The sequence below is a fragment of the Trachypithecus francoisi genome, unplaced genomic scaffold, assembly GCF_009764315.1.
Source record: "Trachypithecus francoisi isolate TF-2019V2 unplaced genomic scaffold, Tfra_2.0 Lachesis_group8, whole genome shotgun sequence".
In the NCBI taxonomy this organism is placed as follows: Eukaryota; Metazoa; Chordata; class Mammalia; order Primates; family Cercopithecidae; genus Trachypithecus; species Trachypithecus francoisi.
Genome location: NW_022681473.1, coordinates 116650959 through 116894751, shown reverse-complemented (window position 1 = coordinate 116894751; position 243793 = coordinate 116650959). Strand labels below are relative to the sequence as shown.

The window sequence follows — 243793 nt, the reverse complement described above, 5'->3', positions numbered from 1 at the left end:
TGGGACTTCTCTTGAAAGATCCTGAGACCTTTTGCCAACATTAGATATCACAGCCTCCTCTGCCCCGTTCCCACTGTTCAGCGAGAACGATCCTTTTGCAAATGTGTGCCCTGACAGCAGGATGCTAGTCCAAGGGCCCCCTAAAGTAGATCTTTTCAAAATTACTCATTACATAGGTAATGTGGGTTCTGAATATTTGACATTAAAGAATGTACAGAAGTTATTTGGGGGTGGCATGAATGACTTAGTGTGAGAACCCTTGCTGCCCGCACCCTCCGCATCTGCCGCCAGCTCTGCCTCCAGACACCTGGTGCAGCTGCCCCTATCCGGCTCTCTCCTCCCCGCCTTTGCCCATTCTCCCACCTCAGAACCAGTGTCTAGATGCTGAGACTACATTTGTAGGCTAACAAAACCAAGAAGGACAAGGTTTCTACAACAGGCAATGAGTTTACATGGGCAACTAGTGGCCGTCTGTTTAAAATGAGAAAGAGTCCTGCAAGGTCAAGTCCATTTTATTGTGCGAATTTTAGCAGTGCAGTGGTGTTCTTTTTCATACGAAGGTTGATGAATCCTACATAGGGAGAAAAAGATTTGACAGCAGTTTAAGGAGACGTTGTTAGCAAAAACCAAGGCGAGCCGAGTAAATGGCTTCTCCCCAAAAGCAATTCTTCCCTGTCTAATCTCTTTTTGCAGCTCATTAGTTCTCTGGGAATGAGAAAAAGTTGTTTCCCAATTATCCTGCCACAGGGACACATGACGGGTGGAAGCCGGGGCTCTGCAGCACAGCAGGTGAATTGGCATGACGCCATCCCAAGAGCCAGGGCTCTCCTTATCTGTTGCCTGGGTCCAGAGAGGTGCCCTGGACGTGAGAGTTTAGGCAGGATCACAGCCCCTGCTGTTTGTTTGGGAGGCGCTTGGCACCAAGGCCATGCCTCTTATTACTACCCGTAGCCTTAAGCAAGCTCATGAACCTCTCTGAGCCTCAACTGTCACGTTGGTAAGAGCTTCTTGGCAGTGTTTTGAGAATCAAGTGCCTGACCCACGGCACCTAACACGTGCTCCATGATGCACGGGCAGAGGTGTTTTCAGGGCAGTCTTAAAAGACAGTGGGCAACTTTTGGTTTTTAGCAACTTCAGTACAAGCAATTTAAGTTTCTCTGGGGCTCACCTCACATGAGGCACAGGATCGATGGGGGTTGGAAGGCAAGCCATGAGAAAACGGGTGTGAAAAAGATGCCCCACTGTTATAGATCACGAGCAGGGATAGTGCTCCCCAGACGGCAGGGGCTCTTCTCCTCCAGCAAGGTAACTGCTCACGCCAGGACCTCAACTTCAAAGCAGAAGCAGGAGGCGATGGGCGGTGGGCTCTCTGACTACACAGGAGGCCAGTGGGAGGGGAGTCTGAAGGGGAGAGTCACGGGCAATGCTCATTCTGCCCTGGCCTGGGGACACGATCCTTTAGGCAGTGGTGACATCTGTCAGGCATCAGATTGGTGGAGCAAGGAAAACAAGTGGGAACGGTTCTCTTCTGAGTTCCTGGAGCTTCTCCCTACAGGGGACATTCTCAGAGAGCTTAAATTAAGGCAAGAAACCAGCTCTCCAACTTTCAGGATCTGAAAGTGAAATATCACTTTGGGATTTTGGAGATACTCAAGACTGTGGCAATGACCAGTGCACGACCCCATCTTAAAGCGGGGTCAGCCCTCTGGGGTCCATCAGATGTGATGGCATGGGCTCAGAGCCTTCACAGAACCAAGGGCTGTGGCCTCTGAGTGGTTTGTATGCCAGAGCAATGTTTTGAAAATGGCCGGGTGAGGTGGCTCATGCCTGAATCCCACCTACTCAGGAGGTTGAAGCATGAGAATCGCTTGAACCTGGGAGGTGGCAGAATTTGCAGTGAGCTGAGGTTGTACCACTGCACTCCAGCCTCGGCAACAGAGCAAGACCCTGTCTCTACATAAATAAATTAATTAAATATTTTGAAAGTGACCCCTTGAAACTCTGTCCATCATCAGACTCTGCATTTAGTAAGTCCATGTTTATTCAAGAACTTCTAGAAAATGAAGAACTTTTCAACCTTTCATTGCTTCAACTGCTCACCAGGAAGGAGATTTCCTCGGGATGTGAGGGGGGGTCTTCTTCCTTTTAAATTGCCATGGTAGGAGGCAGAGGAGGCACACTGGGGCAGTGTTGCACTAATCCCACTATGCCCAGGCTCGGGCCAGGCAGGGAGTTTGGGCTGAGGACCCTCTGCACGCTTCCTCTCCTCTACCCAGAGCTTCTAGACTTGCCTGAGAGATGTGACCTGGTCCTGGCTCATGGAGGGCCCTGGTGGAATGAGAGAACTGGAGAGTGCCTCCCTTGGTCAGGTGGGGGATGTTTCAGTCATAAATGAAGGCAGGTGTGGGGAGGAGCCAGGCTGCTGTCTGGGTGCAAGGCCGGCTTCGCCTTCACCTCCCCTCCCTTGCTTAGTAGACTCCCATGGGCTCTAACCTGGGGGCACTGACTGGTCTAAGACAGGCTTAGATCCGGCAAGGGGGAGTGGAATGGTTTTGCTGTTGGTAACCCTGGGGTCCAGGGAGCCCCAGGGGAGTGCTGGCCTCAGCCAGAGGGTTCCAGCTATAGCTCCACTGAAAGGCACCCAGCCTTGGTGATGAGCTGCCTGTCTGAGACTCCTGGGGGCATGCAGCTCCCCTGTTGGGGCACCATCTGCTTCCGCTTCCCCTAAGCGGGGTGCCAGCCCATTCCCCATTCCCTCCAAGGCCTGCTTCCTCAAGACGGATGCCTGGGACCACAACTCCACGCCCTGCTACTGGTGGGAAGATCTCATTTGGCCATGGCACCCTGCCCACCTCTCAAGATCCAGCCCAGGAGCAAAGCTTTCGGAGCCCCTCCCTGGGAGTGAGCAGCCCACAGAGGCAGTCCCCGTCCCAGGCTGGCCCACTCCCTTCCAGCCCCAGGCCTAGAAAGTGCATCTGAGATGAACCAGCCCTGAGCTCTGACGTCTTCCCTTTGCTCTGCCTCAACTTCCTACCTCTCTGTGGCTCTGCTCTTTTCCCAGGAAGAAGTGCCATGTCCAGGGCAGGAAAAGGCCTCCATTCTCAAAGGCCAGTTGAGAGCTGTGAAAACTGTGGGTGAGTTCTGGAAACACTGGCACTCTCTCCCCACGTCAGGCCAGCTAACCTGAAACCTGTGTGTGTCAACACGCATTCTGGGACCTGACAATCTGCCCCCTCCACCCTTGCTCTTACTGGGCCTCCAGAGCAGAAAACCCTGGAAGTTGGCGAATTTCAGGCTCTTCTCTACTCTTTTTCTCTTAACACTCACCCTGTCCCTGAATTCTCCTGCTGACCCCCTTGCCCTCTTGTTTCCAGCCTGGGAGGGGCAGCCACTCCCTTCGCCTTCCCAGGGCATCCTCCCTGCCCTCCCTGCCCAGCCCTCTCGGTTGTAGCTCTGCCTGCGGAGGGAGGCCCAGGGGCTTTGCAGCACCGAGCTGGGAGCTTGGTCCAGGCTGAGCTTGATGGTGAAGCTGCCACTGCAGTCACCTCTCACTTTTGATTCACATCCTGTCATCTGCCTTGATGGCAAAGGTGCTGAGCCCTGAGGTCAGAGTGTCTCAGCCACAATTGGGGCAGATGCTGATTTTTTTTTTGATGGAGTCTGTCGCCCAGGCTGGCGTGCAGTGGCACAATCTCGGCTCTCTGCAAGCTCCGCCTCCCAGGTTCACACCATTCTCCTGCCTCAGCCTCCTGAGTAGCTGGGACTACAGGCACCTGTGATCACGCCCGGCTAATTTTTTGTATTTTTTTTTTAGTAGAGATGGGGTTTCACTGTGTTAGCTGGGATGGTCTCGATCTCCTGACCTCATGATCTGCCTGACTTGCCCTCCCAAAGTGCTGGGATTGCAGGTGTAAGCCACCGCACCCGGCCCAGGTGCTGATTTTTAAATGCTCCTGGCTCTCCTTTCTCTTTGCCCCATTCCTGTTTCAGGGCCAACTAGCTCATCGTGCCCCCTGACACTCAGCTTTCTCCCCAGGTCACACCACAGGCTCACCGAGATTGTGAAAAAAACAAAACAAAACAAAAAACTATTGTGATGATTAGAAGCACTCTGAGATTCTTGGGCCAAAAAGCACTAGAAAAGCCCCAGCTGCTGGAGTTCCCCTTGGTGGGAGGTGCAGGGCACAGTGTGATCTGGAGTAGGCCAGGAAGCTGCTGATGCCACTATGCTTGTGCTCAGAGGGGCTGTCTAGTCCCAGGCCACTTTCTAAGAGCCACTCTAATGAGATCGATTCTCCAGTAGGCTACATTGGACACACAGAACACAGCAGAGGAAAAGCACACACTTGGCAGATAACAGCAGAGAACACCAAGGGCTGTAGGCTCCGTAGCTCTCAGCAATGGGTCATCAGTATCTGATTTAAAAGGAATTGCCTATGTGACACGGATGGACCTTAACCCGTGAGGGCTCTGTGAGCTCATCCCAGACTAGAGGTTTGAGCTCCCATCAGGTAAGGTTCCTCTCTGAATCCACGGCAAGCCTCAGGGTGGAAGGAAGGAGGGGACAAGGTGATGGCTCTCTCTAGGTGTCAGCCCCTGGAGGGTCTGTGAGACCCAAAAAAGGAAGCAACCTAGGGCAGGGAGAGAACAGATGCCACCTTGTAACATTCACCATGGGGAAACGCATCCTGACCTGGCCCTTAGCCAGCACCCACAAGAGGCAGCACTGCCATGGGGGGCCCAGGAAGGATGCCACTGGCTCAGAGAGGCCCTGTGCTGGGAGCTATGGGGGCTGGGTATATGGTTCCTCCCCACAGCCTTGATGGCTTCTGAGCCCCCAAACGGCACACTCAACTATTCCCTTCCCCTGGTCCCAGGCTCTGCAGTGTCTGTGCTCACTGAAGCCAGTGACAGCAGGTCTTAGGGAGGCTGCAGCCCTCACACTGAGGCCCTGGCCTCCCTGGACCCACCTAGCCCCTTGGGCTCATCATCTTCATTCTGCTCAGCCTCTGCATCCAGCCCTGCCTCAGCACAGCCCCCCAGCAGCGGGGGGCTGGGGAGGTACTGGAGGAGCCGGCCGTCCCGCTTCCTTTCTGCCAGCTCCTTGGCACAGCAGCTGGGTGTGTTGGTCTCATAGGTGTCGTGGAAGGTGTTGTAGTCCACCTCATAGAAGCCCTTTTCCAAAGTGAGGACTGGTGTGAATCGGTGGCCCCAGAGCACCTCTGTATCCATGTAGGAGCTCCGGGCTTGGCAGGTCATGCCTGGGAAAACAGAAGTTACATGCATTATGAGGCAATCATCCATCCATTCATCCATCCATCGATCCATCCATCCATCCATCCATCCATCTATCCAATCATCCATCCATCCATCCATCCATCCATCCATCCAGATATGGAAAAAAAGGCAGGAAAGAGCAAAGATATAGCCATCCATCTATCCATCAATCCATCCATCCATCCAATCATCTATCCATCCATCCATCCATCCATCCATCCATCCAATCATCCATCCGTCCATCCACCCAATCATCCATCCATCCATCCATCCATCCAATCATTCATCATCCATCTATCCACCCAATTATTTATTCATCTATCCTTCCAATGATCTATCCATCTATCCTATCACCCATCCATCCATCCATCCACTCATCTACCCAATCACCCATCCATCCAATCATCCATCCATCCAGTCATCCATACATTCACGCATTCCTTCATCCATTCAGTCATTCATCAACCATTTCATGAACATCTGCTTTGTGCTAAGCACAGTGGAGATATAAAGCTGAATAAGACACGTCCTTGCCCTGGAGGAGTTCAAGGCATGGTGGTGGCAGAAAATTAGAAACCAACATGCAAGCTTCTGAAAGTCATTTCCTAGAGATTGGAGTGAATAGATGTTGGAACAGTTGAAGGCAGGGACTTGGTTCCTGAAAACAGCATTCAGGTCTAGAAGGTTGAGATGGGAAAAAGGCAGGAGAGAGCAAAGATAAATTCAGCATGAATGAACACGGAGAAGCTGACAGGCATTTGGAACATATGGGGATTGTTTTGGGTAGACACATATGGAGAGAGGGCTCCACACTCACATACACACAGGAAGAGGAGCAGACGCACACACAGAGCTTGGCTTCTTGATTTGAGGCTGCTCCCATGCCTCACTTCCCTGTCTACTTAGCCCGTGCCATGCCTGTGCTATTTTTAGGTGTTGCTTTCTCTCCAGAGAGGAGAGCAGCTTTGTTTATGAATGAGGAGGCCTCTGTGCTTAGGGTCACAGGAAAGCAACTTTCTGTTATTTAATCTTCTGGCCAAGGAAGGCATTAACTGTGCTGGTTGGGTGTTGAAGGCAACCATCTCTGGCTCCCACTTTGGGTTTTCTCTGGGAGGGGCTCATACAAACCAGACCCAGGTCCAAGGCTGCTTCTCAGCCCCAGCGCACCCACACAGATGGGCCCACAGCCTGCTCTCTGCTCTCGGGGATGCCTGCCTGGGCCGGGCCTCTCCCTTCAGTCCTCACCCTTGTTGTCCCCACAGCCTTGGCAGAGAGGCCCAAACTGGGCCCTGAGCAGCCTAGACCATGCCAGATGTCTGCAGGCTCCCAGGGCCTTGGGAAAGGTGTGGGCAGGACCTTTCCCCTTTGGGCTCCTCCTGCTCCTCATGGGGTGTGGTAGCAGCTGCCCTGTAGCTAGAGATCCTGCTGTGTCCCTGTCACTGCTCAATGCCTTTGGAAAGGATTCTCCAGGTGTCAGGTATAGTGCTCAGCACAGGGTGCTCCTTTCCATCTTGAATCTTCCCAACAGCCCTAGGAGATTGACTTTCCTCACTCTGCTGAAAGGTAAGCAGCTTGCTTAAACCCGCTCAGGCAGGATACAGCAGAGTTGTGCTACTCAAGCTGAGGCATGGATTCACAGCCCACACCTGGCTGCATGTGCCTGACAACCAAGCCATCCACATCCAGGACAGATGCAGGCTGGGGTCTCCTGCCCTATCTCCCTGGATCTCCCCTACAGTTTCTGGGACAGAGCAAGCATAGCCCAGGTTGTGGGAGAGGAAGGAGGACAAACCGTGAGGACAAGTGAACGGTGGGCTCCTGACTTTGAGGGAGGCATGGCTGGGGGTGCAGCAGGGCGGATAGCACTGGTTTCCTCCACTATGAGCCTGTGGGCGCTCTCCCCGCTGTGTGACTGGGGAGTGAGGGCGGCCTTAAAGAGTGGTCAGGCATGCTATGATTTGTCCCCATGTGTCTCACCCAATCCCTTTTTTGTGACTCCAGAGTGGAGCTCTTTCCCTGAAATGCAGCCTGGGTCCTGATTCTGACCCTGGAGCCAAGGACAGGGTGACCTGCAAGCCCCTAGCTCTGCAGGGGAAAGCTTCCTGTGTCCTGACTGTCCTTGGCCCCAGGGGCTGTCCGCCTGCCACCGTATGCTGCCTGCCAGGCTCCAGCCCCCAGCAGATGGCCGAGCAGCCCTCTGTGGCACCAGTCCCTGGAGCCTGTCATTGCCCTCTCCTGGTTCCACCGACTTCAAAATGGGAAGGCTTGTGGAGTCTGGGTCTGAGTCCCCTGCCCGGCAGCCAGCTTCCTGGGGTCTGGAAGGTGTGCTTGGCCATCTTTCTGACAGGCCCCTAGTATTTTAGGGGGGCAGAGTGGTGAGAGAAGCTCCAGATTTGTAAGTGGAAGAGCTGAATATGAGCACTCACTGTCTACATAATGCTTTTGAGGTTCAGCTTCGACATCTGTAAAATGAGACTGAAGCCAGCCCTACACTGTTGTTTGCAAGAATTAGAAAAATAGACATGCATCATTCTGAGTGTGATTGAGTTTCTAGAACCCATCCTTAGGGCCTGACCAGCTGCTCATTGTACCTGGTTGGAAAAAAAGGGAGAGAGAGACAGAGCGAGAAAGGGAGAGAGAAAGAGAGAGAAAGAGAAAGAGAAAGGAAGGCACGAGGAAGAAACAAAATATGCAGGATGTCAGATTTTGCTGGGGGTGGGGTGGGAACTAGGGTCCTCAGCCAAAGCTCAGGTGGTCCCAGGCCTTGGGATCCCTGGAGCCACCTCACAGAGGTCTGCCATGGCTGAGTGGCTGAGGAATGGGGGTTCCTTGGTTACCAGCTGCCGGTGAGTCAGTAGCTGAGCAGGGAGGTGCCATGCTGGCACAAAAAGGGCATTTGCTTGGGCATACATGGATGTTGATGCCTCAGTATGGATGCATTGTTTTTTTTTTTGTGAGAAAGGAGCCTTGCCTGCCCTGAGTTCACTAAACCAACCTTCTGTAAGGACGCTGAGGGCTGGCTGCTCCAGAGGGGGCCCAGCCAGAAGAGCCCCTCCCCTGCAGCAAAAGTCCCTCCAAGTAAAGGATTGGTGAGAACCTTTTGAGTTTAGGACATTCTGCATGCCCTCCTTTCCCAGTGATGAGACTCAGTGGGTAAGGAGAGCGGGAAGTCCACTAGTCCACTGTAAAGAAACCAGTTCGCCTTTGTTTCGCCCTGTGATTAGCAGAGCGATCCGACCAGCAAGCTCTTCTGGGTAGAACACTTGTTCCAAGAAGGGGCAGCTTGGCCTGTTGGAAACAAGTGCTGGCTCTGGGGTCCCCTGCCTCAATTTCCATCCTGGCTCTATCACTCAAAAGTGCTTGCTCTTGGGCAAATAATTTAGCCTGTCTGTGTCCCTGTTTCTTTATTTGTACCTTAATAAAAACTATCTTGGCTGGGCACTATGGCTCACACATGTAATCCCAGCACTTGGGGAGGCCGAGACAGGTGGATCACAAGGTCAGGAGTTCAACACCAGCCTGGCCAACATGGTGAAACCTGTCTGTACTAAAAATACAAAAATTGGCTGGGCACGGTGGCGGGCACCTGTAATCCCAGCTACTCCAGAGGCTGAGGTAGGAGAATCGCTTGAATCCGGGGGTTGTAGGTTGCAGTGAGCTGAGATTAGGCCACTGCACTCTAGCCTGGGTGACAGAGCAAGACCAAGACCCTGTCTCAAAAACAAACAAACAAACAAAACAAAACAACAACAACAACAACACAAAAAACTCTACTATCTCATAAGGCGTGGGAGGACATTTGGCTGAATGATAGATGTTTATGGTTTAGGACAGTGCCTGAAAGTTGGGAAGCTCCCGTCAGTGTTAGCTATTCCTATTACTCCATATTGAGTAGCAGTACCACTCAAACCACAATTTAGGGATTGAACATATTGCCTGTGCCACCCCAGGACTCTCAGGCACAGACCTGCATGTTCTTGAGTCCCAGTGGTCTAAGTCTGAAGTGTAAGTAGGGCCATCTGTGGCTGAGGAGGACAAAGCGCCTTACCTGTGGCTTCCACCATCCCTTCTAGAATGACCACGACTTCGAACTCCTCCTGATGCAGCTGAGCCTGAGACATCTCCCAGAAAGGGCTCTTCTCGTTGATCTCGTGGGAGATGATCAGAGGAGACACCAGGAAGAGGCGGTCGTCGCCCGTGTCGAAGCCCACGTTGATGTCGGTCTGGTTCAGGGGGATGAACTCCCCCTCTTTGGTCTGCCGGGACTTGATGAGCTTGGCTCGGATGGAGGCCTCTACGATGTGGGAGTTGCGGAGGTCACCCACCCGGAACATGAGGCACAGCTTCTCATCCCGCATGGAGATGACTGCGTTGTTGGAAAACATGAGCGTCTCAGCTCTCTTCTTGGGCTGGCTGATCTTGACAAACATGCATCCCACCATGAAGGCATTGACGATGGAGCCCAGGATGGCCTGGACCAAGAGGAGTATAATCCCCTCCGGACACTTCTCTGTGATGACTCGGAAGCCATACCCAATGGTTGTCTCGGTCTCAATGGAGAACAGGAAAGCAGACACAAAGCCACTGAGGTTTTCAACACAAGGAATCCACTCTTGGTCACCAACATGGTCCAGGTCACCCCGGATGTAAGCAATGAGCCACCAAATGAAGCCGAAGAACAGCCAGGTGACAGTGTAAACCATGGTGAAGACGAGCAGGTTGAAACGCCACTTGAGGTCCACCAGGGTGGTGAAGAGGTCACTCAGGTACCGGTAGGTCTCCTGGACATTGCCATGATGCACGTTGCACTTACCGCTCTTCTCCATGTAGCGCTGGCGTGGCTTCTTGCCCTCGGCCAGCAGGCGCGTGCGGTCTGTGGCAATGGGGACGTAATCGCGGGCCTGTTTGGGAATCTTCTTGGGGTCCCATGGAGTGACTCCAATCTCCATGTCCTGGTTCATGGCATTCCTAGAATCACCAGCCATAGCTGGGATGCTGTGAGTTAAAAAAGACACCATCAGGGAAGTGGGCTGTTCTGGTTCACTAGAACACAAGATCAAAGGCCACCCCCGCCCCAGGGCTCTCCCAGGCTTCTCCTCTGGATCCGGGGGTCAGGGTGTAAAATCCTCAAGGGCAGGGGCCTCACTGTCTTACAGGGTTCTTTTGTATCCCTGGTACCTAGTACAGAGTCTAGCACATAATAGATGCTCGATAGCTGTTTGTTGAATGAATACATGAACAACACCTAGGTGCAAACAACACATTAAGTGTTAAAAGGGTTTGAGAAATGTGGCAGCAATTTTAAAAAGAATAATCACGACAGTTTATTAAATGTACTATGTCCCATGTATTCCATGTGGATTGTCGCTTATTATCACCACAGCAACTCACTGGCATTGCATATTGGAATTCCCACTATATAAACCATATACTGTTTGCTTATGAATCAGGCTTAATTCAAACCGTCTCTCTCCCACCATCAGAAGGTAAGCTCCACAGGGGCATAAGTGTGTGTTTGTTTTCTTCTGTGATATTCCAAGCACTTAGAACATAGCCTGGCACATAGATGTATTCAAAAAGTACTTATTGAATAATTGGATGGATAAATAAGAAAACGGGGTTCCAAAGAGGTTAAGTGACCCCCCAGGCCACCAAATATTAGGCAGAGCTAACATTTGGATTCCTGCTCATCTGGCCCAAGCCTGTGCTGTTTCTTTCATTCCTTACTATCTCCACTTATCTTGAGGCCTTTTAGCAGCAGACAGAAAGGAAAAGGTGGCCTGTGTCTGATTTGTCGGTTGATCACTCCTGCCATCTGAGTGTGAAGTCTGCGGCCATCTGAGCACTTATTAAATTGACAAATTGCTGTGCAGGCCCGCCATTAGAAAATTTGATTCCCTGTCCTCTAAGAAGTTGAAATGGACAGGATGTTAATGGCCCCAAGGCTCTTCAAAGGGCATAACGTGTTTGGGGGGGTACCTGCCACACTCCCAAGAGGTACCCAGACACCTGCACTACAGGTGTCGGATATTTCCCTCAAAACCCATTTGACATGCTTCAAGACTCTCATGCAGTTAGGAAAGACCTCTTTAATTAACCATAACAGACTACATTTCTGAGCACTCAGAAGCCAGGCACTGCACTAGGACATTTTTATCCATTAGCTGATTTAATCCTCACAACATGGTTAGATAAATACTATTATTATCCCCCCATGTTTCAGAAGAGAAGAATGAAGCTCATGTAGCATGTGGCCAAGTGAGGTTCTGGGTCTAGGTTTATCTGGCTGCAGCCCGAGGCCTGACCCACAGCACTCACCACACAATGGCCAGCAGACACTGATGCTCCACAGCTCATGCTAAGGCTGATGACCTGCTCCCTCCAGAAAGTTCTATGAGCTTCCAGCCCTGGGAAATGTCACCTTAGGGATACTATCCTTCAACCCTTCTTCCTCTTTATAAGCAAGCTTTCCCTGAATTCGCAGGTACCCTCCTTCCCAGGTATAGGGTCCCCCAGGAACCCCCACTTACTTATCTGTCCTGATCGAGGAACACAGAATGCCTAGACTGCTCTGTGCCCTGGCCAGTTGCATGCCTTCTCCTGCAGACCTGAGCCCTGGAAACATTCCCTGGCACTGAAACCCTGTTTAGGTTGTTACCTGAAATACCGAAAGATCAAACATGTTGCTAAACATGTAGGAATTAGCCCAACGTTAGGCCAAAGAACTCCATAACCCAGAGCCCTTGCTGCAGACGTACCTAAACAGAGCATCTCTTTTCTTGCTGTCTGTCATGAGGGCCACTGCAGCGCTCCACGTGTACGTTCCCCTCATAAGTGCTTTGGAACTTGGTGCTTTTTGTCTTTGGAATCTCAACTGACCCCATTTGGGGATGGTTTGGGTAGGAATTCCCCTGCCACCATTCTCACCATTCTGTGACTCCAGCTGCAGGTTCCACCAGGCAGAACACCAGGAAGCTGTGTCCCCAATAGAACAATCTGGAGAAAGGTCTGTCAACCACTGAGCCGACTGGCTAATGGCAAACCAAGGTAGATTGCAGCTGTCCCGGGAAGTCAGATGACCCTGGCAGGCCTTTTCCTGTGCTGCCTGGGTGGTTATAGCAATTTTAAAGTAATCTTTAAAGCGTCATATCGAATGGTCATCTGAAGGGCGATTTGTCCCACACATCCACTGGCCATTTCCCATTCTGCATAGGGCCACCTGCTTCCTGCTCCTTCATGTGGCAGTTAACAAAGATAAATGAGACAAGGAGGAAAATGCTTAGGGCTATCTTTGCAGAATCCCAAGCAGGAATTTGCTCTGCCTCACGTGGGGGGGACTTCATCCTGCAAACCTGATCACAGACGCTCGGAGATGCTGGAAATGCTGCTGTCCCAAAGCCCCGCATATTCTGGACACCCCAGCTGTTGGAACCAAGACAGGGTTCCAATGGGGGTGCTGCTGCGGGCTCCCTGAGCCACTGAGGTTGGGCAGGGCAGGCACAGTGCCCACAGGAATGAGTCATCGGCGGGGGCACATGGGAGTGCACATCCTCCTCTGCTCAGCTCTTTGGGGAAAACAGCTTGCTGCTGATTTTCTGCACTGTTTCCTTCTTTATTTTTAAACATACTTGCATACATTCTTGTAGGCGAAGGCTTTGTGCTATACTAGAAATGGGAAAATGTTTTCTAGGAGACTTCAGCCCAGATAGGAGAACCTTTTGCGTCCGGCACATAGGAAAAGGTGGTTTACTTTTGATTTGATATTGGGATGCATTCCTGTGCACTGGAATCATCTGCAGAAGTCATTCCTTGCTCAACCCAGGGTAACATTTGGATTCTAACTCAGTGTCCAACAACCTGCTTTGTGGTCCAAAGAAAAACAAACTTAACTTTCTTTGCTCAGTTTACTCTGCTATAAATCCCAGATAATATTCTCTGCCCCTCCAGCCCTGGGAGCCAATTGTAGGGATTCTTCGAAGGAATACATGATACAAACATAAATATAAATAAAATAAATATACGTATTCATAATCTCTCCTCAAATTGAAATTTAATGCAATATCCCATTAACTCCATTTTAAAGATGAAGAAAGAGAGGTAGAGAATATCTAAGACAAGTAGCTAAAGGCCCAGTGGGCAATTTGCAGGGCAAGCATTGAGCTGACTGGCATGGAGCCTCTACTGTTCAGATTTCTTTTAAGGGTAAGTAAAATCCCCATCCTTGAAACCCTGGCTTCCAGTGTTGTGTGCCTATCAAGTCAAAAGGATTTTCAGGGACAATGGAGATGAAATTCTTTAATCACGTTTTTGAGATCCATTCTATTAATTATGCACTCATTAAGCACACATTAATTGAGGAACGACTGTAGCGGAGCCCCTGTGCTAGGCGCTGGACATAAAGCAGTGAAGAAGGTAAATGCAGAGCCAGCCCTCCCATTGTTGATATTCTAGCATTTCCTCTTTGAAGCTAGGGTTTTTACAGAACTGTCTGTAGAGGACAGACAGGGAGGAATGCTGTGGCTGGCCTAGGCAAGCCGAACATCCTAGCTACTCTCTGCAGGATGCAGGGAAAGGCACTGACTTGAGCAAATCCTATTAAGCCTCATCAAGCCTGTTACTGCTCTTCTTCCATCCTCTCCTGTTTCTGCGAATGGGAAGCTGTGCTGAGACATGAAGAAAGCTTTTGGAAAAGACAGAACTTCAAGTCCAGCAAAGTGGTTTAATCCCTTTGATAGGAAAACACAAGTGGAGAAAGACTCAAAAGAGGCAAGATCAAAGGCAGTTGTATTTCAGATGATGCATTAGTGAATCTGACTTCCATTTAGATGGACCTCTGGATTAAGAAGGTCAAACATCACGCACCCATAGGGAGGAAAACTTGGTGTCATGGCGTGGTCTAGAATGTCAGGAGTCGGGGCCACAGCAACTTGATAAGAGCCTTGCTTGGGGGTCAGCAGGGCTTCCTGGAGAGATCACTGGGCTGGGAGTGATTTTTCAGACTCAGTCTCCTATCTGTGATCACAAACATCTTCATCAATTTCCTACTTTCTCTCTCAGATATGCTGGATCAAAATGTACATTCCCTGAGCTTTGAAACATGGGATGAGGTTGGAGGAAGAGGAATGGAGGAGGGTGTGCTTATGTCTCATATGGAGATATTTGTATACTCTTCTATGGGAATATATATGACTGTACTCATAGGAGAATGCTCCAGACTGGTTGGTGAATAGGCTGCCCCACTCCCCTCAAGGCCCTTTAGGGTTAGCAGGAAGCGTTCAAGGTGTTACACTTGAATGTAACACCAGAATACATGCTGGTGACAGGGAAGGCACTTGTAAGTAGGCGGAATTCCAAGACATCCTGGTGATTCCTGCCCCCTTGTATACACCCCCTGAGGAACCCCAGGAAATCCTCACTCCCATGACTGGGGCATGTCATATGGCAGAGCTGACTTGAAGAAAGAAAGTTCATCGGGGGTGAGCTTGACCCAGTCATAAGCCCTTTGAAGGGACTGGGCTTTTCCTGAAGTAGGATATTCAAATTATTAGAGGAATGAGACAGAGGGAGGTTCTCTTTTGCTGGTTTTAAAGATGGAGGGGGCCACAGAGCAAGGAATGTGGGAGACCTCTGGGAGCTGAGAGCAGCCCCCAGCTGAGAGCCAGGGAAAAAATGAGGACTTCAGTGCTACAACCACAAAGACCTGAATTCTGCCAGAACCACAGGAACTTGAAGGGGGCCCTGAGTTCCACATGAGAATGCAGGCCTTGCGGACACCCTGGTTTTGGCCTTGTGAGAACAGAGCAGAGAACACAGTCGCATCAAGCCTGGACTTCTGACCTACAGAACTGTGAGCTAATAAATGAGTGCTGGTTCCAGCCATTATGCCTGTGGTCATTTGTTATGGCAGAAATGGAAAATTCAGTACAGAAAGGGAAGCCGGATCATAAACAGTGAGGAAGGCTGACTCTGGCATCAGATGACCTAGGTTCCTATTTTGCCTGGAGCTGAGGCACATTTGGAAAAGTTACTTCTCTAAGACTCTGTTGCTTTATTTGCAAAATGGGGATAACAGTAATCACCAAAAAGAGCTGCTGCGAAGATGAAATGAAAAGTGTGTGTACAGTTCCTGGCTTACAGGAGCCCTCCTGAGAGGTAGTTCTTACGATTTTCCACCAGGGGGCAGGGCTGGGAAAAGGGGTGGGGGCTGAGGGGGCGCAGTGCTTCAGACAACTCAAGGATAAGGAAGGAGAAGAATCAAGAAGTCCCGAATTCCTGCGGAGTGTCTGCATCGTGCTCCCACTCCCGGGAGAGAGACATTATCTTCAGTTTACAAAAGCGGAAAACAGGAGAGAGTTTAAAAACCTCGCCCGGAATCGCACAGCTAGTGCTGCAGGCTCTCCGGTTTCCGCATCAGCTGCTCTCAATGAGCGCATGCCTGGAGGCCCTGCTCCGCGGCAGCACCTGTGGGATTGGGAACCGGTGCGCCCTTTCCTTCCCCCGCCCCGCCCCCCAGAAGCCAAGCCTGAAGAATGTTCTAAGAACGTTCCCTTTCGTCCCTCCCACGACTAAGGTCCAGGTCCTAGGGGTTTCCCTTGCCCCTTCATCCCTGGCCCTGCAGAGGCCTGCTTCTCGCTTCCAGGGTCGCCAGAGCGCCCCTCCCGCCACCCCTCGATCTCCTGGCCGGATCCTGGGAGAGAAGGAGAGGAGGTTGGGACCGGGGAGAGGGGCTGAGACAGGGGAAGGGAGCCTGGGAGAGATGGGGAGGGAGGCTGGGACTGGGGACCCCTGAGCGCCGCAACCTCTAGCCTGGCCTCGGAGTGTGACACAGGGGACACCCCTCACTCTGCGGGGGACGAAGGCCCCAGTGGGGCTGGATAAGGCGATGCTCGCCGCCTGGGTTTGGCCCCCTAGTCAGCTGCAGCTCCGCGGCTGCGGAGGCGGAGCTGGGGGATGCAGGCTGGGAGGGTGAGAGCCAGGAAGAGCCTGCGGAGGGGAGACAGAGGCCCTGTCCCCAGGGAACGGGCGTGGGGAGGCCTTTGGCAGTGCCGGGGACTCCCCCCCAGCGAGTCTCCCTTCCTTTCAGCGGCCCCTGCCACCCGGAGACTGTGCCCAAACCACACTGGTGGAGGTGGACAGGATCCTCCCAGGGGCCAGTCCTGGTTTCCCAGGTTTTCACAATTACTAATCTTAAAACAAAACCAAATTATCTTCACGTGTACTAGAAGAGGTTTAATGGCGCAGAGCCTGGTGGTAATATTAAAAACCCATCAGGTATTTCATTTAAAAACCTCACCATTTTGCAGCTATTTGTTCTGTGTCTATTTTTGAATTCCTGAATGTTTTACGGGTTTACTTTTTGAACCTGTTTGTTTCATAGCACATGAGGGAGTAGGTGTGAAATCCCAGTGGAAACTGACACAGGGGTTCGCTCATTCAGTCAATTAGTCAATCAGTGAACCCCCACTCAACACCCACTGGGTGTTTGAATTATGTTGAGCTCTGGGGACACTTTGCTGGCATTCCTGTGCTTTCCATTCCTGGGGATCTGGCTAAAATGCAGGTTCTGATTCTCTAGGTCTGCGGTTTCCAGAGTCCGCGATTTTGCTAAGGAGCTGCAGTGATGTTGATGCGGCTGGTCCTCAGTGCACACCTGAGCAGCACGACCTCTCTGCCCTGGACACACGCTGCCATCAGCTGGGAGCTGGACAACATGCTGGTGCCTAGTCCCAGAATCTGGCCCCAGGTGAGTCCAACAGGCAATTAGATTGAGGACCCTTGATGCATTCTCTGTCCAAAAGGAGTTCTCGGTCTGGTGGGGAGTACACAGGAAAAAAAAAAAAAAAAAAAAATCAGTGCAATAGAGAGTGAGAGAGAGTCCAAGGTGCAGTTCTGAATTTGGCTTGTCTGGGGCAGGTGAGGAAGGGTCAGGAAGGCCCTGGTGAGGAAGGCGCCCAGTGAGCAGGATGAAGTGGCAGAGACTTGTGGGCATGAGAACAGGGGAGCAGACAGTAATACAAGCTCGGGCATGGAATCCCTGTTATGTGCCATCTTTGTGCTGAGTGTTTTTCGTGCATTGTATCATTTAATCCTCAAACAGATCTATTAAGTCTGGTTTAGTTGCCTCGTTTTACAGGTCACAAAAGCAGAGTGATTCAGTAGCTTGCTTCAGGCCACACGGTTACTAAGCTGTGGACTAGGTTTTGTCTGATTCACTGCTGCTGGGGAGGTTGTTCCTCCTGAGCCCTCTGGGTGTGACCAGGTTGTTCTGAGCCCCCGGGGGGATCAAGCCCTGAGAAAACTGGCCCTGGCTGGAGTCAGATCCACACCAGCCTGATCTGCACCAGGGAAGGAATTCATGATTTCCTGCTGTGTGGCCCACTGTGCACAGGCTGCCCAGCAGCTCGAGTCAGTTCCCGCCAACCAGGGCTGTGTTCTTCCTCTCCCTCCTGCTCCCCTCCAGCATGCTCCCTATTCATCTAACAGCTGCTCCTCTTATTGTGGTTAGACTTTTTCTAACCACAATACTTGCCCCCAAAGGTCCCTGATTGCTCCAAGGAGATAAGGTGTCCATGCGTCCCAGGTAACACCTGCTGTTCTGGCATCATCAACAAGAGTGCCCCGTCACTCTCTGCAGGTCTGTTTGGACAATGGCCCCCACAGTAGAAACAAGTGCACTAACTAGCAGCCACTGATTTCATTCTTAACACCCCTTTACTGGATTCTCCTTCTTCTAAGGCAGGTCTGCCTCTGCCGGGAGTGAGGGTAAAGCCTCCTCACTCTGGAATTTCTCCGCTGGGCAGGATGTGCATGTCATAGTAACCAGAACCTGTGGGTCTTGTGCTGAGCCCTCCCGCCTACACCCACGGCTGTGGCTGTGTGAGGTCAGTGAGTGCAGTTGCTGGATTGGGTTCTTCCAACACAGACACACTCTACATCCTTCTTGGTCCCGTGCAGTTAGTAGGCTTTCTCCTATTTTTATTTAAATGGGATGTCTTAGACCCTCATTTTCATATTTTGATGTAGAGAAACATTTAAAATATTGCATTGTGTTTATCCTAGGAAAAGCAAATATACAAACCCATGATAAATGTGACCAAAACTTACCCTGGGTTTGGGGGACATGGTAGGGGGTGGTGGGGACTGTGGTGAGCTGTACACACCTGCAGTTCTAAAGCAGCAGCCGCTACTCGCCTCTAGTTTATTGTTGCCTTGCTATGCCGTGGAGCTAGTACTGCAAGATCCTCCTTTTGCTTTTTTCAGAAAAGCCAGAAATTAAACTTTTGAAGATGAAATTTCTCTTTTTCCATGTTGACCACTAATTCAACAGTTTTTGAAAAAGTGAGCAAGCTGTAGAAGATCTATGTGTGAGTCAGATTCAGTCTGTCAGCTGCTGGTTTGTATTTCTGGGCTAGGGAGTCCGAGAGAAGCCTTTTCCTCCCGTGGCTATGTTGGGCTGCTTTGTGAGTTAGGCTAAGAGTGGTGTTAGGAGTTGTGGTAGTGCCACTAGATTCCTCTCAGAGCCTCCCTGTTTGCACTAACAGATCTGCCACAAACATGACCTGCCAGTCCTCAGGACAATGAAGGCAGGAGGCCCGGCAGGAAGAGGAGAACTCAATCTGCAAGGCCCATGAGAGCAGAGAGGGCCACCTGGGCTGCCCCCTCGGTGCCCATCAGCCTGGTTCCTGTGGTCCTAACTAGCTCTGTCTCCTTGCCAACAGCCCTGTGCTCCCCAGCCCCCTCCCCCATGCAGATGGCTGCTATGACATCCCTGTTCCTTAAAGTGTGGGGTTCCTCGCTGCCTTCTCCTCCCTAACTGGCACCCCGTGCAAACCTGCTGCAGAGAACAGCGTCTTGGGCAATGACAATAGTCCTCCAGTTCACCAACAGTAAAAATGGTCTCAATGGGGAGAGATTTCTGACTGCAAGCGCTCTGAGTCCTTCCAGAGGAGGGCTGGAGAGACAGGAGGGCGGATCAGGCAGCCTCCTGAGCTGGTTCCTGGCGCCGATGTAATGGATGCTGATTATCAGCGGTGGGGGCATCCGGGAAAGGATGGAAAGGACTGCAGAGCTGTGCGAGATGAGTGGGATGAGGCCGCAGGTGCTGATTTTTATGCCCAGGATGCTCCTGGCTGTCATGGACTCCCAGGGGCTCCAGGCATGCATAGCTCTTTCACCTCTTCTCCAAGCAGAATGCCCCAGAAAGGCTGCCTCTATTATCCAGAGTGGATAGAGTCTCGGTGGCTGTGCGCGGGGACTGAGGGCCGGAATCAGGGCAAGGGGCTTTCAGTGAAACGCAGAGCCAGGCAGGGAGAGCGCAGATCTCAGAACAGTCTATGTCAGATGGGACACTTCATCCCCGCAGAGCTGTCCGTGCACACGATGTTCTCTGATTGCCAAGCTGTTAAGGGCTCCGCGGAAGGGAGCTGCTGGGAAGGCGGAGGAGGCATCTCAGGCGGGTGAGGGGCTCTGCTGCATCGGCCTTGCTCAGACCGACCATCCCTGGGGAGCTGTCACTGGCACCCAGGTCTCCCCTTCTCAGCGCATCCCGTGCCTCCATTCTGGGCTGCCTCTGTCCCTCGAAGGGGAGCTCCCCACATGGTGGGATTATTGTTGAGAACAAAGTTAAGATGTTGGCGAGGATGCAGGACTGAGGTTGATCCCAGAGCCACTCGGTTGTCCCTCATTTTGCTCGGAGACACCCTGACCGGGACAAACTCTTTGGGGAGCATCTTTTCTGTCTGTGCCACATTCTCCACGGCCTTTGCACCCTTTTTACTTTTGCTTTAAACACGTCATCAATTCATGGCCTGCGCAGCTTGTACTGCCTTTTGGTTTTTCTTTGCAGAACAGCTCTGGAATTGAAGTGTGTGTGTGTGCATGTGTGTGTCTGTGTGTGTGTGCGTGTGTCTGTGTGTGTGTGCGTGTGTCTGTATGTGTGCGTGTGTGTGCGTGTGTTGTGTGCGTGTGTGTGTGTCTGTGTGTGTGTGTGTCTGTGTGTGTGCGTGTGTATGTGTGTGTGAGTGTGTCTGTGGTGTGTGTGCGTGTGGTGTCTGTGTGTGCGTGTGTCTGTGTGTGTGTGCTGTATGTGTGCGTGTGTGCGTGTGTCTGTGTGTGGTGTGTGTGTGTGTGTGCGTGTGTCTGTGTGTGTGTGCGTGTGTGTGTGGTGTGTGTGCGTGTGTCTGTGTGTGTGAGTGTGTGTGTCTGTGTGTGTGTGTGTGTGCGTGTGTCTGTGTGTGTGAGTGTGTCTGTATGTGTGCGTGTGTGTGCGTGTGCGTGTGTGTGGTGTGTCTGTGTGTGCGTGTGTGGTCTGTGTGTGTGCGTGTGTGTGTGTGTGTGGTGTGTGCGTGTGTGTGTGTGGTGTGTGTGTGTGTATGTGTGTGTGTGTGTGTGCGTGTGCGTGTGTTCTGTGTGCGTGTGTGTGTCTGTGTGTGCGTGTGTGTGTCTGTGGTGCGTGTGTGTCTGTGTGTGTGGTGTGTGCGTGTGTGTCTGTGTGCGTGTGTGTGCGTGTGTCTGTGTGGCGTGTGTGTGTGTCTGTGTGTGCGTGGTGTCTGTGTGTGTGTGTGTGTGTGTGTCTGTATGTGGCGTGTGTGTGCGTGTGTCTGTGTGTGCGTGTGTGTGTCTGTGTGTGCGTGTGTGTCTGTGTGTGTGCGTGTGTCTGTGTGTGTGTGCGTGTGTCTGTATGTGTGCGTGTGTGTGCGTGTGTGTGTCTGTGTGTGTGTGCGTGTGTCTGTGTGTGTGTGCGTGTGTCTGTATGTGTGCGTGTGTGTGCGTGTGTCTGTGTGTGCGTGTGTGTTTGTGTGTGTGCGTGTGTCTGTGTGTGTGTGCGTGTGTCTGTGTGTGTGTGCGTGTGTCTGTATGTGTGTGTGTGTGTGCGTGTGTGTCTGTGTGTGCGTGTGTGTGTCTGTGTGTGCGTGTGTGTGTCTGTGTGTGCGTGTGTGTGCGTGTGTCTGTGTGTGTGTGTGTCTGTGTGTGCGTGTGTGTCTGTGTGTGTGTGTGTGTCTGTGTGTGCGTGTGTGTCTGTGTGTGCGTGTGTGTCTGTGTGTGTGTGTGTGTGCGTGCGTTGCTGCTCTGGACTAGGAGGCTTACATGTATTAATGCACTTGATCAGCTCAGCAACGCTGTGGAATAAGTGTTATATGTCCATTATTCAGATCAGGAGACTGAGATTCAGAGCAGGGAGGGAACTTGTCAGAGACCACATGGCTCTCAAGCAGCAGAACCTGGGTTTGAACTGACAGCAGCCTGACTGCAGAGCCCACGCTTTCCCACCCTCCTACTGCACACCCGTTGGAGTCCAGCCATCTTGGTTCTGAATCATAACCCTGACTCTCCTGGCCACATCCTGTGCTCCACATTACATGTTACTCTATAGGTTACCACCCCGGGTCTCTTTCCTATATAAGAGGTAGAAATACTACTTGTGGAAATCCTAATGTTCCTGATATCTCTGCCACTTTATCATGAAAAATCCTACCCTACCAAATACTGGTGTAATGTACTTGGCCCCCTGGATTGGATTGGTATAGGTTAAGGGTAGATATAAGGTCTGAAATAATCCCAGTACTCCTAGTATGTGGAATTATTATCACAGAATAATAATGGCAGTTTGCATCTCTGTTGGGCTCTTCCATCTCCGGCGTTGGCTCATGAGAATCCTATCACGTTAGTCCACTTTTATGGTTGGATAGTAGGGCTTGCCAGAGGGCACACTCATTTGGGTTAACTCGTTCCCAGGATTCTGGCATTGTAGACACAGAAACACCTACTGTGAAGTTTTATGTAATACAAACACTGAAAGATTTAGCCGTAGGTCTGCCAGGCGGCCCTGGCATCTGGCTGCATAACAAAGGGGGGCAGTTGGTGCCAAACGGGGCAACAGAAAGTGAGTTTGGGGCCTGCAGAGCCTCGGGTAGCCCAGACAAGCGGGAGAGAATGGGCTGCTCATTCCAACTCCGTCCTTGGAGGATTCCCCACCACAAGTCTAAGGAAGTAATAAAACCTCATGCATTATTTTCTGATATCTGGAGAGAAACACGTACCCTAGAGATGCTGTGGACTGATTCCACAGTTACTTTGTCATTAAAGAAACCAAAATACTGAGAGGTCACCATAAACACAAAAAGGCAGGGAGAGAAGGATTAAATGGTGTTTCATGTAAGGATTTTTAAAGGGAGGCAGAATTCTAGTCTGAAAGGAGAGCAGGCAGACCTGGCATTTTGCTTGAGGAGTTCAATTCTTTGGAGAAAATACAGAGACAAAAAGACCATTTTGATGGTATTTAAAATATCCCTCTGTCCAGCATATCTAAGTGAGTCTAAATATATTCAGCAGTTTTTTAAAGGGCAGATATCAGGCCCAATTCAAGGTATGGAATATAGATTTGAAAGGCTTAGTGACAGGTGAGTGCCTTTCAAGTAACTTAGCATCACAGAGAAAGCCCGTGATTGAGCACTGCACCTATGGAGCAGGCGCGTGAGCTTGTGACTGAGTTTCCCACCTACCAGCCTCCCATTTGCTTAGGATGAGTATTTTTCCGCCCTCTTTGGTGAGCCGCTGTGGGCCACTCGCCACTCCTTACACCCCTTCCCTTTAATACGTAGCTGTGGCTTCCTTGCAAAATCCACATGCACCCTCCTGGATCCCACAGACGATGTATGAAAAATCATGCCATGAAGAGGGCACGGAAATCAAATTAATTAATTTTGCCTTTTCCCCACATTTGTCTCTGTCTGTCTGGTGCTTTTCCTTTTTAAGCCTACCATCTCTTTGAAAGTGAGCCGCACAGCGATAATCCATTTTCCTCATTGTAACCCCACAGTGTATGTAGTCCACATTAAATAATAAAAGGGATTAATAATTAAATCAAAATGAAAAACCACTTGTTTCCTCTCTATAACCCAAGGGACAGATTTCCTGGGCTGGTGCCAATGTATCAGTGATGATTAGGCAATATGAGGTAGAAGTGCACAGAGATGACAGCCTGAAAGCAAGATAATGAGAATTTGAATATATTCATATACAAGTGAACAGGATCAGATGGTGCGGGAAGGTAAACGTGAGAAAGAGCCAGGGAAACTGGACATAACAGGTAAAATCCCAATAATTATAGCTACCTACTGGGGCTGTACCATATACCCAATTTTATTCCAAATGCTTTACATGTATAAACTCATTTAATCATTTCAGAAAAGGTATCAGGTAGATACTGTTCTCCCCATTTTATAGATGAGAAAACTGAGGTGCAGGAGGGTGAGTCAACTGCCCCAAATCTAGTAAGTGATTGATCTGGATTTGAACTCAGATTGAGTGACCCTTGAGTCACACTCAATGTCTGAGCAACTCCACAAAAATGGAATGCTTAAATGATCCAAGAAAGAGGAGAGAGACAAATATCGTGGGAGAAGAAATGAAACAGAAAAGTCCAGTGAGAATAAGAGAAAAACAAAGTGAAAGAAGTAAGAAAGGCCAGCAGTGGTGGCTCAGACCTGTAACCCAGCACTTTGGGAGGCCGAGGCAGGTGGATTACCTGGGGTCAAGAGTTTGAGAAGAGCCTGGCCAACATGGTGAAACCCCAACTCTACTAAAAATACAAAAAAAAATTTAGCTGGGCATGGTGGTGAGCACCTGTACTCTCAGCTATTCAGGATGCTGAGGTATGAGAATCCTTGAACTCAGGCAGCAGAGGTTGACAGTGAACCGAGACTGCGCCACTGTACTCCAGCCTGGGTGACAGAGTGGCACTCTGTATCAAAAAAAAAAAAAAAAAAGAAAAAAAGAAAGAAAAGAAAGAAAAGAAAGAAAAAAGAGAAAAATTAGACTGAGTTGAGAATGAAAGAAGAATAAAAAAAGCAAAGGATAAGGAAAGACAAAGTGAAGTGTAAGTGGATGTGGGCATCAGAATGAAAGCTGAGGAGGAAGAAAGAAAGAACAGATGAGAGACCCAGCTGAAGGGAACTGCGTCTTGGTGCTTGCCATGGGGTACTGCTCATGTGCTATCTTATTTGACTTTCCCATGGCATTTCAAGGGAGGTGTTACCAGACACATTTTACAGAAAGAGAACTGAAGGTCTGAAAGACTAATGTCCAAGGTCACACAATTAGTGACAATTACAAAATGCCAAAGAAAGAAACTGAAGAATAGCAAATAAATGGGGAAACATACGGTACTCATGGATTGGAAGACTCAATATAGTAAAAATGTTGATTCTCTCTGAATTCATATACAGATTCAATGCAATTTCTATCAAAATATCACAAGATTTTTTATAGATATAGATAAAATTATTCTAAACTTATGTGAAAAGGCAAAGCAACTAGAATAGATAAAACAATTTTGGAAAAGAATAAAGGGGAAGGAATCAGTCTACACAAGTTCAAGACTCATTACATAACTGCAGTGATGCAGACTATGTGGTATTGGCAGAAGGATAGACACATAGATTGATGGAACAGAACAGAGAACCCAGAAATAGACCTTTGCAAATATGCCCAACTTATTTTTGACAAAAGTGCAAAAGGAATTCAGTGGAGGCAAGACGGTCTTTACAACAAATGGTGCCAGAGCAATTGCACATTTTTAGGCAAAAAAAGAACCTTGACCTAAGTCTCAGACTTTATACCAAAGTTAATTCAAAATACATCATGAACTTAAATATAAAACAATACAACTTTCTAGGGAAAAACACCGGAGACACTCTTCAAGATCTAGGGCAGGCCAAGAGTTCTTAGACTTGACAACAAAAGCACAATCCACAGGAAGAAAAACTGGTCAATTAAACTTCCATCAAATTAAAAATACTTGCTCTTAAAGACTCTGTTAAGATGAAAAGGCAAAATTACAAAGTAGGTGAAAACATTTGTAAATTACATATCTGACTGACAAAGGACTGGTATCTAAAATATATACTTAAAAATTCTCAAAACTCAACAGAAACAACAACAAAAGCCAATGAAATTAGAAAATGGGCAAAAGACATGAGAAGACATGTTGCTAAGGAGGCTATCTGGAGGGCAAATACGCACATAAAAAGATGGTCAACAGGCCAGGCGTGGTGGCTCAAGCTTGTAATCCCAGCATTTTGGGAGGCTGAGGTGGACAGATCACCTGAAGTCAGGAGTTTGAGACCAGCCTGACAAACATGGTGAAACCTCATCTCTGCTAAAAATACAAAAATTAGCAAGGCATGGTGGCACGCACCTGTAGTCCCAGTTACTTGGGAGGCTGAGGCCAGAGAAGCGCTTGAACTCAGGAGGCAGAGGTTGCAGTGAGCCGGGATGACGCCACTGTACTCCAGCCTGGGCAACAGAACAAGGCTCTGTCTCAAAAAAAAAAAAAAAAAAAAAAAAAAAAGGTCAACGGCATTAGTAATCAGGGAAATGCAAAATAAAACCCCAATAAGATAGGACTAGAATGGCTAAAATATGAAATAGTGACAGTAACAAATATTGGCAAAAATGCAGAGAAACTGGATCACTGGTACATTGTTGGTGGGAGTGTAAAATGGCACAGTCACAATGGAAAACAGCTTGAGAGTTCTTTGAAAAAAAAAAATACTAAACATACAACTACCAGATGAGCCATCAATTACACTTCTGGACATTTATCCCAGAGACATAAAAACCTATGTACCTGTGTTCACACAAGAACCAGTATACAAATGTTTGTAGCAACTTTATTCATAATTGCCCCAAAGTGAAAACATCCCAGATGTCATTCAGTAAGTGAATGGTTAAACAAGCAATGGTACCTCCCCACTATGGAGGATTCCCACTGTGGTACATTCCCACTACTCAGCAATAAAAAAACCACACACACATACACACACCTCACCCCCACCCCCAACAAGCACACAGGTACACCCCTGAATGAATCTCCAGAGAATTTTGTTGAGTGAAAAAGGCCAATCCCAAAAGATTACATACTGTATAATTCTACTTACATAACATTCTTGAGATGACAAATACAGACAAGTGATTGCCAGAGGTTAAGGAGAAGGTGGGGTGGGATGGAAGTGGGCGTGGCTATTAAAGGGCCACATAAGAGATACTCCTGGTGACAGAAATGTTGTTTTCTTATCAGTTATCTATTCGTTTGGATGGTGTACTACAGTTTTGCAAAATATTACCACTGAGAGAAACTGGATGAAGGGAATGGTAGATCTCTGTTCATTATTTCTGAAACTGCATGTGAATGTACAATGATTTCAAAATCAAAGCGTTTAGTGGAAAAATAAGGAATGACTGCAGTAAAGAGATTGAGTTAAAGAAGCATAAATGCACTGAACGGCATCCATGATCAAGAGAATGAGTGAGGCTGGGCGCGATGGCTCACGCCTGTAATCACAGCACTCTGGGAGGCCGAGGCGGGCGGATCACAAGATCAGGAGATCGAGACCATCCTGGCTCTACTATCTGAGACCATTGATGAAATCCTGTCTCTACTAAAAATACAAAAAATTAGCTGGGCGTGGTGGTGGGCGCCTGTAATCTCAGCTACTCTGGAGGCTGAGGCAGGAGAATAGCGTGAACCTGGGAGGTGGAGCTTGCAGCAAGCCGAGACTGTGCCATTGCACTCCAGCCTGGGCTACAGAGCAAGACTCTGTCTCAAAAAAAAAAAAAGAGAGAATGAGGCTGGGCGCGGTGGCTCAAGCCTGTAATCCCAGCACTTTGGGAGGCCGAGACGGGCGGATCACGAGGTCAGGAGTTCGAGACCATCCTGGCTAACACGGTGAAACCCTGTCTCTACTAAAAAATACAAAAAAAGCTAGCCGGGCGAGGTGGCTGGCGCCTGTAGTCCCAGCTACTTGGGAGGCTGAGGCAGGAGAATGGCATAAACCCGGGAGGCGGAGCTTGCAGTGAGCTGAGATCTGGCCACTGCACTCCAGCCCGGGCGACAGAGCGAGACTCCGTCTCAAAAAAAAAAAAAAAAAAAGAGAGAGAATGAGTGAAAAAAAGACAAAAATGGAGGGGATAAAAGAACCAAACTGAGAAAGAGAGAGAGGGAGAGGAAGAGAAAGGAAATAAAATGTGACCAAGCATGAGTGTTTAGGAGGAGTCAGGGGGCATTGAAAGAGACACAGGAGAGGTGGTTGGGGCTGGGGGCAGCTGCAGGCCCAGGCCTCCCTGCCTACTGCCCTGTGTCTAGCCTTGGCTCCCTCCTCTCCAAACCACTCCCTGGGCCCCTTCTACCCTTTCACCAGCAAACCTGTTTCTCAAGCCCCCTTAGAAGCCTTCCCTGCTCCCCCAGGGCAGCCTGCCTTCACTCCTGCGGCTCCTGCGCCTCTCCCTAAGGGCATGCAGCACCAATGCTGGAGTCTCCGGGCAGCTCTGCCGCCCCCAGGCAGTGATCTGAGAGCTCCTAGGTTGGCAGGCCTGGTGTGTAAGATCCACCCCCTCCCCCGTCTAGCTCAGGTGCCTACACAAGGTCTGGTCTGTGATAGGAGCTCCCTACTCATTTTTTGAGGGAGTTCATCTGGAGAAGGGCACTTTACAAAGCAACCTGACTTGGCTGGGGAAGCGTTCATACTGTGACATCCAGTGGGCCGTTCCTGGGGCCTGGCACCCATGGCTTCTGCTGGCACTGCGGGACAGCCCCCTTGCTGGAGCAGAAACAGCACCTCCCACTGCCCCGGGCTCTAGGCACCAAGTCCTCAGCAGTGCCGTCCTCCCTGGGGTTGGGGGAGTGGGGGGCACACTCTAAGGAGGAGACACAGGTTTGGTCCCAGGAAGCATCTGAGGTCCTCTTGGTTCTTGCACTGCGCCCCACTCCCATTTTCCTTTCTGAGCAGCAGGAAATAACGTAAGATGATAGCATTGGACCTCCCTGATTGTAAAGTGGGGTGCCTGAAACCTGAGAGAAGGTATAGGGTGGGCAGCACACCCAGTCCCGGACCACCGAGTCAGGGGATGAGAATGAGACTCTGAGTTTGCTCTCTCCTTCCCTCCCCAAGCCTCCATTTCTCCCCCACCCTCACCCTTTCCTGTCCCCTATACTCTCTGGCCACCCTACTGATTGATCCCTGGTGACCAGGAAGTGCCATTGCCACCTGCCAACTGGTCAGATGATCCATGACCTTTGCCCTCAGCTTGCTCTGGTCTGGAATGATAATGGATGTTAACAGTTTAAGCACTAGCCAGGATCTCCAGGGTTACATGTGAAAGCTTTGGCTCTACCATTTAACTTAGCATGGCTCTTGGCAAGGGTTCCTGCCATCCTGGGCCCTGTTGACTAGAATAGCTCCCTTATCAGAATGTCAAGGTAGGAGGAGCTAGATAAGCTGCTGCTGCCCAGGCAGGGCCTGCAGAGGCAGCCGCTCACGCCAGCCCTGGCTGACAGAACGTCAGAAGGGGAAGCTGCCCACTCTGTTTTAAAACAATTCCAGAGAAAGCCACTCCACAAGTCTTTTTGAAAAATACACTCAGGTATTCTTATTCAAATACCTCACTACATTCCTTTGAACTGGAACTCCCAGTCTTCTTGCTTTTTCTTTAGAAAAAAAAGAACAGAAAGATTTCTCCATGTCTGACAATTATCTTAACAGTTATCTGATGACGGATCTGCTCCTGGAAAACACTGCCAGCCCTCAAGGACCTGTCTGTAGCTCGCACACAGTGAACATTTTCATCCAAAAATAGCCCCTTTGAGCTACCTATGGATTCCCTGATGCCTGCCTTCTCTCCACCATCCTTCCACTTCCAGCCTAAATGGTCAATCAGTATTGGCTCAGAAAATGCAAGTGTTTGCTAATATTCTCCTAAACAAAAAGCATAACCCTGCCCCAATGATCACATTCCAAGGTTTTCAAAAATTAATGATTTCTGGCACATGATAGGTGATCAACCGAATGGTTGTTGAACCAGAAAAAAAAAAAACAGCAACAATGCAGAAGTGTATGCAGTTTTCAATTACATGAAAGCACAGCACACCCGTTTGTGGCTTCGTTCACAGCAGGCAGGAAGAATCAGGTGATTTGAAGGGCAAATGGGAACCAGAGAATGGGCATTCTAGTCATTTCTTCCCTCCGTGGCGGTTTACTTCATCACTGATGACTAGAGCAGCCTTCAGAGTCTCCCAGATTCCTGGACAAGAAACCCAGTCTGGTGCTTGCAGAAAGCCCCAAAGGGATCTTGCTTGGCACCAGGGACAGCGAGGCTGAGGAATGCTGTGACAGAGCCACACACATGTCTCTGCTGGAGCCACGGACAAAGAGCTCTGCACTGCTCAGGACATGCCAGCTGACTCCGGGGAAGCCATGGTGGGGAATCCCAGTAAGAGCTAACTTCGTCCCAGAGAAGACAGCTAAGCTTTGGGGACAGCCCCGGGCACAGTGAATGTGGCCCAGGTTCTCTTTGACCCCCTCACCCTTGGCTCCTCCTTTAGCTGGACTGCTCGCTGGATGGAGCACATTCATTTTCTGTTGAATGCAGGCAGGCTACTTAAATACAGATGCTGCATGTGAGTAATGCCAGCGGTTTCTAGCAGCTTTTGGAGAGGCCAGAAAACAGCTACGCCTGAGTGGCTGGTTCCCTTTCTTTTGGAGAGCTAGGTCTAGAACATTGTTCTGGGGACAATCCCTGTGCTTTGTGGAATGTATAGGCAAATTCTCCATCCTTTCTTTTTCTTTTTCTTTTAGAGATAGGGTCTTGCTATGTTGCCCCAGTTGGTCTTGAACTCCTGGGCTCAAGTAATCCTCTCACCTCAGCCTCCTGAGCCAGCAAGTTCTCTATGTGCTGTTTCCTCTCTTTCAATGGTGGCCTTGCTGCTGCTCTTCCAAGAAGCACATACCCTGTTCCCCGGGTCTCCCATTAAAGGCCTTATGCCTCTAGGCAGAATGGTGCCATCTCAGGTGGGCTCCAGAGATAGTTTAAAATGCCAGCCAAGCGGACCAAGCTCTTTATGCCAGAGTCCAACCATGGGCCTCTAACTCCCACATCATTCGCTCTGCCCTGTTCATTCCTCAGATTCCGGGAAGCCTGAGGGCCTCATTGAGCCGGAGGTTGCGATTTACACCTGGCTTTGAGGAAAAGCAGGGACATGGGAAGACCAGAGCAGCTTTCAGAATTAGCTTTTGTTAGTAGAAAGACCCTGGATTTAAAGCCAGAGGACAAGAGTTTTGGAGATAACAGTGCTGCTGCCACTTAGTGCTCGGAATTCTGCTACCCTTACTCTCATCTGTAAAACAGAAGAAATAAGCTCTGCCCCACAGGACTGGTGTCAAGATGAACTCATGTAAACGTATCTAGCTCAGCACCTTGGTTTCATAAATATTAGACTTTTCCTCACATGGACAAGTGCTTTGGGAACCAGAAAGCCCGATAAAGCATGGCTTATGATGAAAACAAGGTATGTTTTCCAGTCATATCTAGGAGAGAATCTCCCTTTATGAGCTGTGCACCTGAGGCAAGTTGCACAGCCTCTCTGGGCTGCAATTTTTCACCTGGAGAATGAAGACGGTAATCTCAGCTTATTAAAAGGATTGAAGCAGAGTAAAATGCTTGGAATGTTCCTGTTGATCTTCTTCTGGTGTTTGAAAAGGCTCCTGGAACAGGTTCTGGGCTGGCCTTGCTCACCCTGATGTTCCGGGTAGGCCCTAGAACTTTGGGGGCTGGACCTGAGGACCTCCACAGCCCCCAGGGAAGGAGAGCCCTGCTTGAGGGAAGGCGCACATAAAACCAGGGACCACCAGCTCTGCAGGGAGAAGCACTGACTTAAAGAGAAGGGGAGCAATGACAAGGCCGCCCTTCCCTGTTCCCTATCTTCTGTCCTGGCAGCCTTGACCCCTGGCCTTTCCGAACCGCTTGAAAGCTGTTTAAAAGGAGATAGGGAGGTACGCAGGAAGTGACTCGGGCAGCGAGAGGGGCAGAAATCACAAGGCCGTGTTTCCAATTTGGCCACACTTAAAAGAGAAAGCAAGATTAGGCTGGGGATCTAAGGCTGAGGGGTGCACCGCCCCCACCCTGGCCCTCCCTGCTCCCATTTGAAGGAAGAGTCCTACCAGGTGAATAACGTCCTCCCCACCCCACCCACTCCTGGCCACTGTTGCCTCTCAAACCACTGCTGGGAGATCTGGGGCACCCCCAGGTAGCCCTGGTCTAGTGCCAGAAGTTAAGGTGTTTATGGCTGGGCTCCCAACGCCCAGGGCAGCCCGCAGCCACGGAGATCTCCAGTTTCCTGGCTAAACTTGGGACTTGCCCTAAGCTTTTCCTTATCCCCCCTGGCTACCAATCTAGCAGGTTCCCTGTGAAAACCTGCTGCCCGGGCGATGGACACCTGAGGGTGTCGTCCTGCCCTCCAGAACCCACGAGCTGGGGAAGAAATGGAGGAGGAAAAGAAGACAACTTACTGTTGAGATCAGAGCTTCCGAGTCCCACTGATGCTAACTTCTGGGGTGTCCCTTAGCGGCAGTGCAGGGGTGCTCAGGGCTTTTGAGGGGACTCCCCAGCCCCTGCCATGACCCCACGGAGGAGCTGTAGCTGGAACCTCTCCCTGTCGTGGGGTCCTGTGGGCAGAGGAACCTAAGCCATCCTGTCCCTTCACTCGCAGTCCCTTGGGTCACTCCCTTTCTCTAGCGAGAGCAGCTGCTGGAAGCAATCTCAGTCAGTCAGTCAGTCTCTCTCTCTCTCTCTTCTCTCTCTCTCTCTCTCTCTCTCTCTCTCTCTCTCTCTCTGTATGTGTGTGTGTGTGTGTGTCCGTCCCCTCCTCCCTCTCCTCTCTCCCTCTGTCCCTGGTACAGATGAATCTCTGGGTAGTAACGCGCCTGGAAGGGCCACCGGCATTGGCGGTGGGGGACGGGCTGGGATGGGGCGGGGGCTCCATGTGATCGGGGACGCCGTCAGCTCGGTAGGACTGGGAGGGAAGAGGAAGGCGGAGAGAGAGCCCGGCAGGCATCCAGCCCTCCGCTCGCGTCCCCGCGGACCCCTACGCCCTCCCCCGGCTCCCCCTGCACCCGGCTGCACCCCTGCTGCAGGGTGCCGGGGACGGAGACCTGCGCGCGCGCGTGTGAGCGCCCCATGCCTGTGTGTGAGCGCCGCGTGTGCACGCGTGTCTGTGTGTGAGCGCCGTATTTAGTGGGTGCGGTGGAGCAGACAGAAAGAAGGGAGAAACTATTAGGGCAGAAATCTTGGCTCGGAGCCTCGGCGGGGCTGCTCAGTCGCTCCGCGGTGCGCTAAGCTGGCGCTTGGCAGCATTTCGCTGTTTCCCCAGAGGGATGGAGCAGATGGGGAATTCCTTTGGGAAGGCGGGGGAGCCACCGTCTGGGCACTACATCCCCCGCACGACGGCTCTGGCTCCCGCAGTGGAGTGAGGCTCCGGGGACCTGATCCGCCAGCTGCAGGTGGAGTAGGTCCAGGGACAGGACCCAGGCCAGCTGTCCCCGGGCTCGCTGCTCATCCCGAAAGATCTCTCCCTGGCGTGCGGCGGTGGCTGGGCGGCGATGGCTGGAAACGCGCCCTGCACGGACAGGAGGCCGGAGCAGCCCGGAGGGAACGGAGCTCAACCTTGCCCAGGCGTGGGCAGAGTCGGTGTCCTCCGCGCCACCTCCCGGCTCTCGCTTGTGGATTCCTCCCTGCCTTAGGACAGATGATGACCAGAGTATATTCTTTAATTCGTGGAAGCCTTAGGAAAGGCAGCTCCCAGGGCAGGCTAAAAGGGAGGGCTGCTGTCTGGGGAGGGCTGGCAGGTGCCTCTGAGGACAGCTCTGTTCAGGGTGGCCCTTCTCACTCTGTAATGTTCCTTCTGGCCCTCTCTGTTACCCAGCCTTTTGGGGTCAACACCCCCCATGCCAGCCCCCTCTCTCAGGGGCAGACACAGCTTGGTCAAACGTGGGGTATCCCCAGCACCCAGCACAAGTGCTAAGTAAATGATGTCTACGACCAGAAAACTGGTTTATTGCATTGCAATGAGAAAAATGCGTGTCACTAATACTGGAGGGCACCAAGTCCATCCTCTCCTGTAAGCACAGTGACAGGGAAACTTAGTCTCTAATAGTGGCTTGGGGGTCCTCTTGCCTTGGAGACCAGTGTGCACACAGCCCATTGCCCAGGCACCCTCCCCTGGGACAGAGCACAGAGCTGTCCAGCCAGAGTGGGCCTCCTGGATGCCCCTCTTCTCTCTGTAGAGGGGGTGATAACTAAATGTGGCTGCAACAGGCCCTGACTAGCAGGAAAGCTCTGTGTCCGCTTAGGGGATTCAGCTTGCCTAGGTGCTCACGCACTGCACCATACGTTGCTTGATCTCAGGGCTTAACACTATTGAGGAGAAAGTTCTTAATTCCCTAATTGCCTAGTTCTTGGGAGAGGCTCTGGCTGTGCAGTTCTCAGGTCCAGATAACACACACTGTAATCTTCTGCTGAGCCCTGAGGAGGCCTCTGTCTTGGGGACAGCAGTGGCTTTTGGATCAGGTATAAAGACCATGATATTCCTTCTGCCATTATGGGGTGGGGGTAGGGGGAGCTGGACTGACTTTAAAGCAAAATATGGGGTACTCTGGGAAATACTGCTTTGCAAAGATTCTCTCAGGGATGGGACCTTGGATCAGGAGACAGAAAAATGTGTGTCCAGGTCTCACCTGAGAACTGAAAAATGGGACATTTGGGGATTCTAGTCCTGACTGATTGTGGCAAACTTAGAGGAGCTTTAGCTTCTCCATGCCCAAGCCTCTCAAAGAGCACGGACTACATTTGAGGACAGAAATGCAGTAAAAGAACTACTCAGGGAGCCGTGCAAGGTGCAAGTGTGTCTCTCATTGTCTGAAAACTGATGAGGCGGCGCTTGAAAGCAACAGAGAATGTGTACGTATTATCGCCGTTAATTAGAGTACAGCCCCACCTCTTCTGTTCCCTTTATCTGCTTCTCTTACCTTCTTTCATCCAGCGGGAGATGGGTTCACAATTAAAGATGTTCTCTTTAGAATATGAGACTTGCAGAAAATTATTTTTTCTCTTATTTATAGAAATTCTATTTGCATTTATGAGGCTGGTAATGTCTCATAAATATGTCCTGTTAGATAGAATATTAATTAAAGGAATTTGTTGAGTTATATTCTGAAATCCCAACTAAATAGCTTCTAAAACAAATATTTTAAGCATTTTCTCTCATGTCAGGAGAATTCTTCATACATTCTTTGTGTACGTTAATAAGCTCATCCGTAAACAGCAGATATCAATCAAGTAAGGACATAATATTTTGCATATTTTTTATAAGTAAGGATGTATTATTTTGCATATTTTAAAAACTGGGTGGCAGTATTATGTTAAATAAGATATCTTATTTACTTACAGATATTTATCAAGTAAGAACATATTATTTTGCATATTTTTCATAAGTACAGACATATTATTTTGCATATTTTAAAACTGGGTGGCAGTATTATGTTAAATAAGTTTATTAGTTAAATAACTAATTAACTAACTAACTAACTAAATAAATAAGTAAACTTATTTAACATAATACTGCCACCCAGTTTTAAAAAACAAAACCAGGCATTGCCAGCACTGCCAGATCCACATGGGATTACCTCCTCTTCCCTCAGGAGAGAACCAGCCACCGGAGTTTGGTGGTTCTCTTTCCCATAGCTTTTAAAATGCTACACGGACACACACACACACACACACACACACACACCGCTACACCTACACCTACACCTCCTCAGTTAGTGAATATTAACTGTATGTAAGTATTTTTATGTCCACAAACTCTTGGTTGATAAAGGCCTACTATGTTTGAGACACTTTGATAGGTGCTATGAGAGAGACTAAAAGGTATAATGGTGGCTTTGATCTCAAATGTCTCACATCTAATGGGGAAGGTGGCATATCTGTGAGTAGGGAGGAGTTAGCATAGAAATTAACATGGGATTTTAATTCCTAGGTGTTAATTGGGAGCTGGTGTGGAATTGACAGGAATGCTAACACAGCTCGGAGAAGAGAAGCTGGGACTGACTTCTGACCGAAAGGCTACCCAGAGAAGGAAAGTCTGAAGGAATTAGGAAAGGAAGACTAAGGTTTGAATGTGATGAGAGAGAGAGGAGTCACGGAGCTGAGCTGGGAATCAGGGCTTGAGCAGGCAAGGCTCAGGGTGCTCAGGGACCACAAGAAAGGAAAGGGTTGCTGCTGGGGGATCAGAGCAGTACAGTGGTGATGCCAGTGGCTGTAATTAACGCAGTGCCTACTATGTGCTGAGCTCTGCTCAGTGCTTCATGTGAGTAATTGCTTGTAATTTTCTCGACAGCCTCAGGAGGGAGGTAGCTTTAGCACCTTTCTCATGAGAGGAAACAGGCTCAGACAAGTCAAGTCCCCTTGCACTGGCAGGAATTTCAGAGCTGCTATCAGAACCCAGTTTTGTTAGTTTCCAAGATCATATTTCTAATTGTTATGAGATGAGCTGTGTCTCTCCCAAATTCAGATGTTGAAGGCCTGATTCTGAATGCTTCTGAATGTGACTGTATTTGGAGACAGGGCCTTTAAAGGGGTGATTAAATTAAACTAAGGGGACTGGTGAGGTGGCTCACGCCTGTAATCTCATACTTTGGGAGGCCAAGGCAGGTGGATCACCTGAGATCAGGAGTTCGAGATCAGCCTGGCCAACATGGGGAAACCCTGTCTCTACTAAAAGTACAAGAATTAGCCAGGCGTGGTGGTGCGTACCTGTAGTCCCAGTTACTCAGGAGTCTGAGGAAGGAGAATCTCTTGAACCTGGGAGGTGGAGGTTGCAGTGAGCCGAGATCGTGCCACTGCACTCCAGCCTGGGCAACAGAATGAGAGTCTATCTCAAACTTAAAAAAAATAAAAAAAAGAATTAATTAAACTAAGATCATTAGGGTGAGTCCTAATCCAATCTGACTGGTGTCCTTATAAGAAGAGGAATGACCTTGAGGACACTAGGAGAAGGCAGCTGTCTCCAAGCCAAGCAGATAGGCCTCAGAAGAAATCAACTTTGTTGACAACCTTGATCTTGGACTCCTAATTTCCAGGGCTGTGGGAAATCAATTTCTGTTTGAGCCACCCAGTCGGTAGTGTTTTGTTCCGGCAGCCCTAACAAACGAAGGTGCTAACCCTCCATCTCTGCCTCAGAAGGGCCTCGTACCCCAAGCTGTGGCATCTGGATTTTCTTCTGCAGATTGAAAGCAAGTATTAAACATTTCTGAGTTAGGGAGAATGACGAAAATCAGTGTGAAGATTTCCCTGGGGGTGGTCTGTGTATGATTCATTCATTTTTTCATTTCAATGAAGACTTATGGAGCACCTGTTTTGTGACCTCTGCAATTACAGGGACCACGTTTGTCTTGTTCACCTCGGGGTGCCACTTGCTCCCAGTGCTAAGCACAGCATCTGCTACATAGGAGATGATCAATAAATATTTGTCAAATGAAAGAAAGGATATGCGGTAGGTTCCGCAATTAGAGAAAGATGACAAGACAAATACAGAACTTGCCTTCAAGGAGCTGACAGTGTGGTGAGGCTGGTAGTCAGTTTGTGGTTAGTTTAGGTGGAGCTGAGATTATTGTGCAGTGCCACCCAACGGAAGTTTTGCAGTGAAGAAAATGCTTAATATCTTTTCTGTATAATGTGGCATTGTGGCTACTGCGTATGTGAAATGTGGCTACTGTAAATAGAAAGGGAATTTTAAGTTTTAATTAATTTGTATTTAAGTAGGCACTATGGCTGGTGGCTACTGTACTGCACAGTCTAGGATTAGAGGCAGGGAGAGTGTTTGTGGGCTGGGCCCTGGTGCTGGCCTGAGGTGATAAGGCTGCAAAAGGCAAAAGAAGAAAGAACGTTGGGATGTGTAGTGGGTTGCACAGTCTGGTGGCAACAGTGCCACTCCCTGGGATCATGTATGAAATGTAGAATCTCAGGCTCCACCCTCCAGCTGCTCAAAGAGAATTCGCCTTTTAACAAGATCTCCAAGTGACTCCTATGCACACTGGGGCTTGGAAGAGCACAAAGCAGAAGATGTAGCTGAGAAAGGGTCAACAGGAGCCCAAAGCGAAAGAGGAATGAAACTGGATGGTGTGGAGTTGAGCTGGGCTAAGCTCCCCTGAATCTCCAGGGGCACTGAGATCCCCTCCTCTGTGGACACCTTGACCCCTCCGCTTCCTTCTGATAGAGCTCCGATCACATGTGTTGGGGGTTCTGTGACCCATCTCTCTCCTCTACCTGCAATCTACAAGTTCCTTAAGGGTGTAAACCTTGTTTTTTAAAACCCGAGTAAATGTTTATTGAATGCGTGCATGCCTGATGTCGGGAATGAGAAAATTAGCAGGAGTAGGTGGCTGGGACGGGGGAGCTGCTGAGTTTGATTCTAGACATGCTGCATGCATGTCTAACTGAAGGTTGGTGAATTGCCTAAGTGGAGTTGTCTGAAAAGAGGCAGGAATGGATGTCTGGAGGTGAGGAGGGAGTCAAGGATGGGGTGGAGATTTTGGAGTGTCATCCACAGAGGGGAGAAGACTGAGACTCTGAGAAATAATTTAGATATCTGGAGGAGGGTGGAGAGAGAAGGAGAAGAGTCAAGAGCTGGGAACCATGCTCAGATCTGGGACAGAGGGAGGAGGATATAGAACGGGAGATAGAGGAGTGATCAGGATGACTGGGGGTAAGCCGGGCTGCGGTGGCAGAATGATCTGGAAAGGAAGAGTGGCAAGAAAACTAAGTGGCCAGTGTGCCAGAATACCTCATTAATAAGATATTTCTTTCATAGTATTTATCTCATGAAGCCTGTGTGCAACAGAGCAGAGGTCCAAAATAGGTAACCACAGATCCAGAAAAGTCATGGAAAATAGGGCCAATGGGAAAAAAAAAAAAACCCTAATCATTGACCAGGTCATCAAGTTGCCATTAGTGACTTTGCAGAACGTGTTAAAGAGGCCTCGTATTCATCTCAAAACTCGAAGCAGACATGCTTTCGGGGGAACTAACCTGATATTCACGCTGATGCCTTGGCTTCTCCCAGTACATAAGCTTCCCACTTGTCACTGAATAATCCCAAATTCACTTTTCCTTGAATGTCATTCAATTCTGACCACAGGGAGCACCAAAGGTAGCTTCAGCTTCCCTGAAACAAGCTTCCCGTTCCTGAATTTCCTCTCACTTGTGAGTCCAGGCCCAGGTGCCTGAGACAGGCATTTGCCACAGCTGGCCACACCGTTGAATGTATCGAGTTAACATCTGTTTCTAGAGGGCACAGCTTCGTGCCCAGCACTGAGCTTCCAGTTATTGCACCACTAGGGGCAAATGATGTTTTTCTTCCTATTCGGTCAAGTGGGATCCTATTTGGCAAGGAAAGAAAATGAACAACGTTAATTCCTTCCTAACTTTTTTCATAACAAGCTTACTTAATTCTGTTTCGTGGAAAACTCCACAGACAAGCTGACCAGCAAGCACCTGCCCTGCCTGGGTGCGGTTTCCACGAGGGGGACAACACCACCATCTAGTGGTTGAAAGAGATTTCACACTAGGTAGAACACATGTATTTACTTATTTTGATCTTTAGTTTTTGTTTTATTAAAGTAATATATTGGCCGGGCGCGGTGGCTCACGCCTGTAATCCCAGCACTTTCGGAGGCCGAGGCGGGCGGAACACGACGTCAAGAGATCGAGACCATCCTGGCCAATCAACCCCGTCTCTACTAAAAATACAAAAATTAGCTGGGCGTAGTGGCGCATGCCTGTAGTCCCAGCTACTCGGGAGGCTGAGGCAGGAGAATCCCTTGAACCTGGGAGGAGGAGGTTGTAGTGAGCCGAGATCGCGCCACTGCACTCCAGCTTGGGCGACAGAGCGAGACTCCGTCTAAAAAAAAAAAAAGTAATATATTTGAAGCATCATATTCTTTTAAATAATTTGAAACAAAAGCAGTTGGGTTTTCCTCTTTGACCATCTTCCAGTCTCCAGAGGTCACCACTTTCATGTCTTTTGGCTGTTTTTTTCCCCTTGATTTTTGTCTCTAAATGACACTCTTCTAGTAATACTTCTAGATGCTTCCATCTTCAGAGACGACCTATGAACTTTCCACCGCTGAAGATGGAAATGTGGCTCCCTTTCCTCCCCTGTCCCCACCACATGCTCACATACTTCCCACTTCTCATCCAGCAAGGAAGCTGTGGCACAATTTTGGTTGGATGAATACTCAGTTTTAATATTTTTATGTCCATAAAGTTCTATTTGTATATAACTGATCCATGCAGCAAACCAGATTGCTTTGTCTTTCCTGCACAACGTTTTGTCTTCTCTGGAGGGACTAATTCATTGTCTTGGTTTGGTTTGTGTAGTTGTCCTTGCTCTCATCGCCAATTTCTTTTTTCTTTTTTTATTTGAGATGGAGTCTCGCTCTGTCATCCAGGCTGGAGTGCGATGGTGTGATCTTGGTTCACTACAACCTCTGCCTCCTGGGTTCAAGCAATTCTTCTGTCTCAGCCTCCTGAAGACCTGAGATTAGGAGTGTGCGTTACGCGCCACCACGCCCGGTTAATTTTTGTATTTTGGATAGAGATAGGATTTCCCCGTGTTGGCCAGACTGGTCTCGAACTCCCGACCTCAAGTGATTTTCCTGCCTTGGCTTCCCAAAGTGCTGAGATTATAGGCGTGAGCCATCACGCCTGCCCTTATCACTAATTTCAATGCAAAAATTTCCACCTACAATTTCAATCTCCTCTCAAGATGTCCAGATGCACCAGAAGTCCTACTGATTGCATCTGGATAAATCTCCCTGGGGCCTTCTGCTGCCTTTGGTCTGGCCTGGTTGCCCTCTCTGCCTAGCATGCAGCTGACTTCCTGGCATCTCTGTTTCCTTTGCCTCACTCCCATATTGCATCCCCTGTTTCCTGAATCCCATGCGTGTTTCTTTCTTGGTTTACTCTCTTACTTTTTAGGAAGAACACGTCCTACCATTGCCTCCTAGGAACGAGAGTGTGCAATGTACAATTTTGAGACTTTGCATATCTGAGAATATCTCTATTCTATTCTGTTGGCAGCTTGGGCATGTGTAGAATTCTAAATGGGAAATTGTTTTTCTTCAGAATGTTAGAGGGATTTCTTCTTCCACATTTCAAATATATTGTTGGAAGCCCGAAGCAAGTTTCATTCCTGATCCTTTTGCGGGTCCTCTTTTTCCTTTCTGGAAACTAGCCGGATCTTCTCTTAGTGAGTAGTGGTGTGAAATTTCACAATGATGTGCGTTGGTGTGGGACTGTTTTCCTCCACTGTACGGAACACTGGGTAGTCCTTTTAATCATTGCCTTCCCTTCTGGGTGAGTTTCTTGCAATGCTTCTTTGATGATTTCCTCCTTCCTATTTTCTCTGTTCTCTCCTTCTGGAATTCCTCTCACTTAGATGTCAGATCTCAGAAACCTCCCATTTCCTCATCTTTTTTCTCTACTTTCATCTCTTTGTATTTTTGCAGTATGTCCTGGTAGATCTCCTCAACTTTTTTCTTTCAACCCTTCCATTGAGATTTTTATTTTTCTATCATATTTTAATTTCCAAGGGCTCCCCTTTTTTCTATTCCCTGAAGGATTTTTGGAGCATCCTCTTTATTTGAAGCGTTCTTCTCCCTGGACAGACTCTCTTTCCTCCAAGATGCCTTTTCATGCTTGTGTTTTCGCTCTGTCTTTCCTCAGATGCCTGGTAACCAAGTAAGAGGAGGCTCTGGGCCTGTGAACTTGACATCTGTCAGCTTCCCTGGAGGGTGCTCTGGCAGGGACTGAGCTTGTTACAGGAACATTTGGTATCAGATTTTGCTTGGGGGAAAGTCAGAATCCTCAGGAAGAGCTCTTTCAATCTCCTGCTTGGAGGGTTGAGTCCTGATCACCAGCCTCTGAAACCAAGTTGGAGGAGAGAGCTGGGAGTCTAGACATCTAGTATGGGTATGTTTACTTCGTCATCCTTTGGGGGGTATGACAAGCCCATCCTTAATGGTTCTGTGTGTTTTTCACTCAAGAGACCCTTTGTTTTCCACTTTCCAGAGAACAAATCTCCAGGCTCCTGCCAGGAAGGGCTGGGAGAAGTCTCTTGTCTGGACAGAGTTAGGGAGGGGAACAGGAGGTCTAACTAGGGTGCTTCCTGAATGGACTCTCAACCCATCCCCTCTTCCTTTGGCTGCTTCCTTCACCCCCACTTCCAGAGGTAGACAGGGTCATGGACATTTAATCCTTTTGGGATTCTGAAGTGTCAGTGGCGCTGGTTCCTGTTTTTTTTTTTCTTGTACAAGTGTAGAATGCATCTGTTTTCTGGGTTTCAAGAAAGTTGCTATTGTTTCCTCTCCAGTTCTTCTCACCCTTCAGGGTTTATCCTTTTTTATAAAAGCTGTTGTTTTACTGTGATTTTTGGATGGGAGCAAAAGTAGAAGCATTTCTTTAACTTACCATCTTTATGCTGAAGTCATTCATTCATTTTTAATCACCCATTCTGTAAACATTCTTGACCTTCTCCTATGCAGTAGGCTCTCCGGTAGATTCCGCTGTGCACTGGTGAATAAGGCTGTGTTTCTGGCCCATAGGGATATGTATTCTGTGTGGCAGCAGATAAATAAATAGCTATATAAACTTAAATCTCAAGGGGACACAGCTAAGGGTGATGGTTGGCTGTCTCCATGAAGGTCATCTGTCTTCCAAGAGACCCCAGAAGGTGACGTAGCTTAGACCATTTGCCAAGGTGCTCTTGCAAGTTCAGACACCTAATTTCCAGCATAGCCATCTCCCGGAACACCCATCTCCACCGACTGAAGTTCAACCTCCTGACATTTAGATGAGAATGTGAATTTGTTCATTAGCTGTGCATGACTGTGCTAGGGGCTAGAATACACAAGATGGCACGATCAGCAAATCTCTCCCTACAGGAGGGCTGGACAGGAAGCCAAATCTTGATTGAAGCATGGCTGGGTGAGTCTGGAATCCAGCAAGGGCATGAATTGTAGATGCCTTATGGCCATTGTTTGTGGCTCTTGAACAAGAAGGAAGGGCATGTTCACTGAACTGGGATGTAGGAGCCTGCTGAATGAGGCTTACCCTTCCTGGAAAGTGCCTGATTCACAGCCCAGCTGAGGCCTGTTTTCCTTCAGGTGCATCAGGTCAGGTTGGGGAAAGACACAAAGAAATTGGACTTTTTCTAGATGGGGTCAGACTCCCCCACCTGCCTCCAGCTGATCAAGCCGTCCCCTGACACTCTGGCAAAGACAGATCTTACTGCGTCAGGGGACACTGTCTCTCACTAGATGCAGGCTCCAAGTGGGTCACCCCACATCTGTCTCTGGGGGACACACCTGCTGGGGGAATGGAAGAATTGCCTGAGGGGACTGATGAGCTCTAGAGGGTCACAGAAAAAGACCACCTACTTCACTTCACAGTAGCATCAGGAAACATGTATTAGACAGTTGTTCCCAGAGAATCATTTTCCCCAGAGAACCTGGCAGTCCTTAGCCCCAGTGCCCTTTTGAAAACAAGAAGTCAAGTCCCAAAGCTGTGGGGGTGGGGAAGTAGCCAGGATGGGATCTTCCTCCTCTGTTAGGATTTGCAGGGCATGGGGATGGGCGCTCATGGCTTCTGCTTACTGAGCCAGGTAGGACAAGGCAGGACTGGGGTGTGGGCAGCACAGGCAGGCATGGGCAGCACAGGTGGGCAATGGGGAATAGGAATTGGACATGAAAGTGCCCCATGTCACTTCTGTGCCAAGGCACCAGGGCAGGCCAAGAGCTTGGGCCCTGGACTTTCCCTCTGCGGCCAGGGAAGACCCACTCTGGGGGCCAGGGTACATGACCACTCAGTTGAGCAGAGGCTTTGGTGGGGGAGCTGCTGTCCCCAATCCCCCCACCTGCCCCCACCCTCCCACTCCATACAACCCTCCCCTTTCTGGTGCCCCCAGACCTCTGACCGCGCCTGATCCTCATGGCTGTGGACCTCACCAGACCGGCCTCATCTCTTTTATCAGCAGCACCACCTCCCCGAGGCTGGAGCCCATCCCTGTGTCAGACTGTAGTTCAGAGGAGGCTGCAGTCCCCCCCTGAAAGCCAGGGAGAGCAGCACAACAAACACTTAGGTTTTTTTGTAGGATTAAACACAGTTTTGTATTTTTTTAAAGGGGTTTACAGGAGAAGATTATTAACCTGACCAAGAGCCAGGAGGCCAGGGACAGTCTCCGCCCTCCTCTGCAGCTGCCTTCTCATGCTGACATGATCTCATAAGATATCATTCACCAGAGTGCTGTGGGAAGGGCCACATAGACAGTGAAGGTCGCTATGGTGACTGCCCCCTAAGCAAGGCCAAGAACCCTTTACAGAGCAGAGTCCCTGCTGGGATTCTCTTGCCTGCGGGCAGGTACAGCCCTGCATCCTAGTAGCCAAGCCTAGGCCAGGCCTTCTGTGCGGTCTGATCTCCAAAGAGCATCCCAGACACCCAGCACCTCCATTTCCACAGCCCCTGCGGGCCCCAGGGTCCCTGGAGACAGCTGTCTCTATCTGCATGTTACAACTGGGGAAGGCTCGGCGTGGCCTCCGCTGTGCATTGGTGGAGGACTTAGAACTGACACTGGAACTTCCTCATCCCTGGCTATATTTGATTTTAGTACTACACATAATAGTAATAACGAGCAATGATATTTTATATAGTATTTAGCAGCTACAGGGCACATTCACACAACATTGTATATGGCAAGTAGAATTTGTCCTTTTTTCCAATGAGAAAGCGAATACGCAGAGAGGTTATGTAACCACTCAAGGTCAGGCTGCTGAGACACGGCAAAGGCGGACCTCAAGCCCAGATTTGCAGATCCAAATTCAGTGTTTTTCCTACTACCCAAGCTCCCTGAGGCTGTCACCCTGAAGTGTGGGGCCCTTATTCTAAAGCACGTTTCCTTCCCCTGAATGGAAACATCATGAAATAGCCCCCCAGGCACTGCAGGCTCAGCAAGCGTGCAGGGACCCTGGCCAAAAGGCCAATGAGACCCACTCTTTGGAAGTTCTAGGATATTCTGGAGAGGACTGGGGTTTGCAGTTGGTCCCGTGGGCCCTGGGCATGCCAAAAAGACTGTCCCACAGCATCAGCTGTGGGTGGACCTTTGAGCAGCATGGTAAGGAGTGGGGCAGGTCACATCATCTAATGTGGCTGAAGGGCGTTGACTTCAAGGTCACTGCACTGCTTTGTCTTTGCAGAAGCTGACCACTTCCAGAGCCTGGGCAAAGGCGCGTGCCGAGTATTTGTGCAAGGGGAATTTGCTACCTGCCTGCCCCTGCCCACTTCCCCCCAGCATTCAGTGAGCACAGGGGCTGACCAGCTGGGAATGTGTGAACCTACCTGTTTTGACTTCAGATGTTATAAGGACACGTGTGAGGCAACTGAGGATCTGGAAGAAAGTGAGGTGCTGAAGTATGGAACCGTAGAAAGACACAGGCCAGTGCTGACCACAATGTAGAGCTCGGGATCTCTCTTGAGCCCCTGTTTTTAACTTGCCAAAAGGCCCCAGCATGGTTCTCTGGCCTCACTCCCTGCCAACCCCCCAACCCAAATCTCCTCTCTCCACAGAGGAATGTGAGAAGCAGGGCCATCACCATCTGTTGCTTCTCTGGTCAGAGGTCCCAGCTTGAACCGCCTGCTCTGTGGGAATCTGACAGGTCTAGGCACGACTGAGGGGGTGGTGGGTGGTCCTCCCAGGGTCTACTGGCCGCTGGAGGGATTGTAGCCCCCAGTGAAGAGCATCAGCCGGACCATCATAACCTGGTAATACCCTGGGTCTTCAGAGAGGAGGCGGAGGGGGTGGGTTATGCACACAGTATAGGAGCCGCTCAGCTTTGTCCTCAGCCCAACCCACTGCAGATGCGGGTCTTGGTGTCTCTCCAGAAACAGAATGAAAAGTACCTCCCCTGCTCACTCTGCCAGAGACAGCACAGTACAGGCCTCCTGCGTGTCCTGGCACTCCCGTGGAAGGTGCAGTGGGCTCTGTGGATCTGACACCTTGAGCAACTCATGCCTTGATCTTGAGTGTGTGTGAGACCCCAGAGGGCACCTCTTGGAAAAGACTTTCTTGGGTCAGGGTGGTGACACTTTGCAGGGGAACAGGCATCCTGGACTAGCAGGTTGGGTGAGACAAAGAAAAGGGAAGACACCATTTTAGTCATCATTCATTCTTTGGACAGGTATCACTCTTGGGAACTCTGGAGTGTGAGGATCTTTGGGAAGATACAACAATGACTCGGAGGAGGTACCTACCCTCCTCCGAGGACTTCAAGCCAGTAAAGGAGAAAGCCATGATCACGGATAAAAGCAACTTGAGAAGTAGCAACCAAGTCCTGCAAGAGTGCAAGAGTTAGGGGAGGAGGGCGTGACCACTGACTTGGGGGTTGGAAGCCTTCATGGAGAAGGCTTTGGGAGGCTGCTGTCTCCCCTCTGCTTGCTGGTGACAGAGGTCAGGAAAGCAGTGAGGCCAGATCCTCAGAATGAAAAGTAGAATTTCTGTGGTGAAGCCACCGTGAGGCTCTTGGCCCATCTTCCTGGCCTATTTGTAGTCATCACTCCAGCCTACCAGACAGCCATCTCTGCCGCAGTGCTCAGACGACCTACACACACGCCAGCCTTTCCCAGAGATTTATTTGTATATATTTACTCTTTAAACTTCTAGTAAGTTGCCCACATTTTTTTGGTAGACATTATCAGGTGTTTTTTCTTTCTTTTTTTTTTTTTTAAGCTAATGTGTGAAAAAGGAGAGAAATGTAAAAGGAGTGGGGTGGGGGAGAAGAGACGATCTCCAAACTGCCCTTGTGATTTCACCATCAAGCCCAGGCACTGGGGAACAGACATTTTAGGTCTTCCCTGAGGTTTGCGAAGTTCCTTGTCTCAATTCCTGAATGTTCAAAGACTGAGAGAGAGTATTTTGTCTTTGTGATCTGCTAGTATTTATGCTTCCATAGCACAGTGGAGGTGGAGTCTGGGATCTGAGCGCTGGTTTCCCGTCTTATCATCCGCATTCTCTTGGGCAAGTCAACTGCCAACAAGCCATGAAGGTGTAGGCTGGGGGACATATGGGTTCTTTCTTTCTTTTTGTCTTTTAGACGGAGTTTCACTCTTGTTGCCTTGTTGCCCAAGCTGGAGTGCAATGGCCTAATCTTGGTCACCGCAACTTCCACCTTCCGGGGTTCAAGTGATTCTCCTGCCTCAGCCTCCCAACATATGGGTTCTTTAGCACTTGTAAACCAAACAAAAGTCACTTCTAGCTCCATAAAAATCACTCTATGAGTTCTAAGAGGCATTAATAGGAGCAAGATGTCTAGCATGAAGGAGGTGATGGTCCTGCTTCACTTGGGCTGGTGGGAGCACACCTCCAGAGGGCCGGCCCCGAGGGGTAGTGTGAAGAAGGTTTTTGGCAGGCTGGAGTGTTTGGGTGGATGTTGTTGAGGCAAAAAGCACAGGAAATATGGACAGGCCAGAGGTGGCTTTTTTAAAAAAAATTTTTATTTTTGAGATGGAGTCTCGCTCTGTCACCCAGGCTGGAGTGCAGTGACTCGATCTCGGCTCACTGCAAGCTCTGCCCCCGGGGTTCACACCATTCGCCTGCCTCAGCCTCCAGAGTAGCTGGGACTACAGGCTCCTGCCACCAGGCCCAGCTAATTTTTGTATTTTTGGTAGAGACGGGGTTTCACCGTGTTAGCCAGGATGGTCTCAATCTCCTGACCCCATGATCCGCCGGCCTTGGCCTCCCAAAGTGCTGGATTACAGGCGTGAGTCACCGCGCCCAGCCCAGAGGTGACTTCTAAATTCCCTTCCAATGCAGGGAGTTTGTGAATCTATGAACCTTTCTTTGCATTCCAGGAAGCAGCTGCTCCGGGAGTGGAGGTCCAAGGCTTTTCAGATTGCTGGTGTGGAACCGAGCTATGGAAAATACTGAGCAGTTAGGTTCACAGAGTTAGTGGCTGAGCACAGCCTTGACCCCTCGTCTCACCATCGAGACACCAGGACCCCTTTAGGAAGGGTGTTCAAGGCCCTCCGGGAGCACCTCTTACTAAACCTCTGCTTCCTCATCTCTAAATACTTCTCTGCCTCCCTCACAGGCAAAAGAGATCCAGACAATAGAGTACCATCAAAGGGTCTGTGAACTGCAGAGTGAGCAGGTGGATCCTCTTCACCTACGTCTTCACCGCCGAGTCTCATTCCTGTGCTTCCTGGGAGGAAAGCTCCAGTACACACCTATACACACGCGTGTTACCTTGTTGCCCAAGCTGAAGTGCAATGGCACAATCTTGGTCACGGCAACCTCCGCCTCCCAGTTTCAAGTGATTCTCCTGCCTCAGCTTCCCCACATAAGGGTTCTTTAGCACTTGTAAACAAAACAGTCACTTCTAGCTCAATACAAATGTCTTTGCAACAGAGGAGAACTGGATAATCCACTGAGAAGACAAGAAGGAAAGAACATTGCTCTATGTTCTCACAAAGGAAAGGCTTTGAGAAAGTCACATGCAAGAGATAAAAATGCTTTCCCTCCGAAACCTGCAGCAGCCCCTCCGAAACGTGGCGCAGCCCCTCAGCAGAGGAGTCGGTGTTGGAAACCCAAGCGTCCTGGCTGCAGTCTTCCGGGAACTGGAGTGTGAATGCTTTCCTTCTGACGGCAGACAGCTGAGAACCTGCAGGGTTAAAAGTGCACAGTCCGGGAAGGTTCCGTTCCCAGGAGAGCGCTATCAAGTCCATTTGCGGGCGCTCCACGCGGTCTACCTAAAGGCAACAGCCTGCGGCGCCGGTGCCCTATTCATCTCTACCGGTGGGGAGATGGAAAAATACCGTGCCGCTTAGCACTGATGAAGCGCTTGCTTCAGGGAGGCTGACTAGAATCTATTTAGTCTCCAGAGCATTTCTGCGAGGCAAGCAGGCCTCAGGGCACTGCAGAGGGTCCTCATCTTTTTCTAGAAAGCCTGGCAGACAGCAAAATGAGGCCAAGCCTGAGGGCTCCTGGCTCCTTCTCTTCCTTGTGTAATGCCCTTTCGGACTGGTGTGAGTGTCGGGGCTCCGTGAATAACCTGCTGTATGTCTTTGGGTGTGAGATTTGGACTACGGGATGTGTCCACACAATATCCCAGAGAAGGAAAAATTTTGTATCTGTCAAAAACCTACTAGGGATGTCAAAATAGGAAACAATATTTATAAATATGAAATTCTGGGTAAAACATGGCAAAGCTCCTCGAGATAGACAATAAGAAACAAAGAGAAGTGGTGAGCATCCTCCTACAGAAAGTCCCCCCGCCACCCTCACCCCGGCTCCTGCATGCCAAGAGCATGTCCCTGCCCCAGAAGGAGGCCACAGTGCTTGTGTGGAGGGGTCTCCACAGTGCCTGTGTGGAGGGGTCCTCACAGTTAAGGAAGGATGAAAGGTCACCCTGACCAGCACAGCAGGTCCTGCCACCTTGTTCCCACCTACCCTTCTGCCTTGTCCGCCAGCACGTCTTCTTTTAAGCCGGGCTTTCTCCTCTTGACTAGTCCCCCCTTTACTCTCTAGCCTCCACGCTGCTTCTCCTTCCTCTCCTCCCCACCTTCCGTGACCACCTGTTGTAATTGTAATCTTTCTATAGTGTCCAGTTCAGCAGCACCATTTCTGTGAAGCCTCTCCAATTTTCGCAGCTGAACGGAACTTCTGTATATTCGTAACCCTTCCTATGCATTTACGCATTGTTATGTTTGTGACTGTCTTCCCTTCTATAAGAGATTCAACTCTTAAAGGGCAAGGACTGTGTTTTATCGTTGTTGCAACTCCTAAAGTGCCTAGCATGCTGCCTTTTATTTAGCAAGGGCCTCAGAAAGCTTTGGATGAATTAATTGGAATCATCCAAATTTTCCCTTCATTCAGTTAGATTTCTTTTTCAAAGAAAGGCCTTCAACCTGGAATTTCTCACTGAGTGAGATGCTTTCATCTGCAGTGGCAGGCCAGGTTTCGGAGGGAAAGCATTTTTATTCTTGCATGTGACTTTCTCAAAACCTTTCCCTTGTGAGAGTGTATAGCAATGTTCTTTCCTTCTTGTCATCTCAGTGGATTATCCAGTTCTCCTCTGTCGCAAACACATTTGGATTTTACCGTCACTCTTTCACCAGACAAGAAAAGCAGGCCTCAAAGGTAGAAGAGCCTATTCCAGCAGAGTCCCTCTGTCCTGTTCCATTTAGGAGTTGGAGGGCTTGTAAGGTGATGTGCCTTGCTGCTGGTGGTGTTATCTGCATGGCTGCCCTTCCTCAATCAAAGAAGGGCACTCACAGGTCAGCATCTGTAGAGACCAGTGAGCTGGGATTCCTTATGTATGGATGGGAAACAGCTTGTAGGTTTGTGTCTACATGAAGCAAAGATGCAACTCAGTCTCATTGTGTTTGAACACATGTCAGTGAGCTAGTTTTGCAGAACGCATGAGACTGTGGTGATGAAGTCGTGTGTCAATGAGACTCGCCAGTGGATACTGCTTGGCTCTTCCTGTCTGACTCTCATGGCTGCCAAGCATGTTTCCCACATCACTAAACAAGATCACCCCTCCCTTGGAGCTGGAGTCAAGGAGAGGAAATACTATCCACCAGAAAAAAATCACAACCACACTGTCCAAATACGAGCATTAGTCTTGGAAAATTTCTGAAAAAAGTCTCTGCCCTCAGCCAAATCTTTAGAGGGGCTTGTGGGAGAAAATAGAGGAAATGGCAAAAAACTGTACCCAGCGGATTCGTTCCTTTTCCCCTACCCAAAAGTGGATGCTGGGAGAAGGCACCTCTGAGTCACTCAGCATTAGTTACCGCGCCATTCCTACTTGGGGTGTATTGGGGTGTGGGGGGATGGCAACCACTCCCAGTGCTCCAGGAGCTGTGGTTCAGGTGAGTGGCTGTGGTTCAGGGCAAATCAGATGCTCCTTCTGAACAACATAGAGACCCATGGTCAGTGCACAGCATTGAGACCCACCATCAGGTCGTGTGCTTCGTCTTGCCTCATTTCATTGTAAATTATTCAAAGATAAAAAGCGACCGTGCCTTTAAAATTTATTTTGTTAAGGTAATCTACATATAACCTTTAAAAAGGCTCTTGTTCACATTATCCCCTCTATATTCCTCTCCACACTCCCATATAGCTAGATCAGACATTTTATTAGATCAATACTCAATGTTGCGTTCTGCTAACTCTAATATTGTTCACAGCTGAACCAAGTTAGGGTATTATAAGTACATTTTCTCTCCTTTAAGATTGCTTGCATTTAGTGGAGTTAACAATGTTCTCCTTTTCGTGTTTACATAGTTCTCTATATGTCTATCACTGATTCATCCTGAAAATCTCTTTCAGAACCATAAACACCCTCTTAACACATATGGGCAATTCAATCTGTCCCATTTTCCTGAGAGGTGGCCCCTTCTCCTTGCTGGCTATTATCGGGGCCAGCTGGGCAGACGTCCTGCAGGGTGGCCCTTCGCCATCACCCAGGCAAGCCTCTTTGCTTCTTGCCTGTGCGGGAGCCCATGTGTCTGGGATTTCCTGTGTCCCACTTTCTGGGGTTCTTCCCTTTCTTTAGTGGATGCATCTTCTAGTCATCTCCTAGGAAATGGTCTGGAAGAAGTAATTTGAACCTTGCATATCTGAAATGGTCTTTATTCCACCTGCACATTTAATTGAGGGTTAGTCTAGGTATAGAATTATTTTCCCTCAACATTTCAATTTGAAAATGCTCCACTGTTTTTTGTAGCATCCTGTGTGGCTGTTGGGGATTCAAGTACCCTTTTGGTGAACAAGTATTCATAATCATTGATGTGCAATATATTTCTCTTGCTTTATCGCCAATGTTTTGAAGTTTCATGAGATTGCCTCGATGTGGTTGACATTTTTCGTTTGGAGTTTTTAGTGGGCTCTTTCAATTTGGAATCTTGTGGCCTTTCATTCTGAGAAACTAAAATGATATATATCATTCTTCCATAATTTCTCCCTTCCATTTTTAAGTTCTTTCTTTCTGGAACTGATAGTACTAGTCTGGGTCCTCCAGGAAGGAGATGCCAGGATAGGATGAAACATGAGAGGATTTTGTTAAGGAAGACGGTGGTGAGAGAGTGTGGAGAGGAATCTAAGGGAGGCTGGGGGCTGGGGTAGCAAATCTGAGTCCTGTGAAGGAGAGAGGGAGGGAGGGTTGGAGGGTGCATCTCGTAGGGGACAGCTGTCATGAAGCTGAAGCCCCACCAGAGAGCCTACCTCTTCCAAGAACTGGCCTGCCTTGGTGCTCTGCCTCACTCAGTGACCAGGAGCAGCCCGCAGAGTGTGTGCTTGGAGCAGAGGCTGTGGAGGGCCTCAGCAGCTGCAGCTGCCAGTTGGCCAGGTACGTTCTCATGGCTGCCACCTCCTATCATCCTGTGAATGCTGACTCTCCTGCACGGATTCTATCCTTTTCTTATCTTTTCTCCCCTATTATTGTTCCTTAACAAAGAATACTGGGAGATTTTCTTAGCTTTGTTTTCAGATCATTTTATCTGCTCTAATATTTAAATTTCCAAGTGCTCTTTCTTGTTCTTGGAGTCTTTTTTTCTAGCTTCTTGTTTGACATCTATAATATCATCTTTTCTCTCTGAAGGTAGTTGAGGGTTTTAGAAAATTATCTTGCGCCTGCTATGCCTCTACTTACTCCAGTTTCCTTTCTGTGTTTGCCTTGACCTTTCTTTTTCATGTTAAAGCCTTTCCTCAAATGTGTGGTGACCCTTGGCTGCCTGTCATTTAAGAAAGTGCCCCTAGTCAGCTCATTGGAAGCTGTGAGGGAGAGGGCTGCGTCTGGTCCTGCCGGGTGGAGGAACACCCAGGCATCGGTACTAGGAGGGCTGCGTCTGGTCCTGCCGGTGGAGGAACACCCAGGCATCGGTACTAGGAGGGCTGCGTCTGGTCCTGCCGGGTGGAGGAACACCCAGGCATCGGTACTAGGAGGGCTGCGTCTGGTCCTGCCGGGTGGAGGAACACCCAGGCATCGGTACTAGGAGGGCTGCGTCTGGTCCTGCCGGGTGGAGGAACACCCAGGCATCGGTACTAGGAGGTCTTTCCTCTCAGCCCATTGGATTTCCCTAAAGAGTCCTCCTTCACGGCTGGGATGAGGCACCTGCGTGCTGAGTAGAGGAAGGGAGTCATGGGTCAGTCATCCTGTACGCAGATTTTCACACAACCCCCTCTGTCTCCAGGATATGCCTTGCCCCCTACCCTAAGTAATGCAAAACCCAAATCCACACCCTTTCTGGGTTTCTCCAGAGTCAGCCTCAAACCCTAGGCTGGGGAGTCTGTTTCCTAAAGGCACTTTCAACCAGTGTTCCTGTTTTCAGTCCCACATATCAGGTCTTCTTTCAGAGGCACCCGGGCCCTCTGTTGTGTGCATGGGAATGTGCTGCCTTCCTCTGAATCAGACAGGTACCTGCAAAGGCTTTTTGTTTATCTGAATGACTCCTGTTGGAATATTAGTCATGAATAGGATAATGTATTTCAAATGTTCCAAACTTCTTTAAGAGAAAGAGAAAGAAAACCATCTGTTGACTCTGGTCTTTGCTCAGGTCCAGAGGCGGGAGGCTCCAGGTCCAGTCTGAGGAGTAAATGCTGGATGTGTAAACTCGTCAGTGTTGGGAACCTGGTGAGGCTACACAGCACAGAGGGGCTGGACAGAGTCAGGGAAAGAGGACCTGGCTTGTCTCCTCATTGTCACACGCTGTCCCACCGTGCAGGACTCAGGCTGTCTCGTGGCTACAGAGGTAGTGAAGCGGTTGCCAGGGGCCAGAGCAGGAGTGGAATTTCTCTGTGAAGACAGTGGTTAGGAGGAAGGACTGAAAGCGCATCCCCCTGGGGTACTGGAAGGTGTAGGATTCCATCAGGGCAAATGCTATGGCTTGTACTTTAAGACTAGGATTTGTGGAACAGGTAGAATGCATCCCCTGCCCTCCCCATTGCTTAGCAACAGGCCTCTTTCTCATTCCCAGCAGCTCCAAAAGGGCCCAGTTTTGAAAGTAGGGGGCAAACAGTTGGGGATGAAGGTAAGATAACTCCCTGGTCTGCATAATAATGAGACATTCTGGCTCCATTGTGCAAAAGGTACCTGCCTTGCAAATGAATGAGGTAGTTAAAAAACACTTCTTTTCGCTGTTTGGGGTTTATTCCGTGAGGATGAATGCTTACCTGGGGGAGGCACCTGTTTCTGTGAATGTGTGTGTATTTCCACAGCAGTCTGCTGGATTGCGAGAGTCAAAGACATGTTTTCAGTCCATACCGGTGGGGAGGCTCACAATGCCTCCCTCCTGGGGCCTCCACACTGGACATTGGGTCAGGGAAGCCCCCCTTTCCTGAGTTGTTCTGTGGGACTCCAAGGGGCCTCCTGCCAAGCTCTCTGACAGTTCACATCCCATCTGAATAGCCTCATGCACCAGTCCAGGGCCTCTGAGAAGCAGATGCCAAGAGAGGATTAAAAGTGCCGGGATTTTGTTGGGGGAGATGCCCAGGTGAGGAAAGTCAGAGGGAGCCTGTCTGAGGAGCTGTCAGAAAGGGACTCAGGGCTGACCCTGAGGGGAAGAGGGAGGGCAGGTTGGGAGGATGCGTCCTAGACTGCTGTGGAGTCTAAGGAAGATTCCATGGCCACATGAAAGTGCTCCAGCCACCCTCCTCCACCCTCGGAGGAGCCCACCTCTCCCGGGGACAGCGTCCCTTCGTGCCCTCCTGTGCTCATTCCCTTCAGAGTGCCCCTCTGGCCCTAGATGCTTTCTCTCCCCGCATTTCGTGGGCTGCAGGGTGTGTTCTCCTGGCCTCCGCACCCAGTCCTGCTCAGAGGTAGGGTTGGGTGAACCCAGGGCCTGGGAATATCCCACTGAGGGGACTGGGAGGCCTGCAAAGGTAGGTAGAGGGCCACACAGGGAGAGGTGCAGAAGGGAGGGCCTGTGGACAGAGGGGGTGAACCCAGGGATGGCAAGCAGCAGCAGGGACGGGCATGCCCACAGGAGGCCACGTGTGAAGGGGGAAGGCCAGGTTTAGCAGGAGCGTGGACTCCCCACCTGCTGCTTTTTCCCCCGCTGTGTTGCAGCTCTCTAGTGTGGGTCTCCTCCCATCTCACTTCGCATGGGAACCCTTCCGCAAGTGGCTTCACTTACACCTGTGTCTGGTTCTCTCTGGGCTGCTGTAACAAAATATCTGAGACTGGGTAATTGATAAACCACAGAGAGTTATGGAGGCTGGAAGTCCAAGACCAAGGCACAGGCAGGTTTGGTATCTGCTGAGGCCTTGACCACTGCATCACATGGTGGAAGGCAGACGGGCAGAAAGAGGACACACACGGCATCCTCACAGCAGAAGAGAATGAACCTCCTCCCTGGAGCCCTTTGATAAGCGCCCTAACCCCATCTGGAAGGTCTCCACCCTCATGATGTAATCACCTCCTAAAGGCCCTGCCTTTTAAAGCTATGTCATGGGGATTATGGTTCAAGATATAAATTTTGCGAGACACATTCAGACCATGGCAACCTACTGTGTTCTTTTTCCTTATCTATAATGACTGGTTATGCTTATAAATGTTTGAAAGCAAAATTGCCTTTTCCATGACATTTTGCATCTGTTTCCATTTTATCCCCTCTGTGAGCATCATGGAGACTCAGCTGTCCCGTGCCAGGGACTGGTGTCAGGACCCTGGTGTATGGTCTCCAAGCTACGCTGCTGCTCTGATGCTTCTCATCTCTTTGACTCTTGAGCTGAGGTTGATCCCTTCTACTATCTTGTGTAGTGTTGAGTGGAGAAGGGGACAGGCCGTGAAGGGGCATGTGGCCAGCCCACAGTCACCCACTCTTGCTTCATGCAAATCCAATCAATGCTTCAAGTCACGACCAGCTGAGAAGTGTGAGGAACAGTGGGAAGAGAGCCACTCAAGAGGGCTGTGGGGTAAGATCCCCCTCTCCCTCAGTCTCTTAGTGGGAGAAGGCCCTAGTGGGTGGGCTGAGGAGGAGGACAGAAGGCTGACACTTGGAGTACATTGGCTTTCAACCCTGTTCACTGAATAACAGGTGTATTACATACATTATCTCTTGAGCTTCCTACTGCAGAATTCTGAGTTGAGAAGCTAGGTAACTTGCAGTTGGTAGACCAGGGTCTCAGCCCCACCAGTGAAGTGCAAAGTCTGCAAAGCTCTGCATTGCCCCGGGACTAGGCTGGCTGGTGAATGACCAAGGGAAAGTCAGGTCAGCCTGACCTTCTAGGGCAGGAGTCCCCACACCTGGTCTGTGGCCTGTTAGGAACCAGGCTGCACAGCAGGAAGTGAGCGGTAGGTGAGCAAAGCTTCATTTGTATTTATGACCACTCCCCGTCACTCACATTACCGCCTGAGCTCTGCTTCCCGTCAGATCAGCAACGGCATTACAGCCTCACAAGATCTTGAACCCTTTTGTGAACTGCACATTTGAGGGATCTAGGTTGTGAGCTCCTTGTGAGAATCTAACGCCTGGTGATCTGTCACTACCTCCCATCACCCCCGATGGGACTGTCTAGTTGCAAGAAAACAAGCTCAGGGCTCCCACTGAGTCTACATTATGGTGGTGTTGTATAATTATTTCATTATATATTAGAATATATATTATATATTATATACTATGTTAGAATATATATTATATTATATATTAGAATATAATATATAATATATCAGAATATAATATATTATCAGAATATAATATATAATATATCAGAATATATAATATATTAGAATATATATTATATATCAGAATATAATATATAATATATCAGAATATAATATATAATATATTAGATCTATTATATAATTATAATATATTATATATCAGAATATATATTATATATCAGAATATATATCAGAATATATATTATATATTATATATCAGAATATGTATCAGAATATATAATATATTAGGATATATTAGAATATATTATATAATATATTAGAATATAATATGAATTAAGGAATATAATAGAATATTATTTCATAGAATAGAATAGAATATTATTTCATTCTATAATAGAATAGAATATTATATAATAGAATAGAATATTATTTCATTATATATTAGAATATAATATATAATGAAATAAGGAATATAATAGAATGTAATAGAAATAAAGTAATTATTGTAAATAAACACAGTAGAAGTAAAGTTCACAATAAATGCCATGTGCTTGAATCATCTTGAAACCATCCTCCCCCACCACCTCCCTGGTCTGTGGAAAAAATGTCTCCCATGAAACTCGTCCCTGGTGCCAAAAAGTTTGGGGACTGCTGTTCTAGGGCCACTGAATGAATCACAGGACAGGAGACACTTGTGAGGGGCTCACTGGGGACCCCTACTTCCCTGCCCTGTAACATCCAGCCCCAGGTGCACATGTGTTCAACCTCATGCCTTTGACTTAGACACCATCAACATGAGCATACCAGCCTTCTGGTTCCAAGCCAGGGTTCCATAAACAAATCCTTCTTAGTTAGCCTCGGTAGCTCAACACCTTTGGTTTCTCACCCACTTAACTGCCACGCCTACTCTTGTTGGATCCGGTTATAAAGTAAACTATGTTCTTTGAGAGCTGTTGCATACAGATGAGTTGGTAGCCAGTCTGAGCTGGCCCACAGACTCATAAAATCAACAGGGCCTCAGGTACCCTCACCCAGCACATCCAAACTCTTGCATCAAAGGTGCAAGGACTTGCTCACATCGAGAATCTGGCTGCTTTCTTGGAGACCAAGAAAATGAGTTTTTGTTTCTACATTTACTCCAGCAATCCATGAGGTAAGAGGAGAAACACCTCATTGTGTCTTTGTAGGAAAAAGAAGTTAATTCTTGTGAAAATTTAGACCTCTTTTCCCCACCTCAAATCTAGGCAGACTTGTCTGTCCACTTCTGGGGGATAGATAGAAGCAAGGTTTTAACTCACTCACTGGATGCTTTTGATGTGCTAGTTACGTTTGGATTTATTAGCTGTGAGCTACATCTTGCCTTCCCTGGGCCACTCTGCAGCCCTGCGGCTGGAGAGCAGTAAGAATCTTTGGTTGCATCATGCCTGGATCCGAAGTCTTCTTTTGGCGGCAGAGATGTATGTAGGGTTTTCATCTCCGGTGGCATCCTTTCAATTGTAGCAAGACCTTGCCTAGTAACACAACCTCTGCCAGGCCTTTTCCATCTTTAAGGCAGAGGATCCAGGTGCTAGTGGGGTCTATTATGGAAAACATCTATCAGGAAAAGGCAAGAGTTAGCAAGACATTTTGAGTACCTTCGCCCAATTGTCTTTCTTTCATTTCCTGACGTAGGACGCCATAGGAATTTTGCACCATTCTGAATGAATACATTTGGATTTCTCAACATTTGTTCAGCTCCCTAATGACTGTTGTGACAATTGCTGTATACCAGTGAATGCCAACTGTTTATCTCTGCTCTGAACAGGTATGGAGCCCCTTCTCTCAATATCTGTATCTTACAGATTTGGTGCATAGGCACGTAAAAGGAGTTGGTCTTTCTCAACCAGCAACCTTTAGGAAAAATGATTGGATTTTTCTCCTTTTAACTGGGCTTACAAAATGGAGCAAAACATCATGATTGTGCAAAGGATCTGTTATGGACAGAAACTTGGCAGAGCCACTCACTGGATGCTTTTGATCTGCTGGTTGTACCTAGATTATTAGCTGCGAGCTGCACGCTGCCTTCCCTGGGCCTTTCCTTGGCCCTGGGGCTGGAGGGCAGTTAGAATCTTTGGTTGAATCTTTGGTTACATTGGACGAGCTGCGCAGTCTTTGTGGGCTCCCTTCAGTCGTGGGCTTGGCTTGTGTTGTCTTACTCTACATTGTTTAGTGTAAATGGATTCTCACTAAGTCATCTTCAGCTTCTAAGAGCATGATGGGGTAGGGATATCTGGGAAATGTATGGGCCATCAGAAAAGCTTTTTTTTTTTTATATACTCAAGTCATGAAGGTGGATTTCTTCAGTGTAAGGAGGTACACCAAGTCATTGTAGGTGCAAGACTGCACTTGCAAAGAAGCAGAGTATGTGAATTCCTTGTGAGTGGGTCTTGATCTTTAATGCTGTTAGTGACTTTTGGTTTGCCTGATTTTTTTTTTTTTTTTTAATATAAGAAGCTTGTAATTACCAAGCATGCTTTGCTGTGAAGAGCTAAGATTCGAAAATTCCTCATGCACGTTCCTTCTCTTTCCTCAGTAATGTGTTTTTCTGTGCTAGGTTACAAGTCTACCCTGGACCTTGTCACAGCTCAGTGATTGTCCAGGGATTTAGCTGCGACTCACATGCTTTGCCTTTTACTTGCCCAGGGTTTCCATGCATTGAAGGCTTCCTGGTGCTCTCTCAGTGGAATTGCTTCTGGCCTGGCAGTTTGATCCTGAGGGTGACCCAAATGTTCCTCCCCTTGGCTCCACAATTTAAGATGCCAATGAAGACTATTGTCTTCTCTTCATTCTTGTCTTTCTCATGACTATTATTATTATACATACAGGTTTTTTTCTTCATTTGCCTTTCAACAAGCTTGTAATGAGAACTCATTGTGTTTTGCATGCTAGGTCCTGGGAAACCACTGAATGGCTTGGGAAACACTGCTCTGGAGGGCAGGCACTTGGGCTAGGGGATATGTGCATGGAAACAAACTGTCACTCGCTAGTGGGAGACATACCATGATGAGTGGGGACGGCGACACAAAAACGTAGCTCATGGTATCATCGCTGCCTGCACAGGAAAGTACATCATACTTTTCCTACAGAAGACCTCATGGAAGCATGATCTTAAATGCCCTGGGTGAGCAGGAAGGGGCCTACTGGAAGCAGGGAGAAGAACATTCTAGAACAAGGAAATGGCATTTACAAAAATATGCAAGCATGAGACAGAGCATGGCTGACACAGGGAATACCAGGCTGGTGTGGCTGAGGGTGGGTGACCAGGGGAGGGGTGAGGGAAGCTGCAGGGTGCCATGATGAAGGACCTAGTATGTGATGCTGAAGAACTTGGGCAATGTCTGGAAGGTGGTGAGAACCAGGGTAAGATCTTGTTTATGTTGTGGAAGGGTTGCTCTGCCTGCAAAGTGCAAGGTGGACTGGAGTAGGGTAAGACCACGGCCGGGTAATCAGGGAGGCGATTATCAAGAGGCAGAAGGCACAAAGTCTGGTGGCCAATCGGCTGCAGAGAGTGACGGGGACAGGCGAGAATGAAGTGGAGCTCTGAAACATGAGCCAGAGACTCCCAAAGGCCACAAAAAGAGCACACTTTGAATGGCACAGAGCCTTTTCCTTCCATTCACCCTCCCACGTTCAAGACTGTGATGACCTAGGCTCAAGCCAAAAGAATACAGAAAAGGGCCCAGGTCTTCTCAATCTGCTCTGTCTCCTGAAATATGTATGGTTCAGGAATAGTATTAGTACTGCTGTGAAATAGCAAAAAGTGGTTGGCTTGATTATGTGGTTCAGAAATCATCATGAACAAGCAGGGTATGCAGAAATTGGAAAAAGAAAACAGCAAAAACAAACATCTACAAAAAATATGCTAAAGAAAAAAATTAGTGTAGAGACATATAAAAGATAGACCCCTAGAAAAGTCAACAATAGGCCTGGTGCAGTGGCTTACACCTGTAATCCCAGCACTTTGGGTGGCTGAGGCTCATCTGAGGTCAAGAGTTCAAGATCAACCTGGCCAACATGGAAAAACTTCATTTCTACTAAAAATATGAAAATTAGCCAGGCCTGGTGGTGCACACCTGTAGTCCCAGCTACTTAGGAGGCTGAGGCATGAGAATCGCTTAGACCCGGGAGGTGGAGGTGGCAGTGAACCGAGATCGTGCCACTGTACTCCAGCCTGGGTGATAGAGTGAGACTGAAAAAAAAAAAAAAGAAAAGAAAAGAAAAAGAAAAGTCAACAATAAACCTTAAGGGTCAAAGGTTGTTCCCTGTTTCAGGCAGGATGATTTTAAGCCATCCTTTTAGAAGATTGTGAAGGATGTGCAAAGTGTCAGCCTTTCTTGCCACTGCCTTGTCAGAATCTGTGAGCAAACAGAAAAAAGAACGATGCCCTTATACATGAAACTCCCGGATTCTTTTTAGAAAAATAACAGAAAGAAACCAAAAATAGTGCAGAGAACAGGTCGCTTCAAAACTATTGAGGATCCAAAGATGTTCTGCCCTAAGGAGTTGCTTCTCAAAAACTGTTATTAAGGTCCTTATCTGTCAAATATCAAACCCAACCCAAAAGCATTCCATTAGAAACCAGAGCATTGAAACGAAACACTAATTTTGAACAATCATTGTAAAGCCTCATCAAATCCAGCTCACTCATTGCAGGAATACACAACTCAAAGGCCCTAGGAAAAATGTAAATCTGAATTTTGCCAGCTCTGTTTTGGATAAATAATTTCCTCTCTCAGAAGAAGCCTGTTGTTATTTTTCAAAATGGGTTTCCCAGTATGCAACAGAGTCCATCTCTGCATGCATGTGTCTGCCCTGTGCTGTGTTCTGCCATTACCATGCTTTGTAAACTTTGCATTCTGGTCAGATGCGTGTGACCCACCCATGCTTCTAAGAGAAGATTCTTTTTGAATGCTCCGTGAAATACAAGCCAGAATTTTCCATTTATTTAAAATTTCCAATGTCCCTGCCCCTCCCTCTCCTCCACTTGCACACACACCAATGTTTCTTGGCTGGGATTCAGGAATTGTATTTATTGGGGTCCCCAGGGAGCAGATTTAAATGTGCAACCCAACACAGTTGAAAGCAACAGGTTAATACTGTCTTTGCAGAGTGAAAACCGCCCAAGCTCTCTCAGGTGACTACCTCTAGGGGAAGTCTCATGGTTCGTTGCCCTTGATTAAATTCTCAGGAGCTTTCTGGTTTTAACCAGATCTACCATTTGTCCTTGAGGAGCTCAGGAGAACTCAGCAACTGTGAAGAACTGTTGCGGGTCTTTTCACAAGAGAAGACTCCGTGAAGTGTGCGGCCCCTTGGAGTCCGAGTGCAGCGATGAGCTGTTCAGAGAGATAAGGGTAACCCTGGTGTCATGCTGGAAGGTGCATGTGACCGTTTCTGGGATCAGGGTATTTGGATGTTGTTAAGGGAAGTGTTGGGCCGCTGATGAATTATGCACAGAGTATGGGGAGCTTGAATCGGGTTCAGAGATAAGCCATAGGCCTGGGCTAAGGTCACTTTAGAAGACTCTGGGGAGCCCCTGCTGTGCTGGACTTAGCGAAGTGTGATGACACAGTCCCTATGCTGCAGAAGCTCCGGTCCCCGTCAGAGGATGAGTAGGGATGACAGGTACAAGAGTGGCTTCGTGACACATCAGCGGACTGGCAGAGCATGAGCACGTTTTAACCTACCGACCAGGCTCCCCAGCCCAGTCTGCTTCAAGGGCAGCCCTGGGGGATGGGCGGAGTGTAGGAGAGAGGGCTGTTTCCTCTCCCAATACTCTATCTCCTCAGAGGAAGTGGAGAAGGGGAGTCAGGAGACCCCCAGAGCGTGCCCCAGGACCAGGTCTGAGAGTCCTTTCCAGCATGAGGCTCTTCACTCCTAGTCCTGCCTGAATCCGTTGTGCACGAGAATTCACGCCCAGGCTGGGCAGTGCTGACCACTGAAGAGACAGGATGACGTCTGCTGGGGACAGAGGCTGCCAGGGAGTGGAGAAAACCCTGTGCTGCACTTGGATTTTCTTCACCTTCTTACTGATACACCTGCTCCTTTGGCTGGGTGTTTCCCAGCCTGTGGTGTTTACAGATTTGAATTTCTACAAAGATGCCCCTTAAGTATCTTGTAGCAGTGGGGAAAGGGGTGGGGAGAGAGCGGGAGGATGGCACTGCAGCAAGGTGAGTGGTGCGACCCAGACACCCAGCGCACAGCAGGCAAATCCCTTCCCATGCGACTGACCACATCCACTGAGGCCTGAAGCTGGGAATAGGCAGCCACCGGAGAAGCACAGCCGACAGCTGGGGGTTGAAACTGCTTTCTCATCTATGAAGAGGCTGGTTTTCTCATCCTCACTGAAGGCCAGAGGAAATGAGACTTCAACCTCCCCCATTAGGATGTGGGTTGGAGATCAGGAAGAAGCTTGGGCTTTAGGGGTATGGAGAGGCAGGAATCCATTTCAGCGGGAAATGGACACAAACTTCTACAGACACAGAGCCTGCATCTCTCTTTCTGGGAGGGGTTCTGGTGGCCGCTTACTGACAGGCAGGGCACGGGGCTGGCGTTTTTGGAAATCTTATCACAAGGCCCTCATTCCTGGGCTTGCACCAGGGAGGCGAGCCCCAGTTCTCCCGCTCTCCAGTGGCTCCCAGAGCAGGGGTATGTTTCTGATGACGGTCACCTCTGGCTATCACTCTGATTCTGCCTTTCTTCAGCTTGCCTGGGTCTATCCCATCAATGAGCCTGTGATCACTAGGTACAAGCTCCCTTGCAGCTTCCTTTCTGTCTGAGGTCGCAGGGATACCGGCTAGCCCTGTTGCTCCCCTCTTGCCTCCTCATTGGGCATGTTTCTCTTCCTGTTCTAAATGTCCCAGCTCATGCTCCTCCATGGTACCATCCCCCTTGACCCCAGCCCCACTAGGGCCCCCGATGCTGGGTCTCAGCTGCGAGTGAACGCTGCAGCCCTGCTTCAGTCGCTCAGTCAGCACCCTACCACAGGAAAGCGCCGTAGGCGGAAGCTGGCGGCACCAGAGTTTCTGTCTTTGCCTGCTTAGCCATGTGGGTTAGGGAACCCTGGCGACGCCAACAGCCAGACCACAGGCGGGCTAACTTCCAAATGCAGACACAGTGAATGCCGCCCACATTTCACCAGTGACTGGAGAGCAGATGCTGGGCCATTCGTGGGCCCTGTGTGTGCCTGGGGATGGAGCGAAGGCAGGACACTTGAGGGAGATGCCACTGCTGCCTCTGAGCTGTTGATGCTCCCTGCCCTGGGGTTCATAAAAATAATCCTCTACGTGGTGCATAGAGTGTTTTTGTGTTTTCTGAAGTATTTCAGGCAGGCCCCAGCAACAAGATCTTCATCTCCCAGATAGGGAAATTCCGGCACCAGGAAAGGGGCTGGACATGCACCTGTCACATAGCTGCTAAGTGGAGCTGGGTCTCTGGCCTTCAGGGCACTTCCTTTGTGGTCACACCTGGGTTTCAGAGCCACCTGGCTTCTACTTTTCTGAGCAGCTTCCTTCAGCATTTTCTTGTTTTCTCTGTGCTTGCATCCCACCTGCCCCTTGGGGTCACCCTGTTTCAGGCTATTGCATCTCCAGGCCCCTTGGTCCAGCTGATGTGGGTTACAAGGCCCACCTGTGAGGTGGCAGTGGGCTAATTTTCAATAATCCAGTTGGTGACAGTTCTTCAGAGAGAATCTTCTGGAATCCCTGACTTAGTGACAGCACAGAGACTTCCTGAGTTCCTTAAGTCACATCTTCCTTCCCTTAAGTCACTTCTTAAACAAAAAAAATCAATTCATTTCTACAAGAACTCCTGTATGCATTTCACACAGTGGAACCTGTGCAGTGTCACGCACTTATGTCAGACAGTCATTGCCTCTCTTTTACATTGGCAGTATGGAATTCTTCACTGGAAACCTGCCACAGTGTCCTGCCGGCCTCTCAGTCAACCGTTCTTCATGTCTCACTGAAGTCTCTCGCCGTAAATCCAAGTCATGTTTCTATAGTGTCGCTCCTCCATCCGGACTCTCCCAAGCATGGCATCATTTAATCTGTACGATGGCCCTGGGAAGTAGATAGCATCATTGTCATCTGACAGATGAGAAATCTGAGGCCTGACTCTTGCCCCGTCTGGGGCCAGGCAGGTGTCCTTCCGGGCGCCCCTCTGAAATCAATGCCGACCTCCCTGCGCAGTGCCCTCAGCAGGCGTCAGGGGGCGCTGCTGCTGGTAAGCGGGAGGCCCGGCGGAGGCGAGTATGGCCCTGCCGCGCTTTCGGTCTTCCCTGCGCGTTGCTGCCAGCGCCGTCTGCAGCACCAGTGCCTACTTACGGGTACTTTTCAAGGTCACTTCTAGTTACTGTTTCTTTCTAAGTCCTTATCACAATCTATAATTACTCTGCTTATTTGACTCCTTTTAATTTCCTGCCCAGCTCCCCCACTTTCCTGGGTCTTGTGAAGGCCGTACCCCAGTGCCCAGCACAGGCGGCTCCCACTACAGATGCCCTGACAGATGCAGAAGGGAGGGCGAGCCAGGGAAGGGAGGTGACGAGGGAGGGCCAGCCTTTCCCCCAGGCCTGCCTTCCTTTTCTCTCCTGCCTTAGACATCAGAATTTACTCATCTTCTGGGCCAGATCTTTAGGGAACTTGGGGTGGAGACATCAGGTTAAGACCTGGGTTCCGGCTGGGCACGGTGGCTCAGGCCTGTAATCCCAGCACTTTGGGAGGCTGAGGCAGGAGAATTGCTTGAGGCCAGGAGTTCAAGGCCAGCCTGGGTAACCTAGTGAGACCTCATCTCCACAAGCAATACACTAGCCTGGAGTGGGGTACCTGCCTGTGGTCCCAGCTACTCAGGAGGCTGAGGCGGGCAGATCTTGTGAGCTGGGGAGGTAAGAGGCCGCAGTGAGCTATGACTGTACCACTGCACTCCAGCCTGGGCAACAGAGCAAGACCCTGTCTCAAAAAGAGCTGTGTTCCTTCCTCAGTTCAGCCTCATATGAGTTCTTTAAATTCTCCAAACTTCAGTTCCCTTCCTTGTCAAATAGAGAAAACTAGACCTGCTTCATGGGATCGCTGTGAGATTAAATGAAATAATTTCTGCCGAGCCCCTACTGCAGTTGCTGGTACATGACAGAGATTCAACAAGTGTCCACTCCTTTTCCCCTGTGGTAATTCCATGCCTAGAAGGGATCCACCATTTAACCCCAATCCTGTAGAGTAAAATCAACCCCTTATGTGCCTTCAATCACATAAGAAGGGTAACTTGCCTGGTGGGATGAGGGTCTGGTAGCAAATTCACTACCACCTTTCAGGTCTGTGCCAAAGAAAGTCACATGGGAAAGGATTAGTCTTAATGAGTTTCTTCCAATAATTAAGCCCAAGGTAGACACATGGCTACCCGCTGAGTCCTATACTAGGCTAAATTCTAACCTTCTAGCTCTGTGAACTTGGATCAATCACTTAGCCTCTGGTGTTTGGTCTCCTTCTCTAGACACTGGGAATAATAATGCTGTCTATGTCATAGAGTGACTGTAACTACTGAGTTGAGCCCTGGAGACTGCCTGGGACATAGTAAGATCCGTTAATGTCAGTGATTTCTGGTTCGTGGATGAGAAGGAAAACTACCCTGACTGAACTAGTCTCACGAAAACTTTATGGAACATTTATTATTGGCCAGCCTCTTTTATATATTTTGTCTTCCTTCACCTTCAAATCACTCTGAAAAGTATGCGCCCTTCCCATTTTTCATTCATTCATCCATTTACTCCTTCAACAAACCCTAGCTGTTGCCACGGAGACATGCGCCATTTGAACAGAGGTTAATTGTCAATCCAATATGGTGGTGCAGAGTTGACATTTAACTGTTCTTACCTGTCTTTCATGGTAGGGCTCATGAATGTGTTGTGAACCTCCTTAAGGAGTGGATGTTTTTCTCTGGGCACTTCTGCTTGGTCTGTAGCATGCATTTCCTTGTCTCTTCATTCTCAGCTGCTCTTAACTTGCCAGTGTTCTTTGCCTCTCCATCCCTTGCCATCCCTCCCCATCCCTCACCATCCCTCACCACCCCTTGCCATCCCTCCTTAACCCTCCCGATCCCTTCCCATCCCTCGCCATTGTGGAGCTTCTCACATTCCCTTTGCCCACTCTATTTTATCCATATTTTATTCAATTTCTCCAAGCTCTTGCACAGGGTTTAGCTGCTCTTGCACTTTTTAAAACTTTTAAACGCTTGACTAAGCCAATAAATACTAAAATTGGGTAATTTTTAAAAAATGTAAATGAATACCCAGAAACATATTTTTATGTATGTTTTCAGGCACAATATTGAGTTCAAAATACATGAGATCTATGTGTTATTACTCACTGTAGAAAATCTAAGCTTAACTTGAAAAGATGAGGGGGGACAATGCTCTCAGGTACATCCCGAGCCAATGCACAGGCACTCGTCCCTGCCGCCTGTCAGCACTGGCACTTATGAATCCACCATGTGCAGTGTCCACACCATCCCTGGGTGTTTCCTTGGTCATTAGTTTGGTGAGCAAGTGAAAAACTAGCTCAGCTACAACTTGGAGAAAAGTAGCTTCTCTCTTCCCTGGCCTTCTCTGTTTGGAGAGAGCCCTGAGGCCCAAGGAGCAGTGTTGGGTATACCATAGGGATGCAGCTGACAGGTCCCTGCACTTGTGGCACTCCTAGCCTGGGGAAGGGCACTGACCTTGGTCAAGAAAGATTTGTAGAGTCTCCACTGTGGATCCACATGCTGGGGATTCAGAGGAAGGCAAGACGGGCTGCTGTCCTGGAGGGTGCATTCTGTAGAGGGGAGATCAACAATCAGTGAATGCATCACCAGCAGGGAAATAAACAACCAGCCTGACAGCCACTCTTGATAAGAGATGGGAAGAAGCCAAGACAGGATGGAGCTCCCACTGGAACAGCGGATGATCCTTAGATTGGATGCTGAAAGGCTCTCGAAGAAGGTGGTGATGGAGCTAGGTCCCCAGTGACATGGAGCAGCCAGACACTGGAAGACCTAGAGCAGAGCAGCCCTGAAGGAGGAAGCAGCAGGTGCCAAAGCCCAGGGCAGGAGCTGCGCTGCACGCTTGCAGAGCAGAGGGGGCGGGAACGTAGTGAGTGAGGTGACAGAGGGGATGACTTTGGGCTGTGGAGTGTGGCAGAGTCCTGGCTATATGGGGCCTTGAGGTCATCAGAACAAGGGGAAACTGAGAGGGGTCTCAGCAAGGCAGCAGCATGGTCTGATATTCAGGACTCCTTCCTCACTCTGATGGTGTGGACTCTATTACCAGGAGGAGAGAGAGGCAGTGGACAGATCAAGGGGCCCATTTTTGTAGCCAAGCCAAGGAATTATGGTGGCCTAGCAGCAAAGGAGATGAAGAGAAGAGGACAGAGAGGTCCTGACTATATTCTGTAGAAAAAGCAGACAACATTTGCTCATGGATTGCTTAGGGGTGAATCAAGGTTTTGCTTGACTCTGGGGTGATGTGCCATTGACAGAGCGGAGGATGATCTGAATTGAACAAAATCAGTATCAACTCAGTTGTATTCAGTGCTAAGAAGGAAAAGAAGATGGTATTAGGAAATTTTTTTAGAGTAGGAATTTCAGTTCAGGATGCCTATACCCAGATGTACTGTCCCCGCATATATCACACATGGAGCTGCCCCCTCCCGCTCCCTCTTCTGCGGTCCTCTCTCTGCCCTGCACTCTGAGGGTGGACATGCACCTCTCACCCCAGCCTGGTGGCCATGGGACCTGCAACCCCGGCCAAGAGCTTTCAGAGAAAGGATCATGCTAGGCATCCATCACAAAGCCTTGTGCCCTGGCTGCCTCTGGGTCTGGAAGGCTGGTCATGCCAACCTCAGAGGAAATTCAGTTGGTCTAGCACAATTGCATTCTCCTCATGTAATCTAATCTTATCGTTTCATGGCCAATCTTTTTCTCTCTGATCCACAGATTTCACCACTTCGTTAATTTGTCCCTAGCAGCCAGATAAACAGAGTCTTCTCCCTCTGGGCCTCATGTACACAAAGATGCTTCTGACAGGCCCCTTGAAAGCAGCTCAGAGCCTGCTGTCTTTTCCCGCCCATAAGTTCTGGTGGGAGAACCTTCTTTAAGAGGCTCCAGGAGGGGATGAGGGGAGGGAGAGAGAAGACTTCCCAAGACCTGGCAAGAGCCCGGAGCAGGACGATGCATCCTTCCTGCATTTTCTCTGCAGCTCACACAGGCACAGTGGTACTGTCCTTGGGTCTGGCAGGTGAGAGCTGCCTGCCCAAATCCAGACCTGGGAGTTAAAACTGAGTTCCCCAAGTGCCACCCCAGTCTTTGGCTGTCCCAGTCCTGATCTCTTCATCCTGACTCTCATTCAAGAGTCCACAGCCCTTGAATGTGGACTCTCTTCATCAGAGCCCCTCAGCCCTGCTAAACAAGGAAGGTACCCGGCATTTATTGTGGCTTTCCCTATACTGAATCCTCTACTGGGCCTTCCCACACTTAATCCTATCTCAGCACTGTGAAACAGATTTCCTTATTTCCATGTTCACGTTCTCTAAACGTTCAGGTTTGGAGAAGCAAAGTAACTCACTCTGATAACAAGTGGAAGAGGTGGTGTTTATGCCCAGCTCTACACTGCCTTATAGCCTATCCCTTCACTACTTTGAAGGCACCTGTGGAGCCCCATCTTTGCTTTGCCAACCTTATTTGCTGGCTCTTTGCAATAACGTCTTCAATCTTAATGCTGATCGCAGCTTGGACCTCACACCCTCTGGGTGCCAGGGAGCCAGTATTTTGGTTAGTGCTAAGGCCAGTTTTCATTCTCATCGCAATTCCTAGAGGTCTTCCTTCTATCCCTTTTCTCCATCTATCTGCTCCAGTGAAGATCAGGGGATCTTGGCAAGGTGCGAAAGGTCAGGACTCAAATGATCTTAGGGAAAAAGAATAAGCCCATCACTGAAAATGGGTACAATTATTGGAAGTGTGGGAGGGTAAGAAAAGTGAATCAGGAAGACAGTCATGTCCAAAACAACAAAAAAGAAAAGGAAAGGAAAGAAAAACCGTGAACAGCTCACAATGAGCTCCAGGGTTTTTATTGCTCCTTACGTTTCTTAGCAACATTTTTGTTTGTTTGTTTTCCAGGCTTAATCGATTACATTGAGAAATTAGCTCTGTAAAAACCCCAGGTAGGCTGCTGGGTCACGCACCAGTAAGCTGCAGAGGTGGAATTCAAGCCTGACTCCAGACATATGTTTCAAGCCCAGAGACTCAGTGGGGAGCCTGCACGTGCGCTCCAGCTAGACCACCTCGTTTCTTTTCATAGGAATTAGTACTCTTAGAACACCAGGTGCTTCAGTTTCTTTCCCCAAACCCGTCATGCATCTACGATACTTAGTAAGATCTAGGTTTGGCCTTGCAGGTGTGTCATCAAACAGATCATTACGATTTGTGCTAATCCAGATGAGGATGTTGAGAGGTGCTGGTTGGGGACATTCTTTCTAGTTCTTGATAGTGCCCTTATTCAGGAAGTAAGTGAGGAACATCCAGCCCTGCCTTTGAGAAAGGGCCCAGCTCTGGACATGCACAGTGGGGGGTTTCTGTCATTCTCCCGCGAGCCCTTGAATGTGGATTCCACACAACTCTGTGCCCTGTTGTCACCCAAGAAAGCAGCAAGGTCCCCATCGCAGTCACCTTCCATCCTTCTCTTTCCTTGGTGTGTGTGGTGCGGGGTGGGGAGCAGAGGGAAGTAGCGACACTGGGGAAATGTGGGGCAAGGAGGGGTTTTGAATGGGCCTGTGGGGCTCTGGCTTGTCTGTGAGGTCATGCCGAGTCTCCGGAAGTGCTGACTCAAATGGTCATTGGAACATCCGCACTGCTGACTCCAGGAATACAACAAGGGCTATGGGCAAGGAACAAAATGCCTGAAAACATTCAAACAAAAGATGTGCTGAGAGAAGGAGAAAGAGGGAGAAAATGAAACCGAGCTCCCAGGAGAGCCGAGAGAGGGAGCTCTTGCTTGGCTGGTGCAGTAGGAGAGACCCTGTGACTTTCCTCCCATCCCACAGATCTGCCCTCTGGCACTGGGAGGTGTGAGGGACTTCACCCTGGAGCTGCCAACCCAGGATCATAACCGAACACCATTCTCAGGCTTGTGGAGCCCAGGTGGATAGGTGGGTGGGTGGGTGTGAGGGCCCACGGTCCAGCCTGGACTGCTTCACCCAAACACACCTGGGCAGCAGCAAGGAAGAGCTTCTCCTGTAGACCCTGGGAGAAGAGACATCTCCCACACTAGCGGGGCTTCTGTTTAGCAGTGAGGGTGAGCAGAATAATACTTTCCATACTCCAAGCTCTTGTGGCAAAGAAAATCATTTTGATGGCGGTGCCTTCAGGATCACAGTAGCCCCTTGCTAGAGAAGGCAGGTGCTGAGTTCAGCCAAGGTTCCAACAAGGGCCTAAAAGCATGGGGAAGTGGGGTGAAAGTGGGAGGGGAAGTGGGTTGAGACTGTATTGTGTGGCAGGCACTTTACGTATGTGTGTTTTCTATCCCAGCTTTATTGCAATATAATTCTCATAAAATAAAACCCACTCATTTGAAGTGTATGATAGGTGGTTTTCAGTGTATTCACAGAGTTGCACAGCCATCATTACAATCAATATGAGAACATTTTCATCACCCACAAAAGAACCTGGTGCCCATTAGCAGTCACTCCTCATCACCTCTTCCCCAGTCCCGGCAGACACCAGTCTAACTCTCTTTCTCTGTAGATTTGCCTATTCTGACGTATCATTTACATGGAATCATACACTGTTTGACTTCTTTCACTAGTCTAATGTTTGCCAGGTCCATCTGTGTTGTAGCATCTACCAGTACTTTTTTCCTTTTTAGAGCTGAATAATATTCCACTATATGGATACATCACATTTTATTTATTGATTCATCAGCTAATGGACATCGACTGTTTCAAAAGTTTCCCCTTTTTGGCTATTGTGAATAATGTTGCTATTCACATACTCATTTTCATGTAGATATGTGTATTTCTCACTGAATCCCCATAACAACAAAGGCACTAGCATCATCAGTATAGTATGGAAAAGTGCAGCTCAGAGAGGTTAAGGAACGTGTTTGAGGCTGAAAAGCTTCTTTTGATTTGGCTTGATTTTGGTAGAACAGCAAATACATGGAAATAAAGTGGAATTTAATTTTACCTTTTCCAGGTCATTATACACACCACTGAGTGAAAAGAAACGAGGAAAGGAATGAGAGAAAGTGCGTCAGCAGGCCTTCTCTCCCGGGAGGTGGGTCTCAGTGAGGGCCCTGAGCTTGCCTGCCTTGGCATGGCTCTAAGGTCTAGGGGGATGCCCCCTTCCTGCTTGTCCTCTTTGTTTCAGAGGCAGACACCAGGATTGCTCAAGAGCAGTTCAAGACATTTGCTGGAGGACCCAGCTGGGAAGTCTCCCAGGCAGGGTCCTGTTCTGAGAGGGCTCCTGGGTGGGCTCTGCCCAGTGATGAGGATGGGGGCGTGCTAAATGCCAGCAAGAAGAGCCCCAGTGAGAAGACTCCAGCATTTGCTCAAGGGCAGCTCTGTGGCATGGAACAAAGGGTCACCGAAGCTACTGGCTCTGCTCCCTCTGGCTCCAGGGCTTTCCCAGAAAGCACTTGGACGTGGGAGGGTGGGTGATGACGTGCCGCCCCATTAATGTAACTCTGATGGCTTGGCAGAACCCAAGCCGAAACTGGTAATCACTGACCCTTTGAGGGTCAGTGATACCCGTGGGGCATAGCAACAGAGTCAACAGAAATGCTGGCTCTCCCACTAATCCACTGCCCTAGAGCCTGGCTATTCTTACCTCCTCTCTGGGAAGCAGGATGCGATTGCAGCCTGCACAGTAGCTAGAGAAGCCCAGGATTAAAGGCCTCACAGACAGGGACAGGATTGCCTCCTTTCATTCAATGCATGGCAGGAGCTTGAAGGAGAAACTGGAGTTGCACGCAGTATGACTCAAGGTGTTAATAGCTTGATCATGTTCTATGTCCAAGTGTGGTCTAAGCTCTTTCTATCCATCTGTAAGCTAGATATGAATGCCCCCATTTTTCAGACAAGGAAACTGATACACTGAGTACCCAGTGTTAGAGCTAGTAAGTGACTGACTTCAGATTCAAACACTGGAAACCCACTTCTTAAATCCTACCCCGTAGGTCACTTGATGGGACTAGGACAGAGAAACTTCAAACACACAAGGTGTGGGCCTAGAAGGCATCCAAATCCCCTTCCAAACCCAAGCACTTGGTGCTCCGTGCCTTAGATCTTGTGTGTCTGTGGAAGCTGGGCTACAAGGGCCTTCTTTGCCTGTGCAGCTTAATGAATACTAGTCCCCTTGAGTCTTCAGACTCAGTACATTCGCTGAATTTTTTCCATTTTATAAATTGTCAAGGTTGGGCATCCTATATGTTTTCTTTAAAACAAAGTGCACCTTCTTGTCACAGACACTCGGTAAAGCATGTTCAGGCCTCCTGTCCACATGGAATCCATTCCTTTCTGGTCTGGAAAGACTGAGTTGATTTAATACCAGTCCAAACCACAGAGAACTAGAAGGGTCAGACTAATAACAGGATCTCTGCACACAGAATAGCTACAACTTTTTAATAAACATTGAAATTCCTTCATTAAACTCCAGTGCCATTTGAGGTGGGTGGCTGAATATGAGACTTAAGAACAGTTTCATTACAGATATATCCGGTTTTCAGAACAACCATCTCCTTCTCAACTCACGTACAGGATAAACAAGTGGAAGAATGATTATTTGATTTGCAAAAACTATTCTTCACTTTATAAAATAATCCACTATAGGATTCCTATAAATATCTAATATCCTAATGATATGTAATATGATTCACCATACACAATTTCTGTCTACATACATCTTTTGAGAATATACAGTGATTTCAATATGGAATATCTAGATGTGTACAATGATATTTTCAATGCAGCGGTGTTCTTTTTAATAGTAATAAAAATAAAAAGACCATGAGACTAGGAAAGACTGTGGATCATTGTGTTAATTTAATTTTCAATCTTAAATTCACTAGAAACTAGAATGGACTAGTTAGGGAGGTGTGGCCTGAGCGTGTGGAAGAGGTTTGAGAACTTGGGTTAAAGTTGAGTCCACCGGAGCCTGAGCTGACCTTTCTGCCTTTGCTGATGTGGAGGGTCCTGTGTGTTCCTGGTCCAGACTGACTGAAGTTTCACCCTGGCTTCTGTGTGGGCCTGTCCTCTGTCCCCAGACAGTAGCCAAGTGTGTTGTATTTTACCAGGTATCTTCTCTACTGTGCCTTCATCCCATCCTGCGCCCTGACAGAGACAGTGTGATAAGTTCTGATCCCCACAGGTGGAATCCCAAACCAAGCAGCTCTTGCTGGTCACCCCAAGATCTACTTATACACGAGGTTTTGAAAATCATCTCCTGAACCTCTTCCGACAGAGGTGAGTGGCTTGATTTTCAATAAGCAACTATTGGACACCCCAGGCTACAAGAAAGCTGGGTAAGCATTTGGTTATGCAGAGCCTCTTAGGCAAAGGCTGCGGGACCTAATCATCTGCCCGTTCAGGTTCTGCAAGTACTGAGTCCCACCACCAGCATCAGAGAGTGGTGTTAGGCTGGCATGGCCCTCTCCACAGCCCCTTTCAAAAATCAAGCACACTGAGTCATCCACACTTTCCTCTATTTGCTTATTTCCTTGACAGATACCTGTTGAGCCTCTGTTCTCTGCCTGGTGCTGGGGTGCGTGGGCACTGGGGACATGGCAGTGGAGGAGACAGCACAAAAGTAAATGTATCAGTTAAAATTACTGTTCACACCACAAATAAAAGGAAAGCATACAATCAAATATTGCAAGGAGAGGAAACTTGATTTAAATGGGGAGGGGGATCTTCTTCCTTCTTTGAGAAACTAACATTTACATGTCTTTCTGAGAAATGACATTTAACTTGAGGTCATGAAGTCAGCAAGGGGGTGGGGGTGGCGTTGGGGAGAGTAGAGTGCCAAGGGTTCCCAGCTGAGGAAATAGGAGGTGATACAGGACCAGAGAGGTTAAATGATCTGCTCCAGCCTCTATGGTTGGAGGCCGGGAGGCCTCTGATGCGTCTTTTTGCCTTTGTATCCCCAGTCTGCTTCCTAAACATGACCTCAGCACTGACTCCAAGGTCAAGAGCTTTGCCCTCTGCTAAAGCAGTGATGAGCATGGGGCCGGCTCATCGTCACTGGCAGGTTTTCCTTATCTACCAGGTGGTGGGTTGGCGGGTGGGCAGGTGGGGTTGTGGGGGGGTTGCCTCCTCTTCCCACAGGAGCCATTGTCATCACACCAAACTTGTGCCTGTAGAAGAAGTAACAGCACCCTGTAGAGGCCTACAGATGTCCCTAAATGTAAAATGTCACGCCCACAACTTCAGGTCGTTTGCTTATGCCGGGACAAGCCACAGAAGCTTCCAAAAAAAAAGCGTGATGCTGGACAGCGCATCTTCAGTTGCTCTCATGGCTGCTTCTTAATTCTCTTGATATCGTAACCATTTCTAAACTCTGCCTGGCTCTACCAGGCCCCTCTCATGACATCAGGGCCTATGGCCTTCTCCTCCAACACACACCCTCAGATCCAACTCAGGGTACCTAGTGCCCTCTCCATCAAGCCCTCTCCTTCCTCCTTTTGTAGTGCTTTTGTAGATACTGCAAAACCCCAGAAACCTGTCCCCTCCTGATCCTTTTATGCTCACTATCTAAAAAGTTTTGGACCCATGCTAGCTTTCACACTCTTATGTGATCACTCACACAAAGCAAGGAAATGTGTAGAAAACCATTCCTGGCACAGAGTAAGTTGATGCTGAATAAATATTTACTTTCCCTCTACATTGTTTACCAACTGTGTTACGTATGCTTTAGGGTTTAAAAGCAAAGACTTCTCAGTTGGGAAGATCTAGATTCTTCTAATCTTTGCTCTTCTGGCTCTCTGCTTTGTGACCCTGGAGAAGTTGTTTAACTTCTCTGAGCCTCAGTTCCCAGCCTCCTAGAGTTACTATGAGTTTAAATCCAACAATACCTTGAAGAGATTTTGCATCAGTGCCTGGGATGATACTGCAGGCCTTTGGGGGCCCAGAATGTCACTATTCCAGAGGGGCATCGCTGACATCGTGCTCCAGAGGGCGCTGTTCACTGAGACTGCCACAGTGTGTGTCTCCTGCAACAGGCAGCCGACTACAGTAACCCTCTCCGGCCACCTTAATGGCCATTCCACACTCTCTGGAGACTGTTCTCAGCCCCAGCCTTTTTATTCATTCATCTGTACTTTGCACTGCCATTTTTACCTTGGTTTACCTTCTCAACCCTGGCTCAACCCACCTAACGTCCAATAAAGCAATGCTTTCCCTTAAAGTGCAGTTTAAGGGAAAGTTTAGAAGAGAAAATTCTTAGAAAATCTCTAGTATAGCCACGTAGCTCCCATTGTGTGGCAGTGAGTTTCTCCTGTCCCCTAGGGTGTTCCAGCTCCTTGTCACTGTTCCTCACAGCCCCTGAGGATGTGCCGCTCTCTCTTTAAAACTCTGAACAAGGCAGGGACCAAGTGCTTCTTTTTGGTCTTTCTTCATATAACTTAGACATGCTAGCATTTCTGAAATATCTTAAGAAACTATTATGAAGCACAGCAGGAAACAATATTGGAAATACAGTGGCCAGGCATGGTGGCTCACACCCGTAATCCCAGCACTTTGGGAGGCCGAGGGAGGAGGATGGCTTGAGAACAGGAGTTCAAGACCAGCCTGGGAAGCATAATAAGACTCCATCCCTACAAAATCAACAACAACAACAAAATCAGCTGGGCATGGTGGTGCACACCTGTGGTCTCAGATACTTTGAGGCTGAGGTAGGAGGATCGGTTGAGCCCAGGAGGTCGAGGATGCAGTGAACTGTGATTGCACCACTGCACACCAATCTGGATGACAGAGTGAGACCCTGTCTCAAAAATAAATAAATAAATAAATAAATAAAAATAAATAAGAAAGAAAAGAAATTAAAAAGAAAATACATACAGGATAAGCATCCGGCTTCCAAAGCATTGATTTCTGACTACAGCAAATGCGGACTGCCACCAGAGACTGGTAAGACCTCACAAACACTTTGCCTGGATTCAGGCTTCACTAGCTCCCAGTGGTGGGGACATCACAGCTTCCAGTGCTTCCCACTGGGACCCAATCAAGATGCTAAGAAGAGGTATAGGTTTTTGTGGTGACAGTATAGTTATCTTAGGATAACCAATGGCTTTGGGAAACAAGTTAGCTAGATAGAACTTAAAACCTGAACTTGAAATTTTTTAACTTATTTTAATGGGTTTTTCTATTGAACGTGGCAATATCCTGATTCTTCACTTCTTCATACAAAAACAAACATACGTACCAATTGCACATAGGCATGTAAGACTTGCGGAAGCCACGGAATGCAACTGGTTCTCACCAATGGGCTTGTAAAATGGTTTTATTGTGTTATAGTTACACTTCTTATTTCCTGTGCTCTTACGGTCTTTCATGGTGTCAGTGCCCTCCAGTCAGAAAGTACCCTGTGTTTGAGCAAGTTGGACTTTTTGCAGCTATGGAGACCTGCACCATAAGCAATCACGGGGCGTCTCACTGAGAGGGCTTTGGAAAGGACTTTCATAGGATCTGAGCATGTTTCAGGTGATGTGGTTGGGGAGAGGCTTAAGGAAGCAATGCTTTGCTCTGGATTAGGTGCTGTTAGGGAGTAGTGATGATTCTATGATTCAATATGTTGATAATTCTTATTATCTAGGTGAGAAGACTGACGTGAGGCTAAAGCTGTTCTGGGGAAAGAAACAGCAGACACTCATCATAGCCAGGATGGGGGGATATTTGGCCATTTTATGGCTTGGATAACGTTTGTGTTTTGACGGTGTTTAGACATTATTACAGAGTGACCTTGTTTTATCCCAATCCATCATGATCTGAGTGGCCTGGTCTGAGGCTGACGATCTGTGAGATTGCTTGTGCTTGACAGGAGCAAGACCCAGTCTCCTGTGCCAGGAGAGCCAAGACCTTGTTGGTAGTTCAAGATCAGCTCCCAGAGGTCAGGGCTGCTTTTCCATTGGTCAAATCCTAGTTAATGTCTAGGGTGAGAGAAGAACAGCATCAAGCCTCAGTACCATGGCTCTTTTCAGCCTTGCCAAGGATAATTCTCTCCCTCTATCCTGTTCCCACCTCTCCAAGATAAGACTTCTGCCCTGATTATAGAGAAAACCTTTATAAAACATGTTTGTATTTTCCAGATTTCCTGTTCTGCACTGGAAGGATGGGCTCTGAAGCTAGCATAGCTGATAGACAAGATATGTTGTCAGAACTTTCGTCACTCTCATGGAAGCCTTTTCCTCCATTGGCTGTAATCTCCAATATGGCCCATCCAATAGCTTGGATGATTTTCATAGAAAACAGGAAGTCCTCTGCAGCAGCAGTTAGATGCACTTGTTTTCCCTCCTTAGCAAAGCTGAGTAAGAATACAAGTCCAACATCCACCCACCCTTCTGGGTCTCCTCTTTGGGGCCACCTTAACATCCTGTCCTCAATCTTTTCAAGTCAGCAAACCTGCCCCATTACAATTCTTGAATTACTTATTCGTGAACAACTTGAGGGCAGGGGCTGTTACCTTGCACTGTTTCCTAGCACAGCACCTGGTATATAGCAGATGCTCAATAAATAGAGTGTTTATATTGATTAAGAAGGAAGAGGCGCTTCTCCGTAATCCCATTCAATCGTTGCTATGGAAAATCCTCAAGAAATGTTTCTGGATTCAATCAACTGTTGGTAAAGCAGTAATTTTTTCATAGAAATGAATTTCTTCTCTACTGCAGTTACAAAGGGACAGGAGAAAATCATCTGACTTCTTCTCTCAGGCCACATAGCTCATATTTCCTACCTCTGACCTGAAATCCTGACTCTCAGAAATGTCCTAAAGTTAACTGAGGCTGTGTATGAGCTATGACAGGTTTGACTAAAAGGCAGACTGCAGTAAGTGTTTTTGTTTTTCTTTTTGTTTTTCCATTTCTGTGGAGGAATAATAGATTTCTAATTCTAAATCAGAAGCAGTAACAGCCATGCCTATTTCCCTTTCCCCTCTTTGACAGAGTGGCTGTTCCACTGCTGAGCAGGCTAGGGTGGTAAGTGCTGTAAGAAATCCCAAATTCATAACGAATTGTTCTCAAGTGGTGTCTCTGGAAGAAGAGCTTCTGCACCTGGGTTCATCAGATTCGGTGAGGACCACAAACTGTTGGTCCTTCCCTTAAAATGAACACATACTGACTAAAGTAGATGTTACATACAAATGAAGCACATATTTTTATGGAGAAAAGGAAATTCAGGAAGAAAATATGTTTATTTTCAAGAATTTGAAGGGCTGTTAAATGGAGGAGACTTCAGACTCATTTAGAATTTCAATGAGTTTTCTCTGAAGCACAACTAGAAGAATGTTCTTTATCACAGTTTCTCCTTTAGTTCTATGAAAACAACATGTCAAATGGTACACCAAGTGCAGAGTGTGTTGGCTCCAGCTTGCCTTTGCAGCCCAGTGTCTCACTGAGGCTTTCCATGCTCCATTATTTGCTTATTTGAAACTTCTTTCAGCTCCTCCATGTTTTCTTTCCTCGGTTGCCCCTGCCTGGGTCCCATAGAAGATTACACTGTAACGTGGTTAGTACTGGACACACATGACATCTCCATTAGAGTGGGAGCCACCAGATACTAAGTGATATAAGTGAGAGCAAGCTCATTGATTTTATATACTCATTGGTTTATTTATTTATCATCATTCAGCAAATATTTATAGAGTTTCTACTATGTGTGACTCTAACTCATTTTCAGGGCTTGGCCTCAGGGTTGCGGTTCTGCTCATGAAAATAGGTGCTCCCCGGAGGGCTCCCGCTGTTTCATATCCTGGCATTTATCACTGGTCATTTCGCAGTTGATTGATTGACTCATTTGCACCGCCCTCTCTGCTGAAATGGGAGCTGCATGATGACAAGGACTGATGTCTAGGATGTCTAGAACAATGGTTAGCACACACAGTCAACATTGGGTATCAACACATCATCAGTGAATAATGACTGATAAATAAATTAATGTATACGTAAATGCAATGAGTTTTCTGCCAGTTGAAGTAAGTTTGCAAAGAAAGGGTGGATCCCCAGCTGATGGGGATCTTTTAAAAAAGTTATTCTTTTTGGCATTATACCAACCATGCTAGGTTGTTAATTGATTTCCTTAGTTCACTTCCCCATTAGACTATGAACTCCTTGAGAACAGGAAGAGTTCTATTTGTCTTTGAAATCCTACAGAATAAGCATACAATCAATGTTTGGGAAGTGCACAAAATGTCTATTTTCTGAGAATGGATTGTTTACAGAACAAGAATGCTGAGGCGCTAAAGAAAAAGTGGCAGAGGCCGGGCGCGGTGGCTCAAGCCTGTAATCCCAGCACTTTGGGAGGCTGAGGCGGGCGGATCACGAGGTCAGGAGATCGAGACCCTCCTGGCTAACACGGTGAAACCCCGTCTCTACTAAAAAATACAAAAAACTAGCCGGGCGCGGTGGCGGGCGCCTGTAGTCCCAGCTACTCGGAGGCTGAGGCGGGAGAATGGCGTAAACCCGGGAGGCGGAGCTTGCAGTGAGCCGAGATCGCGCCACTGCACTCCAGCCTGGGCGACACAGCGAGACTCTGTCTCAAAAAAAAAAAAGTGGCAGTAATGTAATCCACTTACTTTGCCAAGCCACTAAGAATACCCTGGTAAATATTAGCTAACGCGCAGCCCTTTGCTTGCTATTAAGATTTACTGATTTCAATAGAAAGGAACCTAAAAACTGAGCATATTACATAACGCAGACACCAGGGACAATTTCTAATCACCTAAGAGTTCATGAAATACATATTGGCTCTGTCTGTGGTTAGATTAAATGCCATTGTCTAAAAAAAGTAGGATCTGTGCAATAATGGGTCTGCCATGTGAATGACAGCTTTGGTTAGTGGATGAATTTATCCTGTATCATTGCATTCTCTAAGAATAATCCCTCTCATGCAGAACAAATAAATCAATAGCATTGGCTAACCCAGTGCATGTAAAAAACACCTTCAGTAAATGCCATGTTTTCCAGAATAATAAAGACTTCCAACAATAAAGACTTCTTTTAAGTCTGTTTCTTACATAACTTGTATAGAGAGATTAACGTGGTATCTTGTTTCTTCCTGGTGTGATCTTACTGTTGTCTTGTAAATATGTACTTATCTATGTCTGTGTGTTCACCTGCATCTTTGTGAACACTTGGAAAACTCAGTATTTCAGTGGGTTTCAGAGAATAGGCTGGGAGATTGATGATAAGTAACTATTTCCGGCCAGTAGTTGTTAGGCACAACTTTTAGGAGAAACAAGTGAGCAATAGAGCGTGGCCAAGGAGGGGAAGGCAATGCTGGAACCCAATCCACTCCTGCCCCCCAGGGACCTTAGCTGATGGCTTGTCATGTCTTGGCATGTTGATATTCAAGCCATGTGATGTTGGAAAGAAAAAATACATATTCAACTTGGGGCTTGGTCTGAGAACAACCAATTGCCTTGGTTTAAATCACACGATTCCACTATCAAATTAAGTGTTTTCAAGTTAACACAAATTAGCGTCAGTCCACTGACTGTCGCCTACAATAAATTAGGCTGAGTCTGAAAGAAATCAGTCTGCATAGAAAGACCAACTCCCAGCACCACTTCCTTGCTTTTTCCAGCCATGAATGCTTCCAGGTGGAATGTGTTTGAGACATTGGTAAGTGGAGGCTGAGGAAATCACCTCTCTGTAAAGCCAGGCAGATAATGGTTCATTATTAATGCAGGTATGGAAACCCAACGTTATTCAAGTGATCAATCGGGATACTTCTTCACTCTACAGAAATCTTCTTTACCTGTAAAAGTAAAGTGAATTTAAGGGAGACTAGAGGAGCAGGGTGGTGGGGAAAAAAACTCAGAAGTTGGTGTGTTAGGAGCCATCTCTGGAATTACAATGTATGACAAAGAGAATGTGGATTCAATTGATAACTGTTGGTTTTAGAATTTACTATTTGAGCTGAGAGTCACTCTCTGGAGAGCTGGATAAACAGTGCGACCCTGAATGCACCTGGCAGATAGGTCAGTCCACATGGGTGTAGACCAGGGTAAAGGATGTGTGTGCGAGGAAAGGAGGAGACCACTTCCTCCTCTGTACCTCACATGCACCATCCCCAATCTCACTGGGGACTTGAGGCCAATGAGGGCAGTGTGGGAGGAGAGGAGGGCCCTCTGACTATGTGCATTGTTGTTTATTCTCTTGGCAGCATTTTTTTTTTTCTTTATGTCTTTAAGACCTGTTCTCAACATTTCCAATCACCACAGCTGTGGTTTTCTTGTCACCGCTTCGACTTGGTGTTAGCTTCTTGTGTTTTCAGCTGGGTTAAGGCCTTGAACAAGACACTGTGGGATATCACTATTATTTAAAATGTATCACTCAGTTGGTTTCGCTTCCTAGTTCTTACGAATAAACACATTTTTTCAAGGGGGATTTTGAAATCTATTTTAAAAACATATTTGCATTTAATGAAAAATACCCTGAAGACATTGCAGACCAGGGTGGGCACACCTTGATGTTCTTGGGCGTAGGGGAGGAGGTAATCTAGCGTTTATGACTTTAGGTTTCACCATCGCTGGCTGTTTATGGGACAGTCCCTTCACTATTTTGCTGTAAAATGGAAGTCACAGTAATGTCATCTATAAAAAATCAGTTGAGCAGATAGGAATTTGAAAAATGTAGTTCATTCACTGAATTATTTCATTTATGTTTACTGAATAAACAGTAGGCACTCATCAACTGTGCTAGCAACTGGGATATAGGAATGAATAAAGTATGGTCTGTCTTAATGGAGTATTATTTAAATCAATGCTCCCCAGTCCTCCAACTTTGGAGTAGGGAAAGGAAGTGTGAGATGTGTTGATGGTGGCTCTCATACTATTCATTTTGGGAATCTTGGGAAACCATGGGGAGAGAGTAGGAACAGGATTGTAGATTTATGGAGAAGTCCTGTGAGACCATCTGGTTGGATCTGAGCTCTGTTCTAAATAGTGTTGAGCATTTAACAAAAAGAAATGTGACCCATACTTGTCTAAAAGTATTTTAGGGAAGTGTAACTTTAGAATATAACATTTGATAACTGAGACACGGAGTGGTAGAAGCTCCCCTAGACTGGAGGCAGGGAGCCCTATATTCTATTTGTCATCCTGCCACTGGCTAGGTACATGAATTTGGACAAGTCATTTAAATTTTCTGAATCTCAGTTTTCTCACTTGATAAAAGAGAGAACAGAATTGAATTAGGATTTTTCTTGATATAGGGGTATCAATAGAAGTACATAGATGATTTAGGAAGTATATTGATGAGTGTTTTATGGATCAGTTATTTATTTTTCTATATCTCAAAAATATATATAATGCTCAAGTTTGTGATTTCTCAGAAATTATTGCTTAACATAAGGCTAAATTTATGAGAAGGTGATTTAAGTAATATTCAATAAATAAAAATACAGGTCATAATTGGTTATTACAAACATATTTAAGGTTACGTGAGACTAGTTGAGGTCAGGAAACACTTGAATATATAATCTCTTAGTTTGTCTCCATTTCTAGCTCTCTGTAATTATTTTGACTTTTTATACTTGAGTAACATGGTCTTCCAGTGGAAAGTTTCTATCAGAAATAGCACTGTGGTATCCAGAATAAACTTGTCAGCTTGCCAAATGATTAGTAACCCAGATAATTTTGAATGATCTTTTCGTAGTTAGGTCTTTTATGTGAGTCACCTAGTTCACTATTGCTACAAACATAATCCTTTTTTGTTTTTCTTTGATGTGTTTTCAGATCAGGGTGTTGACAGAAAGTATGTTCAAACGTCTTCGGAAATGGGTTGTCACTCGCTTTTTTGGGCATTCTCGTCAAAGAGCAAGGCTAGTCTCCAAAGATGGAAGGTGCAACATAGAATTTGGCAATGTGGAGGCACAGTCAAGGTTTATATTCTTTGTGGACATCTGGACAACGGTACTTGACCTCAAATGGAGATACAAAATGACCATTTTCATCACAGCCTTCTTGGGGAGTTGGTTTTTCTTTGGTCTCCTGTGGTACACAGTAGCGTACATTCACAAAGACCTCCCGGAGTTCCATCCTTCTGCCAATCACACTCCCTGTGTGGAGAACATTAATGGCTTGACCGCAGCTTTTCTCTTTTCTCTGGAGACTCAAGTGACCATCGGATATGGATTCAGGTGTGTGACAGAACAGTGTGCCACTGCCATTTTTCTACTTATCTTTCAGTCTATACTTGGAGTTATGATCAATTCTTTCATGTGTGGGGCCATCTTAGCCAAGATCTCCAGGCCCAAAAAACGTGCCAAGACCATTACATTCAGCAAGAATGCAGTGATCAGCAAACGGGGAGGGAAGCTTTGTCTCCTAATCCGAGTGGCTAATCTCAGGAAGAGCCTTCTTATTAGCAGTCACATTTATGGAAAGCTTCTGAAGACCACAGTCACTCCTGAAGGAGAGACCATTATTTTGGACCAGATCAATATCAACTTTGTAGTTGATGCTGGGAATGAAAATTTATTCTTCATCTCCCCATTGACAATTTACCATGTCATTGATCACAACAGCCCCTTCTTCCACATGGCAGCGGAGACCCTTATCCAGCAGGACTTTGAATTAGTGGTGTTTTTAGATGGCACAGTGGAGTCCACCAGTGCTACCTGCCAGGTCCGGACATCCTATGTCCCAGAGGAGGTACTTTGGGGCTACCGTTTTGCTCCCATAGTATCCAAGACAAAAGAAGGGAAATACCGAGTGGATTTCCATAACTTTAGCAAGACAGTGGAAGTGGAGACCCCTCACTGTGCCATGTGCCTTTATAATGAGAAAGATGCTAGAGCCAGGATGAAGAGAGGCTATGACAACCCCAACTTCATCTTGTCAGAAATCAATGAAACAGATGACACCAAAATGTAACAGTGGCTTTTCAACAGGAGTAAAACAAAGTCTCTAAAGTTCCTAGTGGCTAGAAGCATGAAGCAGTCAACAATCCAGGGGTACAAAAGTAGGATGAGAGCTTTCAAAGTCTACCAGCACAATGACCCCTGAGCCTCGCAATTGTGATCCCACAAGACATGCATCTCTACAAGGCTACTGTATTAGAAAGTGCAATGCATTTATATGAAACTGGCATAGGAGAGCCATAGGTGCTCACTTGGAATCTTAAATATGATTATTTGAGCTCATATAAGGTTGATGGGAGCAGACAAAATTATCAAAAGTTTCATGGACAGGCCGAATATTTTTTAAAGTTTCCTTAAAGAAGTTACGAACTTTAGAAAGGATCAGGGAAGAATAATAATCTCATTTTGATTCTACTGATAAGAAAGACTCCACTTTTATTTTAATGTGAACTTTTACTCAAAGAAAAATCATCTCCTAATTTGGGGAGATGAACCAACCAATCAACGACAATAAGAAAATGCTACACAAGGAACAATTTGAGGCTCTAAGCTTCTCATGTGGTACATTTAGACAGAGGCTAAATCTATACACTGGAATCTTGATAATACCTTCCTGTAAGACAGAATGCTTTAGTTAAAAGTGGTGATGATATTTCTTTCAATCTGTATTGGATGGCTTAAAGGGCTATAAAACTGTTTATAAAGAGCATTTCCTGTTCTTCCAAGACAGCAATGAGGAGTTGGAAGGCGCAAAGTCAGTAGAGAAGGGAATGTATCATTAATGCACCTGAGAAGAAACAGTTTCATGTGTTTCTCCACCTAGAGTTTGTACTGGAACGCTGTTTCTAAAGAAGAAATGGGAAAGAGAGAGGAATGGGACGGAGCTCCACAGTCAGAATGTTACTATGTCTTTCTTTCCCTGGGAGCCCATCTTCCTAAAAGGGATCAGCTTATGGAAAGATCGACCTTGAGGGGAAGGTTCTACTGTGAAAGTCTTTTTCAGATCCCCACCTGCATCATTTTGAATGTGTCCCAGAAAAAAGCTGGTACTCAAAGCTGCTTAGGAATCAAATGTTTTCTGTGTGTTGATTAATATAGTAAATTTCTGAAACTGTGCATGCACTTTGATTATTATTATTATTATTATTGTTATGCATTAACTGAATCAGGTCCCAGGTGAAAATCCTCTTGCAGATAGGACCACCTCCTGGAAGTGGTGGGAGGAGTGGAGAGGAAGCAGATAGGACACGTTTGTTGTCTGGAGTCCTCAGGAGGAAATGACCCTGGCCACAGACACACCCCTTCCGGTCCAGCTCCATCACGCCTCTCCAGTGTGAGTCTTGGCACATAAAACAGCAGCTGCCCACAGTGGGTGGGAGGGATGGCTTATGTTTTTGCATGCCTGGGTTGTGTTTGTACAGATCCATGCACCACTCCTGTCCTTCTGACTAAGAACAGTGGGAAGTCTGATGTGTTTAGGGTTGCACACCTTGTCGGTGGCTATAACAGTGGCCGTAGCTGGCCCGTGTGGAATTCTCACTCTGTGCCTGTGAGTGCTTTGGCACCACAATGTAATGTGCTGACAGGAAAAAGAAATCAGGTATCACAAGCTTGAGGGAGCTGGAATTCTCTGCTGGCCCCCTGTCATGATGTAGCCCCTTCATAAACTGGAGGGAACCTGTGTTGACACTTGTTCCCAGCAGCATGCATTCCTCCTGGTGTATTCTCCTGCTGGCTGGCAGCGTGCATGGGGATGGCTGGAAGTGAGATGGTCATAAGCAATCCATTCCCTTTGATTGTTTAGGGAGCTGAACAACTGACATCTTTCTGATTGGTATTTACTTCTGGGTTATTCGGTGGAAGCCCGTCTGCTTCTAAATATCCCTTTGCTAGGATCAAGACACTCTGCACCTGGAGTCTCTTTTTAATGGAAATTCCCATTGACCCTCTAGCAACCATTAACATAGGTACATCCAATTAAGCCCCTAGGAAATGAGGCCTGGAACAGGTAACTTTTGATAGGTCTAAGGAGTGGCTGGAACCCAAAAGCTCATAAAACTCCTGTGCATTTCAAGAAAGGGGTTAACAAGGGCATGGGTGCTCAAGTAGTAAAGAGAAATGAAAAATAGCTTCAGAAGGCCAAACTGCTTGTAGGTTACCACCACTGCTAAAGGCAGCCTTTTTATTACAATGCAGTAACATTTTTCCCAGTGGGATCTGACCACATCAGTACTGCTATTTGCTACAGATGCCAGGTTTTTCTATTTGCTGATTTTAAAAGCAAGTCAGTAGTTCTAATTCCCTTCACGAAAAACTGCATCCCATGATGCATTATTATATTCAGAATTTTCCTTGAGACTGGTTCCCTTTGAATTACCCAGTTCATCTCTGTTGCTATGGGGATTTTGACTAAGAGCGTTTGATCCTGGTTGAATCTTCCTGGACTTAGGTTGACTCAAGCTCCGATATTTAAGAATTAAGATTTGGGAGGTTGTCCTTAATGGAAAGCACTAAATGTTTAAAAATTATTTATTCCTTAAGAGAGAAAAGTCAGAAGGGAAAGATCTTTTCTGTGTTGCCAGATCTAAGACATGGGCTGATCGGTGACTGTCCTTCTGTGTCCGTCACTAGAGAGTGTGCAACTGGACCTTCCAGGAGAACTCCCAGGGCGGATTGCAGAGACGGTGGAGGAAGTGTCTTCCTTGGGGATTTTTTATGAAATGGAATATGGGTCCTCAACAGGATGCTTCTGTGAATAGCACGGGGATCTTTCCCTGTCTAGAACAAACGTTAGGACAGCTTCTGATGGAAGGAATGCAAATGAATCCGGCCCCGCCCCTGGGCCGTTGTTGCCTGCCATTACAGGAAGTGTGTGTCAATCAAAGCTTGACAGGGGAGATAGAGCATTTTATTTTGGAAGCCAGAAGTTTGAGAACAATGACTGGAATTTCCTCTTTCTGTCCGGCAAGGGCTGTTTGTCATTGGGGAGATAAAAGTCCAGGGCCAGGGAATAAAGGTTATCGGGAACTGCGCAAGGCAGAGCCATGGGGGGTTAGGGGGTGGGAGGAGGGGTTATGGAGGAAATCTATTTCAATGCCTGTCATTAAGTTTCCATTAAAAGAACATTCAGTTAGGAATTCAAAAATAATTTAATCTCCCCAGCCAGATGCACCCAGCTGGACTCCTTGGAGCTGAGCCCTTTGGGGAGGGAGATTTGCACCACCGGCTACAGGGGCCAGGAGCTGGGGTGCGTCTCTACCCAGTGCGCCCTTGACTGCTTGGGTGTTCTAGAAGACGTCAGTATCCTTCCGTCAAGTGGGAAACCCCAAGGCTTGTGCAGTGGCAGAAGAAAGTTGTTATTTACTAGGTTGTTACCACGTCTGAGGTTCTGTTTACAGCATTTTATATACCTTCCCTCATTTAATTTTCCCAGCAATCCTAAGAGGTCAAGACTATGATTATAACTTTATTTCATTTGAGGCAGCTAAAGTAAGGAACATGTCCAGAGTCACTCACTGGAAAATGGCAGGGCTGGCATGCAAACCCCGGGCAGTCCGCCTGGAAAGCCCATGGGTTGAAAATCCCTGGTCGACATCCTAGGAGGGAGCACCCTCTGAGGGAATTCCCCAGGGCCGTCACACATTTCCCTGAAACCCGCAGATGACTGGTGCATGCTCTTGGGATGCATCTCATACTTTGGGAGAAACCACTCATTGCTCAGCACAGGACAGAGCCCTGGCCAGTGCTGTATGAACATCTCCGGAATTGCAGGTTCTAGGAAAAGGCAATCTTTTCCCATGGACTCTAGGTCATCCACCAGGCCAGTATACGGAAGTATCAGGGATGTCCTGAAGATTTGATTAGCCAGTTGGTGCAAAGTATCTTCCGAATACTAATATATATACTGCTCTCTCTAAATATATACAAACATGGAATATATATACTAATTATATATATAATTAAAAACTATGTGTGTGCATATGTGTATGTATACACACACGCACATATACATTTATATTTCAGTCTTTGATGTAGAGGCAGATATTATTTCCATTTTGATATGGGAAGTGGCGCCTCAGTTCTCCCTGGAGAACAGCGCCTGTGTTCTCTACTCACTTCTGTATTCCTAGCACCAGCCTCTGCTAGTTCCTCACACAATCCATACATGGTTATAATGAATAAAATAAACAAATGAATGATTTGCTCAAGGCTGGTAGTGGATTCAAACCCACATCTGTCCAATGAACTTTTGACTGACCTATGTCATCGACCAGTCATTTGTCAAGGGGCCTGGACAAATGACTTAACTTCGTTAAGCTCCAGTTTCTTTATTTGTAAAATGGAGTTTTGTAATAGAGTTCAGGGGGAGATTCAATGAAATAATAGATGTTAAAATCCATCTGTTGAAAGTAAATGGCTATGGACACGGCAACACGGGGTGGGAGCAATGGGTGTGAAGGTGAGGAATGAAGGGGAGGACACGGGTCCCAGAGCAGACCCGGTGCCTGATGCTTCAAGGGCAAAGAAAGCAGAGCCCAGGGCAGGGCCTGACGGAGACCAGTGGAGGCCTGGGGGACAAGAACAGTGCCCGCAGGGGTCCGTCCCAGCTGGGATAGGCTATGAGTTGGGGGGATTTTAGTAGAATCCTGGTGCTTTGGGTTTGCCTTCAATTCAAGAGATGCTCACTTTGGGTTTACTGTGAGCCAGGTGCTGGGGATGCAAAAAAGAGGAAGGAAGGGTCCTGCCTACTGCAGAAAAGATCCAGGAGTTCCAGCCAGTCCAGGGGATGAGAGTTACACTGGAAAACTGCTAATGTGGGGAGAGTCTTTTTCTGTCTTATGCCATGTCCTTGTAATAGTTTCAACAAAAACAATATTGACTCCACTGCTAACAATAAGACTGTTGATTACGGTCTTAAAAGTATTTGGGATTAAACATTTTGAAATCGTCTATCCTATAGATTCTCTTTATATAGCAATGTACAAACAACACACAGTGTTAGTCACTTGAAGTAGTTCTTTTCTCCGTGTGATCAGGTACCAACTGGACACAGGTTCATTTGTTTCCATTTATTTCCAATTGTTAGAATTTGTTTACTGTTTTCCTTTTCTGATTTAACTGTTTCTTTTATGAATTATGCAAGGAATTTATATAATTTCAAAACCACAGAACAGGGTTTAGAAAACATGCTTCCATTCTTGTGCCCTCCACTCTATTTCTTCCCCTTCTATAAAGGGTAACCATCTTGATTGTTTTGTATCCTGTGGCAGTTTCTTTGTGAAAGATGTAAGCAATGCATATGTGGCATGTTAGTACTTACATGCAGCCCCTACTCTTACACAAAAGGTAACACTCTAGAAACAGCGTTCTGCAGGGTTTTCTTCACCTAACAGAATGTTCTGCAGATCACTATGGAGGGATAAGTGCTGATAATACCAACGTCTGTGGGACACCCTCCCTCTCCTTCGTGGGTGCTCTTGCAGTAGTTGCTGGGATCTTGCTCCAGAGGCCCCTGCTGTGTAGTTTTGAACCTGAGCGATGGTGGCCTTGTCTTTTTTGCCTTCCTGAAAACCTCCCTCTCTTTGCAGGGTGTCTGTAGGGCTGATTCTGCCTACCCTGCTGGGGAATAAGCTGGGCTCTCGACCAGGGCTCCCAATGGGAGACGGTCTGGCCAGGGCCAACAGCTCTTGGAGGAGCAAACCTCCGTGGAATTTTGGCTGGGTAGAAAGTCAGAAGAAGTATCCTTAAGAAAGACATGCCACTCCAGTACATGGGGTGGGGGCTCGGCTGGCGAGGGGAGATTCAATTCCTAGAACATTCTGGATAACTCTCTTTTGATTAGCATCCTCTGACCCTTTGGGGTTAGGGCCATGAAGCTCACCTTGTGTGGAAAATTTTGTGCACAAATATATTAAAATTGAAATTAAATTAATGAAATGAATAAAGGCTACAAGCTAAGTATGAAAAAAGTGCTGAAGGAGGCAGGGGAAGGCTTCTAGGAGGAGAAGGCAGCTGATCTGGGTTCGAAGTGTGGCTACGATTTGACAGAGGGAACGATGAAGGGCAGAGAGATGAGTGACCAGGTGGGCACATGTTCCAGACGAACAGAGGCACAGGAGCGTGACTGTGCCTGGGGGCTCTGGGAAGTGCTGTGCAGTTGTACATGGCCACGGCATGGCCACGTGGAAGGAACGGTCCAAAGACGCAGAGATTTGGTGCCAGGCAGACTTCAGTTTGAGTCTTGGCTTGATCAGTCAAACCACCAGTCTTTGAGGGGGCGTGGGATGATGAAACATGTATTTCAGGACTACATCTCTTATGCTGGCATGACGGACGGATTAAAGCATTAGAGGCTGAAACTAACTTTTGAGGGAGGCAGAGAATGTGTTGTCATTTCCATTTTTCAGGAGGGGAAACTAAGTCTCAGAGACCACATGACTTGCCCAGGTCATGTAACTGTGAAGTGGGGAAGCAGGAGTCAGAACCCAGGGTGCCTGCTAGTTAGCCCAGCGTTCTTGCCTGCACCTCTCCCTTTCCTGGAGCCACCCACAAACTTCGTGCCTGGAGGTCACCGTTTCTGAAGGAAAATGCACCTGGAAGGTGGTAGCCAGGACCAGAAAGGCAGGTGAGTCTGGGAATGGAGAAAGCACTGCACCCTTGCATTGTGTATCTTTTGGGAACACAGAGGCCATGTGTATCTACAGTTGCACTTAGCATCTGAGGAAACTGGGAAGCCCTCACTGGAAGGCAGGACACGGAGGCACCTTCCTCTACACCAACAAAGTGAAAGTCAGCAATCACTAATGAGTGGGCTGTTGAAGCCACTAGCAAAGTTGTTTTTAGTTGAACTAAAAATGGCAAGTAGAGACCATAATTATCCCTATGGTTATCTCAGTTCCCCACATCAATGGCCAGATGCAACGTGAACCTGTGGTGGCCTCTGAAAAACACAGCCTGATGAAGCATGAAAGAAAAAAGTAGGCAAGGAAGGAGGAGGGATGAAGGCAAGAAATAAGATGCAAAGTTCAGGGGCTTTGAAGACAGATGGATTTGGGTCAAATCCCAGATTTCCCAGTTACTGGCTGTGTTTGGCTTGAACAAGTTCTTCGCCTTTCTCAACCTTTTTTCCAGTTGTGAACAACAATAATACCTACCTTAAAGGGATAGTGTACAGATAATAGTATAAAATAATATTTAACAAAATACTATGTAAAGAACCTAGCACTGTGTCTGATATAGGCTCCCAATAAACGGTAGTTTGAGTGATGACGGGCAAGGCCAAGGCAGGGTGGGTCTGGCTGATGAGCGGGAGTGCCATGCTGTGCCTCATTCCCTCGGTCCTGGGCCTCATCATTTCCCAGCCTAGATTCCTGGCCTTGCTTTCCATTTCCAGGCCTTGCTTTCCATTTCCAGGCTTGATTTTAACCTGAGACACAGTAGCTCACCTTCCTCCCTGTGCCTGCCTCCGAGATGAACTCACAGAATCCTAGAAGCTTAGCTGTGAGAGGGACCTAGGCAAAGCCAGACTCTACCCTGTTATTTCACAAGTGGAGAAACTTAGGGCCCCTAAGTTTCTGCAGGGGGTCTTGTTCAAGAGGAATAATGTGTCTTAATGAGCTTCAGAAAGAGTCGATTGCTGACCCATCCTGTACTTCAGACATCGGCCTGGCTGGGAGTGAAGAGAGGGGACGGTAGGGGTCGGGGAGGGGATCCTACTAAGATGGGCAATCCTGAACTAACCTGCACTTTGTTGGCGAGGTGTGCTTTGGCCAGGAGGTGGCGCCATACACTTCCAATTCGCAAAAGTGAAACTGACCTGGTTGAAAAGTTGTCTGCCTCTGATGGTTAAGAGGGCTTGGCTATACCCAGAAAGCTCTTAATAATGCTTAGAATATTTAACAGAGATATATAAAATATTGGGCCTTCTGGTCATTGCTGGGGTGATAAAATGACTGTGAAAGACATCAAAAAATTTAAATTGTGATTTAAATATAGAAGTTTATCATTCTAGAGAGATTAGACTGGCTTGAAGAGGAAGTTGTTACCATGTGTTAGAGTCTGTGAGAGTCCATGTGCTTTACATTTTCCTGACAATAAAGCTGAAATAATACCATGACTTCCATTTTACAGATGAGAAGTCTGAGGCCCAGAGAGGTTAAGATGTGTGCTCATGGTTCATACACGGCTGGTCAGGGCAGAGCTGCTACGTATCTATATACTCAACACTTATACAGAGTTTATTATGAGCAGACATTATTTTAAGTGCTTTATAAGTATCTACTCATTTAATCCCAGTAAAAACTGTAGATAGCAGAACAGGCACTTTTGAAAGCACAGGTCAGGCTGGGTCAAAATTCATGGGCTTCCCCAGGAACAGGCCAACTCCTCTCTCCTGGAGGCCTGAGTCCAGATTCTTTTTCCGTTGCTTTCATATGAATTTGGTAACTCACTTACCCTCTCTGAGTTGTGGGTTTCTCATTCGTAAGCTGATGATAACCCCACGTGGCTGTTGCGAAGATCAATTAGTAGAGCACATGACACAGAATTAACCACAAAGTCATATTCCTCGTTAAGGGATTCTTTTACCACAGACACCTAATAGATGAATTTACATAAAGGCATGTTTGTTGTAGGATTATGTGTGGGGATGAAAAGCCTAAGTGTATCACAACAGGGAAATGAGTTAATGCAGTGTGAAATGCCAAGATATATATATTTTGAGACGGAGTTTCGCTCTTGTCACCCAGGCTGGAGTGCAGTGGCGTGATCTCAGCTCACTGCAACCTCCACTTCCTGGGTTCAAGCAATTCTCCTGCCTCAGCCTCCTGAGTAGCTGGGATTATGCACCAACACTTCCGGCTAATTTGTTTGTATTTTTAGTAGAGACAGGGTTTCACCATTTGGTCAGGCTGGTCTCAAACTCCTGATCTCATGATCCATCCGCCTCAGTCTCCCAAAGTGCTAGGATTACAGGCTTGAGTCACCATGCCCAGCCTGCTATTTTTAACAAATATTTGGGTACTGAGCAATGTCCTACAGACACATTTAGAAAAGAAAATACACTAGGAGCTCCATGGAGCTCATATGCTTGAGGCAGCTGACAGGGCACACCAATGTCAGAGGGGAGAACTGGCACAAGGCATCCTCACCTAGTGTGGGGCACCGAGGAGACAGAGCTTCTCTGAGAAAAAGACATGGAAGTGAAATTTGAAGCAAAAGGAAGAGTTAGTCAAATGATGGGTGGAGGGGAGTCCAGGAAGAGGAAACGTGTCCAAAGTCCAGGATGTGAGGGCACAACACTTCATAAACCATATCTTAAAAATAAGGAATGATTTTAGACAATGTCCTCAAAACATCAATTGAAAGAAGTGTGTACCAGAAATTACAAACTTTTTTTTAGCTAAAAAAGCTTTGAAGTGTGAAATGTTTTTTAAAATGTCATATTTTGTTGCATATATAGGTGTATATATGTGTACCCAAAAAGACTCAGAAGTAAACATAAATGTATTCTTAACATTTATTCACTCACTCAATCATTTATTCATCAAATGTGTTTTGAGAGCTTACGGTGGTGGGGCCTGCTGAGGCCCCTGGGATAGAACAACGAAGAAGACAGTCCAGGGCCCACCTTCGTGGACTGACTTCCTAGAGGAGGGAGACAGAAAATAAGCAGATGGATGCATCTATTTAAAATAATTTCAAACAAGCTGGGCGTGGTGGCTCTCACCTGTAATCCAAGCACTTTGGGAGGCCCAGGTAGAAGGATCACTTGAGCCCAGGAGTTTGAGACCAGCCTGGCAACATAGTGAGACCCCATCTCTACAGAAAAATGGAAAAAATAGTCTGGCATGGTAGCACACACCAGCACACACCAGTAAAGTTCAAGACCAGCCTGGGCAACATAGTGAAAACCCATCTCTACACACAGTACAAAAATTAGCCAGGCATGGTGGTGCACACTTGCAGTCCCAGCTACTCAAGAGGCTGGGGTGGGAGAATCACCCGAATCTAGGAGGTGGAGGCTGCAGTGAGCTGTGATCACACCACTGCACTCCAGCCTGGGTGACAAAGCCAGACCCTATGTCAAAAGAAAAAAAAAATTCAAATAGTGATACAAGAAAATACTAGTGTGATAACATGGAGAACAACTCACAGGGAGGGCGCTTCCTCAAACCAAGTGGAGAGGGGAGGCCTCCCTGAGGAGCAGACACGGAGGGCCAAGCCACAGGAAGAAGCCAGTCATGCAGACTTGGGTGGAGAATATTCTAGGCCAGTGGCCTTCAATCTTGGACACACATTGGCATCATCCGAGAACCTCAGAAACTACTGCTGCTTGCTACCCCTCAACCTTTGAGTCTGCCTTAATGGCTATAGGGGGACAATCTGGGCATTGGGATTGTCACAGGAATTTTCCTAAGCTCTCCTGGTGACTCTGAGAATGCTGACTCCTGAGAACCCCGGGTCTAGTGGAAGTGACTCACAGCATGATTCCATCAGCTTTGGGTGGGAGCATACTGGTCATCAAATAACAGAGATCGATGTCCAGGTCTTTGGAAACCCTTAGGGTACCAGAAAATCCTGACTCCAGAGGTCTGCAGAGGGGCCCAGGGATTCTGTTTCCATAACATGTGCTCTCAGGTGACTGTATCCACTGCTAGGCCTGATAGCTATCCTCTGCTAGGACAAATGAGAAACCCACAACTCAGATGACCAGTATGACCAGTATGCTCCCACCCGAAGCTGACCAGATCATGCTGTGAGTCACTTCCACTAGACCCAGGGTTTCTAATACTTCTAATATTTCTAATATTCTGATTGGTACAGATTTTCTATCATGACAATACATTTCTTTTATCATAATTTTTAACAAAAGGTAATTGAGAGACAGGGCATTGTAGCATCTAAGGAGCTAGATTAAATTCTGGGCCTAGATTAGATCTGGTAAATTTGAATTCGAATAAATAGTAGTGCAATCTGGGCAGTAGATGTTACCTTTCTGGGTCTCTGGTTCTCTCATCTCTAAAATGAACCCTATGATCCTACAACTCCACGAACTGGAGCTGCGGGTGAGGAAGAACAGATGGCAGCCTGAACAATGAGCCACCTGACTCCGTGCGAGGGGAGGTTTCCAAATAGCAGCCATGTCTGAACATCCAAGCTCTGCAGGATCTTAGTTTTTGTTTTTTAACTAGTTTTCATATGAACTCAGTTTCTGGTGTTTTCTTATGGTAGGCTCTGAATGAAACACAAAAAAGTAAAGTACAGCCTTCTCTTTGCCCCATTTCCCTCAAGTTGACCCTGCTCTCCATACCCATCTCTCTATGCCCGTTACAGCACTGCCACAGCACCTCCAAGGCCCTGGGTGGAATCGGCCCAGGCCAGCTGGCAAGAATGCTGTCTCTGTGTCCTCTCAGTTTTGTCAATACTCTATGTCCACTTTCTAGAATCATTCTCTTGCCTTTTCCATTTTCTCCTCAGAGAACACAAGTGTGGGCAGTCAGGCTCTCTCCTGCCCTGTCACCCACACTCCTGAGGCCTCTGTTGCAAAGTGAAGAGGAAGGAAAGACCCACTGTGCTTTTGTTTCTTGTTCAGCTTCCTGATTTCATTCTGGCCCCGCCTTTGACCAGGGCCATCCCTGAACTACTTGGTCATGATTTCTGGTAAGTAAGAGGGCAGTGACTAACTAGGAAACAGGGCAGTGTGGTGGGGCAGGCCCCTGGATCCAGAATCCTCTCCTGGCTCTGCCCCAAGGAGCTGTCACTTCAGTTTTGTGGCCCCTAGGGGGTGGGAGCATTCCTGTAAAGAGCTGATGGGTGCATCTTTTTCTAGCTCTGGATTCAGTGTTATGCTGGCAGCCTGACATCAGTGGTGGCAGAAAGCTTATGTCCTGGGAACTGGCAAATGTGATCACTCAGGGCCTACTGTATTAGTCTGTTCTCATGCTGCTCATAAAGACATACCCAAGACTGAGTAATTTATAAAGGAAAGAGGTTTAGTTGACTGACAGTTCAGCATGGCTGGGGAGGCCTCAGGAAACTTACAATCATGGCAGAACGGGAAGCAAACGTGTTCTTCTTCACATGGCGGCAGCAAGGAGAAGTGCCAAGCTAAGGGTTGGAAAAGCTCCTTGTAAAACCTTCAGATCTCGTGAGAACTCACTCACTATCATGAGAACAGCATGAGGGTAACTGTCCCCATGATTCAGTTACCCCCTACGAGGTCCCTCCCACGATATGTGGGGATTATGGGAACTACAATTCAAGATGAGATTTGGGTGGGGACACAGACAAACTGTATCACCCACGTTTGCCCCCCTCAGTGGCCAGCTGCTCACATTTACCAGCTCACCACTGAGGGTATCTTTCGGGCCTAGCAGAGGATATCCGTTGGGCCTAGCAGTGGATAGGTCACCTGAGAGCACGTGTTATGAAAACAGAATCCCTGGGCCCCTCTGCAGATCTCTGGAGTCAGGATTTTCTGGTGCCTTAGGGGTTTCCAAAGAGCGGGACACCAGTCTCTGTATTTTGTTTTGTTTTCTGTTTTTTTGGTTCTTCTTTGAGTGGGCATCTTGCTCCATAGCCCAGGCTGACATGCAGCATGGCATGATCATAATGCATTGCAGCCTGGAACACCTGGCCACAAGTGATCCTCCTGCCTCAGCCTCCCAAAGCATTGGGATTCTAGGTGTAAGCCTGCACATCTAGCTGGACTGTGGGTTTACAACAAGGGGTGAAACCAGTGGATTACATGCCCCTAAAGGCCATTTTTAGCTCTAAAAATATCTGCTTTTGGTTGCCACCCAATGTGTTCGTAGGTTGGTGCAGGAACTTCCAGAACTGAGCTGCAAAGAGCAATCGTCCTCTGCAGAGCCGTCTCTTCCTCACAACCCTAGGCCCTGCTCTGCCTGCTGAGCCGGCTGACAAGTTTCCACCTTGACAGGACACTTTCCACTTTCCAGGCTTAAGCGGACCTCACGCTGGGATGGGAGGTCGGTAACTATTCCTCATTAGCTGTGGCTTGGAGGAAACAGGGGTAAGGCAGCCAGGTTTTCCTACCGGAAGTGACTTCCCAGGGGGAAGTTCAAGTCTCCATGGAGAGTCTACCAGTGTCCTACCATGCCCTGGGGTCCCTTCTCATTGGTAAGTCGTCTTGGCTCTAAGAGGCTGGCCTGGGGCATGCTGCCCATGCACATTGGGCTGATGGTAGATCTTGCCAGGATTTGGGGAGGAGGGAAATGGTTGCCAAAGAGAGACAGAGACAGTGATAGACTTAATAAAACAGAGGGAAAAGAAATAAATGATAAGCAGCATGCCAGAAAGCCAAAAACACCAGGAATGCCTTCTTCAGCCATGTAAGAGGAAGCTGGGGTTAGGAAGGAGTTTGTGATTTGCAGCCCAGCAGGGGAAGCCGGGTCCTGTGTGTGACACGAGGTCCTTCCAGCAGGGGAGCCGGGTCCTGTGTGTGACACGAGGTCCTTGTAGCTGTAGCTCCTTCTCCATCCCTCTCAGGCTCCATCAGCCCAGCTGCTCAGCTCTCTGGTGATCTGCACTTGGCAGAAATGGTTTACTCCACGTTCCTTCTGTTTCCCCTCTCCCTTCTTTCTGACCCCAGCTTTTCCTGTCTGCCTTCTAGAGCCATCCGAATTAGGCCTTCCTGCTTCCTCCTTCTCAGCCTCTAGCCCACTACACTGGGTCCTGTACAATCCACTCTGGTTGGGGGCGGGGGCAGGGTGGCTCCCCAAAGCCTCTGGTCTCCACACTAACAGAGAAGGGGATCCCTCTCTCTCCATAGATCCCCCCACCACCCTGCCATCCACCAGCGGCTCCAGAGAGGTGAGGGTGGGATCTCCAGGGGCAGGTGGAGACCTCTCACAGGCTCTGGCGCCAGTGGGATGCGGCCCAGGAGCACACTCGAGGAGAAGGTGTGTGCTCCCCCCGGGCAGAAAGCAGGGAGAGCGTTTACGAAAAGAATGGAAGAAGGGGGACTCCAGTGGAGGTCCAAGTTTCAGCTGCCTCCTAACCCCAGGTCTTACACCGAATTACCATCATCTTTTCAGGAAAACCAAATGGTTACTGCAGGGTCACGAGATCCCTGGACCGCGGAGGGAACCACTGTCAAGCTGGATTCCTGTCGCCCCAGCCAGGCAGGCGCACAGCCTGGTGTCCTCCCTCCAACCCTGCGGTGCCCCTGTTCTCCCCAGCTCTTCCCCTACCCTCGGCGTTGGCCCACCCGAGCTGCCCCCTGCTTCCCCCCACCTCCCCTCGCCCAAGGCTGCTCCCAACCCCCCGAGCTGCTCTCCGCTCCCTCGGCCACCCACACCATGAGCTGTCCCCTGCGTCCTCCGGCCCCCAGCGCCCTCGGCCACCCCCACCCGGAGCTGCCCCCTGAGTCTCCCCCACCTCCCTGTGCCCAAGGCTGCCCCCCACCCGGAGCTGCTCCCGGACTACCCCGCCCCCCGCACTCTGGCTGCCCCTCACCCTTGAGCTGCTACCCGCGTACCCCGCCCCCCGCGCCCTCGGCTGCCCCCCACCCCCGGGGCTGAGCCCGAGCCGGCTCCGGCTGTCTGCGCGCAGCGCTCCAAGGCAGCGGGGTGAATGGACTGCATCCAGCCTGGCCGGCAACTTGAAAATAAAAATAAAACAGAGGGAAAAGAAATAAATAATAAGGAGCGCGCCAGAAAGCCAAAGAAAATACAATCCCAAGCCCCGAGTAGGCTTCAAGCCTGCAGCCGGCCCTGGGCCGCGAGGCTCTGGCGTCCGAGCCACCGGGCCCCTGCGCCCCGCCCGCGCGCGTCCCTGTCCTCGCAGGCGAAACACAATCCGCGCTCGCGCTGCGCCCGGGCTGAGGGAGCCAGAGAGGGCCGAGGACGCCCCCGCCCGCAACAGGGACCGGCTTGTTCTTTGTAATGGCAAATATTTATTTTGGTTCAAGGGGACCCCTTTCCACTAAGACCACTTGGTTGTAATCAGTAACACCTATTTTCAGATAATCTGCCGCTCTCTCGGCAGAGCCCACGGAACTCACCCAAACAGAGATCTTTTCAAAGAGAATTTTAAATGGGCTGAATTCACAGACGTCTGGAGGAGGGGCCTGGCGGGGGGTGGGGATGGGGGGCGGGCAGGGGGAGATGAACCTGGGTGGTCAGGCCGGAGCTGGGCCGAGGCGCTGCCAGGTGGACGTCTGTGCCCTGGGTGGGGTTGGGGAGACTTCCAGGAACCTTTCTCAAAATAAAACAAATCGAAAACCTTTCCCTGGTTGGCCAAACGTTGCTGCCGAGGTAGACTTCCAGAAACTCCAAAACCGGTTCCTTTTCCCTCCCAGAGAGCTTCTTCGTTGACAAACGCGGACTCCATTGCGGGATGCGGCCCCCCAGACTGCCCTAGGCCTCGAGTCCCAGAGTTGCTGAGCAGCGGTATCCCTTACTGGTAAAGTGGGGACCGAACGTGTCCTTGTCACAGGCGAGCTGTTCATTTGAGAGCATATCTGAGCACAGGCAGCGGGCGGGCGTCCTTCTAGGTGCTGGGATCACCAGGGAAGAAAACCAGAGCGGTGCCCTAGTGGAGCCTCCTTCCAGTGGGGAGAGACGGACATTAAGCCAGTGGGTACGATGGACAGTGACGTATGTTACAGGAAAGAAAGGCCTTGAAAACTGTGAAGGGCTTTGTGCTTCAGCTCTGCGGTGGAGACAGCTCTCCCGCGGGGTGGTCTGTCTCCTGTGGAGCCGGCAGAAAAGGCCAAGAGTCAGAAGGTGCTGCTAGTGCCAAACAGCTCAGGGGTGGAACTGGCAGGCCAGGGTCCAAGTCCACCTGCTAGTGTCGTTTCAGAACCTCAGAACCCTCAACTATGAACAGGGACGGGCAAGGCCCGCCTCACTGGGCTGTTCCAAGGGTTAAATGAAAATGGATAGCCCTCAGTGTTAGTTCCCAACGGCCACATTTCAGCCTAGGTCCAGTGACGAGGTAGTGTCCTTCTCTCAGATGACATTTGCTGACTTTCCATAACATAATGTAAGATTTCTGGGTGAAGCATGGATACTAATAAGTCCTGGACAGGGGTGCCACTCTGGGGAGATGCTGTCCTGGGTGGTCTCACTCTCAGTGCTGTCCTGACTTTGGCTGTAGGGGTGGCCTTAGGCTGGCCCGTCAGGATGCCTCACTGACAGTAATCATCTAGGCAAACCAGATCTTCCCGCCCAAACATATTAACTGGGAAATACAGAGAGATTGAGGCAAGATGGTAGTGAGACAAACGACCAGTGGCAAGCTGTGAGAAGGGATCTCCGTCATGGGAATGCAGGAACACCCGCCATTTTGGACACTGGTAGCTTTTTTGTTCCAGCGCCAGGAGGCTGTCCCTCCAAGAGTTCCTATTCTCCTGAGGTTCTTGTCTCCCTCACTGCCATGGCTGTTCGACAGTAAATTCCCAGTATTCCAGGAAGCCTGCATGAATGCCTGTCAATTCAAAGAAGCCATCTTCTATGAAGTCTCTCTAAGTAACGAAGGGATTTTCTCTGACTGTATGTGGCCAGGTTGAGAGTGGGGAGACCAATGACAGGTATGTGGGGTGCGTGATGGTGATTAAAACGTCAGCAGACAAAACGGTTTCAAAAGTGTCCCTTCATTAACAGTAAGGGCCTCCATGCTGTTAGAAAAATTACTTTGTGTATCCTAATGCTGTTTTCTTTGTCCTTGGAGATGACTGGAAAAAGGGGACGGGACTGATTTACTTACTCTTTGTGCTGGTTAGGCCAGGCTGGGTCTGAAATTATGTCATTGCTTTTCATCAAGAATGTGGCTTTCTTCCTCTGATGAGATGTCTTCAGCATCGATTCTTAGCTCAGAGCTTGCAGAGGATTTAAACTGGGCTCAGACAACCCATTGGGGGTTGATGGCCCGGGAAAGATTATGATAAGAAAGGGGTGAGGGGCAGGAAGAGGGGTGGTGTTTTGGAATTTGGGATAATTGAATTTGCTGTGCAGCCAGGTCATCTGCTGAAGCTTTAGTTGTAAATCTACCAAGACCAGGAAATTCCATGGTTAGGCCAATCTTCCCATTTTCTCAGAGATCAGAAGGGTTGAGGATTTAGTGAGAGACGGTTTTCACCTAGAGATGCTGTCTCTCATTAAACTTTATTTTTTCATTAATATCATTAAGCTGATTTCCTGGAAACCCAGCATCAGCCCCCCGACTTTCTGTCATGTTCTCGCCCAGGAAAACCAGCAGGCCCTCATGCATAAAGAATACTTGTTCATCTGGTCTGATTAGCCAGAATGCTGGCAGTGGAATAGGCTCCCTCCAGGGACCGACTGCAGTTGTCTTAACTCCAGTTTCCTCTCCATTGCCTTTGGCCAGTTGACTGAGCAAAGCTAAGGGACCATTTGTAATTAGCTCCCAACAAGCTGAATCGCTGCTCTCTTGAGAATTAGATACTTCTTGCAAAGAAATTTAACCTAGGTGAATGTTGTATGTAAATATGATATGTATGGCTCTTTTGAGTTTTCTGGAAACTCCACAAATGCCCATAATATCCCTCCCGGAATTAATCAAACTTCCCCAGAGGTAATGGGCTTTGATCTTCCAGGGATGTGGGTTTCCTAAATGAGCAGGACATCATAGGGGATGCCTGTATCTTTGGTGACATAGCTCTTTGTGGGAATGGAAACACCTTTATTTTTTATTTTATTTTGAGTCCAAGTCTCGTTCTGTCCCCCAGGCTGGCATGCAATGGTGCCATCTTGGCTCACTACAACCTCCACCTCCCGGGTTCAAGCAATCCTCCTGCCTTTGCCTTCTGAATAGCTGGGATTACAGGCGTGCACCACCACGCTCAGCTGATTTTTGTATTTTTAGTAGAGACGGGGTTTCACCATGTTGGCCAGGCTGGTCTTGAACTCCTGACCTTAGGTGATCCACCCGCCTCAGCCTACCAAAGTGCTGGGATTCCAGGCATGAGTCACCGCGCCTGGCAGGAAATAGCTTCTTTTCTCCTCTTCTCCCTCTTCATTCTCATCTACCCAAAACCTTGGAGTGTTGGCTTTGAGCACAAATGGCAACCCTATGATTTGGTTGCTGGGTTGAAGCCACTTGATAAATTGGATTCATCTGAGTTTTGTGTCTTGGATTCTGATCAGGTGATCACTGAAGTTTGTAAATATTCAGTATAAAAGGAACAGGCTGAGAAGCATCAGAAATATCCTTATGAAGGCAGATCTAGCTATAATTGAATTAATTTTGCTATTCAGAAATTAGTGGCAAGTTCATATTTCTTCCCTACAGACTAAGTCCCTATGGGTAGAGTTTGCATTCTCCACATTTTAAACTTCTCAAATGGATGTCTGACCCAAACTGGTTTCCTAATGGTTATCTGTTCTGTTATGATTTTTTTTCTGAATGACAAAACTTTGAGTTATGCAGAAAATCACTGGATGATTTGATGTTCCTAAAAGAGACAAAGAAAGTGCAAAGGAAGGTAACGCTGTCAAGAAAAGCTGAGGTGTCTGGAAAGTATTGCTTGAATATATGTAATGCTTCATTAAACATTTCTGAAAGCCAGGGGCTCTGGGCGATATAATCATCAGTGGGGAAAGAAATACTGCATCTTCTGGGGAAACCAGTTAACACCAAAGGCTAGCTTGGTAAAAATTACTGGCAAGTTTTAACAGTGGTCTAGCTCCTGTTAAAGCTCTGGGTGAGCACTGACTCACCCAGATCAATTTGCCGTCCTGCAAGTTCCATTCATGGTAACTGCATCTTCCGTGATTTTTATTTTCTCTGTGTATTTCTGGAATTAACAATAACTGAGGAGAACAGATAGCTCACGCTTCCCTCAGAATTGCTGGGCAGCTGTATTGGGTTCGGACACTTTTTGCCCAGCGGGTGCAGTTTGACAAATAGACATGTACTGGATCTTTCTAGAAGCCAGACACTGGCTTATAAAGAAGGAGTTAGACAAAGTTTCTGCCCTTCATTCCCTTTTTGTCTAATGGAGGACACAGACTTTGGGCACAAATAGATCCCAGGGTCTCATATTACTCTGTCTTCACAGAACCCAACAACCAAAAATGATTAAAAAACCATGCATTCTTCACCCCAGCCTCTATCAAAAACATTAATGTTATAACCCAGAACATTGCTTTTTCATCCTTACCAGCCACACTCTGTTCCCCTTCCCCTTCCAATTTCTCCCCTGCACATCTAAAACAAGATTTTAACATTTCATTTTCTCCACTTGTCTGTCCCGCATTGCTTCCTATCTTGTTAGCCTCTCTGGTTAACTACTCCTTCATCTCTTTTTCTCCTTTCTCTAACTGCTCACCAGATTCTGCATCTCAAAAGGCACAAGGGTGTGTGTGTGTGTGTGTGTGTGTGTGTAAATATGGAAGCAGGAAAACCACAATTTAATGGATCTTGTGGTCCCTTTTTGCCATGCATGGTCAACACATACACACACCCAATGAGATATGTGCTGTTGTAAGTGTGTAAGCATGCACCTTCCCTTCTTCCTTCCCCTTTCCTTCCCTTTTCCTCCCCCTCCCACTGAGGTCTTGCCTCCAGGAGCCATAGGTGCAGCAGAGCAAGGCAAGAGTCAGGGGGTAGTGATATCAGAGCCTGAAAAGGGTGAGAAGGGCATCCGTGTGGCACATCCTGATGGGAAGTGTTAGTGCCCTAGTGGAGTAAAGAGAGCATGGGGCGCAGGGTGTGCAGCCTGTCCTGGGTGTCAGGGCTACAGCCGGTGGAGGAGGGTTTGCCTGTGGAGGGGTTGCCTGGGTTGGGGCATCAGAGCTTGAACAGGGTGAGAACAATATCCACAGAGAGGCACTGCCTGGGGTGGGGTGAGGAGGGTACCCATGCAGTGGGGTGGCCTGGATGGGAGTTTAGGGCCAATGCAGGGAGATGAACACGTTGCATGGAGGTGAGGGGTGCAGCAGAGATGGAACACTGGGTGCATGCAGAAGGATTGACTAGGAAGTACTTATAGGATGCCTAATGGAAACCATTCTTTTCACTATCAGGTAAGGGAACTACGGACACAAAAGGGGCTACAACATCCAGTGTTGGATTAGAAATGAATGCTTCTGAGTTAACTCAGGGTTTCAATGTAGATAGATAGTAGAAATAAATACAGAAATAAATGTATATGCATAGTCATATAGATAGCAGAAATAAATATTGAGATAAATGTATAAGCATATACAGTCATGCACTGCATAATGATGTTTAGGTCCATGAAAGACCCTATATACAATGGTGATGCCACAAGACTATAACGGAGGTGAAGAATTCCTATCACCCGGTGACGTTGGCACTTATGCCCTGTGGAAGTGCAATGCAATATTCATGTTTGTGGTGACGCTGATGTGAACAAACCTACTTCCCCGCCGGTCTATGAAAGTCTAGCAGGTGGAGAGTACGTAATTCTTGATAATGATAGTAAACAACTATGTTACTGTTTATGTATCATTATTTTAGAATGATAGATTTTAGATATAAGTAGATAATGCCTACTTATATGTTTAAAAAGTTAACTGTAAAACAGCCTCAGGCAGGTTCTAGGCTAAATATGAGTTCACGTCTTCATTTCTAACAAAAATTTCAAGGAGTAAAATGAAATATTTTTTAAATAAAAAGAGTGTATAGAATAAGGATATGAAGAAAATGTTTTTATACTGTAAAATGGGTTTGTGTTTTAAGTTAAATGTTATCACAAAAGAGTAAAAGAGTTAAAAAATTTAGAACTTTATGAAGAATTATGGTAAGCTAAGGTTAATTTATTATTGAAGAAAGAAAGAGGTTTTGTGGATTCAGTGTAGCCTAAGTGTACAATGTTTACAGAGTCTGCAGTAGTGTACAGTTATGTCCTAGGCCTTCACATTCACACACCACTCACTCACTGACTCACCCAGATCAATTTGCCGTCCTGCAAGTTCCATTCATGGTAAGTGCCCTATACAAGTGGACCATTCTTTGTCTTTTATCCTTATATTTTTACTGTACCTTTTCCATGTTTAGATACACAAATACTTCCCATTGTGTTACAGTTGCCTACAGTATTCAGTAGAGTAACATGCTGTGCAGGTTTGTGACCTTGGAGCAATAGGCTCTACCACGTATCGTAGGTGTGTAATAGGCTGTTCCATCTAGGTGTGTGAAGTACACTCCATGATATTCACAACCTTAAAATCACCTAAGGACACATTTTCCAGAATGTATCCCCATTATTAAGCAAGGCACAACTGTATATGTATGTATATACATGAGTCCATATAGACACATACATACATATATGATATATGTGGTGTATGTATCTACATCTATTGCCTGGCTCTGTACACTGAATGGGCCTGGGAGCAGGGACACCCCATTAACATTTGGCACATCTATCCCCAAGGTATTGGGTTCTAAATAGCATTTTCCACTAAAAAGAACTAGGAATCCACAGGGAGATGATTCATTCCAGGGCTGGGGCACAAACTCCAAAATAAGTTGTTGTGGGAGAAAGTAAGGAAGCACTTAAAGACTGATGGGAACATGTCAAAGGAGACAGAAGCCAGAGTGAATGTCCTTCCATTGGGACAATGTAATCATTAAAGAACAGGTCATATCCACTCAATAAAAGAGAAAGCCATGAGTCTTAGAGATATAAATAAATGAATGAATACATTGAAATTTGATGTCGAATGGGATATTTACATATTTTCAAAGTAAACCTCCACAAAATACTTATGGATTACAAAGGGTAAAGGAATAACTTTCCAAAGGAGAAGCCTGGGAGACACCATCTTAAACAAAGAGTGAACTTCGTCGATAATGGGATACATTGAAATGATGTACCACCCAATACAATGCCAGGAGAAGGCAGCATGACTTCTGCGATGATCCTCTCAGAGAAGCCTCGGCTCAATCTACTCACAAAGATATACCAGCAATCCCAAATTGGGGAACATTCTACAGAATACCTGACCTGCCATATTCAAAATTGTCACAGACCTGAAAGACCAAGGGAATGTTCCAGACTAATGGTAGATGACAGCATACACAATCAGCAATTCGGAATGGGAAACTTTTGCTCCAAAAGACAGCAGTGGTGACAATCAGGCAACAGTGCATTGTGCCTCGGGATTACATAGGAGTAATCCGCCTGCATTAGTTATTCGATTCTCTTGATTATACTGGACTATGTAGGAAAAGGTTGTTGTTTAAATGAAATATGCCCTTAAGTGTTTGGGGTTAATGGAGCATGGTTGGCAACTTTCTCTCTCTCTTTTTTTTTTTTTTTTTTTTTTGAGACGGAGTCTCGCTCTGTCACCCAGGCTGGGGTGCAGTGGCCGGATCTCAGCTCACTGCAAGCCCCGCCTCCCCGGGTTCATGCTATTCTCCTGCCTCAGCCTCCCGAGTAGCTGGGACTACAGGCGCCTGCCACCTCGCCCGGCTAGTTTTTGTATTTTTTAGTAGAGACGGGGTTTCACTGTGTTAGCCAGGATGGTCTCGATCTCCTGACCTCGTGATCCGCCCGTCTCGGCCTCCCAAAGTGCTGGGATTACAGGCTTGAGCCACCGCGCCCGGCCGGCAACTTTCTCTTAAATGATTCACTAAAAATTATTCGTCGTACTGTTCTAACTTTTCTGGAAGTTTGTGACTGTTTCAAGATTTTACAGTTAAAAAAAATCACAATGTATATTCATAATACAGAATAGAATAGAATAGTGAGGTTTCACTCTGTCTTTGATCAGAGAGGAACAGAGACCTGTACAGAATTTTGAATGTAAAGAGGAGTTGCCCCTCAATGAAGACAGTAAGACCTTGACAATAATACCTAGGAAATCTTGCAGTTTTCTAGTTCTTTTCAACATACAGAGCATTTTTATGTACATTATCTTACTTAACTCCGGTGATACCATTGTATAGCTATTATAATCATCCTCATTTTATAGATGGAAAAAACCAAGCTCCAAAACAGTAAGTTATAATATAGGCAGTGGACATGCTGGGCTTCATAACCAGGTTTTTTGGACTCTGGGCCTGTTCTTCGTGTACTCACTCATCATATATTTACTGACCAGTTACGGTATACTGCTGTCACTGCGGCAAATAGGACAGACAGTTCCTTTTCTTATGGAGCTAACAGGTGGCGTTAGGTCTGCGAAAAGTCTGAATCCAAGCTTGCAAGGAATAAAATCCCAGCTCCCAACCTTTATTTGTTAGCCGATAGAAAAATCCCATCCAACATTTCTGTCAAAGCACATTTTTAGCATTCCTTTATAACAATCTCAATTTATTTGCAACATCCTGCAGCTTGGCCACATGCTCCGCTGGCTTTAGGTGCACACATAGAGCCAAGGAAGGGCAAAATCCCAAGTGGGGCACTGGGAGGGCTGTGGGTGGGGAAAATGCAAAGGTTCTCTGGAAAACCCAACTTATTCCTACTTTGCACCCATTTGGAAAATGTCTTTCTGACCACAAAACAAAAATGACACTGCACTGAACTCCCCAAACAGGGTGCCCACCAGTTATCCAGAACTTAATGAATGTTCTTGAAAAATACTAGCCAATACTAGCAGATAATGATGATTATCCATAAACCTCCTGTACAGCAGTCTGCAATGGGTCTTCCACACTGTCGTCCAATACCTCATATAAACTCATGCAGGAGATACAATTCAGGTCCTACTTAATCGATGAAGACAAGTTGCCCAGGAGGTGGAAGGGCCAGCATTTAACCCAGAGTTTCTGGCATTATATTCATTTTCATTTGTCTACTCAAATTGCCTCTTTCCTCCCACTAAGAAAACACATGAGTTAACTCAGCTAAAATGCAGAAGGTTAATCTAGCAGTTGTAGGTGAGTGAGTGGTCTCACTGGAAATTTTTCCTGTCTCCCTCTAGAGCTTTTAAGCTGAGTGTAAATTGACTATGTGCTTAGGGATTTACCAGCTCGAACAGACTGAAACAATTAGACAGGAGGCCACATCAGACTGAGAGAGAGACAGACCCCAGGCTTGTGGGCCCACATTCCTTCTAAAGCTTCCCTCCCTATCCTTTCTCAACTGGCTGAAACCTCAAGGTTTGACTGGCTAACCCACTTCCTCTCACAAGTGTCCATCCCCTGAGGGAGCCTGGGATTTGTAGTTTTGGAATCAGCTGGCCTTTCGTAATCCCTTAGCTGGACTCCCTAGCTGAAGGCAAGTAGTGTCAGTTTCAGTAGCTTTCTATGTGATGAAATGCCCAATGCGCTTTCTGCAAAACCTGCATTCCTTCGTGGATAAGAGCAAAGCTTCTGTATGCTCACCAGAACCCAGCCAGTCCCCTAGCCCCCATCCCGGTTCTTATTAACTCTCCCATCCCTGCCCCCATTGATACAAAGCATCCTCTTACCTCGACCTCCTGAAGGCCTTCTGGACACAAGCCCAGTGGTACTGTTGATGGTGGAGGAATTTCTGAGCGAGGGAGCAGGGCTGGGCAGCAGAGAGCCATGCTTAAGGGTTGCTTTCCCCAAGCACATTCCCCAAAAGGACACCTTTTCAAGAGTTTGTAAGGCAACAGGTTTACATGATGCTTGTTAATGAACAGATATTGGAGGAAATACGGTAAGAAACCAAGTCCACAGAAACCACCTCTCACAGAAAGTACTGCATTTTGTTCTGTTTTTTATTTCTCCACTAAGCATTGCCTTGGGTTGGCAGTGCCTTGGTTTGGGGTGGAGAGAGGCTCCTTTCCTCCCTTGTGTTCTAGAACCTCCTGATCTCATTTGGTCTAAACTAGCAAACCTTATCTGAGAACCTCTTAATCCACTTCCCATTGTGTATGTTCATCACTCACTTGCACGCAGATATTATTGGTTAAATAAAATAACAATCTTTTAAAGTGTTATTACATTTTCTAGTGGCTGTTGACTATTAAACATGTTTTAAAATAACAGATACTTAAAATAGGCCCGGTGTGGTGGCTCACACCAGTAACCCCAACACTTTGGGAGGTTGAGGTGGAAGGATTGCTTGAAGCCAGGAGTTTGAGACCTGCCTGAGCAACATAGACAGACCCTATCTCCACAAATAAAATAAAATAAAATAAAACAAATAGAACTTTCTTTGTGTGGGACTCAACATTTTTCGACACTGAAAAAAGATGACCTCTGCTATAGACTGACTGTGTCTGTCCCTTCTCCCAAATTCATATCCTGAAACCTAATCCCCAATGTGATGGTATTTGGAGGTGATTAGGGCATGGGGGTGGAGCCCTTAAGAGTGGGATTAATTCCCTTATGAAGGAGACCCCAGAGCACTCCCTTGCCCCTTCCACCATGTCAGCACACAGTGAGAAGGTTTCCTCTATAAACCAAGGCAAGGGCCCTCACCAGACACTGAATCTGCTGGTACCTTCATCTTGGACTTCGCAGCCTCCAGAGCTGTGAGAAATAAAGTTCTATTTTTATGAGCCACCCAGTCTGTGGTAGTTTGTTATAGCAGACCAACTGGACTAAGATGACCTCCCGCTAAAGGACTGTTGTCCAGTGTCCCAAACTGTGGGGAGGACTAGCTTCCATGAGAACCGCTTGCAAGCCTGCATGCCTGCTTTGCTTGGCTGGCACTGTTTGTTAGATGGCAGAAACCTCATGGCACAGGCACAGAATGATCCAGTAGGGAAAAGACTGGACTAGCAGCCAGGAGGGCAAAGATTCTGTTTATCCTCTGTGACTAGTCAGCTGCATGCCCTGGAGCCAGCTAGCAAACGTTCAAACTGGGCATTGCAGGAGACTAAATGCCAGTCCTCCCTCTGTACAAATGCTTATGAGGAGAAAATGGTGCCTCAGTCCTGTCAGCGAGTGGGCCGGCTTCTGAGGCATAGGACAAATCACTGTGGAACATATTCAGGGGGCGAGATTTGGCTGAAGCTCGATGACTCTGTAGAGAAGATGAGCCTGAGCCAGTGTTTGAGTAGGACACATAAAGAAAACCTTTAAAAGGATGAACTAATGAGCTGAGCATCTTCTTACAACACTCAGAAATATGTGCCTCCATTTTCCCTAATGAATACTTTGCAGATTTCAAAATTGTTGGGGAAATTGCGTGGCTGAGATGGAGATCTGCAAAAGAATTCAGCTAGATGGTTCTTAAACATACCTGGCCTTCATCATTCCTCCTTCTATGCTTGGGCCACTAATACCAAGTTTTAATTTTCTCCTTTCTTAGAAGTCACTAGAAACCCAGTACATGCACACACACTTTTTTCACTAAAGACTAACTTCTTTGTTTTGAGAGTTAACAGCAGAGGATGTTCAGTATAGAGAAAATAGGAAGAAAACAGTAGAATTTTAGTTTCAATTTATTCTTATAACACCATTTAAAATGTTCTATTTTGTATTTGTTTTCTAATATGAAGAATAATGTAACAGTTTGTATATATGATTTATAAATCAATGTGCATATGTTGAGAATATGTGCTTTACACAACTTTTTAAATGGCAGGGTGCAAGATTAAAAAAAAAAAATTGGAGACCATTGTTCTGAAACACATCCCATTTCATTTAGGTAGACACGTTGTCCTGAAGGTACTCAGTGTTACCCAAAGAAGGTTCTAGGATTACCAATGCTATGAGTCGAATTCCTTGCAAATCAAGGACTTCCCAGGTCTCGCTCTTTTCATTGTAAAATAGAGAAAATGAAAACAAGCTACCTAATAGTGAAGCAACTGGAGGCAAGTTTCTTCCTTGGGAAGAAAAATGACCTTAAAAATCTGCATGAGCCATAAAATCCTGGTCTGAGACCTGAGGGAAGCAGGGCGCTCACTCTCTGCGGGAGTAGCGGAAGGGGGCCACCTGGGTCTGAAGTGCCCCGGGGAGGCTGCAGAGTTAAATCTCACAGACAAGTCTGGATAGACCAGCTCGCTTTGCTCTGTTCCTTACACACAGGTTATCCATGGCCTTGGCTGCCATTCTATAAAAGCCTTTTAGGCTAGGGAAGATTTAAATACCACACAGGAAAAAACACTACGAACATCATCAACAACAATGAAAAACCACATTGATTTTATACCGTCTGCTGCACTGCAGTACGTACATTTGAAAAATTCTTGATAGTGCAGGAAGTAAATAGGAAAGTTCCCCAGAAAAAAACCCTTTGACCTAACGGGGGCGGCAAATAAGAAAACTGTCCTCAGCGCTGAGAGAAGGAACCATTTATTTAGTCAAATTATTTTACAACATGGTCTTCATTGACAGTTGTCAGCTTAACACTTCATATAGTTAAAAAAGTCAACAATTACCTGCAAAATTATATATATTTTAATGTCTAAAAATATGTTGCATATATAGAGCAGGAAAATCCCTCCTCTCCACAAGGGAAAGTTTTGTTGTTTTTCCCAGAGCTGTGATTATTGCAGTACTGTTACACACATTTCCAAAGCATTAAAGATCTAAATGGATTATCTTTCCTTGCTTGTGTATGCCTGTTAAATAACTGTACCAGTGCTTTGCTTTCTCGTAAGTCAGTGACTTAAACAGCCCTGTTTCCTTTTCAGCAATAGTCATATTATGCTTTTTAAAAACCAGCTATAAAAAGGTACAAACAGCCCAAATGTACAGATTGATAAAAGATGTACAAATTACATTAAAAAAAAATAACAGCGACTGATTCCATAGTAAAACTGCTTTTGTGACCGAGGTCAACTCGTTTATTTATTCTTAATTTTTAATTATTTATTTTAATACTGTGAGATATAGGAAAATAACTCTGCATAATTTATACAGTAAGTTGCCTTCTGATTGGTTGATCCTGGTCAGATGGTCTGACAAGCGCACAGCGCTTGCGAATCTGTTTGAGTTTAGAAATCCCTACAACTTTTCTAAGTTCTGGGACCCACTGTCATCATTTAAAAAAAAATAGTTATTTAATTCCCCGTCTTTCAGGAATGTATGTATTTGCATTAAAATTTCTTAGTTCATATCTTGACTATTTCTAGAAAGAGTGGTCAGTTGAGTGCATACTGTCCACTGAGGGGGATTCTGCAATGCCCTTGACGACTTAAACACACACACCTTCTTTCCATCAAATTCCAGTTGGGTGAAAACTTCACTGGCCTTACAATCAATGTTCCAGTTGCCATCCACTGAATTCGGTCCTCCTAAAATTAGATTATAAGCTTCCCACCTCTGTTTTCACTAAATCTCAAACCAGAACATGACTGGTTAAGTCCATGATTCTGTGTCGTACTGAACCCCTAATGAGACCCGTGTATTGATAAGAAACTGCTTTGGTCATAAAAACATAAAGAAAATGTACAGCTTCTTTCTCAGAACCATGACATAACCATTCCAGTAATTTTAATATGCAACTCACAAGATGCTAGGAGACTGAGAATTCAAACTGGCATACTGGCCCATGGAATTATCCATCTCTTTGTTCAGGTAGAGGAAGCAAAAGTTACCAACATTAAAGAAAATGTTTTTAAAGAACAAATACAAAGGTTCTATCCAACAAGAAAGAACATCCAGTTTTGTCTTCTCTTCAAGGCCACATATGTCCTGTAGAGTCCAAAGCATCCAGTAAGTGGGCTTCAGCTAGAAGGCCACCGATGAGTAAGCTTCTAGTAGTAGCTGCCTAAGTGTGAAGGCACATGGGTGTTAGGATGGCGGGGGACGTTGGGGTTGGGGTAGATTCCCCCCGTGGGGGAGGTCCAGTATTGTGATGCGGCTCCAAAGAAGCTGGAGGAAGTGACAGGCATGGAGGATGGATGGGGAGGGACAAAGTTCACCTTTTGCTGGTGGGCATGGTAGGAAGGCATGTAGGAGATGTCAGAGGGGTACTTGTACATGGACGACTCAGTCGGATGTGGCTGCAGAGCCTGGGCAATGCCGTGGAAGTCAAATTTGTAGGCATATCTTTTGCCGTGCACTTTGGTCATAATGTTTTTATCATAGTAATATCGGAGGGCCCGGCTCAGCTTGTCGTAATTCATGTTGGGCTTGCTTTTCCGCTCGCCCCAGCGCCTGGCCACCTCATCGGGGTCCGTCATTTTGAACTCCCCGTTGGTCCCCTCCCAGGTGATACAGCTGGCGTTGGCACTGTCGGAGAGCAGCTCCAGGAGGAATTGCCACAGCTGGATCTGCCCACTTCCTGCAGGTCGTGAGGCAAACGGGAGAGAACAGAACACCTCAGTCCAGAGAAGGCAGAACCCGGTTCCCTAAATGCAGGGAGCTTCTCATCCTTTTAAAGAAACCTTTTGTTTCCTTTGACATCGGGATGGACCTGACAAGCCCTTCTTCTCACTGCTGGTTTGCCTTTCTGCTTGCCTTGGAGATGGGTGTCATAAGCGAGGTTAGATCCTAAGATGCTTTGCCCCAAGGCCTGGTAAATGGAATGTGGGAAGTGAGGTGCAAACTCTGCCCAGAACTAGCTGTGTGATCTTAGGCGAGCGACATCCTCCCTCAACCCCTTTGGTAAGGCTTTTGAATCTCTTCATCTAGAAAGGCCTGAACCACTGTCTGATTTCTAATGAGTGGTCAGGTCCCCCGGGGAATTCCCTTTCAGCAATAAAGAGTCAGGGGCAAGGCATGACTGTGGGAGTCATTGGGAGAAGCTGCCTCACGAGCTTTAGCTTTTGGCCCCTGGCAGGTCCTACAGCTTGGCTTGCAGCTCTAAATTCTGCAGAGAACTTGTGCAGAGAGAAAAATACCCAGAATATGCTGGGTGGCTTCTTTGTCCTCTGTCCAGGCATGAAGGAATGGGTACGGAGAGTCCCTGGGATGGGAAGGTGAGTGGACCACACTACTGCAAGAGCCTGCTAGCTCCCAATCTCGATGGACTTGGTTTAGAAGGATCCTCTTGAGAGTTATTTTTGATACTAAATCTTTAAAATACAAGGTCAAATGGACTATATCTGCAACTTTTCCGGGACACATCTTTTTTATAAGGCCAGATAACTCAGCAACACTTTCTAAAATCACAAATAAAGCACTTTGGAATATTTATTAATTTGTGCCTTGCATGTGGGAGACAACAGAGAGCTGAGTGGAGTTGTCTTCTTTTTCTTTCTTGCCCGTTTTTGCCAATTGAAACGCCTACCTGTGCCACTTATTACTTAGCTACACCTAAGTGCACATATGCAGTGCTCGAGTGTCTATTCCCAGAAGCATCCTCAGCCGAGGAATCTGGATACCTCATAACAAGCCCTGACCTCTTGTTCACATGCTCCAGAAACCGATACCGAACATTTCAAGGAAAGAGGCGTATGTTACTCCCCACTCAGGTGTCTGGACAGAAGTCTCTGTGACTTCACAAAGCTATGAAACATTCTGGCAAAAAAAGGCTTGCAGGCCAAGGTAAACTCACCAGGGTTGGCTAGGCGACTGCTGGTCGGGCCCAGGATCTGATATGGATCTAAGGAAATAAAAAAGGAAATTTGCTGCAGTGTTATTAAAAATATGACAACCGCCATAAGAAAACCATAAGAGTTTATACTTTTATTTCAAGATCACGGGAAAGACTGATTTCAGAAAACTTTACTGCTTTTACTTGCAGATCTCAAAGATCTTCATGACATTTGTGGTCTTCATCTCAATAATTACAGAAACAACAAAGAATAGGAACAGGATTACTTTTTCTTATTTGGCATCTAAAATGTGCAGATTATGTTGTCATTACCCAAGGCAAAACAGTGAAAACATTTGGAAAGGAACTGGCTAATATTCAATGATACAACGGACAGCTGACTCCATGAGCTTAAAGAAGGTCTCATGGTTACTGGTCTTTAATAGCTCTACCTAATACTAACTAATATTAATCTGTTTTTTAAAATGTAGCATGAAAAACACGTGCCTAGAAACCAAGCAGCCTGGGTTTCAGCAGCAGCTATGTGATAAACAAATAACCTGTTGGACAATTTCTGGGAATCAGTTTTCTCATCTGCCAAACGAGTGGGTTGCACTACTGGATTCCTCAGTTTTCTTCTAGTATAACACTCTGTGATTTGAAACTTAGAAATGTCAGCACAAACCAGAGTTTGTATTTTAGCTATAGAATGACTATTCTTAAAAAATCTCAGTTTACTCAAAACATGTGTGTCCATTTAGCCATGAAAAAGTCTTTGCAATATTGGTTTAGGTGCGAGGTTTATCTCCTTTTTGGTTAGTTGAGGAAATCATGGTAGAGAGCTGGGTCTCGACTTGGCACAATTGTTATGTATTTTGTGCAATTTTGCTATTTTTTCAACTATAATTACAATTTTAAAAATACCAATATGATTTTTGGGTTTCTACTTAGAACCATAAATTAACTTCAAGAGTCCTTAAGCCCATTGAGACCATCCTTTCTCATCCACACCATTGATATGATAACTAAAGTCTTTTTGGCAGGTGATGCCTAATGCATAATTTTGTTGTTATTGGACAGTCTTTAAAACTCTCTACATCTGACTTATGATCCACAGTCAGCAAATTTTTTCTTTTTTTTTTTTTTTTTTTGAGACGGAGTCTTGCTCTAGCCCGGGCTGGAGTGCAGTGGCCGGATCTCAGCTCACTGCAAGCTCCGCCTCCCGGGTTTACGCCATTCTCCTGCCTCAGCCTCCGGAGTAGCTGGGACTACAGGCGCTCGCCACCTCGCCCGGCTAGTTTTTTGTATTTTTTAGTAGAGACGGGGTTTCACCATGTTAGCCAGGATGGTCTCGATCTCCTGACCTCGTGATCCGCCCATCTCGGCCTCCCAAAGTGCTGGGATTACAGGCTTGAGCCACCGCGCCCGGCCAGCAAATTTTTTCTTAACCTTCCAGGTGAAATGTCGGTTGATTTTCTCTTGCTCTGCCTTCTGTGGAGATGCAGAACAATGTTTGCCTACCCTAAAGCAAATGACTTGTTCAGAACTTCATCTCAGCTGCATCACATAAGAAGACAGAGAGAGGAGCTGGGGCTTGGGCACAGCAGCTATCTTCAGATACGCTAAGGATTTCGGAGAAAGCAGGAGAGAGGCTTCTCCAGAAGGCAAAGCTTGAGCAGAAATTCCAGGAGGCGGACTTTGGGTCAGATAGTGGAATTGGGCCCAGCTCGAGAGTCAATGCCCTGTTTTACTATAAGCACAAGTAAGGTAGAGGCGAGGGTATGATAGACCCAGAAATCTCCAAGTTCCTCTCCAATACGGAGTCTCCAAGTCCACGGCTTTAAAAGTTCCTCTGCCTTAATTGTTAAGCCGACCCATCACAGGGTGGGGATATTTCTGAAAGTAAGGTTTGGTGAAGTATAAAAGGCTTGGACAGGAATTTGGGGATCTGGGATTATAGCTCTATTTCTTTCATTAACCAGCTGTATGGTTGTTAGCGAGTCACTTCACCTCGCTGGGCCTCAGTTTCTTTATTTAACAAAATAAAGCATTGGAACAGTTCATCTTCAAGTTCCTTTCACCTTTGATATTTAACAAGTCTCCACTTGATTTCAGTACCTGTTACTTCATTCACAGGCCTATTAGGGTCAAAGATAGACCATCTTTGAGAGAAATAAGAGAGAACATATGTGGTATATTGTTTAAAACCTCCATCAGTTGACCGTGTGGAATCAACAACTGTGCAGGAAGCAAAGGAGAGATTACATATCCCGAGCAGGTACCTGGCTGGGGCCGTTGCTCTGTATTCTTACTGATCGTTTGTGCCCCTCCAAGGGGAGGACCTGTGGCAAGAGGGAAAGAAATGCAGTGAGTAGGACCCGGCTCCCCCAAGGGAGCGAGACGTCTTGACAGATACGCTTTCTCACTCATTCCTTCAACCACTCTCCACTGACTCATTTATTCATCTTGTTTTAGAAACATTTACCTAGAATCTGCTATGTGCTGGCCCTGTTCTCCATGCTGGAGATTCAGGAATGAACAAGCCATGCCTAGTAAAACTTGCAATCCAATGGGAGAGACAACAACAAACACATTTTAAAATGCTTAAAATTTTGTGTTTGCTCAAATGTCACCTTTTCATTTTCAAATTTTAAAAAGTAAACCAACAGTAGAGCATCACTGATGGTACTGAGGCTGTGGATTTCATTTTCAAATCGGAAAGTTAGAGAAGTCCTGACTGAGAAAGTGACGTCTGAGCAAAGATCAGATGCTTCGTGGTGTCCCTGTCTTGTGAGTTTCCTTCTTGGTATCTCTCACACACCCTTTCCATTCCCATGATCACTTCTGCGTTGCAGATCTGTGTTGCTTCTTGCATGGTTTGTAGCTTAGTCTGACTGGTGTCCTCATTACTCTTTTCTCTCCCCACAATCCACCATGCAAGCCACTGTTCAAAACCTTAGTGACTCCTCATTGCCTAAAGAACTAAGGCCTATCTTCATAGCATCATTTACGATTCTGTTTCTTACCTTTCCAGACTTCTTCTGCATCACACATCCTAAACTCCAGGAACCTGAGGTCCTCTCTGACTGTCAGACATGCCAAGCTGATTTCTTCCCCAGCCCACACTGCCATAGGTCCAAATCCTGCCTCTCCTTCCAGAGCTGACTCAAGTGCTACCAGGTCCACAAGCTTTCCTTGATACCAACCAGATGAAAAGAGTTCTGTGTGTGTGTGGTTTCTTTCTCCCGCTTATGGGACCAGTGCATGTCTGATTCATCTTTGTGAATCTTATATTGCCAAATGTCATGTGCAGAGTAAGTAAATAATTAATACACATAATTGGAAGGGGTCTTGGTTATTGTTTGGGCATTAATTTGTAACCCCAACCTCTTTCTTGAAAGAATTCCCTTTACCACCTGCTCATGTGCTTCATATTTTGCTTCCTAGGCATGTCAAGATTGATTTCTGGTACAAGAGTTCATGAGTCATTCTTGCCCCTTATTCCGTTAATGGGAGATATTGGGTAGACTTCGACATGCCATCATCTCACCACTTGGTGGAGAAAACTGATGTCCCAGATCCCCCGGCATCTTCTCATCAGGGATGGAAGATGTGGAGAAGATGGCGGGGGTCTGAGACATCAATTTCTCCACCAAGTGATGATATGTTGAAGTCTACCCAGTATCAAGGGGGATGGGGAAATGGGTATGACTTAGCCTCAACAGTTAGGGGAGCAAAGTTATAGAGTCATTATCTTGATTTAAATAACAGAAGCCACAGCCAGTGACAGTGACCATTCATTGGTATAGAACCTTGTCTCAAGAAAACCTTCAAACTTCCAATGTTCTAAAACTGAGTGCAATGAAACAAAACTCAAAAATCTAAATGAAAATCTCATATCATCTTTCAAGGACTGGGTATCATGGAAAAGCCCTAAATTGGCAAATAATTTTGATGTCTACTCAAAAAGCAGGGAAACAAATGTTTGCTGCTCTCCTATATCTTATGATCCTGTTCTCCAACCCTGTCCTCAGAAACATGCTTTCCTCCAAAGAATTATCAGACATTTACTTACTTTTGTTGAGGCCAGAATTCATGTTATTGCCCCACGCTCCTCTTCTGACTGAGTCATAAGAAGGGTCTAATGAACAATAACAAATAGGGGTACATTAGCATCGCCTGCTTCTCAGAAAAGTTGTGTGAGCATTATCTGTAGTGATCAGGAGAAATAAAATTCACTTCAGCAATGGCTTTTAAAGCATCCCTAAATTCTGGAAGTGTACTCACCCCCTGGGGTTGGTGTGGCAGAAAGAACCTTAACACTCTTTGAGAAGATCTGGGAGCCAAAGTAATGGGAAGAACCCTGAATGTGAAGTCAGAGGATTGGTTCAACTTCTCTCCCTGACACTATTTGTTGTGAAACCTGGGATAAATCAAAAGTCTCCTTTGGGCTTCAATTTTCTTTAATGTGGAAATAAAAATTTATGTTTTATCTACCTTATGGGGTTGTGGAAATGACCAAATGAGATAACAGATAGAAAAGCACCTTATGAAGCTTTCTACAAATATAAACTTACTCAAGGTTAGACATTTTTTAAATGTCCATAGTTCTGAGGCAAAATCCTTCAAGCAGCTCTGAAGAGTAGGCAAGGTCTGGACTGGGTGAAAGGCCCATAAAAAGAGTGTCTCAAAGCCCAGGGCCGTGACATTCCTGGGGGCCAACTCCAGTCCCCGATTTCAGGACATGGATGATGTGGGATGACATCACAGGGGTGGGAGCACATTCCAGGCTCTCTGAGGGCTCTCGGGCTTTCCTATTGACAGTGGAGAGGACTGGGCTGATGACCACAGAGAAAGGGAAGAGGCCAGAAATGTGGCTGGGAGAGGGGCTGGATCAGGAAATGAGTGGATGGAGACCTGCTCCCCACCTGGGCATGACTAAGGGCTCGCTTCTCAATTGTCTTGGAGAATACTCCTCAAATGTGAACTTTTGTGATCGTAACCTCTTTCTTGAAAGATTCCACATGCTTCCACAAACGTGCTCAGAAACTGATTAACTAACTAGCTGGAAACTTCTTCCTTCCCTTTCTTGTGGTGGAGTCCCATTGAGACATTGAGCAGGAATAGCAGAGGAGCTTGAGGATACAGAATTATGACTTTAAAAGTCATTCCATGAACAACAAAGAAACCATAAAAACCATCCGAACAAATGGAGCACAAACCTCATCAAACAAGAGTCTGACAGGGTGAAACACAAACCACGCCCTTCAGCCCCTTCTGAGCCTCTCAAACAAATTAGGATAAGAGTTGGGAGACGGGTGGACTCTGATTGCCTGGCCTCATTGTTTCTGGCTAAGAAGATCCAAAAAACAGGGACTTTTTTTTTGTGGAAAAATCCACGTGCAGATGCACATTCCTCAAGGCTCTGGAAAAGCCAGTTCAGTTTTAAAATTACAGTCTTTAGCAACTGGCATGAAAAGCAACACAGAAAGTGAGGGGGATGGGATAGGGAGGAAGGGCAAGGCAGGGGACAAAAGAGAGAGGCAAAGCTCCACTCCTGTTTTTGTTTTTGTTTGACTTTTTTTTCTTTCCTAATTCCTCCTCTAAAGGGATGCTTCTTGCTTAAAAACAAACAAGACAAATGAAAAACCAGCTTGTTTGCAAGCTTGGAATGAGGTGGAAGGCTCTGATAGGCACTTTCTGAGATGTCTTGCTGAGGAAGTGCAATGTTGGCAGTGGCAGAACATTTTTCTTTGAGCAGGAGGAGGCTGCTGCTTAGGCCTCCGGTAATAGATTTGGGACCAACTTCTACACCGCATTGTGTGCATGGCCAGGGAGTGGGTGTGAAGTAATAGGAAACGCGTTTCTTGTCCTTGCATGTGAGTATGAGAGGGTAACTGTGACTGTGAGGAAACACGGGTCATGTGCCCAAGGTGCGGAGGAAACACAAAGGGCTCCTGGAGGTTGAGGGAGAGGTGAGTGGAACTAGGGCCGAGAGAGGGGAGTGGATCAGGCAGGAACAAGGCAGAGGTGGGTGGCGAGATGTCAAGGTGAGGTCTAGAGACAGCCATGGGAGGAGCTGTACCACTGAAGGAGAGCAATGTAGAGGGAGAGAAGAGAGGGCCGAGGCATGTTCAAGGTCTTGCTGATGGTAGCTCAGTAAATTCTGTGACCTTGGCACTGCAGGCAGTGGGAACTAAGGGAGGTTTTGTGCATGCAGCCGTGCTAGAAAACTGGGTGTGGTGAAGAATGAGCTTGTGGTGGTATGTGGGGTGGATCCGACGGCCTGGGGGAAGGAGATCATTCTAGTGGGAGCAGAACAGAAAGTAGAAGAGAAGTGACACATTCAAACAAAAAGAAAAAAAAAAAATCACTAAATTCCAGGAATCGTACATGTCATCTGAACTTCTGACTTGACTTCTGACTTGCTGCATGGATAAAATCTGTCTCGTTTTTCTAAACATTTTTTCTGCTCAATCATTAGTCTACTGAAGGCTTCAACCCTCTCTGAAAGCTATCTGGTAACCACTCACAATTATTTTTTTTTGGAGCCTCAATTATGGCCATGGCTATAGTTATCACTGACTTCTTATCAGCTTTTCTCCCTGTTCTCTTATTCTAGTTCCAGGGACAGAGCAGACATGCAAAAATCTGAAGGCACGACAGAATTCCCTGTCACCAACAGAGGGCGGATGACCATGGGATTTTCCCGTAGCTCTGAGTGATGGAGCCTGGTTGAAGGTGTGCCTTATCAGAGCAGTGGCTTGGCAACCCCATCTTTCTGTGATGACCCAGGGCCTTAGGGAGGAGGCAGCGTTTGAGGGAGCAGTGTGTCCACAGGCCCATCTGATGCAGAAGCCTGGCTAACAGGACTGTGGAAGTCCCAACCAATGCTACAGTCCTCACATAGGTGAAAAAAGGAAGTGACAGAAACACAGAGGCCGCCCAGCAGTCAGCCTGAACTGTGCTCTCACTGTGAAGTAATAGAGTCATAAATAGCAACAGGCCATGCCCTAAGCTGGTGTCTTCATCCAGCGTCCATCCCAGCAGCCTGTGGAGTCAGAGTAGCAAAGACCGCAGGCCTCCCTCTCATTTCTTTTTCATTCCCAAGTAACTGCATGGAAAATCCTCCCACTGGTACCTGGCTGCACAAAGGACAGCCTGAGCCCATTGGCTCTGTGTTTTAACAAAAGCACTCCGTAGGCTCTGGGGCTCGAAGAGACGTCTGGTCAATGTAAGATTTAAGTTAAAACCAGCATTTTCAGAGCAATTTCTGCTCCAAAGAAAAAGCATGAAGATGCAGAAGGCCAAGAACTAAAGTCTTGCATTCTGCCCTAGGGGTATGAAGAACCAGGCCAGTCTTGCAGAGTAAATGAGATACCCAAGTAAACACCCAGCAGGGTGCCCAGCACAGAGGGGGCCTCAGTGGATGTTAGCAATCAAGAATATGGTTTGTGTCATAGACCAAAAAAAATTCAGACCCAGAAACATGTTGGGCAGCCTCCCAAATCCACATTAATTCCCTCCTCCCTGCAACTCCCTCATCCTCCATCCTCTGCTCTTCTATTTCCACTTATCGCATAATTTAATCAGTAATTAATTAGTGTTTGTCGTTTATGGTTCATATCCCCCTCCCTCCTGAACATCAGTTCCGTAAGAGTAGGGATCTCTGTTGGGTCGGATATATCCAAGCACTTAGAACAGGCCCCACACAGAGTTAGTAGACTGTAAGTATTTGTTGAATGAATAGATAAACTTGGCCAATATTTTCTCCTACTTGCTACATATACACAATTCTTCTTATTGTTCATGATATCACTAGTTGAAGAGAACCCAGTGCTCCTACCCTGACTTCACTAAATTAAGCCTCTGGCATAAGATTTCCATCTGGGGTATTAAGGGGTAAAGACTGGGGTATTAAGGGGTAAGGGACACTCCTGTGTCCCCTCTGAGTAGAGTGGATCACAATCCACCTAGTTATGAGGCATAGGCTAAAAGCTTGTTCCCACAGGGAAATCAAGGCCTGAATGCTGCTTGGTGACGTGATGTGCATTTTGTGTGTTTTTAACAATGTCATTGTTGAAGAGAGGGTTCTTTTTTTTTTCCTACTAAAAGTCACTCAGGAAAAATTTAGCAGTGTGGTTATCTCCAGTCCCCAACATACACACAGAGCTATGTCTATATCCTGAATGCAGAAGTCTGGACCAGGGAGCCGACCTAGTGGCTCACATCCCCACACAAACCCCCTTGCAGAGCTGCCTGAGAGCTCCTGTCCCAACCGCCCGTCAGCGCATGGAGTGCGGCTTAGGAGGGGTGTGCCTGCTGTGAGAAGAAGCCTGAGCGTGCATGGAGGCCCTCTAGAATGTGGTGCCTGGAGTCTGCCTCCCAAGAACTGACTTCTGGAAAGACAAACTTGAGGTGGCAGCCAAAGGCCCAGTGTGTAAAAATGTGCCTGTCGGCACCAGTGCACCAGTTGACAATCTAGATCCATTTCCATGGTGGCAGATGGCTTAATCAGCAGACAATCACACTGGTTCTGACAAACTCACTTTTCGCTGTAGTGAAGGCCGACACCTTGGCTTTACAGAGTACCAAGATAACAGATCTTATTATTGTGATTCCCTTTCAGAAGAGTGACCCAAAGAGCTTTGCCTGGAGTTTCTGGTTTCAGGCAGTCCTGAGATCAACTCTTGCCAAAGCAAAGAGGCCAGAGCCTCATTCTGGATAATGAAGACATTGCCAGCCATTGTGGATAATTCAGCCTCACATATATGATGTCCTTAACAGTATCACCATTATGTGATGCTTGGTGGGGCAGAATTTGACACTAAATGGCCTCTTAGATTCCAGGAGAGCCTCCTGGGGTAGAGAAATATGAGCATGGAGATTTTTTTCCTACAAAGTCTCTGTTGGAAGGAGAAAGCTGTTTCTGGACATGACCCTCTCATAGACATACCAGTGTTAACTCAGCTTCTGTGTGAAGCTTTTAACCTGGTCCTAGAAATATGGCCAGACATCTCTGGGAAGATATTTCCTTCAGCTCTGATGCCTCAGCTGTCTGAAAGCCCAAACGTCCCTGCCGGCATGCAGCACTCCACCTTGTGACCTGACTGGAGGCCAGCAACACAGCGACATCAGCCCACAAAAGCCTCTCTCTTCATCCCCTGTGTCATAAAACCTTGCTCTCAATGACTGGGTGGAAAAAGATGAATTTTCCCCAAAACTTCTCATTGAATTTCTGGTTGCCGCTGAGAAGGCTGGCACACCTAACCCTGTTTATCCTTGGAAATCCTGGCTTCTGAATGCAGACCTTTCAGCCGAGCCCAGCAATGGGCAAGGCTGCTCATGCTCCCAGCAGAGCAGGGGCCTTTGGTAGCCAGAACCAGACCTCTTTTCTTGAAAGAATGAAGATGCACAGGAGAAATGCTCAAATCAATGGTAGCCTGGAGACCCAAAGCCCTCAGCTTCCTCAGAGAGCTACGCCCACGAGGAGGAAGATTCACTCTGACTGTGACAGGGAAGAACCTACAGGTGAGCAGTGGTGTTTGTTGTTGGGCTGTCCGACAGGTTATGACATGTACTGGTCAAGGGCTGGACTAGGTGACCCCCTAAAACCCCGTCTCCGTCGGAGGTCCTGTACTTCTAATAGGTCCAGTCTTTGGGGAGGAGCAGCCTCTCCCAGACACCAGCCCTGCAGAAGCTGCTCTCCTCTAAGCGTTCCTTCGTCCTGCGCTCCACCCGCCAGACCTACTGTGCGGCCCGAATCTTCCCAACCCACAGCTCAGGACCAGCTTCTTGTCTGCTGCAGTCTCTGCTCCTCAAGTCCCCACCCTTAGCCCTGCCCCGAGGCAAAGTAGACGCAGGGCCTAGGATGTCATCATGAAAGTATCCTTTCTCTCTGGTGGTCCTGGGGATTATTTGGCAGTTAGGAGATGGGACTTATGATCAGTTAACCTGGGATTGAAATCCCAGTGGCAGACATTGGCCTTGTGGAGTGACCTTGGTCATGTTGCTGCTTTGAATCTCCAGTTCTGCTTCTCTGAAAAGCATTAATAACAAGTGCTTTCTACGGTTGCTATGAGGATTAAATAAACATGTGCTAAATGGTGATTTTAAAAATACACACCATATACATGTAGTCTATTCAATCCTGCTTGCCCCTCTACCATGCTTATCTTGGTGAGATGAGGTTACCAAGTTCATTGAGGAAGGCCTTGAAAAGGAAGAGAAGCCCGAGGGCTATAAAGGAGGAAGGACAGTTTTATTTCTGTGCTCCTGGAACACTGATTCCCAAATTTAAATAAAGTTTGGCTCTCAGGCTGGGTGTGGTGGCTCATGGCTGTAATCCCAGCACTTTGGGAGGCCAAGGTGGGAGGATCACTTGAGGCCAGGAGTTCAAGACGGCAGTGAGCTATGGTTACAGCATTGCACCCCAGCCTGGATGACAAAGTGAGACCCTGTCTCCAAAGCAAAAAAAAAAAAAAAAAAAAAAAAAAAAAAAAATATATATATATATATATATATATATATATATATATAAAATAATAAAAATAAAATAAAATAAAATAAATCATGGCTTTCTTTTAAAAGAAGAGGTGGATTATTATCCTGGACCCTGGTTTGAGAAATCCCACCCCAGAAGACAGACAGGGCTGATGGCTATGGGTGGTCTGCCTGGATGTTAGGCGTAGGCATTACCCAGCATCCTCCTTCCTCCCCTACTGTCAGGTGCCAGAGTCTCTGTCCACCTGGCCTTCAAGCTCAGGACCAAGTCCTCACTGCATCCCACCATTCTAGCAGGGCTATTCAACCTTCACTTCAGTGGCATCTTACATCCCAAAGAGCAACAGAGGAGCTTGGCATCCACTGAGACCTTGGAAGAAGGAAAATATCCAAGGAACGCTTTCCCCAAACTTGGAACTCACAGGGAAAAAACATCCTGGATCAGGTTTCCTTTGCTTAAGGATCTTGTCCTGGAATCCAACAGCCCCTCCGCCTCGGAGCCGACCCTGCTGCGTGGAGCATAATGGAGGTACTGTTGAAGATATTAGATGGGCAAAGGGAAAAAAAGACCTAGGAGGAAAAGGCTTGGAAGAAATGGCTGACTTTTAAATATGAAAAGCGTGGAGAGTGAAGTGGCACATTTGCTGGGCACAGCCTTGCCATGGCCACGTGAGGCTCCCTGCTGAGGCTGGGTCCTTCTTCTATTTCATTTCTCCCACAGGCTCTGTGTCTAAGTGACACAGATGTCTAAATGACCTATTTATTTTGATAAGGCCTCAAAGTGGGATTTTTGGGCCAGCCTCATGTGGAAAAGCAATTCATACTGACTAGATTAACTGGGTGTTTGCCAAAATTTCCTTCCATATTGGGCCATGTAGACGCAACTAAATTGCATACCTCTTAGGTCAAATCTGCCTCTGGTTTAAGAGGATTCTAGGTAGGAAAAAGAAAACATAACAGTTCACTTAGGTAATCAGGCTTGAGGATAAATGAGAGGCGGTTTATGCACAACCCCCTCTGCCCTGCTCTGACCCTCATGGTTGCAATGTTCACAGCGAGGTTGCCCTTCTTCTCCATGGCCATAGGTGTTACACTCTTGTGTCTGTGTAACATTCAGCTTGTATGTCCTTTGTTTTCAAAGTTCTGCAGGTCAAGGCTGGCTGGTGAGTTGTCTTGTGTCTACTGCCCATGTCCTGCTTAGCCTTTGAGTGTAATTGTTTGTACACTTGTGTCCCTTGCTAGGTGATCATCTTTAGGAAAAGGGGCTGTATCTTAATCACCTTTGTTTCTCTCAAAAACTCATTCTTGCCCCTCACCGTCACCAACTTATTGGATTTAATTGATGCCTTATGTCCCACCACACATTTATTCATTCAACAAAGTTTTACTGAATGTCTACTATCTTGCCAGACACTTCTATGTGCTGAGAATACAACAATGGCTAGACAAACGTCCTTCCCCTGCGGAGCCGACATTCAAGACAAATAGTAGATTACATTGTATATTAGAAGGTGATGAATGCTATGAAGAAGAGAAAACCAGAGGAGGGAAGTAGGCAGTGCAGGGATGGGAGGGCTTCTCTGAAAACATATAATTTGAGCCAAGACTTGATCTAACATTATGAAAACAGAGCTCTACATACTTCCATAATTTTATTTTGAAAAGTGACAGATTGCCCGACATTGGTCTCAAAGTCCCTCTGGAAAGCCAATTCCTTTTCATTAGTTTTTGTATGAGTGAGAGTTGTTTATGTTGTAGGATAGCAAAGTTAGCTAAGAAACTTGACAGCATCTCTTTGAAGTTTGGGAGAGGAATAGTGAAAGGCGAGATGAACCCCATCTTTTAAAGACTCAAGCACTTTTCGCATATTTCGAATCAGGTGATTGTCAAGTCTGTGGTCTTGGATTCACGTTGAATTAGAATGGCCATTCAAATCAAGAAACTTTAAATCCCAGCACTTCCCATGATTTGCCTTTTGACCTATGTCTGAAGTACTTTGCAGGAAAGGACAAGTTGCTGGGGTCAGTGTAGCAGAAGTAGACAGGTAACTTCATCCTGAAGGAGCACTACTTCTTTTGTTTGTTTGTTTGTTTTGTTTTGAGACGAAGTCTTGCTCTTGTGCCCCAGGCTGGAGTGTGATGGCGCGATCTCGGCTCACTGGCTGGAGTGTGACGGCATGATCTCGGCTCACTGCAACTTCCATCTCCTGGGTTCAAGCAATTCTTCTGCCTCAGCCTCCTGAGTAGCTGGTATTACAGGTGTCTGCCACCATGCCTGGCTAATTTTTATATTTTTAGTAGAGACAGAGTTTCACCATGTTGGACAGGCTGGTCTTGAACTCCTGACCTCAGGTGATCCACTCACCTTGGTCTCCCAAAGTGCTGGGATTATAGGTGTGAACCACTGCGCCCGGCCAGGAGCAATCCTTCTTTTGTGGCCTGGCAGGTGAGCAGGAAACACTTCAGTCCGTGAGCTGTGCATCCACACATCGGACAGAGCACAGTCGTTAAAAGAAAAAGAACCATCACGTTTTGGTAGGTGGAACGTGGTCTCACTTATTATATCACAGAATCAGAGGCTCCTTTTTAGACTGGAAGGACTTCAGACATTATCTAAACCAGACATGCAAATTAGCACAGGCCCAGAGGCCCAAAGCCTGAGAGAAAGCATATGTGGCCATGTAAGAATTTTAATAGAAATTGAAATTATGACTCATAGCAAAAAACTGCCTCTCTCTAACCTCCTCTAGTATATTGGGCAGGGCTGATAATTATTTTGCAGACAGGCCCAAAAGGCCAAAGACTTCTTGAGCTCAAAGATTTTTCAAAATGATACCAAGAATGATTTTCATCTCTTTGGAAGAGTGATACCTAAAACTTATCAAGCATAGGATCGTTTGTGCTGTTACTAAGGGCTCTTAAAGATTCTTCACGGGAAGAAATTCCATAATTTCTCATGAATCCATTCCAAACAGGGAAATGGCTCATGGCAAAGGAAAGAACTCTGGGCTGAGGGGTCAGAACTCCTTGCTTTGCCTCTCATCTCTGTCAATTATGAGCTGTGTGGTCTGAGGCAAATGACTTAACTTCTCTGAACCTCTTAGTGAACCTCTCTGTAAAAGGTAGATACTTGGCAGGGGCAGGAGAGAGTGGTGTGATTATTCTTAAATTTAAGAGTTTGGAAAAGCAAATAGCACACTGGATCCTCACAGGGATCTTTTGAGAATAAATGAGACCGTGCATATGAAAATGCTTTCTATACTCTAAAGCATCCCACAGAATTCTAGCTGATACTGTTTTTCAGAGTTTAGTTCATGAGACATAAGAAGTTAATTTTTCTTGTGTCAACCAAAGCTAATTTCTTCTGGTTCTTCCTTTATTGGAGCAGGATTGAGTAAATATTCAATGGTATTTACTGAATATCTACAGGGCTGGAAGAAAAGAGCCAGGAGAAAACTCACAATTAAAGACCACAAGGTAATCTGTAATTAGGTCCATAAATAGCTGTAAATGAGGTGAGGCTCTGAGAAGAGACTATAGTCTTAAGGAGGAATAAAAATGTATCTCGAGGCAGATAGGAATTGAATCAAGTTTCAAAGAGTGTGTTGGATTTTGACACATAAAGTAATTGTCCCACTCAATTTTTACCATCTTTTCTTTAGAATATTTCAAATACAAGAATTTAAACTTTATCAAAGAGGCATGTTAAGCCTCTTTTTAAAATTTTTATTTTGAGACAGGGCCTCACTCTATCAGTCAGGCTGGAGTGAAGTGGCGCAGTCTTGGTTCATTGAGGCTTTGACCCCCTAGGCTCAAGCAATTCTGTGCCTAAGCCTCCCAAATAGTTGGGACACAGGCCCGTGCCACCATGCCTGGCTAATTTTTTTTATTTGATGTAGAGATTGACTCTCACCATGTTGCCTATGCTGATCTTGAACTCCTGAGTTTAAGTGATCTTTCCGCCTTGACCTCCCAAAGTGTTGGGATTACAGGTGTGAGCCACCACACCTGACCCATGTTAAACATCTTGATCTTACGGATCCCGAGACCCAAAAGAAAAAACCCACTGACATCCTGGATAGTGTTTCTAGCCTCCATGTTTCCTCCTCAAAGCCTTTCTTTCCTCCAACAAGGATATTTCATGAGAAACAACCTCTTTATTAACTTAGATAAGGGCTTCTGAAGAGAGAGAGTTATTAAATCTATAAAAAGAGATTAGAAAGGTTTTTATATTAAAATACAAATGATGTTTCCTATACATTGGCCTTTCACTAGAAGATACCCTAAACTCATAGATCTCTGTCTGGCATAAAAGAAGCTTCTCTGTCTCTGTCTCTCTCTCTCCAGATAGATGAAAGAAAGAATTTGGTTGATGAGAATTTGGTTAAACAAGTTTCTTTTAAATACCTTCCAGCTACCAGTCCCCTCAAATAACCTCCCTGTGGTGGAATTTCTAAATCAGTATATTAGGCAGAACCAACACATTTGGAATACTCTTTACTGAGGTGGCCCCTGGTAGGACATTGTGGGCCTGCCCCTTTTTTTCCCAAAGTATTTTGGGACCCTTCTCCTTTAAACAGCCAACGGGGATCACTTTTAACTTCTATCACGAACCAAGCAATGGCAATGAAGCTGCATCAAGCAAGGCCAACTGCACTTGGAGTCTTTGCTCTGTTGTCTGGAGTGGGATGAGTGTGCAGTGTCATGGTGAAACTTGGTAGAGATGGGAGGCCTAAAATAGTAACATCCGAGAGTCTGCAGATAAATTAGAAGACATGCAAAACCCAAATGGCCCACCCAGTGGGTGTGAACTGCCACTGAGAACTGTCATGGAGCTCTACCCTGCCAAGTACTCAGGGTCAAGAAGGCCCCTCCCTGGCAGTGCAGGAGGAGTCGTTGTTGGGCTGAGTCCAGTGGGAACCAATGGGGAGGGTGCTCTGGAGTCCCCCAGCACCATTCCCACAGCCTGGCACCAGTTCCCTGCTCCACTTGGAGATTTACCTAATGTCACCCTCCTTTACTAAAATGTTGCTGGGCTCATGCATTCATTGTCACCATCATTAATGTTGCAGAACCCACGGGTGCCTGTGAGGGTCTTGATTTATTCAGAGTGCATCTTAGGGCAGCTCTGATAAGAAAGGCCAAAGACAGCCCAGGGAGGGCAGAAAGGGCAAAGTGGGAACTTCTGAGTGGCCAGTTGCAGTGCCTGGCCTGGCACCTTTAGGCACAGGGGTGAGAAGAGGTGAACTCTGTAGTGGCAGGAAGGTGCCTTTCTTCTCCAGTTAAGCACTGGGATGAAGCCCTGGCTCTCAATACTGGGGCAGTGCAGGGGTTGGACATTCCAGAGCAATGGAAGGAGATTATTCTAAGAACATAAGTGTTCAGCTCCAACGTTCTCCTCATTCCTTCATCTACCGAGGGCACAGGCGAATTTATGAGGGGCTGGAGCATTCTGGACGTGTCTTTAAGATGCTTTAAGCTGATTTTGACATCTCTTCCTTCTCCTTGGGAATCATGGGTTTGTGAAGCTTACAGAGGCAGAGGATTACCCATGAAACTGGTAGAGCTATGAAATTATTTGAGGGAAACTTTATTTCTCTCAAATAAATTTCCCTCAAATAATAAATTTATTAAATTTATTGACTTTATCCATCCCCACTCTTATTTTGTTTTGTCTCTGAGACAGGGTCTTGTTCTGTTGCCCAGGTTGGAGTGCAATGGTGCAATCTTGGCTCATGGCAGCCTCGATCTCCTGGGCTTGAGCAATACTCCTACCTCAGCCTCTGGAGTAGCTGGGACTATAGGAACACATCACTACGCCTGGCTACTTTTGTTTATTTTTTGTAGATATGGGGTCTAGTTGTGTTGCCAGGGCTGATCTTGAACTCCTGGGCTCAAGCGATCCTCTCACCTTGGTTTCCAAAGTGCTGGGATTACAGGTGTGAGCCACTGTGCCTAGATGGTTTCTTAAATTCAGTTTATTGAAATTCTTATCAATAGACTGTTACTCAATATAATACTTTCTTTTCTAAATCTCTTTTGTTACTCAATATAATACTTTCTTTTCTAAATCTCTTTTTGCCCTTTATCCTCTTAAATGTAGTATGAAACACAAAAGGATATGTATACAATTAAATAAATTATAAAGCATAACAATGGGAAGAAATCTGTGAAACCACCACAAATGATGCTTCCTATACGTTGGCTTTTCACTAGAAGATGCCTGAAACCCATTTGTCTCTATGTGGCATGGAAGAAGCTTCCTCTCCCTTTCTCTCTCCAGAGACAGATAGAAAGAATTTGACTGATGAGCATGGACAAAGCACGTTTTTTAAAAATACTTTGCAGCTCCATTGCCACCGCCCCACCACACCCAGCAAACAACCTCTTTAAAGTGGAATTTCTAAAATTCTAAATTGTTAGATTGCTTCTTGAAATGCAAATAAGATTGATTGCATTGGGTCAGGCTCCTGATTTTTTAGGTGGTAGCAGGAATCAACAGATGAATATATCTTAACAACTAGACAACATCAGCTACCTGGGGGAAATGCATGATGGGGGTGGTAGATGGAGTCGGAAAGTACCATTTCGGAGCTCTTGCCATTGCCTAGGTGGGGAGGGGACGGCAGGAACAGGCTCTCTTCTGTTTCATACTAGCTTTGTGATTCAGGCTTAACATCATACCTGTGATTCAGGTAAAATGGGAATAATCATAGTCCCAACTTAATAAGGTTTTATGAAGGATAAATGTGAAGTGAATAGGAAATTTCTTGGCACATAGTAGGTGCTTAACAAATGTTAGCTCTTATTGTGGCTGCCTGGGGCATAAGAAAAGTTAAGACAGGAAGGTGGAATTGAGCAGAAAGTACATTCTCCCTGCAATGTCACCTTTCCTTGGCTTGGCGTGTCCTCAGCCTCCTCCTGATGGGCATAGACCTGAAGGACCTGTGGAGTCCAGCTGAGAGCAGGATCCTGTGGTGGTTGGGCCAAGAGGGGGCTCTGGTGCCATCATCTTGTGACTGAAATCTGTTCTTTATCAATCTTGCCTCCTTGCTCAGGGATGGGACTGATCACAGCTTCCAAGGAACCACCCTGGGGTCCCAAGCAATGGAAATTTAGGACAGGGTAGAGAGGAAAGGCAGTGCCACGCCAGCAGCTGCAGTGGATAGAGCCAAAACATCCACCTTGCAGGAACATCTCAAAGGGTTAGTTCTACACCAAACTGCTGGGGAATAGTTTAAGGTACTTTGCCTATTGTTTTCATCCATCCATCCAATAGTCCCCACCTTCAAGATGCTTCCCGTCTCACAAGACAGAAGACTGCTAGGCTAGAATCTATTGAATGCTGCATTGGTAAAACAGTGGGAATAAGCAAAGCATCCTGGGGAAGAGCGGACAAGGCCGTAATGAGGCGATGCTGTCTGATCTGACCAGGGCCCTTTGGGTGAGTGCTGATTCCTGGAATATGGATTGCGGGTGGGGACTGAGACGAATGGAAGGTATACCTGGCAAAGGGAAAATGGGGAAACATGATTCCAAAGTGCATTTGAAGATAGGGTACACAGGAACTAAGTCATATTTGAAGGACAGGTCTTTAGGTCAGAACCTAAATGGGCAAAGCGGTATTACCAGAACAAAGCTGTCACACCTCCGTGCTCCAGGGAGATCCAGACAGTTCTGGAACTTGTCTCTAGCGGTCCCACAGAGCTGAATCTGGATGGTCTTCCAATAGGAACACTTTGAAGGGTGGGTGATCACCTCACAGTCCCTCAGGTTATGGTGGTGACTCAACTGGGTCTGAGTAATTAAAAGAAACCCCAGGATGGCCCCGTTCCCAGGCAGAACACGGGCTCCTTTGAACTCTAGGTGGTCACCCCTAATTGTGCCCGTGGCCTGCATAACCTCTGGTAGCTTTGAGGACATCTGAGTTCCCTCCACAGTGGGATGTATGGTGATGTGCTTCATTAAAATAATCCATCAATCAACAGAGAAACTGGGGAGAATGATCATTGGAAGATAAGGTTGTTTGTATCTATTTCAAAAGAATCCTCAAAGAAGTAAAACGTACATACACAAAATTCCTCCTCTGATGGAACAGGCCCACTTTTAATAAGGCAGTGGACTGATACTCAGTCTTTTGCCTCATTATCCTGGAACAAATTTACACTTGTCTTAGGAAACGGGCTAACTGTTTCCAATAATTTGAGAAAAGTGTGTCCTAGTCGCTGTGTAAGCCACACGTGTGCAATAGCAGTTCGCACAGCACACCCACGAAAAGAAATAACAGTCCTTTTACTTAGAGAAAGGAAGGATAATGGTTACTTAGAAAGTGTCCCAGACAAGCTGTCAAATTGAATTCAGAGAGCTGGAGTCTGACTCCAGGACAGGGCGGGCTGGCTAAATTCCCGAGGGATTGGGGTTTCCTGCCTGCTCCAGCTTAGAGACAACGAGTCTTTGTTTCCAGTTCTCTCGCTCTCCCTCCTCCCCCGATCTCTGTTTCTCTCTGTCACCCTTGTTCTTTCTCTCTCTCTGTCTCTCTCTCTCTCTCTTAATCTCTCTCGTGGAAAAAAAAAAATGCAACTCTCCGAAGAGGGTCAGATAGAAAGCAGACAGAACATTAACTCAGGAATTTCAAAGGAAAACAGTTTTTAAAAAATAAAATGGAGAGAGTAAGCTACTGTCTATCCCATAATCATAAATCTTGCCTTTGGACCACAGAAACAGCATACACACACACACACACACACACACACACACATCCAGCAATCATCCCTGATTTTGCTAAGAATGGCTTAGACGCATTTTATCATAAAGGAAGAACATATAATGACAATGTTCTTCAAGGCTCTCCTGCGAGGCCACAGTACCCTCCAATTGGAAGTGTGTGTGCGCTGATGTAGATGGAGCCTGTGGGGCCACAGAACCTGCTGCATGAGAGATGTTATTTACTCCCTAAAAATAACAGATTACTTCACAGTATTACAGGCCTTTTCCTTCGGGTACACATGTTCCAGACCAAGCCCCCATATGCAGGGCTCTACAAGGCAACACACACACAGCCCACCTCCACACTGAGCACCAGCTTGTGCCCTCCCGTACACATACACACACACACACACAAGGCTGCCCAGCGCCCGCCCTCCCAAGGACTGCACCCAGGAGCGCATCAGCTTGATACAGGCTGTGCATATTGCAAGGAACAAAGGTGCCGTACTCGGGAACCCGTTCGCCCGGAGAAATAAGGCAGAGATGTCTTGAGGCATTTTTTGAGTTATGGAAAATTTCAAAGATATATAAACGTAGAGAGCAGAGTCTAATGAACCCTGAGGCCCCATCACCCTGCTTTAAGAATCATGAATTCATGGTCAATCTTATTTCAGCTCCATGCCCACCTACGCTGCTCTCCCTGGCCCAGTTGTTTTGATACAAGTCCCTGACTGTCAGCTCCTTCACTGAGCTTCCTGTCTCACAATGAAAGGTCTAACTGCACCCGGTTCTCCAGGTTTCAGAAAGCCATGGTGCATAGGTTCTATCCCAGGCTGTCTTCCTGAAACCCACATCCAACACCCAGGCCTCAGTTATTCCTGCAAGGGCTCACCTGGGCTCCCGTCTCCAAAGCCCAACTTGAAAACTCACACCCACTCCAGCAAGCACACTGGTTTCCTTGGTGCCAACTCACACCCACCCCAGCAAGCACACTGGTTTCCTTGGTGCCAACTCACACCCACCCCAGCAAGCACATTGGTTTCCTTGGTGCCTTCCTCCTTCCCTTTGCTTCAGTATCTATTTCCAGCCCTGCCAGGCTGGATCTTGCCAGAGGTCTCCAGCTTTCACTATGACTTCTAAAATCGTAACGGACATCCATACAGGAGCTAAACGCAGGGGAAATGGAAAGACGTGGTAATATATGTGAATCGCTCTCACTCCAAAGCACAGTAGCCCCTTCCTTACTTGGCTGTGTGTCTCTCTGTTTGACTAGAACCTGCTTGAGGGAAGGTGGTGTGCTGTGTTCACCATAGTTTCAGGGCTCAACCTGGGATTCTATGCACAGAAAATTCTCCATAAGAAAGAAATGAATGAATAGAGGAGAGCATCAATCACATAATTTAGGTCTATTCCTGACTAAGGTACCAGGTATCGACAATACCTGCCTACGTAGGAATAAATGTATGTATTTGTCTTCACTCCCTATGTGACCATGGCTGGGTCCACACCTTCTCTGGCCTCAGATCTCTTCTGTTCTGTAAGGGATTTGGAAAAGATGTTCAGCTCGAGTATTAATGATTTTCCATCCCTTCATTACACTCAGAGAACGTCTTGCGTGTAGCATACATTGTTGTGTTTTGATTACATGCAGTTTTATATTTCCTTCATATGTCATAGGTGTGTCTCCCTAAAAAGTTGTGTTTTTGCCTTGTTTTTTGAGACAGAGTCTCACTCTGTCACCCAGGCTGGAGTGCAGCAGCGTGATCTTGGCTCACTGCAACCTCTGCCTCCTGGGTTCAGAAATTCTCCTGCCTCAGCCTCCCTGGTAGCTGGGACTACAGGTGCCCACCACCATATCTGACTAATTTTTTATTTTTAGTAGAGATGGGGTTTCACCATGTTGGCCAAGCTGGTCTCGAACTTCTGACCTCAGGTGATCTGCCCACCTTAGCCTCCCAAAGTGCAGGGATTATAGGCGTGAGCCACTGCCCCTGGCCCCCTAATAAGTTTTAAAGCAGCTTGGCTAGCTATGTATAGTATCCTTCACAACCCTTGGTACAGTGTCAACATCTGGTAAACCCTCAAAAATATTGTAATTAGTTTGCAATAATAATGTTAACTACTATCATAATTTTCACTATAATAAATTAGAATAACAATTTACTATCCTTATTATAACTTTTATTGAGCACTTATTGGTGTGTCGGACATTGTGCTGATTTATGAGCTTTACATCATCCCTGAAGGGGCACTACAATTATCCTCATTTATACATGAGGAAACTGAGGCAGAAAAGTGTGAGCGCATTGTCCAGGTCACAGTCTGAGTCCAGAGCCTGAGTTTTAATCAATATGCTGTAATGCTGAAATAGGAGACCAATGCCCGCCTTAGGTAAATTGAGAGCATTAAAGAATCCTTACAATGTTGTCAGATGCTTGCATCAAGTATGCTGAGATAATGATTCCAGAAGCAGCCTAGAGGAAGGACAGAACACAGCAAAGGCCTGAAGTTGAGTCTTGTACTGCTTCATGACCTGGGTGCCTTCTAAGGACTCCTGAAATCTCTGTGTGCCTTGTTTTCATTATCTACAGAAGGGGGATAAAAATACTACCAGTCTTGTCATCTCATGGTGATGGCACCAGAGGGCACAAACGGGATAATGGAAAGGAACGTGCTTGGCAAACCCTACCGGGCTGCCAAAAAGCTGTTGTTACCACGTGCACAGCTCCTGCCACCTAGGACTCTCCTGGAGAGAAGCCAGGCTCTCATTAACATGGACTTCAGCACCAACCAGGCATTTCACTCTAAGGGACACAGAAAGGTAGTTTCTCCCCTCTCTTTTCCATACTTAGCATGCAAGCCGACAGACTTTTTATCCATTAGCCAAGGCAACGGCTGGAGATGGCCATTCCGCCTGCAGTGGGGCTGCGGTTTTCTGTTTCTGCGTTCAATGGCAGCCCTGAAAGGCTCCCAGGCTGGGGCTAGAAGCTCAATGCTCCACAGGCCCTTGGCTGGTTGATGAGTTCCAGGAGTTAATAAACAAGGAACTCAATATCCTCCGTCTTTTGGAAAGTCAGAGGTATTTAAACAGATTCAGCATGAGGAACTAAGGAAATGAGGGCTTAGGCATGCAAAGAAGCTCCGAGGAGGAGATGTGCTGATTCTTGCACGCTGCTGGGCCAGCTGAGTGAGCTGGGAAGGCCTCCGGCAGGGTTTGCCCAGAAAAACAAAGTGAAGCTCTGACCTGGGACCAGGGCAGACACACGCACATCTGCAGCCTGGAGGACTGGAGAGAACAAGGTGTGGAAAAGTCAGTAGCCCTGACTCCAGGACTCTAATATGCTTGAAAAGGTCACTTAACTTCTGCAACCCCAGTGTCCTTCCTATAAAATCACGTTACCAACACCCTATCTACTTTTTAGAGGACTGAATGAGGACATGTCAGAAAGAAATTTCTGAGATGTACTAACGCACAGTTGTCAAAATCAGTAATATCATACATCAATAAAATCAGTCATCAATGACAATGACAAAAAAAATGAATCAGGATCGTACAGTCTCTTCACTTGCCTACACCTTTGTCAATATACCAGTAGGGCCTGCTATTCCTTTTCTAGGACAATCTGGGGCCAGACAACTGCCCAGTGCATCTCCAAGAAAATCTGGAGTAGCTCTAACATGGGCCTCATTTCTCTCCAGTTTGTCTCTGTTCTATAAAGCAGGCTTCTCTAGCTTGGCTGCAGCTTGGATTATAGGAATAACGCGGAGAGCTCTAACACATTTCCAATGTCCAGGAGTCATCGTTGGAGATTCTGAATTAATGCGTCTTTTTTTTGGCACTTGGGCATCAGTATTTTTCTATTTTGATTTTTGCATTTACAAAATTTTAGCAAAATATGTAACATAAAACTTACCATTTTAACCATGTTAAGTGTACAATTTAGTGCCATTAAGTACATTCACAATGCTGCGTGACGATTCCCACCATCCATCTTCAGAACCTTTTCATCTTCCCAAATGGAAACTCTTACCCATTAAACACTAACTCCACATTTCCACTCCTTGCCACTCCTGGTAACCACCATCTACCTTCTGGCTCTATAAACTTGACAGTTACCTCCTATGAGTGGGCTCATGCAATATTTGTCCTAGGGTCAGTATTTTAAAAGATCTCCAGGTGATTCTCTGTGCTCTCAGAACTAAGGGCTGATGCCAACCATAAGTTGTGTATCGGTTCATCTTTGGAAAGAGAAGAGTTTAGGGATGAAGTTGGAGCTGATAGTGGGAAAACCGCACGGACAGAAATCAAGTAATGCAAAACATTCACATCTTTGCCCAAGTTACTTTTAGGGTAGGTATTGCTTTTGCAGAAAGGCAGCTGAAAGAGAAAGGCTGTATTTGTCAGAAAGTGAGGGGCTTCTAGTCTAATCCTCTAACCTGGTTTGAGTCCTTGCTCTGCCATTGAGTAGCTGTGTACCCTTCAGTGAGTCACTTAATAGTGCTGAACCCCACTTTCTTTGTCTGCAAAATAGAGATAATAATATCTACTTCAAAGACCCAGTGCAAGGCTCCAAAGCAAAACATATGAAGGTGTCTGATATATTCCAAAACCCTTTATAGGTGACAGCTGTGGCTGCTACTGTAAATGAACAATAGCTTTTATCCTAATTTATTTTTTAAGGGCATTAGCCTTGATAAACTAAAGGAGGAGCATAACTACGCTAGCTGGATCCAATCCATGTCCATAGAATATTTAATTTAAAGGGGCTTAAAGATTGTTCTAAATTAATTTTTAAAATCTAGTCTTACTTCCTGGGCACAAATAACCCCTAGAGATTGCAGCCATTTTCAAGAGACAAGCTGGAAGGGTGATTATACAATTTTAAAGCAAAAAGCCATTCTAATTTGATAAGTGCTTTGAAGACACATTAATAGACAGCATCTCCTCAATTTCCTTGCTTTGTGCTTGATGCCAGCACCTGCCCTTTGTGGACTGCACCAGTGTGCACTCACACACACACGCGCGCACACACACACACACACACACAGAGCTCTGGTGCTCTTGATGAACTCTGGATTTGTTTGGGGCTGTGTGTGTCTTATTCAAAGAAGATGGAGCCAAGGTTGCCTGATGTCTTCTAATAGCTAATAGATAGTGTTTAGAGCAGAGCAGGAGAGCCAGTGAGAGGTGGGGAGGAGGCAGGGAGGGATAGAGGGAGGGCTTGGTTAGCCTTGTCTTGCTAATGTACTTTGTTTTGTGGCTTGATGGGTCGTTCAGACAGATTCAGACCACCTCACAAGGGGAAGGCATAGAAGAGCAAGACAGCTCAAGTGGAGAGCTTTACTGGGGACAAAAGATGCACCTGCAAAGCACAGGCTTAATCGTCTCTAGAGGCCAGGCCCAATGTTGGGAGATAAATGCCGGCACCACCTGAATAAGGTCCTGGCAACATGCGTTTGCCCGGATACTACAGTTAATTCATTTCAGAAGAGGGGTTGCTACCCAGCAAGAGGGAGCTGCTCCTGCAATAAGCCTGAATGAGCCAGCAGTGTTACAAATATACTCCCTAAACACAAAAGGGCCAAGGGAAGGAAATGCATATAGCAGGTAGACGACAGGGCTGAATAGTAAGACCTGCGGAGGAGGAGGAGGAGGAGGAGGAGGAGGAGGAGGAGGAAGGAGGTGGCTAGCAACACATTTCAATTTGGATAAACCAGTTTCTAAACTAAACCCTATATCTGAAGTCCAGTATCAGAAAATCTTTCATTAGCTCTGCTTCAGAGCCTCACTGGCTAATTCTGATGTTGGTAGCAGGTTGTAGCCTGAAGTGTTGGAGAAACTTACAAAAATTCGAATTCAGCAGTTCAGAGGTTAGGGCTCCTCCCATCCCTCTCTCCCTCCTTCCCTTCCTTCCTTCCTTCCTTCCTTCCTTCTAGCCTTGCTTCCCTCCCTCCCTATCTTCCTTCCCTTCCCTTCCTTCTCTCTTTCTCTCCCTGCAGTCATTTCCCCCTTCTTTTTTCCTTCCTTCCATTTGTGGATCCCTATCCACAAATGAAATACAACTCAGTATGTGAAAGAAATCAAAGGACAGTGGCCCTTGAGCCCTCGCAATGTGGCTCCTGTCATCTCCTTAGAAGCCAAGAGCTCCAGAGTCAGGGCTGGCCTCTTGCTGACCGAGTTCCTCCCTTCATTTGACAGGAAACTGAGGTTCAGGGTCTGAAGTGATTTTCTCACGGGAAGCCAAAGGTGCCCTGACCTTCAATCTGATGCATTTGCCACTAAAATATATTTTCTGTCTTACAGATATTTGCAACAGCATATTAAAATAGGTCATCAAGTGGAATCTGACTCACAATGTAGAATGAATCCATAGAAATTCAGTTTTCATGATAAAACTCAAGAAATCTGATTTGGAAAGGAAAAACAGTGGCAGAAACAGGACTGGCTCAGGGTGAATAGGAGAGAAGGAAGCACATGAAAAAACACAAATATTTAAAAGTGGATTCATTCCGTTGTATACCTCTTCCACTAAACCTTCTGGCCATTATTCAATTATAAATTGTTAACAGGAAACACAAATTTCTATGTGCTCAAAGTTGTAACCTTGGGCAAGACACCCAGCTAGTGTCTTTGGGTCTCTGTTTCCTTCCTACCCCATGCGGATGTTGAGCCAAATGGTCTTTCCTTAGAAGAACCTTTGTTTCTCTGAAACGTTATGCTATGCTGCACTATACGTAACTGATCCTGAGAGCTTCCGCCTTTCTTCTATATTATGGGGAAGGTGAGTTAGAGAAAAACTGGGGACAGAGAGCGAGCCAAGGAGGACAGAGTGCCTGCCACACTCTTATTATTTATTCTTCAAGCTCCTATTCAAAAGTCCCCTCCTCTGTGGAATTTTTGCCATGCCATGCAAATATTTTTTCCAGTCTCTCTCTGGTTCCTAATAATTATGCGTTCACATTTTTTTCTCCTTTAAACCAGGTACCATGAATTACTCACTTGTTTCAATGCCTGAAATCTAACACAGTATCGGAACCATTCCTCACGACGTTTCATAAAGACACTGAGCAATGCTATTGTGACATTTACTAAAATCTTCATTGGCAAAGAGCATGTGCTGAGGCAGTTTTCCTTCTCAACAAAACCAAACCAAACCAGACCAAACCCTTAAGCCACCATTTAAAAAATGTATTGACATTGCTAAAATTGTTTTTGAGACAGAGTCTCACTCTATTGCCCAGGCTGGAATGCAGTGGCGTGATCTCGGCTCATTGCAGCCTCTGCCTCCTGGGTTCAAGCGATTCTCATGTCTCAGCCTACCGAGTAGCTGGCATTACAGGTACCTGCCACCATGCCTGGCTAATTTTTGTATTTTTAGCTGAGATGGGGGTTTTGCCATGTTGGCCAGGCTGGTCTTTGAACTCCTGACCCCAAGTGATCCGCCCACTTCAGCCTCCCAAAGTGCAGGGATTACAGGTGTGAGCCACCATGACCGGCTGCTAAAATTTCTTCGGAAAAAAACCTTTAAGGGTAGACATGCTGGAATCCTTGAAATCCTCATTTCATTATTTTCATCAGAGAAAACTCCCAACTTTCAACTTTGAAAGGAAGAAGCATTCATTTTTTCCTAAACGTAACATGTTTTCCTGCATGGAGTGACAACTTCAAGTTGTATCTTTGTGATATTATTACAAGATACTGTAAAACCTTCTTTACTGTACTTTTGCAACTGGTAGCACAAGCGGCAAAAGTCTTTGGCTTCTCGTCTTTGTATGCTAGGAGAAGTTGAGTGGAACAAGCAAGCTGGTTTTTTGCCACAACCTTAACTGCACGGGACTGTGTCATGTCTGGTTCAGAAGAAAAAGTTAAGTGCACAAAAGAACAAACTTACCTTCTTTGACACTCAGTCGTGAGGATTGGTCTGTGTGGGAGGTTGTATTATAGGCCAGCAGTGAACCTGAGAGGCAAAACATAAACAGGTTATCACCCAAATGTTCTTCTGAGACCAAGAGTAGAGATGACATGAGGAGGGAGTGGAAAGGGAAAGAGATGGGGAGAGGGGAAGAGGGACAGAGGACTCCTAGAAAGAAAGGAAAAGTGAATGGAATCCATTTGCATGGAGACAATCATACAGGCCTGTAATAACTTTATGGCGTAAAGAGACAGAATATATTGGAATGAAATGCTCTCTGGGGAAACAAACAGCATGAGCCTGAGCTGCCATATTCGTCGTTCCAAAACGCTCTGGTCTGTGCCGTCTCATGATGGGAACACAGCACTGAGAACCAGTGAACCTGGGTCTGTTCCAGTTGTTATTAACTCACCATGTGACAGTTGGTGAGTGACTTGACATGTCTAGATTTTGATTTTTTTTCTTGAACTAGAGCAGAGGTTGGCAGACTTCTTCTATCAAAAGGAGAGAGTAAATATTTTGGCTTTATAGGCTAACTACAGTCTCTGTTGCACAGTCTTCTTAGTTTTTGTTGTTTTGTACATGGGCCACTTTTGGCCAGATTTGGCCTGCAGCTTATAGTTTGCCATGGCCTGGAGGAGAAGCTAGTATCACTCCTTCCTGCTGTGGTATCCTTTGGGTTTACGTACATATGAGTCCTTTCCCAGGTAAGGGTAAGGTGCACGGGTATCTGTTACTGGTGGAGGAGGCGCTGGGAGTTGGGAAGGAGGTGAGTGGTAGTATTCCAATAGGAACTTTTGCTTCCCTTCACCTATGTCTAAGAGCACGCACTGAACCTGGGGAGTCCTGCGCTGAATTTTCTGTAATCTCAGAATGCTGATATCCAATCTTTAAAAATTCAACTTCAATGCATACCTCTTCTATACCCAGAACTTCGAAAGAATAATTTGTTGTTGTTGCATGTAAAACATATTCTCCCTTCTTTCCTAAAACTAGATTTGTTCCTCTGTTTAAAGTGAATTCAAGGTTGTAATTTATGAAATGTAGGCATTTTTGCCATTCTCTTTGTGACTCTCCTAGGGAAATCTTAAAGAGCCCTCGAAACTAGGGCTGGGATCTGCTTTTACAAAACATACCATAAGCTCAACACATGTGTTCGAGGCTAAGAAAATTCTTCTAAACAACCCTTCTCCCTGCTCCCTGTGGCCGAGTGGACTGGCTTGGGTGCCATGGGTGGGAATGGGCTGTCAGACACTCCTATTTTTAGTCTCCAGTCATGGAAGGGATGCAGAAATGGAGCTGCCGCCTCACCCAGCTGTGGGCGTTTGGTTGTGTGCCTCAGAGAAAATGTGTGCACTACCCAAGCCAGACGATGAGGAAGTAATTTATTTATTTATTTTTGAAATGGAGTTTCGCTTGTTGCCCAGGCTGGAGTGCAATGGCACGATCTCAGCTCACTGCAACCTCCGCCTACCAGGTTCAAGCGATTCTCCTGCCTCAGCTTCCCCAGTAGCTGGGATTATAGGCATGCGCCACCACGCTCGGCTAATTTTGTATTTTTAGTAGAGATGGGGTTTCTCCATGTTGGTCAGGCTGGTCTTGAAATGCTGACCTCAGGTGATCTGCCTGCCTTGGCCTCCCAAAGTGCTGGGATTACAGGTGTGAGCCACCACACCCGGCCAAGGAAGAGAATTTTATAAGAATTGTCCAACTGCCTAGAACATGACTGTTAGTTCTAGCTCTGCAGCAGCTCCAGATGAAAACAAGAAGGGGGATGATGGGGGTGGTATTGAGCCCTCTGTATGCCAAAGTGTGGCTATGTGGATGCCATTTTAGAAATGAGACGATCACATGAATGTAACATTCAAGAGCCAGCTACATTTGGTTATTCCATTTTCAAGAATATCAATGACAAAGTAAGGCTGGGACAAGTTCCTGTTAATAGTCGTGAAGCAAAAAATGATGTTTTGGGCAAAGATGGACCACATACTTGACAGTAGTAATAGTGTATTTTTACTGTATCTTTTAAATGTTTAGATGTACAAATACTTGCCATTGTGCTACAGTTGCCTACCATATTCAGTACAATAACATGCTATACAGGTTAGTAAGCTAGGAGCCACAGGCTGTAGCATACAGCCTCAGTGTGTAGTAGGCTATGCCGTGTGGGTTTGTGTAAATACGTTTTGTGATATTCACATGAAGATGAGCTATCCCCATCATGAAGCAAAGCATGACTGCATGTTTATTAAGCAAATGAGAGTTTAAAATTAGACCTGCATCTTATCACTGACTAGCTTTGTGCCCTCCATTGATTTCTCTTATCTCTCTGAGCCACCAGTTTCTCATCTGCAAAACGGGTGAATACCACTTAATGGCATTGTGAAGATTAAATCAAATAATGCATGTAATGTGCTCAGAATGGACCTTGGTTCATAAGTGTTCCATAAATGCTAGCTATGATCATTACTATTTTTACATCCTTTCTCCCACAGATGTCACAATTACATACAATAGTTATACAATAGTTCTCTTTATACATGCATTTACTGAACATTAGTCTTGTCCTCTGATTAAAGTTATGAATGGGTTCTGCTGCAATAAGAAATAATCCGGCACGACTGGAAGGAAGTGAAGAAATGGAGCCAAACGTTCCGAGGGAATACAAAGAAATCCCAGAAGCAGGACCAAGAATGCTTGCCTCTCTGTCCCTGGTGTTCTCTCCCTCAGGCTGAAACCTCACTGCTGGAGCAAATAAAGAAAACTGATGGTCTCGGAGGAGCAAACTGCCTGAGTCATTAGCGCAGATGTAGCCGAAAGCATGAACCTTAGATAAACCACAGTTATTACATTTCCCCCTTGGTGCAAGTTCTTCTTTGGGCACACGTGAATTCCACAGGAAACTCCCAGAAAGCCAAGAGAAAGGGTCATTTGACCTCTCCAAAGCTTGCATGAAATACGTATTTCATGGCAACCTAGGAAGAGGATTTTGCCCTAAAGACTGTTCTTGGTTCAAGTTTCACTCCTAGAAGGAGAGGCTGTCTTCCCCGAGCAGGGGCTGGTTGGGGGCATCTGGCCTCTCACCCAGGGGACCCAGATTCCCTCCTCTTCTCCGATTTCTACTTCATCCGTTCCCCAGGCTCTGTTTTCTTAAGGAACTTGTTCCGAGGCAGGCAGGTCCTCCTGGAGCCCGGCCTCCCTCTCTGCGGCTTTGGACTGCTTTCTCTTGCCCTTGAGGCTCTTTCTGGCCTGACACTGCCACAGGCCTGTGCTGCTGAGCTCCCCGTCCTTCCTGATACCAGCACCTCAGGGTAAACAGGCCACGATGAAGCGGGGGGATGCAATGCGCTCCCAGAACATGCACAGTGTGCCAGACGCTTTCCATCTATTCTCTTACTTAATCCTTGCATAAGCCACGCAGAGCCAGCATTCCCTTATTTCTTTTTACAGATGAGAGGAGCAACAGTCAGTGAAGTCATATCATTTTCCGAGGATCACACAGTCAGAGACTGCAGGAGGCAGGAGCCCCATCCTGGTCTGTCCACAAAACCTGTCCTCAGTCCGACAGACCCCACCGCCTCCAGACTAAATCGTAGAAACAGGCAAAACTCACCTATGGGGCAGGGAGGCAGGGTGGTGGTTAGTTTTGGGAGGAAGTGGTCGTGGGGTGGAGAGAGGGTACAGGGGGCTGAAATTCTACTCCTTGACCTGGGAGGTGCCCATGTAAGTGAGTGGATTCACTTCACGATAATGCCTCAAGTAGCGCACTTAATGATTTTTGCACTTCTGTGTTATACTTCAGTTCAAACCGAAGTACAAGATTTGCCTACTTGGTTATTTGTAAGTTTCTGTATGTGTGTTTGTATGTATATATTTGCATATGGATACGTATGCATGTACGTATATCTATTTATTGGGGCATTTTTGCTCTAAAAAGCATAAGTAGTTCCTGCTGAGAATAGAATGGCCTTCCCAAACTGCAAGCATGGGGAAAAGATCATTTTCCATTCTATGTTTGAGTCCATCTGGTGCGAGAGACAGTACCTGGATCTGAAAGGAGAGGGGAGTGAGCAGTGTGAGGCTTTGCAGGTGTGGGGTAGAACCCCAACAATCACGGTTTCTGCTGCTTCACATTCCCCCAACCTAACCTGCTTTTCATCGGGGACACCTGGGCCAGGGGACACAAGAGTCCCAATGCCAAAGCCTTTGTCTCCTGCTCGCTGTGACCACAGAATTCACCAGTGCCCCCTCACAGCCAGCCTATTGAATCCAGGTCTCCCTTTTCTCTGGGCTGCACTGCTACATCAATAGCTCTGGCTGAGGGTGCGGGAGCGGGAGGGTGTAAGGCTCTGGGCTCTTTAAACAACAATCCTGGCTGACTACTGAGTCCAGGGAAACCTGACCTTTTGTTCAGCTGGAATTCCGTTCTCCTTCACCAGTCAAACCCTGGCCTGGAAGTGATAAGATTGCACCAGCTTAATTGCCCAGACTCAAAACCTCTGCCCGACCATCTGAGGCTGCAGGTAGAAAGACCACAAAACGCAAAATATGTTTTCCATTAAAGTTTAAATTAAAAATGGGAATCAAGATAGGCACCTTTTCTGTGGTCTCCCCGTCGCACAGTATAGTTCATTCTTTTGAGCAGCCACTGTTTGAAGACGCACTTTCTTAGTATTTTTTCCAGGTCAGACCCAGATAGACATACAAAACCAACTTGTTTGTAAAATTTGAAAAAGGCTCTTTTTCTTCCTGCCTCCCCTCCTCCCCAGCAGCCTCGGGGCTCCCAGACATGCGCAAACTCCCCCCAGCGGCCCTGCGCCTGAACTGCCGGCCCCGCGCCCTCCGTTTCTTCGAGGTCCGTCCCCGCCTTGGCAGGAGAAGGGAGAAATCTCGTTCCCGCAGCTGCTGCTGCGAAGGCTCCTCTGCCACAGCGGGTGTGTCTGGGAGAGATACTGGTGGGGCCGACAGTCCGGCCAAGAGAAGGACAAAGTTAGCGTGGTGATAGGTTTGGCTTAATCGGCCTTCTTCCAGGAGCCCACAGGAAAGTTTTTGGAAAGCATTTATCTCTTGGTCCAAATGACAACAGAAAATGCCATGGGGGAAGTGCCCGGGCTGTCCACGTGGAAGGCCGGGAGTGAGGCTGCCTTGCCTGTGTGGCGCAGGCTGGCTTGCCGTCTCCAGGGCCGGGGGGACGTCGGCAGCGCAAGGCCAAGCACTGGGACTCCAGACGCCTGAGTCTTAGACCCCAGGTGCTCTCTCAACTGGCTGGACGCCTTTGAACCAACTTCTGAAGCTGCCTGGGCCTCAGTGGTTTCAGCTTTAAAATGGGTGTTGTAGATAGTCGTCCACAAGGGGGCAACCTTTGTTTCTTTGAAGACAGAGCCTCCCTCTGTCGCCCAGGCCAGAATGCAGTGGTGCAATCTCAGCTCACTGCAGCCTCCCCCTCCCGGATACAAGCGATTCTCCTGCCTTAGCTTCCCGAGTAGCTGAGATTACAGGAGCCCACCACCACGGCTGGCTGATTTTTGTATGTTTAGTAGAGACCAGGTTTCACCACGTTGGCCAGGCTGGTCTCAAACTCCTGGCCTCAGGTGATCCACCCACCTTGGCCTCCCAAAGTGCTGGGATTGACAGGTGTAAACCCTGGAGTTTCCCAGGACCCATGGGAATGACCGCAAGGACCGTGGTCACCCCATCATCATAGTCCTCCTTGCATTTCCTGTGACCGGGGATGGGGGGGTGGAGGGTGGGGGGCGTGTGACACAGCTCCTCTGGCACAGCTGACACGCCCGGGTGTGAAGAACAAACACCTCCCTAGCATGCCTGGCCATCAGACAGGGTCTGTAGGGGCTTAGGAAACTGCTATTTCTTCTCCACCCTGGAAAATATGTTTGCATTTAAAATGTAAAAGTCTAGCTCCCCTCCCAGACCACCAGAATAAATAGTCAAGCACCTTTTGTGAAAATGTAAATTTGATGCCAAAGTTTCTTATCCTATGAAGTTTTCCTTTTTCTAGACTTTCTACTAAAACCCAGAAAGATTAGATCAGAGAAGTGCCACCAACTTGGAGTCTACTGACTTCCAACCAGCCACAGGCTCAGGTCCCCAGTTCTGCTCTATCAACTTCACCCGGCAGCACTTCCTCCACCGGAGTGAAGGATCTCAGCTATTTTCCTTCCATCTCTTGCTAAGGTGGAAATATCTGAGCCCCACCTTCCTCTCCAACAAAAGGACAAGATGACAAAGCACAAAGAATCAGCACCCTCTCCTCTTGCCTTGGCTCATGGCCTCAAATTCTCCACAAGCACTGGCCTTCCTCCTAAGCACAAAACATCCACTGGAAGTCAGTCTGGAAAAACAATAAAGTGTTGGAAGGCTTTAAAAGGGTATAAAGTGCTGGTTGTCACTGGGGAGTTCCCAGCAATCCAGAGCAGAGACAGAGCAGACTCGATCGCCAGCACATGGCCTCCTGCAGGCGCTTAGCAGCCAGCCACCACCTCACGCTATAGGGTCCCCAAGGCTGGAACCCCAAGGTAGACACCAATTAAAAAGCAGCATGAATCTAAAAGCCTTTTCCCTGACAGTGGATCATTTTAAGTCTAGGTTCCTCAAAAGTATATTTCAATACTATGTTGGGGCAAGTTGTTTTTTTTTTTTTTTTTTTTAATTTAACACAACTATTTTAATTTTTTGCTTTCGCAGGCAGACATGGCTTTTCTATCAGTGCACAGACCACTTTATAATGAGCTTTTCCACCCAACATTGTATCCTAAGCACTTCTCATGGTGTTTCCGATAATCATTTTAACGGCAGAACAACTACTTCCCTCCGTGTGGATGTGCTACTGTTAGCCACCATCTTCAACTCTGGATATCCGCCCTGCATGTTCAAATGTCTTCAGCATACAAGCTGGATTCCACCTCATCTCCGCTCTGGAAATATGCTCCACTAATAAGTCCCTTTTGGAAGCCTAACATTTTTATTGATTTGGGGGCATTTTCTGTCTATAAACATTCTTAAAAAGAAAGAAGCGATTCACTTTTTCTTGCCATGCTAACTCCCCCAAAATGCCATCCTCTGCACCTCCACTTCAACCTTGTTATCTGCTCTTCTCCAATAGAAGGTCTCTCCACCAGTGACCACCTTCTCGGGCATTTGTCTCACTTCAGCATCTGTGCTTCCATGGTTTGGTGGCAGGAAATACTAGGGGGACTTGGGCTGTTTATGGACTGGTTAGGGCCCGGGGGTCATATGGCATGAATGGGCTTTCCCCACATGGAGAGAATGCCTTGAACATTCTACCAACGAGGGCATCCACAAAGGAGTCTCAAAGCACTGGACCATTTAACGAACAGTTCAGAGCATGCTGTCTATGCTACTGTTGTCCTCTCTACTCTTGCACATGAAAGAAAGGGCTCAGGGTTCCTGCAAACCCCTGCTGGAATCAGGTTGCTTTGCTGGTCTCTCCTTCTCTTGCTTAACCTCCATGCACCTACCCTGGCCTGCCTAGATCACTGTGGGACTCTGTTCAAAGATCCTTATTTTTAAAAATTCCGCAAACAGTTAAAAGCTGAAAATATGAATTAGAAAATGCTAATCATCCAAAGCTCTGAAAAACTGTGTGGAAAATTGTCCCCGTGTTTGAAATTGTTTCTTGGGCTGACCTCATGTTACAGCAAGACTCAGACATGAGGTAATTGCTCCGGGCCTAACATATACTGCATCATCTACTTTCTCGCACTGGTTACCAGACGCCTCAGAAAGGTGACCAGAGAGCACAGAGGCACCAGTGGAAACTTCCAAAGGCATTTTTTTGATTTTTCATTTCTCCAGCCAGCACATGTTGCCCCTGCCCCATGAGGAACACTGCAGCTGAAGGGGACAGTGGATTCCAAAGACGGGGAGTTAAAGGTCCACCGAATGATGGAGAGCAAACAGAGCTCACCGACCCAGAGCCAGCCAGTCCAGGAAAAGCAGGTCCCAGAGGTGCTCTCTAAGGATCTCAACTTGTGAAGGGGGCTTAAAATCATCAATCCCCTGCCCAAAGCCAAACTCCTGCAAGACTCCCAGCTACCTTGGCCATTCACAACAAATAGCATCTCAAGGCTGCCCTGTCTGTCTTTGCACAGGGCTGTTAGAATGCTCTTACATAGTGCGAGCCCATACCTATGTTCCTGTCATCCTAGCACCATCTTTTCGGGCCCCAGGACAATCCTTCTGTACTTAGGGGTAGCACTGATATACCACCTGGCCTGGATTTCCAGCAAAGTGTTAAGGCTGAGGTTACCAGTGGGACTAAAATAATTCCATTCTTTTGCTCTGTGTATATTTCATATCAAATGAAATTCGTATCAGAATGATGGGCACTTGGTGCTAGATGGGCACTTGGTATTAGAGTACCTCATATTAGATAAATCTCAAACTGCCCGCTTGCTTTCTTAAGCTCACCCTTTCCAAAGCTCTTTTCCTTCTCTTAGCTGTACCAGAAGAAAGTCTCCAGATCCTAACACACCTGCAGCTTTGACTGCTCTTCCTTATCAAGGAAGTGTGCAGATAGCAGCCCTGTCAAATGGGGTTAGGGAGTGCCAGAGTATCCCAAGATTAAGAGGAAGCTAATATGTAAATTATTTTCAAAACCTTAAATCCAGAAGCCTTGAATCTAGAGTTTCCTGGAGGAATTTTAAATAATCACTTAGGAGAACACCAGCCAGGGCACCACCCATCTCTATCTATTTTCAAACTGGAATAGTTTCTGGAAAGGCAGTCTCACGGGAAGAGTGTAACCAGCCTCTGGCAGACGCCCTCCAGGTCACAGCTCTCTATTTTTCTCCGTTCCTTGTTTTACTTCCTTTGACACTTCAGGATTGGGTCTGCCCCTCGCAGGGTCTATAGGAGCCCACGTGACCTTGGCAGTGCTACAGGCCCCACAGTGCTGCTCCCGCAGCATCTGCCCAACATGAACGGGCAGCACTGACTTCCTCTCCCTGGGTTGGCTCCATGGGAAACGAGCAGGCCTTGCCAAGCTTCCTCCCAGCCCCGGGCGCTTGGGTGGTACTTACTTTCCCTGAGGTAACTGAGGTGTGACAACAGCACTTCCGTGTTGTAGAGGGTGGTGGCGCGGAGGAAGTCCTCCTTGTTCATTTTACACAGTTCCTTGCCATCCATGTTCTGGAAAAAGGATGTGTCGATCTCCATCAAGCCGTACTCCTTTATGGCCCATTCCAGCCACTGCCTCACATGCTCCTGTGTCCACAGTGTAGGGTCTGCAGAGGAGAAGATGTTATTAGCAAGGGCTGCAGGTGGGAGAGGCTCCCTGAGAGCCTAGGCATCCTCCCTCAACCCTTGTCCCCCTTTCTCTCCCTTCTCTCTCTCTGGGAAAGCTCCCTTCCAGATGGTCCCCCTGGAACACCCATCTGGCTCCATGGCATCTGGCGCTGCCTGAACCACTTAGCACTCCAGGGAGGTGCTTAGCTGCCTCGCTACGTAGCCTGACAGAGCACTCTTTAAAGTTTTGGAGAGCAGTTGAAACCTTTGCCTGAGAAATGGTGGCATCAAAATGAAAATAAACACAATTTCACAGACCCCGGGACCAATGGCTCTGGAAAGGGGAACCATCTGTATTTTAAGAATATTAGTGATTTCATGAAAGAACACGGATCCCTCAGATGGCCACAGAAAAGAAACAGAGAGAGAGGCTTTTACTGCAATTCCATCTGTGCAGTTGAAAACCCAGTGGTGTTAGTCCTAAACAGAAACCCAATCTAGATTTTCTCCTTTTGATCACAGCTGTGTTGAAATTTCTACCAGGACATCCCCAAAACATTTTTTAGATGTTTAAATACCCAAAGATGAGAGATGGCATCGGGGAGAACCTTTTAGCTCTTGAGTGAACACAGGTAAGGTAACCACTGAGGCCATCTCTGTGGTAGGACACTCATACCTCCTTCTCCTTCTCAATGTGTGTGTGTGTGTGTGTCTGTGTGTGTGTGTCTGCGTGTGTGTGTGTGTTGGGGATGTTGCACTTTCAGCACAAGTGATGAGTTCCAGCAGGTTCACAGTAGGCAGAACTCTTTTATCACTTATCACAGTCTGAAACCCATCTCTTCACTTGGCAACCAATTGTTAGTAGGTCCAATAAACACCTTAAATATCCTCATCATAGAATAAAACGACATGACGCTTGCCTTCAGGAAATACTCATTCCCATGAACCGGTAGGCAAGCACACCACTACTAAGCAATGGATTGTGTGGTGGTGGTTTGAGGACTCATAAGCGGAAGGGAATCGGGAAAATTTGGAGAGTCATGGAAGACTTCCTGGAGGAGGAGAGACTCGGCATTTTATTGTGAGTCAGCCATCAGCCTCCGGCTTCTTATGAGCCTGTTTGATGTAACATATTTATTAGGCAGGAATATCTGTGCTATCCCTCAACCAACTCACCCTCTCATTCTACAGTGTCTGTGAAGGCTCTTGGCAAAGCTGGGAACCAGGATTGAATGACTAGGAGTGGGCGTGGGGAAAGAAGCGAGGCTCACACTTCACAGCTGGGCAGCCAGAGGCAAGTTTCCCAGCACTTTCACACAAGCATGTGCCAGCGGGCCTTGGGCTCTCCATCCCACCTTGGTTTTGTGGGTGAGAATCTGGGTGGAAGGGCCCTAGTCTGCTTTGCAAAGTGCCCAGGCCCTGCCCATGCACGGGAGTTGCGGCTGTATTGTGCTGGAGGTGGAGGAGCTAGCAGAGGGGAAGAGTTAGGAGAGTTTGGGCTCACAGGTCACAGCCTGCTGCTGAATGTCATTCCAACAACCTAATGCCCCGTGAGTAGTGACGGTTCAGATGGTGGGTGCTACGTGCCACCGGCTCCGTGAGCCCTATTTGTACTTACCAAGGAATTCTTTGAATATCCCCATTTTACAGACGAATTGTGGAGTCTTAAAAGGTTAAGTCATTTGCCCAAAGCCCCATCGCTGGAAATATCTGGGCTGGGGTTCCAATAGAAACCATCACAGGACTTCACTAAGTTGAAGAGGTGGATCCCCCGCAAAGCCCCTTTCCTCTTCTCACCATCCCGCTTTACCTCGCCTGTGAGTTACACTGCTCTGATGCCACAAAGCAGAGCCCCTCTAAAGTGTCATTCTGCAAGTATGTATTCCTGTCTCTCAGATACATTTCTTGCTCTTTTACTCTCCAGAAGCAATTAGGCACGGATCATTGGCAAATGGAAATAATTTTGCACCTTTTCAGAATTCTAGAGAAACATATCCTAGGGGAAGTTGGATTATGTAGCATATTATTTCATTCTTCGCTTCTCCCGTTTCCTCACTTTTAGTATCCAAGGCCTCAAGTTCAATTTTATGCCATATATTTTATTTATTTTATTATTTCCTCCCTTGCTTTGGGCTCTGCAACAATGTTATTTCTCTCCCTCTACAGCACAATGAATTATAAATCTTCAACTCTGGATCATGCTAAACTCTTCCAAATGTTATTTCCTGGATGATTTAGTCCTAGTTTCTTCCCATCTGAACATGGAGCTAGTGATTAACTAGGGCCTACATTTATACTTGTCTTTAAATCCCACCATAAATTCAATCAGTTATTCCACTAATATTTTATTGCCTTGATTTGTGGACTTGCCCAAATGAGACTTCCCCTCATGTCCACAGCCTGGCCTGGAGGAAGCCAAAATGTGTGACGATCTAAAAGACCTAGCTGGAGCTAAAATAACGAAGTAAATCCATAGCCTGAGAATTCATTACATGAAGTGCTTTGAAAATCATTTGACATGAACTTGTGCTATTTTCACCATCACTGCTATAGGTAACTTGGCTCACTGAAGCCTGAGCTTTTGCTATTCCTTTTGAAAGCATTTCAACACTGACTGAAGGTTTGGAGGGCTGACATAGCAGTCCGGCCACTTCTGCCCATTTCCCAGATTCCTTCCCCAAAATGACCACCAAAATGAGATGGTGCCAAAGGTTGGTTCAAAGACCATCTCAGATCCCCAAACCCTTCAGTCCCACAAGCTTTCCCTCCCAGGCTGGGAGCTGTTTGGCTGAAGCAGGGGAGTTTGAAACCGTTTGAGTGAAGACCCAGCGAGGCTCAGCTTTGCTTTGGGGTGTACAAAGAGATTCCCACCTGTGAGTTCTGATACGGTTTCATTGTTTGCTTTCGGTGAGGAGGGAGACCACACACCTGGGCTAAACATCACTAGCTGGTCTCCTGTGACAGGTGGTTTAAGTAATGCCATGGAGATAAAGCAATTTACATGGTGCCTGGCACCTAGAAAGCACTCAATAAATGGAAGCGATTCTTCCTCTTCCTTTGTTAGGTCAGATGCTTGTGAAAGAGCAAGCTTAGAATTGCTATAGGAGTCGTTTCTAAGTCCTAAAGGGTACGGAGAAATTCCTGTAGGCCCCACCCCTCTCCTGCCTCACTCTTGCTCACACCTTCTTGAATCTGGCCCAGAGCACAGGGAGGCAGCTGTAATCCCGGGGTACAGTGAGATGCAACTTCCCAGGAGAAACAAACACCGTGGGCCAAGGCAGGAGGCGTCCCTTAAAACTTCTGCCTTTAGACCTACAAGCAGATGCCTTCGGGCTGCCTCAAAGGGATGTCTAACCTTTGACTTCAGATGCAACTACATTTACACTTTTACAAATGGAAGGAGTTTTGCCTCTCTGGTAAAGTTATTTTGGTAAGATCAGGTTTAGTCTCTGCCCTGTAATCCACTTTGCTTAAGATTTGGACGTCCTTGTTCCTTCTACCTGGCACCAGTTCTACACGTGGCAGTTTTTAAACACCCTTTTTGTGCAGGCGGCTGAGCTTGCTCGTGCTAGCTGGGGTGGAGTGTCCAGCCAATGGACTGAAGGCCTGAACAATGATTTTATTTTCTGGGACCCACAGCACCAATACCTAGGGAAAAAGAAGCTATTTTTACCTGATGATATAACTTGTGGCACACATGTTAAGGCACTCCATTAGTTAAATATAGTTCTTTCTATTTTAAAACTGAAAGAACTGGCTGTAATTTTGGAAAGGTAGAACCCGGCAGATGCCGGGAAGTACAAGCCTGGAGGGAAGGACAGGCCTCTGCAGCTGCCCTCCTCACAGGCAGGGATGCCCACATCCAGAGCTCACGGGATTCCTTTGGGTGGAGGCGGCTTTGCCTCTGCTTTCTGAGTAGCCCATCCTTGAGGACCAGGCCGTTGACGTAGAGTTTGTGATGTGGTCTGCTTAAGGGTGGAGCTTCTAGCATCCACACATCAGGTGACATCTAGGATACTGCCTTGGGGGCAGCTAGGAAGTAAGGTAAAATGTGTGGCCTTTTTTTTTTTTTTTTGAGACAGAGTCTCACTCCATCACCCAGGCTGGAGTGCAGTGGTGCGATCTTGGCTCCCTGTAACCTCCGCCTTCCTGGTTAAAGCGAGTCTCCTGCCTCAGCCTCCTGAGTAGCTGGGATTACAGGCGTCCACTACCATGCCTGGCTAATTTTTGTATTATTATTATTATTATTTTAATAGAGATGAGGTTTCATCATGTTGGCTAGGCTGGTCTTGAACTCCTGACAAGTGATTCACCGTCTCAGCCTCTCAAAGTGCTGGGATTAGAGGCGTGAGCCACCACTCCCGGCCCGTGTGCAGCTTTCTCCATGTTGCAATTCCATAGGGAATAGAGTATCCGATAAAGGTTTAGATGCTCCCTGCCCCGAAGAGAGTGGGGAAGTGAATGGCGCCCAGGCAGCCTGGTTCCCGACTTACCTGCAGGGACGATGACTCTCCTCTCATTGGTGGTCATGTTGGGAGGAGGGGGGCCATTCTTCTCGTCCATATAGCTGTTGTAGTTCATGGGGTTGGACTCGCCTCCACCCACCAGCTTGCTGCATTTGCTCACGCTGCAGTCCACCGGAGACTCCCTACAGTGAGAAGAGACAAAGCCCAGGGACCGTCAGCACTGACAGGGCAGCTCGCCCCAGCCTCCGAATCATGAGCCCCAGGGCTCCGATGACGACCATGGAGCCATTGCCCAGCCGCACTTGGTGCCATGACGACGATGATGCCCTCTTTCTATCCTCCATGCTGCCACCAGAGTTTCCTTCAAATCCCAGCCCAGTCCTATAATTACAGTACGTAAAAACTTCTGGCAGCGCCTTAGTGCCCTCAGACCAAGGTCTGAGCTTCTTTGTGTGGCATCGCAGCCCTCCCTGTCTGACTGCAGCTTACATTTTTAGCCTCACTGCCAGGCAACCTAGTCCATGCTCCCAGACACGCCTTCCCCACAGTCCCCCAGCACTTGGTGCCCACCCTGGTTATAAGGACTTGTCACACTGCCTGATTCTTAGCTTGGCCTGTGCCTCCTGACTGCTGAGTTCTTGAGAGGATGGTCATCACTCTTTGTTTAACCCTAATATTCTTACATAGGAGGTGAGCAGCAAATGCTTTCTCAGTGAGTGATTTCTATTGTACCTAGAGAAGTTTAATGCATTTCTCATACACTGTTATACTCGAATTTCCCAATAAACCCCCAAGATAGGCACAGCAAGGGTTACTATCTCCTTTTCATGGTTAATGAAATCGAGACAGGGCTGTCTGGCTCAGAGTCACACAGCTAGTCAAGGTGGAAACAGGACTCAGGTCTTCTGTGTTAAGCTTCACTATCAAGCACACATGCAAAAGAGCTGGTTGCTACTTGGAGAAGGAATGGAATCCAGGAACTTCCACCTGATGGAGAGGTGGTGGCCCTGTGGCATTTTGCAGCCCTGACCCCAAGCTCACCATGGAGCAGTATGGACATTCACAAGGGAGAAAGCAGATCATCCAACTTAGCCTAGAACTATAGAACTTGATCAGCACCTGGTATTTTGCAGCACTGGTGATTGGACAGCTGTCTGGAGGGGTGACGTCCCACCCATGGCCACCTGGTGTCCTAAAGCAGGCTGGCAAACACAGTCTGCATGCCCCCCAGCCCAGCATGACACACCTCCAGCATACTTGGGGGAGGTGCCACTCTGTCACACCCAGTGCCCGCTGCTCAGCCACTCCAGCAGCAGCAGGACCAACGGAGATGATGGGAAGGCCAAGGAGAAGCTGTAACCGCCGTTATACTGAGCAGGAAGCATTGGTTCTGGCAGCCTGGGAGACAGCCAGTTCTCTCAAAAGCTCCAAACCAGGCCTTCAGACCAAGGAGTTCAGATAAGGTTCAGATTACAGCCTTCCAACTCTAGGCCGCATAACCTCTCCGGACGTTCCAAAGGCCTGGCCACTGTTCTCCATCCCCTGCCAGGGGCAGGAATGGACCACAGCGAGGCCTTGAGGAGCAGGGCCATGCCAGATAGGGACCCACCCATCCCACAAGCAGGGACGGCAGTCACTAACCCAGAAGAAGGGAGATCAGCCCAGGGCTTCCTGAGACCCAGGCAGGGCGGGGAGGCCTGAGCACATTCAATAAAGAAAATTAAATGAATTTGTTTCTTAATCTGAAAGGAAAAAAATATTGAAGATCACTTATCATAGCTGGGAGATAAATGCTCCACTGAGATATTAGAAGTCAGATGGTAATTTTTTCCTGATGTCTTATAGAGGGAACATGGGCTGAAAATGAAAATAAGATGTATAACTCACACATGTTAGAATTTAAGGTTTTACTATTCGCCTACTGTTTTTCCAGGCAGAGAACCAAGAACCAGCCGTCAGAGTCCCAGAATGCTGAAGGTTTAACATCCCCATGGCAGTGGAGGGGAGGCAGTAGCACATCAGGGCTTTTCACCAGCGTTTGGCCTTTTGGCTTCAGCTGCGGAAGGACCTGGCCTGAGATGAAGCAGTCCCAGTCAGACCCTGGTGCCTGCATCTGAGCTGAACTCCGGCTGGAGTGCACTGGGTCCCCTCACCCGCCCTGGGGCTAACTGCAGGCACACACTCGCACACATGCATGCACATGTGCACACACACTCCAACACAGAACACATGTGCACAAAACTCCACCCACATGTATGCACACACGTCAATAGAGAACACATGTGCACACAGATGCATACTTCCATGCATGCACACACTTCAACACACATGCACAGACATGCACTGTACACATTCCAACACGGAACACACATACTTCACCACATGGAAGCACACATTTCAACATAGAGAACGTGCACACACACACGTACACTTCATCCGCACACACACGCATAGCTATTGCACACACATGCATACACATTACACACACACACTCACACGCACGGCCTGGCAGCCTTTCCCTGCATCCTTGTCAGTTGTGAAACAGTCCACGTGCTGCAGAAGTTTGAAGGATTCAGTTGGCCGGCAACCAAGTAGCAAGGTTTTCACTGGCGGGCGGCCTCTGTGGGAGAGGTGGCTCCACACTGCATGCTCTTCCCTTGGAGGACGCCCAGAGCAAGAGGGCAGAGGGCCGGGGCAGGGGTCTTTCGGGAAGGAGAACGACAGCAGGGGGCAGGGGATGGTGGGACAGGAGGGCACACTCCACGGGCTCCTCCCCTTTGTGGACGGTGGAGAGACGATTTTTGGAAAAATTCTCTTCCACATCAGCCGGGCCCCTGGGGATTTCTGAGTTAAAAACTGACCTCTTGCTGTGCAGAGAAGTCAGCACCTCAGGACTCACTGAAACAGAATGAGCCTTTAGGGTTATGGCCATGTACAGTAGGCACAGGTGGCAGGGCTGGTCCCAGGTGCCAGGGATGGAGAAAATAAATGTGAAAAGCTGAAAGAAACATTTCCCCAAACCTGCCTAACATATGACCTTGTAAGGAGAGGAGCCACGGACACCTAAACGAAGGGAAAGTGGACGCAGAGGAGGAGGGGTCTCTCTTGCTGGGGTGGCCGCCGTCACTCATTCCCTGAGCAGAACCTCCTCATTCACTGACCCATAGACGTTCTCCCAGTTCCGCTTCCCTCCTCCTCTCTCCCTCCCCCCGGCCCTGTGCACACACCTGCTCCCCAGCTGGACAGGTGATCACTTTGGGCCCTCGCCTGCCAGGGTGTTTCTCCTCTGGAAAAAGGCCCTGTCCTCGGTGCCAGGCTTCTGCACTAGGACCTGTAGGCCGGTGTCCTTAGGGAGAAGGGCTGGCACCATCCTGGTTCCCCACACTTGCCCAGCTGGCCCTCCTCCCACTGCTCAGGGAGAGAAAGAAGGAAAGCCATACCTCGCCCGCTCGCCTGCCAGACCTCTCTCCATTCTTGCAGCTCCCAAGCACCGTGCCTCCTCCAGCCAGCGCAAGCCCTGCGTGCGGCCATGGGGCTCCACGGCTGCCACTCAGGGTGGGTACAGGTGAAGCCCAGCATAAAAGGCTGCTCTTTAATGAGGCAGCTGGTGCCTGTGAAGAGGGCTTGATGAAAACAAGCGGGAGGGGGAGCGCGGGATGAGGTTTTGCCATTCAGCCTGCCTGCACTGCTGCTAATTTGTATTAAGACCTGCTTTTACAGCTAGCACGGGGCTGGGGCCCACTGGCAGCTGATAGCACTGGGACAGGTGACAAGAGAGCCTAGGGCTGCCACAATAGAGCAGGGAGGTGGCGGTGGCCCCAAGGGTGTAATAACTCAGCACATCTCCATCTCAGGGCAACAGAGGCCACAGCAAAGCTGCCGAGGGCAGGGTCGCCCTTGTCCTTCATTTCCACCGCTGGTCATAGCTCTTTACTCCTCGAGTTCTATTTGTGTGTATTCTGTGAACGTTGCTACTGGTTTCCAAAAAACTTTTGCAATCTGTTAGGCAATTTAAAACAAGGTGTGAAATCTTGGGTGTTTGGATGAAGGGAGATTTCAAAGACTTCTCCCGAAGATGACCTCTTTAGACTATAAAAAGATCTTCTCTCCCTTCCTAGTCAACTCAGAGCAACTGAACTTGGGCATATCATCAGACCCGCAAATCTGAGCCCAGGCTCACTGTCAAAGGATACCTGATGTTCACACGGCCAAAGTGAGGCCTCGAGGGCTACCTAAGTCACATGGTTGCATTAGGACCCGTGGCATGTGATTCCTGCGTGGTATGCACCCTGTGCAAAAATTAAACAATCTGTATTGCCTTTAGGATATCTGTAGGACATAGATGTGACTCTTTTGTTTTTGAAAAGGAGATGCAATAACTTAAAAGCAAATTCCAAGAAAAGAAAAAGCATCACCCATGATAAAGCCATCGCCCTAATCCACTAGCTGTTTTCATCTCCATACACAGTAGATGCTGCAAACTTTTCCAGGATCCTGTGTATGCCTCCCCCACCAGGTTATGTGTGACATGTCTCATACTGCAAGGTTCAGAACACAGGAGTTTAGAAAGGGGCCTCACAGCCAGAGAGGCACAAGCTCCGTGGAATAGGAGCTGATCCTTCTCTGTGTGGAATGTGAGTCTCTAGCTGTCCAGGGCATCCAGACCCTGGGGGTCAGGCCAGGGAGTGTCAAGACAGGTTAGCGCTGAACTCTGGTCCTGATCGCCAGGCTCACAAGGCAAGTCTTGCATTTCCCTCTATAAACTGATATTCTTTTATTCACGGGATGTTTTCCCCAATCCCTGTGGTTGAGACAGGATGCAGCTGAGAGTTATTTGCAGACCACAGCTTGGATCAAGTTGCTGAAGTCTACAAGCGAAAGAGAACCTATGGGCCATACTGTTTCAAGGCAGCCCAACCTAACAGAGTCAACCACAACAGGAAGATATGAAGGAAGAGAGCACGAAACTCCCTCAACATGGGAAAGCCACCTGTCTGAGATCCTCAGACCTCAGTCTCTGCACTTGACTCTTTGCCCCTGGGCCAGAGGGTTTGTTATTGGCGTGAAAAGCAAGTGGGCATGGTAGCTTCAGGCGCACCGCACACCTCCTTCCCACCAGAGACACAAATGCCAATGGGTCTCCAGTGAGAATGAAGATATAACTCAGAAGCCCATGCTGTCAAGGAACACAGAAAAAATGCACTGTGAATCACAGAACAGTCCAGAACACTGCGGCCCAGGACTGTCCAATAGAAGTAGAATGGGAACCACATGTGCGAGATACATAATTTTTTTTTTTTTTTTTTATGAGATGGTGTTTCGCTCTTGTTACCCAGACTGGAGTCCAGTGGCACAATCTCGGCTCACCGCAACCTCTGTCTCCCGGGTTCAAGCAATTCTTCTGCCTCAGCCTCCCGAGTAGCTGGGATTGCAGGCATGCCTAGCTAATTTTGTATTTTCAGTAGAGACAGGGTTTCACCATGTTGGCCAGGCTGGTCTTGAACTCCCGACCTCAGGTGATCCTCCCACCTCAGCCTCCCAAAGTGCTGGGATTACAGGTATGAGCCACCACGCCCAGCCGAGCTACATAATTGTAAATTTATTAGTAGGCAGATTTTTAAAAGAAAACAAAACGATGAAATGAATTTTAATAATATATTAAAGTATATTAAGATGTTAACTCAATATAGCCAAAAGATGATCATTTCAGCATAATCAATAATCAATGGGATACTTTACACTTTTTCCATAGTAAGTCTTCTAAATCTAGTATGCAGCTTATATTTAGAGCACATCTCAGTTTTCAACGAACCATATTTCAAGTGCTCAGTAGCAACCTGTGGCTAGTGGCTGCTGCACTGAACAGCACAGGTCTAGCCCGTGAGCCAAGCGATCTCAAATTGTATGCCCTGCCTTGGTTTTCTCATCTGAAGTTCAGAATCATTACAACATCCTCTTCTATCTTTTTGTGTTATGGCAAATTAGACCACTGCAAACAACCACATCATATGTAAGTAACAAACTGTCATTATCAGCAATACTCAGAGGACATGAGACGCACGGTGTTCAGGATGAGAGATTTAAAGAGCCTGGCATTTATTTCATTCTGTCATTGCTTTTTGCATAATTAAATGACAGGGTCTGACATGGTTCCACTGGAAGCAATGACATTTTTCTAAAACTCCTTGCTTCCTGCTAGCCACCAGTCCAGCTTTCATGTGAGCCCTTAGGGAATATTTGTGGGGTGCTGGCGAGAGCCATGCCTAAGCTGCTTGGCTTTGACAGTCCACAGGATTATCTCTGCTTGCCTAGGGTGGGTGAGAAGACATCAGTCTTTCTGAACCTACTTTGTTACCTGCTGATGGTCTGGGTCAAGACAAGCAACTCAAAAGCAGAGGCTGCTGCTCTATGTAGCCAAAGCCAGGGAAATATCCTGTCTGTTCACTGGAATATTCACACAGGCCCTCTCCAGCTGGCTTTTGGTGTGACTGGAGCCAGGTATGAGCTGGCAAGTGGGTTCCGAAAATCAGTTTCCTTGGGCCCTGTTGGCCCAGAATCAGTACCCTGGAGTGCTTGAGGATTCTCTGGGAGCAGGGTAGGGAGTGGTGAGCGGCATACTTCCTTCCCACCAGAGACACAAACACCCATGGCTCTCCAATGAGCATGAAGGCAGAACTCAGAAGCCCATGCATCAATGCAGGCTCAGCATTGCAGGGGCTGAGTCAGCAGACCTGGATCTGTGTCCTAACCTTAAACAAGCACCTTCTCTTTTTTTTTTTTTTTTTTTTTTGAGACGGAGTCTCGCTCTGTCGCCCAGGCTGGAGTGCAGTGGCCGGATCTCAGCTCACTGCAAGCTCCGCCTCCCGGGTTTACGCCATTCTCTCGCCTCAGCCTCCCGAGTAGCTGGGACTACAGGCGCCCGCCACCTCGCCCGGCTAGTTTTTTGTATTTTTTTAGTAGAGACGGGGTTTCACCGTGTTAGCCAGGATGGTCTCGATCTCCTGACCTCGTGATCCGCCCGTCTCGGCCTCCCAAAGTGCTGGGATTACAGGCTTGAGCCACCGCGCCCGGCCAACAAGCACCTTCTCTTTTGAGTCTGCTCAGCCATGTGTTCATTCAGTTATTTATCTGACGACAATTTATTGAGCACCTACCGTTTCAGGCCCTGCTCACATGTCAGTGACGGAGGTGATAAGAACTAGGACACGCTAAACAGAATAAAGAGTGAGGAGGCACTGGTTTCAATCAGATGGCCAGGGGAGGCCTCTGAAAAAGGTGAGGTTCAGGTAGAGAAACCCAAAACTCGTGAGGGAGAGAGTCATATGACTAGATGGAGTAGGAATGTTCCAGAAGGAAGGAGTCCAGGGGAAGAGATTCTGAAGCAGGAGGTCTAGGAGCAGCAGCTAGAGTCTCATGATGCTGGCGTGGAGGGAAGAAGTGGGATGGAGGGGGCAGTAGAGAGGATGTCGGAGGGATGGTGGGGCCATGGTAAGGGCTTTGCATTTTGTCATAAGCCATTAAAGAGTTTTGAGCAACAGGGTTACAAATGAGGAAAGCGTGGTTCTGGCTGCTTGCTGTCCAGAGAACAGACTTCAGGAAGGCAGGAGGAACTGGGGAGAGCAGGATGCCCCTGCAGAAGCCTAGGAGAGGTGCTGCTGGCTTGCACCAGGCAGGGACAGTGGAGGTAAGGAGTGGGCAGATTCAGGTTACAACAGGCCAGAGAATCTCCAACAAAGCTGGACGCAGTGGCTCACGGCTGCAATCCCAGCACTTTGGGAGGCTGAGACGGGCGGATCATGAGGTCAGGAGTTCAAGACCAGCCGGGCCAACATAGTAAAACCCCGTCTCTACTGAAAATACAAAAATTAGCCAGGTGTGGTGCCATGTGCCTGTAATCCCAGACATTCAGGAGACTGAGACAGGAGAATTGCTTGAACCTGGGAGGCGGAGGTTGTAGTGAGTCAAGACTGAGCCATTGCACTCCAGCCTGGGCAACAGTGTGAGACTCTATCTCAAAAAAAAAAAAAAAAATCTCCAACAGTGGGATCTGGATCTTCAACAAGCATTGGGAGCTCCTTGTGGAAGGGCCCCATTTAGGAGGCATCATAGATTGGGCCTCCCCACCGGGTGGGCATTGGCAGGAATGAGGCAGTGGTGCAAAAGCACGACACAAGAGCAGAGGGAGCAGAAAGGTGCCTAACAGATGGCACGTGGGGCTGGAACCACATGCCTGGGTTGGGGCTCCGGCTTTGCCTCCCCTAAATCCTTAGACAAAGCACTCTCCCCTGAAAGCCCCACTTGCCTTCCTGTGTAACAATGAAGTTACAGTAACTACTTCATAGGACAGTCGTGGGGAACAAGTGGTAAGATAATATGGGAAAATGTTCAACACACCATGTCCTTCGACTGTTAGGAACTCCGGCACCATCAGAATTACCTCTGGAGAGAGACGTATCTGAGGGGCTGCGGGCTCAGAACCTCTGAGCCTTCCTGAAATCCCAGGATCTGGAAAGGTGGCTGAGATCCCAGTCGCTGGTTTTGGTTAGTGGGGTTGAAATGTGGTAGGGCTGGGAGTTCCCACAGGCAGGTCTGAGGCCACGGGCTGCTCTGGAGTTCTCCCTCCCAACCACGCTCATTCCCTTCTCTCCCTTCAATCCAGACTGGTTTCCTCGGTGACCTCATCCACTTTCACAGTTCAAACTCCTTAGAGATGATGCCCAAACCTAAATTCCAGGCCTGAAAGATAATCTGAGCTTCAGTTCCCAAAGCCTGGTAGAATTTTTATCTGGATGTTCTACCGATTGCTCACAAGGAATCTCAAAGAGAACGTTGACATCCCATCCTAAAGCATTTCCTGTGCCACCTTTCTGCAGCTGCTCACAGCACCAGCCTTTCAAATGTGCAGGCTTTAGTCGCCTTTGGTTCTTTCCTGTCATGTACCCCCCTTCATTTACACTTTATTCACCTAAGCCCTGTTAATCATCTCTTTGCTATCTCCCTTATGTATCTGTCCTTTTCAGTTTCCATAATCACTACCATCACTGAGTTCAGAACTTCATTATTTCCTATCTGGGGTATTTTACAAACTTCTTCACTTGTCTTTCTGACTCTCTCATCCTACCCTCTGTGCAGAAAGATTGTCAGCTTGCTAGTCTTAAGTCACTGCTCTCATGAGGTTAAATGTCACGTGTGCTCAAAGTCAGCCTCTGGCTGTGGAATAAACGGCACATGTTTTCAGCCTGCCATTCAGGGCCCTCTCTTACTTTTTATTTTCATCTCTTTGTGCCTTTGGCCCAGTAGATTACCTGATATTTTGTGAATGAGACTGATGTTCTCTGTCTTTCAAGTCTTTGCTCATAACAATCACTGTCACTACAGAGCACTTGCCTAACGCGTGTCAGGCACCATCCCGGGTCCTTTCCCTGCAGCATCAGAGTAACGCTAGAGTAAGGAGCCATGAGGAAGTGAATATCCCAGTCCTGCCTGAGAAAGGAGAAAGCTGGGGCTCTGAGGGGTTTCAATGACTTGCCCAAGGGGCAGAGGCAGGACGTGAAACTGAGGCTGCCTGTCCACTGTCCTCCTCCATGACCCTGTGATTTTCTCTCCCTGGACCCTCCTGTCTCCATTTCTACAGGCAAAGCCTGAACTGACCCAGTACTGTACCTCCTTCATGCACACTTTCCAGGTGCCTACCCACTCCCAGACACAGTGAGCCCCACAGGCGTCTACCTTCCACATCCCTTCTCCACTCTTACTAAAGAATGGTTTGGTCACCTTTGCTCTGCTGAGACCCACCCAGAGGGGTTAAGTATCTTCAACGGGACAGGGAAGAGTAGCTTATTGCTAAGCTGTCCCCAGCAGGACTGGACCTGGGCCTGGGATTAACAAGAAATAAGTGTTCCATGAGCATCTGCACAGGTGCTTGGGGCCTGACTCTCACCTGGCCTCTGAGGGCTGCATGGGCCCCAGAGAGCTGGGGGGCTTCCTGGCCCTACTCCATCCCATCTTCAGTCTGTGGCCCTCTCTGCCTTAGCTCTCTAGAGACTGACACAGGCTTCCTGGCTCAGCTCCAGAGCTCCATCTGCTGCAAAAACCGTAAGTGCCAGAAGCCACTTACTGCAGATCTGGTGACTTTGCGCTTTCCTCCAGTCCTGCATAGGCCTGGCGAGCTTACCTGGATCCATTCATGTGGTCATACTCCCGCTTGACGTTGACCCTCACTGGCTGATTGATCCACTCCTGCTGCGGTGGGAGGGGGTTGATCTTGTGGGGCTGCCCGTAGTCAGGACTCCCCGAGGCAGTCATGTCGGCCTTGGGGAGATGGGCCGCCGCTCCGTATGCTGAGTCAAAGAGGGACTGGTCGTCGCTCACCACCGACAAAGCCTCCTGCAGGGCCAGAGAAGAGACAGAAAGCCCAGTGTCACTCTTCACCCAAGCAAGTGGCACTCTTGCTTTGAGCTGGCAAGGTGGCCCAGGGCTGCCCCAGGACAGCTTGTCTGGAAGTTCCTGTTTGACTCACACTCCAGGGGGCAGATTTGCCCTTATGCAAACCAGATGGGTGTTTGCAGGTTACCTGGGTGAGGAGGGACTTTGGGCAGTGGAGTGGGGATGGAGGATTCATGAAAGTGAGTTCATTTATTGGTTCTGTAGTCTGGGATCCCCAAAAAGGACGGCGGAGATAGGGAGGCCAAGAATAGTGGTGACTTGGCATGGAATGTAGTATTGTGGTGGTGTATGAATGTTAGAGTCTTCCAGGCATAAGCAGAAATGCCTCTTATGACCTGAGTGGAGTCATCAGCAGTGAGGGGAGAGATGAGATCCAGCATTTATTTTCCAGGCAAGGCCAGTGAGATCCACCCAGAGAGGCTAGGTGTGCTGCTCAAGGTCACACAACGGAAGGGTGGAGCCCATGGCTGTGGCCAGGCCAATTTCAGTTTCCTTATTTGTAACAGGGATAAAAATAGCTTTAGCACAGAGTCGATAGGTGGATTAAGTGAGAAGATCTGGTCTGGGGGTGTAGCTTGTAAGAAATGGTCAGCGGTTTGCTGAGGGCCCTCCAGGAGGTGCTGGTGCATCCTATAGATCTCCATGTTGGTGACTCAGTCAGCCAAAGGACGAAAGAGGAATCTCAGACACGTGAAGTGCCAGTCAGGGCAAGACTCTCTGAAAGAGGCTGTTGGGTCCTCCCACTCATATTATTCCATCACTGACTTGGATGTGACTCTGGGAGATCATGGATTAAGAAAAGAAGCCTTGGCCAGGCATGGTGGCTCATGCCTGTAATCCCAGCATTTTGGGAGGCTGAGGTGGGAGAATCGATTGAGTCCAGGAGTTCTAGACTAGCCTGGGAAATGTGGCGAAACTCTGTTTCTACCAAAAAAAAAAAAAAGAAAGAAAGAAAGAAAGAAAAAATTAGCTAGATATGGTGGCATGTACCCAGCTACTTGGGAGGCTGAGGTGGGAAGATCACTTGAGCCCCGGAAGTAGAGGCTGCAGGGAGCCATGATCGTGCCATTGCATTCAGCCTGTGCAACAGTCTCAAAACAACAACATCAACAACAACAACAACAACAACAACAACAACAACTAAAAAACCTTGCACATTCCGGAGATCTGCTACCAATCAAAACATGAGGATAAGAGCCTTCCATTATTCTATGTCACATCGAATCACAGGCATCCAAGGTCAGGGACCAGGGCATAGTGTTCACTACAGCCATATAATTACACCAAAGTAAGTCTTCAGAGAAGATGTTAGTCATCTATAATTGATCTATAATCTCTATAATCAATAATTATATAATCTATAATTGTGAATAATAGGTGTGATAATACATGCAAAGTACTTAGAACAGTCTCTGGCACATAGTAAGTCATGCTCAGAACATGTTAGGTATCATGATTATCAACATTCAAACAAAGGTTCTCTTAGGCAACCTGTTAGGGGCTGCCTTGTGACCTCACAAAATTCATACGCCGGAGCCCTTACCTGCAGTACTCAGAATGTGAGTGTATTTAGAGATAGGACCTTTAAGGGTGTGAGGTGAAATGAGACTGATAGGGTGGGCTCAAATCCAATATGGCTGGTGTTCTTAGAAGGAGAGGGAATTTGGACACCCAGAAAGCCCCCAGGGAAGGGTACACACAGAGGGGCTGCCACGTGAGGGCACAGCAGTCATTGGCAAGCCAAGGAGAGAGGTCTCTGAGGAAAACCAACCCTGCTGGCACCCTGATCTTGGACTTCCAGCCTCCAGAACTCTGAGCAAATAAATTTCTTTTGCTTAAGCCACTCACCCCTGGTATGTGGTATGGAAACCCTAGCAAATAGATACACCATCTTTACTTGAAAAGGTAGTGATAGGTGAACAGCACTTGTTAAAGCTGGGATTTGTCTACTTTCCTTGTGGAATTCACATTCCTGAATTGAATGTCTTCTTCAGAATGAATGCTCTTCATATGCCTGTAGAATTACAACCTGCTCCATGGGCTTTCTCTTCTCTCCCAGGGCCATTCTCCACCCCAGCAGACACACAGCCATAATTTAAAAAGGGGAGGCTCTTTTATGGCTGTTTTCAGCTGGGATCAGGGAAAAAAATCCTGGAATATGCTCTATGAGTCCTGCTTTTGCACCAGAAGGCTTTGGAGTGTAGGTGCATCCAGAGATGCATTCAAAGCAGAGCTGCCCACACCATGTTAAGACACATCCTCCAACCAAGGGGATCTCCCTAGACCTAATGTCTGCTGAGATCCTTCTTCATTTCTACCAGATGCCCTTGAGTCATGCGCAGAGTAAAGCTGTGCTTGTCAGAACCGTTTGTTTCTTGGTTATCATATCCACCCTTGATTTCAGCTAGAGATCAGCTTTGGCTTCGTATCCTAAATTTTGGACTGTTATCTGGGCACAAGGAATTATGATTCCAAGCTGAAAAGGGTGACATTGCAACCTTTCAGACAGCTGGCCCTGACTCCATGAAATTCCTTGAGTTCCACACTGGAAGCAGAGGACACATTGCCACCTATGACCCCTAAGTGTCTTTTGGTGATAAGGGTGAAGAACATGCACCACAGTCCTGCTACAAAAAGAGATGACATTTCAGGAATCAGGTAGCATCTTCTGCTGTAGAGAATGGCTTACATTCTTAGTTTATCGTTCATGAACCTTGGAGTTTCCAGTAAAATAATTTCTTTCCCTTCCCTCTTCTAGGTTGGGGGAGAAGATGATGGAATATCAGAGGCAAATAAGCCCGGGAGGCAGGACTGGACACAGTGATGCTCCAATAGACGGGCAAAAAGTTTCTCTCATCATTATCCAAGAGGGTGGGCCAGGCAACAGTGAACACAGGATTGTCCTGTCCAAGGGGACATGGAGACGGTGAAATCAAGACTTAAGCAAAGAGAGTACACAGGGAACACAAAGCCGGTGGTTCTGGAGGCAGACCTAGGAGAGACTTATTAAGGAAGTGAGTGGTACACAGCTAGAAAAAACAAGTGATGAGATAGAGTGTAGGTGTAGAAAGGGCACAAAACCAGTTTGAACTCATTTTGGAATAGAAGTTTCCTTAAGAATGTAGTTCACAATCAAGGAAACTCCAATCAAGTGGCAACGTTGTAGGAGGAGAGCGTCCTGGTTCACCGCGAATGCCTCACACTACTGTCCAGTCTGGGCATTTCTCTCTGAGATTCTTCCCTCCCTGATGACCCATTGACATGCTCTTCCCTTGTTCAGTACACCTCACGCACTCCCTGGCTGGATCCAGCTCCCTTGCAAGTTGTGAATACCGCAGTCATCCTGCCACAATCTGCTTAAAACCCTCAGAGAGCTCCCTAGAGATGGACCACAGCAAATCTCTTATCAGCCACTTGTCTTCCAAAGATCATCTTTGTCCCACCCGCCACCCTTACATTGCACAACTTCCTCTTGCTGCAACTTCTGTCCAATTCTAACTATTCTCACTGCTCCACTAGACAAGCCCTACTCAGGTATGCTTCTGTGTCTTAATTTTGTGGTTCCTTTTGTTGCAAGTAACCTTTCTTTAGCCTTTCACCCTGATGCACAATTATCTGTGCCATTGTGTAAGGTAAGTGAGATCTTCCTGAGAGCTTCCTGTTTCCATGAAACCTTTCTGATGATGACCTCTGACTCCTGTGAGCTGTTAGCAGCTCGTGAGAATACCGCTTTGGTTATGCATGCATGCACACACACATACACAAACACACACACACATCCCCCTTCTATTTGCAATCATTGCTAGACCAAAAACTTTTTTTTTTCCATTACAATGTGGAGAAAAGAAGTGATAGACCATGGGGGCTGTGAAGAGAGAGAAGATGAAGGAGAAGGGTTCCCTGTCTGACTCACTGGGCTGAATTTGAAAAGCTAATATGGGCAAGGGAAGGGAGGTGAGGGCCACTAAGTGGAATAAAAGATTTGGGGAGATAAGGCCCCAAACAAGCTGATATGAGACCCAAGTGAAAAAGCAGAGTTGGGGAGGAGAACATTTTTGCTGCTTCTGCAAATAAATGGCACCCCCTTTTGCAGTTCAATAGCTTTAGGAGCACCCCAAGATCATGCCCTTGCCAAGTACACTGTCATTTTTATGATGCCACTGGCAGTAGGGAGCCTTCTGCAAACTGCTTTAGGAAGACCAGAGTAGGGACGGAGAAGGCAAACAAGAGGAATGAGTCTGAGCTACTTGATGTGGGTGCTGCTGTCTGCAGACGAGGAGCTGCTGAGTTGGAGAAATTTCACTTATTTGCAGCTTATTATACATGAGGAGCTGTTGCTATTTCATGTGTGTCTTATAAAGCTCTTTACTTAAACTCTTAAAACTTTTCAAACTTAAAACTCTTCCTTGTACTTAAAGCTTACAAGAAAATGAGCATGTTGCTAGCGTTCAAGAACTTTCCACCGATAAATCATCAATAAGTATTTAACTGAGGTGATAGGCTGGATGTAGAAAGAACACCAGCATGCAAATTCACCAGCCATCCTCAGAGGGACTACGTTCCTTCCGTTTCTAATGACTTTGCTTCTCCTATTGTTGCTGATGATTTTATTCAAGGGAAGAGAAGTTAGTTATTATTTAAAAGACTTGTGGGCTCCATGGGGCTTTAGACCACGCTGTGTAAAATTGACTTCCGAGTGAGAAAGACAGGAGGCGTGGGCTCCTAGGCCTGTGTGGGGCTCCGTTCTGGGGTTCCTTCTTGACTCAACAGTTGTCACCATAAAAGGAACCCCTGGGCTGGCTTAGTCATTGGCTTCTGAGAAGCACTTTCCTTTGCAGAACGCTGGAAAGGCTAGGTCTGTGGGTCCGGAGGCTCTGACCTCTCAGCCACTGAGTCCTAGATCCAGAGAGTAGCATAGGGTCCCTTGCTCCAGGCAGGAAAGTGTCCCAGCACATTTGTACCCAATGATGCCCCTTTACTAGAGACCTCTGGCAAGGCGAGCTGCTTGGGGTAGCATCTGAGCTGTAGCAGATCACTCACATTTGTGGATAGAAATGCTTCCTTTCCACGACCTCCTCCTGGTCCTGGATCCAGCGGGGGCATGTTACCGACAATGCACTTGTCTCGGTAGGACGCTTTTTCTCCTCCAGTTTGGGCAAGGTGCCTTTAGTACATGATACACACCCTCTGTCGTCATTACAGGCAACAGATACAAGTAGTAATAATCACAGCACTTATGAAGTATAAAACACTGTTTACATGAGTAACCTAATTTAATCCTCCCAGCAATTCTATGAGGGATGTACTCTAATTTTTTCAGAGGAGAAAATGGATATTCAGAAAAGTGAAATAACTTGCTCAGTCGCACAGAAAATGAGTGTGATGTGGGATCCAAATTCAGGTCTACAGCCTAAGTACATAACCACAGCTCTTTACAGGTTCTTTCTTGTGAATTTTCTGTCCTCTCAATTAGACCATAAGCTCTTCGAGGGCAACTCCGGTGTTTACTGTAACTTAGAGCACAATCTCGAGTCAGAGAGATTTGCGTTTCTATACAAGCTTCATCTGCTGCTCATTCTGCATCTAGTACAACTTTTATGAACTTCATCTCCTTATCTGTAGGTTGGAGATAATATCAGTACCTAACCTGGCAATTCTGGATAAAGATAAAATGAGAAAATATGAGTAAAGTACCTAAATCAAGCACCTAAACTTCTTGGAGCAAAGTAAATACTTAAAAATGTGGCCAGGCGCGGTGGCGCATGCCTGTAATCCCAGCATTTTGGAAGACTGAGGTGGGAAGATCATCTGAGGCCAGGAATTTGAGACCAGCCTGGCCAACATGGTGAAACCCTGTTTCTACTAAAAATACAAACCTTAGCCAGGCGTGGTGGCGGGTGCCTGTAATCCCAGCTACTCAGGAGGCAGAGGCAGAAGAATTGACTGAACCCAGGAGGCGGAGGTTGCAGTGAGCCGAGATAGCGGCACTGCACTCTGGCTTGGGCAACAGAGTGAGACTCAGTCCCAAAAGAAAAAAAAGAAAAAAATTGTTTAAAAAGCTGGGCACAGTGGCTCATGCCCATAATCCCAGCACTTTGGGAGGCTAAAGCAGGTGGAGTGCTTGAGCCCAGGCATTCAAGACCAGCCTGGGTAACATAGCGTAACTCTTTCCCTACAAAAAATAAGAAAATAGGTGTGGTGGTATGCCTGTGGTCCTGGCTATTTGGAAAACTGAGGTGGGAGAATCACCTGAGCCCAGGAGGTGGAGGCTGCAGTGAGCCATGATCGTACCATCCAGCGTGGGCAACAAGAGTAAGACAGTGTCTCAAAAAAAAAAAATTAAAAAAAATTTTTAATGAAGGCCAATGCTGAGAAATGGCGTGAGAACCACTGGGTTGGAGATGGGTCAAGAGAGAGTTCAGATAAAGCCAGAGCGATACCTACTTCTCCGCATGTTGATTGTTTAAAAGATTAGTTGCCTAAATTTCTAGTAAGTAGATTTGGTGATGATAGAGTCTGAAATGCAAATCCCATGGGCTCCTACAGAACAGAGCCGATTTCACTAATCTGCATGTCCACTCTTCCTTTAAAACCATGGCTGTCGTTCCATTGCAGGCTCAGCCCTCTGCCTGTTTCTGGCTTCTGAGTCCAGGCCTCTAGGTGGCATAGATAAGGCTCTGTTGTACAGCCTGAATAGCCCTGTGAATGAGGAGAGGAGGCATCTGCTGTGAGATAATGAAAACTGTAGGTGGCCAGCACCTATTTATACTGTTGTTCATACACCACATACTCAGTGAATATCAGAAGAATGGTGTGGGTACATCTGTGCATTCATGAATTTTAAAACTTCACTTATTTTGGAATTTGTCACATATATGTGCCTATATGTATCTTTTCTTTTTATACTCACAAATGTGTCTTCCAACATTTGTTTTCCTTAGATTAAGTCAAATGTTACTTTTCATGTGCACATCAGTTGAGTGATGGGGATGTGGTCAGAGCACAGCCGCACGATGGCCTGGCCGATATGAACGATGGAGCAAACAACTGCATCTCCAAACAGCCTAGCAAAGGCCGAGACGGAAAAGCCTCCAGAGGGGCAAGGAAAGAGGAAGAGGGTGGCTTCAGGATCTCCCCATTTCACTTGGGAAGACATAAGAGAAATTTCTGCCATTGTCCTATGTGTGGAAGGAACAAATATTTCACAGTTATGAGTCCAGTGGAGTTAGAGGAGGAAAAACGCCAGACGTAGACATGAGTGGGAGACCCTTTCTCTCTGTTCTTCCTTATATGTAGGCTGAGTTTTATTTCTAACACAGAATGACCCAAGACACGGGGCCTGAGAAGCACCAATGTCCCATTGTGTCCTCCCCATTTCTTTCCTTCTGTCCTGCCCTGAATCTCCTAAGGACAGTTGTCTGGGGCTGAGAGGCTTGGCTGGAGTTGGTCGGTGAAAGGAATGTCAAAAGCAACCCGACCAAGTTCCCTGTGGCTGCCCTGCTCAGTGGGCCCACTCAGCCGCTCCCGGTGCAGGGCTCTGGGACGCTAATCTCTGGCATATCCCTTACCCAGGGTCACCACAGGGAGCACACTAGTTTTGGCTTTTTATTACATTCTTTGCATAATGACATGAAGTCCCTTCTCCTGCCAGTCGGAGAGAATACGCAATGTAAACAAGACAGGTGCAAAGCCCTCTGTGTTCTCTGCTTTGGGAACCCAGCAGGCTCTGCAGCAGTGGGGGTGATCAGCCTGAGTTGGGGTCACTCCAAGTCTAATCTGAAGTGTCAAGAGTAGGTGGCTGCTATTAGCAAGGCCAACCCTTTTGCTTCTCTCTCCTCCCTACATTCACCCATTTCTTGCTCCTTATTTCCACTGCATAGAGGGCAGGGAATGAAAGGGAAGAGGAGGCAAATTTTATGGCAAGTTGGATAAGGAAGAAGGTGGGAAACATTAGTCAGTCACCAAAAAAGCATTAACTGAAAACTCCTTTGCATGGGGCACAGTCGCATTTTCTCAAAATGACCATAATATTTTGGATCTTTGCCTCTCTCTTCCCATCAAAAGGTGGAGCTTATTTTCTCCCCCCTTGAACCCAGATGGAACTTTAGGATTGCTTCAAGAAATGGCCTTGCATGACTTCCGGGACAATGTGATAAAGGTATTATGACTTCCACCTGCTTCTTGTTCTCTCTTGGGCCTCTAGTCCATGGAAATCACCACCATACTGTGAGGAAGCTCAAATTAGCCCAAACTGAGAAACTGTATGGAGAGGCCCACAGGAGAGGAACTGAGGCCACAGCCAACCACAACATCAGCCTCCAGACTTGAGAGTGATGAGCCTTCAGTGAAGGATAACAAAACTCACGAGCCTAATAATTGGTGTATGCCACTAGGTTTCGGGGTAATTTCTTATGCAGCCATAGTAACCGGAACATCTCCGAGCATTTTACTCAGCAACCGAAAACCCATATTCAAAGGCTGTAGAGGTGACTGTCTGAGTGTCCTTTCACTGTGGTTATCGACACTGGCTGGCAGGAATCAGCACCATGACTGAGCAGGTGGGGAAACTGAGGCACAGAGCATAACTTTCTAGGTTCACACAGTGAGGGGAAATCGATCTCAGCATTAAAGTCTAAGTCCTGTGATAGACACATAGTGGAATTATCTCCAAACAACAAAATCAAAATAAACAACAGACAAAAGCCAAACAAGGACCACTTTTTAAAATGAGAACGATCAAATAGAATATGTATTACTTAAGGACATGAAGTTTCCAAGGAACGTTTACTATTATCACCTCATTTAACCTCTTAAAATATGAGTTAGGATCCTTATATTATTGAAAAGAAAATTGAGGCTTAAAGAAGTTTGCTCCTTGCCTCCGGCCCTCACCTAGTGAGTCTCCAGGCTGCTGGCTTGACTGCAAAGCTTCTACTCTTCCCCTAAACCGTTTCCACTTTGCCATCTCCAATTTTAGGCCGTAGCACACAGCCAAATCTGCCACAGAGCCTCAGAGGGCCCGGCGGATGTTTCTTTTCTTTCTTTCTTTTTTTTTTTGAGATGGAGTTTCATTCTTGTTGCCCAGGCTGGAGTGCAATGGTGCAATCTTGACTCACTGCAACCTCTGCCTCCCGGGTTCAAGCGATTCTCCTGCCCCAGCCTCCCAAGTAGCTGGGATTACAGACACCCCCCGCCCACCACGCCCACCTCATTTTTGTATCTTTAGTAGAGACGGGGGTTTCACCATGTTGGTCAGGTTGGTCTCGAACTCCTGACCTCAGGTGAGCCACCCACCTCGGCCTCCCAAAGTGCTGGGATTACAGGTGTGAGCCACCGCGTCTGGCCCCCGGCTGACTTTTCAAGGAGTCTTGTTGAACATCATTCCCCCTCCCAAGTGCCTTTCCCCTTTCACTTAAAATTCCACTTCCTGGGGAGGGGGCTCGGCAGTGGATGACCCAGAGAAAGAATTCCTAGAAGACGCAATTGGAATTATTTGCAGACGACAGTACTTTATTTAATGGCGTTTTACAAATGAAGGGTATGAACCTAAGTGAGCTCGAAGAAGAGGATCTCTGCCTCCTCCCAGGACTGTGCCCTGTAACAGAATCCAGAGCCATGGCCTTCTGTGCCTCACGGGCCTCCCGTTCAGCGCTGCTCCAGGTCTCCCGTGGTATTTACCTTTGCCTGTTGACTTTGAGTGTTCACAGTCACTTTTTTACCATAACCACATTTAAAGGGCATCTCTAAAGATCAAAGTTAAATTCTCCTCCCACAGAGAATGCTTTTACTGCTGAAAAGCAAAAAGTGCTGAATATGGAAACTCACAGGATGGGAGACAGAACGTTCACCTGAACTCCACGAAGCAAGCATTTTACAGTGCGTTTTACTTTCTGTTTCCTTACACTGGGTCTGCCCACTGTCCAGTGGATTTTTCTAGATGGCAGTGGGAACCACAAAAGGGTCGGCAGTGCTTTACTGGGTGTAATTCTTCACACTAACCGTCTGGGACCAAGCTCCTCTCAGAGAATAAAGTAGGGTGTGGCCTGACCATTAAAGTAGGTCCCACAGTGTCAAAGGGACAAGGCAAAGCCAGACTGAGATGTTGAGACTTATTACAATTAAGCAGCTTAGATGTTCTCTTCTGTAAGATGGAGCCAGTATTCTCCCACCCAGCCTGATGGGTGGGAAGGATTAAATACAGGCCTCACTGAAGCAAAGGTGGGATGATAAAAACAGAACCAGCAACCACCACGACAAAACCCAGATGGCATGGGAGAACCCGCAGGGAGGGCTGCTTCTGGGAAGGCCACCTGGATGCACCAGCACCAGTGCTGTCCCACATACTTTTCCCTGGGACTCTGTTCTGCCAGATTTCACTGGAGTGGCTGTACCAGTCATGAAAAATACTGCAACACAGCCACACAGGTGGATAAAGTGCTGCTGTGCTGAGATGCATCATCTCCCTCCTCTGCTCCGGGACAAAGAAAGGGCAGGTGATGGGCACTGTGGCTCCTCCAGAACCCTGCTCTGAGACCAGGGGCTGCTGCCCTGCAGCCCACGCCTCACGGATTGTCATGATGTGAATGTTGTCCCTGACCTGCAGAATGGTTTTCTGATCCCAGTGATGGTGCCGCCTGAGGATGGGTGAGGATCTGGACCCCACTGGGAGCAGCCTCTTCCTGCAGAGGAGCCATGGCCATCCTGGCTGCAGATGGGGTCAAAAGGCAGCAAGCCACCGCACTGCTCTCTTCCCTTCATGGACAGCTGCTTTAAGTCTGTTCTAACAAAAGGCACTGGCCACCAGCTGGGTCAATGTGGAGCTTTATTGGCTGTGCAACTTTGGGCAAGTTACTTCATCTCCCAGCTCCTGGACATTTTTAACCATCCTCTACTGAAAGTTTCATGCTCTCTAGTGATGATAAATGGTCAGACTTCCCTGACCACAGAGAGCTGAAAGTTTGGAAGAAGAGCCTCTGTGGAAAGTGACTGCAGTGCTTCCCTGTGGAGTGAATTTCACCCACTGCAGGGATGAAAGAGTAGCCTGGGAGCAAGGATGGAGTTCCGGAGCTTTCCTATAGCTTGAGAAAGAGGCCTCTGAGAATGTCCCTTGAGGACTGGTCTTTATGGGAGCTAGACCAAGAGGATCTCAATCTGGGTCTGCAGGGACAAGAGAGGACTCTGCGTGACAAAGGGAAAGCAGGAGTCAGAACATTCAGATCCTAAAGGATGGGCTCCCGCAAGAGAAACAGAGAGACTTGTCCACCAGGGTTGGAGGCGGCAGGTTCTGCAATTTTTCTAAGCCTTGAGGAGAGGAAGGAGTGTGGCTGGCATGTGCCCTTGTGTGTCTCTTCCATTCCCGGGGTCATGGGAACTTTCCCATTCTTTATCTCAAGGACAGATTCTAGTTAGGCACCCTGAAGAGAGGAACCTCATCAGTCTGATTCCTGGTTTTCATCCCCAGTTGCTTGCACACTTCCTGGCACCAAAGAGGTGTGCAATGACTTATGTTAATAAATAAAAGCCTCAGTGCCCAATGGGAAATGCAGGGACCCTCCCTCCCTGCCCACACGTCCACACCAGTCAGACTACTCCTTCTATCTTTATGCTTTGAGCAATTTTGATGAAGCCTTCTCCCCAGGCTTGTCTAATTTTTTTTTTTAAAGCAGCCACACCCGGTGACTGTTTCTTCTTCAAATTTAAACATGAAGCCACTGACCGCTTTCCCCAAACAACCACTTGAGGTCCTATTCCTAGGAGCTATGATCTTATCTGACAATTTCCTCACGTGGCAGTTGCCATGGCAACCGGGGCCCTCACAATCACAGGAAGCCCACGAGGAAACATGCCCATGGCGGGGCTTCACTCCCTTCCAGCAGCACCCAGGGAGCAGCCTGGCAGAGGGACGAAGGCAAAACCAGCCTCGCGAAGCAAGGATGTCCTGCCTCACGCACGCAAGCCGGGAAAGAACGCCGCTTCATCTCGACGCACAGACGAGGCGTGCATCCATTTTATTTCGTTTCCTCTCAGGGCATGGGGACGGGGGAGACCCTGAATCCGCTTTCTAGCTCTTAATGGCTGCTTCTTTTCCGTGATTCACGGCTGAGGAGCCATGCTTGGTGACCTCGGGCCCATCAAGTCGGGAAGCAGGTCCTGAGGGTGCAGTATTTCCAGCTAGCACATCTGGATGAACCGCTCTGTCCAAGGTGTTTAGTTCTTTTGTGGCCCAGGGCATATGGTTACCATATTGTTGCAGCGACATGTGGCAGAGACCTTGTGGATGGGAGTGATGGAGGGAGGTGGGGCCTGGGGAGGTCCATTTTCTGGGAGAGCTGGGCGGCCAGGGCCATCTCTGCCCAGTTCCTGTGCTCTGTTTCAATCTGCTCCTCCTTTCCTTTTGTGTTCTCTGTTCATTTTCCCTCTGTCGCCTTCAATTGTTCTGCGCCATGCTTCCATGCCTTCTCTTTCTTGCTCCGCCTCCTGCATTTTAATGTCCTATTTCAAATAGTTTTTCTTCTTGTTATGTAAGACTCCCCTGCCTCTTTCTTGCCTGCACTCTTAACCTTTGGAGGCATATTTAATGTACATTTAATACACATATGCAGCTTCACCTGCATATAATTGCCTCCCCGTCTTCTCTGCCTAATCGTATCTCATTCATTCGCTAAACTGTTGAACACCTCAAATTCCGCCTCCTCCAGGAAGCCTCCCTGCTCACTCCAGCTCAGCGTAGGAACCTCCATTCTGCTGAAGTCTGTTGTATGTTCCACCTCCACCACCAATTTGGCACTTTATGTTAGACTGCCTCATCACGTTGCTTTGATATTTATTTAACCGTTGCCTTCCATTGTGGTTTTTCATAGGTTTATGTTCTAGCTCTGCAACTAGATTGTAAATTCCCCACGATAATTTTCTTTGTGCTTTTCTGTAGGCATGATTGTCACTTACTAGCTGAGTGAATTGGTCCCCTTATCCATAAAATGGGCACAATGACAGCACCCACAGGGTTTTGATGTGAGGATCGAGGGGGCTCTCCACTCTGCTGGTTTGTGACAGTCCTGTCGTCTTTGACATATTACCCACAGAGCCAGACTGTCAGGATCTGAATTCTGCATCTACCACTTGCCAGTCTTGTGATCTTGGACCAGCTCTTTAATCTCTCCATGCCTCAGTTTCCTTTTTGGTAAAATAACGATAATAATAGTGTTCTAACTCATGCCTGTCACATAGTCAGCCCTCCCCGAATGTAATCATCTTATTATAATTCACAAATCGTGGTACAGAAAAGGCACTCTATCTCTCTGGGCTTGTTTATGTACCTATTACATTAAAGGACTGAGCTATATGATCTGTTTAAGATCCCTTCCAGGGCTTCAACCCTAAAATCTTTTAGTGGAGTGATTCTACAGCACCTTTGCCTGGAACAGTTCCACTTTATGCTATTGTTCCAGGAAATGCTCACTAGCGCCTCCTTTCACTCAAAATTATCCCGCTTTGGATGATGCATTATATGGCCACCCTCTCTATGAGTAAGCTCACATAACATGGTGTTCATGAGCTTCACGGGCCCTTTGGTTGTCATGTTCGCTCTCCCTTCTAGAGGGAGTCAGGAGAACTGAGGACAGCCTGGTCTCTACATGGAGCCAAGCATCCTCTCATCATGGAGCTCAGACTCCCTCTCTGGTGCACAGCTGGTCCCTCCGTTGGCAGCTGCCCTGCAGACAGTCACTCACAGGGCTGGCCTACATCCTGCTTAACTGGAGTGCTAAGCCTGGACAGTCCAGCACAGGGGTCTCCTGTCTCCCGGCATCCATCTACAGGAAAAGTAGATATTTTGTGAACAAGTCCTGCTGTGGTCCTCCAAAGAAAACATTTCAGTGGGTTTACATGGAGATGTTTTCTTTGTCAAGCTCAGTAAAGCTAGCTGAGCAGAAAACCCAGCTAAAACCCACTGACAGTTCCTAGGGGCTTGGGACTAGTTTAGTTACTCCATAAGTGGCAGTTAGTGTTCTACTCTTGGAAGCTGCTGGAGGTGCCAACTTTGCCCAACAGAGCCATGCCTGTCTGTCTGTCTCAAGGACATGTGTCTTCATGGCAGGGAGGCTCAATCCTCCACATTATAAAAACTTGTGGGAAATGGAAAATTAGCCTACCAGGTGTACATGCCCTGAGATGTCCCAAACCTCAAAAATTTCTGAACTTCTATATCCTGTTCAGTTCCATTTTCCTCAGGATCCATTGTCAAAGTCTGCCAAGTTGCCAAGTTCTTTTTCTTTCTTTCTTTCTTTCTTTATTTTTTTTAGAGACATGATCTTGCCATGTTGCCCAGGCTGAAGTGCAATAGCATGACCATGGCTCACTGCAGCCTCAAACTTTTGGGCCCAAGGGATCCTCCTACCTCAGCCTCCTAAGTACCAAGGAGCTGGGACTACAGGCAGACACCACCATGCCCAGCTAATGTATTTATTTATTCCTTGTTTTTTGTAGAGACAGGGTCTTACTATGTTGTCTAGTCTGGTCTTGAACTCCTTGCTTCAGGCGGTCCTCCTGCCTCGGCCTCCCAACGTGATAGGATTACAAGCATGAGCCACCATGTCCAGATGGCTCCAAGTTCTTGCACTGCTACTTCCACTCGTTTTTCTGTGTGATTGAGATCTCCCTTGTTCATTATGTGTTGGTGATGTTCATGAGAACCCCAAAGGCAATGAAGCCAATGGAGCCAACCTTCTCAAACCTTTCTCTCTTGGGAAACTGTGAGAGCAAAATGTCCACAGGGAACCTTGTGGTCCTCTTGCTCCTTTTAATCATGAACCAAAAATGCTCTCGGGTATGACATCAGTCTGAATGGTCTGTAAAACATGTTGGCGATTCTACATGAAACCAACAAATGCATACTCGTCAGCATCAATCTTAAAATCAGGATCAAGAAGCAAAAAACTTCACCTAAACTTCTTATTCATTTACATAGAAAGAAGTTGAATTCTCTGATTTGGTCCAGGGGAGATGACTGTGATGCTGGCACTGTTCTAAAATCTGCACCGTGCAATGCAGAAGCAGCTTGCCTTGTGAGGTTATTGAGGACTTGAAATGTGTCTGGTGTGACTGAGGAACTGAATTTTTAATTTTAGTCAACTTTAATTCATTTGAATTTAAAAAGTCACGTTATGAGTGGTTACGGTCTTGGAGAGGGCGGGCTGTGGACACTTGTGTTTGGTGAGCAGACTATGTGCTCCTCAAAACATGCGAAGGTCACTCTGGATATTTCTTTAACATGTCTTGTCTCACAATGGTGCCATAAAACAGATTTGTCACACAAAAGAACGCTCATTCACTGATGTATTCATTCATTTAGCAAATATTTATTGGATATCTTCTATGTGCCAGGCACTGTGATAAAAGCCAGGAGTATGTCTATGGAAAAATGATGCCATCGTTTTAATGGCATTGTTAATGACTATGAGATTAGGAGAATTGTGGGACTTTTCCTCCATGGAACTGGCTAAGTCCCTGCAGTGGACTCTGCAGTGAACTAAATAGGTGAAATGCAGATTATTCTGGGAATATGCATGGTAACCCTGGAAAAGTGAGTAGCTGCGGCAAACCTGCCGTATAAACACAGGCTGTGCACACAGGTGGGGAAGTGACCACGGGAAAGGGGAGAAGAGACTGAATTAAATATGGTGGGAACGATGGTATGTTTGAAGCTTGGATGAAATAGGAATAAGGGCCTCAAAAGCATTCTGGAAAGCACACGGCATTTACAAATGGAAGCAGTGCATTGTCAACGTCAATGTGAGCTCCCGAGACAGTCTGGGCACAAGCTTCCCCAGCCACCCCCACGTAGCATCCCAGAAACCAGCCAAGCAAGGGAGCCATTGCCTCAGGAGAAGGTGGCAGAACTTGAGGTAAAGAGGTGGTGCAATTGGCTACCAAGGAAGGGATTTCAGAGGACAGGAAAGCTGTGAACTGAGCAGGAATTGGGGGAAGAGGAGCAAAGGCATTAACACTTCATTGGCTCAGGGACTTTCTGGTCAGAGACAGCCAGCCAGGACCTCAGATGAGCATTTTATCCCCTCTTCTGCAGAGCACACAGCAAGAAGGAGAGGGGGACACGAAGGCTTGACTTTGGCACTTTCTGCATTGAGTCAAATGTTGTGGCTCTCACTGCAGGATCCTGAAACACCCCTTAGATCTGGAGTCCTCTGGAAGGGTGGAAGAGAGAGTCCATAGTAAGATGCCCCTGCATCTGGACTGGCTGGGGGCTCTGGCCTGAAGAGTCACGGTAGGCAGAATGACTGTATTTTATTTAATTAATTTATTTATTTATTTATTTTTGAGATGGAGTCTCGCTCTGCCACCCAGGCTGGAGTGCAGTGGCACGATCTCGGCTCAATGCAACCCCTGCCTCTCGGGTTCCAGTGATTCTCTTGCCTCAGCCTCTTGAGTAGCTGGGATTACAGGCGCCCATGACCACGCCTGGTTGATTTTTGTATTTTAGTAGAGACAGGGTTTTGTTACGTTTGCCAGCCTGGTCTCCAACTCTTGATCTCAAGTGATCCACCCGCCTCAGCCTCCCAAAGTGCTGGATTACAAGCATGAGCCGCCGCGCCTGGCTGAGTGACTGTATTTTAAATCAGAGCTTGCAGACTGTGGGCCCTTAGACCCTTAACTCATTGCCGGTGCTCCTTAAATGTCAAACCCAGCCTGGGGATGCTGGCTTGCCAGCGTGCCTGGAAGCTCTTCCCTTTTCCCCTTTGGGCTAACAACAATGTTTGCATGAAAACAGGATCTCTGTGGCTACACCTTCTCTCTTCCTCATCTCTCCACCAGCCTTCCTTTCTGTTCACCTAGTCCCCATCCCCATTGGCACCAGGCTGAGGCCCAAACATCATCTAAGCAACCACCTACCACCCCAACTCTAAGAAGTGGCCTCTGAGCTATAGGGGTGTACCACTCTGAAGGGAGGACCCTGTGATACTAATCTACTCCTGGTCTGACTGCCAACACTGTCTGATCTAAGTGAGGAAGAGCTTATCTAAAACATTACTCTCGTAACCCAAAGGGATTACTGAACTGTAGTTTGGGTGGGGCTACTCCCTCCCTCCCAGCAGACTAACCCTCCTCATTATTTTTAATTTAAGCGAATGTGAAAATATTTGCATTCTCTGAGCGTGCAGAAAAAAATTAACCAGGGCAAGTGGGGGAAGAAGTGGGGAGCTAAAAGTGTATTGGAACCATGATTAGGCCAGCCTAGGAGAAACGAGGTGGACCATATTTATGGGGTCTTGTTCTTTGATGAGCCAACATTGTTTGAGGATTTCTCTGACTTAAGTACAGGACTCTCAGGGGTCACGACTTCTGTAAGCAACAAATGTTACTTCGAAAGGGAAGAAGTGAGTAGATAGAAAAGGTTTTGTCTTGAGACGCCATTGTTTGTTGATATAACAGATTTCCTCTTTCAGGCCCATGTAGGTCCCTGGAGAGCCTTATGGAGTGCACCTTTCAGGCTGGAGATAGTCTGATCTCTCTCTGTCCACATACATGTGCGTATACACTCCCAAATATTGATTTCACTGGGTAGCTTCTCTTCCAACTCCCACTACAGGCCTTAGGGTTTCTTGGGAGATTGCTTTCTGCACTTAGGGGGCAGAGGCGTGGGGTGGAAGTTGGTGACAAGGAGGCATCTATTCCCTACCAATATTGGGGCACATGAACCAAGGCCCATGTGTCCCTCACACGTGGGGATGAGAGGCCCCACCAGTGGCTCTGGCCAGGCCTGATGCGGCTCAGACGTGGCCCTTTGCTCCCACAGCTGGAGGAAAATCCTGTCAAAATGGCTTAACGATCTTCTAATATTTCCATGCAATTAAGGCCACATCTGTCTCCCAGGCCCCCACACTCCTTTGCTGGTGCACAGACATGAACCAAACAGTCTGTCTTGTCGATCTGGAAGGTAACAAAGAGCTCCATTCATAACTGTAGGCACTTTCACCATTTTTTTTCAAAGTAAAATAGAGTTTTCACTTTGAGAATAACCTGTGTGGCAAGCAAGCGAAGGATTTTTCCCCCCTAATAAATCAAATTCAACAGCCTAATAAAATGCTGGCTCCCCCTGCCCCCACCACTGCCTCCCTCCCTCCCACTGTCCCACTCTCAGCCAACAATCCCTGGGAATGGAGAGTAGTGGGCAGACCCAAAGGAGGTAGGGAAGGTGAGCTGAGAGCAGATGAAGGGAATTAAAACGCCTTTTGAAGGCTCATGGGCTTGTTTGGCAGACTAAAGACTGAGATCAGTGGCGCAGGGGGTTGAGGGGTGGAGGCAGCAGGAGCGTAAGCAGTGTGCCTTTCCCTTTCCCTCTCCACCTACTTTTTCAGCCATTCTGGGCTTGTTTTAAAATACTTCTTTTCTTCTCCTGCTCCCTCTACTCCACAGCTCATCCCCAAACCTTCAGTAAACCTGCTGCTTCCTTTTTTTTGCATGGGGAAGAGCAAGAGAACCATGCTCCTAAGGATGGAGCAAGTGCTCTTGGGCCCCACCTGCAGCTGAAGCCCCAGGGAGGAGTGCCTGCCTGCCTGTCTCCTCAGAGCAAGGCTAAGAGATCTCCCTCAACCTTTGAAGCCTCCAGAGAGTGAGTTTGCAGGAGATAAGTGCTGATAAACATCAAGTTTGGTGCTTATCCGCAGCAAACACAATCTTTTGAGGTTCTCTCTGCACTCACAGGCCACAGAAACTCTAATCAGAAAACAGAAGGGAAAATGCAAAACCAAGCAGTATTTGCTGCTGATTTTTCTTCTTTTTTGTTTTGGTTCGGTTTACACACTGAAAAGCCCAACATAGATACTGTCATACAAGAGACTCCAGAGCAGAAATGTAGCCCTGGGTCTTTGCTTTGTTTGGCTTTTTTTGGTTCTGACGTCAAGGGAAGAGGTCCTCACAGAGCTGCACATGAAAAGGATGGGCTGGACGCTGATAACGACGACAATCTGCATCCAGCATTCTTCTTTCGAAAGCGCTCTTAGTCATTGAATTATCTGGCTCTTATGGCAACTCTTTAAGGTAGGTAGGACAGATGGTTCACAGGTAAAGAAACGGCGCCTGAGCTAGGATGTGGGATTTGTCCAATGTCACACAGCTTGAAGTGGGGTGCCAGGAGTAAAAGCCAGATCTTTCTGGCTGTCAAGCTGGGCTCTGTTCACTCTATATGATGCAGAGGCTCAGCAGCCAGAAGGTAACCAGGAATCAAAGTGGCCTTGAATCTGGGTGTCCCACCTGGAAGCGTTTGGAGAGCTCGGGCGGTAGTGGATGAAGTCAGGTGGAGAGGGCTTTGGGCTTTGCATCATTTGAGTAATGAGAGAAAGGTGAGGCCTTGGTTGTCTTGTATTTTGAGGCATTGTTTTTATCTTATTTCTTACCTATGGGACATTAGCAAAAAGCGGATGTGGAAGATGGAGTGTAGAGTAGAAAGAGCACTGAGTCAGAGGTCCAGGGTTCTGGTCTCTGCTCCACCCCTGTCCAGGTAGGGGGTCTTGAGTTTCAGTATTTTCTTCTATAAAATAAGGTGGATGGCACTTAAGTCAGGAGAGCAGGGCGACGTTAAGGGGAGCTTGGAGAATGTTTGCTCCCCTATACAGTCGTTCTTCCAATTATACTGTAATAATGACAATATTAAGGTAAAGCCTTGCCATGACTTGTTAAGGCTCAAACAGTGGTAGAACCTGGTGATGCTGATCCCTTCCAACTTCAAAACTCAATGACATTGATGTGGGAGTCTTGAATTTGGGGAACTGCTGATGGCCATTTAAGTCCATAGAGATAACAGGCTATTTCCACACAGGTTTTGATTAAGCAATCCTACTTCTGACTGCCAAGCAAGCCTCAATGTTATGTATCATAAGCTCCAAGCATTCGTCTGCACGTAGAGAGACAGTGAACCTTCCACAAGAACCTCACAACAAAAGTAACTGGAACTCAGCCCAAAAGAACATTTCCTAAGGCTAAAGGTGACATGATTCGCATGAGCTATCTTAGGCACTTAAATAAGCCCTGGATGGCCATTTCTAGGATGGGAAGTGAGATTGTGGGGTACACTGAGGCAAGAGGGCTTTTACTCAATCTCTAAATTTTCTGCAGAATATATTCGTGCACCATTTATTTTATTTAAAATCAATTTTAAAAGATAAAGGAAAATAGGAATGTCTTGTTCACAGATGAGTTCATGGTTTGGAGACAGGGCTGAACTACATTCTTGACAAAGGTTCATTCAAGTTCTAGAACTCATAGACATTAGAGAGGAGGACCGTGTTGCAGAGAGCTTGTGTTCCGGTGTGGTGGCGTTGTGGTGGGGGAGGCATGCCCCATATGTGTCTATCATTCAAGCCTTGCTTGTAAAAACCCTACTTTCCGCTTCAGCATTTGGCTTTTTCAGCTCCCAGTGAAGGAGGCCTGACAATAGTGTGGTGAGGTGGTCAGGGAACGAACCCATTGTACAGATGAGGGAGTGGATGAGCTTGCACCCTGGCCTCCCCTTCCTCTGTCCTGCTCCCACTGTGCCTGTGCCATTCCTTCCATGTAGCTAGCTGGATTCAGCAAACTCAGTTGGAAAATGGACTTTCAGAAGTCCCTATCCACTTGAGTTAGATCTACTGCAGAAAACCGTCTCTTGAGCACTGAAAGATATCCATGTTATTTCACATAAATATATACATCTTTTTGAACATGTTTGGTTGGGTTTGTGGCCGGAGGCTTGGCATGGTTGTTTGGTTGTTAGAATGTGCTTTCTTTGGGACGAACGCAAACCAGGGGCTGTATTGGGATGCTGAGTCAGGCTCTGCCCTCAGTGACAAGGAGTCTTTGTCTTGTTCATGGTTCTCCCCACACACCTGCACACATATAGATACCCACAAAGCGCATTTTGAAAACTAATAAAAATTGCACTGAAAATATTTAACTTATGCAAATACTACTATAGCAGAAAGTACGCATATAGACAAAACAGCAATCTACCTTTTCTAAATCTGAACAAAATTTTCTGTTGATTATATATACAGAATTTGCTGAACATTTGCCTTGGGAAACCGATAAACAATGCAGGTATTGGTCCACTGTCAGCCTAGGCTTCTGCTTTGAGATGTTTTATTTACAGTGGAAATTGTCATCTGTACCTGGCATGTTTCTGGGTGTATCTAAAACGAGCATGTCTCAAGAAATCTTTCCAGTTCCTACATTCTCAACCAAAGTTTCTCAAGTGACAAACCAACTCAGGGTATGAAGCTACCAGTTAGAATTTCAAGTGTGACAAGCCTGCTACAAGAGTGTATCTTAACTCCAGGGTTTCAGAAGCCAGAGGGCTCATGCTACCACCAAAAGCTGTGGCTTACCAACTCATATCAACCCCTTTCCTTGGAAGTTTCTTAAGATTCCAAAATGTGAGAATTATTACCAGGTGTTCTTTGGCTAGTGATGTCTGATTGCTCTGCATGTATGAATGAATGTCTACAGCTCCTCAGAAAGGAAAGCAAAGAATAATGTTCTTATGCTGGGCAGGGGTGGAGGGTGGGGACCTAGGGGGTGGCTGAGTGTTCAGCTCTAGTAGCTTGCATTTCCTGTTTAGTGGGCGTGAGGGGTTTACACAAGAAAGTCTCAGTGTTATGCTGGATGGACAGCCTTATCAATCATGCCCAAGGAATCTCTGCCTAAAGATGATCAATTTGGCTTCTGCATACCACAAGGAGGTTTTAGTATTTAAGAACTTCGGGATCCACAATGTCCTAATTCTAGATACTTGTTTCAATTGTCTTGTCCTATTTTTTCAAAGTTCCCTTCAAAGTTAAACAATTTCTCAGGCCAGCTCATAGGACCCTTGAAGGAAAATTTGAAAAACATCTTATTATTCTTAATACTACTTTCTGTTTGCAGGAATGATATGAATTTGCAAAGGGACTTGGCATCTAAAGGTTGGGGGAGGCTCCGGAAGCCCTAGGAAGTTCATAAGAACCTCATGACTTAGTTTCCAAATTCAGACTCCTGGTTCACTCAGCCACCTAGGCCGTCATGGGTCACACAGCTGTGATAAAGTTACCTTTCCTATCTTATCTAGACATCTGATAATGTGGATAATGTGAGGATTATTTCTCCATCATCAAATTGATCTGTCAAGGAATTATACCAAACATACAGTTGCAAAGTTCTCCCAAACTGGCGATCAGCTCTCTGAAAATTAAAACTAAATGGTGTCTTAGGAAGTATACTTTGTTCTTAGATGTATCCAAACCTTAGAAATAAAAAGTCCACCTTAAATCCATCAATACAAATAAACGATAACCATGATTACTTCTATGTTATTATACAGGACTTTAAATATACACTGAGGTGCCAGAAAAAAGTCCTGGGCTGGTTGAATTCTGGTACTCAGCTCCGTCTCTGCCTCTCTCTCTCTTTTTAATGGAACTGGCAGAAGATACATTTTCTAGACTTATTTCCCCTCATATTGTTGTTATAAGTAATAATAATGACAAGTGAAATTTGTAGATTATTTTATAGTTTAAGACACTGATCATTTATAGTTAAGACATTGAGCCTTCCACATCTATGATCTTATTTAATTACTTATTTAATTTTATAATCTATAATCTTATTTAATTAAGAAGGCAGGATTATTCCCCTCCCCCACTTTGCTGATGAAGAAACACAGGTTCTGAAGGCCAAGGACTACATCTGTGGTCACAAAGCGGGAAGCGGAAGAGTGTGAGCCCAAAAACCCTCTGGACTCCTTTCCATGGGGCCCTTTCCACGAGGCCGCACTTTCTCAGCTGCATTCTTTGCCCACAAACATTACAGCAATGAGTACATTTAGTTTTCCATATTGATACTATTTTTCTTTCCCTTTTGATCTTGCCCCTTTGGTTAGATGGTAGGCAATTTTAGGGCAAGATCTTTATCTGTTCGTTACTTACTGTTTGAACTTGCAGTGGGCTCATTAGGGGTCCAGGGACATTTGCTGATTGATGGCATGCACTGGACATGAGCCTGCTGGCTTTGACATTTTAAAACTGCACACTTCCCTCAGTGACAGTGTGTCCAAGCAATAGGCCTCTCTGACATTTTCTCAAAACCAGGAAATGAAACTGGCCACCAAGAGCAAGTGACCGCCAGCCAGGGCATTGGTGCAAACCAAGCAAAACACACCACAGTGCAGGCAGCGCGGGTCACAAGGATGAACGCATTCGATCTGCAGTTATCTTTGAAGAAATGTAACATGTTCCTTCCTCTCACCGTGGTTTCAGCCACAATCATCCTCCTCTTTTAAACGGGCTGAATTATGTTCCTATACAGTGTTTGTACACAAAACCCAACCTTAGACATGCTTCTCTCTATGATCTTGGTCTCTGCACGTGCACAAGAATAGCCTTCTTCCATCTGAGTACTAAGCCTGATCCTGCTTAGCTTCCAAGACCAGATGAGGCATGCTCAGAGCAGCGTGGCCATGGACAGCACAGCCTCCTCTAAACGTTTTGGCTGAACTGGAGGACAAAGCAGGGCTGTTTAATATGCAAAACACTTTTTTCTCGCATTTTCCTTTCTATAGCTTCCCCTCTTTAACCACCCCTCTCCACCTCGCTTTTAACCAAGTCGAATCTTTGGCAAATGGTTTTGGGGATTTTTTTCAGCATGTGGTAGCAAAGGTGTTTTCTGTCTGTGGCCTTGGAGCCCCTGGCTGCTCTGGGGAAGCTGCCATTGCACAGGTAGCAGTAATCTGAACCCCTGCAGCTCAGCAGCAAGCCCCGGTCATAATCATGTGCTCTGTCACTCCTCTCCTCACTGCACCGATTGCAGCCCAGATAGGAGGAGCATGTGGGAGCTGACTCCTCGCTGAGCAATGACTTGAGGAGAGAGAGAAAGAGAAAGACAAGAACTTCTCTGCGTATGAATGCATCAACATGTGCCTCTCTGGGTACCTTTGTTCCACGTGAAAGGAAGGGAGGCAGCCAAAGTAACCCTTGGCTAATTAGACAAAGGCAGATGGGCACAACAGAGAGAACTTCTGCTGGATCCAGTATTTGCACAGCTTCAGGGACTTTCAGCGCACAGCATCTTACATCACACGTGCATAACGTTCCTGCCAACTGAGTCCAAATGGCAAATGTGGTCTTTGTAGCTTGACCTGTGACACCCAACAAATTCGAGACCATGGTTGGATTCGCTGTGACTCACTTTGCATATTTCCATTATTTTTATCTACTCTGGCCCACTAACTTGACCATGTTCACTCAGCATCAGCCAGGTTCTAAAGAGTGAGGGGAAGCTGAGAAAGCTTGAATGGCGGAAGTGTGTAGAGCTACTGAGATGCTTCCGGGACACTAGCAGGACACTAATCCCACTAGTTTTTCTCATGGTATGGATCCTGGACTTGCTGCCTCAAAATCACTTGAAGTGCTGTTAAAAATGACGATTCCCGGGACCATTCCAGATCCAGTGAATTAGAATCTCTGCAGCTGGAACCGAGGAATCAGCATTCTATACACTCCCCAAGGGAATTTTGTGCAGATGTAAGCTTCAGAGCCACTGAGTTAGGTACTCAGTGAAAAAAAAATCTCTTGCCATCAAATTTGATTGGAAAATGCTGCAGACTGCATTGTGCCACACTTTCCCTTGGAGCTTCAGGATCTCCATTAGCATATTCAAGGCTCTGATAAGTCCTGATGCAAAGAGACTTGTTTAAATTCCTTTTAATTTCCCACATTCATTTGAACACAGAATCCTGTTTTGAGAAAGCAGTGTTGAGCATCCCTTGGACACATTTGAGAAGTAATGAGATACTTTAGTAAGAGCCACTATTGCAAGTTGCTGCAGAACGCTGCTTCTCCAGATCTGATTTTTCCTCTCTTTCTCTGCCACAAACCTCCCAAACAATTGCAAAAAGGAAGTGTGCTTCTCTGGGCAAAACAAGGGCATGCCAAGCCCAAGAGATCATTTACTTTTTTCTTTCTTTTTTGGTAACTAGTTGTTTTTTAGAATCATAACTTGCTTTGGTTATGTGTTGGAAGCAACGAAGCATATTCCTCCTGTCTTAATCATTTTTGTGTAAATGTCAAGTAAAAAAGTGGGGCTTTCCTTGACTTCTCCAATCCTAGGCTTGTATCTATCCAGCCTTAACGTCTTTCTCAGAACATTCTAGTTTTTCTGCATAATACGTACTACACTTATAATTAGATATTCACCTATGCAAAAGTGTGATTCCTGTTGCTCTCCTGTTGGACTACACTCAATGGAGGCAGGGTCTTCATCTGTTTTGTTCGCCTGTGTACCCAAGGACTTAGCACAATGCCTGGCAGAGAGTATGCACTCCAAAACTATTTGTCACATGAAAGACTTTCCAAGTTTTTATTTAGCAGCCCGTATAGAACATGACAGTCAAAATGACATAGACTCACATTGGTTCTGTCTGCCCATCAGAATTTCCTGAAAAGCTTTTTTAACATGCATGGTTCTACCTTAGATGTACCAGACGAGAAACAGGAAAGAGAGCTGGAGAATGATCTGGTAGTGATTGGCTGAATGGATGGAGAAAGAAGGGAACCAGTGGAATTTTTTTCTGGTCTCTTCTCCTGCTATAGGTTTTTAGACAAGGCTCAGCACATTTTGGTGCCTTAATTTATTTCACTGTTTAGTAAAGCTGGAGTCACATTTGCCACTCATCTCTTCAAAATTGCATGAGATGTCTAGTTAAGCAATTTTCTTTTCTTTTCTTTTCTTTTTCCTTCCTTCCTTCCTTCCTTCCTTCCTTCTTTCTTTCTTTCTTTTTTTTTTTTTTTGATGCAGTCTTGCTTTATCCACCAGGCTGGAGCACAGTGGCACAATCTCAGCTCACTGCAACATCCGCCTCCCGGTTGGAAGTGATTCTCCTGCCTCAGCCTCCCAAATAGCTGGGATTACAGGCGTGTGCCACCAGGCTCAGTTAATTTTTGTATTTTTATTAGAGACGAGGTTTTGCCATGTTGCCCAGGCTGATCTCGAACTTCCTAACCTCAAGTGATTTGCCCGCCTCTGCCTCCCAAAGTGTTGGGATTATAGGCATGAGCCACTGTGCCCAATCTACTTAAGCATTTTGAAATCTTAAAATAAGAGACAGTTCTGAGGTCAAATCACGATGACTACTTCTAGCATGATGGCTTTTCTGCACATGGCTATGAACTTTGGGTTTTGCCAAATGATTTTTCATGCAGTTCACTCAGGAAGGTGTTTTGTTGTTGTTGTTGTTGTTTGCTTTTTGTTTTTTTGTTTTTTGCTGACACGGCCCCTTTAACAGAAAAAAAAAAAAAAAAGGCTGCTCTACTCAATTTGTTAACCACCCTTTCATACTTGACCTCTTGTTTTGTGGTGCAAAAGTTACACAAGCAGACCGTTAGACAAGCACACTGGCTCGCTGGTGTGTTTTGCACCATCTATCTGCAGCCAGGCAACCTGTGCTCAGAAAAGATGAGAGCAAACTCACCAACCCCCACATTTAGGTTCCTAAGGGCTCCCTGCCCCTGAGCAGTGCTGGGGTTCGTCCAGCCCAGGTCATAAGCAGCACAGGAAGCAGAGGGCATGGCTAATGTACATGTCACCATGTGGCTTATGGTCACAGCCTCACCCTACCTTCAAACCTGCGCAAGCTGCAACAGCAACAGGAAACGGCCAAGCAGCTATATATAGCCACATTGAACTTATCCAAAGGTGCTGTTTTGCACAGATTATTATGAACTTTTTCACTGAGAGAGGACATGATGGCATGTGCCTTTTCCTCAGGACCTCCCGAGGCACTTGTCAAATTAACCACTCCACCTGAGAAGGAAGAAGGATGTTACACCTTTTGGTTTCTTCATTTTCAAGGCAAACAGACTGGTGCCTTTTCTTTTGCAAAAGATTTCCGGACACATTCAGTGAAGGCTAAGAAAGGATGGGAAATGGCAATGGAAACGAACAGGATTTCTGTGAGTCTCTAAATACAGCCCATCTGGGAAAACCATTCATTCCATAGATTGAGTTTCCCCTGAACATCATTAATTAGTGTTTGCTTCTCCCTAATACATTTCCCTGGCAAATAAATACATCCCTTCACGGTGTATCCATCACACAGCCCTTGGTGTAGCTCCCCCAAGATCCCAAGAGGCAGTGACGAAAGGAGTGGGTGTCAGGGCTTGAAGGGCCCAGCACCACAGATCACCTTTATTCTCAAAGGGAAGCCTTCAAAAAGAAATGAAAACATGGCCGGGCACGGTGGCTCAAGCCTGTAATCCCAGCACTTTGGGAGGCCGAGACGGGTGGATCACGAGGTCAGGAGATCGAGACCATCCTGGCTAACACCGTGAAACCCCGTCTCTACTAAAAAATACAAAAAACTAGCCGGGCGAGGTGGCGGGTGCCTGTAGTCCCAGCTACTTGGGAGGCTGAGGCAGGAGAATGGTGTGAACCCGGGAGGCAGAGCTTGCAGTGAGCTGAGATCCGGCCACTGCACTCCAGCCTGGGCAATAGAGCGAGACTCCTTCTCAAAAAAAAAAAAAAAGAAATGAAAGCATGTCTCTGTTCCAGAGCACTTCTTTACTGCTTTGGAAGCGACCTTCTGGGACTGCCAGTGTATTTATCAGCATTCTAGAACAGAATATATATTCTTGATACTGGGCCTGACTTAAATGACAGCAATTTGCTCCATATCTAGCTCTTCCCCGTATTGAGTAAGCACAGAAATGAATAGGATGAGCAGCACAGCTACTGAGATACTGGCCCACAAAGGTGAGTGTAAACGCATGGTCTACACACGCAGGCTGGGTGACCTTGGCCAATTAGGAAACCTCTTTGAGATTCCAGTTTTCATCTGTATGATGGGGTTGCGAGGATGGAATGAGAGAGTATAAGTAAAGTTTTTAACGCAGTACACACTTAACAAATGCACAATACAAGGTAGGCGTAGTCAAAGTGGTAATAACATACAAATCAGAGCAGGACGTGAGAGGAGAAAGAATCCAGATTTCAAGATTTTCGACTATTCTATTTCCTGAAATTTCCCATGCTAACTCAGTTAGCTGGCTCTGGCAACGTGAATGAACTTTGTATTCTGATATTAGAAATGGTTCAAGGTCAAGTGCCAGGTCAACATCGTTTCTTCAGAGCACTCCCTAACACAGTGCCACTTAATCAACATGGTGGCTAAAATTTGCAGTTCTTCTATTCTGAAAAGGCATTAAAGTTATAGAATGCATTTTGAAAAAATAAGCATCTCTTTAGCAAAAAGCATTCTGGAGAACAAGGCCAAGATGTTTCCCACCTCCACAGTTCCACCAGCCAGTATGCGGGACATGCTCTTCCCGCCTGGTTCCCAAGAACCGGGCTCTTGGAATGGGGAAGCAGAGGTGAATGATCTGGTTGCCATCCTTTTAAAAAAGGTGACAGGTATGTGCATTCATTTAGTGTACATGACGCCTGGTACAAGGACACCAAAAGGAGCAAAAGGGGACCTCAGCTGTCCTGAGTCCTGAGTTCATTCTGGAGCCTGCGTGCTGCACTCATATTTCCCATGGGCAGCGCCATGTGCCTCACAGGCCTCCACTCTGATCCTTTTCTTGCCCCACCTCTTCAAATGCACAGCATCGCCAACCATTGTTCAGTCTCATCACTGAAAGCTGAACACACAGTGGCAGAGGCCAAAGCCTGTGGCTGTGTGTGCCTGAGATTAAGACTTTTATCTGATCTTTGACAACTTGCAGAGGAAATCCTGTTCCAAAACTCAGAGCTCTGAGAGAAGGGTTGCCAGCAGTTCTTCCCTCCCACCTGTGAGATAAATCAGGGCACCTGAAATGCAAACCTGAGCTCATGGTTGATAAATATAATAAGCTCACCTGCTCTCACTCCATTAATCTCTCCCTCTACCTTTTTTTTTTGAACCACGGAGCACAACGAAGTCTCTCTGAGCAGAGCCGGGCTGGGAGTCCTTTGTATTGCCCTCGTACACACCCAGTTACAAAGTGGAGGTGCCTAGCAGAAGACTCCCTGCAGCTGAAACTCAAATGACTGTACTGTCTTTAGGATTCATGCAGGAACTCAGCCAGCTCTTTCTAAACCGAGGCAGACACGGGCAGCTGTGTCACCTCTGTGTAGACCCAAAGTGGTTCTCAACTCCTTGAGTCGAAGAACATCAGGCAGAAGGGTGTGTCTCTGGTGGTTGGAGTAGAGGTTGCAGAAAGTTGTAGGTTCCTCTCATTTCCTTCACCCCACCCTTGGCTAGGGGACTAATTGAATGTGGTTAGTTCTAGATGGTTCATCACAGCCCTGGACTTGACGTAGCCAAGGCAGGTTTACCTGATATTCGGGTATAGCTGGGATGCCCACCAGGGCAAATGGGGAGTGCAAATGAGAATTTCTGTTCCTGAAGGGCAGAATCCCAATACAGAATGCACTGGAACGTTTGCCTTGACTCTGCTCCTTGGATGGCTTCCCTTACTGCAAAACAGGAGTGGCTCTGGTCCCAGGGACACTCAGGCGTACTGGGTGCCCGAGGGAAATGGACAAGAAACAGAAGGTAGAGAACCTGTCTGAGGGAGTTTTACTCACAGGGGCCACTGCAATTATGGAAGAAATGTTGTTCAAAAAGTGTCCAAGTGTCAACACACAGGAGCACCACGAGCAGCAGGCCAGAGAGGGTGGTCCAGCTCCAGAGGCGACGCAGCTAAGAGGTGCAGCCTCTGCTGCAGCACCCTCATTGTGCAACAAAGGGACACACGGGTGATTACTACGCGCTTTTTGGCTCTAGCGTCCCATGGTTCTATGACAGCCTCTGCCAGATAATTCATTAAGGATGAAGCCAGACTCTCCCTGCTACCTCCCAGAGGGAATCTGGAAGTGCACTGTCGATGCCAAGGCATGCCCATGTCCTGGCCGCTCCACCCGCGTGGTGAGCTGGGTGGAGACAGCGTTAGCCCCCGGCCTGTTGCACTGTCAGACTCTGCAGCATTTGGGGCTACACCTTGCAATTCCTCTTCAAGCAGAGCTGCTCTGCTGAAGGCCCAAGAGAGAGGGCCATGTTTTGTGTTTTGTTTTGTTTCAGCTTGTGAGGAAAATGAACTTGCTAGTCAATATGGAACTGGCCTGAGGGGAAGTCGGTCAGGGAGGGAAGCTTTACTTCTGGCTGGTGTGGGACAGAGAAGAGAGCAGGAATGCCTGATCTTTTCTACCGTTCAACTCCTTACCTCTCCACTCAGACAAAGCTAGGCCAGACATAGAGGACGGGTGCCTCTTTTGCTCTGAGATGGGCTGTGGCTGTGGGACAGGGTGGCTGGATGCAGTGGTGTGCTGGAACTGGCTCATGAGGTTCCTGAGAGACAGTTGCATCTCTTCCCAACTGCATGCCCAGTGGGAGCTTGAGGCTGGGCGTCATGAAATAGGTGCAAATTACACAAACCTGGAGAGCCAGTTGTTAAGCGTTTATGAGCACATGTGACTGAATGTACCTGCTTCTCAATCAGATGGGACTCAAATCTATGTACCAAGGTCTTGGGCTGCAGCAAGTCAGCCTTTGAAGCTGATACATCAGCCCTTTCCGCAACCATTACTCTAGACCTGGCCCTTGGGCTCTGTCCAGGTCCTGGCTGCCTGCATCTCACGGAAAGGTTGAAACAGGACCTGACTTGCTGAGATCAGCATCTAGACCACCCAACTCCTCACACGCTTCCTCTTGAGGACTTAAAGTGGCTTGCTGTGGCTGCCTTTCTAATCCATAAGCTATAAAGTATATACATAATACTAGCCATTATTGATTTAGGAGCTACTGTTTGCCAAGTACGGAACTAAGGACTTTGCGTAAGTTATCTCATTTCATTCTCACCATAGCCTTATGAAATAATTTCCTCATTTTATAGTTCAGGAAGGTGAGGCTTGGGAGGTTACCCAGCTTATAAGCGGCAGAGCTAAGATCTGAACTCAGATCTGATTCCAGAGTGTGCTCCTTCCAAAATCTACATTCTGTCAACTACAGACATGCTGATTATTAATACAGAAGAGGATTCTCCCTCTTTGAAAATATATCCAAATATTAACTCCAGACAGGACCTTCAAGAGTGGCACAGCTCCCAAGGCCACCATGCAATCAGTAGTGCCCTTCCCAAAGACACAGCACCCTCCCCTGCGAACACACTTCCTCTTCCCCCCTCTGCCCCAGCCGTTGTCCCTCCCCTCCCTCAAACTCTACTCAGAACCTAACTTCCTCCTTGAAGCATTCTGTCATTAACCCCATTCAGTTTTGATCACTTCACTAACTTTGCTTCTCCTCAGATACTTATAATGTTCACACTAGATTTCTGCTGCCCTGTTTTCACAACTGTGTCCTCTGTCTGTCCTTCATTAAGCTGCACCTATGGGCAAAGCACCCCAAGACGCTTGTTCCACTGTGGCCTCTGGGGCTTGGCCTCCTCTGTCTCTGTCTGTGGGCCTATGGATAACCTGCCCTTCCTATCCAAAAAAGGGCACTGCCCAGCTCTCTAGCCAAGTGACTCAAGTATCCACTTTGTTCCGGCCAAAGAGGCCACTGGTGTGGAGCTTAGGCAGGGGGGTGGTGGCAGGAGAAATAGCCAGGCTGGTTAGTGTTCCTCCAAGAACTCTCCTTCTCCAGCCTTCATCTTTGAGGACACCTCTGAGGATTTCCTCTGTCCAGTCTTGGGGCCAGGCAGGGACCTCATTCTCTGTAAGCGGGTCTTCCCTTGGGCTTCCCGGTTGCACCCCCGGCCCCCTGTACCCCTGGATTGAGTTGTAGGTTGAAACTAGCCATGGAGTAGGAGTCTGGGGCTGGGTTGGGGCAGCATCTTAATGTGTAATCTGAAGTGTTCTGAAGGGTGAGCCTACACAGGGGAGCATGGGTGGGTGTCAGCTGGGGAGGAGGGCAGGGAGGCTGAGCCGGGGGTTGGGGGAGATTTATGTCTGCCAGTCATGCTTCAGAAGCTTCTGAGTGGATGGAGACGGGAGACCGGACCTCGGGTGTTCTGGAGGAAGACTCCAGTAATGTGATAGTAGCAGCTGGTCTGATTTGCATCTGGGAAGCTGAATTGTTCAGAGAGCTCAGCTGAAGCAGGGAGCCATTCCGGAGAGGCCTCCCCTGGCCAGCCAGGATTTGGACTCCTCAGTCCCCTCTGGCTTCTCTTCTGCCTTGTCCTTGTCCCCTACTCTCCCCATGCCCAGGACACATTTGAATTCCTCCTCACTGTCAAGAGCCAGCTGTGATCTCACACTGCCTGCTTCTGTCCTGAACGTTAACAGGCTTTTTCTCCTGCACGGACTGCCACTTTTAGACTGGCACACAGTTTTCACAAGACGGGGTTTTGTGGTTTGGGTTTTTTTTTCCTTCATAAGTTTGCAGCTGCTAGTTTTGAAACCACCAGCCCTGAGGCAACTCAGACACACACACACACACACACACACACGCACGCACACACACACAGAATGAAAGAAAGGGATGATGAGATGTCATTTTAGAAATCATTTACTACATTCCAAATGTCCTTGCTTACAGTCAGGCTTCTGTTGGTGAAAGACGCCTAGACACACTTAAGGTTTTGTGGATATTTGTGGGCATTTGGGCGTCAGGGTAGTTCTCATGAAGTGTGTCTCCCATGCTGGGTCCCTGGCTGTCTGAGGCTGACAGGTGAGTGGTGAGGGCCGAAAACTTTTGGTTATGATCTGACGTGGACTGGCCAGCCACCTATGTCCTGCTTGAATATGTGTGCATGTGGATGCACCAACGTGTGTAGGTTGGAGGCAGGGGAAAGGGGAGGAAGCGGGAGATACAGGAAGACCCTGATTGAGTTTCTGAGAATTATGCAGGAATTACATTCAGGCCCACCTAACGGGTCCCTTTGCCTATGCAGCCATATATCTTTAGCTGAACACAGACTTGAGGCTAGAAGAGCCCAAAATAAACTGAAATCAGAACAAACTACTCATCTTCAGCTCTCCCCTCACCCTCGCACATCCACTAGCACTTGTGGTGGTCAATTATAGTTTTTATCTAAACCAAGAGAACACCTGGAGTCTCAGCCTAGCATCCTCCCCCTGGACAGAGCATGGGGGACCCTCAAGAGGCCACTCTGTCAGCCCCATTCTGGGTGGCTTTTATGCCGTCTCTTTGCTGGCATTCTTACTGAACCCCATCATTCTCTGCAGCCTTAATCAAACACTTTTTGCCAGTGGGAGGAGAGAGAATCATAGTGATATTACCAAGGAAGAGAAATGAGGAATGACTGGGCCTCCTAAATAAGGCCAGCTTTGACCTGAGAATGCAGCAACAAATCTGGGACTTTGGGAATCTCTACCTCCATAAACCTTTGTGCCTCTCCTAGAACCATGCACCCATTTTGATTCCATGTCAAGACGATGTGTGCTCTGGTTTCTCCTCACCCTTTCTCCCCACTCATTCCTTACCAAACTTATTTGGGGTCCCATGAGGCTCAGGCAGTGTAAGCAGGAGAGCTTGGAATAGATTTTTCTTTGTATCATCCATACTCGACTCAGTGAGTGTTCTGCATATGGTAGGCACTCTGTAAGTGCTTATTTAACTGAATTGGACAAAATGTTAGTTGTCACATCCTCTTCTGGAAACCTGCACTGATTTTCCTGTCATTGACAACAGAAAACCCAAATTCCCTATAGCCTGGCACAATAGGCTTTCTGGGGTCAGGGCTCACCTGTGTCCTGCCTCCTCACTTGCTGCCCCATATCCATGGCACTCTCACTGGCCTGGCACCATCCCATGTTCACACCCTTTCCGTGCTGGTCCCTTTCCCTGGAATACCCTTTCTGGTAAATTCTGAGTCATGTTCAAAATCAACTCCAGGCCAGGCACGGTGGCTCCCGCCTGTAGTCCCAGCACTGTGGGAGGCCAAGGTGGGCGGATCACCTGAGGTCAGGAGTTCGAGACCAGCCTGCCCAACTAAAAATACAAACAACTTAGCCCAGTGTGGTGGTGGGCACCTGTAATCCCAGCTACTCAGGAGGCTGAGGCAGGAGAATTGCTTGAACCTGGGAGGCGGAGGTTACAGTGAGCTGAGATCGCGCCACTACACTCCAGCCTGAGCGACAAGAGTGAAACTGCATCTCAAAAAATAATAATAATAAATAAATAGACTCCATTGTTCCTCCTTTATAAGTCTGTTTCTGACTCTCTTGGGTCTTTCCAGTAGAGTTGGCTGCTCCTGCGGTTGGGTTTTTGTGATGTTTTGCACCTAGCACCATGAAAGCACTTGTTTTTAGTGTGAGTGTTCATTTACACCTCTTTCCTTCAGAAGAGCTTAAATTCATCAAAGACAGGGATCATGTCTTATGCATAATTGCATTCTCAGTTTTGCACACTGCCTAGAATAGTAGGTATTCAATAAAGGATGATTACAGTAATGAAAGAACAAATGGATTCCATTGATCTACTTTTGGAATCTCAAGCAGGGTTTTCCTATACCTATCCTCCTTCTTCCCCTTTCTTTCCCATACATCACTGCCTCATGGGGCTCAGCACATATATGGCACCAGGACTGCATCTCTTTTATTTCATTTTCTGGAATGTCTCCATTCTTTGGCACAAATTTCCTAAGATTACCCATAGCGTTCCTGCTCATCATGCTTCTTGGGTTTCTGATGTTTGCAAAGACATTGACTCATCACCTGGAGATGTAGACACCCATGGGGATGGGCCTTCCTGCACCACAACGTGCCTCCTCCATGAAGCCCTCCTACATGAGTCCAAGCCCACAGGGAGCTTCCATCCCGCCTACACTGCCTGAGCCCCCACTTGCTCCTCTCTTCTCTTTAATTGTACCATGGTGCCAACTGTCATGTTGTTATGGAGTGAGTGTTCGTGTCCCTCCCCAGACTCATCCATTAAATCCTAGTGGACAATGTGATGGTATAGGAGGTGGGATCTTCAAGGGGTGATTTGATCATGGAGGTGGAGCCTTCAGAGTGGGATTAGTACCCTTAATAAAAGAGACCCAAGAGAGCTAGCTTGTCCTGTTCCTACCACACAGATACACAGTGAGGAGTCGGCAGTCTGCAACCTGGAAGACAGCCCTCACTAGAACCCGATCATGCTGGTACTCTGATCTCAGACTCCTGGCCTCCAGAACGGTGAGAGAGAAACATTCACTGTTGATAAGCCACCCACTTATGGGACTCCATTACAGCAGCCTGAACAGCTTGGACAGGGATATTTTTCCTCCCGATTGTTTGGATTCTCCCCCACCCCATGGTGCCCAGTGCTTGACAGGGGAATGACTGCACGAGGTGTTTCCTCACGGCCTTTCTGCACACTGGCCTCATTCCCCAGGCTCTGTGCTTTTCCAAGGGGACTTTACCTTGTCTGAGTAGCTCCTGATCTAGCGATATTAATCAGCCACATCTCAAGGACTGTCATTTTTGTTATAGAATACATCTTTGATAATTTATATATTTTTGGAAGTTTTTTTAATATTATGAGATTTTTATTGCAAGTAAGGTTCAAATATATTTTCTTTTTCTCTCTCTCTTTTTTTTTTTCACTATACTTTAAGTTTTAGGGTACCTGTGGAAGTCACACAAATCTCTTGGTTCAAATATAGGTTAAAAATGGTAAGATTCTCCCCAGCAGACAAAGCTGCATTGCCTGGAGTCTGAGCAGGCAAATCCTGCAGTGTTTACTGGCACTTTGGGCGGTGGGCACAGCAGGAATGGCATTATGAGGGCCACCTCTGGCTAAGCAGCCAAGGTGTCCATAATCACCAAACTGGCATCTCCGGGCTGCTGTGCTCCTTGCCTGAACATCCTCCTCCTGTCCTTCTCCCTTCTCCGAGAAGCAGCCCTTGACCTTGTCAGCTTTTCCTCTGCTTTCTCCCCTTCCTCTCCTCGATACCCTGTCAACATGTTTCAGGTTTTCCATATTCCCAGGACTTCGCTAGGCTCAGCTCATATAGTAAATGTCATATAGTCATGGGTCAAATGTCATACAGTTAAGTCATGTCAGGGGGTAACTTTGACATTTTTACGTGAGCCTCCTGGAAGCTCAAAGGAGTGAACTCGTGGTGAGGATTTCAGGCAGACGGACACGGGATGGAGGCTTCTGCGGGGTGGGTCTTTTGGAGCATCCTACCATACTACCTGGGCTGCCTCGATCTAAGACCAGCTGCAGACAGACAGGAGAAACATTCCCACTACTCAAGGATGACCAGGGAGTCTCTGACTCTAGCCACTTAGTGGGGCCTTCTTAGGCAGGAAGAGGAGGGAAGCAGATCCCTTCAATGAACACCTGGCCAGAGTCATTGGGCTTGGGATTCAGAGTTTGGAAAGTCACCCAAATGCCTTCATTCCCAAACCTGACCTTCTAGAGAGCCTGGAGCTGGCAAGCTTCAGATTCATTTGTGTCAACATGTTGTTTGGTTAATGTAGCTGAGCATCTAGGCCCATTTTCTTAGAAACAGGAAATCCCAGCGTGCCAAGAGTAAACATCCCAGCCCCCAAAGGTTTGGGTTCATGTAGGAACTCCCTGACCACAAGGGTCTGTGGGTCTGTGTGCTTGAGCCAGGCATGCTCTTGTGCCCATAATTGATCTTGTACAAAGAGATGGTCTCTCTGCAGCTCAGCGGCTGGACTGTGAGCCTGAACCATGCTTGAGGCTGGTTGGGGATAGGCTAAGAACAGGGTCACAATTTCAAACATAAAGCAAAAATGCATTAGTGCTCTTTTATAACTTGACAGTCATCTCCCCTGCAATCCCCACCACAGACTCTTCAATTCTAGTTTCTTCTGTTTTTATTCTTTGTTTCTTCTACGACAGCAGGGAGCTCGTCTATCTTCGCTTCCATTCCATCCCTATATTCTATAACATGCCGAGAATAGGAGGCGCTAAGTACAGGCTGGCAGAATGAATGAATGATTAATGGATGGCACCATGTGAATCAAGGCAGCAGCAGAAGGCATTCCTGAAGGGCTTGACCATTCCAGCTCTCTGTGGGGTATCCTACAGGGGTGAGCTCCACATACTTACTAGTCGTAAGGGGCTCACAGAGAGTTAATTCTCTCTCACAAACTTGGCAGCCCCTAGTTGGCAAAGACCGATTCTCCAGAAGCTTCTCTGGGTTAGTTGAGCAAGCTCAGGTTAGCTGGGGCTGGAGGAGAAAACACTGGCTGTGCAGAACTTGACTGGGTGTAGGGGGAAGGGCCAGGGGTGGCCAGAGGGGGCTTCTGTTGCACAGAGGTCCGGCTTGCTCGCCAGACAAAGAACCCTCAGAAAGCACCTTCCCCACCTCCGCCACACACAGAGAAGGCGCAGAGGGCCTGGCCTCTTTCTTACAAGGAGCCCGGCTGACCCTGTTGCTGTGAGGGGCAGAAAGAGTGGCAGACAGCTGCTTGGAGACGCGGGAGTCGCTGAGCAGGGCCCACGGAGTCTGACAACGGAAGAAAAGAGGCAACCCTTCTATTATTAGTGGCTGCTTTCCACGTATGTGTAAATCAAACAGCCTATGCAAAAAGAGGCCTCCTGGTAGCAGGAAATTCAGAGTTGTGGGTGTCTTTGTGCTATCAGATCAGGCCCTGGGCTTGCCTGCAATTCTGTCTTGGACGGGCTTCCATCTGGGCTGCATTAAGAGGCACAAGAAGGTGAGCGAAGGCCCAGCTTGGCCTCCCCACCCCCCAGTGTTTCTGGTTTTATGACTCTAGGGGGACTTTGTGACTTTTTAAACATCGTCTTTTGAGCATTTCATGTGGGCTCCTTTTTAGAGCCTATACTGAAGATTTTATGAAAATCCAAAAGAGATAAGGCTGTGTCTGTGTTACAAAATGCCATCTCAGGTCCAGAGGCTGGGCATAAGTAAACTAATACATACTATTTCAGAGCCCAGGACTTGACTTCTGTGTTTAGTGGTTTGCTGTACTTCCATCAGAAGTAGTGATATAGTGTAATATTTAATGATACAGAAACATGGCTGTAATTTAATATAAAGAGAATAAAAGGAGGTTACAAAGCAATATGATTCTGGCTAGATAAAAAAAATACATATATGTCTATATATTTGCATTATAAAGACCAGAAGGAAGGGCACCAAAATATGAATCGGCTGCTTTCTGTATTGTGAGTCTATGGGTGCTTTTACATTCTTATTTCGTAATTTTCTATCCGTTTTAAATTTTATACAAGGATGAAGTGCCACTTTGAAATCACTTAAAAAATTTAAACGACGCATTTAATGAGTTTTTTAAAAAAGTAAGCCAAGAAACAGAAAAGAGGTAGTAGCACCTGCAGGATGGGCTTACTAACTTATTGCTGTTTCTCAGCAGCCTTGGGCAGGATTTCCATGTCCCTTGTCTCCCCTGGCCCTGACACCATCTCCTCCCTTTTTCCTTGCCCTGTATAGCTCTTGTCCATTTCGGCCAGTGACCCCATGCCGCTGGAGCACCCTATTTTCTCACAGCACCGACCTGCCCAGCGTCTTGCCCTTGCTTGTCCCAGGAAAGCAAAGGAGGCCCCAGAAACATGAGCAGATGGGATGAATGTAATTCAGCTCCCAAAATCTGCTGTAAGTCTCCCTTGTCCTTTGAGTCCACCAGAGATCGTGCCAGTCCTGTAGAGGTTACACTGAATGCAGAGCTCTCGCTGTCTTTGTGTAATGCACTGTTTGACAGCTAATTAGGTGGATTTCAGCAACTTCCCAATGTCACATCTATCAGAGCCTGAGACTCCCAGGGGAACTTATTCAAGCTATAAGTAAATAAATAACACAGATTTTACACACACACACACACGCACACACACGAGGAAAAAGGGGAGAAAGAGTACATACACACGCAGACCATTTTGTCCTCACAACATTACGAACTGGTTTATTTTCTTTATTTAACCGATGAGGAAACTGAGACTGACAGGTCCAGTCACATGGCCGGAAGTGGCACAGCTAGAATTTGAACAGGGTCCTGCCTGTCTCCAAAGCCTGGACTCTTCACCAGAATGCCTTCCCCCCTTCCATACTGCAATCCAGGCAGGCCACTGTGGGTGTAGTGAGTCCCAAAGCTCCATAATTACAGGGTTCAACTCTGCCTCCAGAATAACCATGACAAAATTTGTGGAAATGTTCACAACAGCTCTTTACTTCCAGGTTCTGAGATCAGAAACGGAAGTTTCAAAATACCGAAAGTTCGTTTATGTTGAACATAGTGCTTAGGCTAAAAGCAGGAAGTCCAAGAAAGCCTGATCTCATGAGATTTTTTCAGCCCAATTTGGATCCACATCTGCACTTCTGGATTTTCCACTGAGTCTAACCTCAGCTGCTCTGCTGGTCTCACCGAGTCTGCACCTCCAGCATTGGGTACAGATAAATAACACAGTCGGCTGCTATTCACTAAGATTTACCCAGGGATTGGCCACTGGAAAAGTAAAGTAGTGAGCTGGGACAGGCAGTAGAAAGGAACAATTGAAATTTGAAAAACAGGCGTTTCTTTTCATAAAGCTAAAAAAACCCAGACCAAAACAAACAAAACTCTAAACAATAATTCATCCAAATAATGGTCTTGCTGTTGTCTCCAGGTGCAGGAAACAAGTGAAAAAGAGTCTTACCACCTACTCCTTCCCGCCCCAGTCCTGGTTTCTCCATTGGTCAGTATCCGGCCAGCAAAGGGGAGGGGAAGGTGGTGGCACTCAGTGGTGTGCCTTGGGCTGCCAGTGTTGGGAAGCCTCTGAATGTTGGGGAGACTCATTCCCGTATCCCCACTCCCATAGCTTGAGGCACTTTGGAAAGCAAGTTTCTCATGTTGCAGATGAGGAGACTGAGGCTAGGAGAAGTGGAAGGATTTGCTCAGACCACACACATCTAGTGATGGCGGGAGCTGGGATGAGAACCCAAATCCACAAAGATGTGACCTCTTCTTTGAATCATAATAGCTGCCCTGCCTACCTCTCAGCATTCAAATGGATTAACAGACATGATAGGGTTTGCAAATGACAAACATAAAGTAAGTGTTAGTTGCTGTATTTTGACATATTCCAGGTAGTGACTTAGTTGGTGTTGCTGGTGCTATATTTAATTTGGGTCCCATTCCAAGTGTAGAGTTTTCTGGGGATGCCATTATCTATGAGGCTTCTCTGCCAGGAGGGCTCAGAGGCTCCCAGGGAACACTCCCTATACACACACCATCCCCAGCACCACCTTAGAGGTCCTTTTTTTTTTTTTTTTTGAGACGGAGTCTGGCTCTGCCGCCCAGGCTGGAGTGCAGTGGCCGGATCTCAGCTCACTGCAAGCTCCGCCTCCCGGGTTTACGCCATTCTCCTGACTCAGCCTCCCGAGTAGCTGGGACTACAGGCGCCCGCCACCTCGCCCGGCTAGTTTTTTTTTGTATTTTTTAGTAGAGACGGGGTTTCACCGTGTTAGCCAGGAACATCTGGAGGACTTCTGGATCTCAAAGATCTATAGTGCATTGTGGTGTGAGCTCCTCTCTTCCGGGACTAGAACTCATTCTTTTGAAGCACAATTTCAAATCAGCCACACCCAACTGCAACAGTCCAAGAGAGGTAGCAGACCACATCTTAGAGCCACCCCTTTTCAATTTCAGGCACCCAGGCATGCAGGGGTTACTGTCTTGCTTTGTAAACCTGTTCAAACTAGGTGCAAAGTGGATGTAGCATGACACATTTAGCAGATGTGTGGCCTTCAGTGAATGATTTAACTTCTCTGAGCCTCAGTTTCCTCATCAGAATGTGGTAATTGCAATATATACTTGTGACTTGGCAAAGGAACTAAAGGGGATGTTTATAAACCACCTGGCATGCACACAAACAAAGGCTCTTCCTGCCTGCCCTGCAGCCCCAAACTGCCCTTTGGGGTAGACCCTGAGCACCTACATGCCTTAGAAACGGCATCCCTGGGCTCCAGAAAGGCCTACAGAATCTGGAAGAGCAAGTCCTTAAATCTTGCACTATACTATTTCATTTTCAAGGAATTTCTTACAGGTAGCAATTATGAAATAAATGTCACACAATAGCAAAACCATCATGCGTGTGCTTTTCTGTCAGGTCCTCCCGGGAATCTCCTGTCTCCTTACACAGTTCCAGTGAGGCCTTCTGAGTCCCGTCACAGGTGTGCCTTCTTGGCTGGGTGCTCTGGGTTGTGATGCACTTGGAGCAGGGGTGAGGAGGGTAATCTCCCCATCGCTTGAAGCTGAAGTGGGAGGAAGCAAGGCCTTTCATGTGGCAGGGTCAGGCATTCTCCCCAGAGCAGCGTGCGCCCCGGAAGCCAAGCCGGTAGGAGCAAGCAGAAGCCGCCACTGCTTCCTCCCTACCTTGGAAAATTACACAGCATGCCACTTTGCCTGCTGGCTGCCAGGCAGATGCCCTGCTGCTTTCCGAAGCTGTCCTACCTCCTTAGGATGAAAAACAGTGATGTGCCCATGCCCGCAGTGACGAGCATGCCCTGCCTTCTTCCTCCTCCCTGCACTGGAAAAAGTACAGGGTCTGTAAACAAGTCATTAGATTCAAGATCCTGCCCAATTTAGACTCTTTGTCTCAGTTTTCTCCAGAGTAAACTCGCGGTCACACCCACTCAAACCAAGCAAAGCCCAGAAGGAATGCAGAGCCCTGTGGCCAGGCTCACCGCAGCTGACCCTGAGATGCCCAGAGCTCCAGCCCTCCTGGGCTGGGAGAGGAGAGTGGGAAGCCCAGAGCACTCCATTCCATCAGGAGGGGAGCAGCAGCTCTGACAGGCACACGGCTAAGATCCCAGTGTCTAGGTTCAAGTCCCCAAAGCAGCTTTTACTTTTGGAACGAACTCTCCAAACTATCAAAAATCAAAAATCCACCTCCTTTGAAGTCTGGCAAGAAAACCCCCACGATCAGCTTCTCTTTATTCCTGTACTTCCCGTACAGGCAGGCTTCTAGAAAACAGAGGCTGGAGAAAATGAAAGTCAATGCCAAATACTAACCAGACAGAAGAATAACTGCTTTTCCCCACAGCACCCCCACCCCCAGCTCTGGCATTATGGGCTGGGGAACTGGGCCCCTCTCCTGCTGCTGAGGATCTGTTTATTTTGCACTCCATAAAGGGAAACCAGGCCCTTTTCTGACATTTTGGCTTGGAGGGGGTGGGGAGAGAAGGAGGTCCAGAATTTAAACTCAAAACCAGATCAACTTCTCTAAATCTCCTGGTGCTTTTGCTATGATTCCTAAATGGGCTGCATTGTATGAATCAGGCTTTTTACTCCCCCAGCCAGCGTGCCTCCATTTCTAACAGTCTGACTCCTAACCCTACCAATGCCATAAACTGCCATGACCCCTTACTGACTTCTAACCACACAAATGCTCCCCAGATGAAATTAGGGACAGACACACTCACAAGCAGCTTGGCAGCTCTCCCTGCCTCTCCTGCAGGAGAATCTGTGCCTACATCACAAACCTGGCTCTCCTTAGTGATAGTGGCTTCCTTTAAACAATACAACAGGGAATTTCCTTTGTCCTGGAAATGTTCCGCTTGTCATCAATGTTATCCTTATCAGCAGACCACAGTGCAACCAGGAGAGGCCCCAGCATGCTCAGAACTCGTGGGGTATCATTGCAAAATGTTTTCTTCTTTTTTTTTTCCTCTGCCTTGAATTCAAAGCATGACCTTTATGAGTGGAATTCAATCAGGTCATCTCTCAGATTCCCCAGTGGGAAAATAAAGGTGGCACAAGCAAAGTCTATTGTTTCCATTGCAAGAAGGTAGAAATGTTGTTTTCTCTCTAGATCATCCAACTAAACGAGGTGGGACGGGGGATACGGAGATAATAAAATGACCCTTACAAATTGAGATCGTATTAATAAAACGTAGCCTCGGTCCTGGTAGTCCCCTGGAACTTGCATAGCAGGGGCTCTGCAAATGTCATTGACTCCTCAACTTTTTCAGTCCTTCACCGTGGCTTTCACTATTTTTAATGCAATTTATTTCTATCTGGACAAGTTTGAAAATAAATTTTTGTTTTCTTTAAACAACAGGCAAGCAATACAGTTAGGAAAAGGCGTGGAGGCATGTGGGAACACCAGAAGGCCAGAGGAATTGCAAAAATAAACTTCTGCTAATGGTAACACTCTTGTCTTCCAGGGCAGGAATAATTAATTGTATATGTTTAATCACTTAGCAACCCTGAGCTCTTATTCTGAGAAGCTCAAAATATTTCACATATGCAGTGAGTAAAGTCTTTGGTATCAGACAGAACCTGCTAGCTGCACAACTTTTGGCAAGTTACTTAAGTTTCGTATGTCTTGGTTCTTCTCACTGGGTGAGTGCAAGTCATGATAGATGGATTCCTTGGGCTGTGGTGGAAGTCATGTGCTAAAATGCCTTCAAGGGCCGGGCGAGGTAGCTCACCCCTATCATCCCAGCACTTTGAGAGGCCGAGGCTAGCGGTTCACAAGGTCAAGAGATCAAGATCATCCTGGCCAACATGGTGAAACCCCATCTCTACTAAAAATACAAAAATTAGCTGGGTGTGGTGGTGCGTGCCTGTAGTCCAGCTACATGGGAGGCTGAGGCAGGAGAATTGCTTGAACCTGGGAGATGGAGATTGCCATGAACTGAGATTACACCACTGCACCCCAGCCTCCTGACAGAGCAAGACTCTGTCAAAAAAAAAAAAAAAAAATCCTTCAAATGTTTAGCACAGTGCTGGGCTCATCAGTAACTACTCATTAACCATCATCATCATTATCATTGTTATTGGCATTACTGATACCTCCTGCCAAAGTTGTTTAAAGTAATAATGAGGTAAAGGGCACAGCCATTCCAGAAAAGATCTTGAAAGCCAATCCCAGTTCTCAACCTCTGTAGACTCTCTAGAATCTTAGATTAGAGGGTTTCCTCAGAAATTGTAGCAAACATCAGATATAGATAGCATGCCTGTTTAGTAGGTGTTTCTTTTTTTGATCTTGCAAAATGCTTTTACCCCCATCTTTATTGCAACATCACTTTGAGGTAAAATTATCATTGGAAGAATCTCCCTGTTCTGCAGTTGAGGAAACTGAAGCATGAGAAGGCCCACGTCTTTGATGGAGATCAGGATAGCAGTTTATGTCAACGCCAGTCAATGCATCCTCCAGAGCTTTATTTGCCAAAGTGCTGCCTTTTTTTTTTTTTTTTTTGGTCAGTGAAGAGTTATATCAAGTTGAAACCCAGTGCTTTCATAGGCTGAGATTTTTAAAGGTGGAATTCAGCTTCCTAGAATCTTTTTGCCTTTGAAATTTCTGGATGCATTGCATAGTAAAGGCATATTAACCTATACATATGTACTCTATGCACTCAGTAAAACATTAGTCTGATAATGCCTTCTAAGGTAATTATCCTCTCACAATATTCTTCGTTACACTCTACTTGGCTTTACTGAAGAAGACAGTGGCTAAGAAAATGACTTATGGCCACACAGATAATGCCTGAGAGGGACTATGGTTAGGATGACTAAGCTCAAGGTACTTAATTTAGCAATGCCCTGGGCAGCCATTTCATTCATTCACTCATCCAGCAAAGACTTTTTGAAGGCCTGTTCTCTTCCATACTGACTCCTGCTTATCTTTCAGGGTTCGGCCTAAATGGCACCTCCTTAGGGAAGCCTTTGACCTCTGAGACTAGGTTACGTCCCCATGCTATGCCCTCCAGAGGCACCCCATACTTCCCCTTTCATAGAACCCTTTGCACTTATAACAGCAAGCTCAATACCTGTTTTTTTTTGCCTTGACTATTACCTCTGTCCAAGGAGGAACCATGCCTGTCTGTTTTACTGCTGCACTCCAGCATCTGACACATAGAAGCTGCTCAATTAATACATGGATATGTGTCAGGCACTGAGGACTTGAGGACAAATGGCCAGAGTTTCTGCCCTCAAGGAGCAAGCAACTAACTCACTTTGTTCACAGAACTGTATTCTATGCATACTCCTTACCTTCCTCCCAGTGAAATTTGAAACAACAACAACAACAACAAACAAATGTGGAATGTTTTAAACGGAATAGGGATGTTTCTGAAAAGGCATGAGCTGCAGAACTGTCAAACTAACGATAAATTCTAGGTAGTTAGGAAGAGACTAATAAAGACTCTAATTGGACATTTACAATTTTATCCTTTCTGGAGAGCAGGTGTGAGTGAGAAGCAGGATTACAGTGCGTCATCACCCCCCATTACAGAGTTAGACCTCAAGGAACAGGCCTCATTTTCTCGGAGGAATCTGCCCATCTTTGTTTTAAACAAATTTTTGCCATTCAGTGACGGACACAGGATTGACCTTCGCAATGATGTGTACCTGAAGACATCCAACGAAAAAGCTGCTATAGTTCTGCTCATTAGCAAGACCTCAGTAATGAGGTCAGATCTCCCCATGAGAAAGACTGGGGTATTTATTCCTCATGGTAATTCTAAAACCACAAGAGGTGTAGCATGCTTATATTTCTATTATCCATGGGTGAGAAGTAGGAAGGGTAGAGACAAATTGCTTCATGTCTCAGTGATATCAAGGATATGGATCTTTGGAAAGTGTATGATATGTTTTGGCTCTGTGTCCCCACCCAAATCTCATCTTGTAGCTCCCATAACTCTCACATGTTGCAGGAGGGACCTGGTGGGAGATGACTGAATTGTGGGGGTGGGTATTTCCTGTGCTGTTCTCATGATTGTGAATGGGTTTCATGAGATCTGATGGTTTTTAAACAAGCTCTCTTTTTGCCTGCTGCCATCCACGTAAGGTGTGACTTGCTCCTCCTTGCCTTCCACCGTGATTGTGAGACCTCCCTAGCCATGTGGAACTGTAAGTCCAATAAACCACTTTCTTTCTTTTATAAATTGCCCTGTCTCGGGTATCTCTTTATCAGCAATGTGAAAACAGACTAATACAGTGCACCATAGGACAGCACTGGCTTAATCCATTTTGTGTAGCTGTAATGGAATATCTGAGGCTAAGTAATTTATAAAGAAAAGAGGTTTATTTGGCTCATGGTGCTCATGGTTCTGCAGGCTGTACAGGAAGCATGGTGACAGCATCTGCTTCTGGCGAGGCCTCAGAAAGCATACAATTGTGGTGGAAAGTGAAAGGGGAGCCAGCATGTCACATAGCAAGGGCAGGAGCAAGAGAGAGAAGGAGGAGGTCCCAGACTCTTAACTACCAGATCTCAGGTGAGTTAACTAAGTCAGAACTAACTGCTCACCGAGGGGAAGACACTAATTCCTTCACCAGGGATCTGCCCCCATGATCTAACCACCTCCTGCCAGGCCCCACTTCTAACACTGAGAATCGCACTTCAACATGAGATTTGGAGAGGACGAACGACCAAACTGTGTTGACTATAAACCTAGGGAATACTCATTGGAGAGAAATTGGGTTTCAAAGACTACCAGTCTAACTAGTAAGTTTTAAAATAATTTTTTTTTAAAAAAAGAAAGACAAAGACTACCACTTTAGCTGGTTATTTGCTAAATTAAAGTTGCTTTGTTGACATTTATACTTAAGAAGAAATATTACAAACGGTTATAGGGATCTGGGAACTAGAAAAGCAAACCATCTGTTAATAGTAGGGAGCTCTACGTAATAGGAAATCATATGTTCATGGTGGCATAAAGCATTAGAGCTAAAAATGACCTTAAAAATAAGCGAGTACAATGCCAGTGTTTTACAAATGGAGAAATTGAAATTGCCATTCTGTATAATAGGGATTCTTTTTGGCCAAGATTATTTTTCAATGAAAAGGTATAGGGCAAAGCCCATACCTTTCTTCAGTAAGCCCAATAAACCTTCAATCATGATGCATGAATATCCTTTTGATAAATTCCAAATGCCCTCATTTGACAGAAGGGAAATAAAGTATTACATTCTTAAAGGTCAGCAGAGAATTAATGATGAAGCCAGGAGACTGGATAGAAAGCTTAGCTCCAGCCCCAGGCCAACATGATAATGCTGAACATTCACTTTTCATTTTGTTTTGCTTTAATGTTAGTCATAAGAATAAATGGAAGTGTTAGTCTCCATGTGGACAACACATTGCTGACTCAGATCAAAATAATCCATGTAAATATGCCCTCTGACTGAATTCAGATTTCAAGATGATATTTTTAACTTGAATGATACAGACTTGCACTGGCCACTATGGTGGCTTCTAATCATATTTAATTAATTAGATTAATCAACTAATTAAATTTAACTGACTTAATGAAAAGAGAATACAATTGTAAATTTCCTTCCTCTAGCCGTATTTCAAATACTCAACAGCCACTCAAATAGAGAGTACAGTGGCTACCACAGTGAATAGTGCAGAACAGTATATTTCCATGTTTGCAGAAAGTTCTGTTGGACAGCCCCGATAAAGAAAGTTTTCTTAATCTTTCACTTTCCTTGGACTTTAAGACAGGGTTAAAAAGGTTGAGAAAAACTGATAAAGTTTCCCAAATCTCTTCTCCTAAAAATTGTGCAAGAGCTATATCTGTTACAAAGTTTCCTACACATGAATATCTTCAAAAGAGAGATTTTGGAGCCTTGTATAGCCCAATAAAATACTATTGCTCCCAAATCAAATGCAAAATCAGAAACTTAGTACCTGAAGAGATTATAATTTTTTACATAGTTAAGGTGGCAGGACAATGAGTTTGTCCAAACCCTTTATACAATCCAACGTCACAAAGATAGACAAATTTTCTGCAAGGCTGCATTTGCTTTCATTGTGTCAGATGTTCTTCATAATTTGAAATATAAATTTGAGATGCTCTCTAATCCCTTTACCTTCACTCTGTGGTGTTAGTGTGGAAAAACACAGCATGCTCCTTCAATACAGCATCTAGATCTTGGTGGTGATTTGTTGTCATGGAGGAAAAGCAGCAGGGCTGGTCTTAGCTAGACTGTGGTCCCTAGGAACGACAGACTAGTGTCTGAGCAGTTCAGTGTTCGGCCTCATGAAATTTGAAATCCCAGTTCTGCTGGCCAAGAATAAAACCCTAATACCTAGTTCAATGTGTTCAATAAAAAGATTTCAGAAGAAGTTCATCATTTTAATACTAAATGTCTGAATGAGCACTTAAATGGAAGTGGTCAATTCCATTTTCCTTTCTTCATCTCTTCATTTTTGAGCTGCTTCATTGTGGGGAGAATATAGGCAAATGTTCTCCTTCCCTTCACTTCTGGTCACATAATCATACTTGGTTGCTCAGTGTACCATGAAAAACAACAATATGAGGTTTCCTAAAATATTGATGATGTGTGATGAGAATAAAGACCGACCCAGCTTTCCTGGTCTTGTGAAGTGAAAGAAGGGCCTCCATCGCTTGTGATTTCAGCACTAAAAGAGGATCATCTTCAAGGCAAATTACTTCTTTTGTTCTGTGGTCCCTTCACTCACACCAAAGTCAATTAAACCTATTAGTAGCATTTACACTTAATACAGACTGTTACGACCCAATTAAATTCACATGCCTTGATCAGGGGAGCTCAGTTCTACTGTCTTTCTGGAAGGGATGGTCAGACAGAGTACAAAAGAACTGAAATGGTACCTCCCTCTGAATTAACCAACTTCTAGCCTGGTTCCGTGTTGTATTACCACGAGGACGTGGGGAAGATAATAGAAGAGGTGGCCTAGATGTATGGGTGGAGGCAGCCATAGGTGTGTGGTCAGCCAGATGGATGTTTTAAAGCTATTCACAGGGGAGTGCTGTAGCATAGGCTGGACAGGAGAATTTGTTTCTCTGGTGTTTTCTGTTTGACACAACTCTCTTTATCAGCAGCACAAGCCTGGAATTCCTGAAGCCACACTCATATCCTGCCATCAGTTTTTACGTAAACCCCCCATTGATGGGGATGGGAGTTTCACAAGTAGAACAATGGCCGGATACGCGGGAGGGAAAGGAGGAATATGGGATGTTTGATCTGTACTTGTGCATTTGTAGGGGATGGTGTCTACGTGGGCAAAGAGATATGAATAAGTCACTAACTGGTGAATTTAACGACATGCAAGCAAGTCTTTGAAATCATTAAGTCCAGAAAAAAACAACCCGACAGATTTAAGTTACGTTTATTGTCTGTTATATTTATGCATCGACTTGAATGAGAATAATAGCTAAGATAATAACAACTAGCATTTGCACAGCACTTTACAATTACAAAGTGCTTTTACTCCCATACTACTTTTGATTCTTACAATTAGTAAGATTGGTAGAAAACTTAATGTTACATATTATTACTACCAGTGCTATTGTTATTTTACAGGTAGGAAAGGAGATTAGAGGACTTATTATCTGACCCAAGACCACACAATTAATAAGTGGGTCTGAACCTAGATTTTCAAACTTCACACCGCATGTGGCTTTCACAAAATCACTCTGCCACTGTCATAGTAATCTGGCAAAATACTCCAGAAGTTTACTGCCAGCCTTCCTAAGGTTTTGTCTCACCTTTCTTAGGCAAGAAGCACCTTACAGCACACAGCATTCACACATTACATTTACATTGTGTGGGCATGAAGTCACATTTGGTAACTTTGGCTAACTGAATATTGGCTGACTGAACTTTGCCTGACAAATAAAGAGACAGAGCAGGTGCTCTTTCTTTAGTAAAACGTCCAAATAAGGCTCAGAATCTGAAATGCTGCGTGGTTTACAATTGGCAACAAGAAAGCCATCTAATGAGCAACCCAGTAGTTAGTCAAAGTGCAGTAATTAATTAATGCTTTTCTTCAAGAAACTCAAAGCAACTCACGACTCCAGATTTTTACCAAATCCATGGAAGAAGAGGATCATTAAGAAGCCTTAATCCTTTTGGGTAAATGAACCACCTGAGAAAGAGAGAGTAACTTGCCCAATGTCACCAAGCCAGCCTAAGGCAAAACCAGGTACAGAACTCAGACTACACAAGCCAGTGCCCACGTTAGCACTTTAGAGGGACTGATACATAAAACTCTCTCAAGGGAGCTATGCACAGGTGCACCCAGACAGCTTCACCATCAAAGCTTTTTAAAGGAGATGAAGAATGAGGCTTGCTCTAACAGCAGACAACAAATTCCTTCCAATTAGAAGGGAGTTAAAAGTAGTGTTAGCATATGGAAAATGCCAATCCATCTGTTCCATCTTGGATGAGACTGACCACTCAACTGACTGCTTGTTGGTGGTGACTGACCACAGTAAGAAGGACTGTTATGTCTTATGTAATGCTCCTCTCCCTTTTTCAGTAGCTCTGAGCTGAAAGCCTCCTCCCCCATGCCCAGTGATGGGGAAATCAAGGCACCCCCCTTCAGGGATACCCCTGTTTTCCCAGGAGTTTCCCTACACTGAGGCTGTGTCTCCCCTTCCCTTTTAAGTCTGCTTGTACTGTGCATGCTAATAAAACATTCTTTTCTGTTTCCAATTATTTTCAACAGTTAAGCATGCAAATGTCTAAATAACATCTATTAAGCTTCTATGGACATTTAGGAGAGAAAAAAAGATTAACCAACAAGAATCGGAATCATCAAAGAGCTCTTACAAAACCAGTGTTTTGAGCCTTTAATTGGAAGTGAATCAGAAACAGGCATGTGAAATTTCCCATGAAATACACACAGGGTTTTAAATTCTTTAAAAGGGTTCTGTGGGCAGAGAAGAGTCTGGGTCATACCCTGTCCAAACTGATAGGAAGAAATAAATAATTCTGATGAGCTCTGAACCCAGTCCCACTGCCCCGTCATGGCCTGTTTACAAAACTCAGGGGGTAAACTCCAGGAAGGCAGGGAGGGGGAGCCATGTGGTAATTCCTTTACCACACTTCGGACTCAGTACATTTACAGAGACCCACAATCTCCAGAAGGAATGGCTTAGAAGCCAAGGCACCCTGGGAAGTCTCCACATGCTGGTTTCCTGAAATGACATTTCTAGAAAAGTCACCTGCTCTTTCTCCCTCTCCTTTCTAGAAAAGTGCAAAAAGCACAGGTGCCCTTTAAGTCCCTGACCTCTAGGGAAGTCCTCTGTTGCACCAAAGACCATATTTGAGAAAGAGGACTTGTGCCCTTTGACCCATGTGTTCTTATTATGGAGAAGGCCAAGGGCAGGTCAGTATGGTTCTCTACAGGCAGTGTTATCAGGGTGTGAGGAGTTGCTTGAGATAATGTATGAATCTTTTTTTCAGGATTCCTGACTGGTCATGAACCTGGGTACAGGACTATTGACAGAGTACCGTGCTGGGAAAAGAAAGATCCCAAGCTCATAGTGTGGGGCAGTCATTTTAGCCCCTTGCCTTTGCTATTGCCCAAGCAGGTTATATGAAGCAGAGCACACCAACCGTGCCCCATAACCCCTTCACAATCTCCTCATGCCACATAGATTCTGAGTTATTTTCTTCTTTGCGAATACTCTCTTTAAATCCATTTTCAACTAGACGTGATAACAGTGAGGACTGGGTTAGGAGAAATCATTATGAATTAACCATGTTGAATTAGCCCTAAGAAATGCCTCTTGCCAGAAGAGCTACATTTGTTTTATTGTTTACCCTCTTCCAAATCAGCAATCCTTTGAAAGAGAAAAATCTACTTTAATAAAATTTGAGTGGCTACATGATTACTCACTTGCCCATGTGGTTCCTATGGAAAGTGCCCTCTGCAGTCCCCCAGGAATATTATGACAATGGCCAGAAAATAAGACCAATGAACAAAGAAGCATGAGTCCCTGTGGATTAAATGAGCCTTGATGTCTTTGCTCCAGAAAACACCCTCATTGTAGAACGTGGTGTTTGGGACCATGAATACTTGAGTTCTGCTTCCAGGAGCTCTTGCCTAGTTCTCATCTTTTGACACACTACATCTTGAAGCCTCAGTTATCTCTCCGTCAATGGCCTCTTTCTTTCTGAGACTACTGGAGAGGAGGCTATCCTAAGTTGGCAATGTGTGATGGGTGCTTTGGGAGATATGACAGAGAAACAAGCAGCTCTCTTAACAGTGCTCCCTTGTTACCCTGGGTCATGCCTAAAGGTCTTTCAGTAGTAATGTGCAGAGTGGATAGTGAGGCCACGTTGTAAGGAGTGATATGGGAGACACTCCAGGCAAAAGAAAAAAGCAACAATCTCAACCCAATTTCTGGAATTTCTTCTTCAACTGACTTTGATGATCCTTTGGATACTTGGATACCCTAGAGCGTCTTCTCCTATATGCATGTTTCTAGAGTCAGAACTCCAAACACAGATAGGTTGAAATCTCTAAACAAGAGAGTTTCCTTACACATCTGCTGTGTTGAGCTCAGGTAACAAAAGGTTAAACCCTATGTAGAGAGGTGTTCCACGTCCCTCTTGAAGGTGTATGCATGTATGAGGTGGGGTTGCTCATGCACTGAAAATGGCTTAATTTTCCCACTTTGAATAAAATCAAACTACAACTAGGATGAATTCACGTAGCTCATTGACGCCTGGTAACTGCACTTAGAGTAAATTGGGACATTACGCAGAACGCTGTGGGGAAAAAAAAAAAAAAGCAAAGACAGGCGCTCGGCCCTACGCATTAAGAATGAAAATTTAAAAATAATAGATTCTTCAGGGCTAAATTGTGTTTGCTCCCAAGGATCCTTGGAGCTATGGTTTTCTTTGTTCTGCCAAAGGAAAAAGGAAATATATCAGGAAGCTGGGCCAGTCCACAGGAAGTCTCACTTGGTCTGATAAAAGGAACTGGTGTGAGGCAGCTTTGGATGCAGTTATAAGTCAATCAGCCTTGAAATAACAAGAAAGGCTATTCAAGAGAAACTGGAGCCTGAAGTCAGCCCTACTCAATGATTTCCTTTTAACCTTGCAAAACATTCCCTTCTTTGTGTTTTATATAACCTCCTGAATCTGTTATTTTTTTTAAAAAATGTGTATAGTTTTTTGTGTATATGAGTGGAATAGAATGAAGAAGAGAGCAAGATTTAGAGCAAGAAAGGAAGAAAGAAGGCACAAGGGTAGAGGAGGAAGCCTTGGCAGGTCAAAGAATATGCCATTCTCTACTGAGCTATAAAACATTTAAAAATCAACCCATTAGATCATTATGTGAAAACAGAACCTGTCAGTTTCACACCAGTACACCTGCTAACAAAGCCAGACAGGCTTTGCTACCCAGGACATAGGCCTTCTTGAATAAAGAGTGGTGAAGAATTGAGCAGTTTCATGAATCTGACCGGTGCAGACTGTGGGTAGTGGTCACTTAGACCAAGGGACAAAACAAATAGTAACAAAACCTACATGGTCCCCATAGATAGGCTTGTAGCTGAAACTATGTGGAGATGTATGTATCAATCTGGTGATGCATCACAGTGGCTAAGCTTTATGGAATTTGGAAGTAAACAGGATTAGGTTCAAATCATTGTTTTTCTATTTTCTACCTGTATAACCATGAGTAACTTACCCAGCCTCTTCAAAATGGAAATATTACACACATCACAGGGTTGTCATGGGATCAGGTGCTTGTCTTAAAGGTTTGAATAGATATTAGCACCTTACGCTGGAGAGATAACTTATTCCCTTTATAACTATGATTGTTCTTCCTTATTTTTATTCCTCCTCTAATAAAAGATGAGCATCTCTTTCTCTTAGGTGAGTACTAGGGAAAGAAAGGCCTTAGCTTGGGGTCATGAGGACCCATGCAAAATGGTGGGTGATACAGTTTCAAACTGAACTGGGGCCTTCTGGGGTTGACTGTGTTTGCCCATAGAACACCACTTCCTGTTTTAACAAGAAGATAAAAAGCCTTCCAGAAAACCCATTAAGAGACTCAAAATTCTCCTTGGACATCAAATTATTGTTTTTAGAAGAGTTAAGTGTAAATGAATCAAAACCAGACAAATTCAATTTCCTTTCAATTAAACAGGATTTTTTTAAAGTCCGGGGGAAAGACGCTTGGAGCCAAAGAGTGTTTTGGGTTTTAAATGAGACCAAATTTTGGAAAAGAATCTAAGACCCCAGAGTGGCGTCAGGCCCTATTCTTAGTTTGCATTAACGAAAAGGCATTAGCACAGTTCCAGTGTCACTTGGCAATAAAAACAACCAGCTCGGAGAAACTCACCAAGCACCTGCTGAGAGCTCCTGCCTTCACCTGGCCTTGAGGGCCACTCCACAGTATGAAATGCAGCCCTGAGATTACGGGAGAAGAGCCACACAGGATCAGATAGAACATCTACGTGAGGTTCTATCATCCATACCCCAAAATAAGAACTGTTTTAAAGCCTGTCTAGGATCAGAGTCAAGTGAACATGAAAGCTGAAAGGAAATTTTGAAATCATACCTTCATTTTATATGTGAGAAAATCTTTAACATGAGTGATGAGGAAGTGAAGTGACCTGCCTAACATCCCATAGCTAGTTTGGGATAGAGCTGGGGCTGGAACTGAGGTCTCCGGATCCTAGGCCAGCCAGTTTCTCCCTGTATTCACCTCAATTTAGAATCTTAAAGTCACCGGGACCAGCACATTCGGGATAAAATCTTGTTGCCCATTCACCTTTTTACAAGTCTATTTCTGTGTCCCTCTTTACCTTTTTTTTTTTTTTTTTTGAGACAGAGTCTCATTCTGTCACTCAGACTGGAATGTAGTATTGCGATCTTGACCTCTGCCTCCTGGGTTCAAGTGATTCTCCTGCCTCAGCCTCCCCAGTAGCTGGGAATACAGGCAGGCGCCACCACACCCAACTAATTTTTGTATTTTTAGTAGAGGCGGAGTTTCACCATGTTGGCCAGGATGGTCTCGATCTCTTGACCTCATGATCTGACCGCCTTGGCCTCCCAAAGTGCCGGGATTACAGGAGTGAGGCACCGCGCCCAGCCCAATATTTTGGAACTTTTTGCTGTTTTCCATGTAATAATATACATTGGAGAACTTTCTAAATCAGTGTGTATGACAGTTGATTTTATCCCATTTTGTAGTTGCATGGCATTTTCTTATATGAATCTTTCCTCCTTTGTTTATCTAGTACCCTACTAATGGACATTTAGATTATTTCCAACTTTTGCTGTAACAAACAATGCTACAATAAACATCTTGTACATATATCTGAGTGAACATAGCTGTAGAATTAGCATTATCAAATTTGTATAAATATTTAACTTCTCAAATAGATGTTGCTCTCTGGAAAGATTATACCAAGTCATACTCCTAACAAGAGGATAAGACAGTGACATTTCCTTTACTCTTTCCAACATGAGACATTAAGCTGTTTTAGTCTCTGCTGTCCTCCTAGGTCATAAATGTTGGAATTTTATTATTTTCATTTGAATGTCTTTATGCATGTGCTTGAAATTCTTTTCATATATTTATTGCCCATTTGTATTTTCTTTCTAGTGTTGTCTATTCATAGCATTTTTGCCTATTTTCTGTTATTTGTAAGTAGTCTTTGTATAATAAGACATTTATGCTTTATGTATGATAAATATTCTTTCTCAGTTTCTCATTTATTTTTCACCTTACCTATGGTATTTTTCTCCATGGCTTTTTTGTTTGTTTGTTTATTGGAACAGAGTCTTGCCCCGTTGCCCAGACTGGGGTGCAGAAGCGTGATCTTGGCTCACTGCAACCTCCACCTCCTGTGTTCAAGCAATTCTTCTGCTTCAGCCTCCCAAGTAGCTGGGACTACAAGCATGCACTAGCATGACCAGCTAATTTTTGTACTTTTAGTAAAGACATGGTTTCGCCATATTGGCCAGGCTGGTCTCAAACTCCTGGACCTCCGGTGATCCACCCGCCTTGACCTCCCAAAATGCTGGGATTACAGATGTGAGCCACCATGCCTGGCCCCGTGTTAATATATAAATAGAGGAACTAAAGCTGAGAACGGGAGAATCAGAAGAATAAATATCCTCAGCTGAAGCCCTGGCTTTCCAAAAATATCCTTACAGTAGATTAGTATCACCAAGGGTGAAGGGGCAATGGAGAATATAAACTTGTTGTTACTTTTAAGAAAATGTGTCTAACTATCCTTATGATCATAAGCCACAAATAAAGATTTCTCCAATGAGTATTGCTTCTTTTGGAATTTCCAATACTCAGAGCTGAAAATCAGAAAGAAGAGAAATCTCTACTTTCTAAAAGTCTGGAAGAAATATCATAGAAACCTGATTCTTGTTCATTTACATGAATGCTCTGTTGAGCACAGTGCCTGGTAATATTATTCAACATTTGGGTGAATGAATAAATGGATGAGAATGAATTCAGTCATCAATGTCTAAAGACAAAATGACTCTGTAGACGTGACAATTTCAATCGAAACACATGCTTTTCCATAGACTGTAACAGCATTAACTTAAAGCAACTCATGAACAGAGTAATTTTCTAATATTAACCTGTTTGTTTTCACATTTTTGCTACATGAATGGTACCGCAAAATTGCTCACTCTCCAATTCCTTTCCCATAACATCAATGATTACCCATATATTCAGACCTAACAACTCTGCTACTGGAGTGTTAGATTCCAGTAGACATGTGAAACCCACACAATGTCTAGAAATTCGAGGTTAAAGCTCCCATGGCACCTGTAATTCCGGCCTCTTGCATGTGTGCACTGAGATGTGACATGAGATCTTTCATTGCCTTGGACACATAGCACTGGCTGGGTAAATGGGGCTCTCTCTTGGGAAAACATTTCAGTGTTCAAGTCTGCCTTCTCTTTGAGGTGATTTGAAAAATTCTCATACTCTGAGATTTTGATCTTAAACTAAATGGCAGACACATTGTTTCCCAAAGATGGCAAATCTCTTAAATACATTAACATTTGGTTCATTTTTGTAGGGATGAGCAATTTTGAAGGTACTGTAAAGTTGATCTGAATTATCTGAAAATGCATCTGAACACTCAATCTCTGATCCTGCTTGGAATGACGGTGATGAGTCTCTGAGTTTTTGATTTGCTGGGGTGAAGTGTCAGTATTTCTAACTGAGACCATGGGCCCAGCCAACTCGTGGAAGAATGTCAGACCCGTCTGAAGGCCCACAGAAATTTGATTTGAGTTTTAGAGAAACATTGTTTTTCTTTTGTCTCCTCTCAAGCACTATCTGCTGACTCATTCTTAAAAGGAACTAAAATTGTAGCCCAGGATAGAAGGCCCAGTTGAAAAGATTGCTCATGGAGAAATCCCCAGAACCCTGGGAAGGAAGGGATGAGAAGGATAATCACAGTTTTATGTCATCTGGTGAAATAGAGTTTCTCCTTCCTCCCCCAATGCCATATTTAATCAACAGGTGTCTTTGAAGACAACAGATAGCACTGCTGGTTGCCTGAATCTGTCTCTGGTTGTCTAATCCTGACTGCTGCTCACTTCTTGTATGGCCTCTGATAAGTGATGGAGACACTCCCATCTTCATTTCCTAAGGAGAAGAGGGTAGGAAGGATTTATTTCTAAGAGACTTGTACAGCTATGTAGATCATCCCTCTAGTCACAAGTTTTCATTCCTCCTTTCTATACATGTTACAAGATCCAAGTTATTATTATTATTATTTTGAGGCAGGTATTCCCTTTGTCATCTAGGGTGGAGTACAGAGGCAGTCATGGCTGATTGCAGCCTTGACCTCCCTGGGCTCAGGTGATCCTCCCACCTCAGCCTCCTTAGTAGCTGGAACTACAGGTGAGTGCCACCATGCCTGGCTAATTTTTGTATTTTTTGTAGAGATGGGGTTTCTCCATGTTGCCCAGTCTGGTCTTGAACTCCTGGGCTCAAGTGATCCACCCGTCTCCGTCTTCCAAAGAACTGGGATTACAGGCATGAGCCGCCATACTCACCCCCAAATTCCTTGTTATGGTATGTAAGATCTTCTGTAATCTAGTTCCATTCAGTCTTTCCACTCCGATCCTCTCCATCACCTGTACACTTCCCCGCCAAAGTACCCTTCCACTCTCCTAGAAAGCCCTTTACCATAGTTTCCTGTGCAAGCCCTACCTATCTTTCAAGGCCTGGCTTAGATCCACCTGTGCCAAGAGGCAGTGTGGACAGTGTGCGGAGAAAAAGCAGGAATCGGGAATGAGAAACACTGGGCTTGAAACCCAGCTCCGTCCCCTGTTAGTTATACTCTTGGGCAAGTTGCCTCACTCCTCTGAACTTTAACTTCTTCCATATAAAGTAGAGATATCATGGTGTTATCTCCCATAGGGCTGCTGTGAGAATGGGATGCAAGAGTGTATGGGCCAGTGATCTGTGAAGGGACTGTATGATCTGTGAAGAGGTTTATGAAAGGGACTACATAAACAACTATTATCATGAGGTCTTTCTCTGTCTCTCCAGTTCAAATTGTCCTTTCTTTTCTCAGGGCTATGGTAACACTTGCTGCATTCTGCAGGGCACACAGACATGGCTTATCTTCTTGCTAGATCTCCTAGCAGAGCCCTTTTGCCACTGGGGTTCTATCTTCACAGAACGTAGTCACATAGTCTAGTCCCTGCCTAACAGACATGCAATCACCTTCGTATGGTTGGTCAGTTTATGATGCCCCTGAAGATGAGGTATTACCAGTCCCCATAAGGCCAGCTAGCTTTTCACAGGAAAGGGTTATTCCATAGATTACCTAAATTTTGTCAAATTTGCACTATATTGGCCCTGCAGGTGATAGTGTGGGGACATATAAGCCTATCCATAGCCTCTGTGGAAACATCTCGGTGCACAAGCTACTGATGGTGGGTCTATGAGGTTAGTGGCAGAACTGTAATACACAGAGTGACCTCACTTAATGATACCATCCCATGGATCAATTAATACGTAATGGGAAGAACACTATAGATATGAAATCATTAAAGCAACAGAAATTGAAACAGGGTGTAGTCTTCTGCAGAGGAAGAGACACCTGCATAACTCTGAGATTACAAAAAAAGCTATTGTGGCTGGTTGAAAGTTTTATGAGACTGTGTGTATATGTGTGTGTTTGTGTGTATGTAACAGACAATGTCCTTTAGCCTACTTAATTTGTTACAAAATAAGCAAAATATAGACTTAAAAGGAATGTTTTAAGTATAGAACAAAAAAATTATCAATATAAAAATTTTCCCAACTCTTTTTTTTTTTTTGGCTGGGGGTAACTTAGTACTGGCATTAGACTAATGCCATATATCTAGAAAGAAGCTTGGTTTAAATCAACTATTTTTTAAACAAATGCCAAGTTAACTGTTTAACCCTAAATGGAAAGAGACATCAAAATCCTAAATCTTTTTTAATGCAGTTGTTATTCAAGACCTACTTATGACACAGTCTGATGGATCCATAAGATACCTTCTAATAGATTTCATTTAAATAGTCCAATATTCCATTATTAAAGGAGTTGAAATAAGAGTTCAGTCTACCTGCCCATGATCTGTAGAAGGGCTTGGGTATTTCAGTAAACTACTATATTTTTGGTTGTCTCCTTGTAATGGAGACTGTTTACTTTGTCTGCTGTAAAAGAAGGATTTATTTTGGAAAACAGTTGTGTAAAAATTCTATCCAAAAATTTAGAATTTGTTTTTTCTTTAAGGATAAAAATAATTCAAGATGGTAGTGATACATTTTCATATATTTTTCATTAAATACCAGAGGTGTCTTCAGTGTAAAGTGCCAAATTCTTTATGATTTTTCTTTTAAAGACTTCTCTCTCTCTCTGTCTCTCTCTCTCTCACACACATACACACACACGCACACAAATGCACACACATTGCCTGCACGATTCTATAATTCATAAAAATGTAACAAAAGCAAATGATATTTTCATGGTATAGTGGAAAGAACACTGGCCTAAGTGTTCGGAGCCCTGAACTTTCACCATGACTCTGTTGGTAGTTTGCTGTATGATCCTGGACAATTCATATAACACCCTAGACCTCAGTTTCCCCACCCGTAAAGTGAGAATGTCAAGCTAAATACTCTCTAAAGCTTTACAGTTGCCAACCTATAAACTTAAATTTGGATAGCAGTGGAACTGGAAGGAAGCCTTTTGGTGGAAATTATTCACACACAAAACAGGATTCCACTTGGTAACTACCTGAGGGGAGCAATTCTGTGTGGTCACGGGGACAGATCAACAGACAGAGGGCATCTTGTCTGGAGTTCTTGTGAATCCAGGGGACTTGGAGATTAAAAGGTGTGTGTGGTACAGGGAGGCAGCAACACCTTCTTGAGGACAGAAGTCAAGCCTCTGTTCCCAAGTATTCCTCACTCTGCTGCTTCTCCTAAACCTTGTCCAGATGTTTCCCTGCCCTGCCAGTGACAAGCTGCCCCTCCAGGGCCTTGCAGAGCCAGCAGGAACCCTGACCCTTCTTTCCTGCTATGCTTGTCCATTGTTGGCCGGCTGTGTGGCTGGTGCTGCACTCTTCTGAGGTAGATGATGAGAGAGTGTCTCTGCCCAATTGTGACTTTGTTAGACACGCTTTTCCTCACTATCCTGACTATATAGCTTCATTACTTTCCATTCCCTAACCTGCATTATTGTTTTTCAGAAGATATATCACCACTCGACTGAGATTGTTCCCTGTATGTGTCAGCCACCTCCACTACAGTCTACATTCCTGGAGGGTTTTGATCCCTGTTTTATCCTCAATACACATGACAGAGCCTTGCAACATAATAGATGCATCATAAATATTTGTTGAATTAATCAAATATGCATGATGGCAAACTTGGACCTGTGTTCTAATTTTCTGACCAATCTGTCCTGGTATGCCCATTCCCAAAAGCAAACTTCAATTAATGTGTATCCAGCTAAGGTGGCAGACTTTAAAAAATTCTTCCTGTGACTTGTGGCAAGGAGGTGCTTTGGCCCCATTTTCTAGATAAGGAAACAGATTCAAGAGGTGCCTTGGTGTGAGGCACACGAAGTTCAGTTAATGTGTATCCAGCTAAGGTAGCAGACTTTAAAAATTCTTCCTATGACTTGTGGCAAGGAGGCTTTGGCCCCATTTTCTAGATAAGGAAACAGACTCAAGAAGTGCCTTGCTATAAGGCACACAGCTACTAGGTAGCAGAGCTGAGAATGAACCCAGGCTTTCTGACTCCAAATCCACCGTTCATTCTCTATTTCCCACCTTCATTCACCATGTCTGTCTTCTCTGTCTCCCCATCTGTAATGGCACCACGTACATTGAGTCAGGCATTCATAGATAAAATTAACTGGATTCAACTGAAGCCAGCCTAAAACTAAGATGCAGTTTTTGAAACCAGGTCATTTCTTAAAGCAGCAAACAGTATCATGTGCTTTTTAACACTGATAATATCAGTGTGGGAAGCAGGGGCGTGGGTAGGGTGTTGTTTAATATCTCAAGTTAACCTGTCTGTGACAAAAGAGTAGCATGGCTCCAGCAAATATTGGTTCTCCCAGTGTGATGCTCAGAGCCTTCCCAGGAGCCGTTCTTGGAAAAGAGAAGAAAGTACAATATGGAGGGACTTATAAAGAGGGCAACAAGATGGAGATTTTGTAATCACATAGAGTTGTGCAAACTATGCACAAAATAAAGGGCTTCTGTGAAGAAATCCAGATTTCCCTGGCTTCCTGCACCAAATATCACCTGAGTGCTGAGACCCACAGATATTTTGAACTACAGACATGTCTTATATTTGAGGAAGAACTGTGCAGGTGCATAAAATCACATCCTAGAATCACTCAAACCTGATTTTTCCAGGCAGCTCAAAATGGAAATGGACATCCTGAATTTGTGTCCACAAATTAGATCCGCTCTGTAGTGTCTTCAACCTCAATCAGTGTAGGGCTGGATTTAGCACACATACAGGTAAGTGTTCTTGTAAACGCATATGAGCATGATATTTTAGACACTGAGAAGATTGGGAGGATACTACTGTAGAGGCAACCCAGTTCCACTGTTTCATTTTTGTGATTATTATGAGGCTCAAACAGGTTTAATGGATGGTGCATTCTCACCAAGACAGCAGAAGAATGCTGACCTCTCTCCTGGTCCACTGTCCTCTCCAAGCACAGTATTTGAACTATTGTGGGAATGGGATCTGGAAACCCCAAGATCCAGAGGTCACGTGCGAACAGAAAACTGGCTTTCACACAACTTAAACACCAAAATATACACTAAAGGCTCAATCCTGCAGAATGCTTGGAGACTGAAGATAGCTCTGCGGGGACTCAGCCTAGCCAGGTAACTCAGGTGAATGACAGGCTATTCACGGGGAGGGTTTGGAGGAGCTCATGCATCCCACCACCCACATAAAAAGAAAGGACTTTCACTCCCATCCTTGGCCTGGAGTGTCAGGTTCCTGCTCTAAGCCTGTTCTCGAGGCCTGCCATGCCAATCCCTGTGTGTATCTAAAGAGGTTAGCACATCCTGGGTACACAGACCACAGCTTCCTCCTTTTGCTCAGGGCCTGTGTGTAGAGTTTAAGCAGTGTGGAGATATTTCTTCACTTTTCCTTAGGGTGTCCACATCAAGACCCTGAGGCCATCTTACCACCCTTCTGGATCAGAAGAGGCCTTCAGAGTAAGTGGTAACTGTCCTGACTAGGGGGAGGGAGTTTTCTAGAGGGGAGCATCTCATTACTAAACCCAGAAATATAGAGACACTTGCATGCACACATCAACAGGAAGCAGAGAAACAGGCATAAAATGGCCCAGTGACCCTCACTCTTGGGCGTTTGCAGGAATCCCCTCTCACCTACTTCTCACCTACTCACTTTGAGTTTGAGGAACCCAGGCTCTTAGAGGCTCTTACAGGCTCCCTTTAACCCATTACAATCAGTTATCTCATCTCCAGATTTGCAAGTTCCTTCAGTTGGTGTCTTTTACCTAAGTCAGCATATTTCAAACTTTCATAAAAAAAAAAAAAACTTAGAAAATAAAAACCACGACCCCACCCAGAAGATAAAAATCTCTTGAATTCTCTGAGCCCAACATCTTAGCCTCCTCTCGCTGAGCCCAGAGCAGGGAGTCGAGTCGACTCCTTCGGGTTCTGGGGAATGGCGGGCTCTGCCAGTCCCCACCTCGCCAGCCTAATAGTTTTTCCAGACAAACTCCAGCTTGGTGTTGCGCGGCAGCCTCGAAGCTAACCCCTGGTCCCATTCATTTCCCTAGGTCCTCTAAGGTCCGTCACGTTAGGGGGTTTCCCTCCTCCCTGCTTCTGGCCCCACTTGGCGAACCCTTTCAGAGACAGTAGTCAACCTTTTTGAAGTGAGACGCGAACCCAAACCCTCACCTTTCCGCCTGGGCTGCACTTTGCAACCTAGACCCAGGCGTGGCGGCGGCGGCGGGGGTGGGATTGGCCGGGCGGGCACTGGGCGCGGGCTCACAGCCGGCCCCTGCAGTGGGGGCGGCTCCGCAGGACGCAGGACCCTCTCAGAGGCGACAGCTCCAGGAGCCCTTGTCCTGGAGCCGGCGAACGCCTGGGCGCGAAGCGCCGGGGCGCGGGTAGGGATCTGCGCGGACCGAGGCGGCGAGGCCGGCCCAGGAGTCCCGCGGAGCCGGCAGCTCTCCAGCGCCGAGAGCCGGGCGAATGAGTGCCGAGAGGAAGGGGAAGCGCTGACATGTAAACAGGGGCTTCCATCTGGAGGAGCCCGCTCAGACAGAGCCCCCGACACACTCACTTACACCCCTACCCTCCCGCGACGAGGCCACTTACCCACCCCAGGGCCCATCACGCAGGGACCCGAAGGGGGGCGGCTGCAGCCCCTGCCCCCGCCGTGTTGGGCCTCTGCGGAGAGGAAGCCCAGTGCCCAGGGCTGGGGCCAGGGAGCTCCGGGTGCCGGTGGGAGTGGTGGACCCCGAGGTCTCCCGCCCTTGACTCGGGTCTGCACCCAGGGTCCCCAGGTTTCCCGCCTCCCCCTCCTGCAGCCCGGCGGGCAGCGAGGTGGGAGGGGGCCGGGCTCCACTTTGGGGCAGGGATTTCGGGGGAGGTAGCCCTGGGTGAGGCGCCTGGCCGGCTGGCCCGCGAGTAGGACTCGCCACCCGAGCGCCGGAGGAGCCGGCGCGAAGCCGGGGCGAGGAAGGAAGGGAGAGCGGCCACGTCTTCCGGGACGCGGGCCCCGCACCTACCCGCCCGCCGCTTCGCCTACCCGGCCGGTCCCCGCCGCCCGCGCCCACTGCCCCGCCGCTTACCTTAATAGTCCCGTCCATTTGGCCAAGTCTGCAGCCGAGCCCCCCAATATTCCACACATTGACCCGGTTACAGCCTGACCTCGCAGCCCCTTCGGATTAGCCCGGCGCGGCCTCCCTGGCGCCCTGGGCCCTCCCTGCGTGCCCCCTGCGAGCGCCCTGCCCTCGCTCCCCTGTGCACGTTTGTTGTTGTAGCGGAGCGAAAGAGACAGTTAACCGGATGAAACTTTTTTTTCAGCTAATTTTGGGAAGTGACTTCACTTTGCGAATCGGGGAGGAAGTCCTATCTCTCTCTCTCTCTCTCTCTCTCTCTCTCTCTCTCTCTCTCTCTCGCCTCGAGCTCTCGTCTCTCTTCTCTCCCCTCTGCTCTCCCTCTTCTTCCCTCCCCCCACACCCCCTCTTCCTTCCCTCGGCTGGTCCTGCTTTTCGCATCACACACTATATAAATATACGCGGAGATGCCCAGACACATTCATGCGCTGCGCACACAGGATACTTGCTCCTGGGAGATAAGAGCTAGCCGGGAACAATGACGGGGTCCACGCCCAGCCTCCGCGCCCTGATTCCCGAAGTCTGCACCTCCCCCCATCACCTTCCCCCAAAATCCAAAGCCAAAGACCTTTGGCTTCTTTGCTTTTCCTGAGGCAGTTGGCCGAAGGTGGCCCTCCTGACTCATTCACTTTCCGTTTCTTCCCACAGATACGTTCATTAATGCTTTTTCCAGCCGGAGATAAACGTTTTGGGGGTAGTGTGTGCGGGGGGTGGCGGATACGGAGGGAGAGTTGACTAGGGCTGCGGGTAACCCAGCGCCTACTGCCGGGGAAGATTCGGACGCAAACCGAGGCAAACCAACCATTAAAAAGTGCATCCAATAAGAATTTTTCCACTCAGGCCCTCCGCTGCCGAGACGCGGCAGACTCCCAGAGCGGCTCACCCACTCATCGAAGCGGATTCTGGGCGGTTTCGGGCTGACCCACGCTGTCAGGGAGCGGACTCCATTCCGGGGCGCATTGTTAGGAGAAGGGGCCCCTCGGGGCGGCGCGCCTCGACCCTGGGCTCCCGGTGCCCGCAGAGGGCGGAGATCCGCGGTGCCCTAGGCCACCTATCCGCATCTTTCGAGCCAAACCCCCGGCGCTTACCCGGACCCGACGGCCCAAGCACTGACTCCCAGGCAAGAGTCCCCCTTCCTGGTCCCCAAGGAACTGACACTACGGCGGACGTTCCCTCTACGACAGTCAGCAGGTCCCAGGAGCGCAGCACGCAACAGCGCAGCGCAGACCCAGAATTTTCTCTGGGTGAGACCCGGAGGCCCGCGCTCTGGACCGTCCTCCCTACCCAGCCTGGAGGCTGGCGTTCCCCGGCCCATCCGGAGACCTCCCTCCCTCCCTCCTGGGTCGCCGCGCGCCCCAGTTGGAGCAGCCTCGGGGGCTGGGCTCTTTCGGCCGGACTCCCTTCTCCCGGACATCCAAAACAGGTTACCTTGTCCACGCTCTCCAGACCACGCTTTGGACTTGCTCACTTTTATTTAAGAGTCCGACGGGGGAAAGAGGGAAAAAAAAAATCCGGAGGAGATCCAAGTCAATTGGAAGAAAAAATTTCAAAAGGGTGTCCACAGAGGCGGAAAAAGGTGACTTATTAATTCTTTATTTCTTCAGGAGCAATTGAGCCCGAGAGCTCACTCGCCTCCCTCCCTCCCCCTCCCTCTCTAGAAATTAGTCTCATCAATTCAGCTCCAATTTTGGGTTCGAATACAGACACGGGTCTGAACGTGACCAGACCTGGAGTGGCGGGTGCAGCCTGCCAGCAATTGAGACTCGGTGTGCGTGTTGGGGGTGGGGGTGGGGTGGATGGTGGGATGGGGGCCGGGCTGACTCCCCCCCGCTCCTGTCTGCTTCTCAATCCAGGGGTCTGCTCCGGGGCTCCCCTGGGACCGCCACATCTGGTTACCGCTAGCGGGGTCAGTCCCCCCCTTTGCCTGGGGCCACCAGTTCTGGAGTTCAATTAAAAGAAATCAGGCTTAACCCTTTCCTCCCCGCGGCAGGCTGCCTGCCCTCTCACTCCTCCCTTCAGCGTTTCCACATGCTTTCCAGAGAGGAAAGAGGTTAACGGGAAAGGAAGAATGAATTACATCCTTTCAAACCCCAAATTGTTTCCTTTTCAGCCCAGGCTCTACCGACCTTCAAACTACAGCAGAGCTTTCAGGAGAATGCGGAGACTGCTTCCCACCCGGACCTCACCAGCAACCCGCACACCCCAGCCACAGTGCTCCTCTTTCAGGCAGAAAGGACTCCAACTCCACCACCAGGAGGCCCCCTTCCTGGTGCTGGGCAGTTGTAGAGGCTGTTCATGGCATTCCACAGGTGGCGACTGCCCCCCACCCTCCTCCTAGCACTTTAGAGGGTACCTCTGTGACAGACACTATGGCTAGGTTTCTCTTTCCAACTTCTGTTGGTCTGACAAGCGACAGATCATCTTCACTACATTAGTCAGTAGTCACCCGAACATCCTTATACTGTCCCCTAATTCCTTTCAGCATCAGCTGCCTCCCCCATTGGAAGTGTTCAATATGGAACTAGATTAAAAGGAAGACTTGCCCCTTAGTTTTAACTGTGGAACTTGATAGCACTTTCTGTTTCTCCAAAGCTATGGCAATTTCATAGTTTTGGAGATGGGCGGGGGGTAGTGAACAGGCTGGCATAGGCACCACTAGATGTATAAACACAGGCACGACTTCCCCTTTGTGGCTCACAGACTGGCACTGGTGCCACTGTTGTTGGCAATTTTCAGCCCCCTGGAGAAACTCCTGTCCATTCACAGAGGTCTCCACCCAGAAAGAAGACCCCACCTAACTGACTAGATCTCTGCAGGAATCTCAGATTTCCTCCATCCAGTGTTGGCATGCCGGTGGGTCAGTTTGCCCCACTCTTATGTAACTCGGGGTTTGATGCTCAACTCCACTGCTGCTGCTGCTTTTTTAAATCCCGAAAGGGGGTGGGGGAAGCGCCCTAACCAAGCACAATAGTAAACAAGTCTACCCTGTTTAATGTGGTTACCACCAGACATCTGGAAAGATGGTTTGATCCTGGCAGCTCACATTGTTTTCACGAGCAGCCAAAGGGAATATTTTGAATGTTTGCATTGAGACAAATTGATAGAGAGCCTGCGGTGAGGGCCGCTGCAAATGAAAACTGTCTTGTGTTAGCCAGGCAGACCTCCCCTTCCCTCTCTTCTCCCTCCTCTCCTCTCTCCTTCCTCTTTCCTTAGTCTCTGGGCCTAGCTTGGGAAAGGTTGCCCCTGCCCACACGCTTGTGCACACCCTCTTTCCTGGCTCACCATGGCTCCAATGGCCTCACCCTTTCCCAGACTGGGCAGAGCTGCTGAACAGGAGCTGGTATGAGTGCCATCAGCGACAGCTCACATTCCACCAGCTCAGGGCTGGCTTTCAAGTCAGAGGCAGCTCACAGCCAAGGAAGCTCTTCCCGGTATTTAAAACAAAAGCTACCAACTGGAGAAAAAATATCTCAACAAAACAGCCCACCACATATTTCCAAGTCTGGGGTCACTTACAGAAAGCGTGCACATGGGCGTGAATACTCAGGAAATATTTGGATTTGGAGCATTTTCATTTGGAAGGCTGGTGAGACGACTTGCCTCGCACCATTCGCACTTGACAGTATTTTCAAAGACGCGGAAGTCCTGCTTCCCCAGGGAGGGGAGCGGCGAGTCGAAACGTGTCTTGGCTCGCTCAATGTCAGCCCTTTTGACCCGGTCAAGACTTTCCAGACACGGGCTTCCCGGGCTTCTTCGGCCCCAGCCTGGGTTTGGGGTGGGCGGACCTGACGATCTGAGCCTGGTCCCTGGGGTATCAGACCCAGGGGTGGCTCCGTCACTTGAAACTCCGCAGGATGCCAGGCCTGGCAGAATGTCTCGGGCGGCTCCTCTCCCTCCGTCCTTAGTCCTCCCCTCCCACCCCCCTCTGGTCCAGCGAGGCCGCAGCGGGTATCCGAGCTGGCAAAGGGGGAGGAGGAGAGGGCGGGAGAAAACGGGAGGGGTGGGCGGGCAAGCGCCAAAACTCCAGACTGCACAACTGCAGCTTCAAGTGTCTGGCCTCTCGCTCGAGGCCATAATTAATTTGAGATTTATTTTTATTGGAGAACTCGAGTCTCGTCTGACCTTAGCCAAACAAGGCAGCTCAAGCCGCCCCTGGATGCGCTTGAATGCCGGAGAACATTTCTGCAGGAAGGCTCTGCAGGCGCGCCTGCTTTCAATTGGTTTCTCAGACTTCATCTACTCACAGAGGGAAGGAAGATTTAGAGCCTCTGCTCGCCCGGCCCTCTCTCCACGCTGGTTCTTGCCTTAGCGCTGAGCTGGTTCAAAACGCTACGTGGGAGGCCCAGGCGACGGGAGGGCCGGGGGAGGGCCGGGGCGGGCAGGCTGGGTAGGAGGAGGGTCTCCGAACCCCCAGACCACGCGGCGTCGCTGAGGAAACCCCGGAGGAGTCCAATACTGATCAGAGAGAGCAGGCTGACAAGAGGTGGAGACCAGCCAGGTGTCCGGACCCTCGCCCAGTGGCGGCTCCAAGATGGGGCTGTTGGGATGGGGCCAAGATGGGTTCAGTTTATCCAATCTCCATCAGCCCCCTCCTGCCAGCCTCCCCAAACAGCATTCATTCTAAGAACAGATCCGTGTCGTTGAAACTCAGCTTCGCCGGCAGGACCACCTCAGGGGTGCGTCGCTGTGAACATTCTGGGGCTAGCAACCTCCTTTCGTCTGGGGGACAGGCGGAAGACGGCATCTTCCCCAGAATGCAGCCTGGGCCCAATCCTCAGGCTGGTAGGTGAAGGAGTTAGAGCAAGGAACCTGGGGGGTACACAAAGAGAAAAAAAGGAGGACCCTGCCAGTCCCGCGGGGGTGTTGAGCTGAGGACGGGCAAGAAGCTTTCAAAGATGTCCTCTGCGCGCTAGGAGAAAGTGCTTTGCACTCTGCTGGCATCGTGCAGGTGCGGGTCAGGGTTACTCCACTGGGTCTGCTGGTCCCTCCACACCCCCATCCTTAAACAAAATGTTAGGAATGGAAGTTCCAGTTTGAGGACCAGTGCACCTAGGTTTGAATTCTAGCTCTACACTTATCAGCTCTGAGGACTTGAACACTTCCTTAACCTCCCTGTGCCTCCCTGTCCTCATCTGTACAATGGGGTTATAACAGGACTTATCTCAAAGGGCTGTTGTAAAGATGAAATAAGCCTTTAGAACTTGCCTGGCAGCCAGCACAACTTTGCCATTACTATATGTATCTTGGCTCTGCCCCTCACATCACATTAACCAAACAATGCCTCAGTTTCTGGCCTGCAGAATGGACTACCTCCTAAGATTGTTGTTAATATTAAATGACCTAATACAGACACAACGCTTAGAGCAGCGGCTGGCGAAGGTAAGAGCTGAGAGGTAGCTATTAATGTCGCCGTGGTTATCCATCAACTACTGCGTGTCAGTGTCTCCAAGAGTCACCTTCCTCCCTCTCTCCCTTTCCTTTGTTCTTCCCTGCCCCTTTCTTACCTAAAGCGCTCTTATGTGGGCAATTACCTCCTTTACCTCTTTGTGGGACCCCTGAGAGCCCAGACCACTGTCCAGATCGTGACCCCGGTGGAGCGGGCACCCTTGGCCCTTCGGGGCCGGCTGGGCTCCTCCCTCATGGGGCCCGGGCCCCTGGGTCCGCGGTGTTTGTCAACAACTACTGAGCCGGGTGCCAGCCAGGCAACGGCAGGGACTTGGCAGCCTGCGACTGTTTGTGCCCCTCTGGCAAAAGTTCGGTGGAGGGAGCCGGCGGAACAGACCTAAGATTGTCCCTGCCACGCAGACCTTTCGCCGCCATCAATGCACCCCTTTGTGCAACAATACAAACTTTGTGGCTGCTGAAAAATCCATTTTTCCCCCTTGAAAAGAGCTCCTGCGGCGAGCAGCTTCTCTGATGGCCCACAGCTCCCAGACTGCCGTCTCCTCGTCCCCCAGGCGGGTCCGCTGCGCTCTCCTGGACCGATTTGCTTTGTCCCTGACCCGTGGCCTGGGTGGGGCTCCGGGGTTCCCACGTGCCCCTCTAGGGTTCCTCATCCCTGAGGTCCCTGAGGGTGTGTGTGGACTCGAGGGTTGCTACGAGTGGGAAAGAGACTGCCCCTCCCCGCCCCGGGGCCATTTTCAGTCCTCAGTGCAGAGCTAGAAGTGAGAGCCCCTCTTGCCGAGCTGGGGTACCCCGAGTGGTGGGAGTGCGATGGGTTACGCCTTCCTAAACTTCTCAGGAAAACTGGGGACAGCAAATCCGTGAGCGCCTTAGTCTAACCTTAAAGGATGCTCTGTAATCCTCTGGGAGCCATTTGCTATCCATCCATTCACTGGTTATTGCTACATGAATCACACTCATTTCATTCATTCATTCATTCGCTCACCACTCACTCAGGCGTTATCAGCGAACACTCCTTTTTGGGCCAAGCCTCTAGGATTAGGCCTTCCTTTCCTGAAGTGACCCAGTGACTCCTTCAGACCTCAGGTGTGTGAGTGGAAAGATGCGTCCGTGTGACAAGTTTTCCTTTAGAGAGATCTGAGGAGGGTTGGACTCCTAATTGGGAATCCTTGGACAAGACGCGAGAGTCCGCACCCCATCGCACGGGCCCAGGCACTGTCATGGCATTCGCCTGACATTCGAGGGAGCTCAGCTGGGCCTCATGGACAGGTCTGGGGAGCACTTGGAGGCGGGGCTTCAGGATGGAGAGGGCTGGGCAGAGATCCGGGAAAAGTACGCGGGTATTCGTAGCACCGCGGAGATCCTTCCTCCTCCGCTCTAGGACTGGCTCAGATGGTCCTGAGCTTTGGGTCCCTCCTCGGAGGGCGTCAGGTCGCGGCTGCGCGGCGTGAGGGGACCTAGTCGCCGCCTCTCCCGTGGGCAGGGCCTCCCGGCGCGCACTCCCCGCCCCACCCAGCCAGCGGATTTTCATTAAACTTGTAACCTAGGTGTCCCAGCCTCGATTTTTTACATTCTTGGAAACTGTTGTGGAAAAGAAAAAACAAAAACAAAAAAAACAAAAAACCCTTCGATGTGCTGTCAAATATTGCAATCTGCGCTTCCGAGGGGGCGGACGGGGCCAAAGAAAGTGGGCTTGAGGGCTGAGCGCGTGTCAAACCTGTAGGAGAAGCTCGTGGCGCCCTCATATCCGCACACAACCCCACATACACACGCCCACATGCAGACAGACGCACGCATGCACACATGTGCAGACGCGCTCACACACAAGCGCGCGCTCGCGCTTCATGCAGGGAACCTGCTGTGTGCCAGCGGCTCAGAGCACACCACCCATTGGGATCTGACGCTGCGAGCTGCTAGGTCTTCCTGCACAGACTTCACCAGGCTTTCCTGCTCCCAGTTTCCCAAACACTAGCCGCCAGGAGCGTTGCTTCTCAACCAAGGATTCCCAAGGGTCTGTGTCACTCTCATCTGGCCCGGAGCGCCCTAGCTTGAGATCCACGAACCGAGAGGAGGGCCCACTTCCACCCCACCCCTTTTTCCTGGAGAAAGGGAAAAGGGACCATAGGTCCGGGTGGGGTAGAAGCTGGGGGTCATTACCTGTTTAAAGATGCTGGCATGTCTTACCTTGACGTAAGACGACGTGTCGGGGACGGTCTGAAACATCGTGGGTTGCTGAGGAAGGGTCGGGAACGCCCAAGAACCAGCCTGGGAGGGAGAAGCCTCGGTTACCCGCGAGTGGAGCGAGGGGGAGACGGTGGGATGGTGGCCTGGTGGTGATGAAGTGGGGATGCAGATGAAGAAGACTGCAGGGGTTTGGGAGGCTCAGATCCGCCTATTCCGGCGAGGGAGGGTCCCAGCGGTTGGGTATTGAGCATTCTCCCTACCCCTCCGTCCCGTCCCCGGGCTTCAGGCCAGGGGACGGTGAGGACTGAGAGCCACCTCACACCATTGGGTTTCCTCCCTACAGTCCTTTTATTCTCCCCTGCCCGAAATCAGACAGTCGCCTCCCCCAGGGCCTGGGCGGTTTCGAACTGGGGATGCCCGCAGCTTGTTCTGGAAACTCCAGGATGTTCTAGTTCTTGGTGTTGAGGAGAGAACGCGACCAGGGTAGAGGTAGGACTCCCCTTTCTTGCAGCCCGAGGAGCAGAAGCTTACAGAGCTGCCAACACTTGCCCCGCAGGGCACAGACGTGCTTGCCTCCCTCACCACCCTTTCTTTGCCAGCGTCCAGCCTCAGTGCTCTTCTCTGCTGGTGGCCTGGCTACGGAGGAAGACTAAGGCAAGGTTAGGGAGGTCTGTGGAGGCCCCTTTCCCAGAGCCCCCACTCTTTTAAAAGAAAATAGGTTTTTGGGAAGAGACAGCTACAATGACTGTCAGGTCCTCATTTTTAGTGGCAGGAGAGGTGGTGTCTTACTTAGGTCTGATTATTTGGGCTGGAAGGCGCAAAAGTCACCCTAAGTTGCCAGGTGCCTCTGCCTGAGTGAGTCTCTCCCTGACTTAGCCCAGTCTGGCGGCGGTATCTCTCCTCTTCCTTTCCTTCCTTCTCTTGACCATCTTTAACGTGGCAACTCACAGCTTCTCTGGCAGCCAATGTGTTTCTGATAAAGCACTTTTCTCCCCACTAACAAATTCCAGCCTTTTTTTTTTTTTTTTTTTTTTTTTTTGCTCCTGAAGCCACAACAGACACGTAGGAGTGCAGGGACAACGTACATTTCTCGGGCTCAGAGATTCCCTTCGCTTCAGCCTCTCCCTTAACCCCAGCGATCCCGCCGGTCCCCTGCGTTTGTTTTTTGAAAGTCGAAGTGTAATTTACAAGAAAACAGAGAGGAAAGAAAGAGAAAAAAGAAAGCCCGAAAAAATGGGAGAAAGGAGGAGACCCCAAAGTCCCGCAATTCCCAACTACAGCCAGAACAATCAGCGAGACACACAGAGGCGCCCCAACCCTGCATCGCCCGCAGAGGATCGGACACAAGTGGGCACTCACCTTAGGCACCCTTTCCTGCTAAGCCCGCAGGAGCGGAACTCCGGGTAGCTCCAGAATGTATTAGTTCTTGGTGCCTGTCCTGTGTGCCCAGAGCTCCCAGAAACTTGGCAGTGAGGAGTTATACCTGCTGCCTGCCTGGAGTCAAAGTTTGCCTCTCTCTCCAGGACCTGCAGATAAGCAGCCTCAGCTCGGGCGCATCCTAGGGGCTGCAGGAGCCGCTATGCAGGAGCTATGCGTGCACTGCAGCTTTCCCCTTCGCTGATTCCGGCCAGCTCTCTGGGTCCCACTCCCTCTCCCTTTCTCTTTCCCCTTCTTGTAATTTGATTTCCGTTTTCTTATCAATATTCCAACTGCTGTCTGATGAATTGTTCTTAATAGTACAGTCACCCGTTTGCCCCCAGCTGCTTTTCTAGAAACCACTGTGTGTTACTAGGAAACTTTAAAGAACGCTAGAAATCATGCACGCATAGCATAAATATAGACATACAACTAAGCAAAGCCAAAAGAGGACACGCAGACCCAGGCTTCTTTGAGCTGATTATTTATTCTTTGAAAGTTCCAGATCATCGATATGCAAGTAATCATTCCTCAAACTTAATATCGGTGAAGTTCTCTTTTACTTTTTGAGCCTTTAAGGTTTTCCTTCATAAGGTTACTCCTTCCCCTTATTGAGTCCTATTGCGCCCGCCCTCCCAACCACCACCAAGGATACACCTCTTTTTGATCCACTTTTTCTAGGCAGTATCTATAAGAGCAAAGTGGATTGCACATGCCATAGAAACAGCCCTACTATGAGGTTTTAATTAAAAAACCAAAACAAAAATCAACCTCAAATAATTTGAAAGCATTCTTGTTAAGAAGTTGTTTCTGGGTTGTCAAATTTGTGTTTTCTTATAATTTGGAATGTTGCTCATTCTTTCACTTGAATGGAGCTCAGATTTCTGAGTCAACGCTCAAATGGGCCCTTTCTGCTGCCCAATCCCAGGGCCATTACCCACAAAATAGAACTTGCATTGCTGAGTTGGTTGTGCTTTGGGGTGGGTGGATCTCTGGCAAAAGGGAATTGTTCACAGTTGTTTCTAACCAGGGGGCAGGACAGGGGGCAGGGTGGCAGTGGAGAGGTGACAGGCAAGGATGGAGATGGGAGTGTGTCAGTTTGCAAAAACTGACCTACTCAGCTTCCTGCACCTCTCTGAGTTGGCTTCTGTTTCTCAAGCGTTCTCTTCCTTCCTTCTTGGGTACCCAGATCCCTGACTGCTTTGCTCTGGAACCTTCGAGAAAATTTATTTAGTACCTGCTCCCCCTACCCCCTTCTCCAACTCCCCAACTGGCTGTGGACATTTCTGACCAAAAGGCAATTGCTAGGATTCCATTTCAGGAGAAAACGCACTTATCACCCAAATCTCCCCACGTGGGGGGTATGAGGACTGGCGGCAGCGTTATTCGTTATTTCCTTCTCAACAATATCCCGATTTTTCTCTCCCATCCCTCCCCCAGAGTTCCACATATTGAAACATTTTGCTGCTTAATAAGAGCAGCCGGGAGAGCAATGAGGTGAAAGGCCAGGCTGGGACTGTGACTGAGGCTGCCTGGGCTGGGCGCAGAGGGCTGGGCTGCCCCCGCCCTGCACATTCCTGACCACTGCTTAGGAAAACAAGATGGGGGGCCTGGGGAGGGGAGGGGGCCTGAAGGACTAGAGCCGCTGCCCCAGATTTTTGTTCTTGGGATTTTTGGGGAGATTATCTTCCCTCCCAAAGGAACAAGCATACTATTCCAAACAACTGCAAATAAAACAGCAGATGCTCTCTTACCAGATAATGCATTCTATGTCATGCATTTTAAAGACAGATTCTCTTTAGGAAAGCTGGAGATTTGAAAATGAAGGCTTCAGCTGTGTTAGAGAAAGTGGGAACTAAACAAATTGTCGAATATCTCACCATCCTCGGTTTTTCCACTTCTTCCCTCCGTCCCTCCCTCCTTACCTTCTTCCCTCCTTCCTCCCTCCTTCCCTCCTTCCTCCCTCCTTCCCTCCCTCCCTCCCTCCCTCCTTCCTTCCTTCCTTCCTTCCTTCTTTCCTTCCTTCCTTCCTTCTTTCCTTCCTTCCTTCTGAGAGATTTCTAAGAGATCACTTGGGTACATCCCTTTAGATTTGAAGCTGTTCCTTCTTCACATTTTCACAGTTGTTATTACATCCTTATTTGTAGATGTATCTGTTCAATGTTTGTCTTCTTCCAATACCTTGTAAGCTCCCTGAAAGCAAAAGTTGAGCTTGTTTTGTTCACAGTTAGACACCTAATGTCCACATTGATATCCTCAGGCAGAGAAGTGGAACAACTATTAAGCTACTTCCCTTCCGTCTAACCAATAACTCATAAGAGAAATATAAAACAAACAAAACAAAACCATCACATTGTTATTAAGGAAAAACTGACAGGAAAGTTTTACCTGAATGATACTGATTCATTTTCTGCTTTGCAGGGAGGGTTACATAAAACCAGTGTTCATGGGTATGCTTCATTTGTGCATAAATGGTTTAACCAGAGAGATCATGCCCCTTCCAAGCACCCTGGGGGATGGTCACAGATGGAGGGGCCAGTGTCCTAGGCTTTGTACGAAACTCCTGTGTGCGTGTGTGTGTCCTATTTCCCATTCTTCCTGTGACTTCAGAAGCCAGAATGGGGACTCATTTCAAGGGTTAGGCAAATGATCAAACTCGTGGTGATCTTAGTTAAACAGGTGAGCTGAGAACGAACTGAGGAATAATCTGAAGTCCCTTTCAAATAGGGTGTAAGAAATGGACATACACCTGGAAGCCTACTGTGTGTGTGTATGTGGTAGGGGGTGGTGATGGGAAGGGCTGTGACACACCCACTGGGAAAGTGAGCCCTAGCCACCCAGTCCAGGGTTAGGTTTGGGGTAGGAGTAGGACCCAGGCTGTCTTATTTTTCAGGAGGATATGGCCAACTCCCTTTGTCACCTGGAGCCTTCAATGCACCAGAAGAAAATTGCTGAAATTGGTAACAGCTGCCATGAAGCAGGAGCGAGAGAGGGGCAGCTGGAGGCAGGGAGGACTCATTAAAGCCAGCTTACGCCTCCAAAGGGAGAATAGGGTGGGGAGGGGGTTCTTGCTCCACAGTTTTTTTCCCTCGCCAGCCTATACCAAACTGCTTCCCTGGGCCATAGATTTGCAATGCAGAGCCTGGGTAGCAAGAGACTCTGGTGTGGAGGTTACAGCAGCAAGAGATTAGAATCCAAGAAGGGCACTTCAGTAGGAGAGCAGGGGAAGGTATCTGGGCAGTGCCCCTCTGGATCATCCACGCACTCCATCATTCTGAGCAAGACAATTAGGACTTAGCTTCCTTATTTGGCAAATGAGAGGGCTACATTATATCATCATGAGATACTTACAAATTTGAACATGCTATACTTCTGTAAGATTATTTAGCCCGGGGAAAGGATATGAACAAAAGGCAAATTAATGTTCTAGGATTAGGAACTTTGGGTTCCAGTCTTGGTTCTGCTCCTAATGACTGGCACTTTGGGCTGAATTGTATCCTCTCCAAATTCACAAGTTGAAGCCCTAACCTCCACTACTTCAGAATGTGACGGTGATGGGAGACAGGGCCTTAAAAGGGGTGAACAAGGTAAGATGAGATCATAGGGTGAGCCCTTATCCAATATGACTAGTGTCCTTATAAGAAGAGGAGATTAGGTCACAGACATGTGTGATAACAGAGGAAAGCCCATGTAAGCACATGGTGCAAAGGCAGCCACCGACTAGCCAAGAAGGGAGACCTCAGAAGACACCAACTTGCTGATAACTTGATCATGGACTTTTAGCCTCCAGAACTGCGAGGAAATCAATTTCTGATGCTCCAGCCACTAAATCTGTGGTACTCTGCACGGCAGCTCTAGTAAACCAATGCAACTGAGGAATAATATTTTGCCATGATTTGGTTTCTCCAAGTAAGTAAAAGGGAATAAACAATGGTGACTCATTTCACTCAACCCTTCTAGAACCTACTCTGATGATCAGTATCTATTATGAACCCACAATGTGTTTTGTTTTGTTTGTTTTGCTTTGCCATGTGTGGCTTTGTGTATAAAGCAAAGCGATGCTCCTATCTTTATGGTTCTTTCCACTCCATATAAAGTCCAAAGCCACCCTGAGTTTCTGCCTCCTTTGTAGATTTTCTATTCTTTTTGCTTTTAATGATGGTGAAGGAAGAAAGCCACTTCCTGTGCTTCAAACAAGCAATTTCAGATTTTAAAGGGTAGCCAACAGGGAGTCACCCTCCTTATCTCTCATTATCTGCATCCTCTTGTAGCCCTTGACAGGCTGCAAACCTAGATTGAGCTCCCGGGCATTTCAGGGAGAGAGAAGGGGTGGGAAATCTAGTGAGTGAGATAAGTTCAGGAAATAGAGGCAGTGACTAGAGCAAGGACCATGGAAAGAATGATCAGACAGGGGTCGCTTTGGATTCCAGGATGTGTGTGATCTTCGATTCCCATCATGTACACACACACACACACACACACACACACACAGACAGACACACTCATACATATCCCAGGTGTAGAAGAAAATCCTTGGATGGGTAGGAGGAAGGGCAAAAGAGGGGCTGCTGGGGCGAGGGATCTGCCATTCACACCGGTACAGCAGAAGAGTCTCCCCCAAGCAAACAGATTTACCCTCCTCCCACTCATAAATCAAGCATATGCAATGTGCCCTAGGATTGAGGATGCAGAAGTCAGGTTATTGGAGGACAAATAAGATTATGCATTAAGGCATAGAGGAGTTCTAAGACCAAAGCTTTTATGTACTGTATATTCATCCCTCCAACTCTCTTAGCAAATTTTTCTTCTCAAGTTCATCTCTTCATAAACATCAATTAATTTATTGTATTTTATTACATAATCTCTGAGGCCTATTCTAGCTTAAATTTACATAATTCTAAGGAGCATATTACTAGTTTCATCTATGGTTATATAGTTTTTCAGGTTATTGGGAAACATCTCCATTGCTGCTCCTGTTTAAAAACTATGGAATTAATCCTTTGCAATAATTTCAGTATGATTCTAAAGAGTGGAATGCTTTTTCTGATTGAATCAGTCATTCATTCATTCATTCATGTGTCCTGGGGAAAGGGGAGTGAAAGGGACCTGAGTAATATCACTTTGCTATTGATGAGAAGGCAAAGGTTTGCAAAGATTGTTATCTTTGCCTTATCAATCTGGCCTTACTCA

The 243793-nt window shown here is 47.1% G+C and overlaps 3 protein-coding genes and 2 long non-coding RNA genes across 15 annotated transcripts; 2 read left to right on the top strand and 3 right to left on the bottom strand.

Moving 5' to 3' along the window:
• Nucleotides 1–3830: 3830 nt before the first annotated feature.
• KCNJ5 (potassium inwardly rectifying channel subfamily J member 5) lies at nt 3831–32211 on the bottom strand. 3 transcript variants are annotated; one of them, XM_033204354.1, is made up of 3 exons: nt 31616–32211; nt 9326–10272; nt 3831–5261 (listed from the first exon to the last, which is right to left on the bottom strand). In XM_033204354.1, exons 2-3 carry the CDS (start codon nt 10260–10262, stop codon nt 4939–4941), a joined length of 1260 nt encoding a protein of 419 aa, XP_033060245.1. In that variant the 5' UTR covers nt 10263–10272; nt 31616–32211; the 3' UTR covers nt 3831–4938. The 3 variants fall into 3 exon arrangements, with proteins under 3 accessions (XP_033060245.1, XP_033060246.1, XP_033060244.1); XM_033204355.1 differs by lacking the exon at nt 31616–32211 and adding an exon at nt 25475–25528; XM_033204353.1 differs by lacking the exon at nt 31616–32211 and having other exon boundaries at nt 9326–10452.
• On the top strand, nt 15521–117430 carry KCNJ1 (potassium inwardly rectifying channel subfamily J member 1). Of its 9 annotated transcripts, XM_033204358.1 has the most exons (4): nt 57567–57642; nt 69935–70031; nt 71085–71165; nt 82836–85078. In XM_033204358.1, exons 3-4 carry the CDS (start codon nt 71127–71129, stop codon nt 83973–83975), a joined length of 1179 nt encoding a protein of 392 aa, XP_033060249.1. In that variant the 5' UTR covers nt 57567–57642; nt 69935–70031; nt 71085–71126; the 3' UTR covers nt 83976–85078. The 9 variants fall into 9 exon arrangements, 7 of the variants coding, with proteins under 7 accessions (XP_033060248.1, XP_033060251.1, XP_033060252.1 ...); XR_004435669.1 differs by lacking the exons at nt 57567–57642; nt 69935–70031; nt 71085–71165; nt 82836–85078 and adding exons at nt 15521–15984; nt 16853–17020; nt 117298–117430; XR_004435668.1 differs by lacking the exons at nt 57567–57642; nt 69935–70031; nt 71085–71165; nt 82836–85078 and adding exons at nt 15523–15984; nt 16853–17020; nt 30238–30896.
• FLI1 (Fli-1 proto-oncogene, ETS transcription factor) lies at nt 111116–230047 on the bottom strand. The gene is made up of 9 exons (XM_033204352.1): nt 229553–230047; nt 165289–165500; nt 155142–155296; nt 150444–150647; nt 141364–141429; nt 118339–118404; nt 116546–116605; nt 114285–114332; nt 111116–113069 (listed from the first exon to the last, which is right to left on the bottom strand). Exons 1-9 carry the CDS (start codon nt 229568–229570, stop codon nt 112540–112542), a joined length of 1359 nt encoding a protein of 452 aa, XP_033060243.1. The 5' UTR covers nt 229571–230047; the 3' UTR covers nt 111116–112539.
• On the bottom strand, nt 182291–205744 carry LOC117079966. The gene is made up of 3 exons (XR_004435670.1): nt 199702–205744; nt 183401–183406; nt 182291–182301 (listed from the first exon to the last, which is right to left on the bottom strand). It is a non-coding gene; the product is annotated as an uncharacterized LOC117079966 (long non-coding RNA).
• Nucleotides 230048–236967: 6920 nt separating the features above from the next.
• Nucleotides 236968–242716, top strand: LOC117079967. The gene is made up of 2 exons (XR_004435671.1): nt 236968–237676; nt 241497–242716. It is a non-coding gene; the product is annotated as an uncharacterized LOC117079967 (long non-coding RNA).
• The last annotated feature ends 1077 nt before the right edge of the window (nt 242717–243793 follow it).

Bases quoted from the DNA above. Each gene is read 5' to 3' on its own strand.
- KCNJ5 (XM_033204353.1), bottom strand. From the start codon at position 10,295: ATGGTGTCTTTTTTAACTCACAGCATCCCAGCTATGGCTGGTGATTCT. The intron at 5,262-9,325 runs GTAAGGCGCTTT...CTGTTTTCCCAG, and splicing joins AGGGATGGTGGAAGCCACAG to GCATGACCTGCCAAGCCCGG.
- KCNJ1 (XM_033204357.1), top strand. From the start codon at position 16,898: ATGTTGATGCGGCTGGTCCTCAGTGCACACCTGAGCAGCACGACCTCT. The intron at 17,021-82,835 runs GTGAGTCCAACA...ATGTGTTTTCAG, and splicing joins GTCCCAGAATCTGGCCCCAG to ATCAGGGTGTTGACAGAAAG.
- FLI1 (XM_033204352.1), bottom strand. The intron at 155,297-165,288 runs GTAAGCTCGCCA...TTCTCACTGTAG, and splicing joins GACCACATGAATGGATCCAG to GGAGTCTCCGGTGGACTGCA. The intron at 141,430-150,443 runs GTAAGTACCACC...TTTGCCTCTCAG, and splicing joins CCTCAGTTACCTCAGGGAAA to GTTCACTGCTGGCCTATAAT.